Here is a 288358-nt window from a genome sequence, read left to right on the forward strand (position 1 = left end):
ATCTCACAATATTTACCCCAATAGGTAGAAACACTTTAAAAGCACTACAGAATTAATAATAACGCTTACTCAAACCCATAAATCATACTCATTCATAGTTACCACTTTCAAAGTGTTAAAGGTGATATTTATAATGTAATTTGTAAGACTCTTTATGCCATATGTATTAGCATCTTTCACATCAAGGGTGAATGCATGGGCATTGCATGTGGTGTGTAAGTTATGGTTTACATGGCTGTTTTTCAACTTTTGGATTGTTGTCCTAACAATAAGTTGTGAATTTCAGTATATTTGTGGTTATAATTTGCTAACATTTCTGTAATCTAACTGTGTTATTCAGTGAAATACATAGTCCACTCCTCATCCTGGTCAAATTGACCCTTTACAGTGCTGCACTCGTGTGCCATCTCAATATGTTACAACTCACTACACCTGATCCTATGTCAAAAAATGCATGTTTAGGCTTGACCCCAAGCAGGTAGAAGTCGACAGCTTAACAGAATAGCAAAATGATTTATTGAATTTATAAGGCGGTGATATGGATTCACCAATTCTGGCCATTGTTGCTGTCTGTTGAATATGTCTTGTTTTCCCGCAGTTTTTTTACGCATGCCATTACAACGCAGTCATTACAACGACCACGTTGTAATAACGCATGCTACTACTCCGCAATTTGGAACAACGACTTGCTCTGGAGGGGCGCTGGATGCTGGAATAGTATAATTTACTATTCCAACTCCAGTCTGGGGAACAGTAGGGAATCCAACACCTTCTGACCCCAAAAGCAAGTCGTTATTCTGACATGCAGAGTAATGGCATGCGTTGTAACAACGCAGTCACTGTAACGACTGCATTGTAATTGCATGCGGAGGTCCGGTTTCGGGGTAAACAATGTTTACCATGTCGGTTATCGGGGTGAACAGTTGCCAAATCTGTCCCAACAAGTAAAATCTTCTCAGACAGTATGAGCCTCAGCATCCATTGGGTCCTATCTGGTATAGTAGCAGAGGCTTTGGGTTAAATCAGGCTCACACATTTAATGTGCAGAATAACAAGAACAAAGGAAACTGGCCTCCATAGTTTAAGCATTTGTGACCTGTTTTGATCATAAATGAGGCAAATAAAGAACCAAAGGGGCATCTGAGGTCAGGTCAATACACCAAGACAAAAAATAAGTCAAGGTAAAATGCAGAGATCTAGTCAAGACCAAGAAAAAAAACTATGAATAGAGATTGGAATACATTTGAAATAGCAGAAAAAGACAAGACTTGAAAAACATTTGAAAAATGGATTCCTTTGGGCCATCTTTTCCACAAAGGAGCATAGAGTTGACCATTTTGACAACTACACAAGATAGACATGGAGTTCATACACTCTGCAGTAGCGGAAGTGGCTGCAACTAACTCCCTTTACCTGGAGACTTCCAGAGAACTGAGATGAGGAGCACAATTGCTTGAAACAAGCTCTTGTGATGTGAAACAGGAACTGCACAAAACACGCAGATGAAGCAAGGGTGTGGAAAGAATGTAAGAAAATGGTACCCCAAAAATTTAGGATCCCCAGAATTTACCTCAATCAATCCTCCCACAATCACTGGATCGGAGACAGTGTTAAACCACAGTTTAATGAGCCAATGTGTCCCTGAGGTAAGGCGCCTCTCAGGACAAAAAATATAAATTGAAAATGCAATCCATACTAATATTATAAAGAGAGAGCCCAAACCTTTGAGACGGGTAATCTCAGTAACCACAGCACCAATCATAACACCGAATACAGCGTTGGAAAGGGCAGTTGCAGCAGAAGGACATAGGCTGTACAGACGGCCACCATGTTTGTTTTTTTTGCAGAGTTTTATATAGCGCGAACTTGACCTGAACTGAATCAGGTATCAGAGCGCTTTACAATGCACCAGTTACGTTACATGAGGACACACATTCATGTTTGTTAGGCACGGGGAGATTAAGTGATTTGTCCAGAATCACAGGATATTTGGCATCGTTACCAAGACTCAAACCCAGATCCCCAGGTCCGAGATCGAGCGCCTTAGCCGTTAGGCTAACTCCTCTATACATTTAAAAGGTAAAAGAACCGTGCCAGCAAAGTAGTCCCTTGTGGGTGTGTCTGCGTTACACTGGGGGCGTGGGCTGGGGGCGTGACTAACGCTGGGGGCGTGTGGTACGGCCATCACATCGTGGGCTGTGGGCGTGTGCTGGGGCGTGACAAACGCTGGGGGCATGACAAACGCTGGGGGCGTGTGTCCGCCCTTCATGCCATGAGTCGTACATACAAGCGCCAATTACGTTGCTGCGCAGCATCAAGGGGCACGCTGGGAGCAACACGCTGGGGGCGTGAGAAACGCTGGGGGGGGTGTGCCCGGCCTTCATGCCTTGTGAACGCAATTGCGCCGCATCAAGGGGCACACTGGGAGCGTGAGAAACGCTGGGGGTGTGTCCTACATTCCGCCCTTCATGCCATGTGGGTCATACATTAATTAGAAGATTGTCTGCTGTGGCCGTGTGCTGGGGGCGTGACATACGCGTTCACCTGGAGGCCTGGTAAGTAACGTTACTGCAGCCTCTCCTGCGCGCTGTTACTGAACTCTCTCATTCAACGAAATTACACGTGCCTGATAACATCAACCAGGGCTGCTGCTGGGCCTCAAGCAGAGGAACACGGGTCTGCTAACTTCAAACAGGCCTGCATCTGGGCCTCAAGCGGTGGAACACGCAAATGAGCGTGTCTGCAGGGACAATTACTGCAGCCTCTCCTACTCGCTGTCACTCAACTCTCTCATTAAACGGATTTACCCGCGGTTGATAACTCTCTCATTCAACGACATTACACGTGCCTGCTAACATCAACCAGGGCTGTAGCCGGGCTCAGGCGGCGGATCACTACACCAATTACACGCGCCTGCTAACATCAACCAGGGCTGCAGCTGGGCCTTCTCCATCCCTATTCTAATGAAACAAAAAATGTTGTCTACCGCGAGATTTTAAAATAAATTGCCCTTGCCAAATATACACATTACACCCATTCAATTTCATACCCGGACAACGTCGGGACGGGCTGCTAGTATGTTTATAAATAAGGATCAAATGAACCCAAGCAATAACTGAGTTCTCGATCGATAAAAAGGATGCAGAGTTATCCATAGTGTGTAAAATCAGAGAATTTTTTTAAGTAGCAATGGGCAGCAAAATCAGTAAATAAATGGAAAGCATCACAGGATGAACAGGAAAGTCTTCTGGCTTATCCCACGAATTGAAGGTCTTTACACGCAATTCTTGCACATTAAATCAATATTTTTGTGGATTCATTGTTGTGTGCGCAAATGTATCATATCTTCAGCAAACCAGAGTACAAGAAAATTAAAGGTCATTACCTTAACACCTACGCACCCATTTTCTTGAATAAGTATTCAACACTATGCTAATGCCATCTGTACATGCTTGAACAACAAGAAACATTAAACAATAAGGCTTTCTTCAAATAAATAGGCCCAGGGAAAAAAACAAAAGATCTAGTTATATGTAACAATTTTACATCCGTGCAATGAAAGAATTCACCATGAGCAGGGCAACAGCAACAGTAAAATTGAACTAGTATGACTTCAGCATGACAGTGCACTGCCGAGCCTGTGGGGACAGGATACACCTGGGTGCTTATAGGCAGGGGGAAAGCACCAGTGAGTGACAGGCATAACTTCCATCTTATTCAAGATGGGGTTTTACACAAAGATGGGGCCTAACTAAAATGTAGTACTATAAAGCAATATGAACCTCATAACGAATTTGTCTTGTTTGCAATTGTGCTAATTCGGTCGGTAGCTATAGAATCTTGTAATGGACATATGAAACACTGCATATTGCACATTGTTAATAATGCACACAATTGCAAACCCACAAAATTGTTCTACAAAACATAGAGGTTATTTAACCTTTTCCATGCGACCGCGTTTCCCCCTCCGGTGCTGGGGGGTAATAGAAACGGGCGTGGTCATGACGGAACGGTTCCGTCATGAGCACAGCTCAACCGTAGCTCATGACGGAACCGTTCCGTCATGAGCATGGAAGGGGTTAAAACACAATCCAAAGACACAGGACCTGTGGATAAAGAATGCAAACAACGAAGCCCTAACTGTGAAAACCACCAGAGGGCAAAACCAAACAGAAGTTGCAAGGGCACAAATTAGTGTGAACTGAGTAGAGATGCAGAAAAGACCTTTAAGATGTCTTGGCTCTTTCTAAGATTGATTATCCATAAATTCAACCTCAGACCCCACTTTGAACAGATGGTATTCGTACTATATGATAACCCTTCAGCTGGAGTTAGGGTAAACAGTTCCCTTTCTGAAAAGTTCAAACTATCCCAAGGCACAAGGCAAGGATGCCCCGCTCCCCACATCTCTTTCTTTTACTCATAGAACCCCTCCTAACAAAATTACAACACTACTCAGTCATCAAAGGCGTCCCATTTGGCTCCAGAACCTACAAGGTAGCAGCATATACTGACAATGTCCTCATCTTCGCTGAAGATATGGAAGCAGCCAAACCTGAAATTCCCAATCTGGTTAATGCCTATGCTAAAGTCTCTGGTTCAAGAAAGAAAGAACAGAGGTCTTCCATCTCAACCCAATATGTACTCCTTCAATCCTCAGAAATAGCAAAATCAAATAGCGAAATTATCACCTCAAATACTTGGGCCTACAATTGGGTAAATTGCTGCCCGACTCTCGTGCACATATTGAGAACACAGGGGCATATTATCAAGCCTGTGCGATAAAATTATCGCCGCTTTATCGGCCGAAAACGGCCGATAAAGCTGCGATAATGGGCTTGATAATATGCTCTATGGAATTCCAATCGAAGCCCAGGTTAAATGTGAAGACATCTAACATGGGCTTCGATTGGAATTCCATAGAGCATATTATCAAGCCCATTATCGCCGCTTTATCGGCCGTTTTCGACTGATAAAGCGGCGATAATTTTATCGCACAGGCTTGATAATATGCCCCACAATCCTTTAAAAATACAAGACCTCATTGAGATACGGTAGCCCAAGCAAATGACCTGGTAGGGTAGATTAGATTGTACTGAAATGCTAATAGCACCAAAGGTAAATGTCATAATCAGCATGTACCCTCTACAACTTTCCATTATTTTCCTTAAACTCGTCAACAAAGCTGAACAAAGCTATTATTCAATTTATTTGGTACAGTAAAATACCTCAAATCGCTACAAAATGCTTATTATTGGACAAAGAGAAAGGCAGAGTATGCCTCCACAACTTCAGCAAGCTTCAAATGGTATTCATACTCAAATAATCTATGCATTGGTTTCACCCAAATTCTCTTCTCCCCCCACCCATTTGGACAGCCATCAAGGGAGATCTTTTCTTCACTTTGACCACCCCTTGCTGCCATCTCAATGGATCACTTCAACTCACTGCCCTCCGCAAACATACTCAAAGACTAAATAGTGACAATGACACAGCTGGACAGAAAATAAATTGTCAAACTCAAAAACTCTTCTTATGCCTCACTCTGGCTCAACCCACTCATAAAGAATTAACGGTAAAACCCTTAACTGGCATACCTGGTCATCACACAATATCCTATACATTAAAGAAGTGATTGATCGAACCAACCTGTTGGACCTGGCATTTTTTAAAGATTTATCCCCAGACTTTTTGCTTTTTGGCCTCCTGTCTTTTACCTCATTTTTGTTGGTTTTAGGACTTTGGGGACTTTACCACTGCTATTCAGTGCTAAAGTGCATATCCTCTCCATGTAAATCATGTTATTGATTGATGTATCCATGATTGGCATATTTTATTTACTAATACGTCCCTAGTAAAGTGTACTGTGTGTGTCCAGGGCCTGTAAATCAAATGCTATTAGTGGGCTAGCAGCACTGTTTGCACCACCCACACAAGTAGCTTTTCAAATATGTCTCAGACTTGCCACTGCAGTGTCTACCCTCAGAGTTTTTATCTTTCATGTCGACCTGGCAAGTGTCGACCTGGCAAGTGTACCCACTTGCCTGGACCTAACCTTTCCTTTTTTTACATCAAATCCATCCCTAAGATAGGCCCTAGGTAGCCCCATGGGCAGGATGCAGTGTTTGTAAACGGTAGGACATATAGTAGTGTGTTTTACATGTCTTGATAGTGAAATAGGATGTGGCCTAATTGGCTAGGACTGTTGATCTCAAATCTGGGGAACTAGGTTCGAGTCTTGTCAATGATTCTCAACATCCTATGAATCTGAACTAATCATGTAATCTTCCAGTGCTTAACAAAAAAAAATTGTCTTCGTGTAACGTAACTTGTGCTCATGTAAAGCGCTCTGATATCTTCGGGTCAAGTTTGCGCTATATAAAACTCCAGAAAAGAAAAACGTTTTTCTTTATTGAACGGTTGTCTCTCCCATAGGTTATCATTGGATCTGCCTTGTAACATTGTACACGTGATAACTTTCAATTGGCAAGAGACAGAAATTTGGAGTTTAAAAATATATCTTTTGGTCAAGATGGATTTTAAACTGTGTGTTTGAAAATCCCACTTTTAGAAAGTGGACATTTTCTTGCTTTACCATTCTATGTGCCTCTCTCTGCCTGTGGAATCAACGTCTGGGTTTAGCTTGACAGGAGCTCTTTGTGCATTCACTCCAGACACTTACACAAAGGTAGCTGAGGTGTGCCCTGTGTATGCTGATGAGCCATACTGGGCTAGAGTGGTGGAGGGGAGTTGCCACTAGCACCTGACTAGTCTGTGGCTGCCCTCCACAATGCTGTCTCCACCCCCTGGAGCGTGGCTAGACCAGTTAGGGTAAGACCAGTTTTGCTGACCAAGAGATTATTTCTGGAATCAAGGGGAATCTCTGCCAAGGAAGAAGAGCTGAAGAGCTAAGAGGAGGAGTACTTCCCCCTGGCTCTATGTTGCTTTGCTCGGTTGGCCTGCAGTTGCTCTTTCTGCTAAGGAGACGACAAAGACTGAACTTTGCTGTGAAACCTGCATGAGAAGAATTTCCATGGGCTTATGTGTGCTTGCCTCCTGCTCTGAGGTCTCAGGGACACAAAGACTTTACCAACAGCTTTCCTGAACTCCACTGCTAGGAGTTCTGACCTTCTAGGTTGTGCCAAGTTCAGTTCTTGGCCACTCGAGGTTGTTCCGTCTACTAGCCGTGAAGAACTGAAGAAACCATCAAAATTGATGCGTCCCCCTTCTTGTGGGTGTTACATTCAATGCTGCGCCGCCATGCTGGAAAAACGTCTGATTTATGGCCCTGTGTGGCCAAAGAATCGATGCAGTGCCTGTCAGCGGCCCGAAAAATCCCTGCACGCCTAGTCCCGTGCACCGACCTCTGTGCTGCTAAAATAATCAATGCATCACTTTATTGACTCTGACAAAATCGATGCAGCGCCTGTGTGACACCCGCCACATTGATCTCCTGCGTGTCCAGATTTCCATGCATCGCACCTGTATACCAAATCTTCATCAACGCTGGGGCTGCAGTAAGAAACAACGCATCACCTCCTCTTTAGTAAGGAACCAACACATCACCTTCCCTAGAGCAAGGAATCAACACAACACGTTCCCTGCGTGTAAGTAACTGATGCATCACTTTTCCTGTGCCTATTTGTCTTGTGATTTTGACATATCCCAGGTACTTTGCAACAAAACTGATGCATCCATAGTTGTCTATTGACAGAACTGTTTGTACCTTTTAAAAGTCATAGTTTGATATCAGTGAGTTGGATATTTGTCATTTTGGTCGTTTGGTTTAGATAAAGGTTTTTTATTTTTTTTAATGGTGTGGTGTTGTTTTGTAGTGTTTTCACTGTGTTACTGTGTGTTATGAGCAAATGCTTTATACATTGCCTCTGAGATAAGCCTGACTGTTTGTTCCAAGCTACCAATGGTGTGAGCAGGGGTTATTTTAGGTTTATAACTCCCTTATCTGGAATAGAAGGAAGGGCCTATACTTGGACCGTGTGCAAGCCACTGCTAACTAGAGACCTCCAATTCTAATACAACCCTATTCTGTTCTCACTTCTTCAAAAATTCTCTGACATCCCCAACAAGGAATTTTACAATTTCCTTAAACTCAAAGTTGTGATTAACTGTAAACCAATCAAATCTGAACCCACAAAACCCAGGCATTCTAAAGAAACTAGCTTCACTTGCATCCCAAGACCACCAAGACTCTAAAATGTATAAAGTTCTTCAGGAACACACTTCCAACCCCTTACAAAAGTATCAAAACAAACGGTCCGGGTCCTGCTGTGTTGAAGGTTACACTCAGCTAACTGATGAAAACAGGTCACATATGTTAAAATATTCAGCCAAGCTCAAGATCTCCCAACGTCATCTTCAGGTGTAAATAATGGTTAGTGCATAGTTCCTACTGGACCGTAGGCAAACTGTATAGATTGGGTCTATTAAACTTGGACAAATGCAGGAACTATACATCCGAGGATGGTGACCTCGAACCCACGCTATTTTCTTGCCCCATGCTTCAATGTTAATAGGAAGACAGTAACAAAGCCATTAGCAACATCTTCTGAGGAAAGGTTATTTTGGACCCAGTCCTAATGAATCGGCCCCTGGATTCGTCTCAGTCCAACATCCCTATTCAACTTGCTGCTCACACTCGGAGTCAAAACGATCCTGTGCAATTGGAAAGACTTCAAATCTATCTCTTACCACACTTGGTGGGCCTGGACAATGCTATCTTCAGGAGCTTGGACAATGCAATCCTCAATCAAAACTCAACCACAATAAATCTAGACTGCTTTGGCTACCCCAAGATGCTTACATACAGACAAGCACAGCCTCCAATAAGGGTACAGAGCTAAATCCCATCTATCACCTCTTTTTCCATAATAAGCTGCTTGGGATACAATCCAACCCCCAAACCCAGCCCCCACCCCCTCCCAACTTTCCCCCCACAACCTACTCTGAACCCTCAGCCACAATGTCCACCCCTTGCCTCTTATACTTTCACCCCTTTCTACAATACTATCTCTCTCTTACCTACTCTTTTCTCTCCACCCTTCTTTCCTTTCACTCGAGAACTAAACCATCATCTGGAGAAGCATGGCTCAGTGGTTAGAGGCGGCAGACCCGGAAGCTGAGATCGGCCATGGACCAGGGTTCGATTCCCCGCCTCGGCGGGTCTCGGGCTCAAAATTCCACGGACTCAACAATTCTCGATCCGGTGCCTACTCGACTCACGGGGTCACACTCTGCGACTCTGGGCAATAGCTTGCTTAATCTCCACTACGGCCCCTCGCGGTGGGATGCCTGGCTTTCACCTTGTGGATACCCTGCCGGGGTATCTCACAGGGGAATACCAGGACGGGGTCCCTAAGCAAGCGCCTTGAGACCCCTGGGTGATTCGTGCGCTATATAAATCGAAATACATACATACATACATACATACATCTAACCATGAGAGCTATTTGTGACAGTCAAAACAACCAATGAAATTTGATGACTGGACTTATCTAATGAACTATGCCATCCTCCTCCACAATGTGATTAAATAATCTTGCATGAAATCCGCAAACGGTTCTTTTAGCTTCTCATGTATCATATGAATATCACTGTACTGCTTTTACTTCTCGTCTTTATACTTTTGTTTCGTTTTTTTTCTGTATTGTACTTTTGTAATTTCAAAATGTTTACTGAAATGCTAAAATAAAAATTCAAAAAACAAAATTAAGCATGAGTACATAGGTTCAAAACAGCATGTTTATTTAATAAAATGTGACAAAGGATAGAATTGGCAATCACAACACCCCTTCAACATGCAAAGTTGTTCTGTCTACCTTTCAGTGTTGATACTGGTGGTGTACTGGCTTAAACTGGAAAACAAAATCAATCCTGCCAAAAATTTTCAAGCCAGCACTCACAGCGAAAGGATTAAGTTAGAATGAGACCACTGGCCATTCTTGGATCATGGCAGCACTTCAGCTCCAAAAGCAGCCCCTTGCCTGCACCCTACTGGGAAAAAGCCAAGTGGCTTAATGACCTGTCTTACCCTGGATGTATATTATTAGCCAATATGCAGCTAAAAGCACATATAACTTCACCTCACTTTTCTTTGTTTGAGATGAACAACTACACATTAATCTATCTAATATGCAATATGGCTTCAGATCTAAGCGTGGTACTTTGGACCAGTGCCTAAACCTGCAGTTACTAGTGGACAAATACACCAGGGCCAAAGATGGTTCGATGTATTTGGGGTTTATGGACCTATCTTCGGCCTTCGACCTCGTGAACCGTACTAAACTTTGGCACATCCTGGTTGATCTAGGGCTTGACCGTGCTCTTGTGAACCTGTTGGCGGACCTTCACTCAGGCCTTTTGGCTTCAGTTAGGGTTAGTTCAGACGGGTGACGCACCAGCCATTTCAAATCTAAAAGAGGGGTGAGGCAGGGGTGCATTCTGGCCACTCTGCTGTTCACAGTTTACATTAATGCCCTTGAACCTGTGCTTAAGGAAGCGACCCCTGATATACCGCGCATAGGGGAGACTTGTGTACCGGTCCTCCTGTACGCGGATGACGCTGTGCTTTTGTCACGTACAGGGGTCGGGCTCCAACGGTTATTAGACACCTTTGGTCTATTCATGAATTCCCTAGACCTTAAAATAAATGCTAAAAAATCACAAATAATGATCACGGGAGGTGGCTCAAGGTGTAAGAGAGTGAAACGTTTTTATTGTTGTGAGGAAGAACTATGCAGAGTGTCCACATTTCCTTACTTGGGGATCATTTTTGAGAATAAAGGAAGCTGGGGTCCACAAATAAAAAGTAGAAACAGCGCCCTAGTAAGTACATCGGCGGCTATTATGGGCTTTAGTAGAAGATTGGGGGCAAGGCCAATCTCAGCCCTCATGAACATTTATAAAGCCAAGTGCCTGTCTGTCGCCACCTATGGCTGTTCTTTATGGGGCTATGGTCCGACAGACAGTCTTCATGTCACAGAGAACACATTTTTTAGATCAGTCCTGTCTGTGCCCCACTCTACTCCATCTTACTCTATCCATTCTGAGTTGGGGGCTGGTTTTATAACAGACATAATCAGAGTGGCCCCTTTAATTATGTGGCTTAAGACTTGGCTGAATGATGAACTGTCCCTTAATCGGTCTATCTTCAAAGATTGTCTCTCACTTGATAATGTACATAAAATTAAGTGGCTGACTTATGTGAAAAATGGGTTCAACGGACTGGGGAGACCTGAGTTCTTTACCTCACCGGAAATAATTACACATAAAGACATTGCCATAATCAAAAGGGATATGCATATGATATGGGGGATATGCATATGAGGTTGTCCTCAGTGCCATGCGCCAGGACGCCCCTTAGCTGGGGCAGCTGTGCGCAATACAAATGTGTGTAACATAACATAACATAACATAACAAGAGAGGAAAAGGAGCTTATAAAACCAACTGTAAGAGCTAACCTTTTGGTTGCCAATCTCCCTGGTCCAGAATTTTACCTTACCTTGGTCAACCGCCCCTTTCATAGGCTCCTTTTAACTCGCTTCCGTTTAAACATGATACATTTGATATTAGGTCAATATCCAACATGGTGTAAGCCTGAACAATCACTACCTTGTTCCTGCGACAACTTTTCTTCGCAGGACACCATGCACTTCATGATGTTTTGTGGTCATTTCGTAGAGGAGAGGAGAACGTTTCTTGTGCCTGTTCTTAAAAAGGCAGGGTTTTTGCAAGTTAGGCCAGCACTCCTTTACCTGCAGCTACTAAATAACCCTTGTGTCATCTTCCATGTAGCCAGTTATTTGGTGGGTGCTGTGCGTTCAAAGAACAGGCTCATGGGAAACGCGCGACTGACTATATCCCTATGACGTTTGCATCTTGTTATACAAAGGATACCGTGTATTGGAAGTGAGGACAACGGAGGCGAGATCAATTTATATTGTGATAAATGTTGATTTTATGAAATTAGTGATGTATTTTAAAATTTTACTCCTTTTCTTGCTTTTAACATGATTGTCTTTTTAAAAAACCACTGAAGTATATTTTAAATCTTGAATGATGTGTGTTTTGTATTGTATGAATTATTGATACTGTATATTTATTGTACCGCGCCTTTTTTTGATATTGATTTATCGAAATAAAGTATTTTGACTGACTGACTGACTGACATTAATACGTTTGATAGCTTGAATTCCTCAGCAAAGTCATTCTTATATTCATCTTATTAGGGCAAAGAAAAAAACTTAAATATGAGTGAATGTCAAAAAGATAATGACCGACAGGAGGAGTGTCAATGGCCATTTTCTGAACATGTGATGGTTAATAACATCGTGCATACCTCATAATAGCCATTTTATGTATCAACCTACTTTACTGTGGCTAACGTGTGTGTTGTACAATACAGCATTTCTGTAACTAACATGATATAAACTAATTAACTCATAAGCATTATGTTAATTTCTCAATAATTTGCCATTCCCTAATAAAATAGGATCACATCACAATGGTGCCTTTATTGTTTTTAAAATGAAAATGTTTTCTTATAGCTGTAAACCATCATATACTTAACAAAATATTTGTCTGTTTTTTTTAAACATATAAAAATATGTCAATATCTATTCATTAGATCAACATAACATTTTTCATCATAGCATATGGGGCAGTTAACATGGATATATCCATAAAATATTAATCTGGAGGCATAACTGGAAAACACTTTCAAAACATATATATTCTTATTTCTATTGTTAAAAATAATACTTACCCCCTTCATACTACTCTTGTGCCTCTGGCCGAGCATGGATGGTCCACCAGCCTGTTTTCAGGACTCTTCAATGCAGTGGAGTAAGCCTGCATGCCTCAACTGTTATGGGAGTTTATTCAAAACACATCCTGTACTTTTTGGCATGCTTAACGCTAGCGGCCCCCTCAGCATTTGCCTCACTTCTTGGCTGTGCTTGGATTCCCTCCAACTGCAGCACGTGTTGGGTCCACATCGCTTTATTCAGCTGATTGTCTGACTCCCTTAAAGCTGAGGATAGTTCGGCCGGAGGAAGCAGTTCCCATACTCACTGCAGAACTGGAATTGTTTGGTTTGTGGTCTGGTTTACGCCTCAATCCAGGGAAATGGAAATTTTTTCCCAGAATGAGCTGCCTGTTGTTGGGCTATGATGGGTCCCTGAGTGGGCTCGACAATTGGGGATTGCGTTGACCCATACCAGCACGGCATCCTTAACTGAAAATATAGGGAGGAGAGTTGACGGTGTCAAGAGATCTGTGGCTTTTTGGAAGGAACTCCAATTATCATTAATGGGTAAAGTGGCACTGATTAAAATGGTTGTCCTCCCTGAGATGTATGAACACACTACAGGACTCCCTGTATTTGGTTCCAAAAATGTTTTTCTCTCAGCTTCCTTGCTTGATCATAGAAATACTGTGGGGTCCCGAACGGAAGAAGATAAAGTTGAGCACTCTTCAGAGACGGTGGGGATGGGGGGCTGGGGGTTCCTCGGCTACATTATTATTACATGGCAGTACAATTGTAGCATGCAGTGCATTGGTTAGATGAACACAGCAATGGGGAGAAAAAATTGTTGGCAGGCACATACCTGGGAATTCCACTGCCGGAGCTTTTCTTGTTGGGATCCAAAGTACTTTCTCTATGTCATATGTCACGTCGCATCGATCTGGGGAATGGTGGTATGGAGAATAATCAAGAGAGCACCATATACCCGGAGACTCCGCTGTGGGTGGTCGCACCCTTTGAGCAGATAGGGCAAACCATGAATGTTAACAAATGGAGGGAGGGGGGTTGTCTTGTGCTGGGAGACTTATATATTGCACAGCGGTTCATAACGAGAGAGGAAGCAGACAACACCTTCCAGTTGGGTAGGGGCAGTTCCAGCAGAACACCAGAATTTCAGCAGTGGCCAGAGAGCTATGGCCAGCATTCCCACAGGAGCCACAGGTCACCATGGTGCTGCACAAGGTGACCGCCTTGGCAGGGGGAAGAAGGTTGGTTTCCCACTTTTATAGGGCACTAAGGGAGGATACTCCCGCTGCTCCCTTTCCAATACATGTGAAGTGGCACAATGCTGTATGGGAGCCCCTTACGGAAACACAATGGCAGAAAGTGCATGAGGGGGTCAAGCAGATACGTTTGAATGCACGCTTCAAATTAACTCAATATAATTTCACCAGACATGCCTCACTCCCTGAATATTACATAAAATATAGCCAGACCGAGCAGACACATGCCCTAGATGCTCGGATGCACATTTTATCCATATGTTATGGGACTTACATATGGATAGTTGCCTCTGACCGACATCTATGCAGTTGTGCAACTGAGAGACCTCCGGTTGACAGTTCCAAAACCGCAATTACGATGCAAATGCACATGGGGTGTCGCAAACTCTCATTTCTCTATGGGAGCGTGTGCAGTGGTCAGACACCAGCCACAGCATAAACTCCCATAGAGAAATGAGAGTTTCTGTAAATTGTGATTCTCCTATTGCCATGCTCAGAGAATCTGAATTTCCTTAAAGACGCGGAGGCTAACATTATTTATTATTCTTTTAATGCAACTTCAAGCAGCCATGTTAAAGTTATACATCACAAAGCAAAGCTTTGTCAAATACCTCTTTCCTTCAAGACTGGGGTGATGGCCCTCATAACTTTGGTGAAGCACCAGGGGGCAGAGGATAGACTGAAGTGAAGAGCTCGTAACTGGTATAGGTGATTGTTCCAAGCAAATTGGAGGAAGGACTTGGATTCTTGCGCCATTAAACTTGTAAAGTAGGCGTCCTTTAGGTCTAGTTTCACTAGCCAGTCTTTTTCTAACAGTGTGTCCCTGAGGAGATGGATACCTTCCATCTTGAAATGTCTATAGGTAAGAGATTTGTTAAATTCTCTGAGATATATTACCGGTCTCCACCCTTTGTCCTTCTTCTCCAGCAGGAAAATATTGCTAAGGAAATTCAGGCGTTCCCATAGGACCTCTACAATTGCTCCCTTCTCCAACATAGAGTTTAATTCCTCTGCCACAATAGACCGTTGTTCTTGGGTCAGATTTAACACTTTGGGTGTTGTAACTTGTTTGGGGTTTTCTATAAAATCTATGTGAAACCCTGAACAATCTCTAGAACCCAAGGATTTTGTGTAATTTATTTCCAGGTGTGTAAGAAATGTTTTAGGTGACCCCCCACTTTACCTGTTGAAAAGGAAGGATGAGGTGAAATGGTACTTACTTGAAGTGTTGGAGGAGTTCTGACATCTGGCTCTGAAGCCTCTTGAATGGAAGGGTCTTCCTTTCTAAGAGTAGAAGAAGGGATTGGTCTGGTGGTGATAACCAAAATCTCGTTGTCTGAAGTAGGATCTTTTGTAGGGACAGCCGGCAGAGCGACCCCTTCTGCCGGCCCTGGCAAAAACACTAGGGTTAAAAACTCTGCGCATGTTAGTTTGCACCTTATCCAGGGCACTGAATGTGGCCACGTATTTGCCTAGTCCCTTGATCATGTCCTCCCCCAGAAGAAGTCCGTTTGGGTTGACTGAGGGTTCCTTTTTGGCCATGTCACAAAGGTTAGGGTCAATTTTAAATAAGACAAGTTTCCTTCTTTCGGTATTAATTTCGGTGTTAGCGTTGCCAATGAGGATTAGTTTCCACTTGCTCCATCCTCTCAATAAGTCGATGTTTGGGGAAGAGCCGTTAATGTGGCTCTCTTCAATTAAATCAATCATTCTGCACAAGAGACCTATCTTGGCAAGCTTTGAGGGAGCGCTCAATCCCATTCCTAGGGTCCCTGCCCAGTTTAAATAAGAACTTAATACATTCTGGATCCAGGTTTTGAGTGAGACAAATTTTATCTTAAATTTTGTCTTGGGCATTCAGCCTTTAGGATATTCCTTGTGTCTCTTTCAAGGGGGTTTCTTATCCACCTCTTGATAAACTTGGCCACACTGGTTCTGAGGTCACCGTTGGGAACTCCTAGGATGTAGAATGTTACAGGGGGAGAACATTTCCCCACCTAAGGGATCAATGATTATTTCCTTAGAGGAAGAGGGGAGTTCAGCCTCTGAGAGAGCAAAATCCGGATCATTCTCATCTGGATCCAAGACAAGGATATATTCATCGAAAAACTCAGTTGCTCCTTGATCAATATCAAATAAAAGGGGGTCAGATAGAGTACTTGGATAAAGTGTGCCACTTAGGACATCTGGATAGATTGTGTCGCTATGGACACCTGATGTCTTTGGGGTGTGTAGACCCACCTTAGTGTTTAAGGCGCTCAGTCCTCCTTTAGGGTGTGAGGTGCATAAGCCTCCCAATAGGTTTGTGGTGCTTGAACCTCCCAGTGAGCTCCAAGGACTCTCCTTTTCCAATTTATTGGTTTTCCCTGACCTTTTCCCCCTACATTTATTAAAATCTTCAATGTGCTCTCCTTGGAGTGCAGTGGGGTTTTTAGCTTCAGGTAGGGGTCTCCTACCCGCAACAATTTCGCTGATGGTTTCTCTCATGCATGAGCACATCTCTTTTTGTATTAATTTTTTAATAAGCTCCTCATTAGGGTTGGGAGTAGGGGCCGGAGCTTGTGAATCATCTGATTCGACATCGGACTTTATAAATGGTTGATCCGTCATGCAGCGTACTGGGATTGATTATTGTTTTACTAACATAGGACCATTGACACTACACAACTGATCCCTTCACACTGGGTGCCAGTGTGATGCAAGTTTATTTCCAACTTACAAACTACAAGAATAAAACCTGCATTTTCTCCTAACAATACATATAACTTGTGGTGATGAATGTGTACAGTTGAGAAGTTGGTGGCAACAATATGTACATATCTATAACTATTACATAATCAAGTGACTCAGTGTGCATTTTATAATATTTATCATTAGCAATGTGAAATAAAATGCTCATCAAGTACAGTTACACAAAAACAAATCATAGACAACATTTGCAATGTATAGGAACAAACTCATAACAAATAAACAGTGCATTGATAGAGTAGATAGGTGAAGAGAGAAAAGTTTCAGAGACAAAATAAATTTGCAAATGATTATGCAAATTCAGGAGATTATCCATACTAACCCAAGTAAAACTCTGAGTAATCAACCCTCAGGCCTAAGGGCAGAAGGCCACTCAAGAAAAGTCAAGCGGCAAAGATTAAGTTAGGAATCTGGAATAGGTAGGCCTCTATCTGGAAACAGCAAACCGACAACAGCAACGATCTCCTGCTAGCTGACCAGCACATACTTCACCGCACTAAAAGCACACCTCCCAGGGCACCTCAATTATACCCTAAAAAAAGTCCAACACACATTTGTTTCAATATTACTTCCAACTTCATCTCTCATTGGCTAATAATGGTGGGTTCTGTCACACCACTCTCATCATGATCACTTTATTCACTAGCTTATTGTTTCAGACTTTCAGCATTACTACAGATCCTTCTCAGGAAACAACTTTTGAATGCAATCATTTTACATGTCCTACATGTTGCAAGTCTCTGCGCTTCCATTGTTTGTTTCTGCCATCTCGTGTAGGAAGTTGCAGGCTTCTACATGTTTATCAGTATTTTGCTTTCCTCAACCTTGGCAGATAGCACATACTGAAGGACATTTTCATGCTTTTGGTTCTCTCCTCATTCAAAGCCCACTTTAATTATTTTATTTCTCTCCTAGTAAAGTTAACCCCATACTGGGATGCAGGAAAGTAGGCCTGTGCTTGTATTTTCTACAAGAATCAAACAAAACATTTATTAATTTCATGAAATGTATTTTCATTGCACAGCATCCCATCATTGCACTAACCCATACACAACCTGTGTTCATTCCTAGCAGAATATTATTAACATGCACAAAAGCTGCATTAGTCTTTTTATTATTTTCTCAGAGCCATAAGCAACTGCGGCCTAGTTTTCATGCGTTAGTACACACATTAGTTTTACACTTGCGCAAAAGCATTTCCCCTTATTTTAGTATTTATTAATACAAATCTTCACAGCACACTGTTAATATATGTTACTGAGGGTTCAATCCGAGCAGGTTTTATTTACACAAAACCCTGCTCCATCATCCGCAAAGGGTTAAATCCTTAATAAGGTGTTAACACCAAATTAACTCCCAGGTAAGGGACTTAAAAAATAGGTATGTAGGAATAAATAATGTAAATAAATGTCCCAAGCGCTTCGATCGTTTGATTAATAAATATCCAAAGGTATGACTGCTGTGATATTGGATAAGACAATAACTTGGCCTATTTAAAATTACAATAGGGGTAATACTGCCCCGAATATAGATAAGGTAGTACCAAGGCCTCTTAAAAATAAATCAGTAGATAAAATGGGGTCTTAGGTGCTAAAAAGCTGTCCCAAACAACAAAAGGAGACTCAGCTGTTTGTGTGTGCGTTGCTAAGCAACGCAATTGCAACTGTTATTAGAGGTCTCACAGGGCCTCGCTGGTATGTGCGGTGAGCATGTGCACAGAGCCTGCCAAAGGTCTCTTCTCAAAAAACAGGAAAGACCCCTTGGTGCAGGGAAAGGCAAGGCAAAGCAGCGTCGACGGGCCGGGACGAGCCTGGGGGGGGGATGAAGGGAGAGAGCCGGAAGGCTCTCAAGAGTATGACTACGCCCAGACTGCATCAAGTGTTTACGCTTGAGGCTGTGATAATGTGGTGAGCCCGAATACAATAAAAACGGGCAGCGGTCCAGACAGGCTGTAGAAGGGACGGTGCTGAAAGCACCAAAATAAGAGGAAAAACTATGAAAAAGAAAAAATGGATATAGCATATATTAGAATTAACAGAGTAAACAGCAGTACAATTGTCCAGCAAGAAGGTTGACAATAACAATGCAACCATAGAGAGTAACAGAAATGGAACTTATCTGCTTGATGCTGCATTTAAAAGAGGCAGATCTATCTAGCCTTGTTGCCAGTGTAACACATGAGCATTCTATTACCTCATGGTGCCTGCTACACGGTGCAGGGTTTATGGTGCCTCCCAGGCCCACAACTATAGGCCCAGGGGAGAAGGGGCCCCTGCTAGGGTCCCCCAAAGTCCCATTCCGACAGGCTTTCCATGTTGGAAAGCCTGGCATGGAAAGCCTTTTGAGTTTTGAGTTTGAGTTTTAAATTATTTCTAAAGCGCGCGTACACCTGGCGGTTTCATGGCGCTATAGTTTGCTGATACCTCAGAGGGCGGGAAGGGGGGGAGACAGAGGGGAGTTATTGTGGGAAGGCTTGTTGGAATAGGAAGGTGTTTAGTGCCTTTCTGAAGTGAGAATATTGGGTTAAGGATCTGAGGTGATCCAGAAGAGAATTCCAAAATGTAGGGGCTAGTGTGGAAAATGTGGAGCCTCCCCATTTTTTGCGACGAAAACTGGGAACTGTCAACACGTGTTGAGAGGAAGAGCCTTTTGGAAACCAAATCATAATTCCGATGGCAGCTTCCAACTGGGCACGGGCTCCTTGGGCCCGTTGTAAGCCAATCGGATTAACTGGCCCATTTAAACTCAACCAGCATCTTTGTGATGAGGCGGTCGGAGTTTAAACCTTGGATGTCAGTCGCAAAGCCTCTGACTGATTTCCTTATTATAGAAAACAGGGTTAAACCCACTACTGTCATTAGGACCTGGGTAATTGTCAGTATAAAGAAAAAAGGGGTCCAAGACAAGTGACATGTAACTGCAAAATATTATTCACGAAAAATTCGGACAGCAAAGCTAGTAAATACAAAAAAGGTTTAATCAATTCTGTATATTCCCTATCTATGGGATAACGTTCATCATATATATTTCATTGCATGTAAGACAAATTCTTAATAAGCATAGGTGCCCACATTCACAACGGGGAGGGGGTGGTGAAGGTATAGTGAGGGAAAATGATGGGATCACGTAATAGTGAGATTCATTCAGTGACACAAAATATTTCAGGTTTGGAAAACTCAATTCATATGGTCCCTCTGATAACCAAAGGGCCAACTCAAAGGCGCTCAAGAGTCCAACCAAAATTGTTACATCACAGATCCAAAATCCATTGCAACCATTAATGTTCTGCTTGGGGTAGGAGATTTGGTCGTGTTTTTATAGTCGACGTTTCGACCCGTAAACAAGGTAGGTGAATATTCCTTACGCGGTGGGTCTTCTTCAGGACAATATAAGTTGTGGGTGAGCAACCTCCTATAGGGTAGAGAAATGTATTCATTATGTGGTAATCACCAATCTTGTTAATTAATAAACAAAGATGGCGGATCAGTGAGAGAGCAACTAGAACTATTAAAAACGTGTTGTCAAAAGAGGTAATCCGATTGATATTCATAGATGGGTGGATAAATAAAATAAGTTAACTCAAAGGGCATATTCATGATCTAACGTCCCAGAGTAGAGGCAAAAATCTACCTCCCAGGGAGGTAGATTTTTGCCTCTACTCTGGGACGTTAGATCATGAATACGCCCTTTGAGTTAACTTATTTTATTTATCCACCCATCCACCCATCTATGAATATCAATCGGATTACCTCTTTTGACAACACGTTTTTAATAGTTCTAGTTGCTCTCTCACTGATCCGCCGTCTTTGTTTATTAATTAACAAGATTGGTGATTACCACATAATGAATACATTTCTCTACCCTATAGTTGGTTGCTCACCCACAACTTATATTGTCCTGAAGAAGACCCACCGCGTAAGGAATATTCACCTACCTTGTTTACGGGTCGAAACGTCGACTATAAAAACACGACCAAATCTCCTACCCCAAGCAGAACATTAATGGTTGCAATGGATTTTGGATCTGTGATGTAACAATTTTGGTCAGACTCTTTTGAGCGCCTTTGAGTTGGCCCTTTGGTTATCAGAGGGACCATATGAATTGAGTTTTCCAAACCTGAAATATTTTGTGTCACTGAATGAATCTCACTATTACGTGATCCCATCATTTTCCCTCACTATACCTTCACCACCCCCTCCCCGTTGTGAATGTGGGCACCTATGCTTATTAATAATTTGTCTTACATGCAATGAAATATATATGATGAACGTTATCCCATAGATAGGGAATATACAGAATTGATTAAACCTTTTTTGTATTTACTAGCTTTGCTGTCCGAATTTTTCGTGAATAATATTTTGCAGTTACATGTCACTTGTCTTGGACCCCTTTTTTCTTTATTCTGACTGATTTCCAACAGACCATCAGGGTCATTGTCTATTCTGTCAAATCACTCTGATTTAGCAATCAAAATAGCAGCTCAGGTGAAAAATGAGGGAAAGAGTTGGTCTACACCTGTAGATCCCGACCTCTATTCCATGTACCACTCGGGCAACCTTGATAGGGCCATAGCCACATGCCAGCAAAGTCCTCAACAAGCAGCCATAAATGTACAAGAAACGACTGTCAGAAGAAGGAGCTGTTATGTGTGCTCTCAGAAAAGGCATCATTCACGTCAGTAAAACTGCCTTAACAGGACAGACATCTTGCACATTGATGGAGTGCCAGCAGTATCTAAAGGCCCATATGCATGTAGTCTATGGCACCTAACACCAGAGGGAAGTGAGCAATGGCTTAAAGATCCATTGACACTTGTTGTCTTTCCACCAGTGACTGTGGCATGTGACAGTGACTAGTGCACTCATCTATCGATGCATCTCAGTACCTTTTGCAAGCAGCATTATTTGCTTCTCTATGAGGTGTCCATGGTATTCCCACTGACTCACTGGAAAGATTCAGTAGCTAGGAAGAAAAAGTAATGTATATAAAATGTACTTTAATCAATCTTTGAAGAGTCCATGGGCCTGATTTAGAGTTTGGTGTACGGGTTGTCTTATTTTAAGTGCCATGGCATAGAAGGCAGGCACTATTGTGATAAAGTGACCCGTAAGCCAAAGTCTAAATCACACCGTAAATGTGCAACACTTTTTCCAAGCAATTATGCTACAATTATTGTGAACTCCAGCAGGGCTCTAACAGTGGGCCAGCAACTACTCGGCAGAAGCATATTTCCATTCCGCACAGCAAAGAACATATTAACCCCTTGTGTGCTAGTGACGAGCTCAGCTCGTCATGAGGGAGGGTTGAGCTGCCCTATGACGAGCTGAGCTCGTCACAGCCGTTGGAACGTTCACACACGGGGATAATTTCCCCGCTATGCTGAACGTTCCAAAACGGGTGTGGTCATAACGAGCTCAGCTTGTCATGAGGGCAGCTCTGCTGTGCCTCATGACGAGCCAAGCTCGTCTCCAGCACAGAGGCGCCGTGCGCGTCCCCCCCGCACAGCGGGGGGGAAACACCCCGCAGCTATGGGGTTAAAATGTCATGTGAATAGTGCTTCTACTTAGGGGAGCTCGCTAATTTCCCCACACAAACTCTAATTAGGGTGCAAATTCTTTTTTGGCCCGCAAATCTCAAGTTAGACTTGGGTGCTAATTGTGAACTGTATGTGTATTTCCTCGCACATTTATCTTCAGGTAAAACTCAGTGCACTTTGTGTGCGTAATCACTACAAAACACAGATTTATTCACTTTGATATGTGGTAAACGTGTTATTACTGAAATTTCTCTAGACATTTACATTCAATATATACAGCACTGTTTGTGTCAGTGTTTTTCGGGTGCACTATATGTGAACGGGAATGAGCTGCAACCTATACCAGCATTGTTCACCAGAGTACTACATTTGTTCTGCCACTAACAGTGTGCCCTTGTACTGACTGATATGCAGATTACTTATTAACTTCATTGTTTAACCTAAAATGTCTATTACAGCAACACATTTGTCTGTTTTCCTTGAATTACCATACCATTGATTTTGCTTAAACTCCACCATGCCTCACTATTGCTGTGCTTGCTTCTCCCCCACAGGCTCATCATCCTTCATCCTAGACATACATGTACTGGCCACCATGTGCATGCCTCTCACTGGTCTCAGCCAAGATCCATGAGTCCAGTCTTTTAAGAGGCCTTGTCCAAAACATCCAATCTTGGAAGCCTTGTCTCTAAATAAGCATAACTCTGAAGCATAACTCTAAACAGTTAAAAAGTCACAAAGAAATACAATATGAATCCCACAACCAATTTCTAAAAATCAAGAGAAAAGTTAATAGGAAAAATTACACACAAATTAATAAATTCCTATTGAGGGAACTGGAGATAAGAACTTTTTTATTTTTAGGGCAAAAATTTTAATGAAAAATGAAAGCGCCAGTCAAACCTCACTGTTCGCCGATAACCAACATCTTTGCTAATGCAGACAGACTCTGATGGAGTGGAGGTTGCACACAACAAACAGGTTTATCCTGGTCAAAAGTTTAAACTTCTGACTTAGTCTCTTTATTTAAGTCAAAATCCTCCAGTGGGATGAGGTTGATGGTTGTAGCCAATGAGGCCTCCTCCTAGAAGGATACCCCTTGACAGAGGCCCCATGGAAGTCATTGGTTTTGGTGGGAAAAGTTCTGAGTTCAACTAACTATAACGTCCCCTAAACCTATGTTTTTTTTTGTGAATTTCGAAGGTTTTTTAAATGCTAATTCCTAACTATACCGTCTGTAAAACCTATGGTTTTTCAGTGAATATCGAAGGTTTTTTAAATGTTAATTTAATATTTTAATGTTTATAAAACCTATATTTTTTCTATTATATTTTTAAATATTTTGGAACTCTATTATACTATTTTTGTTATCTTTAAAAATCATGTAATGTTTTATATCTTCCCCCAAAAATATGTATATATTCTTTTTTTTGGGAGAAAACTGCACTCCCATACTGGTAGCGTACCAAGCTCCATCACCTCACGAATCCTATCCGCCATATTGCTAAACTCATAAATGATGCGCATTTCGTATCCGACAAGTTCGTGGCACCGTGTCCCGCGTAACATCATATACGCATGAAGTCACCCCAGGTTCTACTTTGGTATCCGACGGGTACGCAGTACAAAGCCACGCGTTATGCCATGTATGTATGGGGTCGCGCCTGCTGTGCGTTCCATATTCGACGAGTACACGCTGCCAGGCCCTGTGTTATGTCACAGACGTATAGTATTGCACCGGGTATGCCATTTTCTTTTTTTTTTGTTTCAAAAGTATATCTAAATAACTTTAAACAGTATATGAGAGCACACGAAAATCTAAATTATTTCAAACATTTATATATTTGTAGCTGTAATAAACTTATATTATGATAAATATATTTTGCCAAAATTGCGTCGGGTGCGGCCCCCTTGCGCACTCAGTGCATGATTGCCATGTGACCTTAAAAAAAAAGCATTTGATTGGTTCATAACATTTCCCATTGTAACAGTTTTACGGCCCCACCCATTTAACACAGTCTCTCTACAGCGTTTGATGAGAGACACCTCTTCTGCTTCTAAAGCTTTTTTGAAAGTGTTTTCCTGTATACACATATCTTATACTACACACAACATGCAACAATCATCTTGATCAATATTCATGCTCTGTACATTAGCCTTCCACATGTGATTGCCATGCATCTCAAACATTCCATCAAATAATAAATATGTGTTACTCGATGCCCCTGGTGTGTGTGGGTGTGTGCACATTATTGTGCTGCCTTTCGGCCTTGGTATTGGTGGCTCCTAGGAGCATCATCAGCCACGGGCAGACTGCACATCCTAGATCACATGCCATATCATTAACGATAGTTTCCGCCCTCCCGACACATGCTACGCTAAATTAAAATGCACACTATGGGAGGTTAAAACTACAAAAGAAACACAAATAAGTACACTTCCTGGCCAGGCAGGAACTGAACAACACCCACGTCCCCGGAATAATTTTTCACACCCCTCCGCTGGCCTGGCATAGGCAAGCCCAGCCCACTTTGCATATGTTTAAATAGGATAACCATGACGCCACACGTCCCTCTTCTTCCACACTACCTCAAATGATATGCCGCATCCACCGCGCATATCGCAATGCACAATAAAAAAAGAAATGGATCCATGAGGTGTACACCATCCTGGCAATCAACACAGGCTCTAACTTGTGAGCCCTACTGCCCGTCGTCTACGAAAGGGATCCATGAGGTGTACACTCTCCTGCAATCAACACTTCATCTCAATTGTGAGCACTGCTGCCCGTAGTGTTTGCTCACACAACAATGTCAGCAGGTAAGCAGAGCGGCCTGGGTGCACAAGGCCTCCAATTGAGCGCGGCGCGGCGGGAGGGGTGGGGTGCTACAGCCTGGCTGCCCAGGTGCGAACAAACGATATTGCTGTGCGTAATGATGTGATCTCTGACCTCATTCAGTCTCATCTCTGTCTCATTTTAAAAACCTGCTGGACCGTACTGTAGGCCTGAGCCAGTGGGCAGCCCTTCCCTACAGACACCTCTTCAGCGCGGTGCTGCGGCAGGGGTGGGATGCATCAGCCAGACTGCGCACATGCGAATAAGCAATATTGCAAAGTGTTAAGATATCATCTTTGACCTCATTCAGTCACATCTCTGTCTCATTTTAAAGACCTGCTGTATCATAAGGTAGGCCTGAGCCTATGGGCAGTGCTGCCCTACAGACACCTGTTAAGGACGGTTCTGAGGCAGGAGTGGGATGCATCACCCTGAGTGCGCATGTGCAAAAAGCTTTCTTGCTGTGCGTAATATTGTGATCTCTGACCTCATTCAGTCACATCGGTCTAATCTTAAGGACCTGCTGGACCTTTCTGTAGGCCTGAGCCAGCGGGAAGCACTGCCCTACAGACACCTGGCGTTGGCTTTTAGTGCACTGTAGTGAGCTCGTTGCTAAGTGTACATGCACACAGGCTTCCGCCACTGCATTACATGCACACATCATGCTTCTAGCATGCTCTCTGTTCCTCATTTATGTCAACCTTGGTATAACATATTATTTAACCTTATGTATTCTCATGCACTCCAACTCCTCTTTGAACCACAATTACCCTTAACAGTTGATAGATCGTACTTCAAAAATGAAGGATGCACTCAACTCCTATTTTCTATCAAGCTTGAAATAAACCTTCATTTACCTCCAGACGTTTCCACCATTAAATTATTTCTCCCTTTTCAGACATTCCATTGATTGCCACAAGAAAGGCGGAGCGGGAGCTGACCCCCAATGATGCTCTAGCATTCTGACACCTTCCATCGTGGTATCAAGACACTGTCCCCGACTGAAGACCTTGTCTACCGTACAAACGTACCCCGGACTAGGAGCTTGCACCAACACGTCATGGGACACACCAGTGAGGGCAGGTGAGCAGTGAAACCTCGGTGTGCAAGACCTACAATTGAGCACAGTGCGGGGGAAGGAGTTGGGGTGCAGCTCCCTGGGTGCACAGGTGCATGCAAGCGTGTAGCACTGTATTATCAAAGAACAGCGATAACATTATCACCACTTTAGCGACAGAAAAATGCCGCTAAAGCGACGATAAGGGGTTGATAATATGCCCTTGTGAATTCCCATAGAAGCCCATGTTCACACCAGAACCTGGGCTTCTAAGGAAATTCACATGTGCATATTATCAACCCCTTATCGTCGCTTTAGCAGCAGTTTTGTGCCGCTAAAGCGACAAAAATGTTATCGCCCTTCCTTCATAATATGGCCCATAATCTCTGGCCTCATGTATTTAATTTAAAGGACTTGCTGAACCACACTCTTTCTCGCAGACCCCAGCGTCCTAGACAAACAGGTGACGGAGGGTAAACACTAAGGGCTGGGTGCAATAGGCCGACACTCTGTCTCCTCCTCCCTCTCTTCTTTTGACTCTCCCTCCCCTTCTCCCTTCCACCCACTCCCCCTCCCTTCCATTCTCACTATGGTCCTTTCATTTGGACTACCTTTCTTTACATCTTCCATATAGCACACATACTTATGTTTCTTTTTTGTCTTGCAGGTTTCCTACGCTGGTTCCACTGGAGTCCAACCCACGTTTTTTTTATTATACTGTTCTATTAAAGTTACGTTTCTATTTATTTCTGTTTTAATAAAGGTTACTTTTTTTTCAAATAAATGACATGGGGGCATATTATCAAGGCAGGCGAAATTAAATAACTGTTGCTTTTGCGGCCGCTAGGCGGCGATAATTTCATTGCCCTATTAGCAAGCTGTCGCTAACTGATGTTAGCGACAGCTTTTAGGTGATAGCGAGTGGTTTGGGGCCCGGTATGCATGCCCGGGATATTTATCACTAATGACATGCAAAGTGGGTGTGCCCAACCAGTTAGCGACTGAAAGCAGTCGCTAACGCCACAAAAGCCTATTATCGCTGAAAACTAACGCCTGCTCAGACCAGTTCTTAACCTGTATATCCAATGGGCGGTGGATATTCAGGTTAAGACCCTATTGGCGTTAATGCCTGAATATCGCTGGTTTACCAGCGATATTCACGCATTTTGCCACTATCGCCGGATATTTTCAACGCATTGGAGATAAACGTTGCTAATAGCACGCTATCTCTGTGATAAAATCTGGCGATGCTAGGCGATAAAAAAAATTCGCTAAGCTTCTTTAGCGATAAATATCGCTAGTTGTTGATAATATGCCCCTGAGTGTATAGGTCTTCTTTTTCTGACAACACTTGTCTATTATTTATTGTGAAAATCTTCTGTTTCTAGGAGATTTTAAGGACAACATTATTTAATATTAGAGTGCACCTACCAAACATAATCTAACGGACTATTAGACAAATGAAGCCTGGCTAATTGTACAACTGCAAGAGTTCTATGAGTGAGAGACCCCGTTTTTTTTTCATTCCATTTTTACCATCCACATCCCCTCTATTACAGCAATACGAGGTTTTCCTTCTCTTGCTTCAAGTAGTCGAACAAGTATTTTCTATCACAGGCTGGAAGCCATGCACCACTCTCTAATAGCAAACACAATTGTCCAGCGAATGCACACCCCTGGACATTGTATGAGCTGCCCCTGAGAGGTCGCCCTCCCTACTACCATGATGCATTTGTTAGTATAAACGCATAATAACACTACTTACACATGTGTAGTACAGCGACCGGAATGTAGTGAAGAAGCAGAGGAAGCACAAAGTCTAAAAATATAAATCCTACCAGAGGTCAGATGACATAGTCCAATGAGTCGACGACCCTGGCATGGGTAGAAACAGCTACACGAAGAAAACAGGTCTTCAGCACAACTCAAGCAATTTTGAAATATTGGTGAGTGGTGCCTTCTTTTTCCCTTCTCCCGCTCGTCACCAAATTTATGTAGTGAAGAGGCAGACAGCAGTGGATCCGATAAGTAGATTTATTACAAGAAAACAAGACACTTGAAACAAACACCAGCAGGAGCAGACAGCAAAGCAACTGTCTAATTCAGCACTGTGTACAAACTCCGCAAGCTTCCCCTCATGACAGCCCTACATTCTAACATTACATACTGAGGGCCGTATCATCAAGGATCGGAGTTAAAATTATCGTGACTTTAGCAGCAGGAAACTGCCTCTAAAAGGGAAAAAATAGGCTTGATAATATGCCGTAGAGAATTCCAATAGAAGCCCAAGTTCTGGTGTTAACATGGGCTTCTATTGGAATGCTCTACGGCATAATATCAAGTCCATTGTCGCCGTTTTAGCTGAAGTTTTCTGCCGATAAAGCAGCAGTAATTTTAACGCCGTTCCTTGATAATATGCCCCTTAGATTCTAGTAGAATTACATACTAACATTCTACTATGACTTACAATGGAATACTACACAGAGCACATGACTTTACAGCACTGAGCCCAGTAGGAGTAAGACTTTCACTTCCCACTCCCTTTATTGTATAAACCTAAACTAACACTTCTTCCACAAGTATGCTACAGCACCCAGAGCACATCACTTTACAGCAATGAGCTCACAATTTAGGCTCACGGTTTGATCCCTGAGTCTTCACACCAGTAGGGATCAGTAGTTTGCCTCCCACTCCCTATATACTATAAACGCATGCTAACACTACTTACACACTTATACTACAGCGGCTAGTATCCTACAGCACCCAGAGCCCATCACTTTACATCAATCAGCTCGGTTTCATCCCCAAGTCTTCACACCGGTAGGCGTAACTACTTTGCTTCCCCCTTCCGGTATACTATAAATGCACAGTAGCGGTCAGTAGTTTGCTTCCCACTCCCTGTATGGTATAAATGCCTACTAATACTACATGTATGCTACAAACACCAGACCACATCACTTTACAGCAATGACTTCACGGTTTAGACTCTCGGTTTCATACCCGAGTGTAGCACCATATCATATCAGGACCATGCCACTCTGAGCAACACCGCACTTTCAGACCGTTAACAGTGGCGACCGCCAGTAGGTAATCAAGAACAAATTACAATAGTTCCTTGATTCTTTTAGCTTTCAAAAATTCTCTCTATTACTGTCTTTCTACTTTTCCATATAAATAGTTTTTTTAATATTCAAGTACACATCGAACTCAGAAATGCAACGTATTCTATCAACACACTTTCTAAAACATTGTACAACACGTGAGGGTTAAAAGTTCATCAATTTTTTTAAACCTAACGATATTTTTTTGCAACATTTTCTCGAACATTTAACGGCACGTGCAGGTTAAAAATTCACGATTGTTTTAAGTTCGAACAGTGCCTACCAAATGCAAGTAGCAGGTGTGGTTGAGTTGAGCAAATTTTATTCTATAATATGTACTCCATGTGAAAACTGATTTTTCTTAACCAATAACAAACATACTTTTCCACAAAAGGAATGTGCACCCTACTTTTAAAAAACAATGCTTTTCATCTTCCATTCAGGTACCATTTTGTATGCGAAAAGAAACGAGTTCCCCATCTTTAAACATAACCCTTATTCTACGAAGGAACTGCATGAGCTACAGACATCTTTCCATACCTTCCAGTCATACCTTCAAAATGCTCATGTGGACTGTGGATCGCAGGACATAGCTATGTTTTCTGGTGAAAGAGGTATGCAGAACAGAGACGTATTGACTTAGACCTAGGTTTACAAAATGTGGACATTAAATGATTTGGACAGAGAGGTTTGAAGTGGCACCGATTGTTGCCTTTGGTTAAAACCTGTTTGCATCTCCAACACACTGACCTCATGATTGTGCACTGTGGTGAAAACAACCTAGGCACATTGGCTGGGGTAGACTTGTAAATGCTTATGAAGGACACCTTTGGACAATTGGTGTTACTTTTGCCTCAAACTGTCTTTGTATATTCCAATATATGCGAAAGACAGAAGTGGAAATGGTCCAAAAAATCTTGTCCTCAGATTGAAAAATCTCAGAAAAAAGTCAACAAAGCTGTCTTTGCATACCTCAGAGACCACAGAATGGGGTCAATATACAACAACAACATACGTTTTGATATGGCAGATATATACAGAAGTAATGGAGTACACTCCACAGATCAGGGAAACCGAGTTTTCCTGAATAACTTGAAGCTGTGCATCCGCACTGATATGTCGCTCCAACTAATGAACACAAGGGCTCTTTTTAGAGCCACCCTATAACTTGCAACTTAGGCCCGCTATTTTAGGGTCATATAACGCCAACTATTGCACCCTCGCCAAAATGTATTCTCCACACAGCTGTGGCGCAGCGTCCGGACCATCTCACTTTCCAGCACAGACCTCTTGCTTTGATCCCCAGCTCTACTCACCCATAGGGGTGAGTAGTTTGCAATTTACAAATACCATATTGATTTACCTTCGCACTCCCTATACAACAGCACCTAAGCACCATACACAATCTACATAGTTCTAAACAAAAGTTCATCCAAGTAGCTATAACTACATGCTGACACTACTTTCACAGATGTGACACAGTGGCCAGAGCACATGACTTCACAGCATATGACATACAGTTTAGGCTCACACTTTAATCCCCGACTCTGGCAGCAGCTCAGCTTAGCAGCATGAGACTCTAGACACTACCTCACATATTTTCCTTACCCCAGGACTTTCAGACCAGTACTGGTCAGTAGTTCGTCGTAGTAGTTATAAACACATCCGGACACTACTTCCACAACGGTAGTGCAGTGGCCACAGCACATGACTTCACAGCATAAGACACACAATTTGGCCTCAGGCTTTAATCCCCGAGTCCTGCACCTGCTCACCTTACCCGCATCAGACTCTACTCTAGGGGTGGGCGGAATTTGCGGAGTTGCCTTACTCAAAATTCCACGAAACGGCAAGAAATATCAGAGAGCACGAAGAATTTCGTCTGCTCGCGGAGATTTTGCTGTGCCCTAATTTACTATTTATCCAAGAAGATGCCACCGTTTTGTGCAATTCCTCTACTCAGCTGGACTACTTCTACTGGCTAATCAGTAAGTGCTACCTCATTAGGTACATGTGTAGTGCTTTAACTCTGTGTAGAACGGACAGTCAGACTCTTCGCTTTTAATTATTTACCTTTTCTGACACCTCAGCAGATACTAATTACTAGCAAGCCAAGTTCTGTCTCAAGTTTGGTCCTTGGAACACATCAGAAAATCTATGCAGCTTCACTGGCGATTTTGAATGAGTGCATGTTTGCTGATTTTTCCATGCAAATAGATTGTGCAAATGTTCCTATTGGTGGCGCTTTGAGGTGCATAGCAGGGCAGGCATGTTGCTGTGCTAGGAACCAAAAGGCCCGCCTCGGGCAGAAAGCAGGGCATGGAGCCAGGGCAGGCAGCGCGGGCCCAGCGGTGCTGCAAGGCCTCGGCACACCCAGGGTCTTCTGAATCTCGATAAAATGTCTACCTCCACGGTGGGTTGTCCTGGCCCTGCCTCGGTGGTGAAGCGGCAGTCTGATGATGATGAATAGAGGCTTTTTGCCTGAAACAGTTTATCGTTGCAACAAGAAGATCAGTTTGTAAAATCTGTCAGGAACACAGACAGTAGATTGACCAAATAAACAGTCCCTATTGCTCCATTCACACACGCCACAATACCACCGAGCTCCAAAGGGCATTCATTGTACTTGAGTTACACTTCTCAGACGCGCCAGACCTTAGGCCTTGCACACAGTGACACAGGCAAAACCTCTCATCTGATTGTGAAAAGGTCTCCATTCACTTACTGGTGTTTCTTCACTTGTTTTTCATGAGCGGTTGTAAAGTGCTGCATTACGTGTCATGGGCAATATGTAATTAGAGCCTCAATGGAAAGGGCGTGTCTGAATTGGAGGGTGTTTATCCATCACTGCTTGTGCTGAAGTTTCTGCCCGCATGATGCACTAAACTCATGCCAAGCCATTACTTAAGACTTCCAGTTCTGGCAATTTCAACAGAGATCCAGTTTGGAAAATACATAATCAAAAGCGACGTCCAGTTGTCGAACCCATATCAATATGAGCAAATCATTGAAGTGCTTTTCAGAATCTGATGAAATCAGTATCAGATCATTACAAAAAATTAGGGGTGGGCGGCAAATTCCGTTCCACCACGGATTGCGAAAGTTTCAGCATTTTCGCGTTCCGCGAGCAGAACAGAATTTGCCACCCACCCCTACTCTATGCAATACCTCACTTAATTTCTGTATCCCACTACTTACACACTGGTAGGGGTAAATACTTTGCTTCACACCCCCTCTATTGCACACCCGAAACACCCCACAGAGGTTACAGTGCTCCTACCCTCCTATTTCCCACTTTTACCCCCTTTTTTACCTTACTCGGTTCAACGGAATCACAAAATGGTGGCCAACACTTCCTAGTTGCAACCGCTCGCACCACTTGTAGCCAAATAGCAACAAGCTTGTGCTCGTAACGCCTCAGCCAGCGCAGATTGCAGAGTTCCCAAATATCGATATCTGTAAATGTTGATATTTCTCAAAAACTACTGAACAAATTTACACCAAATAAACAGAAGCATGCTTTCTAGACCAAGACAATTCTCCCTGCCAAATTTGGGGTAATTCCATTCACCCGTTTGACCTGTAGCCTTGTCTAAAGTTTCCTATGGAAGTTAACATCGAGATAACATGTTTTGGGACCCCCTTTTTTCTCAGCCCCCCTTGACGAATCACCCCCAAACTTTCAACATGTATGTATATTTGTATGCATAAATATATATATATATATATATATATATATATATATATATATATATATATATATATATATATATATATATATATATATATATCTTTCAATTTTGCATGGACTTGGGTTTTCAATAAATATTCAAACCAGTGGTTGCATTGACTCTGTAGATTGTTCCAAAACAAAGTTACCTTCAACAAAAATAATATTTTATTTGTATTTTAGTACTTCACTTTGAAAGAACTGCAGCTCTAGAGAGTGAAAATAGCTTTTGGGGCTAATGAGTGTAGGAAGATTCTAAACTTAAATTGTTCTATGGTCCACTTTTAAATGCTAGGCACCCTATCTTGTGGGCTACAAAGCAAACAATTATGACATTTGACGTACTTAATATTTAAAAGTGTAGTATCATCTGCAGGTTTAAATTCTGCAAGAGTAGGCTACATATTTAGGCCGAAAGCCATGATTTCCTTATCAGCTAATTGGATGGCACAATATGGGCTTCAGTCAACAGGTAGCATTTAACTTGTTGAAGTGATTGATGCATTTTCATCACCATATAATATGTAATTACTGGCAAGCTATATCTGCAAATTGTGAATCACCAATGTTACCATGTTTTATGAGTAAGAGCTGTACACTGGGGCTAGTCAGCAATGCCTCAGCATGGAGAGCTAAAAAATCAACAAAATATGGAGCTGACCTCGAAAAAGAGTTATTTTCTAAAACATATATCAGTATTTGTGTTTCTATTGGTTGGTTTTATAGTTTTTAGCTTCTGCTTATGTGATAGTAATGTACAGCGCTTCTGAGCTTGTGATGTTGCACTGGGAATATTTGGTCACAACATGTGATTTGGTGTAGCTTTTGTTTTTTAGCAACCAGGATATTAGCAGTATACTGCATGTCAATTTTATTTAGATATACCTAGCATTTTGTGGCAATGGGAAAATTTTATTAATTGATGAAGAGGATGCCTGTGAAATTATTGCAATAATGAAATGTGGCCGTTGCTTTATTTGTCTACTATTTTAATTCATAGTAGAGGTTTGAGAATGGTTTAAAGACAAGCTACGGGTCCTTTTGTTCTTCTCTTCTTGACCGTTGCTGCTGATTCTCCAGCTTCTCTACTTCTCTTCTTCTGGGATGCTGCAGACAAAGAAAGAGTGGAATGAGTGACCCCTTTTCGGGCTTGAGAGACATCGGGACGGGGAGTGAGGGGATGCCTGCACCTTACTAAATCCTTCACAGGTGGGAAAGGGGGGCAGGGTTTCCAGAACTACACTAGTCACTCTTCCCCTCTATATGGAGTTGCTTTTACTGGCGCTTGACCCCACCTCTCTCCAAGGCACCTGAGGGGATCTCGCACCTGTAGGAGCCACGCTCCTCCTGGAACGTGGCTGCTCCTTCATGGGGTCTTTGCTCAACTTTTCCAGACCTCCCGGTTCCTTTGGACGGGGCTCTAGCTTCTTCTGGAGTCAAGGCGGCTCTGTTAGTCTTGGCGTCGCTGGGGACGTAGGTACTCCTTGAAGGTCGGTTCCAGGATGCTGGCAAGGAATCGTCGTTCTCCTCTCTCTGACAGTTGGCATTGATCCAGCGGCCTATAGGAAATATATCATAAACTACGCTACCCAACTTCACTATATTCACCATTAAACATAAATCAATCACATGGCCCATAAACTAACATGATATATTTTGACCAACTGAATCATGTGACCTAATTAACCAATTCACAAATTATATACATTTTTATACAACCGCGGTGAATGATTTTATCATATTTTACAAAACCCTACGAATTAATTAAGCCACTGCGGCGATAAGATCTTGCTAATGGTAACCTAAACTCATGAAATAACAAGACCAGCTTGTTTTCCAAAGTAAGATTTTTATTAGCTACTTATTTGGAATTTGCATTAGAAATTTTATTAAAGTATTTTTATTAGAATCATTGCAAATAGTTATGACAGTTTTATGTAAATCAAAATATTATTGCAAATGAAAATTATCAGCTTAGCATATTTCAAAACCTAAGTCCCTAACATAGCTAACTATCATGAAAATTAAAAGAGTAAAATCTTTGAAGGCCCTTACGTGCTCCAAGGAAAGTTCATCAGCACAACGCCCTCATGAAAGGTCAGCAAGAAGCAACACTCCTCTTCCACGGGGAAGAGTTTTTATACCTTTCTGCACTAAGCTAATCTAAGCAAAAGTATAACTTTTCTGCTGAAATCGGAGTCCCATTGGCTAAAAAGTGACGCCATCGTGTCATTCCACTTTTTAGAACATCAGTTCCGTCACTTTCTTAGAGTCCATTGTCTCTAGTTTTCGAACAACGAGGCTTCCTCCAGTTTGCAACATTTAACCAAGTAAAGTCAATTTTGCTTCCTCGGATATGAAATTTGTCGCACGTTCTCTTGCCGGTTCCTGGCCTTGGCCTTGCTTGACTAAGGAACAGTCAGCTCATTTCAACAAAATGTTTCAGGCAGCAGGAATTCATCTGTCATGGACTTTCCTTTGCTCCGAGCAGAATTTTAGCAAACATAAATGCACTAGGCCCAAAGCCTCTTTTCGTGAACTATTATATAAACAAACACAAGAACAATAATTAATGTGAGAAATATAATTCGTTCTGTTGCCCTTCCCCAGGAGATACCCTAGATATTTTACTTTCTGAAAAGCCATTCTGGATTTTTGTGCATTGATGTGGAGTCCAGCGCACTCAAGGGCCTGGAGTATCTGTCGACAATGTATGAGATGTTCCTCTCAGGAGCGGCTGAATATCACAATATAGTCTAGGTATGCGTTGTCAGTCTTGTAAGATTTGATGGTCTTGTACGACTGTTCATGAGCCTCTGAAATTTAGCAGGGGCTCCATGTAGTCCAAAGGGAAGTACTATAAACTCATAAATGCCATTTGGTTTGATGAAGGCGGTTTTCTCCTGATCCTCTCTTCTCAGAGGCACCTTCCAGTATCCTTTGGTAAGGTCAACGCTGGATATGTATTGGGCCTTCTCTAGTCTCCTGATCATCTCGTCGACTCGGGTGTTGGTAAGAGTCTAACTTTGACATTGACTTGACAGCCCTGAAGTCGATGCAAAACTTTATCGAGCCGTTCGACTTTGGGACCAATACCACTGGTGAGGGCCAGGTACTCTGGGAAGGGCGTATGACTCCCATTGACAGCATTTTATCAATCTCGTCAACAATGGCCTTTCACCTGGCTGCGGGTACTCAGTATGGTTGCTATTTACCACTTCCCCTGGGGTGATAATTAGTGACAACAGGTGGACTACCCATTTCTTTAACATGTTAATATGGTACCTTTGGGGTTTCTGGGATTTATTTGCACCTGATATGATGTCCACCCCACTTTTCCTGTGATTTTATATGGGTTCTTCCACTCAGTTTTTCCTTTGACTAAAGCAGGGGGAAGGAGCATCAAGACCCAGTCACCGACTTGGAAGTACCTCCATTTGTTTCCTGTTATAAAAAAAACTTCAGCTTTCTTTTGGCCTTTTCCAGATTGGAATAGGCGCGATCCCTCAATTTTTCAAAGCGGGATCTTAGACTTTTCGTGTACTCGAAAAGTCCTTGGGTCTCCTCTGGTCTTTCCTGTTCCCATACTTCCTTTGTCATCTCTAGAAGAGCCCTAGGCTGACGGCTGCACAGCAACTCAAATGAGGAACACCCTAGGCTACTCTGAACCTGTCCTCGGAAGACAAAGAGAGCAAGGGGCAATAGTAGATCACACTCCTTTCCTTCACTGGCTAACATCTTTTTAAGCGTTAGTTTCAGGGTCCCATCATATCACTCACAGAGACCGTCAGTTTGAGGGTGGTATACTGACGTCTTTATATGTGATATATTCAGTGTTTTGCACACTTGTTGCATAAGGCCGGAAACAAAGGGCGTACCTTGGTTGGTTAAGATTTCTTTGGGAAATCCTACTCTGGAAAAGTATTCTATCAATTTCTCCGCTATATTATTTGTGGTTGGGGCTTTCAGGGGGAAAGCATCAGGGTACCTGGTCGCATAGTCTACGATTACTAGGGCATATTGATTCCCCTTTTTTAGACCTAGATCCATGCCGACCCTTTCAAAGGGTTTCCCTTCAATAGGAAGGGGTTGTAATGGAACCGCAGGTGGTTTATAGGGGGTTTTCCTCTGGCAAACCTCACACTCTTTTTTTTTTTTATAACACTTTTTATTGTTGCAGCATAAGTATCACAAATGAAAAGGTAATTACACGGACTGGCTTCAACATTCGGCCAATGCCCGTCAGTTATGCAACATTTTCTTGTCTCTAGATTCCCAAGATTCCCCATGAATTAAGTACAAGCGTGGGGCTTCAGCAAAACTCCTAATAGGTACATAAGAAATGAGATACGTAATCCCCGAAACAGCCACTTCCATGCCCCCCCCCCCTCAGAGCCTTCCCACCCTTTCCCGACGTATGTTCACCCACTATTCCTAACTGGGTTATATAATATAGTCTATGTCATTGCCGCCCCTAATCACCTCCGTCGGGTCTGTACCGCCCGGCAATTCCTCCGAGGCCCCCCCTCAAGTTCTCTGTGGCTTCACTCCAATCCGTGGTATTGTCTCCACTTTGACCATACTCTCCGAAACTTTTTTGGGCAGCCCCTGGCGTTATATGTCACTCTCTCTGCCGCCATGTATAAGTCTAGTCCTCTCCTCCATTCCTCTAATTCTGGCGGTTTGGCCGCACCCCAGTATCGTGCAATGTCTCTCTTTGCCACCACCAGAGCCAGCACTAGGAAGATGATCAGGGGGCGGGCCAGGTCCACTTCGGTTGTCAAACCCAATAAAGCCAGCTTAGGGTCGCGTGGTAGAGTAGTGTCCAGTATCTCATCCAATTCCACAAATATTTCTTCCCAGTATGTTTGTATGATATTGCAACCCCAGAGTGTGTGATAAAAGTCACCCTCCTTCTGAAGGCACCTTAAGCATGCTGTGTCTGTGACCTTCCCCATTTTAAAAAGGCGTACCCTGTCGAAATAGGCTCTGTGGAGCACCTTCAGCTGTATGAGGCGAAGCCTAGACTTAATCGCTACCTCGCGCGGGTGCATAAGAACCATCTCCCAATCTAGGTCTTCCATGGCCCCTGCGTCCACCTCCCATTTGGTTCGTAAGTCTTGTAAGGTACCTAGCATATTGTTGGTCAGCGTTCTATACGTGAGGGATACCGCCCCTCCCCCTATCTGTTCCTGCAATAACCTACCCTCCAGTGGCGCGTATTCTGGGATGTCTGTCTGAGTGATATTTTGCGCCCTCCATGCATGTCTCTGTTGCGTGTATTTGTAGTACTGTGTGTTATGTAAGCCAAAATCTTGCTGTAGTGCGTGAAATGTTTTTAGCTCTCCCCTTGTAATCACGTCCCCTATTGTTGAAATGCCGATGTCATCCCAACGCCGGAAGCCTTTCAATTTGTTGAGTTCATCCAGCCATCGGCAGTGCCATAGTGGTGTCTGCCGGGTGGGCCGCTTGTCCCATCCCATGCGTTTGGTCGCCCTATGCCACGCGGTCAGTGTAATCTGTGTGGCCGGCAGAAGCTGCGTCCTTCCGGTCCCTCCGTACAGGTAAAATAGCACGTTAGTGGTGGACCATTTCAATCTTTCTAGTGCGTAGGTAGGGTGATCTATTGCCGCATGGAGCCATTCATTAATCGGAGTGAGATGCCCCGCCCAATAGTATGCTTCTAAGTTGGGAAGGGAAATCCCTCCACTGTATTGGTGACGTTGCAGAGTGGTTAAGGCCACTCTCGGCTGTTTCCCCAGCCATAAGAATGCACGTAGGTCTGAGTGGATTTTATTCAAAGTTTTAATCGGTAACGGATAGTATTCATTTTGCAGGGCATAGAGGAACTTCAGAAGTAGTACCATTTTATATAACGCTGCACGGCCCAATAAAGTGAGCGGGAGCTGTCTCCACCGATCCATTTCCGCCTTTGCGCTTACCATGATTCGGGCCACATTATTATTAAAGGAGAGCTGCCTATCTAGTGTTATGTACACTCCCAAGTATTGGAAGCCCTCTGTAGTGTGAATGAGGAGTTCTGGCAGGCAATCCCTCCGCTCCATACCGTGCGGGTCATATAAAACCGATTTATGCCAATTAATCGTATGGCCTGCCCTTGCACCAAAGCCAGCCAGTTCTTTGAACAGCATCGGGATTGTGGCGTCTGGGTCTGTAACAAACAACAGGAGTTATCGGCATACAACAAAATTTTCTCCTGTGTATCCTCTGACTCCCCCCATGTGAAGCCTCTAATTCCCTGATTATGACGGATCCTGATCGCTAATATTTCTATTGTCAGTGTGAAAAGTAGGGGGGACAGTGGGCACCCCTGGCGCGTTCCCCTACCAATGCTGAATTCGCGCGACATCCTGCCATTGACTCGCACTCGTGCCCTCGGGGTGGAGTACAGTAGTTGAATTCACTTTAGAAAGTTAGGGCCAAAGCCGAACCTCCTCAGCGTTTCCAACAAGAAGGGCCAGTGGACCGCATCGAAGGCCTTTTCTGCATCCAATGAGAGAAACCAGTGGGGCTCGCTCCTCTCTCGGATTTCCTGCAGCCAGTTATGCGTGCGACGGAGATTCAGTTTAGTTGCCCTGTCCGGGAGAAACCCAGACTGGTCCGCATGTACCAGATCCGAGATTACCCTCCGAAGGCGTCTAGCTAGGACCGTGGCCAGAATCTTTGTCTCCGTATTGAGGAGAGAAATCGGGCGGTAGGAAGCACACGCGTCTCTAGGTTTGCCCTCCTTGTATATTGGGACAATTGTGGCCAAGGCAAGGTCGGGCGGCAGGCTCGACGTCTAGAATGCCTCTACAAATAAGGTTTTTAAATGACGTTGTAACAGGTCGGCCGTCCGTTTGAAGAATTCCGCCGGGAAGCCGTTGGGCCCCGGCGTCTTCCCTGGTTTCAGGGATGCTACGGCCTCTGCTATTTCCTCTAGTGTAATCTCCGCATCTAGATCTGTGACGTCCTCAGGCGACAGGGTCGGGATCATCATGTCGCACATATAGTAGCGTGCTTCATCCTCGTCACCCAGAGTCCTAGCCCGGTAGAAGTCTTCATAGTAAGCTGCAAAAGCCTCCGCTATAGCCTCGTCCGTGCATGCCGACCTATTCTCTGCCAATGTAATCCTATCAACCCATCTAGCTGCCCTTTCCTTCCTGCTCAGCCACGCTAGAAGTTTACCCGATTTATCCCCTACGTCATATAATCGGTGGAGCGTCGCCAGCGCCTGTGTGCGTGCTTCCCCAGTGACAAGTTCTCTATAGTGTCGTTGCGCATCCAACAGTTTCCTAAGAATGGCCTCTTCCCGTCTATGATGGTAATCTGCTTCAAGGTCTAAGATCGAAACCTCCGCACTAGAGATCGTGGCCTGCTGCTTCCTCCTGGCCTCTCCCAACCTGCTCTGTATGCGATCCCTGAGGACCGGCTTCATTGCTTCCCAGAGTGTGACCCCTGATTGGACCGTCCCTTCGTTTTCCGCCACATATACCTTTATGTCTACCCTGACACCCTTTATCATTTCCGGTGTTTGGATCTCCCAGACTGGCAGACGCCATTCTACTGCCCTTTCCCTCCTCCCCCGTCCCAGGTGTGCATACAGTGGGGAGTGATCTGAGATTCCCCGTGCCTTGTATTCTGCTAAATCGGTCACAGAGATATCATGACGTGATGTAAATATATAATCCAGCCTGGAGAATACTTTGTGAGCCCCCGAATAGAAGGAGTAGGTCTCCCTTGTAGGGTGGAGCCATCTCCAAACATCTGTGAGCCCTAAAATTTGCATCTGCCGGGCTAGTGGTGTGTCTTGCCCTATTGCGGGTGGTGTCCCCGATCTGTCCCTTGCGATACACATCACGTCATTGAAGTCTTCCCCCACTATTTGAATCGTGTCCGCTGTATCCAGAAGGATCGCAGTGATTGCCTTGAGGGTGCGTGCCTGTAGTTTTGGCGGGGCATAAACTGATATGATCGTGTACCTGAGCCTCCTCCAGATTCCCTGTACTCCTGCATAAGTCCCCTGTGGGTCTAGCCATGTACGAGTAGTAGTGAACGGTGTGGATCTGTGCACAAGGATCGCCGCCCCCCTGGAACCCGTCGTGTAACCTGCGTGCGCTAGTACTACGTGTCTGCCTCTTGCTATAAAGGCGCAGTGATTGCCTCTGAGGTGGGTTTCCTGGAGTAGGATTATGTCCGGTGCTAACCTTTTAAGGTAGGCATTTACCAGGCTCCGTTTAATCTTTGACCCTAGGCCATTCACATTCCATGATAGTATGGTGACTACTGCATCACCAGTGTGTGCATTGTCTAGTGTGTCTGCCATTGGATGTTCCCTCCTTTCTTCCAAGTGGGTCTCCCGAGTAAGGGTGGCATACGGTGTGGCATGGAGTGGTGCTGTTGTTTCTTAACTGGTACCCCCCTCCCTCCCCAATTCCCCTGGTCCCCCAACTTGCGCGTGCAGAAAAACCATCCCCTCCCTTCCTCCCCCTCCCCACCTCCCCCCCCTTCCAGTTGCGTCCCAACCGGGGACCGAACCATCCGCGGGAGAAGGCCTGTCGCCCTCCCACTTAACCTCCCCATCACACACCTAACAACTGTATAAACAAGGAAAACAACATAAGAGGGCGTGTCAACTTGCGTGGTCCCGGAGTCCGGGCTGCTATCTCAGTGTCCCTCGGAGATATGTGCTTATGAATGTGAGTCCTGAGTGTCCGTTGCTGGACCCCTTCCCGACGAGTCCCGCTCCAGAAGCTGTATTTCAGTTACTAGAGGGTGGATTGAATCTCCAATACCGTCTTCACCTTCCCTTCCGAAGTCCTGTTCCTCTGATTCGTCCTCCTCATCACCTTCAGAACGGATGCCATTCCTCAGGCTGCTGAACCTGGATCCCGCTACTGACGTATTACTCGGGGACGTCGATCTGCCCCCTCTCCTTTCGTTGGTACCCCGTGTCTGATAAGGCGTCGCCGGCTTGTGCCCCCTTGACCTTCCAGATCGTCTACGTTGTGGTTTCGGCTGTTCCCAGCGCGTCTTTTCCCTTAGTGATCTGTCCATGGCTTCTCTTCCGGCTGTCTCCCTACTGTGCAGGATGGGCCATTCTTCAAGCCATTGCCAGGCATCGTCTGGACATGTGAAAAAGATGGTTTTGTCCTTATAAATTACTTTGAGTTTTGCCGGAAACAGGAGCATGTAGGCTATATTCAAGGATCGCAGCTTCATCTTCACAGAGTCAAAGGAACGGCGCTGTTTGGACACTTCCTGGCTATAATCAGGGAAGATCATGATCGTGGCGTTTTCGAAGCGGATTTCCCCCAGGTTCCTGGCTTCTCGAAGTATGAGGTCTCTGTCAGCATAGTTCAGGAATCTCGCTATGACCGGTCTAGGTCGTGCCCCCTCCAGCGGTTTTGCCAGGAGCGCCCTGTGTGCCCTTTCGATGACAAAACATGTTGAGAACTGTGCCGCTGGGAAGGTAGTCTTTAGCCACGTGTGGAGGAAGGAGGCCATGTCTCTCCCCTCGAGTCCCTCTCTAAAACCGACAAATCGAAGGTTGTTGCGTCGAGATCTATTTTCGGCATCGTCAACTTTCCATTGTAGGTGGCGATGCGAAGCCTGAAGCTCTGCCATGTCCTTTTTTAATGCAGTGATCGATGCCTCATTATCTGTGACTCTAGTTTCGGCCACTGTAACTCTCTCCGTCAGATTTCGGAAGTCCTGGCGCAGCAACGTTATCTCGGTACCTACTTCTCCGATTTTTACTTCCAGTGCCTCCCGCAATTCCTGGATATCACTCCGGGAGGCTTGGATGGCCGCCAGCAGCATTGCTGTTTCTGTAAGTGGTCCAGGTGTTTCCGAACGCTGGTCCGTGACTGGCCTTGTTGTCGCAAAATTATCCATTGGACCCTGTTTCGGTATCCTAGGCACTGTGTCTCTCTTCCCCATAGTAATTCTCGTGGCGGGGCGGGCTGCGCTACTGAGGTGCCGCCCGTTGCGTTTGAGGCTCTTCGATTATACTGGGCTATATTCCTGGCATCTCCGCTCTTGTGGTTGTCTCTACTCCAGCTTCGGCGGTTGTGCGGCAGTACCTTCAGGGGTAGGTGGGTCGTGGCACTCTGTGGCTTGTCTGGTTATTCACCCTCCGCCGGGCTCCGGGCGGGGAGACCCTGCCACTCCACCTCGTTGTCACCAGGTGCCTCTCTATCCTGCGCCCAGTCCCCGGCTACTCCGAGGCCCGTTTCTTGGGACTGTCTCAGTCGCGTGTCTGTTATCAGGGGGGGGCAAGGAGTGATTTTGCGGGGGCTACCACCGTGTGGTCCCTGGGGTCAGGGTTGTCAGAGGTGGCTATCTTCTCTTTTCCCCCCCCATCCGAGTCGCGGATCCGGTCCGACCCTTCCCCTTGTAGTGCCCTTCCACAGCGATCCCTTGTACAGGGGCGGTGATGATTGCCTCCGTGTGCAGTTCATAATAACCCCAGTGGTGTTTCAGGGTCAGGTTCCTTGTCAATGCCTCCACTAGTGGGGTCCTATGTGTGCTGCTGTCCGCCTCCGTGCCCCGGGGGTCCGCTCTTCAGCGCGGTGGTGTTTGCAGGCGTGAGAAGGGGGGGGGGAGAGGGCGCCTCCGCCAATGCGAGTGTCACTGTTGGGGGCTCAGGGCAGTTACCGGCCCCCATAGGCCGCTACAGCAAGGCCTCTCCCTCAGCTGTCCCTCCCTCCGGTGTGGCCCTCCCCGGGCTCACCTCCCTCGCCGGTTTTCTCTGTTGTCTGCGGGATTGGACAGGCTCCTCCGATTCCGCTGCTCACCTCCTTCGTCGTTTGGGGGGTGGGGTGAAGGGATCCCCCCGCTCTCCGCTCCCGAATACCGCCTCCTCCAAGTGCCGGGACTCGCGGGTGGGATCCGCTCCGCTCTTCTCTTGGTCTCCGTGGCAGCGTTTCGGATCAGCACTTATTCGGCCGCCATCTTGGTAAAGGCTGCCGATGTGCGATCTGGATCTGTCTCCACTGCGCCGGTACCGCTCACCGCACCAGAAGGGGTCCCGGTCCGATCTTAGTCGCGCTGTGGTTCCGACTCCGTCACAGCGATCGGACAGACTTTCTGGTCAGGATCTCTCCACCACTACGACCGCTCAGTCCCTCGGCGCCATCTTGACCTCCACGGGCGCTCCCGGTCCGGTGGCGATTTAGCTGATTTCGGGGAGTTTCACGTAAGTGTCGGTGTCATAAAACGGACCCCTGCTGCCGAGTATGGTTGCTCACCTCCTGGTGCAAGGTGCTTTCTCCGGGATGATAGTAAATGACGGATTAGTGTGCAGTCCGGCCGGAGCTCCGGCAAGACACGTCTTAGCCGGCCATGTTGTTGGCCACGCCCCTCGCAAACCTCACACTCTTGGCAATACCTAGCGATGTGAGTAAAGATACTAGGCCAGAAAAAATATTTCAGAATGTTCTGGCAGTTTTTTCTTGCCCCACTATGACCCGCAAGTAAATGGAAGTGGGCAAAGAACAGAATCTGATCCTGAAAGCTTTTTTGGACAACAAGTTGGGGTGGGTCAACTTCTTTTCCTATGCGGTAAAGGAGATCGTTCTGTATCTGGAAACAAGGATATGTTTGCAGGGGATTGTCTTTCCTGGCCTTTTCCCATGCAAACCAGTGGCTAGGATCATTAGCTTGTGCAAACCTGAAACTGTGGTCTGTCAACCAGAGGGTTTAGAGTATAAGATTTGAATAGGGGGGAACCGTTACCAAGCTGGTCTCTGACGAGTGCTATGAATTTGGGGTTGTCTGTTCCTATGATGGCTGCCCCTGGTATGCTATCCATCACCCCTACTCTAAGTAGGGAGGTACAACCATTGGGAAGCATGATAGGGATCTCAGCTGGGGGTTATGTTTTGATGTCCCCATGTACACAGCGTATTGGCACTCCGGTCCCCGGGATGAGTTGGGAGTTGTCTACCAGATAAGAACGAACGACGGATTGACGACAAACCGAACACAGTAGGGCTGTTACTTGCTTCCTATTCATGCCTAAACTTACTTAGACACTACTGCCAAATTGGATGGATAGTGGCAGATAACGAAGGTGCATAGGTTTTTCGGTTTTCTTCTTTTGGGAATAAAACCGAGCAATATGTCCCCAACTGCTGCACTGAAAACACTGGGGACCACGGGAGGGAACGATTTCTGTCTTATGCTGATGGGGGTTTTTACATACTCTTGTGTAGGTTTCCCATTTTCTTTTTGGGCTTGGCTAGGGTGGGTAAGTTTTTATGTGATTTCTCATTTTCCCATGGGAATGATCGAGGTTGTGCTCTTGCAAAAGTAGTAGCCATGTCTACTGCTTGTTCAACGATTAGGAGGGTGTGTTGACGTAATCACTTTTGAGTAGGAAGGGGAAAGGCTTCTAGATATTATTTGAGATATAAGAGGCCATTATCTCTGCCTTTGTATTGTCCTGTGGTCTTGGTCACTTATCTGCCGCATATTTTTGTTTACAGAAGTGAGTTTTAGGATTGTCTCCGTGTGTTCCCCTCTGTTTCCTGAACTTGAGCCTGTACACATCTGCATACATACCTAAGTAATCCAGAATCAGTTACTTAATCTCGGTGTATGGGGTACCTCCCCCTGCATTGGCAACCTGATAGGCAGCCTGGGCTTCTCCGGTCAGGAGAGGAGCTAGAAAAAGGCCACTTGGCTACAGAGGAAACAACCTTTCCAATGCAGTCATTACAACACTCTACCTTTACAACACAGTCATTACAACACAACATCCTTTACATCACATGCCATTACAAAGCAGCCATCACAATGCATCTCACTATAACGCATGTCATTACAATGCATGTCACTACAACGCATGCCATTACAGCGCATTATAAGGTAAGTAATGGTGAATAGTGATTTTTAACCCTACAATACTCAACACTTACCCTACTGTTGCACTCACTGGAGTGGGAATAGTAATTTATAAGCCCTACACTATCCAATACTTACCCTACTGTTGCCCTAAAAGTAATATGCGTTGTAGTGGTATGCGTTGTAATGGTATGTGTTGTAATGGTATGCGTTGTAAATGTAGTTTCTAAAAATGCATTGTGATGGTATGCATTGTAAAATCATGCATTATAATGGATGTTGCAATGTAAAAACTACATTGTAAAAGCATGCATTGTAAATGTTTGCGTTGTAACATCATACATTCGGCTACAGGCCAACCACAAACTTTAATTGCCCATTCAAAGTTCAGGAGGAATGCATCCAGGTCCTCCCCTGGAAAATGTATCTGTAAAGCAATGTTCGGGACTCCTGTGGTTGCTTGTGATGTCTGTAGATGGGTGGTTAACTGTACTTGATCCTCTGCGACCTTGTGTATACACTCGTCTTGCTGGGCCATGGCATCTTTGAACATGTCTCTGTATGCTTGGGCCAAAGTCATCTGTCTCTCCAGGGCCCATTCAAATTTCTCTTGTCCCTTTATCAATTGTTGTATCAGATTTTCCATTATTATCTCCTAATGGAGGGCTGCCCACATTCTCCTCCACGTGTAGGGAATTAGTGTAATGAGATATGGCCGATGCATTCTTTGTCTACTATTTTATTTCATAGTAGAGGTTTAAGAAGGGTTTAAAGACAAGCTACAGGTCTTTTTGTTCTTATCTTCTTGACCGGCGCTGCTGATTTTCCAGCTTCTCTCCTTCTCTTCTTCAGGGATACTTCAGACAAAAAAAGAGTGGAATGAGGGACCCCTTCTTGGGCTTGAGAGATATCAAGACGAGGAGTGAGGGGATGTGTGCACCTTACTAAAGCCTTCTCAAGTGGGAAAAGGGGGGGTTTCCAGAACTACACTAGTCACCCTTCCCTCTACTCTTTATGGAGTTGCTTTTATTGGCGCTTGACCCCCACCTCCCTCCAAGGCCCCTGAGACGGTCTCGAACCTGTAGGAGCCATGCTCCTCCTGGAAGTGACAGGCTCCTGCGTGGGGTCTTTGCTCAACTTTTCCGGACCTCCCGGTTCCTTTGGACGGGGCTCTTGCTTCTTCTGGAGTCAAGGCAGCTCTGTTAGTCTCGGGGTCACTGGGGACATAGGTGCTCCTTGAATGTCGGCTCTAGGATGCTGGCAAAGAATCATTGTTCTCGTCTGGATCGGGCAGTATCTCTTCAACTGTCGGCACCGCCTTAGCAAACGTGCCAAATCTTCTGCCGATTTGGGAATTTAAACTTCTTGTTACCTCGTCCTTAGTCCTGAGTGGAAGAAACACTGGAACAGCGTCATCTTCTTGGGAAGGAGGTTCTTCCAGGAAGTTCCCAGAGTTAAAGGGACAGCTACAGCCTTTCTCCTGGACGGTGGAAGCCGCAACGGAGTGAAACGGCTGCAAAAGAAAAGAAGGCACGGCTTGAGTGGGGAATGGGTCGTCCTCCATATCCTCAGAGTCACAGTTCTGGGAGAGATGAGAGACCCCGTGACAATGCCCGACTAACTTAATAGGATACGTTGTTGCTAAATTTCAACATGTTTCACTAAGAAAAGTCTGTAAGCTCTGGCAGTAATTCCCCCAAGTAATTTATATTAAGTTAAAGAAATATTAAAACAACATTAAAGTCAAGAAACAACACAATAAACCCAATTCAAGTCAACGCTCGCAGTGGAGCAGGACAAAGTTGTGATTTCAAATGGGCTGTGATAAATCTGTAGTAAAGTAAGCCTTGAGTAGTGTCCCTGCACTCCTATTACAACCAATAACTTGGGTTATGAGCCCTATCAGGAGTACAAGATGTGTAATACCTCCACAGATCTGTAATGTTTTAATTTTCGATTCCCTCTGGCGAAAGCAGATGACAGGGGGAGTTTTTTCAAACTGATTATTGCTCAGATTGGTAAAATCAGGGTAATGACAGGGCTACATAGGTAATGAACATCTTTTGCATGGTGTACCCCCAGATGTTTGCCTTATCTGTTTTTGCTGGTTGTAGATCTCTGTGCACTTTACCCCTGCTAACCAGTAGTAAAGTGCAGCACCCATTGTGCTATCCACCGCTTTAAGTGTAAATCCTGGCTTCAGGTCTACCAGTGTAGCTTGATAAAGGCAGCTTTTAAACTGCAATTCAACCTGTGAAAATAAACCTTTTTGGCATGTCTGAAACTTCCATTTAAATATTAATACATCACCCCTAAGATAGCCGTACTTGCCTTAAGGCAGGATGGATGGTATTTAGAAGTCAGAACTGTAGAAGGCTATTGTTATACTTCCCCTTAAAGTGAAAAAGTCCCAAAACCTATCTTCACAGTAGCAAGACTGTCTCTTCCACAGGAAAACACATGGATGCTATATTACATTTAATAATGCTATCTCTGGCTAGAAAACACCAAGAAATGTAATTGATGGTCTCATTGTAATATTAAGTAAATACCCAATTCCCTGATTGAAGTTGGATTTTTCATAATATTAGGTAAAATGTGCCTTTAGAAATTTAGGGGCTGATTACGACTTTGGCACAGTTGCGACAGTTCTTCACCGACACAACTGCGCCAAAGCTGCACAAGGACCAGCTGCCATATTACGAGTTGAACTTTTGTACGGAAGACGGTTCTACACCTTTCCCATGGCACAGTATGGATGGTGAAGTCCATGCCATGCTGAAACTTTGGGCAAATACAGATAGGGGAGCACATGATGTGCTCCCTGCATGTATCCCCATGGTGTGGGGGATATGGGGCACTGTAGGGCCCCCTTTGTTCCTCCACTGCTCACTATCTCTAGACTGGGCTTCCTACCTTGAAATGGCTGATGGTGGAGGATCTCGTAATATGCTGAGCGGGACTGTGCCAGTCACACTCAGCATGTTACATTGTGGCACAGCATTGCCACTGCCAGGGAACAACTGTTTCCTGGTGCAGCCGGTGGCCCTCCGTCACAAAGATGTTTCAAGAGTGATACGAATAGGCCAGAGGATCAGGAAGGTGTTGTACACCTTCCTCATCCTCTTTGCCCTATATAGAGAGTTGTGGGCATAGAAACCTATTAATTCCCAGAAAAGAGAGAGAGGGTGTTTCCTCATGTCCATAAGAGTGCACCGGGGGTTGACACCAAGCTCCTGCAAGGGGAAGTTGGCTAATGTCACTTTGAATGACAACGATGGCAAAAATTCACCTTCTTTAAGGTAAAAGAGGAAGTGTTGAAAAAGGAGAGTAGATATTCTTCAGGATGTTGTTTAGATTAGGTAGAGGAAGTTCTTCAATCACTACCTACTGCAGAGGACAATATGGCACCTTGTCACCACCTCCTCAGAACATTCAAGCCCTGGAAGAAGACATGAAGAAAGAAAGAAGATTGTGCCATCTCTCTCTCAAAAGAGGATTGAAAGACTTCTGTTTTCAACTGGTACCCGGTGACCAGAACTGCTCTTTCAGGCTCCTCTGGCTGGTTTCTTTTTTCAATAGCCCTGGGATACAAATCCTATCCTCTAAAGAAGATACAGCTGACCAGTTGTGAGTGAAATGCATTGGACATCGGGGGGCACAGGCTGAAACAAGACCTGGTGCCTAGAAGGTTGCCCTGAGGATCTCTGGACTGTCGAAAGGTCCAGAAGAGGCCTTCCCAGCATCATGAAAGACTTGGGACATAGTCATTTTCCTGATTTCTGGAGGGGAGGGATGAGGAATCACAGATCCCAGAGGAAAGCTGGAGCTATCTAGCTAGAAATTGGTGATTTATTATGTTCAGAACTTTTTACCCCATGTTCAAGACTACCACAGTACCACTGCAAGAGTGCATCTGTCACATGGAACCCTCATCGGCTACAGCCTATTGCCTTTCCCTATTGAAGGAAAACGAGAACCAAAAAGCGACTGAATAGGACTTTGGACTATGGTGAGGCAAATAATCAATCCAAAAGCAGAAAAGTAGAAAAGACCCTAGGTGACAATATTTACTGTTGTGAACCGATAGACTTATCTGATGGCTGTTGCATCACACTTGACCTAACATTACACCTACTTTCTAGTCTACCATGAACAGTGTCTCTTTACCATTTTTTGGCACTTTTGATATGAAACTTTAAAAATAATTGGAACTGGTTTGCTTAATTAATTTTAAAAATTTCTGTGTATTTACTTGCCAGACCAGGCCCTTTTTGTAGTTTCTTCCCCTTCTTTTTCTGAACCCATTTTTGTTGGCATTGGGACTCCCTTGCCCTGATCTGCAGCTGAGAGGGAAGCCGTATCGCATTGCTGGGGAACCACAATTTCTGCCACCCACCGCTTTGGGAGGTCACACATTTAAGCGCTCCACCGCCTCGCAGCCCACGTAGCGCATTTAACTCACTTGCCCTGACCTGCAGCTGAGAGGGAAGCTGTGCCGCATTGTTGGGGACCCGAACTCCCACCGCCCACCGCTTTGTGAGGTCATGCATTTAAGCATGCCACCGCCTCGCGACCAATGTGGCTGCCTGAAACTCACTTGCCCTGACCTGCAGCTGAGAGGGAAACCGTGGTGTATTGCTGGGGAACCACAATTTCCACCACCTGCATTTTTGGGAGATCACTCATTTAAGCGGGCCACCGGATAGCGGCCTGTGTAGTCGTATGAAACTCACTTGCCCTGACCTGCAGCTGAGAGGGAAGCCATGCCATATTGCTGGGGAACCACAGCTCCCGCCACCCACCGCTTTTGGAGATCCCGCATTTAAGCGTGCCACCCCCTTGCAGCGCGGGACGCGCGCGGGCCAAGCCCAGGACAAGGGCAAGCCCATCCAACCCCCAAAGGCCCAGAGGAGGCTGGCTGAGACTACTCTCTGACATCCAGGATTGTGGGACTTCAAGGACATATTCACTAAGCTACTGTTTACTGTAGTGTTGTCCTTGTTATAAACCCTACATTTTATGAGTTATGGTTAAGCGGAAGGCATTGAACAGTCGGGGGGAACTAGCAGGTACACAGTAGGTACACTAGATGCATTCTTGACTGGGGCAGAGTCGGTATTGGCTCATGAGATCGAATTAACAGAGGGATGCCTTTCTTTGGATTCCTTGATTGCCCAGAAGCTCTATTCGCTTGGCTGTAATTCGGGGGGTAGCGTACCACTAATTCCTTCCCCAGCATCACTGCCTCCCCTTTTAGTCCCACTTGTACATACTGTGGCCCCGGCTGCTTCTTCTTCCCCATCTGTTGAACCCACAACTAGATCAAACACAACAACAAGGGGCCAGGTTCCAACTGTCTCACTAGATTAGAATAGTAAGCCTCCAGGGAAACGACGAAGGGCTGGCGCCCCGATGAAGCAGCAGACTCGATCTAACAAACGAAGAGGAAATGAAGGAATTGAACTTGGATTAAAATCCACCTTATGTCCTACGGGTAGTTCAATTATTGAGAATAGAGGAGCAACTGTCACATAATAGGGGCGGGGCAGACCATTCCCCCATCAAATTGTAGGACCTCCACCATGCTCATGTCTTGGAGCTGGTGTTGGGGTTCAATCAACTTAAGGGGGAGGGGTGGGTCCTATGGATCCCATTACCATGAAGGGTAATTTCAATGTGGCTAGCAACAGGAGTAACATGGTAGCCACGCAGGGTGGAGAAAATTTCTACCACCCCGAATTACCTAGGTTATAACCCTCGATTAACTACACAGGAGAATGGAGGGAGGGCCCCTCGTTTTAATCATCATAGACCGCATATGGGGAGACCCGCAAATGCTCTCCAATCTTTGCACCTCCCACAGGCCTCTGCTCCTTTGTGCAGATCCTAGCTAAATGTTCCAACTTTAAGAGAGGACTAGACGGAACGTACCATCCAACTGATGGATAAATCTTTGTATTGGTTGTCTCGTCAAGCTCCCAGTAGGGGAAATGGGGCGGTCCCACTAGTCAACTAAATTATTATGGCTAGAAGGGTGGAGTGGTTGGGTCTGACCCACAAATTAATGGAGGGTGACTGTGTGATTGTGAATTTTAATACCCATCACGCTTCAAGAGCTATCCTGGACCTTCTTTGCAGGGTTCCCCTAATGGACACACAAATCAGAACACTATCTTATGAGGTTTTTTTATGCGCCCTTTGACATTGAATAAAGGAATTTAGACCCCGTTGGGTGGGCGACAAATGGGGATTGCTGCACTAACCAAGATGCATAATTCTGGGGTATCATTGAGAATAGATTTGCCACACTTAGTGACCTGGAACAATGTGACTGACTAAAAACAATGACGAACCAGGGCCCAGGCATATCAAAAGCAAAACCCGCAAACTCCCACCCACTTCCTGAAAGCCATGGTGATAGGAAGGGGTGAAATACATTATTTAAGATATCATCTTGGAACACTGCAGGGATTATGAATAAGCTGAAGAACCCCAACTGGTTTAAAGTGAGGGAATCCCCAGACATCACCTGTTTCCAGGAGTCATGGGCAACAGAGCTTATTTTTATAAATGGGTATCACTCATTTCAAACAAAGGCAGTACCCTCATTATCAGGGAGGGCCAATGGGGTACTCTTAACACTAATTCCTAATACTGTGGAAATGAAAGTAAATACATTTGGAGCTGTCAGCCAGCATTTCTACCTTCTCGTTTTAGATTTAGGAAACAAAGGGGTATGGATCCTTATTAAATACTAGCAGCCTGTCACGACGTTGTAAGGGTATGAAATAGAATGTGTGTAATGAGTGTATTTGGCAAGGGCAATTTATTTTAAAATCTCGCGGTAGACAAAATTTTTTGTTTCATTAGAATAGGGACGGAGAAGGCCCAGCTGCAGCCCTGGTTGATGTTAGCAGGCACGTGTAATTGGTGTAGTGATCCGCCGCCTGAGCCCGGCTACAGCCCTGGTTGATGTTAGCAGGCGCGTGTAATGTCGTTGAATGAGAGAGTTATCAGCCGCGGGTAATGAGAGAGTTGAGTGACAGCGAGTAGGAGAGGCTGCAGTAATTGTCCCTGCAGAAACGCTCATTTGCGTGTTCCCCCGCTTGAGGCCCAGATGCAGGCCTGTTTGATGTTAGCAGGCAGGCCCAGCTGCAGCCCTGGTTGATGTTATCAGGCGCGTGTAATTAGTGTACTGATCCGCCACCTGAGCCCAGCTAGAGCCCTGGTTGATGGTAGCAGGCGCGTGTAATTTAGTTGAATGTGAGAGTTCAGTAACAGCGCGCAGGAGAGGCTGCAGTAAAGTTACTTACCAGGCCTCCAGGTGAACACGTTTGTCACCCCCCCAGCACAAGGCCACAGCAGACGATCTTTTGATTAATGTACGACCCACATGGCATAGAGTGCGGAACGTAGCACACGCCCCAAGTGTTTCTCACACCCCCAGCGTGCCCCTTGATGCGGTGCAATTGCGTTCACATGGCATGAAGGCCGGACACACGCCCCCAGGGTTTCTCACGCCCCCAGCGTGCCCCTTGATGCTGCGCAGCAACGTAATTGGCGCTTGTATGTACGACTCACAGGGCATGAAGGGCGGACACACGCCCCCAGCGTTTGTCACGCCGCCAGCACATGCCCACAGCCCACGATGTGATGACCGTACCACACACCCCCAGCCTTAGTCACGCCCCCAGCCCACGCCCACAGCACAACGCAGACACGCCCACAAGGAACTACTTTGCTGGCACGGTTCTTTTACCTTTTAAATGTATAGAGAAGTTGGCCTAATGGCTAAGGCGCTCTACCTCGACCTGGGGATCTGGGTTCGAGTCTTGGTAACGACGCCAAACATCCTGTGATTATGGGCAAATCACTTAATCTCCCCGTGCCTAACAAAAATGAATGTGTGTCCTCATGTAACGTAACTGGTGCTATGTAAAGCGCTCTGAGACCTGATTCAGTTTGGATCAAGTTTGCGCTATATAAAACTCTGCAAAAAAAAATATATATATGGTGGCCGTCTGCATAGCCTATGTCCTTCTGCTGCAACTGCCCTTTCCAACGCTGTATTGGATGCTGTGATTGGTGCTGTGGTTACTGAGATTACCCGCCTCAAAGGTTTGGGCTCTCTCTTTATAATATTAGTATGGACTATAATAATAACGTTGGACAAAATATGCACGTAGTAGTAGAAGAGGTAAACAGGGCAATCAATGGGCCTTCAAAAGAGATGGGGAAATATGAATCCCCATGTATCTTCTGGGTGGGCAATTTTAATGTCCACCCTTGTAAGCTCAGCCAACATTGAATTTGTGGACTAGTAGATCTGTTGGGATCTCCGGTTTACCATTTCTCGCACAGTAAATATGGATGCACCCTAAATAGGCTTTTATTTACTAGAGATATGGCCTTAGTTAGTAACTCAGAAGGTCCTAAGGATCCTCCACAGAATGCCTTCTATCTGGAATTTTATCAATCAACCATCGATTTTATAATGAGTTCTAATTCCCTCAGTAGTAGGGTCACCGACCTGGACATTCGGTTTATGTCCCTAAGTGATCGCGCCATATTAACGTGTGGGGTATTTTTACCATCCATAAAGGAGAAAAAGCATCAGAAAACTCGAGCCCCTGTACTGACCAGGAAAAATGTCTATCAGCTAAAGTGGGCCCTAATGAATAAACATAAAATGGTACCGGAGGGTGATAAGGAATTTGCAACTAACTATTAATAATTGTCTAGATCCAGATTTATCACCATCAAATTTAATTTCCTCCTTTGAAGATCTACTAGCTCAAATAAAAAGGGCACTTGCCAGTAATATACCATCTAATTCTGCTAAAGCTAAAGGTTGGTTTGATTCACCATGCACAAAAAAAAAGGAAAGCGCTTTTTAGAGCTTTAAAAAAACCAACCTAGAAACAGGTCTCAAATCAATTTAACCCGGACGGAGTATAAAGAAGCAAGAAAGAAAAGGGAGAGACTTTTAAGGGAAGAAAGATGGGCCATGCTTGAGCAAGCTTTTAAAACAGGCAATAGTTTTTTTTTTTTTTTTTTTTTTTTTAAACCTTTATTGTACAGAAAGAGCTCACAGATACGGGCCTACAACCCATCGGGCCGGCCACCACAATGAAAAAGGCATATCAGGCAGTACAGAAGCACCAAGAGGATATCACAGCAATCCATACAAGAAGCAAAGGCAAAAAGCCACTGAGCAAACATCACGAACAGGATGAGAGAAGGTTGATTTTATAATAGAAGAAAGGGTGTCGCAGAATAATGGTAATCCGTAAAGTCCAGAGGGCCGTGGTGGGCCGCGAGCAAGCAGAAGTATCAAACACAGGAAAATCCAAAAAGAACAGTTACATTTTGGTAAAGGCAGAACGTGAGTCCCACAATAATAAGCAATTGCAACCGCTGCCCAGCGCCCTCCCACCACTACGAAAACACACAATAATACACAAAACTAAAATTAGACTTGCAAAAACAAAGAGCCCTCTGTTGCAACAACCTGGGGAAGGAAAGAAAAAAAGGGGGAGAGGAGAAAAAAAGGGGGGGGGGGGAAAGACATAGGAAAAAAAGGGGAGAGAAGTAAGAACGCAGCATCACTGTACGCGCCCCACGGCTAACAAAGCACTCGAGAATAGACCGGAACATGGAACTAATGGTAACAGGAGGAATGAATGCGCAGTAAACAGTGACGGCAGGAATACCAGAAGGCCCATGCTAGCAAACACACCCCAGGGGGCCACACGCCGACACCGCGTCTCGAAAAAAGGGGGGATACATAAGAGCCATAGAACCAAAAAGAATGAGGGGAAAACACAACACAACAGACCCCCCCACCCCGCACATCCCACCCTGCACCCCTGCAGAAGGCTATGGCCTACCCCCCGGCAGCGTGCCTGTCGCCCTAATCAGAACCCGAAATATAGAAGAGATAAGTAAGAAAGAACCACAAAGACAAAAAGAAGAAGGGAAAACAGGGAAGGAATAACGGGAGAGGAGCCATATTATCAAAACCCCATCAGCTCCCTCCCCCCCGTCCGAAAATACTCAGAGCCCACGGGAAGATAGTAAGCACAAGGATAAACTCCAGGAACATGAAGGAGAATCGAACATAGTCATACAATCACAAACGGATCATCCAACCATACCGCAGGATAATAGTCCACCGAGGCAAGTTCATCTCATCCCTGTCCTTGTTTATCACAAGCTGTAGTCGTCCAACACACAAGGAACTAAATCATGCGAAACAGGAGGTGAATAACAGGGAGTCCGATCGGCAAGCCACACAAGCCATATCGAGTGCGACCCGGATGAACAGGAAGGGACGGCAACCACATCAGGCAAAGCAGGCACAGTTCCGGCGACAAGATGAGGAAAGCCGATCCGGCGGAGCAATCACAGGATCTTCGTTCGGCCATTCGAGGCAAAAAAGGAAAGGGAGATCCAACGAGGACGGTCCGGACGGGACCCGGCCGGCGGACCCCCGGCACAGGGGGGAGCTCAGGATGAAGGCGGGCAGCAGAGATCCGTACACCCACTCCGACGGCGGCCGCCGGGCCCACGACCTCCAGGAAAGTTCCAGCAGCACACAACAGAGATGAAGCCGCACCAACCAAGGGGGGCCCCGCAGGCCCGGCAAAATGATCCTCCTCCAGGTCAATGATAGGTGCGGCCATGGGAGCGCCCCAGGAGCGCAAGGCGGCGAGGATGTCGCCAAGCGTAGGATCACCTTTACGGTATTCAGCAAACGTGCCATGCGGCGGACCAGCATCGCCAGTCTCGGCCAGGCCGAGAGACATGGGGCCGGCCGCCATCTTAGAAGCCCGGCGGGGCCGCGGCAAACTCCGACCCCCGTCCGGGCACCAGCGGGGCAAACAGGATACAGCCGACCACCAGCAGAGGCACCACCAGAGCAGGAAGGGGGGCCACCAGAAGAAGGCGAGTCGCCAGCTCCCCACACGCCACCGGCTCCGTTCTCCGAGTCCGGGCGGAGGGACTCAAAATGGCCGGACCGGAGAACAAAGGGGAGACGAGCCACATATACGGTCAACCCCGTCCATGGAAGGCAGCGCCCCAACACCAGGCCGCAGGACCGCCGGACCAGGCCCGGATAGCCGTTACCGGTCTAATTGCACATCGGCCTCTCCGACCGAGCCCACACCGCCACCAAGTGCCGGCCACAGCGCTCCGTCCCGCCCGGGCGCCGCCAAGGAGTGTCAGGCCCGCTCGCTCCGGAGGCCCCGAAGCAGACAAGGGCGCAGCTCGGGATCCGCGGCACCCAGGAACAAACGGATCAAACGGTAAGTGCCTGTGAAATGTCGTAGTTCCATAGTCTATCAAAGAATACTTCCCGGGGCAGGATAAAACACAGGATAGACGTTCCAGACAGGAAGCGAACGGAGCCGAGCTAAAACGCGGCCATCTCGGACGCGAGCTTGGCTCCTCCCCAAAACAGGCAATAGTTGAGAGTTTTGGGAATTAATGAATTCACCTCATTTTAAAGCTAATGGGGAGCCTTCCCTGGATACCAATGTGGGGGAAGAAGATTGGTGGCCCACTTTGTGAGTATCTTCTCTCCTAACACTCTACTCATATTACCCCCTGCCATCACTCACACTAGCGATCAAGACAGATTATCCTTCTCACTGGAATAGGTAAGGGCTGAGCTGGCATTCTGTAACCGAAGGAAGGCACCAGGCCCTGATATGATCCCAATAGATATTTTTCAGAGTAAGTTAGACCTTTGGGTACACTTACTAACCAATGTTTTTAATAATATAGCCCGGTCAGGCCCTCCACTGTCTTGGAAAACTAGTATCATTTTCCCAATACATAGGACGGGTGATAGGGGTAGTCCTAGTAACTACAGGCCAATTTCTCTTTTAGCTACCAGAGCTAAATTAATGTGTTGACTTCAACTATGGAGGCTGGAGTTATGGGCGAAGGAGAAGAGGTACCATTGACCAGTGTCTGAATCTCTCTATAATTATGGATAAATACTCCAGAGCAAAGGGTGGGAAAATATATCTTGCATTTATGGATCTTTTGCAAGCATGTGTTTGTGTTTCCTGCTCCAAGCTCTGGCATATAAATGAGGAGATGGGCTGTGAATCACCTGTTATCAACTTTATCCACCAGCTATATTCATAGGCTACTGCAACTGTCCGGTATGGGAAAAATAGGGAATGTACCCGTCCTTTTAAGATCTTAAGGGGGGGTAAGGCAGGGCTGGGTCTGGCTCCGTTCCTCTTTTCGATCTATACAAACGGAGTAGAAAAGGCGCTTCTGTGTACAACCTTGGATGTTCCTGTGGTTGATTACCTCCCACTACCCATCCTGGCATATGCTGATGATGCCGTACTGATTGCTAGAACAGGGCTATGCCTTCAGACTCTCATTTCTGCCTACACCAAGTTAATGGCATAATTGGACCTCCAAGTTACTCAAGCTAAATCTTTAGTAATTGGGGTCGGGCAGTAAAATGAGGTAAAACACCTTGCTTTTATATGCACTCAGGGAAAATCGGGATAGTAGATTCCTTCCATTATTTGGGGGTCCTTCTTGACAAAAACCAAACGTGGCAAAAATTGGTGGAGGGTAGAGTGTTGGGACTCGAGAGAAGTCTAGCGGCAATTTAGGGCCTTCTCCCATAAATTGGACTCAAAGCCATTACACCCCATTCAGAAGATTCACCAGGCCAAAACAAAGTCTGCGACGACGTATGGGGCAGGGGTCTAGGGAATGGCCCCTATTGATTTTATTGCAAGTCACTGAAAATACGTTTTTTAACTCTATGGTGTCCTTACCGCAATCTTACTCGAACTGGATTTTACATATTGAGTTGGATTTACCTTATATTGCCGACTCAATTAGGTTGGCCCCGATTGCCCTGTGGCGCTCCATTTAGAGGCAAGATACGTTGATCCTAACTCAAAATATTATTAGCGACTGCCTAAAACTGCAGAATGACTGCAAAATTAGATGGCTAAGCTATGTAGAGAGGGAACTGACAAATTTAGGACAAAAATAATTATTTAAAGCCAACATTCCGCAGAAGAATTTCTAGGGAAAAATTCATGGATATTTCTATGAAGAGGGCCCAATACCTTAGAAGGGAGAGGAATTACACTAAACAATTAGTCCTTGTCTATCAATTAGTCCCCCCCCCATTAGACGGCGGCTATTCATACCTAGTGGATATCCCATTCCCACAACACAAGTTCATTTGAACTCGCTTTCGTCTGAACCCCCTTCCACTGATGTTAGGTTTTCTGTCAAAAGGCTTCAAACATACAGACTTATCACAGTGTCCCTGTGAAGGGAAGCCCCTCAGTCCGACCTTCATTTAATGTTTTTTTGCAGGTTTTATAAGAAAAAAAGAAAGAAAGAAAGAAAGGAATATATTGCCCAGATTTTAAAGCGGCTTAAGCTGGAACAGTGTTGGGTCGCACTATATTTCTTAAAGTCATTGCCTGATCCTCTAGTTTGCTAGGCAGTGGCACACTATTGTTGGGCGTGCATGGGCTAAAGGAAACAGTTGGGTCTTGATCCTGGATGATCATTTTTATATTTTTTAGATAAACTTCTATTTTTAATCAAATGTATATGGTTGTACCTATGTTGCACTGCTTTTAATTTTGGATATCAAAAATGTACTCAGCTTTGACACTTAAATGAGGATGAACCCGGGAATGTAATGCTGGACATTGTATTGGGCCTGATTGATTTGTTTGTTTTTATGTACTTTTATGATCTTAATTTACAAAGATCGAATAATGTTTTCAAAGTCAAATGCATTGGGACTCTGTGTACTTTTTCCCCGCTAACTAGTGGCAAAGTTCTTGTGCTCTCTCTCCCCCAAAACATGATAAAATTAGCGTACACTGATAAGGAAATGTTATTTAATTATAAGTTACTAGTGAATGGTACTACAGGTACCCACTGTCTATAAAGTAAATGCAATTAGTGGGCCTGCAGTCCTCATTGTGCCACACATTGAAGTATCCTTTTAAAATGTCTCAGGCCTGGCACTAGTGTCTGTAGCACAGTTTTAAACTGTAATTTCGGACTGGCAAATTAAACTTTTACCAGGCCTAACCCTTCCTTTTTAATGCATGTATGTCACCCCTAAAGTAGGCCCTAAAGGCTTATAGAGAAGGGTGCATTATATATAAAAACATGTGGGTTTAGGTTTTACATGTCCTGGCAGCAAAAAAACTCCTAAAGTAATTTTTCACTGTTGCAAGGCCTAGCTCTCCCATTGACTAACACTGGGCTACATTATTAAATGTAATACGTGATAACTTTTGATTGAAAGCGGATACGAATATGGTGTTTGCACTCAAATGAATTGTAAGGTAAAATCCTAATTAAGGGTTACGTCGTTTTTTTAAGTCACAATTCTGAAAGTGCCACTTTTAGAAAGTTGAATTCTTTTTTTCCTAACCATTTGTGCTGTCTGCTAGTGTCCTGTGTCATAGGATTGTGAATGGCTCTGCTGGTGTGGTTTGTGAACTCCTTCTAGACAGTGACTAAAAGGGGGGATTTGGTGTGAACAGGGTGAGCCATCCTCCCAGGATGGTTGGGAGCATAGCAGTACCCAGTCCCACTTATATTTCAGAGGGCTTTCCTCCAGCACACACAAGGAAACCTAGTGCTAGTCTTCTGGGAGACTTGACAGGGGAAGGGACAAACTTTCCACATCCAGATGTAGGGGTAGTATAGGGAATACCCGAATTAAAAAGCTATCACCAGGTATAAATATTGGACCTCCAGAGTAACTCTTCAGTACACTCTTAGACCTTTGGATATTACAGAAGGACTGTCTTGTTCCCCAGAGGGCTGAACTGCTGCTTGAGGCCTTCCTATTTCCCCAAAGGTTTTCCCTACTGGTACCAGAGGACTGTGTTGCTGCTTGAGGACTGCATTGCTTTCTGAGAATGGAGAGTGGACTTCCCTTCATCCTAGGCTACCTGAATGAATCCAAGGGTTAGTTGGTTGACCTCCTGTCTTAGCTGCAGGCACACAACCAGCTCCAGTGGCCTCCTTCTGCTGGAATGACTCCTGGTGCCTCCCCAGGACACGGAGCCTTGGCTGTCATTAGTTGAGCCCCTCTTGTGAAGAAAAGTTAAATTCTAAAGTCTTCAGTTCTTCACAATTCTAAATGTGCCAGTTGGTGCCAAGACTCTGCCACCTAGAAGCTCCGATGAATCCGACTCTTCGTGCTACATCGATCGCCATCAATGTCCATCAGTGTACAATCTGCACTTCGTGCTACAGAGACGACAGCCTGTTTTGAAAGCCAGTGCAAACCTTTAGTAGAGATCATCTGTGATGCCCGGATGGATTTTTGTGCTACAGCAATGACAGTCCACAACGCAAGGCCTGCTCTTCACACTACAACGATGACCAACTGCCCCTCACTGTCTGCTCTGCGGTGAACGGAACTCCTTGCGATGGAATTTAAGATGATAACTTTCTCAGCAGGACTAACCTGGTCCCTGTATCCTGACCGCACTCCATCACGATTAGCCTGAGCTTGTGACTTTCTCCCAGGTTAGCATGACCAGATGACTGTGGAGGAAGATTCTGGTGTTTTTAGGCTCTATATCTACCTAAAACTTTGACGTTGCATATCTCTACTTCTACTGATTGGATTTTTGTTGTACTGGTACCATATTATTCATTAAAATGTACTCGGTCTAAACTGGCTTGTGATTTTTCTTGCATTGAGCTTTTGTGGCAAGCTACCATAGGCTTAAGCACACGTTAATTTAGTGACTTATGTGGTTCACCCTGACAAGGATTATTGTTGTTGCGTCAGTAGGGCTTCCACCCCGCTCAACCAATAACCCAATTTCTTAGATTGTTCTTATTAAATTATTCAGCTTACATCTCAACTGTTTTGGGATTTGTTGATAACCTTAATGTTGTTTGGTATTGCTTGAACTTAGCACATACTACTCTGCAGATTTGCCTGATGCTTGTGCCAAATCTGCCATTGGCTAAGCAAAGATTCACAATGAACTCTGCTGTGATGTAACCAGGGGATTCTCTTCTATGTTACTCAGACAGTTTCTAACAGTGTTGCAGTGCAGAGGTAAAATGCAGTTTCTACCCATTGAAAGGACCGCATACAAATCGAGAAGGTGAGGGAGCAAAGCGTATGACAGAGAGCAACAGAGACGGTCCTCTTAAAAGAACACTTTTTTTTTTACAATAATGATTTATGAACATAATAAGTATTATTAAAACATTTAAAGGAAAACATTTTGTCCAAACATTTCGACTTCAAACTTTACATTTCGAATTCATTTTTTTACGAAACACATTATTCGAACTACATACACTCACTGTGTTTTTTAAAGTTTGTACCCTATCCATTGCCCCGCCCCCAGCAAAACATATTGCTGTAAGAGTTAGAGCCTACAAATTCATACAGACGCTGTCAGATGCTGTGCCTCTAAACATCCATCATCAGTGAATGATCTAGCACATGCTCACTAATTTCAGAAATTAGGAACGAGATACAAGTATACAAAACAATTTAGAAACTGCCCTCGTAAACCCACTGGAGCGGAACTAATTTAGTCACTGCGCTGCCTAATGTTTCTGTTTTCTGCCCACGATGAGATGGAAGCAGATGAGAAAAAATGCGGTCCATTTCCACAGACATCAGGCAATTAACTTGGGATATGGGGCGTGTCCCTAAGATTCACAGGAATTTGTAGTCTGAATAAATTGTCAAAAGCAAACACGCACAGTGTGTAGAAAGGACCGTAATGTGTGTGAGGAAAGATTTAAAAATCATGTTTATTTATGTCTGTAGAAGAGCCTTACTAGAACTATCTCGCTGCTTGTGGTCATGTGTACCACTGGAAGTTTCCAGATATTGCAATAACGAGCTAAGAATGGTTACAAAACAAAACTTAGAAAGCACTGAAGATCACCGTGTATAACTATATGTCACACTCCCATCATGGAATGCATATGACCCTACTAATGACATCACTCATGAAATGTTATTAGCATCATTGAGGACATTACTCTTCAATGATGCCAACAGCAGTCCAAAAATTCATGGGTCAGTTCTAGATCAACTAAGTATACTGCATACAATGTTAATTAAACATTTTTCTATTGCTGCACAACTTTGCAGTTTGGTAATTTTCATTACACACATTTAAGTTGTCTGGTGAAAGTGTCATCTCGTGAATCTATATTTCTGAACATTTTTCTTCCTTTTAGGATTTTTTTTTAACTATGCCGTTGGTAGTGGTGTAATTAAGGGCAATGGTACAGCAAATTGTAGAGGTGCAGAAAAGATCCCAGCAATGTATATTCTTGTAATTGCTGTTGTCCTACCGAACCCACAATGTTACGTGTCAGACCACACAAACATTCACAAAAGTGGGTACTACAAATGATGTATTTTTCTTCTCCTCACTTCTCACCTGCCTGCTGCTTCTGCTAGTGGCCAGGAGCAGGTCCCACTGCAAAAGGCCGAGTGGAAGATAGCCACTTAGCTGTGCCTCAAAAATTGAGTAAATTGTGGTAAGCTTCCTTCTGGTAAACAATGCAGCTAGCACGGTCATCCCAGCAACACCATGCCCAAACCCCACAGAAGCCAGTTATAACCCCCCACCCCCATCAGATCTCAGTAATGAAGGGACAATACACAGGTTTCAAGCCCTGACACAAGTTTAGAAGAGATTGGGGTTGGTGTTAGTGTTGAACAGGATCCTGCAGATTTGCTTGACAGACAAGTTGTGATCATGGTTTCTGGGGGGCAGTAACCATGTAAACTTACTGCAGGCATGAGGTCACTACCTGGACATATCTCTCAGTTGTTTTGGCCCGTTCACCACAATGCAGTTTGTCACTCGGTATTCCATGCCCTCGTCCTTTGTTTTGTTGCCTTCAATATCTTGCCCCTCTAGATCCTTTGTCTTTCCTTCTTGTCATACCACTTGCTTACCTTCTAAATCCGTCTTTCGCTTGATACATTCTTCTTTTCTTTTCTGGTCTGCTACAGGTGCTACCACCCACCATTTTGCGAGCCCCTTCGTTGACATGTTACATCTTTCAGCAACTACATTCAATAACCTGCTTTCTTCTGCGGTGAGCTGACTTCCTCCATCTCAGTGGTCCCCGAGCATCTTCACAGCTTTTCAGCTCTTGGCTTGATTCCAGGTATGAGTGGGGTTAGTCACAGTCTTTGCTCACAGATACAGAGGTAAATCTAAAGATATAATTGGGGCTGCATATGGTACAGATTCTATGGTTTACACCACACAAGTCTCACAGAGTAATTTGTGTTTCTCTTGTTCACGCTGTTTGAGTAGTGGTTCTGAGATGATCCCAGTTACTATGGGCATCACTTGGAACCAGTGTCTCAGGTGTCATTTCCCTTCCCCCATTACTTGACAGGTTCCTAACCTATGCATTATTACTGAATACCCAGTTTAAATCCTGACACACCCCACACCAACCAAAGTCCGCCTTTATAAAGTGCAGGAAAACACAGAGATCTTGGCCAATGTCCAGTAGAAACTAATGGACAGACTGGACGAATTAGAAGAATATAATCTTTAGGGAGGAGAGTGGCTCTGTTTTGGGTATTGTGGGTAGGGTGAGTTGGGAATAGTTTGATTTTATTTTTAAGGTTAAAGAGGGGGTAAGTAAGTTGTAGGTGACATAAGTTGGAAAGGGGTCCTTTACTGATTTTGGGGTTTAAGGATTGTGGGATGTGTGGGTAGAATGAGCTGGATAACGGGTAGATTAGGTGGTTCTTTAAGGTTAGTGAGCAGAATAATGTATTGCAGATAATGCAGAGGCTAGGTTGTCATGTAAATGCTGATCTCTTCATTTATTACTTTATTTGCATGTTTTTCTATTTGTTTATCAGTATCATCCAAGTTAAACCAGGGAAGGTCTGCATACTTACTGACCCAGGCCTTAACTTAGCTCATCACAAAGCATGATGAAGTTCTGTTATCATCTCCCTAACAGCTTCAACAGGACCTCCCTTGCCAATTCACCCTCCTGCAGTCAGTGGAAGAAAACAGGCAAAGCTCCTGACCCCACCCCCCATTTGTCACTTGTTACTAAGTGGAGCCCTTATCTATTAGTAATACTTGTGGGCTGACATTGACTGGGGAGTCTTCACTAAGTAGTAGTATTCATAGAATTGATGCTACATTACACTGCCACCATGAATCCTAAATCGCTCCTTCACCTTCATCATAGTGGGAACGGCTGTCAACCCACCCGGTGCCTGTTAGTAGCCATTGCTGCAAGGATGCTGTTTTCCTCTGGGGTCTGCCTAGCTGCTCTAACAGGCACAAACAAGGTACACATCACAGGAAGTGATGTGTCTTACTTTGAGTGAGGCTATTGAAGCTATCATTATGACTCTGCATCATAAAAGAAATCAGAGTCCATGGAAGAGCTAAAAAATTACATAAATCAACATAGTACTCCTAAGACAGAGTCAGTTACTAAATCAAGCGTACCATTCTAACGTAAAGTGGTCCTGTCATTAAATACAACCAAATGACCAAAGCTATAGCAAACAATGAATTATTTTTGTACACCTGTGTACAAATCAAGTGGTTCCTTCTGCAACTTGAGTGTTTTGTTTACATTTGGGGTTTTACAATTCATGGTTAATTTTTTTTTTTTTTTAATGTTTAGGGAAACAATTTTTTCTTAACTATATTTATTAATTTGAAGTTATTGCCAATTGTGAATTTCCTTTTTTTGGGTAATACTCTCAATTTACTTTTTCCACTTTGTGGTTTATATTTTGGGATAACTAGAATGGATTTCTGTAATGTATTCCTTTCTAATGTTTAAGGGTGCAGTTTGTTCTGAAATCTAATATTAGAACACTTGCCCCCCTATTCTTACATTTGGGGTGGGAATAGTAGATTTTGCAGCTTCAAATTACAACATTTTAGGAGTTGTATTATTAAATTTAAGTCCTTCAATGTCCAACACTTTTACCAATGTGATTACTTTCAGGGTGGGAATAGTAAATTTTACCCCTCAAAGTCCAAATATTTTCCTAACAAGCTTATGTTTAGAGTTGGAATAGTAAATCTGACCCCCCTAAAGTCTAACACTTTCCTAAGTTGTCTTGGTAATAATAATTGTGACATTTATAAACTTTTATCATTTGTTTGTATTTTTTATTTATAGTGCAAATTGTTCGTTTATTTATGCAGTTTTTATAAAGTATCCTTTTTGCATCCTATTGCTTTATAGATTTTCCAAACATCTCTTTTAGTGTATGCCATTTTTGCTGTGCATTTTATTTCAATAATTGAAGCAAGGTTTTAGAATAGTTTTTATTTCCAATAAAGCAACCTTTTTTATTTCAGAATATTTACACATATGATATAGCAATACTAATACACACATTTACAATGTTAGCTCTATACCTTTTTACCATGTTGCATAATGCTTCTTAAAGAATGTACTTTTTTAGATAACTTAAATGTTTTAAACTTTATAGTACATAGCAAATTACTGAATAAAATTAGGTTTATATATTTATCAGAATGTTTTAACATATACAAGAGCATTTTGGTCATTTTTTTAAACACAGGTTTTTTTAACATTTTAACATATTCTTAATTATTTTTATAGACACTAATAGGTTAAAAAAAATTCAACATTGATATCTATAGGATGAAAGTCTTCTTTTAGTTTAATTTGTCTGTGTTTTCTTTTTCCGATCTCTTTGCTTTTGCAGTCTTTCTCTGTCATTTTGACCTGTTTGTGGAGTTTGCGGTTGTAGTTTCCAGTTGCTGGTATTCGTTTTTCAGTCAAGACTGCTTTAAATGTATTTTCTAAGGGTTTAGTGGCAAGGGGAAGTGTTTAGACTTAGGGACTGATTACAAGTTTGGGGATGGGGGAGCGGGACCACTCCACTCCCTAACCACCAACCCCGTTGTTTAACCACCCACCAGATTAGGAATGTTCTCCTGGTCTTGCGGTCAATTCTTTGGCAATCCCACAAGAGTGCCTATGAAATAGGCACCTCAATGGGGATGACCAAATCAGCACCAGCACAGCATGGACTGCTGCAGTCCTTGCCATGCAGGTACAGGGGTGCCTGCACACATTAGAGCACACCATGTGCCCCCCTGCATGCATCCCCATGCCCAGAGGCAACAGGGGACCCAATAGAGCCATCTTTATTTCCTCTCCGCCATGGTTTTCATGGAAGTGGAACCACCATGAAAACTGCTGTAGAGAGGAAACTCGTAATATGCTTGGCGGGGCCACGGTGGTCCCACCAAGCATATTGCAGATTAAAGAAGGCTCAGGATCTCTAATCACTGTCGGTTGCAGAGGTCTCTGTGTAGCCCAACCGCCCTAGCTGTAATAGGACAATCAGAAGACTGCTGTCACCGTGACCCCGTGAGTCTGTCTATGGACTGACAGGCTTTTAATTGGCCCCCTCAGTTGGGATAGTCTTTGTGATTGGATATTTTAGTGTGTTTTTAGTGCAATATTAGTAATTTAGTTTACAGTGCTGCAGTAGGTCTCATTGTAAAATTGAACTTTTTAATTTTTGCTTACTATGTGTTCTATGTATTTAGGATTGATTTGTGTAATTTGTACCCTGTATGCATTTTCTTTTCAACAAAAAGGAATTGGTCATTTTTAACCCACATAATTTTTTATTCTCCCCTTTATGTTAAGGTTTTCTTGGATCTTTTGTTCATTTTTGGGGGGGTTGGATGGATTCCTTGGATTCTCATACAAAACCAGAGAAATTCAGCAGTTATAGTCAGCTAAGCTAACTATAACTCACACCCAGCAAAGCACTGCTTATGACCTCACATATTACATCACTCATGACATGGTCAGTGACATCACAGATGACATCTCAAATGACCTATGATGATATTACTGATTACATCATCCACATAATCTCTGAGGTACCCACTCACACCCCCATATACCCACTCACACCCCCATATAAACTTTTATACGGTGAGCCGTACAGATCAAATGCATATGCAGTAGTGCCGTCTCGCCTGCCGGCTTAGATTTAATTTGCCTGTAAATTGACCTTTTCAGCCAACGTTTGAAGGGCAGGAGTGCGCCCACAGACTGATTCGTAGTCGGCGCGAGCAGCGTCGTTGAATCTCGTAATGAGACATTGCATGTTTTATCCATCCTGGAGACGCCCCGTAAAGCCACTAGAGGGAGCCATGAAATAAGCATTGTTGCCGGTTAAAAAGTTTTTCTCCCAAAATTATTTTAGTGTTCGTAAATACACCATTGCTATCATGGCCTCGTTTATGCACAATTGGTAGCAGTTGTAAGGTATGTCAGACGTTTAAAACCGCCCAGCATTTGGAGTCTCGTTTTAGAGATGACACAAACATAGAAGCTATTTAGTTGTGTGGAAAGTCACGAATAAAAGGGTGATCTCAGTGGGTACGTTCCCGTACAAAGTGTCATCCGTTTCTGTTTGACTTAAGAAATAAAGGTCAGTGGCAAACAGTGTTGCAGGCGGGACCTTACCCCACCACCTGTGTTCCAAGTTGTTGTCCCCTGAGGCGGAAAGCCGGGGGTTAGTATCTTAAAATCTGTTGTTTATTTGCCAGAATCCTTGGGGAATATTTTACTGTGTTGTAACGTGTTTTTAAAATCAAGGATTCTCCTGGCACTCACTGGCCTCGAACCCTGGTACCCGCCCAGAACAATTTAGGCTCTGGAGCGGCGAAATAAGGGAGGAACGCCATCTTAGGTGAGGGAATTCCGATCCCCGCACCAGCTGTCAGGCCGCCTTCCTGCTTGGCTATTTAAGCAGCGCCAGCACGCCAACACAGACCTGTGTTCCAAGTTGTTGTTCCCTGAGGCGGAAAGCCGGGGGTTAGTATCTTAAAATCTGTTGTTTATTTGCCAGAATCCTTGGGGAATATTTTACTGTGTTGTAACGTGTTTTTAAAATCAATGATTCTCCTGGCACTCACTGGCCTCGAACCCTGGTACCCGCCCAGAACGATTTAGGCTCTTGAGCGGTGAAATAAGGGAGGAATGCCATCTTAGGTGAGGGAATTCCGATCCCCACACCAGCTGTCAGGCCGCCTTCCTGCTTGGCTATTTAAGCAGCGCCAGCACGCCAACACAGACCTGTGTTCCAAGTTGTTGTCCCCTGAGGCGGAAAGCCGGGGGTTAGTATCTTAAAATCTGTTGTTTATTTGCCAGAATCCTTGGGGAATATTTTACTGTGTTGTAACGTGTTTTTAAAATCAAGGATTCTCCTGGCACTCACTGGCCTCGAACCCTGGTACCCGCCCAGAACGATTTAGGCTCTGGAGCGGCGAAATAAGGGAGGAACGCCATCTTAGGTGAGGGAATTCCGATCCCCGCACCAGCTGTCAGGCCAACCTCCCACCTTTTTTTTTCCTTATAAAATGACTGGAGGATCTCGCCCGCGCAGCGGACGGGCGCAGCGGGCGCGCCGGCGGCGCGCCAAAGGCAAGCCCGTTTGGGCCCGTCCGGGCCGCGCCGGGACCAGGGGCCAGCCCCCCTGTCTCTTCACCTGTGAATAGACCTCTGATTGCATACGACAGAAATCAACTCCTGCCTATAAGAGGTAAGGTCGGACCGACCTGTATGCTGTTAAATACCGATAAGGACCACGAGTCCCGTTCAGGTTGCAATTATCATTTTACCCCAGACATCAGGTCCTCTGAGCAACCTCCTTTCTTACTGGCTCTTCTGAACTGCCGATCTCTACCTAAACATGCCCTAGAGATCTCCATGTTACTGGAGGACTCAGACATTGAGGTTCTTTTCCTCACAGAAACGTGGACTAACGATGGCTCCGACCCTGATGTTGTTCGGGCCCTCCCTTTGAATTATGTTATGGTAAGGCAAGATCGGATGGATGGAAGAGAAGGAGGGATCACCATAGCGCATAAAAAATCTATAAGTTGTAGAAAAGAGAAAGTTTTCATCCCTGGGGCAGAGTGTATGATGTTCTCTGTCACCCTTTCCCCTACATGTTTGCTTTCTGGCCTTTTGGTATACAGACCTCCAGGGGCGACGGGACAGTTCTGCGAAGATCTATTAAGTTCAGTCATCAACCTATCCTGCAACTCCCCCAATTTCACGGTGTTGGGAGACTTCAACATCCAGTTAGATAAATCAGATACCCCGATCTGTCAGAATCTGTTGACAGCATTAAACACAGTCCAACTTAGACAAATTATCCATGGCCCTACACACAAGGCAGGACATATATTGGATCATTGTTACACTAATCTAAGCGCGCTCGAATTTATAAACTCTACCTCAATTCCCTGGTCTGATCATTTACTTTTGTCCTTCTCCCTTACCCGCCAGGAACAGACAGGCCAGGCTTGTTTTGGGAAAAAAACTAGGCGACCCTGGTCTAAATTAGTCACTGAGAAATGGACACTCAACCTTTTAGAAACTGTACCTGAAATTCACAATGACCCCTCAGACGCTAACAACTGTTATAATCGTTGGCTAGAGGAATCACTAGACCAGACCCTACCTAAGGTTGAGCTTTCCCATCGTATCGAGCAAACAAAAAAGCCTGGTACACCCCAGAGCTTAGAACCCTTAAACAACTCTGTAAACAGAAAGAGAGGCTCTGGAGAAAAGACTACCAAAAAACCAGTAAGGATATCTATAGGATTACTCTTCGCAACTATAAAAAACTGATTAAATCCACTCAATCCAAATATTACCAGGAAAAAATTACCTCTGCCTCCAGCTCTTCCAGGGAAATCTTTAAAATATTCAAGTCCTTAGCCACTCCATCTACTCCCACTGCTGACCCCAGTCTTGCATCTATTCGTTGCAGGGAACTGGCTAATTTCTTTGTATCAAAAATAACAGACATCTATTCCACTTTCCGTGATACTCCATGTATATTAGCCTCGCCTCCGAGTTTTGAACTGAATCTCCTTGAGACATTTCCCCCTCTCGATTGCTCTAAGGTTCAATCACTTCTGAGTAACCTTAAATCAGGTTCACCGGCTGATGTGGCACCCCGCACCATGCTCAACTTGGTCTCTGATGTTGTGGCCCCGGTGATTAAGGAGGTGATCAATACTTCACTCTCAGCTGGGGAAGTCCCCCTCCACTGGAAACATGCAAGAGTAAAGGCACTACTTAAAAAGCCCAACCTCAATCCTGACGACTGGGCTAATTATCGCCCTATCTCTTTGCTGCCCACAATTAGCAAACTCACAGAAAAATATGTCAATTCTCTGATTTCCAACCATCTAGAAACCCAGAATTTACTGCATCCTACCCAGACCGGATTCAGGTGCAAACAAGGCACTGAAACGGCTCTGGTGGCAGTTATTGAGGAAGCAAGAAGGATTGTAGATGAAGGCAGTTGTGCAGCCATACTGTTATTAGATCTCAGCGCGGCCTTTGACACCGTTAATCACTCTATTCTGATTCAAAGGATGGGTGATGTGGGTGTCACTGGAACCGCACTGAAATGGCTGCAATCCTTCCTCTCAGACCCGACCTTCTCTGTATTTGAGGATGACATCTCTTCTCCACCTGCGCATCTTCGCTGTGGCGTTCCCCAGGGGTCATCCCTCAGCCCGACCTTATTTAATATCTATATGAGGCCTTTAGCTGAGGTGGTGTTACCTTGGGGAGTGCAACTAGTGACGTATGCAGATGATACGCAGCTTATCATCACTCTTTCTGGCCAGATGTCATCCTATGAGAAACTTTCCTCCTGTCTTAGCAAGGTTTGTGAGTGGATGGATGCATCCTTCTTGAAACTTAATGGAACAAAGACGGAGATCATGATGTTGGGACATGACGCTCCCTCCGCGGTTGACGGATGGTGGCCTACCACTTTGGGTCACCTCCTTCCCCCAAAAAGAAAATCAAAAGTCTAGGGGTTTGGCTAGACCCAGCACTTAACTTTTTGGTGCAAGCTCAGAAGGTTGCAGCGACCTGCTACGCCCTGATGAGGTCCCTTAGAAAAATCAGTGAATTTTTCCGTTCAAAGCAAGGCGGATATTAGTCCAGGCCCTGATTTTAACACGCCTGGACTATGCTAACGCAATATATTTAGGAGCACCATTAGGGACACTCAGGGTCCTACAGACGGTACAGAATTGCGCAGCTCGGATGCTTTTAAAGATACCGCGTAGAACTTCTGCCAAACCAGCACTCAGGCAACTCCACTGGCTGCCAATACAACAAAGGGTCGACTTTAAGGCTATGACTATTGTCCATAAGGCTTGACCAAGACAGGGCCTGGTCTAACTCAATCTCTGTTTTGCCCTAACCAAACCAATAGGACCCTTAGATCCAGTAGTAAGAACTTCCTGGCAGTCCCGCGAAGAAGGAGAATCCGCATGGGTGGCAGACGTTTTTCTGTCCAATCAGCTAAACTCTGAAACAACCTGCCGGACCCTATTCGGATGGAAGAGAACCACCTTAGGTTTAGAAAGATGTTAAAAACCTTCCTATTTCTGTAATCTCTCGGGTGATGAATTGGTACACTGCAGCGCTGGGATGCCTCCGGGTAACCACGCGCTATATAAATGAGTATTCATTCATTCATTCATTCATTCATTCATATACCAATTCCAACATCCACACTGCCATTCTCAAACCCCTTCACACACCCTTACCAGCACTTACACAGCTACTCTCTGATTCATAGATAAACACATACATTCACTCACTCACCCATTCAGGTACTCACACACCTTCTCACCTACTAATACAGCCACTGACATATCCACTCATACACCCACACAGTCAGCCATAGTGTTACTCAAACACCTGCTCACTCACCCATACAGTAAATCACACAGCCACATACTCACCCATACAGTTACACACTCACTCATTTACTCATACAGATAATAACATGCACTAACTCCCCTTTACAGTCAGTGACACAAGTACACACTCACCCATACAGCTACTCTCACATTCTCTCACTCGCCCAGACAGTCAGTCACATACCACATCACTCACCTATACTGTTATTCACATACCCAGTTACTCACTCACCAATATAGCACTAACATAAGCATTCACTCACCGACACAGCCATACAAACCCTCACTCTCCCATACAGCACTTCACAGACTCACTAACACATAGAGACATTGACTCACCCACTTACTCATCCATACAGGCAGTCACATACACACTCACCCACCCACACAGACAGTCAGACACCCATAGAGGTATTCAACCAATCACTCACCCATACAGAAACGTACATACCCACTGACACATCCATACACACACTCAGTCACCAATACAGCCCCAAAAGGATGCACTTACAAATCCATAAAGCACTTATTCACCCACTTCAACAGTCACATATACCCTCACCCGCCCACACAGACACTCATACAGGTACTTAGACAACCAACCAATCACCCATACAGCCAATCATGTACCCACTCACCAACCCATACAGTCACTCAGACAACAAGCGATAGACAGATACAGACATTCACGCAACTAGTCACTCACCCATACATTCACTGAGATACCTAATCACTCACTTATACAGTTAGTCGTGCACCCACTGAATCAACCAATCTGGCACTCATAAACCCACTGATTCACCAATACACCCTGTATTTATATTTAACACTCATAGATTTTTTTAAACACTCACAGTCACTGGATGATGTCATCAGTAAAGTCATGAGTTATGTCATTTGAGATGTCATGAGTGATGTCACTGACCATGTCATGAGTGATGTAATATGTGAGGTCATAAGCAGTGCATTGCCGTGGCACGAGTTATAGTTCTTTCCTGTAACCTTTGTTTTTTTCAGTGAATATATATATATATATTCTCTAAAAAAAATAAAGGTTAAAGGGACATTATAGTTAGGCTCAGGTTCTACTTATATGTGTTTCTACCCTGCTCCCTTTTCTTTTCTTTTAAACTTTTTTTTGTGGGTCTCGATTTATCGAGTCCCAAGATGGCTGCTAACACTTCCTGGATAATGTTGGCAGCAAATTAAATTTCAGTAGCATTTCAGTAAGTTTTTGGATACCAGATAGCTATTTCTTTCAACTTAAATATCTACGTACTGAAAGGATTTAAACCAAATCACAAAAAGCATGCTTTCTGGACCAACATCTAGCATTCTGCCAAATCTCGTGTAATTAACTTCATTGCTTCGTGCTGTAGTCATCTTCAAAAAAGGAAAATTCCTATAGACTTAACATGGCGAAAACGTGTTTTGGGACCCGCTTTTTTATTGGTCCCCACTTGACAGATCACCCCCTGACTTTCAACACAGCAGCTGAACCAAAAATGAGACTTTTTGAAATATCTTGTGAAGATTCGTCAACAGGTGCCAAAATTATTGGCAAAACAAAAAACGCTTCTATGGAAACTTTGGTCCTAACTATAACTACCTACTGGCGACCACCAGTGTAATATGTATATATATATACATATAGATATTAATATTAGGGTTTAGGGAGGGAATGGGTTTTTGGGTGGCAAGTCATTTTTTATGGTTTAGGCTGGGAATGGGTTATTGAGTGATACTGATTTTTTTAGGATTTAGGGTGGGTATAGATCTTTGAGTGGTAAGGGATATTTTAGAGGTGGGCATGGGTTTTGGGTGGCAAGGGAACCTTTAGGGTTTACTGTGGGTGTAGGTATTTGAGTGGTAAGGGATTTTTTAGGGTTTAGGGTGGGTTTGAGATTCATGGGTGGCAAGGGAAATTTTTGCATTAAGGTGGGTGGGTGTTTTTGGCTGGTAAGGTATTTTTTAAGGTTTAGGGTGTGTATCAGTTTTTGGGTGGCAAGGGAATTGTTTGGGCTTAGGGTGGTTATGGGTTTCTGGTTTGTAAGGTATTATTTAGGGTGGGTGTGGATTGTTGGGTGGTAAGGTTTTTAGGGTTTTGGGTGGGTATGGGTTTGTGAGTGATAAGGGTTGTTTGGAAGGGTGGACACGCTTGAGGAAGGCACTGCTTATCAATTGCCTAAGAGGAGTGCCGAAGTAGGGCTCGCTCTGACTTTTAAAAAGCTTTTAACTTAAAACGCGATCTTTTTAACATTGTTGTTGCACTATTTGCTATTTGTACTGCTCTTACCTGTCCCTGATCCCCGGTCCACCGCCAATCATTTGGTTTGAGTGGAGGGACGCAGGACCAGATTTCGGGCTCCGGAAGTGAATCACAACTTCTGGATCCAAGCACCAATCAGATTCTTGCAGCTGGCAGCCTACACACTTGAAAACAGATGCCTTGCAAGTCACGCAGCGGACGCGCGCAGTGGGCACGCCGCCGGCGCGCCAAAGGCGTGCCAAAGGCAGGCCCGTCAAAGCCCGTCCGCGCCCGACCGGGCCCAGGGGCCACAACCCCTGGCGGTTCGCTGAGAGATGTCCTCACCTACAGTGCTCTGACACTTTGGAGCCTGGCAGGCCCCATGGACCTCAAATGCATGCACTCAATAGACACCGCAACCGGATCAATACCACTTCAAGTTCCACGCAGGAAAGTTTGCCGCCCAGTCCCCTGATCTTCCCCTAAAATTTTATCTATTGAATTGCCGCTCCATGGCCAAACATTCAACTGAACTCCAACTGTTATTAGAAGACCTCAGCACGGATGTATTATTTCTTACTGAAACCTGGCTTCAGGCCGAGTCAGACCCAGTTGATATTCAAACTCTACCCCCAGGCTACCTAATCCTAAGAGCGGATCGCAAAACAGGTCGAGGGGGAGGGTTAGCGATAATCTACAGGGACCAGTTCCAATGCCGATTTTCCATAGAGGACCTCCCTGACTGCGAAAATATGAATTTTTCTTTAAAATTCTCGCCTACTAACACGTTCTCTGGCCTACTGCTCTATAGCCCTCCAGGACCTCTGGGCCAATTTATGAACGCCCTCTCCACTATGGCCGCCAATTTAGCCCTCTCCCCATCCAAGTACACGGTTCTAGGTGATCTTAATATCCACTTCGATGACCCCGCGGATAACATGGCCAATGAACTTGTATCCAATCTATCAGTCCTACAAATCACCCTGCAAGGCTCCGCTCCTACTCACATAAAAGGTAATCTCCTGGACGCCGTGTTTAGTAATTCACGGCTCCTCCAGAGTGATACTCCTGTCCCCCTCCCATGGACTGACCACGCACTAATACCACTCACCTGGACTATCCCAATCAGCACTTCCCCCTTGAACAACTCCAAGACACACAACAGGAAATGGTCTAACCTCTCCGCTAGCCAGTGGTGCAACCTCTTAGAGAACACCCTACCATCCCCCAGCCCAGACCCAGAGAGAGCTAACACCAACTTCAACCTCTGGATTCAAAGCTCCTTAGACACGCTAGCCCCCATAAGATCTACCCATAAGAGATCGAACCGCAGGCCTGCACCATGGTTTTCCACAAAACTAAAAGAGCTCAAACAAAACTGTAGGAAGCTAGAAAGGAGTTGGAGATTGAATACTACAGAAGAAAGTAAATCTAGCTACCGAGAGGAAATAAGGAAATACAAGGAAGAAATAAAAAACGCACAAGCCTCCTTCTACGAAGGAAAGATTTGCGCGGCAGCAAACTCCCCCAAGGAGATTTTCCGGATAGCCAAATCTCTGATCACCATACCCCAAAAATTCCCCAATCAGGAAGACGCACTTCCTAGGTGCAACAGTCTCGCAGAATTCTTTCACCAAAAAATTTAACTCATTACCCGCTCCTTCCCCTCATCCCAGGACGTCTCAGGTGAGACCAACACTAGGAGCTCTCCCCCCTCTCCCCGTTCCTTCGTCGCAGAGTTCCCTTTATTAGATGAGGACTCCTTGAAAGCAATCATTCCTAGATTAACTTTGGGTTCTCCACTTGGCCCTGCTCCTCCCCGATTCCTTCCTTTAGTCCCCAGTATCATAAGCCCTGTCATCCTGACCACTATAAATGCCTCCATTTCTGCTAATACGGTCCCCCTCACATGGAAGCGCGCCCAGGTAAATGCCCTGATGAAAAAACCTAGCCTGGATCCCACCAACCTGTCAAACTACCGACCCATATCCCTCCTCCCCTGGCTAAGTAAGATAACAGAGAAACACATAAATTCCATTCTAGTTCAATACCTAGAACTTAACAACTTACTCCACATATCTCAAACAGGTTTCCGGCCCCGACTAGGGACAGAGACGACCCTCCTGGCCGTAACCGAAGAGGCTCGAAGACTCATGGCTCAGCAGCTATTATCCTGTTGGACCTCAGTGCCGCTTTTGACACTGTGGACCACAAGATCCTGCTGAGTCGGCTAAAAAGTTTAGGAGTGACCCACTCAGCTCTCTCCTGGCTACAATCATTCCTTAAAGACCGGGTCTTTCAGGTGTTCAAGGTAATGCCTTCTCTGACTGCTGGCCGCTTGGCTGTGGGGTTCCCCAAGGCTCCTCCTTGAGCCCCACACTCTTTAATACTTATATGGCACCATTAGCAGAAGTAGGTCTACCTTTTGGAATACAAATAATAACTTACGCTGACGACACCCAATTGGTGGTATCCTTGAACCACCCAGAGGGCTCATTGTGATCCCTCGGCAGCTGCCTAGAGGCCATAGCCGACTGGATGAAACTTTCCCATTTAAAGCTAAACAGCGTTAAGACCGAGCTCATGTTTCTGGGAAAACTACCATCCCCCCTTTCATCACATCTATTGCCGACCTGTCTGAACCCAATGCCCATTCTAAAACAGCAGATTAAGAGCCTTGGCATATGGCTCGACAGCTCTCTGGGTTCCGGCCACCAGGCCACCATGCTAGCAGCAACCTGCTATGGCCTGTTTAGGATGCTCAGGAAAGTTCTGCCCCTGCTTCCCTTCAATGCCAGAAGGATCATGGTACAGGCCCTAATTTTTTCATGCCTTGATTATGGGAATGCACTCTACCTTGGTGTCAACCCTTCAAAAACTCCAGGTGGCACAGAATAGCGCAGCCCGCCTTCTGCTCCAAATTCCCTGGAGACAATCGACTAAACCCACCCTGAGGACGCTGCACTGGCTCCCCATCCGGGCCAGAATTCAGTTTAAATCCATGTGTCTGGTCCACAGAGCTATGTGTGAAACCGGTCCAGCCATCTCACGGTCTCTTATTACACCCTACCAACCCTCAAGAAACCTCCATTCTAGCTCTGCCTTTCTCGCTACCACCAGGAAAGTCCTCCGGGCCAAGTGGGGTGGCCGCTCCTTCTCTCTGAACGCATCAAATATATGGAATTCCTTTCCCCCCCTCTGCGCAGCGAACCTAACATTCTGACTTTTCGCAGGCTCCTCAAGAACCACCTCTTCCGCAATGTACCCTAATCACTCTGCTATCCTCAAGCAATCCACAATGCGCTATACAAATACAATTTTCGTTTCATTTCATTTCATTGGATATATGTAGGGTGGGTATGGGTTTTTGGGTGGCAGGGGAATTTTTAGGGTTTAGGGTGGGCATGGGTTTTTGGATGTTAAGATATTTTTTAGGGTGAAGAGTGGGCATTGGTTTGTGGGTGGTAAGGGATATTTTAGAGGTTTAGGGTGGTTATGGGTTTTTGAGAGGCAAGGGAATTTTTGGGGTTTAGGGTGGGTATGGGTTTTTGGGAGGTAAGGGAGTTTTTAGGATTTAGGGTGGGTATGGGTTTTTTAGGTAGTAGGGGATGTCTTAGGTTTTAGGATGGTTATGGATTTTGGGGTGGCATGGCAATATTTAGGGTTTAGGGTGGGTGTGGGTAATTGGGGTAATGGATTTTTTAGGGTTTAGGGCGGGTTTGGGTTTTTCTGTGGCAAGGGCATTTTAGGGTTTAGAGTGGGTATGGGTTTTTCAGAGGCACTGGAATGTGTAGGGTTTAAGGTGGGTATAGTTTTTTGGATGGTAAGAGATTATTTATGATTTAGGGTGGGTATGATTTTTTGGGTGGCAAGAACAAATACAGCATTTAGGGTGGGTGTTTGTTTTCAGTGGCAATGGATTTTATTAGGGTTTGGTTGGGTATAGGTTTTTGGGTGGCAAGGGAATGTTTAAGGTTCAGGGTGGGTATGGATTTTTAGGGGGAAGGGAAATCTTATGGTTTGTGGTTGGAAAGGGCTTTTGGGTGATAAGGGATTTTTTATGAATTATGGTGGGTGTGTGTTTTTAGGTGGTAAGGCATTTTTGAGGGTTTAGGTTGGGGATGGGTTTTTGGGTGGCAAGGGAATGTGTCAGATGTTTGGTGGTTATGGGTTTTTGGGTGGTGTGGTATTTTTTAGGGTTTAGGGTGGGTATAGGTTTTTGGGTGGCAAGTGCAATTTTATGGGTTCAGGGTGGGTATGGGTTTTTGGGTTACAAGGGATTTTTCAAGGTTAGGGTGGGTATAGTTTTTTGGGTGGTAAGGGATTTTGTTGGGGTTAGGGTGGCAAAGGAATATTTAGGGTTTAATGTGGGTGTGGGTTTTTGGGTGGCAAGGTAATTTTAGGGTATAGGGTGAAAATGGGTCTTTGTGTGGCAAGGGATTTGTTAGGGTTTAGGTTGGCAAGGGAATTTTTAGAGTTTAGGGTGGGTATGGGTTTTTGATAGGCAAGGGAATTTTTTAGGGTTTAGGGTGGATATGGGTTATTGGATGGCAAGGGAATTTTTTGTATTTTTGACTTGCCTATATCTTTTGGAGCCGGTTAATGAATCTTCAAAAACAATTCCCAAGAAAGTGCACCGATGATTATAGCTGTGCATGGAAAGTTTCTGGGGCATAGAAAAAGGCAGAGGTAAAACAAGTGAGTTTCCAAAGTTAATTACCAAGAGTCTTTAGAAACTCCTGCAGCCCAAACTGCTAGGCAGAATTACACAAAATTCGGGAGAAAGGTAGGTTCTGTTCTAAAGATCAAGTTTTTTATATATATTTGGTGTAAATCCGTTCAGTAGCTTTGGAGATATTATAGGAAACAAATTTGTATATCTGGGCATTTGTGGTACTTTTTTAGTACCGTAGTATATGTTTAAAACTCATAAACTTTTAAAAAATGCAAACAATCACAGGATGATGTTATCAGTGATGTCATTTGAGATGTCATCAGTGATGTTACGAGTAATGTCACTGACCATGTCATGAGTGATCTAATATGTAAGGTCATAAGCAGTGAATTGTGGGTGCATAAATTATAGTTTCCTCAGGTAACTATGACCGCTGAATTCACTGGTTTTGTATGAATGAAGTGTAAGCCTAACTATAATGTTCCTGTAACCTTTGTTTTTTTCAGTGAATTTCTAAGGTTTTTTAAAAAATCTATTTCCTAAGTATTAGAACCCTGTAACCTCTGTTTTCTTCAATGAATACCTAAGGTTTCTTTAACATTAGGTAACATGCCCATCACAATGCACAGTGGGGGGTTAAATGCAGGGCCTGGTCTGGCATTATGTTCCCCCACTCTAGCTCACTCCTCCTTGCCATCCATTTTCCAGATCCATGACCCTGCTCCCTCATTGCAGCCATTTGTGGCTATTATTCTGCCAATGCCCTTCCTACCTGCCCTAAACAATTAGCTTGCTGCCCGACTCTATGCACGAGCCCCCTCCCTCCTGTCCTGCATGGTCTGATGTGATGCCACAATCCTCCATTAAGCTTGATGTCCCTGCCCATTCCTCTTGCCCTCTGTTGGCAAATTCAATGCCTCATCTTTGCCCTTCTGCTTAGCCTCTGTGCTTATCTTGGTGCCCCCACTCTCCTTTCACTTGCCCTTTGATGTCTGTGTGCATGCCCCTGCACCCTCCTTTCTGCCCACCATATTACATTGACCTGCCACACACCTATTTACTCTTAGTATTCTGTTGAGCTACCACTGCCCCTTCTATCTGCCTAGCATGGTCTGATGGCTGCCACCTGTCCCTGCCACCTCCACCCTGCCTGTCCAAGTTCCATGCTACATCCCCATGGTCCATTTTGCTGCTGCTCCCACAGTGCAGCACACATGCAAAGTCAAAGAAATAAAGGAGAAATAAAAACATTTCTCCTTTTAACGCCTGCTTTACAGTGGTGGTTTTATTTGGCACTAAATCCGGTCTACTAATGTTAATAGATAACGTTCAGCGTGGCGGTTGCATGGGAATGCCCATATCCCACCCATGTAACGCCCCCCAGATGCAAAGTAATGCAAAGCAGCATTTCTCACTGCTTGGAGTTACTTTCCCTTACAAACAAAGAATAATACCAATTAACGTTGGTTTGTTAATCCCCAAAAAGGTTTAGCATTGGATTAGCATTACAAAGGTAATGCTAGCCCAACGTCTTTGTGAATCTGGGCCTTAGTCTGGAGCGAGTGTTCAGGACTGCCGGAGCTGAAGAGCATGCTGATAGACAAGCTACTGACATGGACATCAGTGGTGCACAGAACAAATCTGTTGTGACAGTAAAATGTAAGCCAAAAGAAAAGATTGCAGGACACAAAGTAATGTCTATATATAAAAAGAAGTTGTGTTTTAGATGTGGATTCTCTTTTCTACATGAAGGTAAATGTCTCACTCTTGGACTGTAAGAGCTAAGAATGTAAGGACTGTGGGAAGGAAAACCATTTTGTGATGTTTGGAAAGTGAAAGAAAAAGTAAGTGTATCACGGTGTGAAGCCAAGGTGGCCGCAGGAACATTCCACAGTCAAATTCGACAAACAACCACAAGGCCAAGCAGCAACATCAGCTGAGACAAATCGACACTGAATAAAGTTGATCATCATCTAAATCATCATCAAACAGATCTTCTATATCAGTATCAAGTGAAAGTGATGAAAATAATTGTGCCATGTTGATATTTACCTCAGAAAAGCATGCACATGTTGGTTTGGCTGTGTTTGCAGAAAATGCCAGTCAAGAAAAGTTTGACATGCTAAATCACCAAAGTCATTCAAACATTGTCCCAAGATAACACTGTAAGAACATGGTTGTTTGATACCTTTCATTATTGACAGTGGTGCACAGCTAAACATCATGCCTGAGGAGAAATACAATGAACTATCTCAAATGCCACAACTTGCTGCATCGAAAACCAAAGTATACACTTGGCCTGCATCGATGCCCTTAAAAAGGTTAATTTGTAGCGACAATGAAACACAAGAAAATTAAGGTATAAGCACCCATACATGTGTTTCAGGGCACCGTATCAAGTGCCTGTCTACTCGGTTTCAGCACAGCTGTTGATATTGGGCTGAATTCCATTAATTAAAACATGAGTGCTCAAAATCAAAAATTAAGTAAGTTCCCTTTGTTATTTAATGGTTCGGGAAAAATTAAGACTATGAAAATAAAGTTGCATATTAATGAAGACAACCATCCTGTTGCTCAAAGACATAAACAAATTGCTTTTCATTTGAAGCTGTTGAAAAAGAACTTGAAAAGTTATTTATGCATTACATTATTAACCCTGGGCGTAGTACGCGTAGTCGCGCTACGTGAAGCTACGCGAAGATGTTCTCGCACTACGCGAGCTTTGCGAGCCTGCGTAGTAGCTTGTTGGATCCGTTAGCGAGCCGTTTTTCTTGCTTGGGAGCGCATTGTGCGTGTTTGGGGTGGTGTCTGCGTGCTCGGGGGATTGTAGCGTGCGACCTTACCCATGCGGTGGGCTATGGGCGCGGCAATCTTGTTTTTTCAATTGTCCCGCCCACTCGCGTTTCCTATTTCCTCTTCCGGGTCGCGCAGAACGTGTTCGCGATGTGCAAGTCATGTTTGGGAACACAACTACTTGTTCACGCTGACAAAGTGCGTGTTCGCGTGAAATCGCGCACGAACTTACCCACGTGGTCGCGATGGGCGAGGCCATCTTGTTTTTCACACTCTATGCTATGGTTCTGGGCCTAGTTTTCTATCCACCTTTTATCTTTGCAATCTTTACTTATTTTCACAGTTTGTCTGACTATTTTTACTTATCATCTATCTCTCTCTGTCCCTAAGTTTATATTTTGCATTTTATTTCTACTTTTTCACCTTTTTTTTAACTTTTCTACTGTTTTATTTTATTTCTTGTTTAAGCTCCTACTTCTTCCCCCTAACTTTTTTTCCTTTTGTTCTAACTTTTCTTTTCCACCACTACCTCCACCCCAGAACCATGGCAAAGGGCAGCAGCAGAATCGGCTCGAACGGCAAGGCGCCTGCGCCCAAGAGCCAGCTGCCTTGCGGCAGAATGCGACCTGGAGGGGTGCAGGCCCGGAAACTTTTCGGGGGGCGGTGGTGGCCACCCTGGTTTTTTTCATCCAGCGCCATCTCCCCTTGACCTTGGCAGCAGGCAGCAGGCCAGGCTCCGGTTACCTTCCAGAGGAGCGCCACCGCTGGTGGGCGAAGATGCGCCAGGTAGTTCTCTGCCACTCGTGTATCCGGCGCACCCACCTGCAGCTGGCCCACCGGTGGGCAGACATTCTGGACAGGGAGCAGGTCCTGTTGGACCTGCTAGGTGTCGAGGTCGTGGGGCTTGGTGAGTAGCTAATATTAATATATATATAGTAGTATAAGTATTGTGTATAATTCTTGGACGAATAAGTAACACGATTACTGGTGCGCTTAGTTGCATTGCAGATCAATTCCGTCTCAAAATCTTCTGTTATTGTATGACACAGGTGCTGCTCGCCACTTCTCTTACTGGTTTGTAACTTTGTGCTAGCTTGGGCTGGTGATTATTGATGTTAGAGTTTACTTTAGAGAACTGAAGTTAGTTAATGCTATTGCTAGAGTCTAGTCCTTACATTGTCCTTTAGTGAAATAGTGGTGGATGGATAGTATTAGTTCATATTTTTTTAACAGTCTGCATGATGCCTCCTCTGTCACTGAATGCTTAGTTAGTTCTTATTTATCCCCCCCCACCATAGAACTGGTTTGAAGTTTGTTTACTGAGTGGTAGGCTGAGCAGCAATAGCATTGTCACGTCAGTCAGTAGCAGTTCATATGACGCAAGCAACCAACAATTTCGTGTATGCACAAATTTATGCATGTGTCCTCCATCTCATCTATGCATGTTTGCGGGCAAAAATAAAATGGAAATGCTAACTTACTGAACAATTGGCCCGTATGGATTCTGGAATAGGTAGTGTAAGTCAGGTGGTACTGACTTCGTTAGTATATTCTGCAATCAGAATGTTTATGGAACATTTGATTAGTGTTCTATGAGTAGACGGTCTGTGAATCCTGCAAGCCAGTAGTCATTTAGACTTCAAAGTCAATTTTTTGGGAATTGTTGTTTCCTAAAATGTTTGAGAGGATTTTTGAATGATTTATTTGTTTTACAGCACTCAATGTTTCTCTTTCTTTATTATTTCTTACATGATCAGCACCACCCAGGGGCAAGAAGACGGGGTCCGAGTCGGCGAGACAACCACCAGAGGAGCGCTCCTCTACTGAGGATCCTGCTGCTGGCCCCAGTAAGTCCTACAGTGCTTATATTATTAACAATTATATTTCCCTAACTTTTTAACGCACCTTATTTTTTCCAACCTATTAAGCCTCCTTCCTAATTCAATGTTAGCAAAACCTTCTTTGGTCTTCAATTTGTTTTCCAAATTTTGGGTATCCAATGCCATCCCTGACTTTCAGTTCCTTCAAACTGCCTCTTCCCTATGACTCTCTGTGCTACTACTATTAGACTGTCTGTAGCTAAGCTTGCCCTGTTGGCCACTCTTAAGTTAAGGTATTCTTTTGAATAAAGCTGTGATAGAATAGCTGTAGCCACTGGGTCCACTCCTGTCTTTTGCGTTGTCCTCTGTAATCTCTAGTCTTTGTCAATTCCCACCAACAAAATGCGCAACTAGATGTTTGCCTACTGATTTTTGTTAGGTTAGTATACTACTACTACTGTTGTGGTTATTCTCTGCACAGCCACATACAGAACTATGCACAAGAAAATAGGATGTTGGATGATAGGGAGGTTGGACCTTACTTACACCCTAGTCACAGAACTCAGTCAGAAGAACCCACAATTCACTGACCGTCTACCTACCTAAGTGTCTCAGTCATAGTCATTTGTCCCACTCCCGACCCCTCACACGAAGATAGTTAGATATACCCAATGATTGTATTACACAACCAGAACAGAACACCCTTTTGCTCACTCACTCGTTTAAGTCCACAACACCCCAGACACTCAAAATATACCACAGAGTCTATGTGCAAGTTCAAAAACTTTATTTTTTTAATAACAAGCTTTGTATTGTTGTAACTTATAAGTTGTTCCATGAAAAACATCCAGCTCCACCATGCAAAATAAAGAAGATTAAATACTATACATTTTGTACAACTAGTGCACGATAGAGAATTGTGGGAATTGTGGGAGACACCTCACCGTTGAACGTATACTGGTTACACATGCATCTTTCGAAAGCTCTGCAAATCTCTGGTTCGTAGAAGGCAATCTTCTCATCTGCCTATGAGAAAAATGTTGCACGTTAGACAGTGAATACAACTATGCAAGTTTTTAGCAGTCATGCCAAAAAGTATAACATTATGGATAAGCAAAAGGGACTAACAATACTTGTTTGTCAACCTCTTTAGTTGTATGCAACACTCATGTGGCCTCCAAGGTGTCTTTCTTACTGTGCAACAAGCTGCGAGGTAACATGGGCAAAACAATAGACCCGGATCTAAAATGGTTACATGGCTCAGGCTAACTTTCCAAAGACTAGAGTAGGAGTAGAGATGAGATGACCCTAGGGACCATCTAATAAACTCTGTCTAATGACTGCTGTACAGTAGTACGCAATTTGGACTAGTTACAACGATTTATGTTGTATGTAACTGTTTTTTCAATCTTCCTTCCTGGTGAAAAAAGTACAACTAGTAAAATAGGGGGAGGTGTACAGGCATCTAAAAAGGTGTACTTGCTTTTATAGGTGCACAATCACTACCAACCACTAGTGCCGACGGGGCCAGCGGTGATGCTAATGCCATCCAGGAGGGGACAGTGGCTGCGGCACTTGCAGGAGCACCAGTGGGGGAGGAAACGTCAGCGGTGGGCGGTGGTAAGTGATATTCATTACTTATTTGCATTACTAGGTGGAAGGGGAACATTTCCCTCACTGTGCTATGAGACTTATTAAGAAAGTATGAATTTGAAGTTGTACTGGACAATATACAATGGTTGAAGAAGACACCCTTTGCACCATTACCAGCGTGAGTTGAGTAAAAAAGGCCTCTTATATCAGACTCCAACTCAGCTGTGAAAGTTATGGAGAAGACTAAAAGTCAGATCAGATGACCTTGAGGGATGTGTTGAACTAAAAAGGGAAAGAAGTAAACTAGGGTGGAATGAGGAAGGACGAAAGAGATGTAATAAGACTACCATAGAAGGATACTTTGGAAGGTTCATGCACGTGGCTGATATGAATCCGGTGCATGGGTTGTTGAAGGATGGGTAGAACTGGAAGGTGAAAGAAGATGCATGCCTGGTTGGGCAAAACAATATGGATGCATGGATATAGTGGATAGCAAGAATCATGAGCAGAGTTTGTGTCAATCAAACCCAAGGCAAGGAAGGAGTGGACGCATGGGTGGTTGTTGGTAAAAGTGAAACCAGCTAAGGCGATAATAAAGAATGATAGACATTTACTTTTAATGGATGGATGCCCCCTGGATGTATTGTATTCATCATAGGTGGAGACTGTCACTGGAAGCAGAGTCGTACTTTGAAAATATAAAAGGAGATACAAAAAAGACTGGTGTTCTTCTGTGTACTGAAGTCCACCCATAGTACTAGGGCAAGTATAATGCCGGAAAAAAACTTCAACAAATGTTACAGGCAGGGGAAGCAGGAGGATAGATTAGATAGAATCTAAAAGTTGCCACCAATTGTATGTACTGCGCTTGCTAGTGCTGCCATGCCACTATGTGTTGAATTAATTTTGAAGAGTTTCAGTTACAATTCTGTTTCTTTTTTTATAGATACTCAACACCTTTCTCGACCAAGTTGCCTCAATGGATCAATCAGAGAAAGAGAGATGAGAAAGTAACTCATGAGAAAGACTTGGTGAAAACGTATGTTGAACAAAGACGGCATTAAGAACTTGTGAAAGGAGATTGAGTACTCGCACAACAGAAGTGGAGATGAAAATCTGATGCTCCAGTTGATGCAGAACCTTTTCAGTGGGGTCTACCAAGGGATGCATGGTAAGTCTATTACCAGAGACTCTTCTCAATTTAGGCCTTTAACTAATCATTCATCAGATCTGCCTGAACCATCAGTGCCTGCTGTTATCTTTAACCACTGATGCAGATCCTAGATATTTGTGATGACAGATCCCAGTTTCTGAGAACAACATCCGATCGAACAATCAAAGCACCAAAAAGATTGAATGAAGCGATTTAATTGTATATGTCTATCTATGTATTTTGAATAAACATTTACATTTTTTATTCAACAGAGGGGGGATTTAGTATCCGCCAAGTTAGAAACAATGGAACCCTTTTAGCTCCTGAGGGACTCCGTAGAACTGTGATGAACGTGTTAGAGCAGAATGTATTGAAGGATGGTTTAGAATGTTGAGTTCACATTTACACACAGATGAATAAAGATGTGCAAAATGAAGCTCAGTGTGTGGCGTAGTCATTGGTGGGTACCAAGGCTGGGGAGGACGCTACAGAATTCACAATGAGATTAATGTTTGCGAGGTCAGACTGAGAAGGGATGAGTTCATGCTTTTCTTTTTTTCAGAGGATATTCAATCATGTCAGGATTCAAACTTAATATGAGTAAACCTGATGCTTTCTGAATCAATAGCCTAGAAATGATGATATTTGTTTCAAGCCCAACTTTGCCTTCAACTACAGTAAGTCTGTTATTATATACCTGAGGATTCATATAGGAGCAACAAGGAAAGAGATTTGTGATGCAAACTTCCCATCCTTATTAAAAAAAAGACCTCCTGGCCTCTCACAACTGCTCACTGTCCAGGCATAGCTGAATTGCTTCAATAAAAATGATGGTCTTACTGAAAGAGCTTTTCCTGTTTTAAGCAACTCCTAATCCAGTTGACCCTCGAATATTGAGACAAATTCAAAGGGCATGTCAGGACTTCATAGAGGGGGGAAGATGTCTGGGATAGTGCAGACAATGACATTTAGATCACTGAGGTGAGAAAAACTGTGAACTTCAACTTGATGGCATATCAAGCCACTCCTTTATGTTGTCTTTTAGAGTGGTCAGAAGCTGAAACCAAATGCCATTGGTGCTTCAGTGACCATTTCGTAGCAGGAGGATATCAAAGACGAAAAACGGTGATGCTGAAATATATCAAATTTTGCATGAAATTAGAAATTAACTCATGGAAGTGGCTTATAGATTGGAGTCAATCCATTCAGTAGTGTTCGAGAAGTTAGTGTTAAAAAGATGCTCAGGATGGGTATGAAGGGGGTTAAAAATCAGAGATACCTAGTGCTGCTGTATCTCCGTGGCACAAAAAACCTACTTTTTTCTGATTTCCCAGTACTGTGGATCCAGAAAAGGAAAGAAAAAATTGCTATTGGGTTCATGGATCCCAGGACTAGGTTCACAGCTCCTTGAGGTCTGTGAACCTTTGCAAAGGGTCGCACACTCAGAAAAGGTATCTTGGACCCAAGTTGGATCTTCCTCATCCACAGGTCCGTGAGCCTAATTCCACATCTACAAACTCTACCAAAAGTAGACCAAGGCTCCATGTGTGAGTAAGGACACACAGGCCCTATGCAAACATTCAACAAAATATTTTTAAAAAATGATTCTGGCCATAGCCCATTCCCTGTGACTGGCACACACTAAATGCATATCACAATGTAATTAAATAACAAGACATACTGGGCCTGTAGATGTGCTATCCTGCCTCCACTGTACTGGATGCAAGGCCAGACTGGGACCAGAAATCAGCCCAGGCAATTCTACTTGACCGACCAATAACAAAGCTGGCCCACACTAGGCAAGAAACGGCCCCACACTTCTGCCCCCCCTGAAAAACACCCAGTGCCCACTATGGCCATTCTGGCCCTAACTGGATGACTTTGGTCGACCTTCCAGACTGCGCACTAATGTGCACAGTCATTGTTATGTCCCGTAGCTCGGCACTGGACGGTGCCATGTGCACTGCTCCCCCATTGGTGATTACATGGGAAACAAGTGTGTTCCCGTATATAGGAATAATGGTAACCACCTCAGAACTTGCTTCACATGAATTGTGCACCCACAGACTGATACAGGGCATACAGGACTCCATGGAGTTCTGGGTCTCCTTCCTGTTTTCATAGTCGGACATATAGCAATATCCAAAATGATTGTACTACTGCACTGTATGTACCTCTTCCAATGTTGCATATATCCAAACTCTCCAATCAACTCTTCCAATCACTGCAAGGATTGATGGGAGACCCCCGCATGTTGTGAGAGGTACCGTGAGCGGTGAGGCAGCTATATGCCTTATGCCACAGTACTATCATTGTCGTGCGTGCCAGAATTTGCCCCACTGGACTGCACTATGGACATGTCAGACTGGAAAAGGGGAGGCTACCTCACACTGGTGGAACTCTGGGAGACTGGAGCAATGTCTTTTCTTGAAAGAACCTGAACACAGTTTCAGAACCCTCATGGCCAATAACTACACTACCACACCATTAAGGGGGTAATGAGCAAACTTTGGAGAGATATCCAGACTGCTCCAGGGCGATCTGCTACTCTCGGCCTACTGGTCCACGCAGACTGTGGCTGCAAAATCACCACGCTGCTATATGCACCCATTCGGGAAGACACCCATAAAAGCCCATTGCACTCACAGGCAAAATGGACGGCAGACTATCATCAAGCTTACTCTGATGCACAATGGAAACAGACATTAACACTAATACAAGAGGTCTCAATCAATGCTAAATTTAGATTACTGCACTTTAATTTTGAAACTGCAGGCACATGACTCCTGCACCGCCACGTCGCATAAACACTAATGCCTCAAGTCATTGCCCAAAGTGTGGCACGCAGGAGGCTACTTACTATCATCTGGTGTGGAATTGCCCCAAACTTCTTCCTGCATACAGGGGGGAGGTGGAGGGAAGATAAATGGAACATGTGTCGTTAACTGTGCCGTTGACTTCCTCCGCATGCTTACTGGGAATTGATGTAATTACAAGCAAATATAAAATCAAAAAGAGATTTATGCAGCTCAGGCTCCTACTGGCAAAGTGCCATGTTGTGATTCATTGTCTGGGCATAAAAATCCCGGATATCCGATGCTAGATACAGGATGTGTCAGAATGGACAATGGCGGAGGCCATTGGAATGGCACTAGTCAGAACAGGCAAAAAGGCACAGGATGACCTTGACCTGCGGAAATCATTGTTGTGTGCACAAATTTACCTACCTCTATGACACTCGATATTCCCCATATTGTTCTATCCACGAGCAACGGGGAACACTGTTTTACAGATTGTGTTTGTACATTGTGAAGTGCTCATAGTGTCTCATGGGGAGCAGAGTCATATGTAGAACAATCTATGCTGTGGTATTTTGTGTATCTGGCACCAAAAAGATGTGTGTGTGTGTCATGTGTTAAAACCCAATAAAAAGAGTATAAAAAAAATAACAAGACATACTCAAGCCAATAAATAATACTGCATTCATAGTCTTCTCTTCCATAGTGTTAATGGTGAAATAGTATGTAATCTCATCTTTACAACTATTTGCAATTACATCTGTCACATGAAGAGTAAGGTAATAAGCGCTATATTTTATGTATAGATTGCATGCCTTTATTGGGCATAATGAGTTGCAATCCTAACCATAACTGTCACATTTCGGTGATTTTCAGTTTTAATTTGTCACCATACCTACTTTTTAACTGCGATTTTCTATGAATGTGTGAGGTTTTTTAAACCTACGTTTCATTTAGGTGTACTAACCAAAGCTAACTATAACTTCACTTTTACCTTTGTTTTTTCACTAAATCTATAATATTGTGTGCGTATTTATCTTCTAAATAGAGTTGAAAACCCCCCACAAAAAAGTACTATGTACATAGGTGTGTGTGTGTGTGAGTAAACAATTATTGACAACAGGGTGCTGCAGTTAATTTTTAACTGCTCTTAGCATGTTTAATGTTCATATTGCTAATGCTTGAGACATACTAAGAGTGAAAAACTAGGCAGCGCATGCCTGAGATTTTTTTTATGTGATTATGACACACGCTTTCTCGAAATGTTTCCTTTATTAGTACAACAATCTAATCTTTAGTGTCAGTGCTCACAATTACAAGTAAAACTGGATTTACATGAAATCTGACAATGTGCCAAAAAGATTGATTTTTAGCAGCGGTCACAATCGCTTCTCATTTTATTTTAGCGGCAGAAATAAAGTCAAGCAGTAAAACTTGAGTCTCGGATATAAGGTTTACTGGTGAAATGTTAGGGTCAAAAGCAATCTGATCAGAAGGCAGACAGGAACTAATTTACTGGACAAGCCTAAGTGCACATTCCCCACCACTCAACAATTGAATCTCCGCAGGTCAATTCATTGAAACGTGGGTGAATTTCTCCACAAAATGTGATGTCGAGTGACATTAAAAAGAGCAATCCAGTGAATTGGCGAGCGCAGGCAACTGTATTTAAACTGAAAGCAATCGAAGACAGAGGAGATGAAAAGCAAGACCTTCTAAACCCTAGTAAGTACATTCAAAAGTTGGCTGATGACGAACATGAGTAAAGGCGAAGCGTAATAAACTTTCACAGAACTTGTCACCTCTGAAGGAGGTGATACAGTGACAGTCACAGGAAAAGGATTGTAGTTCCGCAGGCAAGACTGTCTTCTAAAACAAAAAGAGTATTAATGCGCCGAGCTCGGCAGTGTGCACTCATCAGACCGCCTTGGAGGAACTGTGAATTATATGCACCATTTGATTTTGAAATCAAACACAGTTGAATGGCGGGTTTTCAAATCTTATTTCATTTGTTCCAAAGGCTAAAAGACCACTTGTCTCATGCGAATAGAGCTCGGATTCAACTTTAAAGTGCAAAGCACACATAACAAGTAGGAGCGATTCTTCGATGCTGACTTGGCAAAAGCTTCAAATAGTATCTCTCAAGAATAGTATGATAATGTTGCACTGGATTTAAGCATTGAAGTAGAACCAGCAAATTGCCAAGGGAAGCAGAAGAGACAGCACGTACCATGAAGACATCATAGGGCTGACCCCTTTTGGCTCCCTCAGCTGTTCAATGACCTCCCAGAAACATGAGTTTACCTAAGGCCCCTGCGGTGCAGGGGGATATCCAACCCATCAGGGGCCCCCAATCCGTCACGGGGCCCCCCCATTTAGTCTATGCCAATGAATATCTGTGAGATATGGGAAAATCAGGCGCCCATCACCACATTTTGCTATTGAAAGCCAAAAGGGTATGTGGGACTTATGATGCATCAGCCCAAAGTACTTATATTTTAAACTATTCCCAGAACTGATGGAACTTATGAAAACTCTGCTGTATAGCTGCAATGTATACTTAGACTTTGTGAGATTCACACATATTACTCCACCATGCCTGGATAGAGGGTGTTTTCAATTCCTAAGAATGATAATTCTACCTATGACTACTGAATACAAAACTGGCTCTTCACTTTATGTCTAAAGTAGACAAGCAAAGGATTTGGGGTGAAGACTTACCCCCACATGCATCAACCTATTTAGGAAGTGCAAACGGTGCGAATCGGTAAATTCTGCCGTTTGCACTTCCTAAATACGTTTTTGGGATGCATTAAACAATTCGCTATTTTTTGCATTTCTTAAAAATGCAAATGCAATTAAGGAATCGCATTTGTGCGATTCCTTAAATGCAATGCATCAATTTGTAAAAAATAGCGAATTGTGAAATTGGAAGTGCAAATTAACACGAGGTTGACCCTCGTGTTAATTTGCGAAAATGTTTAAAAAAGCAAAAAAATTAATTTTTTTAACTTGCATGTTACAGACACACATGTCCTTAGGACATGTGTGTGTGAAACATGCACTTGAAAATACATTACAGGGGTGCAGGGGGGGTCCTTTGGACCCCCCTCTGCACCCTTGTAATGCATCAACAAATTGCGAGTGCAAAAAAAAATTCAAAACGGCATTGATTCCTATGGGCCTCTAGGCCCATAGGAATCAATGTAATGCCATTCCTTAATTGCGATTCGCAATTAAGGAATCGCAATTTCCGAAAATTAAGAAATCCTAAAATAGCGATTCCTTAATTTTCGCTATTTAAGCAGAAGCAATGACCTCTGCCCAATTTGTTGGACAACCAGGCACCAAATTTAGAGCATTCAGCCATTCAGTGGATATCTCTGTGTCTTCGGAGGATTCATGTTTCAGGCGGTCGCTCCGCAAACTTTTTTTGTTTTTAAAAAACAAAGTCCCAAAGCAAAAGTTTGCTTTTGAAAAGTAAGAAAATAGTGAACCCGAGAGCCTGACATTTTTCTCCCATAGCGTGCTTGTCATTTTTGGGCTTTTTTCAATTTGGGATTACCGGGGTTTTCCTAGTTTAAAGCATCTACACCGACGATCCCAACTCAGTAGGACTATCAATGTAAGGTTTCTAATGTGGTGCCAGTGTATTGCTGGCAGAAACATGACAGTCAACCGGACTCAAAATTGAACAAGCGTACCATCAGTTTGGGGGACAGGATATTCCACCATGTTTGTGGCACAGTAGCCTCTCCAACACTCACATAACTTTTTTTGCAACTCTATACAGAATTCAAGACAGCTGATGCCAATCATTTGCAGATGTAATCAGCAATAATAGTGGAACTGCTTGAAATAAATGGACATTTTTAGAGAATACTCTAATGTCAATGGCATGACCTAACAAAAATACAGGTAGATGTCTCAACTACCCATGAAATTTGGATGCCATGTAGTGGACAACATCATAGTTAAGCTTCTTTCAGAGTTCTACCCAGATAAAAACGATCCCAAATAGCTACCTGCATCATACTGGGTAGGATAATCTGAGTCTTGATTTGTGGCAAAAGAGTTGGCCAAATTCTAATGCCACCCTGTCAACTGTTGGAATAGTAAGTAGGTTACTCTTGTACAGATTTTATCCAGCTTGGTAATTTTTGGAGCCTGCTTCTGTTTTCTTGGTTGTAGGTGACACACTGGTTTCTTTATGCAGCTTGTCTGTGATCCTCCCCTTTTTTTTCTGTGTGGGAGGTTTCACGATGATGGGATTAATTCCAAATTGCTTTTTGGAAATTGTATTTACTGTTGCACCTTGTATCCATGTTTCACTTGATGAACTATATGCCATTCCGATATGAGACCCTTCTAATTTATTAGAGTACCTTAATTAGGAGTAATCCCCCTGCTCTTGCTTCAGTCACATGCCTTTCATCCTCAAGAGACCTCTGGATTTCTTCTTTCAAGTGTTGAAACTTTGTTTACTTTCCCCAACCCAGACTAACCTGTAAAATGTTTTGTCCTTAATAGTTGGGATTACATTGATTTGACACCTGAACGTTGGTTGTCTTACTCACTTCTCATTGTGCACCATATGGTTTTATTGTTGAAACGCATGCGTCTAATGAATAACTATTTGTGATTTCCATTTGTTAATTTGGTCTCTTTGTGGTACACTGATGTTGGAGGCTGTTGAACTAGGCCCTCTCTGCAGGGTCACCACCAAAAAGCTTTGTCTCCCCCCTCCTAATTTTTCTCAATTTCGTTGTTGTTGGCTGTGTGACTCTGTGCACTTTACCACTGATAAGCAGTGCTTGTGCCCACTCCCTAAAACATCGTAAAATTGGTTTACACCTGATTGCATAATTAATTTACTTATTAGTCCCTAGTAAAGTGGTATATCATATGCCCAGGGCATGTAAATTAAATACTACTAGTTGGCCTTTAGTACTTATTGTGCCATTTAGGTAGCCTTTTACAATATGTCTCAGTCCTGCCAATGCAGTATGTGTGCAGTTTTAAACTCCCAATTGGAACTGGAAAAATAAACCACTTGCCAGGCCTAAAACTCACGTTTTAATGCTTATAAGTCAACCCCAAGGTAGGCCCTAGGTAGCCCATAGGGTAAAGTGCATTGAAATTAAAAGGTTGGACATGTACTTTTACGTTTTTTAATGTTCTCATAGTGAAAATGTGTAAAGTGGGGTTTAACTACTGTGAGGCTTACTTCACCCATAGAATAACATTGGGTTAGCTTATTACATGTATTAAGTGATAACTTATGTTTGGGAACAGGTAGAAATGTCATGTTTGGTGCCTAAAGAATTGTTATTTGAAGTACTCTTTAACGTAGAGTTGAATTTTAAGTTACAATTCTGAAAATTCCACTTTTAGAAAGTTGGTATTTCCTTGTAATCATTTGGTGCCTGCAGTCTGTTTCTTAGGTCACATAACAGGGATTAGCATGGCAGTAGCCCTCCCTTTTCCTCCTAAAAAATGACACTAAAGGGGTCTAGTTATCAGCACATTCATAAAGGACTTCACACTAGCCTTTTGTCTCCCCAGAAAACCTGGTATCAGGGCAGGGGGGAAGGAAATTCAAGACACATCTGTTGGGAGGGGGGGGGGTCCAGAAGTTTCTTCCACTTCAAAGCTGGTGCCAGGTATATAAAAATAGGGACTTGATACCCACTGTTCAGTTTGCTCCTAGAATTGTGGAGGACACTCAGAAGGCCCGCCACACACATAAGAGGACTGCCCTGCTGCTTGAGGCCTATTCTGTACTTCAGAGAACTTCCCTGCTGCAGGAAGATTGCCTTAAACCCTCAAAGGACTGACGTCCTGCTGGAGGATTGCCTTGCTGCTTGAACCCAGGTCGACAGAAGTAACTCCAAAGGCAAGTTGGCTGGTCTCCTGATCTGAGCTACAGGAACACAAAAAGCTCCATCATCTTGGACCCTGTTCCTGCACTCTGCCTAAAGTGAACTATGCCATCCAAGTGGTGCCTACTCAGTCCATTGGCAGTGGTGCTGTTGTGCTCAAATATCCTATAACCACAACTTGAGACTTTGAAATTTTTCAGCCAAAACATGCCATGAGAACTGAGAGGAGATCAGTACCTACATGTTTTCCAATTCGTCCAGGGTGCATGGCCGATCAGCCTGACTTTGCAGTACCTCCCGCTGCATTCCTGTCTGTACCAGTAAATCCCGTCCTGTTGTCCTTCACAGAAGGGGGATTCGGCATGGTGGAGCCTTCATCAGCTACAAACTGCATCTTCTTCCCACTGGTGATTTTCAACTTCCAAAAAACTTTCAAAGTCTGGATATAGAAATCTTTACTGTGACTTCATCCAGTGCTGTATCCTCCTCAGATACAGCTGGCTACTTTGCTCTGCTGAACTTTACCTTCTCAGAGATTTTTCTTTGAAATTGCTTCTAAGTCCATAGGTAAGTGGAGACCGAGCCCAATACACCTCATGTATCCGAGCTGCACTTCATCACGGTAGGCCATAACGTTCGACTTTGCCCTTGTCGTGCGTGACTAGATATCTGCAGTTCCCGCTTTAATCTTTTAGGCGCTCGTTTTTATTAAAACATTTCCAAAATTCATAACTCCGGTTCTACTGATTGGATTTTTGTCAGTTTGGTATCTAGTATTACCTTTTTTTTTTAAATTGCTGTTGGACTTTTCTTATATTGTACGTTCATTTTATTGCTGTTTAAGTGAAGCATAAATACTTTACACATTGCCTTTAAGTTTAGCCTGACCACTTTTGTACCAAACTACCAGAGGATTAAGCACAGGGTAATTTTATGACTTTTTGTGGTTCACCCTGACAGGGATTGTGGTTGTTGCTTGATGAGAGCCCACAACAGCAGGTATGGCCCTGTTTTCAGCCCTCTACTTCTTTCTTTTTTCTTGTCTACCTTTTGAATTTCAAGTGTTTGTGTTGATTCATCCCTGACCAAAGGGGTACAAGTTCCCAGGGGTCAACCTACCCACTTATCAGCAGTTCCTGCTTGCCCTACTGCAAACAATCCCACCGTGCATCTTACTCCCAAAATCCAAGATGAGTGAACCCTTCCTCCCTTGTGCACAACTTGTGTGGCAGCCCACAGGTTTGTCCAGGGATATGAGCAGTCCCATCCTCTGTGGCTACTCGTAACTGGTTCTAGGGACAGCTCCTCTCCTATTGGCTCTAGTGCCATCCTTTCCAGGTGAACCAATAGCAGGCCTCACCTTACACCTGCTTGTCAAAGAGCAGGCCACTCCAGGACCCATTGTAAGTTAATAAAAGGTTATGGATCTACTCCAGCTGTCCTGAGAGAATAAACACCTCTTTACACTTAGACCATTTGCGCTGCTTTGGGATTCAACTTTACCAAATGTATAATCTGTACTTTTACATTTTCTAGTATTCTGTGCCAGTGAAAGTAGCTTTTAAGGCTTAGTTACTTAAGAAACATGCAAATTCTAATTTTGCGCAGGCTCCAGTTCTTAATATAAGGCACCCTGCTTTGTGAGCAGTGCGGTTTACTTAGGGTTGAGATGTTAATATTTTTAAAAAAGGGTTTCCCCATGTCAAAAAGGGTTGTTTTAACACATTTGACAGCTAGATTTAGGCTGTTGAAGTTAGGCCACACATGGTATGCCTTACATCATATTTTCCAGACCCACTCAGTGGATGCCACAATAGCTGCTGCAGTTCACAGGTGGCATTTAACTTTCAAATCATTAGTAAATTTTCTACACCATATATTAAGTACTGATAGGAAGCAGAAAAAGTTCAATATGGGTAGGACAATTCAACCATGTTTATGGGTAAGCAGAGGCACTTTACTCCTGTAAGTCAAGGGTAAGGTCAGTGGTGGGCTGAGCCCGCGGTGTTGCACTACGCAGAATTCCGTGGAGTTACATAAAAACTCCATGGAATTCCGCGCAGTTCCACGCTGCCCTAGTCCACAGTCCATACCTGCTTGTTGAGAAGGTGGAGGAAATATTAAAGGTTTGTTTAGTCACTGCCATGCCTGCCTAATTAAAGACATCATGTAAGGGGAAAGAATGATTGCATTTGCAACACTAAGAGAAAATGAAAGGCCCGCCTGCAAAAGTCATTATAATAACATCTTACATATATCGGCACAGAGCATTGCCTAGGGGAAGGAGAAAGTAAACATGCGCACTTTGCTTAACTGAGAAATCCTCCTGCCTCCGAAAATAAAACATGGGCTTGCCTATCCATTCTAACCTTGTTGTTGTTGCTGCCCTGCGACCCACCTTGAGTACACAGGCAATGCCCAGCCAGCCCAGCAGCCAGAGTAGGGCGAAGCAGAGTAGGGCACGGTGGACAGGATTGTACCTCCTCCTCTCCTGACCTTCACATGGTACAGACTACGAAGTGACTCCGGAACTCCCTCATCCAGGCGACGCCTAAGAGGTAGAGCAGGAAGTGAGCATGGCAAAGGGCAAAAGGCGAAGGAAGCAAACAACCAATTACAGCCAGGCGGCGTAGCCAGTGCCTCCATGGCAACCTCCACACTTCAACCAACCCTTCTGTCTCCTCTGTCATTCCTGTGCACAACTGCAAGCGGTAAACAGTACACTACACTCAGTCGGTGGTGGGCAGAGTTTTGCTTAACTTCACACTCAAAACTTTGAGCACCAAATGGACAAAACTCCATGAACTCCGCCAGTGGAGCAGAGCTCACCGCCCACCCTTAGGTAAGGTGCACAGAGTTCTAAATCCAGCAAACAGTTAAGGAAAACATTTGGGGAGATCACACAAACACAAGATGTATAAAGAAAAACTAATGGGAAGAAGGAAAAAAAGGGTTTAGCAAACCTTTAACTTGCTCATCTAAAAAAAAACAACATTTAAGTATAATTATGTCAGTTACCAATACGTTTGAACAAAGAGTGATCCATTTCAAAGATATAAGTACAATATTTATGAAATACTATACACTGCTATTTACAAGAGAAAACCCAGACTGAAGAAGTTAAGACAAGTGCTTTTCTCAAAGTGCTTAATACTCAAACTTTTCAGTAAAAGTTTCATGAATTCATGGATAGGCTTTTGCATTGGCATTTGTGTCGCAATAACTTTACATTGTGTACAATCCACCTACTAGATTATACTTTTTTCTCTAAGGTTAAAATATTTTTTCCTTGTGGAAAAATCTCCTCCCCTTCCTCTCCTCCTACCCTGACATGACATTTTGGGCGTTTTCCACTCCTCTTTCCATACAATAAAGAAAAATTAGGAATTTGGGGGCATATTATCAAAAATGGCTTTAAAGCGGCGATAATGGGCTTGCTAATATTCCCTTGTGAATCTCCATAGAGCCCAGGTTAACACCAGAACCTGGGCTTCTATTGGAATTCACAAGGGCATATTATCAAGCCCATTATCACCGCTTTAGCTGCAGTTTCCTGCTGCTAAAGCGGCGATAATTTTAAAGCCATTCTCGATAATATGCCCCTTAGTCCTCCACTCTTATCATGAGTAAATCTCTGAGCATTTCCAAGATGGGGCAAAGGTCACTCAGGAAGCTGTGAATGCCCATCAATCTTTTCATTTCTTGGTGTTCACAGTCTTTCAAGGCTAAGCCTGCTTTGTAGGTAAATCACCACCCCTTGTGGTGGATTTACTTCCACGTAACATGAAACAAAAAGTATGTAATATTACATATACAACTGCAATGTCACTTTTTACGGTATACTTTAATTTATAAATAAGCTTCTTGTGCACTTAATCTTGTTTTACAAGTGAATGAAAACTACTATCCACGGTGTTTGCATTTTTGACAAATCTGGGTTATTTGTAACAGTTAATCCTAAACGCAATAAATGCTACCAACAACAATTTATTTAATTAATCTCACCTTGCTGAATCGCTTTTAAATAAAGCAAATGCTGCCGTTCTTTGCGAAATTAAAAAAGAATCTAACCACTGAAAACGCCTGCCCCTTTTGGAACTTCCATTCATGATATGGAGCAAGTTAGAACGTTCTGACCTGACTGCATAGTATTAAATCACAAAACTTTCAAAACTTTCAATTAAAAGGTAAGAGCTTCATGACGGAATGGGTTAAAACTTTATTTGCAAGCCACATTATGTTAGCTTCTAGTAGTGTGCACGAAAATGATTGATGCCTTTATTAATAACTTAATTTCCCCCCCAGTAAAGGCCATTGTTTTTGCATAATTCCAAGAAGAATATGAATAATTTTGTGCTGACTTACCTTCCCTCATTCTTTTGCAGTGCTCTAGTGCAGAATTATCATACCAGCGTCTTTATCCGTTTTAATGTTGCTTAGCAGCAAGCCTTTTTATTCACCACTGATAACGAGCTTCGCATCTAGCCTCTAAAAAGGTAGGTCTTTTGTGATTAGCATAAGGGAGCAACCATTATTGTGTAGAGATTGGCAGAATGAATTACACTAAATTAAGCAATACTTATCCCATTGTATTCAGGTCAACAACTGCTTTACAACATGATGGTATTGCTCCTGTTTTAATATTAATTTGAAAGAATGTAAGATGTTCCAATCTTTTGCAGACATTATATATCAAGAAATGCGAGAAGGTGAATCTTCGGTTTATAGAATAAGATGCAGGGTAGGGAGCTACATGTTTGATATTTCAGAAATGTAAAGAGAAAATCGCAGTATCCCTTAAAAACACAGAGGGGCATATTAACAAGAACCTTGTTAAAATTATCGCTGTTTTAGCAGGAAACTGCCGCTAAAACTGCGATAAAACTGTGATAATGGACTTGCTAATATGCGTAATAGAATTCCAATAGAAGCCCAGGTTAGATGTGCAGAGCAACTAACCTGGGCTTCTAATGGAATTCTATACCGCATATTAGCAAGCCCATTATCGCCGTTTTAGCGGGCAGTTTCCTGCAGCTAAAACGGCGATAATTTTGACAAGGTGCTTGCTAATATGCCCCAGAGTCAGGCCCGGACTGGCCGTAGCGGGCACCGGGCAATCCCCAGGTGCGCCGCATGGGTGGGGGCCGGTTTTGGGCCCCTGGGGGCCGTTTTTGCAGCATAGCTGCAAAATCGTCCCTGTCACAAAATTAGCAGAAAACCGGCCCTGGCAAAGAGCTCAGCGGTACCTCCAACCCCCCGCGGGGGAGAGGTGGGAGCCAAGCACTTTGCCAGGGCCGGTTTTGGTTCCCAAGCACTTTGCCAGGGCCGGTTTTGGTTCTCTGCACGTTGTAATCGTTACCTAAAGCAGAACATATCCCTCTGAAGCACCACAAGTCTACCAGTGCACCAAATCAAACATTTTAAAAACCTTGCTATAAGGACTTGAGGGTTAAAGTGCCCAGGGTCAAGTGCAATCACGGTCGGACAACTGTGGGACGCATACGTTCCCCTACGTGTAGAAAAACGTCCAGTGAAGTCATCCAGACGGAGGCCTTTTATAATTAAAATCTTTAATTGTATTCTTTTATCCATTGATTTAATATTGCTGTTGCTTAAGCTGACGTGGCGTGGGTATGTAGGCAAACGTCCTTTCCAAGGCTGAAACAAATTATTCCATAGTGCGTTACATTATTCCCACTCAAACTTTCTATGAAAAATCAGTACTATAGATAAGTAACTGCAAACAAAGCAACTATATTATCGAAAGTGATTAGTGCTCATATTTATAAAAATATAGGGTAGATCAAATATTGGGAGAGAAAAAAAAACAATGCTAGTGATCTCAGCGCAACTCAGAAAAAGGCTACTTAATTATCATTGTGGCACAGAAAATATGTATCTCCCTTTTTGTGAAAAATTCGGGCATGGACATCACAAGCAAGGTGTTAGAATAGAATACGGTAAACCACGAAAATTATGTGTTGCTTAGCTTATATGAACATCTAGCAGCTGCAACTCACTTACGTTATTTGAATCAGTAAATCGCAATGAAAAGATGTTCCGGCATCTTCATCTTTTCAAACAGTCAATGTAAGTTCTATTGAGTAAAACATCAACTTCAACAGGAGGTTTTAAGATATAATTTGCTGCTATGAACAAAATTGCTATTGTGTCTGTTATTAATTAAACTGATTATTACTGACTCCGACCTCTTCGTCTCCTTGCATCACTTGTAGGAGGATATTCTCAAGAACGTGTGATAATTGCCGCAAAATTAGCTTAATGTAACTCTTCATATCACAGTCCATCGCAGGAAAACAACACTGTGTCAACTAAGTATTCACAACACGGAGGTAACATGCGATAGGCCCATGACACCGTTTCAAATATCAGCAATAAAGTCAACGCAATGCCGCAAAAATGCAAACCACTAACGCAAAAAAAGTTGCGATGAGGCCAATCGCAATACCAAAATCAGCGAATACCAGTGACAGGCCTGCAACTCACACACGTCAGGCGGGAAAAATCACCATAAAAGAAGAAAAAAAACAGACAAACAAATGCCAAACAACAGCTTAGCACAATGGATGTTGCCGAAGCATGTACGGAGGACCACCAGAACCCCAAAATCACCCCGGAGGTGCATGGGAACTCGGGGTCAGGGAAGGGCAAGGGGAAGAAGAGTAGGTAGAAGCGGTTCAGTCCGCAGGAAAACAGGATCCTGATAACGGAAGTGGTAGAACACCATCAACAACTGTTCTTCACCTCCACTGTGTCATTTGCAACAAAAATGGACTATGGCAGTCCATCGTGGACAAGGTGAATGCAGTCATAGTGCTGAAGAGGACAATGGAAGAGGTCAAGAGGCGCTAGAATGATGTCAAGCGCAAAATCAAGCTGAAACTTGCGAACAACCAGAAGGCAGCAATGCAGACTGGAGCTGGGAGTCCTGCACCACAGGAGGAACTGGACGGCATGGAGGAAATGGTGTCCACAGTGGGGAGACGGTGGCAGGAGTTAGGGGACCGGACACTGCCCAACATGACCGGACACAACAGCACCAGGGTGAGTAACAGCCAGAGACTGAGGGGACGGGGGAGATGGGCACAATGGCACACATGCACAATTAAGTAGAGCACATCTGCAGACAAACCATGCCCTTGAACCCCAACGCCCACCAAGAGACCAATGTACCCAAGAATGCAACATCCCACCACTGTAAAACCACAGAAGGCAAAGGCACATCACATGAAAGGGAGAAGGGGCAGCAAATCCAGAGCTGCAGGGGCGACTCCACCGAAATGTAGCACACACAAACATAACATGCAGACCACACCAACATTGACAACAATGCGCTACAGACTGCAACACGTCCACAACATAACACAGGACACAACAGGTGCCGCCAGTGTGTAGAAATTGGCCAATCACATTTGGCATTGCAGGTAAATGAGAGTTGAGAATGTACAAGTACTAACATACATCCGTCATGTTGTCGAAATGTCCACTGTCCACCATCAAATAGGCAGCTCCCCCCAAACAGCCACAATGTACACAGTCATGCAGTCTGAATGAAAAAATGCACACTGCGACAACACACATGTGCACACATTATTAAACTGCATCTCCCTTTCACATTGTAGAGGGACAATCAACACCTGCAGAGCAGCCTGAACGTCTCTTCTCTGATGACAAAGAGGACCACCACAGCTTCGACTCCGATGTCCTCCAACAGCTCGTGGAGAGCCTCCACACTCCACCTTCAGGAGCAGGGCAGCCAGCTGCTACGAGGAGACTACACTCCCTGCACAGACCACGCAGCAGGCAATACCCACCACCACGGCTGCCTCCCAGGACCCCCATGAAGAACCAATGGCCTTCCAACGCCGTGTGTTGGGGTGCCAGGAGAAGCTGGCTGAACAGGTGGGCTTCGACCACATGGCAGCCAAACTAGATGCCATACGTGGGTGTCTAAGCCCCATCATGGACCACTCACGGTCCCTAACAGACACCCACAGTCCCCTTCATGCTCTCCAACGGACCATGGCTGACATCGCTGCAGCCCCGACTCAGAGACTAGAACAAATGTCCAGTCAGAGAGGAATTAGCGATGTCACACAGGTGTTGAAACACATGCGGAGGTCAATGGAGACCATGGAGTGGACGCAGGCGGAAAGAGCGGCTGCCACAGCTGCACAATAGCGAGAGGTAGCTGGGTTTCTCAATGACCTCAGGACCATCCTCATAGCATTGCTGCCACAAGGCCTGGCACTGATGCATGCTGCTGCCACCACTACATCCACATCTCCACACCCTGAAGTGTCAGTGCCAAACAGTGCAGCAGACCTTCCACCTCCGGTCACTGATGTGTCACTTCCATACAGTGCTGGGGACAGAACACCACCTGACACTGCTATAAGGGAGGGCAACCTCAAGCGATTGATGCGTGGCCTTTAGTGCAATGTGACCTTTTGGTGGACATTGCTAATTTCCACCATGGCTCGCTAGCTCAAACTAAAATGAAGATACTCCCTTGAGTCCTGTACTACTTTGTTAATCTTCCTGTTTGGGTGCCGAGGGCCTGGTTCAGATCTCTTGCAGTCCTGATCAGAAAGCTGATATTTGATAATAGTCATCCGTGGGTATCACTACTTACGCTGCCCTTATCTGAAGGCAGCTTGGTGGTCCCTGACTGTGAGTTGTGATACTACACAGCCCAACTGCAATGGCTGGCTTATTGGTTGGCTGCACACAACCTGGAAAAACTGGGAGCGTTTGGTGAACTGTGCACAGAGAGGGCGTTGTTAGCTCTGCTTCTGAGAGTTTAAATCTCCACACATCCTAAACCTAGACTTCTTCACATAGCTCTCTGGTGCTGGAGGAGAGCGTGCCGTTGGATTGGACTAATCGCCCTTTCTGTCCCAGGGACACCATTAGTTGGATGGCTGATGGCACATGGGGGATATTTCACTGCCTGACGAATGTCACCCTTGAAATCGGTTGGGGTTAAGACCATTGGGGACTGCTACTCAGAGGGCTTCTTCCAGTCCTTGGAGGCTTGCCTGGAACCCATTTCTTTACTTATAGGGTGATAACCTGAGCTGTGAGCCATTTGTAAGGAGCACTAGATCCGAAAAACCCTACACATGATCTCTTCCAGACCATCCTAACGTTTGGTGGAGGTAGACATTTGGTCCTGTGGCTATATTGTGATTGTAATTGCATTTATATAGCACTTACTACCCATGACAAGGCGTCAAAGACCTTTTTTGGTGAGTAGCATGCTACGACGGAACCCAAAACGGGTTAGTGGTGTATTAGTATAGGGAAACATGAAATTAATTTGGGCAGTGGACATGTTTGTCTGTTACTTGGATTCAAAAGGATAGTGGAGGGATAGAAGAGAGAAGGGTCTAGAAAGTTTAGTTTTGTATCTTTTTTGGGAGCTCATGGGAGTAGGAGGAGGTTTGAGATCAGTAAAGGGGAGGTTGAGGGGGAAGATTCAGAGGGAAGGGTTTAGAAAGGCTTATTTGCAAGATCTGAATAGTAAAAGAGGTGTGAGATGATGCATTTAGGGGTAGAGGAGGGAAGAGTTTTAGTTCCTAGAGGACATACACAAAGTCTTTCAGACCCAGATCACAACCATATTATTTCTTCAGGGTAGTTTGCTATGATAGGCAATCATACTTTTCTTTTTAAACATTTTATTAACCGGTCGTCAGAAGCTTGTTTCCGGTCCAGGGAAGGCGTGGCTTGGCAGTTCGGGCTGGTCTGTTCCCATGAGGCACAGGGTCAGACTGATTTGCATATAGCCATGTCTGAACTGGGGTAGCAGAGTGGGCTAAAGAACTGTGATGAAATAAATCCAGATCTTTTGACTGGGTGTGAGTGTTTGATTGGTTCAGATGCTCCGTCCATCACCACCCCCTTTTGTACAGGTATAAGAAACAGCAGCTTTGTGGAAGAGATTTTAAACCAGTTTCCCAAATAGTTAAGTAAAATTAGAGGTTTTAAAGATAGGATTAAAAAAAGAATGGTGCAATGCCTGTCAAACACAAAGTGAAGAATGTACCTTTTAGTGTTAGAGATTATTTGGAGCAGGAGCTTACTTCTTTATCTAATAGGGGTATTATAGAACCTATTGAATTGTCTATTTAGCTCTCTTCATTAGTAGATGCAAGGAAAATAATTGGGAAGTTGAGAGTTTGTGTTGATCTCTACAGTCTCAGCAAAGAGATCTGGGTGGATTTCTATCCCCTTCCTAAAATGACAGAAATTTGGGCTATAGTTGCAGGTGCAAGATATTTCACTAAACCTGATTTGGAAATGGTGTATCACCAGATTGATCTAGACATTTAACTGCTTTGTTTCTCCATTGGGATCATATTAGTATTGGTGAATGCCATTTGGCTTTGCTTCAGATGCTTTTGTCTTCCAATGGGTGATGTTTACTTTGCTAAGAGATGGAAAAAAAGTTGCTAATTTTCAAGATGATGTTCTGATTTATGCTCATGATCGTAAAAGCCATGATGCTGTTCTATACAAGACTTGCAAAATTTCAAAAGAAGAGAGTTGTTTTGAAACGCAAAAAGTGCAAATTGTTTAAAGAGTCTTTAGAACATTTAGGTCCCACTATTTCCAGCACGAGAATTCAACCCAGACCCGGTTAGGTAAGTGCCAACATTGAGGCACTGCAGCCAACTGATAATGTTGATGTAAAGTCATTTCTTGCTCTAAGTGAATCATACTCACAAATCATACTAGATTATGCGCCCAGAGTTAGACCAATCTCTAACTTGTTAAAAAAAACATGGAGTTAGTTTTGGATGAGAACTGTCAAGAAGCTTCTGAGTGGTTAAAAAACACGATTGATGGATGTCAAATCCTTGAAACCTTTTGATCCCTCACTCCCATATAATCTGACAATGATGCGAGCAATCATGGCTTGGGCGAGGTACTTGCTCAAACACTTGCTAGAGAAGAACATACCATTGGTTTTGCATCAAGTGTACTTCGCAATGCTATTCAGTAATTGAAAAATAACTTTTGGCATGTTGGTGGGCGATTGAGATGTTTCGGATCTATTTATGGGGTAAAGGGTTCACTTTACAAATGGACCGTAAGCCTTTTGTGTATATACGTTTAGGCACAAGCAACAGGAGCAATCGACCACGGATAGCTAGGTTGTCCACAAAACTGTTTGAATTTCAGTTAAATTTGGTACTTATTCCCAGTGGTGGCATGTGTGTCATAATGGTGAACTAGGAGATAATGATGGTGGTGATTTGGAAAATTGCATGGTGTCAGCGTTGGAGGTAGAAACATTGTGTCCGTTTTCTGAAGCAGAATGGAAAGGTGCTATTAGTCAAGACAGAATTTTGAAACTGGTATCTCAAAATACAATCGAGGGGTGGACCAAACAGAAGAACATCAACCTTAGTCTTCAACCTTTTATTAAGGTTTCTGATGAACTATCATTAGAGGATGGCTTAATTATGAGATTAGACAAGTTAAACCCACCTAAAAATATTTGAGGGGGTCTCCTGAAAAGTGCTCATGAGTGACGTTTGGGAGCTACTCTCACCAATCGCAAAGCATTTTAGTGGCCACAGATGGACAGAGATATTGAACTCATGGTCAGAGAATGTGTCATTTGGTCGAGTAGTGACAAAGTATTAAAGTTATCGAATCTCCTGCTAACCGCTATTGAATTACCATCAGGACTGTGGGTGAAACTGGGAATCAATCTCATGGGACCATTTAATTCAATACCACAGCATTGACGTTTTGTTCTGGTATTAGCTGATTTTTATTCCAAGTGGCCAGAGGTCAGGCTTGTTGGTGAGCCAGATTCTAAGGCTGTGTTAACTTTTAGAAAGAGGTGTTCATAAGAGAAGGGGTTCCAGAAGTTCTAGTCTCTGAACATGGCATTCAATTTGTATCATCTGAAGTGGAAGAGTTTCTAAGGACAAGTGATATCAATCATCTTAAAAGCACACTTTGTAATTCTCAAGTCACTGGACTTGTAGAATGCTTAAACAGAGTTGTCAGGGAATGTGTACATTGGGCTTTTTTACATAGATATATTGTGTCTTTTGCTGTCAGGTCAATGCTATGGTTTTATAGAACAGAGCCTCATTCCTCTACCAATATTTCTCTATTTGACCTACTACGGGGTAGGAAATTCCCGACTGAATTTAAACCTGCTTGGAAGTTGAATTGGCTGAGACAAAACATTTCTGTTCAGGGTCTAAGTTGAATTGGCTGAGACAAAACGTTTCTGTTCAGGGACTTGATTCATTTGAAAGGCGCAATGTAGAACCTGTTCAACATAAACAAAAATGTTTCTATGATAAAAAGAAAAATGTTTCTATAAAACCTGTGCTGTCAGTAATTTAGTTGATATAAAGAAATCTTCATTTGTAAAGAAGGAAGATACAAAATTTACTGATTCAGTAAGGGTTGACAGAAAATGTGATAGCGCTTAGTGTGAGAATGTCCACAATTAATGGAATGTAGCTAATGTGGTCAAGGATAATACTGAAGTGGAATCCAAAACTGTTCCTTCCCTAGAGATCAATGACAGTGGGCCACCAGTAAATGAATCCTGTAAAGATTCTGTGAATGCCAAGTGAAATGATAAGATATATGCTCCACATGGAGTTTGAAAGAGTTCTAGACAGCAAAGAGTGCCTATTAGGTAAGGTATTCTGTTGTCCTATTATGAAGTAACTACATTTATCTTTCAAGAAAGTAACATTTAATTTTTTGTGTAGTGTTTGTTCTATGATTCTGTGTTTGGCTGTTTATTTTATTGTTGGGTGGGGATAATAATACCAATCAATTGCTTTGATTCATTCCCTTAATGCTGTATATGAAAAGACTTACTAGTACCTTATTGCGTATTTCATTCCTTTAACAATGTTTTGGAAACCGAGGGGCATATTTACAAGGGTATTGGGCTACCGGAGCATCACTTTCTCCGACGCTCCGGTTGCTAATGCCCTGCTTCATACTCACAATGCAGCGCTAAGCCACTTTGCGTGCCTTAACGGCGCCCTGGAAATATGGGACCCCTTCCCGCAGTTTTCTGTGGCAAAGGGGCGTGCACTGGGTATTGCTGTGGGCATACCCATCCAACACCCATTGCTTTTTGGCAGTGCCCAATATTTACAAAACTCTGCATATCTGAAGCAGTGCCAAAAACTAACGCCTTTGAAAAGGAGGCATAACAAGAATAAATACTTTTATTTCTCCGAATGATTTGCTCTTTATATGTGTGCTGCATTCTGCAGCACTCATAGAAGGAGCTAAGTGCCATTAATCATTGTTTTTCTACTGGAAGGTGTCCCTTGCAGCACAAGTAAAATCATTCCTGCACAGCAGGCACCTTTACACCATTGTGTAAGGTTACCTGCGGTGGTGCTAGGCAGCTTTTTTAGTGCCTGTGCAAGGGAAACACACTGGAGTGTGCCATATCATTGTCAATAAAACAAATCACTTTTAAAATGGTGCAAAGCGTCACTGCTAATTGCTTGCAGTGCCGAGCTGCCCCACCTCGATATAAATATGCCCCCCCAGATATGTAGTAGTCAGCTCATTGTTTTGTTTTGCTGAATTGGAAATAGTTTTAATGCTGTTTAAGGAAAGAGATTTGCAGTAGTTAGTTTCACTTGAACCTTCTGGTTGAAATAGTCAACAGGTGCATGGTTCATTTGATGGAGATTTTTTAGAATGTTAGGTATTGAAATGTATGTGATGCTTGGTTTGTGAGCGAGAATGACTGAGAGCTGGTCTGCTTTGGGGTGGTTGTGGCTTTTATGTACAAATAAACTTACACTTTAAATCTCTCTTTGCTTGTGTTCCTGGGTTTCTACAAAATGTCTGATGAGGTAAAAAGCAAGGTCGGCACTGTTGGTCCAGGGGTGGGTGAGTGAGGGTTGACACATCAAAAAACAGAGATGTTTCCCAGGATGCTTTTGCTTGATGCAGACTTACAGTATTTGTAGTGGGATTTCCTTCACCTTTTCAGTCCCTATCACGTACAGTCCCTATCGGACACCCCCTGTACACACCATGATCCACCACAGACCTTGGCTGATCTCGCTGGGGCCATGAATCGAAAACAAGAACTGTCTGGTCAGACAGGCACCAGCGATTACTGCACAGAGTTGGCACAAATGCTTCGGTCAATGGAGACCATGGAGCAGATGCAGGCTGGAAGTATGTATGCCACGGCTGGACACCAGCAAGTAGTATCTGGGAACTTCAATGCCCTGCAGTACTACATCTTGCCATTGCTGCCACTAAGCCCAGTTAACTGCAGCGGGAACATCAGCACACACAGCTCCGACCCCTGATGTGTCCGTGGCACATAAAGATGCTGCCCCATCTCCTTCACAGTCTGTTGTGTCGGTGACACACAGTGATGCTGCCATCACCCCGCCACACACACACCAGACACACCGGACACAGAACCCGTATCGGGGGAGTAAGAAGGGGATGGGAATTACTGTGTGAGGAAGGAGGCAGTAGCATCCATCACCGCCATATGCCTTGTCCCTGCCTGGTTATGACCTATGCATCATGCCCTGGGAAATACTTCCTACTGACCCCCGGAACACTCTGCGACATTCACCTGGACCCCAACACGGACTTCCATTTCATCACTGCTAGCCAATCACACAGCAATCTTGCTGCAGACTACACTCTCCCACTTCCTAATCACTTCTCAATCCCCAAAGGACTCTGGTTGGCCCACCACTGGGCTTCCATGTGATGTGGGCATGGATGGCCATGTACATCTCCAGCTCCATCAATCACCTGAATGTGAATAAAACATTCTAAATCACACAGATGTGTCATTACTATGTTCACTCACGTATGGAAGTATGGTTGGATGTAGGGACAATGATTGCACCTGAAGGTACAGCCTGGTAACTGACATCTATGTGTATCCCTGAGACTCATGGCAAATTGGATGACTGGGAAGGTGAATACTAGCTGTGTGCCCATTGCACATCAACAACAATTTAGCGACCCCTCCAAGTAGGCACACATCAATGTGTTGAATAGGACTGTGTGTAGGTGTGACCAAATCAGTAGCAGGCCAGGAGTGGTGTCCTACATCACATGTGTCAACAGAACTTCATGACGCATACCTACTTACACACATCTGTGTGGACACATTCTGTAATGATATATGACATTGCTTATACACCATACTCACATTGCTGTAGTCATGTATGTGTACATGTCTGCCAGCACCTATCCCAAAACAATGTCTGGCTCACAGAGATTGAGCTTGCAAACGGGACTCAAACCCATTGCACATGCGTCAATAAGTTCCTCCCTGGGTAGGGACGATGCTCATTGTGGCACACAAGTGGACAATGAAATCAACACACCTCACAGTTAGACACCAGTGGGGGTGGCATAGACTTTATTGGCATGTGCTTGTCAGTACGGACGATGCAACAACCCCAACATGCAGGGACATGCTTCAGACACTTACACGCAGCATGGGTACATGTCAAGGTTCAGAAAATGTTGGTGCAAACATGGAGAACAATCATCACGGATGGCTACGCTCCCAGCCCACCTTGCCTTGCTCGATGAATCATGTGTTGTTTGCCCTCTGCCCATTGCCCCGTGTGAGGGGGTATGACTCACTGCCCATAGGATCTGCATAGTGCTCTGCCACCGGAGTGCGCCGATTGTCTGCTCTGCTGACAGTGATCAGGTGAAAGGGTCTGGCAGGTTCACGTGTCATGCTACATTGCCATGTGTGTGCTCTCCCCCAGCAGTGTGTTCATCAAATTGGCAACGTTGCCACACGACGCTGTGTTGCTCCGACCATGGAACTGCATCACCTTGCACAGGTGTGTGTACATACGCGTTGTTCCATGCACATAAATCGAGAGTCCAGACGATGGCAGACGTGTCCACTGTTGTGGTGGGTTTGAGCAATCCCCACGATGCAACAAGTTGTTGGGACCTGTGCTGTGGGTCACAATCGAAATTGGCTGCAGGAACATAGTTACTCATCCATGAATGCCCGCACAGCTTCATGTGCACTGTGTTCCAATAGTATGTCATTGTCGTGTTCAAGGAACACCAGGGTGAGCCAATCCATTAACTGGTCTTGGCAAGTGTGCTCAGCCCACGCCATTTCACCAATCTGCAACACAGCCCAATAGGGGAGCGCCTTTATGTGGTCACTTCATACAATAAATTGTGCAATCCCCCATGCTCAACTGCAATACATACGCAGTATGTCAAGGCATCCCATGCACAGCCGTCTCGGTAACACTCCTGTTTGTGTCCCAACAGGGGGCGCAGACCCAAGTCATAGTCCAATTCATCTACGGTTGTGTTGGCTAGGCAGATATCCATGGGACACTCGAATGTGCATGTTCGGCAGTGGAACCAGGGCTGGACGCAACGCCTTGGTGCATCTCGTGGAACTGGCACTCTTCTGTACTGCGGCAGTTGTGTGGAGGATATGCCACAGCTCTGAGCAATGATTCGAATGTGTATGCAACGTTGGGCTGAATGGATTGCTGTTTCCGTGAGTGCCAAGGGCATCCCAAGTGGGGGTACCTCAGGCAGGGGCTCTGTGTGTGGGTTGTGGATAAGTCGGATAGTTCATTTGCACAATGCGTGGTGTGGGAGATGTCCCCATCTGCCATGGCATCACTCAGGGTGTTCCAGGCGCGTTCTGGACCAAGGTCAGAGGTGCAGGTGTCCTCCTGCCTTCTGCATTGGATCAATGGAGCTTTCATCCCTGATGTTTTTCTGACTACTACTTGCGTTTTTTGGAATGTGATATGGCTTTGGCACTGAGATTAGGACACAGCCTTGGGCTTAAAGTGTACGGATGGCGATACACACACACACATGTTGGCATGTGGTGCCGGTGCCCTGCAAGGCCTTGTGCTGTTTGTACATCTCACTCCGTCTCTCTCCCTCACTCTCTCCCTCTCTTTCCTTTGTTGGGTGCATGGCACACCTCCTGCTGTTGGATTTAGTCTTCCAGGCTCATCCCAATAGTTGTTTTGGCTTTTGTTTGTATGGTGTTTTGTGTTGGTGATTGCATTGCTGTATGACTGATTCTCAATTTTCTGGCCACGTATGTATGTTGATTTTCCTGCTCGTGCGACATCAGGCAAAATAGTTTCTTAGTCCGGGGTGGGCTCGGGGGGTGTGTTGCGGGCCTGGGGTCGGTGGTTGTTGTGATCCTCTTGGGGGTCCGTGCTGCATGTTCAGTTGCTCTGGGGCATCTGTTGATCTTCATGTATGGCTCTGGGCTGTGCTCCCTTTTGTGGTGCAGACTGTGGTCCGACTTTACAGCAGGTCAGACCAGGTGTTAACTTCCTGCTGCTAACGCGCCTTATCGCCTGTTTTATGTTCTTTTTGTGGTTCTGTATGGTCGTTGTGAATGTTGTGGTGTTGTGGCGGCTTTTGCCACGGAAACGTCTACTCTGCCTCTCATTAGCGATAGTTGCAAGGGCCTCTGTGGCGTTGTTTCTTGCGGCTGCTATAGCTGGTGCTGTGGGCTGTTAACACCAGCTTGTGAATTGGGGGGGGTAAGTTTATCACGACTTTGGCTGGGCTAAAGAGCTGTTAATTCGGCGACAGCTCCTTGTGAATATGCCCTAATGTTTTTAGTAAAAGTAAGTGTATTATTTAACAGGAGGTAAGAGGTTCAATGTTTCATTATGTAACTAAGCACTATTTACATAAAGAAGTATTGAGTAATGTCTAGATTTTAAAATGGTGTGTGCATTACAAGTTCAGAGAAAAATAGTTAATTTAATTTGAACTAAGCATTAAAAGGTTTGCTCTTTTTTGTAGAAAGCTAACAATATGTATTTACAGATCAGTTAAGAAGCACATCTCACAGATGAGACCGAAACTGAAAGTAGAACGTTGTCAGCGTAGCAGCCAAACGAAGAAGAGAGAGAGAAGAAATGGTGTATTACATGATGAGGATTTTTAATTGTTATTGTGCTGTATTGTTGTTCTGAATGGACTGTTCTTTAAAGATGTGCACCTAGGATAGTAAGTCAAAGTAATATGCATAATGCTGGCCTCCTAGTCTTTCATAATATCACAAATCTCTTGTCATAATTGGTTGGGGAATCACTATTCTTTACAATTAGATAGATAGATGACAGAGACATGTTTTGTACTACCAGGTAGTATCCATCCCTTAGATAAATGAGATTAAATTTTGTATTCCTACAATGGGGAGTGACAGTTGGACCAGGGAGTAGTGGGTCTACTTCAGAATGTTAGTCCCCTTCTTGAGGTAACAACTAGCCCAAATTTGGAGCCAACTAACACCTGCTCCAAGCAAGCCAGAATGCTTTTCAAGACAATAAAGCACTGCATCAACCCCCTTCCACACCCACCTATTCCTAATTTCACGGAAAAGTAGAATGCCATCAAATGCTTGTTTAGTGAAAAAAATACAGAAGAAAAGACAACAAGCCTGCTTAATCTAAAATTCCTGCTCCTTCCCGTAGAATCCTGCAATGGTCAGACTTCAAAGCCCTATGTATCGCAAGTATTGATGACATACTCATCTGTCTGAGACCCACTTCTTATGAGGATGAGATCTTACCCTTGTCCTTCATTAACTGTCTCTCTTGGTGAAGCTCACTCACCCCTACTCACAATTGCCAATGCCTCCCTAGGTCAAGTGCTCTCCATGCCACTGGAATCAAGCTATCCTGGCTGAAGAGGGGTGAAACCCTGAAACCGGTCTTAGGATGCTTGTTTCCAGTCCAGGGAGGACCTGGCTTGGCAGTTCGGGCTGGACTGTTCCCATTGGGCGCAGGGTCAAGACTGATTTGCATATGGCTGGGTCCAAACTGGAATGGCATGGTGAGCAAAACAATGATGGATTTAGGCCTAGATCTCTGTACTGGGGTGAATGTATGACATTGTTCTGCAGTCTGTCCATCAATAGTTCTTTTTGCATTTGTCTCCCTAAGTCAAGGCATCTTCCAACAAGACATGCCAGATCCTCCCACTGCTCAAGAAACCTACATCTGACCCTAATGACCTCACCAACTACCGGCCTAGCCCTCACCTATCATTCATCCGCAAGACCACCAGAAAAGCAGTCTATGTTCAACTCCAAGATCACATAAATACTAATCATCTCACCCACGACTACCAAAGTGGCTTCAGATCATGCTACACCATTGAGACATCTACGTTACACATCATAGATGATGCCTTCATGACCATCAATGAAGATAAACCCCACCTCCTCATATTGCTGGACCTCTAAGCCTCCTTCAACTCAGTTGATTATCCCAACAGAATATGCACCCTGCTGTCTGAAATGGGATTCACTGGCTATGTTGTTCACCTTCCCAACTGAAATCAGTTAATTCCCATGGGCACCTTCATGTCTTAAAATATCTTTCTCACCTGTTGGAGACCGGAGGTTCCATATTGTCTTCTGCCATCTTCAACATCTACATGGAGCCATTGGTGTTCTATTAACAGATCAATGCATCAGGATTTGCTACTATGCCAGTGAAGCACAACCCTACTTAAAATTCTTCCTTGCTTCAGACATCCAATGCCTCAAACTGTACTTAAACATAACCAGACATGAATGCCCAGTACCTTCCTCAAGTTCAACCAACCCAATCATAATTCCTGGTATTTGCCAAGAACAACCTACAAGAAACTGCAGGTCTGACTTAGTGACATGAACTATGATAGTTTTAAACTCCAACGTTCACTGATTGCCAGACTACTTGAATTCAACCTAGACACCGAACTCACCCTAAAGGAACAAATTGGTAAAAAGCAAGGATGGCCTGGGACCAGCTCTCCCTTCTGAAAAAAGTGAAACCGTTTCTTCCAGATAGTGGCTTCAGAACTGGTATTCAGGCCCTTTTATTCATGCATCTGAATATGATAACAACTTGCTCCATAGTCTCTAAGACTACACTGCCACCTATCAAAGGCATCCTGCAAGCTGAAGCACTTTTTCCCCTCACCCCCATCCTGATGGAATTGCATTGGCTCTACTAGCTGGTCCACACCATCTTAAAAAACACTGATCCTTCACAAAGCCATTGCAACCAGCACCCCTGGTTATCTTGCAGACAACCCCACCATCTACTGTGGTTCTGATCACACCATCAGAATGCAGACTCAAATGTATAGGACAGGCCTTTCCATTGTTGCAACCACATTCCCTGTATCCAATTGGACCACCCCAATGATCCTTCAGTTTAGGAAAGAGTTGAAGACTCACCTCATAGAGCACACCACATCACAATGCCTTAATTGTCCACAACTCGGCTACCTCTCCTATGACTCATTGACTTTATGTTTGTTGTTGACCCTGTTGAGTGCTCATTGCCTTTTGGCTAAGTTCACTCTATAGAAATTCCATATACATACATTTGAATGTTAAACAAATAAATGCAAACTTTCTTCAGTTTAATTGTAGAAGTTGCCATGCAGAGCAGCATTTGTCTCTCTCCCAAGGTTGATTTGGCACCTGATTGTTCACAGTGTTGTCCATTTATTCTCCTCAATGATAAGTTGAGTTTTACTATTTGTTATCTATTGTCCTTTTTAATGTGATTCATTCACTGATTAATTTTAAATATTCTTTGGCTTTATTTATATAGGTAAATATTGGACTTAAATGAATATGTTTTACGGTTGGTGTTAGAAAAGTTGTTATATAAATCAAACCTCTTTTGGGGTAATGTATTTATGTTGTTTTATAAATATTGTTTAGCAATATGTTTGTACTCAAAACATTTTGCTGTTGATATATTGTCCCATTCCATTATGTTTTTGGAAAACAACATTTCAGTATTCGATATTTTGTCCTGAATTTTAATGTGTTTACAATATTTTTTGCTGTCAATATTATAACATTTTACATAGGGTGTATAGAAGCTTAATATTGTTGTAGTCAATATTTAGGTAACAATATTTTTTTGTCATTATATTTTTTTTGTCTATATCAAGCCATGCAATGTATAATCCTGGACCTTTGCCATTAATAGAATTATATAAATAGGGGCAGATTTACTATGATTTTGCACTGTGTATGCATAACAAAAGTGATGCAAATCTGATTTTCTTTCCAGCGCTAAACTTGTTTAGCCTTGGAAATAACGTGAAAGTAAGATGAAACAATGTATAGCTATACTTTGCATTACTTAGTGCATAGGTGGAGTACCATGGGTGTTGCTTAGGCATTCCCATGCAACCACCCAAGGTTTCTGAAGCTAAACCCAATTTACTAAATAAAGTAGACAAAGTTTAGTGCCAGAAAATAGCGCACCCTATAACTAGGCACAATGAAGGAGAAATGCCTTTTTCTCCTTTATTTTGTGACTTCGCATGGGTGCTGCACTAACAGCATGAATACTATGCTGGAAAATGTTTAAAATTAGTCTAAGCATAGTATTTTGTATGGGAAAGGTATCCTTCAGTGCAAAACCTATGTTTGACTCATGGAGACACCCTTGCACTATGGCGCAAACGTGTCTCCATGATGCACAGCAGCTAATTTCAGCACCCGTGCTACGGAGAAGGGAGGAGAGTGCCATATTTCAGTAAATATGGCACTCTCCTGTTCTCTTTTTTTCATGCAGCATAGCATTTGTTGCTGCTGCACTGGGTGTGAAATTGGTAAATCGGGTCCATAGTTTAATATCTTCAGAGAATCTCCGAAGACAAAATGTGACCCGCCTATTCAGTAGCACAGCTGAAAGTGAGTGTAATCACTGGAAAAACGTGGGGTCATATTTATGAAATAGTGGTGCAGTGCAGCAAGTCACCTTACTGGCCTGTGCTGTATCACTGGGAAGGGCAGGAAAGTGCTGTATTTAAGGCAATATCGTGAATTCCTGTCCTTTCGCAATGACCTGCCTAGCCCCAATGCAGGCAATCTAGCATCATGGTGCAAGGGTACCTGCATTGCACACAGGACTGCTTTTGTGCAAGAAGGGCACCTACCTGCATGAAAACAATCCTAAGAGGCGTTTTTCTCTTTCTATGTGTGCTGCAGAAGCACCATTGATAGGAAGAGGAACAAACGAGGACAAAGAAAAACATTTCTCCTCATTACGTCTGTCCTGGGGAGACGTATTATGGTCAACTACAGTGTGAATATCCTAGGACATGACGAGAGAATGTGTCCTCAGAGATTTTTAGGCTCTCCTAAAAGCAGCAGAATTATTAGGAGTAAATGTGCAGTTATCGATCACTGCATCATTTAAACGTTGAAGCCTGTGAATGGGCTCACAAAAGCATATTTCCTTTAGAAAATAAACATTTGCATATGATCGGCTCTCTTTTAATGTTAGAGCGATAATTGTGTCAAATAATTGTATTGAAATTATATTCAAAATTAATTTAGCAGGCTGTGACAGTCATGGGAAACACTATTTGGTCGTTAATTAAAACCATTACAGAACATATAAATCCAGAGAGCCACACAAACTATGATAATGCAATAGACTAAAAACATGTACATAAATGACTTACATTTTCAAAAACAAATTCTGATATTAAAGAAATATGGGTTCTTATAGCGGGTTCTTTTGTTCCAAATACAATTTGATATTACTTCACCAGATGGCCTGACATCTCTGCGTGTTACTTCCACTAAACATAAAATTAATGACCACCTTAACATGGGCGAATAATGTAACAACTTAGTAGGCTTCACTATATTGGAAACCAAAATACCTTTGCATTTTCAAGCTTAATAGAAAATGTTTTTTGAAATTGCGAAGCTTTAGTCAAGATCCATTGTAGTTGTCAAGTAGCAGAACGTGTGAAATGATAAGATTATAAAACATCTTTGCACTATTCAGCAATTTTAATGACTATTTCATACTTTCTCGAAATACATTATAAAAGATTTGCATCCACTGTACACGGTTGATGGGGAGCCCAGTAAATATTTCATTGCCCTAAAAGGCAATGAGCTCTTTTTAAAAAGAGGCGAAGAATTTGTTATTCGTAACGCTTTTACAATTGAATTTCCTAGGTACATTCTGCTGCATTCACATTTTCTAATCCACTTGGAATGGCTTGGCTTTAACAACTCATCACAAAAAGCAATTTAATTATTGTGAGGACTTTTTTGAGTCTTTGTAAAGTTGAACATATAGATATTTTACTTGCATTAGCTACATTTACATACTTTTGTAGGGCTGCCAAGAAGCATGAAAACTCTGAAATGTGACAAGCACCGTCATCATGTCAATTGGTAAGCGAAAGTGTATCACATGTGAAATATTAGTTTTCTATTGAAAGAGCACCAGGTTAATTGGTTCACAATTTTCCCACAATTAGAACAGGATATAAAAAATATTTTGCCAGCCATTTTGGCTAGATGTATGAAGCAAATAAATACTGATTTGTAAATTACAATTCTTTCCAAATAACAATTTACGAATCGGAATTTGGTATGTACAAATGTGAGTGACCATTCGATATTTAAGGAATCGCAAATACCAAATCAGTAAATAGTGAATTGTGTTGCAAATACAGAAGTTCTACCTGGAAGTAAGTGATGACATCACAAACAGGACGTAGAGTAGCAGTAGGCTAAAGGAAGACTGGAGAGCTCTGAGACAGGTGATTGCCAACTCAATCCAACTGGGATCAGCACCAGTCTCACCCTTCCACCCCAGGAAAGCAGGAAATGTTCCAGCAGAATCCCGTCAAGGAGAAGGCCCTTGGAGGGAGGAAGAGAACATTTAAATTTTCAGACAAAGAATTGGAAATACTCACTGAAGAGTATGTTTCCATTCATGATGACTTGTGTGGTAAAACATCCCTCTCTGTGCCAGAGCCACAGAAGAAAAAGATATGGCTCAACTTCCAGGAGCGCATTAACTCTATTGGGGTCACACAGACATCTATAGAAGAGATCTGTAAAAGGTGGTACGATCTCTGTGCCAGGACCAAAGAGAAGTTGGTAACTGAGACTCATGCGACTGGAGGAGGACTGCTAGCTCAGCCGCCATCAACTCCTCTTGAGGAAATGATCGAGGGCGCCCTGGAGCCAGAACTGTGTCTGGACTCAACAATATTGACACTTCAGATGCTCCTGCATAGGAGTTATGCATACACTCACAGTGTAACAATACCATGCTTACAGCAAAGTGTGTAACAATATTGCAAACATGCTAGGCTGGGATATGTTTATCTCTGATAGAATACAAGAACAAATCCATTAGAAGTGTTAGGCCTGCCCTAGTCATGTATTATGGGATGTGTAGGACTCCATTATGAATACTTAAGTACAAAGCCAACTTATTATTCCCTTATTGATACAAACAACGGTGTTCATAACAACATTTATTTGCATATTTTTCACATTACATATCTATACAGATATTCCAGCACACACACAGCATGATTATGAAGGAGAAGGTCAGGACGATACACAGATATGCATTGAAAAGGGGAATGAGTACATTATGCCACCAACATCACCCAAAAACATAGCGACAACCATTGAAGAATCCCACAAGTCTCTGGAGTCAAAAGTGGATTCTATGACAGAGGCTATGAACAATGTGTGTTGCCAAATGCAACAGGGCAATGCAATGCACAGACAAATTCAATGTCATTTACTCTCACATATGGATAGGTTGAGTCGGTCAATAAGGCGCCTTGCACAGGCTACATCAAGACTATCGTGCCGAACTAGAGGGCTGCAGGTCGAAATGGGTCAATACAGTGGTGATGTTGCAAGGGCCTTGTGCAAGTAATCGCTGCAGTGGAGACTTTACAGACCACTCAAATTGCACAAAGTGGAGCAGTTGGGCCTGGCAAAAATTAGGAGCTATCCAGTACAAGCAGTGTCTCTGTGAATGAGGCAATGAGTGTGCGTTGCAGTAGATCACAAGGTGGTGTTCTTGCTACTGAAGACTCCACTACACCTGTGCAACAATGTTCAGTTTGTAGCAGACGCGCACTACATATTTTTTTGTCATTTTTGCTATTTCATTAACATGTGTACTGATGTTTTTCTGTCATTTTAACATTCTGATGAGTGAAAAGAATGTTACAACTCCATTTACAACCTGAAAAATAAAGTTCAATTTGTTTAATGCTGCACTTCTTGTGTTTAGCTCTGTGCAAATTGGAACAAATAGCATCATTTACATACCTTAAACGCAATTGTTTATAATGGCTGCATGCTTGGCTCTTCCTTCTGCTGCCTAGCAACATTCCAGTCTTGCCTGTGCTGGTGTTTTTTTTGGGTTCGTCATCATCATATTCATTCATTCATTCAAAGACTTTATCTCGGTTAGTTTTAACCATCAAAGGACATAAGAAAACATAAGCATTTTTAAGGCAGTTCATTGGAATTATATATACTAAAATACAACGTCTAAAATTCAGAGGGGAGAATACAAAAGGTTAAGACTATACGACTTTAAATTAGTTGATTTAGACATGATTTCAGCAATCCTTTCCGTATTGCACCATTGTGGAGAATAGCATATATAGCAATTATTTTGCAACTTGTTTCTGGGGAATATTGTACGACGCCCCCACTTTTATGGAGACAGAACATCTGCTCTTCAGTTAACCACATGTTCTCTCAATGACAGACCAGGTTTCTTTGAGTGCCTCCCTTTGGTTAGATGGATGTAGACATGGTATAAAAATCCATGACTATGAGATCTGTTATGATGTATTTTGCATCACACACCACTTGGATATTGAGTGAATGAGTGTTTTTCCTGTTTCTAATATATGTACTCATTGTATAATGGAGGACATAAGGGAACATGTGTTTGATTAATACATCCAATGACATGAGAAAATGGGGCCACGCAGTAAACATCAATTTGGCTAACTGCAACTGCTGTGCTGGAGAAAGCTAAATGATTATGTATTTTCTGTACCATCGCATCCAGGCAAGCCTTTAAAAACCTAGAAAGGGCACTCTCTTGATACCCCACCTACAGTAACATTGACACCTTGGTAACTCCTAGAGGCTACAAGATGGAGTGAGCACAGTACATGCACATGAGTGGGTATGGCATTGCTTCTGAGAGTGTTTTTTTTTAAAGCAGAGGCATTATTTCTGCAATTAGATCTAAATTAACCCCACTATTAAGCCTGTATTTATCATATATTTCCTCCTCTTTTTGGTGAAAAAGTGTAACCCTCTCTCTGAATATCCATGCATGTCTGCTCCTCCTTCTCTGAAGGGCATTTAGAGACTGCATCCTCCTCAGAATGACATACATCACTGCCATTGTGGAACATCCTGATGCATTTTGACCTTTTTTTTTATATACGTAGCACATTGTTACCACCTGATCAGTTATTAGTAATTTGCACATTCAAGATCCACATTTATTGACTTGGTGGCATTTGGGGATACATACAATTTGTGATGCAGCATTTGGGAATCATATGACAGCGAATCACAAACTCTGGTCGCGAAAATACTGATTCTGTAACTTGTCAGTTCCAAAATGTAGTGCAATGAATGTTTTTAGTACATTCGAAAACACAAATTTTGAGGTCAGTAATCAGTTTGATACTGGGTACCGATTTAGTAAGGCTTTGTACATATATTCCTTTATCAATACAGAGTGGGTAAATCTGAATTTTGCACATTCCGGAAAGTAGTAATGCCTGTGGAGAATCCACTATCACTTCGCAAATTTAAGCACACTTATATTTGCCCCCGGATAAAATTTGATATCGAGGAGTTCATATACTAACAAAGGTGTACCAGGCATGCCCTTCATTTAAACAGAAGGAAGTACTCTATTACATATATTTCCCCTTCCACCATTCCATTTTATGAGTCCTGGGTAGTAACATGTACGGAGGTGCAGGCTCAGAGCAGAGCTGACCGCATGCATGTAAGAAAGTGAGTTATTATTTGGGAAAGATGTGAGTCCTGCACAAGCAGTATGTCCACAACCTTCTATCTATTGGGAACCAAGTTCTCCTTTGTGGCACTTAAGTCTCAAGACAGAGAGGCACAGCAGTCCTAGACTTAGGGGAGGTGGTGTGAGCTAGGCCCCCATTACTAAGGCCTGCAATAAACTATGATCAATATGTCACTGTCCAGCCAGTTCTTTTACCTACTAAAAGTAAAAGTGTTTTATTGGGCATATAGGACTCCTATGAAATAATTCACAAATATATACTACAAGTTGGCTGGTGGAAATCTCTAGTGTGACACCCGCTAATCCCTGGAGTGACACTCGCTTAACAGGTCACGCCACTAGAAAACCCTGAACTGTAAAAACACAATACTGGTGTTGCCAGGGTGTCACCCCAATGATGAAAGCAGAAATATATCACGAGAACCCAATGCAACAACAATAAAACCTTTGCGCATTACACCATCTTATAATATCATTAACTAATATATGTACTGATTAGCTGTTAACTGCATCATTGTCAAGAACAAGTCTCAATATACTGTGTGTGAGTTATTTTTCTACTTTTAGATATGCTGTAAAGCAGCCTTAAGAACTTCTTTTCAGTAAAGGTTGCTTCATCTTAGAGCCATAAGTTAAGTGTCCCATCACCAGGAGAGCCTGGAAAAATCATAAACCTCTTCTGGGGTCAACAGCTTAATCCCCTTCGAATGCCCCGAGGGTTCTGCGGCTGTCCTTCTGCCTGTGACTTTTTCCGGAATGTTGACCTCACACCACTGAAAAATGCTTCTTTTCTTTTTCCCTTTTTTGTTTTGCACTCTGAAGCAGGATGGTATGTCTCTTGGATGTCCCTGACCCTCGAATCAGGTACACCTTTTCACTCTTGTTTTGTCATCTGACCCTGAGCCCTGCTGACACACTCTGCTGTTTGGGTGTTAGCTGATTCCTTATTCCTGTTCAAGGCCCATGCAAGAGGGAAGTTTCATACCAAGTTAATCTGACCCACAAGAGACAGACACAGGAGTAGGAAAAGCACCCATCACTACTTCTGAGAATGGCAGTGCTCATCTCTCTTTAGACCTCATGGAACTGCGGCTTTGGGGGACATGATAAGACTGAAGGCAATGGTACTGAGTTTCCTTGTTATCCTTCTTTCTTCTCTTTGCATTGGCCTCCAAGAAGATGGGGGCCTCAGAGAATATTAGTTGAAAGATAAGGTAGGAACCTCATGCCCTCTCCCCCATGGAAATTTTCTCCCTTGGGCCTAGACTCTCCCTCTGCACACTTAAAGAGTTTGATGCCACATGCACATGATCCCATCCCAACACTGGGGGTGTCAAACATCGCCACTGCAATTATATGGCTTGCTGAGCCAGTTTTAAAGATTGTTTTCCCATTTTGCTCCTAATGGCAGACCAGGCAGGAAGGTTTACTGTCAGTCTACTGGCATCAAAAATTGTTGTTTGCTTCTGGGAGATATTTTTTGTTTTTGCTCTCCCTCGGTTGAGTCAGAGCCTGCTCCTTAGCTCCTAGTCAAAACCCTGACCTCCGTCCAGCACCTGGTGCTCTTTTCAGCATGGGGTCATGTCCAATGGTACCTGTCAGCCCCTAAGGAAAAATACCATCCCTGCCTGCACACTTCAGGTCCCACAACCTCCTCTGCCACTTACAGAGCACAAATGTGTTGGTGGAAGGCATGCTCTGATCAAGGTTTCTTCTCTACAGGTCCAGTTCACTAAACTTTCAGGGGAACCCTTCTTTTCAAGGGGGCCCCAGGAGGACCATCACTCTACTGTCCCTCTGAAGATGTAAGGGATAGGTCTACAGAGTCCCATTCTGTACAAGTCCAGGGTGTCCCAGCACCCCAGACAGGTGTCCAGTCCTCCAGAGTGTCCTGCAAAATGCGTCTTATTTCAGTGTTCTCTGCCATGTGCTGCGGTGTTTCAGGTGGGGGTGGAATTTCCTGGAGGTGTGCATATTTCCAAAATTCTAGGATGGTACATCATCACTCCACCCATGTTCCAACCCTGCTATATAGCATGTTGGTGCATTCCAACATCGCAACTTGAAGCCCTTGTTGAGATTCTGCACCCATGCCTCTTGCTATCACAACTGCCTGGTACATTTCCTCCAAAGCATTAAACGGGAGCCAGTTCTGTTACTGGCTTCAGAATTCTGGTCTTCTCCAAGTTTTTCTACTTGGAATGAGCCTTTTCACTTTCTTTGCAGTGCAAAAAAGAATATTGCACATGTAGATTCTGCCCCCGTCAGCAAATACATGAATTTGGCCCCACAGGGTGAACAAAAGACAAAATGTAATGAGGATCTGAGTCAGAGAAATATGAGGAATCTACAAGTGCCAGAAGGAGTGCAGGTATGCCAAAGAAATATGAAATCTGCACTTCTGAACCTTATTTACCATAAACTTGTTGGGTCAATCCCTATAGGAAAATTGTACTTGTTTGGCCAGTTGGAAATCTGACTTTTTTCCATGTCTTCCCAGGGTTTTCACCTTTTGTCAGACTATATTTTTGCTGACTTTAGAACTCTGTGCACTTTACCCCTACTAACCAGTAGTGAGGTTGTATGCTCCTCTTTAAAAATATTCGAATTGGCATATTGCTAATTAGTATTTTTAACTGACAAAGTATACACAAAGAATAAAAGGTAAATGCCACTGGAGAAATGCATCACCTTCTGTGCCACCCACAACAGTGGCATGGCAAACATGGGTTCAGGCCTACCATTGTAGCCTGACTGTAGCAATTTAATACCTGAAATTCAACCTCTAAAAATAAACCCTTTAGGCATGTCAATACCTTGCTTTTAAATATTAATAAGTCATGCAAAAAAGCCTTGATACATCTGGCCCTTAATGTCAACATTTCTTTCAGTAAAAGCACTCAAATACTATGTTCACTGTAGGTAAGATGGCTGGCCTATTAAGAAACACTAGGAAGTGTAACTAAATACTAATAATGTGTCTCAGGAATGGTATCAGCTGGAAAAAAAATATTTCATAAAAATGCAATCCAATTCAATGGTGAAGATGGATTTTTAATATATATTAAGAAAATGTAACTTTTGGAAATGTACCTTTTCCCTGCATGAGTTTCATGGGGGCAAATTTGCATAGGCACTCTGGCTTCCCGTGATTAACTTGAAAATATGGGAATACACATAGGCTGATCTGAATGGGCAGAGATGACTCCTCTGAGTTCAGGAGAATATTCCTTTTGATAGCTAAATGTCCAATCCTGATTGATTGGTCTTTCGGGCCACATGCAACACTTTGGGCGCGGTTGAAAGGGAGAGAGCAGCATGCCAAGACAATTCTTGAGTATCAGATGTCTGGTTGCTGAAGGACTCTGCCTTTGTCCCACCAGAATTCGTTCTCTCAGTTTCTTGTGGATACAGTGCCTAATTCAAACTAGATTTCAGTATTAGATGTGGGAGGACACTAAGATTACCATGCTACAGTCCTAACTAACATTCATGGGCATTAGAGTACAAGTTTAGTGTGATTGAAGACTTTCACCATCGTGAAAATGCATTCAGTAAGGCAAACAGGAACTATTACAAAAGTAAATAGGTAAAAGCAAAGGGACTTTTACCCCTTTGGTTAGGGAGGGGTCATTATTCACCTTCACTCACTAGCTTGTGCCAGGCATAAATGTGGCATCTCCAAGCACCCACTTGTGACTGCTTTTTGAACCTGTGGAAGATCTGAAGAGAACTGGACCTGTTGTCTGTGATCAGAGAGAAGCTCTGAGGGACTGGACATATTCCCTCTTGCATCGAGGACAATGAAGTGGACTCCAATGGTTAGCTGGCTGACTTCCTGTGTGGCTACAGGAAGACTATGAGCTGCAAGAAGACTTTTCTTGGAGGTCTACAGCTGACCAGTGGCAAATGGAACCGCACCACACCCTCTGTTGGCTTGTGCCTGACACCCTTTCAGTCTCTGAGTGCCTCCCTTGAGGTCCCTGGGGCTTTAAAAGTGTACGCTTATGGTGGATTGGGACTTCCAGGACTAAGGGCAGAATTATAACCTGTCTGATGGTCCATTTCTCCTCCAGGGCAACAGAGTTTATTACTTTGCCGCCAGATTTAGAAACGACCATGAAGCAGACAGTAATTTCTTAAAGCTTTGTCAGGGGCTGCTGTCACATTCATTGGTCTCAACACTCACAGTTTGGTGCAGGACCCCGTCAAAACCAAACTTTTCTTTTCTATTTTCAGAAATAAAATCCTAAAGCGGGATTTTCTTTTAGAAAATAAAAAGGAAAATGCTCCCCTTGCAACATGAGTCCTCTCCCACATTGAGGAGAACATTTAGCAGTTTTTATTGCTTTATACTGCCAGAGTTTTCCTGGTGGTGATGGTCAGTGAACACCCATCTAAATTAAGTGGGTGAAATTAGAGGTCTACCTCCGATGGCCCTTATTCCACGGAGTGGTTGGTGGAGATTAATCACGGCTGAGTAGTCTCAACAATAATTAACAAATGGTACACCCACTTCTAAATTCAGTGGCCAGACCATTATGTTGGCAGTAAGCATATTCTGTTGACATTGCGATGGAATATGCTTACCAGCTGTATCCAATATGCACTTCATCACAGTTGGCCTCAAATCAACCCTAAGTCACAACTTACTGCAACCAGTTGACAGCTATTGCCGCTTACCGCCTTTCGTGCCATTTTTACTTAAAAATCTACAAATCCATTTTTCCAGTTCCCCTTATTAGATTATGATGTCATTTTATTTATTAAAATGTACACCATTTTCTAATTTGGTTTGCGATTTTTACTGTGTTGTTTTTTAACTTTATTATTATTGTTTTAGTTCTGCATGAATACTTTACACCTTGCCCTAAGTTAAACGGTACAGAGCGGGAATATCGTCGTAAAAATATCGACTAACATTAATATCGTCACAGAAATATCGACAAGAAGAAATATCGATGACAAAAATATAGTTTGACAAGAATATCGACAGACAGGTAAGTAATATCGTTAACATTAATATAGTTGTAATAAATATCGTTTACAAAAACATCGTTTACAAAAATATCGTTTTTTAAATAATAATAAGTAATTAAGTGTTTTTAATGAGTATTGGTTGTCAAAGTAGTATTTTTTGTAGTATTTTATTAGTTAATACCGTATTTTATGTTGAATTTAGTGTTAATAGTTCCGTAGCGGGTTGTGGGTTTATAGGGGAGTAGGGTGGGAAGTAATTTAAATATAATAAAATAATTGATTAATGTGTTAATTGAATATAAATAGTGTAATAAATAATAGTTAATTAATTTCAATTAGTTAATTGATTAATAATTATGTAAATTAATTATGTTAATTGTTTAATTAATTTTAGGTGTGTGTAGTTGAATTTTTAAGTGAAAAAGTAGTGAATTAATTACATTTTAATTGAATAAATATTTAATTAATGATTAATTAAATAAAAATAAAGATTTGTTAATTTTTAAACATTGTAAATATAATAAAATAATTGATTAATGAATGTGTTAATTGAATATAAATAGTGTAATAAATAATAGTTAATTAATTTCAATTAGTTAATTGATTAATAATTATGTAAATTAATTATGTTAATTGTTTAATTAATTTTAGGTGTGTGTAGTTGAATTTTTAAGTGAAAAAGTAGTGAATTAATTACATTTTAATTGAATAAATATTTAATTAATGATTAATTAAATAAAAATAAAGATTTGTTAATTTTTAAACATTGTAAATACATTTAGTAATTTTAACCCCTACACTATCCAACGCTTTCCCTACTGTTGCACCCTCTGGAGTGGGAATAGTAATTTTTACCCCTACGCTATCCAACGCTTTCCCTACTGTTGCACTCTCTGGAGTGGGAATAGTAATGTTTACCCCTACGCTATCCAACGCTTTCCCTACTGATGCACCCTCTGGAGTGGGAATAGTAATTTTTACCAATACGCTATCCAACGCTTTCCCTACTGTTGCACCCTCTGGAGTGGGAATAGCAATTTTTACCCCTACGCTATCCAACGCTTTCCCTACTGTTGCACCCTCTGGAGTGGGAATAGTAATTTAAACCCCTACGCTATCCAACGCTTTCCCTACTGTTGCACCCTCTGGAGTGGGAATAGTAATTTTTACCCCTACGCTATCCAACGCTTTCCCTACTGTTGCACCCTCTGGAGTGGGAATAGTATTTTTTACCCCTACGCTATCCAACGCTTTCCCTACTGTTGCACCCTCTGGAGTGGGAATAGTAATTTTTACCCCTACGCTATCCAACGCTTTCCCTACTGTTGCACCCTCTGGAGTGGGAATAGTAATTTAAACCCCTACGCTATCAAACGCTTTCCCTACTGTTGCACCCTCTGGAGTGGGAATAGTAATTTAAACCCCTACGCTATCCAACGCTTTCCCTACTGTTGCACCCTCTGGAGTGGGAATAGTAATTTTTACCCCTACGCTATCCAACGCTTTCCCTACTGTTGCACCCTCTGGAGTGGGAATAGTAATTTTTACCCCTACGCTATCCAACGCTTTCCCTACTGTTGCACCCTCTGGAGTGGGAATAGTAATTTAAACCCCTACGCTATCCAATGCTTTCCCTACTGTTGCACCCTCTGGAGTGGGAATAGTAATTTTTACCCCTACGCTATCCAACGCTTTCACTACTGTTGCACCCTCTGGAGTGGGAATAGTATTTTTTACCCCTACGCTATCCAACGCTTTCCCTACTGTTGCACCCTCTGGAGTGGGAATAGTAATTTTTACCCCTACGCTATCCAACGCTTTCCCTACTGTTGCACCCTCTGGAGTGGGAATAGTAATTTAAACCCCTACGCTATCAAACGCTTTCCCTACTGTTGCACCCTCAGGAGTGGGAATAGTAATTTAAACCCCTACGCTATCCAACGCTTTCCCTACTGTTGCACCCTCTGGAGTGGGAATAGTAATTTTTACCCCTACACTATCCAACGCTTTCCCTACTGTTGCACCCTCTGGAGTGGGAATAGTAATTTTTACCCCTACGCTATCCAACGCTTTCCCTACTGTTGCACCCTCTGGAGTGGGAATAGTAATTTAAACCCCTACGCTATCCAACGCTTTCCCTACTGTTGCACCCTCTGGAGTGGGAATAGTAATTTTTACCCCTACGCTATCCAACGCTTTCCCTACTGTTGCACCCTCTGGAGTGGGAATAGTATTTTTTACCCCTACGCTATCCAACGCTTTCCCTACTGTTGCACCCTCTGGAGTGGGAATAGTAATTTTTACCCCTATGCTATCCAACGCTTTCCCTACTGTTGCACCCCCTGGAGTGGGAATAGTAATTTAAACCCCTACGCTATCCAACGCTTTCCCTACTGTTGCACCCTCTGGAGTGGGAATAGTAATTTAAACCCCTACGCTATCCAACGCTTTCCCTACTGTTGCACCCTCTGGAGTGGGAATAGTAATTTTGACCCCTACGCTATCCAACGCTTTCCCTACTGTTGCACCCTCTGGAGTGGGAATAGTAATGTAAACCCCTACGCTATCCAACGCTTTCCCTACTGTTGCACCCTCTGGAGTGGAAATAGTAATTTAAACCCCTACGCTATCCAACGCTTTCCCTACTGTTGCACCCTCTGGAGTGGGAATAGTAATTTAAACCCCTACGCTATCCAACGCTTTCCCTACTGTTGCACCCTCTGGAGTGGGAATAGTAATTTTTACCCCTTCACTATCAAATGTTTTAATTAATAATATATTTTATATTTTAATTATATGTATGTATTATTGTTGTTATATAAAGTAATGTGTTAAATATATGTATATGTACACATTTATTAAGTTTATAATGAAAAAGTGTATTTAATTTGTTTTCAATAGTCAAAAAATAAAAGTAATGTAATTTATTTTGTTAATAGTACTTATATTTATTTAATATTGAATGTAATTTTAAATCATTTAAAAATTCGATATTTTTTACAACGATATTTATTACAACGATATTTTTGAGTCGATATTTATGTACTTACCTGTTTAGGTATAGGGTGTCGATATTTTTGTAAACGATATTTTTCCAACGATATTTTTGTCAACGATATTTTTGTAATCGATATTTCAACACCCTACCAGTTAAACTTGTCTGCCCTGCTCCATAGCTACCAGGGGGTTGAGCTCAGGGTAGTTTAGTGACTATTGGGGTTCACTCTGACACTGGTTGTGATTATTTCTTGTGGTGGGTAGTCACCTCCCTTAACTAATAACCCCATTCGTTACATTACCCATAATTTACAATGCAGTGAAACATACATACTTTTTACTGAATCACTACAGACCTATACTATGAATGCCTACTCACATTATAAGTCCTGCACCAGGTCAGCAACTATCCTGCATGAAGTTCCCTTCTGTGACAGGCTACATGCGACTAGGGACCATGCTGAGTTGGACAGTAGTCCCACTAGTTCACCGCATGGATATTTACATTTGTGTGCACACAAGTTCATGGGTAGTCATACCAGAACCTCTTACCCAGATGCTCAGCAGCAGGCCAGGATATGCTACAAGCTCTGGGCATGCAATTTTTGTTGGTTCTGGGATGGCTTTGTAGGGTTCTCTCAAATTTCTGTTCTGGTGCTAGAATGGACTTCTTAGCTTAATCAAAGTCGGAGGGGAGTGAACAGACTGAGCACGAGTGAATATGGTAGCTATTTCATAGCCTCTTCCTTGAACCAGCCCATCAATGAGCCAGGTCAGGCCCTTTGACATCTTGGTCATATTTTCTACATGAGAGTGGATAGCATTTGAAAACAATGTGTGGTTGATTTCTGCTTGATTCATGCGCTTCTCTAGAGCCCATTGTAACTAGGTTTGGCTTTCTTTTAGTTGACGTTTTATGGCTTCCATCTTGTATCAGATGGCGTCTGCCTGCATTCACCACCATTCAAACGTAGTTAAATTTAGAGTCAGAGCACCAGAAGTTAGGTTGCAAATATGTGCTTTTTATACTTATTGCTTTAGTGGTACAATGTAGATTTTCCACAGCCTCGGTGGGATGAAAATCTGGATTTTATTAAAGACATGGAGGCTAATATTATGCAATAAATCCTTTATTGCCACCACTCATCAACATGCGCGAAGCTTCTAGAATAGAGAATACAGAACTTTTAAACAACATTCCAGCAGAATAAAAACTCCCAGCAACCTGTCCTCTTCCTTCTTTTATGGGCTGCGATAACTGATGAACTTTTGAAAAACTTGAAGTCTCATGTTCAACCAAATGTTTACAAAAGGACCTCTTGTTTCATTAGCCTTATTGAAGAAAAATGGAAAATACTATGAGCTCCATTCGGTTTTAGGCTGGACCTGTATTGACAAGAAACAGATAACATCAGGGTTGGGAATAAAAATGGGCAGGATAATATTAGCCTCAGTGTCTTTAATAAAATCCAGATTTTCAGCCCACCAAGGCTGTGGAAAATCTACATTTTCATGTCCAGACCCGGAGGTCAATATAAAGCAAGTTCAAAGCATATTAACCAAACATCCTGCCGCACTATCAATAGGTTTGAAGTAAAAGTGTCTATACAGAGAGTCTGTAGACCAATCAGCACAACGTAGTATGCTTGCGGGCTTCCACCCATGACACATGCTTTAGAAGTAGCCGCACCTCGAACTGAATGTACTCCATACATAATTATATCAATAACTGATTTCTCCATCAATTCTTTCACCCACCTCACCAGAGTGGGGGAGGAAACTTCCGTACAGGGATATCTAAAAGAAATGAGTAATTGTTCCACCCCAGGAGGTCTTAACAACATCATTCTACGCTCATATTCCTTTACACAACGCACCACACAAAGATTTTCCTTTTCATCCAAATAAGGGTAAAAAATAGTAGAGTGATTAGTTTTAGTTCTTTGTTTAACATGGAAACCGATACCCTCAGGCGTAAAACACCTACTAGTGAGCTCTAAAGCACGAACCTCTGAGACTCTATGGAAGGAAATTAGGCACAGCAATATCGTTAGTTTGAAGGACAGGTCCTTTAAGCTTAAGCCCACATTATCAGTCCAAGATTCTAGAAAGAGAAGAATGTGCAAAACATCCCAGAGGGCAGTATATCTAGCACCAGGGGGTTTTGCCAATCTGAAGCTCTCTAGCAATGCCCTCACATTACATCTTGACCATCTGTAAGGCTGTTCACCAGAACGTGACCTGCTGAAATAGCTGAACTAAGTAAATTCACAGACCTGTAAGCTAAATCCTTTGAAAACAAATCAGGTAAAAAATTCAACAGCTGAACTTTATCAGCTGATACGGGATCCAGGTCCCATTTGACACACCAACCATTCCATTTATTCCGTTCCGATCTGTAGACCTTCCTAGTTCCAGGTGCCTGGGATTCCTCAATGAGTTTTGAAGCCTATGATGAAAGTTCAGGCTTTCTCCAACCTTTCCTGAAATTCTTCAAGCCACAATTTGGAGTTGATCTGTTTCTACAAGACCATGCATCTAAGTACTGGGAAGGTCACACTGATCTCTAACAACATAGGGTACCTTGCCTGAGTACTCCACAATTGAGTGATCACCACCACCATCTCACTCCATTTGAGAATCATCCCTATTACTCTGCTGATCATTGCAAAGGGCGGCAAGGCATAGGGGTGGAGACACCTCCAATCCTGCAGAAACGCATCTATCCGGGCCGCCTCAGGATCTGGGTGCCATCTGAAGAACTTGTTCAGTTAAGCATTGATTCTGTTTGCAAAGAGGTCTACCAGAAAGGGACCCTATAGAAGATTCAATTTTGAGCGTACACCTCTGTCTAAGGTCCAGTCGTTGGAATCGGAAAGATTCCTCGAGAACCCATATACCACTGAATTGGTCTTGCCTGGGAATTTGTTCTGCCTGAACATAAATGTTTCTCTCCATGCAGTACTCCCCAAAAACTCTTGCTGGGTCTGCCAGACCCTTTGAGCGAGGGCCTCCTAACCAGTACCTTACTGCAGATAAATTGTCTATCCTCAAAATTACAGAGCATCTGGCAGTCTGATCCCAAAATAATTTTGTAGTAAAAGAGCCTGCTAACAGCTCCAAACAATTTATATGAAGCTTCTTTTCCTGCTCTATCCAATGCCCACCAGTTCTCTGAAATCCACAGCGTGCACCCTAACCTTCTAAACTTGCACCTGCTTCAGCAATCAGATCCGCATTTTCTCCAAACATTGCTCGCCCTTTCCAGGCTTCCATTTTTATCAACCATCAAGTCGATTCCTGTTTTGCTTCCAGTGATAGCCATACATTCTCTGAATATTTTAATCCATTGATCAAATGAATAGCCTTTAGTCTCTGTAAGGCCCTGTAATGTAAAGGGCCCGGGAAAATAGATCAAATTGTAGCTGATAGAAGGCCAACAATGTGTGCTAACATTCTAAAAGAATCAAAGATTCTCTTTGTAAATTAAATGAAAATTCTCTTCAGCATGTATATTCAAACAGTTCTCTTTAATCTTATTCTTATTATTTTTTCATGAAATTATTTCCATTCCATTCTATGTAGTGTGTTTACATGACATCAATGCCTCTTATTGTTTTCTCCAATGCATTTCGGGCATTAGATAGCCCTTCGTCAGGGAGCATATGCTAAAAAAGATGAATTAAACAAAACATTTTCAATACTGAGAATCGCATCCTATCAGTTGACAAGAAACTGTGTGACATTTTGGTGCAGCCTCGTAGTTGTGAAGCATTCGTGAGTTTGTGCCCCGTGATAATGCTGCAAAGTGCCCGAGTGAAGGGTGATGAGGAGTGCTCTGTGTCAAAAAAAAAAAATAATAACGTACGCAATATGACGCGTACTTACATGTCGATGATAGAAACTTAGCAACCACTCAAGTTTCAATATTCATGATCCTAACAATACTAAAAAAATTTAAAAAGATAACGTGATGATTAGTATCGAACTTGACGAGCTTGACACAAATTACAATGTCACACTCGTAGTATGTCGAAATACTTACTTATGGGACGCGGAGCGTCTCTTCCTATTTCTGTCTGTTACGCGTATGCCAGGTTTCCAGCATGCTCGAAGGCGGCTCGAAAAATAGCTTGAAAAGTAACTTCCTAAAAAAACGAAGAGGAAGCACTTTGATTGGTGCCGAGTGCCGATCACGTTCTCGTAAAGGTAGAAGAAATACTGCTATATGTTTCAATCGTATGAAGACAGTGTGAGTGAAAACTAAATAAACATAAATTAAATGAATAAATTGAATTCAATTGAATTGAATACATAATGACAAAATGGTGAAAAAATAGTGGACAACACCATATGTTAACATTCAGTGATTAAAAAATGTTCACAGTGGCGTTATAGGACGTACCAAAAAACATCACGGAACAGGTTCAAAGCCTATGTAGGAAACGCCTACATGTTATTAAATTCTACATATATCAGGATAGCACATAATTATAGATAGCATGAGAATTCTACACGATCATTTAAACTAAAAGGTTTGTTAGAGTTCATCATGTAGATCCAATGGTTTTCCCTCTGAAGTAGCTGTTGGTTATTGTCCACACCTTCTCTTTTCAATACTGTTTCAAGAATAAGAAACTGTAGTTGAGATACATTATGATGTTCTTCACAGAAGTGAAGTGATACTGAAGACTTATGATTCTTGGTTCTTATGTTCGATTTGTGTTCATTGATCCTTGTTTTAATCTTTCTCTCAGTCTTGCCAATGTAGACTTTGCCACACGGGCATTTTAACATGTAGATCACATTCGGTGTATCACAAGTAGCGTTGACACGTAATTTGATCTTATACCCCTTCATGGGATGTGTGATGGTATTTCCTTTAATAATGTTGTTGCAGTTACCACAGTGTAAACAGGGTCTGGTTCCTCGATAAATGATGGGTGTTTCGGTTTGCATCTTAAGTAATTCGCCCAAATTCTTTCCTCTGGTAAAAGCAAAAATTGGAGGTTTTCCAAATATGGAGTTGAAATCTGGTTCTGCTTTTAAAATTCCCCAATGGCTTTTGATGATTTTCTTGAACCTTATACTAGTTGTTGAATATTTTGATACCATCGTCGTTCTTGTTTCTTCCATTTTTAACCGTCCTTTAAGTAGATCATTTCTTTGAATGTTCTTAACCCTTTCTTTCGCTGTACTAATGATGTCTTTGGGATAACCTCTCTTTTCAAACCTCTCACCCATTTCCTCAATCCTCAGAATAGCTTTATTGGGGTCTGATGTGATTCTTTTGGCTCTCATCATTTGTGAGGGAGATAAGTGTTGTTTGAGCGCCTCTTGATTAAAACTGTGATAATGTAAGGTATTGTTTCTCTCCGTAGTCTTACGGTATGTATCAGTTTCAATTCCTACAGTCGATAATGTGATTTGAACATCTAGAAAAGTTATGGTTTTGTTCGAAATTTCCCAAGTCAGTTGAATTCTTTCATCAAGTGCATTCAGGTGCAACAGTGCTTCTTCCAATTTCTCTTTAGTGTTTGACCATATAATAAAAATGTCATCGATGTACCTCACAAGCATTTTTAGGTCAGATGTCCAGTTAGCATTGTTCAATATGTTGTTCTCTTCATACATCTTCATGTAAATGTTCGCATATACAGGAGCCGCGCAGTTCACCATGGCGGTCCCTACCAGTTGTTGGTACCATTTGTTGTCATGCTTGAAATAGCTTTGATATAGGGAGAAGACCATTAATTCCATCAGGAAAGTTTGCATAGGTAGGTCATACTTGGTTGTTAGTATTGCCTGTTCCATTGCTTCAAGTCCAGAACCATGTGGAATTGATGTGTAGAGTGATTTAATATCTGCTGTGCACAATAGAACTGATTCATCTGGTTTGATCACTACTGCGTTGAGTTTGGATAAAAAGTCGGTTGTATCTTTGATGTAGGTGGTGATTTTTTTGACTGTAGGTTGAAGATATTTATCTAAAAAATGACCAATTGGTTTATGTAGACTCCCTCTTGTGGAGGCAATGGGTCTTAAAGGAGGGTTCTCGAGGTTCTTATGAATTTTCGGCATCATGTAGAATGATGGACGTCTGGGATGTTGTTTTATTAAATAGTTCTTTGTTCTTTCGTTGATGACTCAATTGTCTTTTGCTCTTTGTATGATTTTTCTCAGTGTTCCCATGTATTCATTATTGGGGTTCTGATCCAATACAGCATATGTAGTGGAATCTGAAATATGCTCTCTAACTTTAGTTTCATACATGGTAGAGTTCCTTATTACCAAGCCTCCCCCTTTGTCTGCTTTGACACAGGTAATATTTTTGTTGTTGGACAATTTCTTTAGAATACTAAGATCTTTGTTGGTAATGTTCTTTTTGGTAGTTTGTTGGCATTTCAATTTCACTAGGTCTTGTTTCACAAGGGTCTCGAACAAGTCTAACGTTTTATGGCTCATTGGAGCCAAAAAAGAACTTTTTGGTTTCAGACCTTTAAGTTGATATTATCAAAAAAATGACGTAATCTGAGTTTGCGCATCAATTTGAATAAGCTGATCTCTACAATTCATTACAGTGATTACAAAAAAACAATATTACCTGTGTCAAAGCAGACAAAGGGGGAGGCTTGGTAATAATGAACTTTTTTTCTTTTTTTTTCCTTTGCCATCACATTACAAATCAATTCATACATCTTTTAGTAGCTCCCCCTCCCTCCCCCACCCCGGGTCCAAAAAGTAGAAAAAAAACATTATATTTACAAGCAATTAAGGCAGACGTCCTTCAATGTATATGCAAGTTTCAGTAATATATGTACAATTAGCAAAGATAAAATGGTAGTTATAATTCAAACTTAGAATATAGAAGACGCAAATAAGAGAAGAGTGGAAGTAAACAGCGAGTGCAAAGAGAAGGGGGTGAGCATGAAAAAAAGGGGGGGGCCGGGGGGAGAAGAAGGGGGCAGGGGAAGGCAGAAAGGAACAAAAATACATAAACAGTACGTTATAAAATTTAAGTGTTCAAACTATCAAGCCATCTAGTCAAAGGATCCCAGACCTCCAGGCCCTTTTTCCTTGCCCTTCTTCCCTTTTTGGCATAAATAGCTCTCTCCATCCTATAGGTGGCGAGCAGTCTAGCATTCCACTGACCAAAAGACGGGGTATTCAGATCTTTCCAATTCATTGCAATACAAATCCGCAATATGGTCATCGCTTCAAACATCAGTGCACCTCCTGCCTTAGGATCCAACCGGTCATAAAGCCCTAGCATGATAATGACTGGCATGAGTTGTATATCTAAAGAGAGGATTCTGCTTAAACATGCTTGTACCTCTTTCAATAGTGGCTCAAGGTTAGGGCAGGTAGCAAACATGTGCACGGCATCCGCACTATATTCTGTGCAGCGCGGACAGGTAGTTCCAGAGCCGGTTGCCCATTTGGCGATCCTTCTGGGGGTTATATACATAAAATACCCCGTCTTATGAAATTGCGCTTGCAATTTAGGGGATAACAAATATGTTTGTGCTAGACCAAGGCAGAGCAAAAGGAATTAGGTGGAATATTTATTTTCAACTGCTATTTAGTGTCTACTTTACTTAGATCATCTGGTCGCTGTTCATTAAGTGTACAATAGATGTCTCCAATCCTTGGTAGCCTAGTGCCAAGTAGATTGTCTATCAAACCTACTATGGCAAACCCGGCGGGCCCCCCAGTTTTATTTGCAAAAAAGCTCGTAATAGCATTATACTGGAATATAAAGGTTTCAACTCTTCAAAAGCCCGAATACGGCCAGGACTATACAAGTCTCCTAACTTGCTAATGCCAGCAAGGTACCATTGTCGAAGATATATATTTTTGAATATTTTTGGTAGGTTATCATTATTCCTGATGGGGTAGAGGAATTTGGGGAAGTACGTCATTTTTAAAACATTACACCATCCTACACTGGTTAAATGCAAGTTGTCAATTTTCCTAAGTGATTTCTTCAAGTCAATGGCTAGGGGGGACAGATTTTCCGTGACCAAAGTATCTAAGTCCGAAACAATATTGACTCCTAAGTATTTTTCTTTATTAGTTATTATGTTATCTATCCAGTTTACATTTTTATTAACAACAATCTGTGTTTTTGTACTATTCAGGGCGTATCCCGAAATCAGGCCGAATTCATGGGTTTCTTGCTTGATTGCGCTTATGGCTGACTCGGGTTCTGGGGGCTTTTAACATTCTCAACGACTTTAGCATAGAGTATTCAGGAATACCCTCTGCCAAAGTAAACAAACATTAGTTAATGCATTACGTTTCACCTATGTGAATAATAATAATATAGACACAATAACATTGTTATACAGTGAAACATAGGGCCACAGTAAAGCTAGGAGACGGAAGAAGAATACCGTCAAAAATAAACATAACCAACGGATTAAAACAAGGCTGCGTACTCTCACCATGTTTATTCAACTTATACTTAGCAGACCTAAATAACCACCTGCTACAAGTAAATGGCCATCCCCCAAAATTGGCAAATGAGCCAATTCAATTTCTGCAATACGCAGACAACATCGCGGTGGTGAGCCAAACCCCGATAGTGCTGCAAAGGGTCATAAACAAACTAACTGATTACTTGGATTCCCAAGGTCTGGAATTAAATAAATCAAAAACCAAGGTGGTGAGACTAGCGGGCCCTAGGACAGGAAAATATAAATGGTATGCAAAGAATACACAAATAGAGGAAATAAGCTCATACAAATATTTGGGTATTAAATTAGCAAGAAACTTGTCCTGGGTGGATCAGAAAAGGGATATTACAGCCAAAGCCCAATCATTAATCTTTGCCTCTAAACAGCTTCATAAGAAACTGGAATGCCCTTCACATGGGCACCTCCTAAAAATAATTGCAGCACAATTGCTCCCAACCTTATCCTACGGATTGGAAATATGGCATGGCCAAGAAATCAACATCTTAAATAAACTACAGATTAAAGTTTATAAAGCAGTCTTTAACCTCTTTAAAGGTTCATCGCCAGCACAAACACGTTTGGAATTTGGTCTCCAGAACCAAGAATATAAAAGGAAAGCAATTTTTCCAAAACTCTGCTGGAAAAATAGAGCATCGGAAATGGGAACGTTGAACAACCTATGCTGGACGGAAATAAAGACACAACATGACCAAAGAAACCCAAACACTTGGGGCGACTATCTGCGTATTGCCCTGGAGGAATTAGAGATCGAAAAAGCCTGGAAGATAAAAGGAGATTGGCCAAACGCCGTCTTGCATGGGTGGTAATAAATTCATACATAAGCCTAAAACCACAACCCTACCTAGCAGCCCACTTCCGCCTATCACTAAAAAGGAGGTTCATGGCATTTAGATTTGGCGATCACTGCTCGAAGGACTTGGTCCCCACCTGGAAAAATAAACAGCAAACAAAGACATGTCGTTTATGTGGATACCATACAGAAACTTTATGCCACCTAATGTGTGTTTTACAGCAATTGTAAATATTTTAAAGTAGACTGAAAATATGTTTCGCTTTTAATTTTGTACGTTATAAATTGCGCTTTTAGTATATGCTTTATGGTTGTGACAAACTAAATAAAGTTACCTTTGTCTTTGACTATGTGAATAATCATAAGCAGTTTTTTTATATAAGCTGTAGCTTGCTGAGTAGTGGTACAATATAAGTTCTGCAACATCTGTTAAAATGTTGTGACTTGTTTATGTAGAAAAATGCAATATATTGTGCAGTTACTAGTGGTTTAGTGTGGGTAAGTAAAACAAAATTTTTGAAAAAAGAAATGAAAGAGGAAATGAATAGAATTAATTGATGCGATATTATGGGTCTAGAGGAGTTTTGACAACTTTTGGGCCTGGTGCCACTACATCTGCTGCACCATTCAAATCATGGCCCTAGTGCCTGCAAAGATAATTTCATTTGTGACTGCCTGTTTAGTAGTACAATATAACAATATTTGGTGTTTAGAGGAGTTATGACAACTTTTTGCCCTGGTGCCACTGCACCTGCTGCACCATTCAAATCATGACTCTATTGCATGTAAGGTACCTGCACTTGTGACTTCTTGTTTAGTGGTAAAATATTGCAATATGTGGTGTTTAGAGAGTTTCAGAGAGCTGTGGGCCCCAGTGTCACTGCACCTGCAAGGTAACTTCACTTGTGACTACCTATTTAGTAGATAAATGTAGCAATATTGGGTGTTGAGCGGAGTTCTGATAGCTTTTGGCCCTGGTGCCACTGCACCTACAGCACCATTGAAATCATGGCCCTAGTGCCTGCTAGATAACCACACTTGTGGCTGCCTGTTTAGTAGTAAAATGTAGCAATATTCTATGCTTAGTGGGGGTCCCTAGAGTTTTTGGCCCGGTCCCACTGCACCTGCTGCACCATTCGAATCAAGCCCCTTATAACTGCCAGATAACTGCAATTTTGTCTGCCTGTACAATATTACAATATTAGGTGTTCAGAAGAGTTCTGACAACTTTTGGGCCCGGTTCTACTTCATCTGCTGCAGCATTCAAATCATGACCCTTTTGTCTGCAAGGTAATTGCACTTGTGGCTGCCTGTTTAGTAGTAAAATATAGCTTAGCTCTTGTATTTAAACGTTATTTTTAGCACACAATGTTTATTAAATCAGGTATAATTTGATCATAATAACCAAATAGATGAAGTTAAAAAAATGCAATCCGATATTCCCTACAAAATGCAAAGATCGGTAGTGAGGCATGAATAGGAAATGCCAGAAATGTTTTAAGGATAAAGCATCTGCTTTACTCAACTAAGTAAAACAAATCAAGCACTCCAGCATACTGTTAGAAGCTGTCTACCTTGTCCGTTTGAAGACATCTTTTCTTGACAGTGAATGGGGTTTAACTGTGTGAAAAGCTTTAGTAAAAGTATTGTAAAAGCAAGCAGCCAGGAGAAGTTAACTTTAAAAAAAAGTTCCACTCAAAAGCGAATGAACACAGTAATTCGGTAAATGGGAACTGATAAGAGCCACCTTTTAAGATATTTTTTATAAAAGAGATTTCACAAGCACAGCGCAAGTGCTGTGCAGGTGAAACCAAAATAGGAGGAACCCATCTGAGAAGACTTGAGGTGGGAGGCACCCTCTGTTTCTAAAGGGACCTGTGGATTGGAGAGATAGAGGCTCACATTTGCAGTTGTAACTTGGGAACTGTGAGCTTCTGATTGAGGAGAGGTGGAAAGACATGGACCTCTCTGTCTGCTGTTTCCACGCATTCTTTTGGAAAATAAGGTCCCCTGACCATTTCTCATGAATTCAAGAAACTCAGAGACCACACCATTTGATCGCTGGAGATCACCATCTGTGGAGTCAACAGGTTTCACAACAGTGGATTGGTCACAGGCCCGTTCGGTAGAGACGAGTGTTGCAGTGGGGCGCAATCCAACAAAGTATGTTTGACGTAACGACAGTGGAACAGAATCTGATGACATGCTTGGGTCAGTGGATGAGGACGTTGGAGAGGAGTTACTAGCTCTCTTAAGGTTCACATTTGCACTTTCCATCAATTGTGGGATCTCAGTTGTTTTAAAACGTTTAGGGCCAGATGTAGGTAAATTTTATTTTACCACCTCTTAAATACCGCATCATACCGACTCGGTATTTAAGAAGTGGTAAAATAAAAGTACCGAGATGTAGGTAAATACAGATGTGCATTTACCGAATCGGAAACAATCGGTATTTACCGATGCGGTAAATACCGACCGGTAAATGCCCATGCATTCCTATGGGCTTTGAAGCCCATAGGAATGATTGGGCATTTACCGGTCGGTATTTACCGCATCGGTAAATACCGATTGACACAAGGGTGCAGGGGGTGTCACTTTGACACCCTCTGGCACCCCCAAAAGAGGCTCGGGTGCCATGTGGCAGGCATACCTGCCCTAAGGGCAGGTCTGCCTGTCATATGGCATAGGTGTGCATGCACACATGTGCAAGCACACCAGAATCGGTATTTTACCATCAAATAGTATTTGATGGTAAAATACCGATTTTTTAATGCTTGTGGGACTCAGAAGAGTCCCACCTACATATCAATTTTCCCTATTCCGTAAAAATACCGACTCGGTATTTTACATAATCGGTAAATTTACCTATCGGTAAATTTACCGAGTCTGTAAAATACAGGGCCCTACATCTCAAATTGCATTTACCGGTCGGTAACGGCCGAATTCGGCCGTTACCGACCGGTAAATGCCTACCTACATCTGGCCCTTAGTGACAAAATTCCAGAGCGAAGATGACAGAGAGGAGCAATTCCCTTTATCTCGACGTTCACCCAACAGATCCTGCACAGCAGGACTAAGAGCAGTGCCGCCTAATTCAGAGCAAACTTCCACTGTTTTTAATTGGGCTTGAGCCAAGTCAACACCTGGCAAAGTCTTAGGCTCCTCCAGAGGGCAAGGCCGAGGCTTTCATTGACCATGCAATCTCACATTTTTTGGGGGGGCCATGGCTTAAGTCGGTACGGTTCCATTGGTAAAACAAACCCCACAATAAGGTACAACACAGCACAACTCAGCAAGGTTCTCAGTGGGATGATCTTCAACTATAAACTGTCTATAATCCATCAGCAAACTAAAAGGGTAAGCTGAGTAGTATTAGTCAAGTTCCCAGTGAGAGACAACAATCAGCAGACAAAATAAACAGCAATAGATCCAGGCTCTTAAAATAGCACGACCCAAGCTGGAAATTGGACAATGGATGATGAAACGACCCCAAGCATCTCAGGGGCCTCCAGCAGACACCCTCCTCTGCCCCTGACCACTACCAACCACTCAACTCCTCAAGTGGGTAGCTGAGGGAATGGAATGACAGGTTCATCGTGACTCCAAAACCGGGATGGTAGGGATAGGATAGGATAATTGTTTCTAAAGCGCTCGAATGCCATGGCGTCTTTGTACAGAGGGTCAGACCGAGTCCTAGACGTACAATGCCTAAAGTGTGTGACAAGTTCAAGTTTGTGCACCCTTTACAGTTTACATTTTGATGCAGACTTTGCGCAAATGATATTCATTCATTTTATTTAAAGTAGCGTGGATTATGTGTACTTCTGAAGAAAATGACTACACCTGTGATTGCCTGCCACACACCACCAATTAACTCACGGATGGCTTGTCACCTGTATGTAATGTAACATTTCACTGAATGGCACTTTTATGAGGCAGCATTTTATCAGAAAAAGCAAAGCAGCTACTCGAAACAGCATCAAAACAGGAATCCATGCTATTGGGTAGTAATTTGAGATATTAACTTTCAATCACTGCCACATCAGAGGCAGACATTGCCAAAGTTTTATGGTTAAAGTGCTTCTGAATAATGCATTAAAGAGAAGGTGAGCAGGCAGACATCCGACTTCAAATTTTTAGAAGCTTTCATCCTTTTTCACTTCCAGCAACGGCTTCAAATTAATGCAGGCATTCCATCACTTCCAAGAACAGCAATAAATATTTCCATATAATACCATGTTCCCTGTGGTGTGCAATGCGACCAAAGGAAGAATTCAGGAATTCAGTGTTAGTAACAAGGTAACAGAACGCAATAGATTGTCACGGGCTGAAAATAATCACCTGATATACATGTGTACACAGATATGCATAGTGCGGAAACAGGGATCGACAGGAGTGTAAACTGCAGATTAAATTCCAATGGATATTATATTTCCAAAATGGTAAAAACTTCCTCTAAGAAGAAATACCGATGTTAGAGTTCGCTTCATTACGATTCGTGCTATTTGGGTGAGATCACAGCTGTGAATGTTTTCAGAGGATTTGTCTCGTCAGAAGAACTGAGTGTGCATATGCGCGAGTGTGTCTATGTGTGGGTCTCTGTGTGTGCCTTGATGTGATTGAGTCTGTATCAGTCTATGTGTGTTATTGAACCTGTGTATATGTGTATGCGTGTTTTTGTTTGTTTGTGTGCCGGTGTGTGTCTGTGTGTTTAAATGTGCGTGTGTCGATTTGTGTCTAGGGGCCAGATGTAGGAGACCAAATACCGGTCGGTAACGGCCGATTTCGGACGTTACCGACCGGTATTTGGGTTTTGACACGTAGGGGGCCTTAAAGTTACAGAATCGGTAAATGTACCGATTCGGTAAATTTACCGAATCGGTAAAATAACGAATAGGTAAATTTACCGATTCTGTAAATCCAGATGTAGGTGGCACTGAAAACAGTCACATGAGATGAGTTGCACTCCTTACTTACAAACAGCTTAATTAATGTCTTTTTTAGAACCAATATTTTACTCAAGCGGCGTGCTCACTGTTTCGTGCCAAGCCCACACGGCACGTGTAAACGAAACACTAAAACGGTGGGGCTACCTTTTTGCCCCACTCCAGTGGCAACAGCCTTCTTTTTAAACAGCGCATTTGCATCCATTTTCTTCATTTAAACAATGTATCATTTCTTCATTTCTTATTCACGATCATTTCATGTTACTCTTTCTGATTAATGTGACATTCAGTCATCCATTTTTTCTGCACCCTCATGCATAGGAGTGCTAATTTTCAAAGTTTCTCATGATCTGGCGGGCCATCCGAACCTCTCGACCAAAATCACGAACAAGAAGCGTGGTTCTTAACAAGCAGTATTTTTTATTTTATATTCCAATGCATTTCGGACCCGCCTGGTCCTTCGTCAGGGAAATACTGTAAGTAATAATTGAACATGCTTTAGCACATCTCATTTATGAAATTGAAAAATTTCAAAAAATTTCAAATACATGCAATGTCACATTTCATCCTTCCCGACTGTATTGCATTTATAAAAGCTATCACGGCATGCGGACTCCTTTCATTAATTTTTTATAACAGGTGCCCATCCCCCTGTTTATAAACATCCTTTCGCTCTGTTTATTCTTAAACCTCCCTCCAAATCAGCACACCTACTGCCTTAGCGCTATCATCTTACTGTCCCTTCATTTCCATCACTGTTTATAAAACACATTACGTTCATGCAAACTACCGACTGAACTATCCCACGCTTCTCCCCTTCAACCTCCATCCTGCGTTGCCATCGTCTTTTGCTCTATTTTTAACATTCTCCTCTTCCATGATAAACTCTCGCAACTAGACATGCCTTCACCCCTTCACAATCCGTAATTCGCAGCCCTCCACACTTATCTAAGGACATACCTGCATGATTTTAAAACATCCTCCTCTTCCATAATGACAATATCGATGCTCGATTTTATGCCTCCCCGCCTTTTAAGCAGTGTACTCCCTCTAGTTCAAGCCTTGACACACCCATTAATCACTCGCACCTGGATAACCACACGTTTTTCCAGAGTGCCTACAACTCCCACAGTCCTTCTGCTGACTCCCTTGCCCATGATTACGTGATTTCTGTTTCCACTAGACCTACATTACTGAAACAGTCTCATAAACTTATTTCATTAAAACGGATTCATGTGTATGCATCAATGTTGCACAGTCCATAAAAATGTTCAAAATACTATTCGTTCGTCTTCTGACTCGTCTTCCAAAAATAAAACTGTTTGCTTAACGAACCCATGTCTTCCTCCTTGCATGACGTGCGCTCTCGTTCCTCTCATTTCCTTCTTTTCACGTGTTAATTTAACGCTGGGTGCAAACCCAAAGGGGCTAATCAATAAAACTTTCACATGAGATGAGTTGCACTCCTTACTTACAAACAGCTTAATTAATGTCTTTTTTAGAACCAATATTTTACTCAAGCGGCGTGTTAACTGTTTCGTGCCAAGCCCTTTGGGTTTTATTTTTGGAAGACGAGTCAGAAGACGAACGAATAGTATTTTGAACATTTTTATGGACTGTGCAACATTGATGCATACACATGAATCCGTTTTAATGAAATAAGTTTATGAGACTGTTTCAGTAATGTAGGTCTAGTGGAAACAGAAATCACGTAATCATGGGCAAGGGAGTCAGCAGAAGGACTGTGGGAGTTGTAGGCACTCTGGAAAAACGTGTGGTTATCCAGGTGCGAGTGATTAATGGGTGTGTCAAGGCTTGAACTAGAGGGAGTACACTGCTTAAAAGGCGGGGAGGCATAAAATCGAGCATCGATATTGTCATTATGGAAGAGGAGGATGTTTTAAAATCATGCAGGTATGTCCTTAGATAAGTGTGGAGGGCTGCGAATTACGGATTGTGAAGGGGTGAAGGCATGTCTAGTTGCGAGAGTTTATCATGGAAGAGGAGAATGTTAAAAATAGAGCAAAAGACGATGGCAACGCAGGATGGAGGTTGAAGGGGAGAAGCGTGGGATAGTTCAGTCGGTAGTTTGCATGAACGTAATGTGTTTTATAAACAGTGATGGAAATGAAGGGACAGTAAGATGATAGCGCTAAGGCAGTAGGTGTGCTGATTTGGAGGGAGGTTTAAGAATAAACAGAGCGAAAGGATGTTTATAAACAGGGGGATGGGCACCTGTTATAAAAAATTAATGAAAGGAGTCCGCATGCCGTGATAGCTTTTATAAATGCAATACAGTCGGGAAGGATGAAATGTGACATTGCATGTATTTGAAATTTTTTGACATTTTTCAATTTCATAAATGAGATGTGCTAAAGCATGTTCAATTATTACTTACAGTATTTCCCTGACGAAGGACCAGGCGGGTCCGAAATGCATTGGAATATAAAATAAAAAATACTGCTTGTTAAGAACCACGCTTCTTGTTCGTGATTTTGGTCGAGAGGTTCTGATGGCCTGCCAGATCATGAGAAACTTTGAAAATTAGCACCCCTATGCATGAGGGTGCAGAAAAAATGGATGACTGAATGTCACATTAATCAGAAAGAGTAACATGAAATGATCGTGAATAAGAAATGAAGAAATGATACATTGTTTAAATGAAGAAAATGGCGGCCCATAGGAATCAATGGCAATTACCGAATCGGTAAATACCGATTCGGTAATTACCGAATCATACAGTTTTGGTAAAAATTCCCGAATTTTTACCTACATCTGAGTTACCAAATCTAGAAGAGTCGGTAAATCAGATTTACCTACATCTGGGCCTAAATGTCTGTGTATAACCCACACTATGAGAACCAATCGGTCCTCATGGCGTGGGTAAAGCCTGACAGAACCAGAGAAACACTATTTGTGTGAGGACCAGTGCATGTGGAGGACCGGCCCTGGTAGTGTGTTTAGGTACTTTCGAGCAAGCGCATCAAAATACAAAAAGTGCTGTTATATTTGCCTCGGTCTGCTTTATTATCTGCCCTAGTATCACGGCATGCATTGAGGTAGAATAGTAAATTCACACATCATTATGGTCAATGGCCGATCCTCATAATAATAGATATACTATGTTGTGTGTGTGTGTGCTTATGTGTTTTTGTGTTTATGTTTGTAATTGTGTGTGCACCTATACGTGTGTATATGTGTATACCTATGTATTGGTGTTCTGGAAAATGTGAATTAACCACAGCAATGAAAATAGGCAAAATCCTGCACCAATGCAGAAATTGCGACGCAATGGGTGCGCCTTGTAGCTATGAAAAAAGATGTGAGATCAAAAGTCTAATTGTGGCTAACTATTGATACTGACCAATTTTTGAAGCTTCTGAATGGTGATGAAAATGGTATGGTAGCCAAACCCCAGATAGATAACGTTTGACCTGAATTACTAAATTTGGTGGGGGGATTTAGGCTTAGATTTATGAATCCTTTGTATTGTCCTTGGATCACGCAAGGTGACACATGGAAAATGCAAAGGCTTCAGTAATATTTACAAAGCCAAGCACTGGGCGATCTGTGCTACCTTGCGTGGCTTTGTAAATAATGTAAAGCAATGCAGCTGCTTGCACTGCATCACGTTACATTGTAAGCTGGGAGGCATTCGATTGGTGTAGCATGGGCCTTCCCATGCATCCACCCATGGATTTTGGCACATTCACAGTTTTAAATCTAGAAATGCATCAAAATGCTACACCTTCACCAGTCAGGTATAACGAGGAAAAATATCTCTTTCTCCTTGTTATTTTCTTTCCATGTGTGCTGCATTCTAAAGCACACAGAGAGAGAGGAAAATGCCTCTGAGTAATTGTTTTTCTGCTGGAAAGTGTCCCTTCCTGCACACAAATTATCCTGCCTGTAACACAGGCAACCTTGCTATTAGAAATGGGGTTTCTGGTTGGCTAGGGTATTCGCCCAAGCCAGGCAGACCCCGCCACTCTAGTTAGGGTAAGAGAGTTACACCTATGATGACCCCTGCTCACTCCCTTTGCAGCTTTGCAGATGAGTCAGGCTTATTCCTCAGGCAATGTGTAAAGTTTTTGTGCAGCACACACACACACACAAGTGGCACAATAAATACGCCAGTAAAGAGACTCCACACGATGTTATATAAAAAATATCTCACATATTGCATTTAACACATAGACCACGTAAACTAATAATTACTTTGCCACCTAGGCAATTGTCACCACATCACAGTTAGGTCAGTAAGATTAAGACTTATATGTTGCACACGTCATGAAAAACACCATCACTGCGCATACAAGTCCATCCTGAAATATTATCAGTTATTCTGACAATGCAAGGCAAAAATAACGCTAATTACAGCTGCCTAGCACCAACGCAGACCCCCTTGAAAGGGGTCTACTTTGGGGGGAATTCTTGTTTATGTGCAGGAAGGTGTCTCTTAAAACGATTTGTAACTCCTATGTACGCTGCTTTGTGCAGCACACATAAAAGTTGCAACTGGTCATTTTTAAAATGATTGTTTAAGTGCAGGAAGGGACACCTTCCTGCATATAAACAATCATGCATGGCGTTTTACTGTTTCTATGTGGGCGGCACAATGGAGCACACATAGAAATAGCAACAACAAGGAGAAATAAAGCATTTATCCTCGTTGCACCATGTTAACACCAGGTGTTCTTTTGGTCTTAATTTTGGTGCTGCCCCATATTTATGCCACCCTTGTAAATATGGAGCAGCATCAAAATCAATGGGTGTTGTGGTGGAACGCCCACTGCAACATCTATTGCCCACCCCTTTCATGCTAAGTACAGCGTGAAAGGGTGCCTTATTTACAAGGCAGTGTTAAGCCGCGTTAAGTGGCTTAACTCTGCTTTGCAAATAAGGCGAAGGCAGTAGCAGCACAGGAAATTACAAAAAAGTAATGTTCCTGACTTCCTGTGGCAAATGGGGCTTGTAAATATGCCCCAAAGAGTCATAAGCACATAGATATGCCTACTGTCTAAAACGTGGAATTTCTTAACCAAATAGGCTGTTTGTCACTACAATGACATGCCACACAACAAAGGCACATGCCCTACCTTTTACCTACACTGCACCCTGCCCATAGGGCTACCTTGTGCCTACCTTAGGGGTGACCTATATGTAGTAAATGGGAGTAGTTTCAGGCTTGAGAAGTAACTTTATATGCCAAGTCACTGTGGCAGTAAGCTGTTCACGCAGGCCCTGCAGTGGCAGACGCCTGAGACAGGTTTGAAAGGCTACTTCTGTGGAAGGTGCAAGCAGCGCTGCATACCCACTAGTGGCATTTAATTTACAGGCCCTGGTATATAGGATACCACTGTTGACGGGACTTACAAGTAAATTAAATGTGCCCAACAGGTATAGACCAATTATACCAGGTTTACAGGGGAGAGCACATGCACTTTAGCACTGATCAGCAGTGGAAAAGTGCCAATAAAAACAGGTCCAAAAAATACAGGAGGAAGGCAAAATGTTGGGGGATAACCCTGCAAATATGGCCAGGTCCAACACAACCCACTTCCAGCTAAAAGCCAGGGTAGACTAATCAATACCTATATGGGGTTCCATGCTTAGGGTGATAGAACATGAACCCTGGCCCATAACTGCAGGGGCACGTTCCAGTTCTATTCCAGTCTGAACCCAGTTGGATCCCTCTGTCTATACTATCGGGAGATACTAAGCTAACCAATGCGGATTCCTTAGCTGTCAGTGCCTAGAACCAGGCCCCAGGCCATCCAGGGGTTTCTGGTACCTGGAATCTCTCAGAGTGGGGGGCGGTAGCCCCAGGTGCATAGCATCCTTGCTCCACTCTACCATCAAACAGTGCAGGGGTCCCACCCTGCCACGGGTCCCTCAGCCCAGGGTCTGCATCATTAGGCTTGACAGGGATCAGGGGCGAGGCTCTGCTCCCCTACCTCTCTTTCTGGAGTTCCACACCCTCCTCATAGGAGTGATACCCCCAGAATCTAGAACTGGCAGGGCACTGGTGTCAGCCATCCTGCACGATTCACCCACCAGGTCAGGGGTTCCACCCTGCAACTGGTCTCCCAACCCAGGGTCAGCACTCTCTGGTTGAACCAGGGTCAGGGGCGAGTCTTTCCTTCTCTCTCCCATCTTCCAGAGTTCTGCACCCTCCCACCCAGAGTGGTACCCCCAGAGGACAACACGTTAGGGACACTGCAAGCAGTCTCCCCTTCCTTCAAGTTCAGGGGTGGCACCCTAATCCTGGCCCCCCCAAACTAGGTACTACACCTTGCAGCTGAGCACGTGCCTGGCAAGCTTGGACTTCCTGGGGAGTACACCTACCCCCCCAAGGGTATCACTATCCTCATGTGTTTTGTGAGTGTCTACCTGGCACTGATCTCCAAACCCTTGCATATTTGACAGTGCACGAAGACCCCCAGTGCAGAAGTGGTGTCACCAGGGTCATTCCTGGGGGCCTCTAAACTCAGAGCTAGCACCTGACATACTGGTTTTCCCACTGGGAACTGCCTCCCCCTCTCACCCCTCTATTTGGCCTTCCACACCCTCCACGCAATGGTGTTGCCAGACACCAGAACTGGCGGCACGCTTGTGAGAACAAGCCACCCAAGACCTCCCAAAACTATGGTATCCCCCTCAGTGTAAGGCCTCCCAGTAAAGACTAGGCCCCCCTCCTGGACCAACCAGGCTGTGAGACTGGGTGTTGGGCAACCTGGGGCTCTGCCCATCCCTACCTCTCCTTCTATACTGAGAAGGGACTTGTTAACATCTACCCATGCCACTACACTGGGACTTATAAGGGCTACCGTGAACCTTCCCTACCTCCTTTGGTTGGGGAAAACCTTAGCAACTCCCTTTAGGATCACTCCCAAATTCCTTTCCAGACCCTCTGGTACTCACCCAGAAACTTGCCTCCTTTTCATATTCATTGGGTTCGGACAACTTACACTCCAAAAGGTGTCAGCATAGCCCTGGAAAACAACAATGGACCATGTGCTGTTTGACAATCAGATTGAAGAGCCCTTCAAAATTGTTTGCTGTGCTACCTTTCACCCATCCCTCCAGTGCTTGCAACAATTCTCCATATGCTCTCCCCAAGACTGGTAGTGCCCCTGAACCCCAACCTGTACTCTTCTGGGGTGGTTCCCTCCTCCTGGGAGCTAGATATCACGCTCTAGGTACAGTGAGTGAAACTCTCTAAGCTGGACACAATATTGCTACCACCACTGGACTCTACCTCCAGAGCTGGTCAGTCCAGGACCCTTAATCTACGCTCATGGGCCAACCTTTCCTCAAGAGCTGGTTTCTCTCTGGCGAAGGCCGTTTCTGCCTCTGCCATGCTGTCCTGAACTAAGGCTCTCTCAACCTCAGCTTTTCTCTCCTCCACAGCCAGCTGTGGTAGCTCCTTGACATGCTCTTATTTTTCCTTTCTAGTGCCAGCTGGTGCTTCCTTTCTTCCTGCTTGTCCACCAGGTCTTCTGGTGACAGACTTAGGGAGTAACCACTGCTCATGGCAATAGACCCAGCAAGGGACTCCCTCTCTATGGGGTCCTTACTCTGTACTGGAGTCCCTGCCTGGTCATTCTCTCCCTCCTGCTCAAACTCTTAAGGGTCTCCCTCAGATCCACCACCCTCTTGGTGGGCAGACTGGTAACCCTCCCACTCGAGGTCCTCATAGATCTCAGGGTATATCCTAGGCCCTCCCGGTGGGTTTGCTGTTGCCACTTTCTCATAGTAATCCTTTAAAAACTGAAGTATGGTATTGGCAAGGTAGGGATATGTGGGTACCCCAAATATCACCTTTAGCCTCTACTCCCTGCAGAAGCCCTGTAACTCCTTCTCTGTGTACATCTCCAATATTTTGAGATTAAAGGTCAACTTCCTTTTAGCAAGGTATTAACACATAAGTTTAATGACAAGAGTCCCAAGTTCAAGAAAATGAGACAGGAGTTAACAATATGACCAATGAGAGAATATCAGGAGAAAAAACGTAATGGTCTTAATGCAGAGTTTGTAGTGTGTCACTTTGGTACTTCCCAAACGCAAGTCCTATCCTCACTGCTGCACACCAATGTTGGAAATGGGGTTTCTGGTTGGCTAGGGTAGGCACTTAGGGCAGGCAAAATCCACCACTGTAGTCAATGTAAGGTGGTTACGCCCACGATAACCCCTGCTCACCCCCTTGGTAGCTTGACGGAGCAGTCAGGCTTATTCCAGACGCAATGTGTAAAGTGCTTTCGCAGCACACACACACAACAGTGACACAATAAATACACCACAAAAGAGACTGCAAACAATATTATCTCAAAATATTGTATATAAACATAGACCACATACATCAATAATTACTTTGCCACCCAGGCAATTGTCACCACATCACAGTTAGTGCAATAGGATAAAGACTTATATGCTGCACACCATCACTGTGCATATAAGGTGCATCCTGAAATTATATCTATTATTCTGACAATGCAGGATAAAAATGACATATATCTCACATCAGGACTGGAAATGCAGCAGTTATGGAATAGAAACATGAATCATCACAGGAGTGCAAGAACACAACTCAGGTTATGAACAGACACATGCATTACCAAATGTTACCAAATAACCATACATTTTTGGCTTGGGGAGACGGGTGGCACGTCTCCCTCCCCTAGCAGGGAGCAGGGGTTGAGCTCAAGGCCTGGCTTGTGTGACTGGGGTTGGCTGCCCACAGGCTGTTGTTTCAAAGGGCCTGGCCTGGCCTCAGTAAATTATTTGTTTTTTCTTCAAAACAACACGTTTTCACTGACACTTTCACCGAACTATAATGTCACTTTAAACTTTGGCTGTTTCAATGAATATATATATTTGTACATTTTACACAGTGGTGGAAGCCACTCTGTAGTTACAGTTAGGATTCCCAGAGATAGGAATTCCACAGATGTTTGCCTGGTAATAACTTTGTCACAATAGATGAATCACCACAAACCTTTTAAGGCCTACTCTTCTTCTACATTAGGTCATGGTGATTAGTTAAGGGATGCAAAGAAAAAATGGGTGTCCAAAAACACAATTTTCTATCAATGCATTTCAATAGACTTTTTACAAAGATGTAGTGAGAATGGCTGAATGGATTTATATGAAATTTGGCAAACATATAGATTATGTGAAGAAGGGATCCTTTTAATTATTTGATCTGAATTAGTTCAGTACGTTTTAAGTAATAAGGGACAAAACTTAGTGATATATTGGGCTGCAGTATACCGCAGTACCTTTGCAGTGTAATGTGGTACATGGCGATGACGAAACACAATATTATTGATTAAAGAAACCACTTACAAAAAAAAGGCAGCTATGTTGTTCAGACCACATTTCCTCTTTATTCTGTGTTTTAATGTGAAATCTTGAATATTAGTCTTTTTATAATGTATATGAACACATGAGGCAGTTTAGCAATCTCTGTAGAGTTAGGGGAAATTATTTTTAGTGATGTACTGCAGTACTTCCTTGAAATGATCAAAAATGTACAGGGGTACTACTGTAATGTAAAAGAAAAATAGATGGGCAAGTAGAAGGGCGAGTTACAGTTAATTCAGCCTGACTACTGAGGGGACAACACCCTCTACTCTATGCCACTGCACTCTATGCCACTACACTATAGGCCACTGCACTCTACTGTACACTACAGTACACCACTCAGCTCTTCTCAGCACCTCTCTATTTTATGCCACTACACTCTACACCATTCTATTCAACTGTGCTCCACTGCACTCTATGCTACTGCACTCTATGCCACTCTATGCTACACCACTGCACTTTACATCAAGCTACCCTGTCCTCCTTGACCACCATGTCATCCCAGTTATTTATTTCATTACAAAAATACACAAAGACTCTGAGAAGCCACCTGGAAACCCGACAATCGCAGCACACAACAGAATTATGGAGAACACGTCATGATACGTTGACTATTTTTTACAAGATCATGTCAAACAACTATCATCTTATCTACAGGACATCAATGACTTTTTGAGGAAGATTAAGGATGTAGTGTGGCAACAAGATTACACATTGATTACCCTAGACATCACCTCGCTGTATACCAGCATACACCATGGGGATGGTATCAAAGCTGTAGATGACTTCTTGAGTACTAAACCTATGTGCATGTTGAATCACAAGAAAATCTCATTGAACATGATCTCAGTTTGTTTGAACAACAACTTTTTCATATTCCAGAATCAAGTCTTTCAGCAGACAAGAGGAGTAGCTATGGGGGCCTGCTTCTCCCATAGTTACGCCTGTCTTCACTTGGGACTATGGGAGGAGCAGGTCCTCAATACTACGTCTGCTGAAGTGTTAGTCGAACATGTGATACTGCAGTATCGTTATATTGATAATTTATATCTTAACTGGAAAGGTAATGAGGAAGAGGCTGTCATGTTCATTCAGCAGATTAACAATAATGACTTGAATCTGTGATTCACAGTGCATATGAGTAAAGAAATAGTCAACTTTCTGGATATAAAAGTTTACATTGACCAGGGAAAACTGGAGACTAGATTACACCGCAAGCCAACTGCAGGCAATACAGTGATCCACTATACCAGCCACCATCCTGAGCACTAGATTCACAGCATTCCCTATTGAGAAATGCTGCGAATCAGGTGCATTTGCAGTGTGGAGGACGACTTTGTCAAGGCCCAAAAAGAAAGTAAGAGCAGGTTTCGGCAAGGGGCTACTCGGTAGACATGGTTGATAAAGCCATCAAAAAAACAGAACTACTATCCAGATCAATGGCCTTGACCTCCACAAAGTCAGGGGACTTAAATACTGATCCTTCCCCAACTGTAGGTTCACCGAGATTAATTATGACCTACAATCCCCAACATCGTGCCCTGCTAAAAATAATACAAATTGGGTTGTAGTGCGCAATGACCCGGTGATAGGCGGATTGCTTGCTGATTCTCCCAGTATAGCATTCAGAAAAGCACGGTCTATGAGTGACATGCTGGTTAAGAGTAGTCCAGAGGTTGTTACCTCTAAAACATGGCAACAAATAGTGAAGGGATTTGTTACATCCCCTATGTGCAAAGCATGCAAATTTGGCAAAAGCAGAACTTCTTACAGGATCCCTTTCCATTATGTCCCCATTACATACCAAAGAGGCTCACTTGCAATACTGAATTTGCTGTATATGTGCTGGAGTGTTCTTGTGGCCTGCAATATGTGGGTAGTACCAAGTTGTAGGTCCTCAAGAGGATACTCCAGCACATTAGGGCAATCAGTAACAATGACACATTCTATCCGGTTGCCAGACATTTTAAGGAGCTCCATGGCAATTGCCTGGATCACCATAGCTACTTTGTGGTGGATATGATCCCACCACTCAGGTGCTGCGGAAACCATGAAGCAGCTCTGCTTAGAAGATTGGAAACTAGGTACATCCTGGAGCTGGATACTAAGGCGCCCAAGGGGCTCAACTCCAGTGAGAACCTATACATATGTTTATAATGCTTCCAACTAGCCTATTTTAATTTCATTGAAGCATTTGAATCATTTCACACCCTCCCTCTAACTATAATATTTATATATATTTTTTTTAACACGTTTTACTCTTGGTAGCACTATTGTATGCACTTCCATTTTGTTTTAAGTGACATAGAGAAGCAATCAAAGCCCACTAGGGCTACATCCTTTATTTTCAATGCAGCGACAGCCATATGTATAGACCAATTTAGCGCTTATGCTGACAGAAGTATATAACCAGGGAGGCAATTCTAGTCAACCAGGTTAGCCTCTAACCCACATAGGGCACTAATATCATGTAGGTATTAGAAATCTATTTGTTCTTGCGTGATTTGCCTATTTTATGAACTATTTTAATTATTTATGAAGTAATAAATATTTAAGGTGTATTGAAATTTTAAGGCTAGTTATTCAGCTTGAAGTACATTTACTATATAATTGTACCCACTTGGGATATAATGCTTAGTATTTGCACTATTGGATGCTAACCGCATTAAAATTGGTTCCCATCTTTGCACATTTGCATTAGAAATTGATTTTTTTAGGTTGGTATTTATAATGTTCATGTATTAATGAGCCATTTTAAATATCAAATATGGTTTTAAGTAGCTGCTTGATGTTGCATTGCGAATATTATGTACGTATACCCACTTGGGTATCATTTTCCAAACTACCCATGAATAATGATCGTAGAAAATTTGGTCTTTATTCAGTTCGCCTGCACATGGTATTGTTTTTAGTAATGTTTTAAATGTCCATGAATTAATGCACATTTTTAAAGTATTACAATGTAATTATTGCCATATTTGCACACAAGTATTGATTGCTGCTGCATTTATGCAACTTTGCGAGTGGTATATACATTTAAATATACCTTCTCCATGTCTATTGTTCTGTGCCTTGACTATCACGTGCTGTTGCACTGTCACTTTAAAAGCTGGGTCACTCCTCATGGCGTCATGTGATCAAGGCCTCCTGAAGGCTGAACCTCGCCATGGCAGTAGTGCTGGGTGTCTGAACTAATAAATACCTTGCGCAAAGATTTGGGTCCGTATTCGTCTTTCCTGCACATTTGGATTAACTTGTTGAAGTTTGTCTGCATATATATATACATACCGCTCCTGGGGTGTCCAAAGATCGAGCTGCACTCGACGTGTGTGTGCCTTCCCCAAAGCATTTCATCTGGCATGGGGAGTTCCGTTAATTTGATCCTTTAAAAGCATTTTATTGGCCTGCAGGACGGCCGCTTGTTAAATCATGCTCCTGGGGTGTCCAAACATCAAGCCGCACTCGACGTGCGTGTGCCTTCCCCAAACGATTTCATCTGCTACGGGGAGTTCCATTAATTCGATCCTTTAAAAGCATCTAATTGGCCTGACGCATTTCACAGTTAGCTTCCTCAGCGGCGGTCAGAAAGAGTGCATGATAGTGACTCATTCAACCCATTCAAGCGATATCGTGCGCCCTAGATGGGCAGGTCAAATGACTTACACGTTGCATTTGGGGAAATAGTCCTTTATTCAGTCCTGTATGTATGTACCCAAAATCTCTGCTCAACATGGATAGAGGGGAATTGCCACATTCGAGGCTCATGTGAGAGCTTTTATTGAGCTTTTATTGAGCAAAAAACTATGGAACAGCTACTGTTTAAATGTTGACCATTTCACTTACTGACTATCTGTGAGCAAGGGCGGATGCCCGAAACGCGTCAGATCTGGGAACTCGATCAAATTAAATACCTGTGCCTAAAAAGAACGTTGGATTTGCATGGTTTCTCTGTCGTCGTGGTGGTGTTTTGGGAGACTGCAGCTGATGCATTCAATTTCGGAAGGGGATTGCTTCTGAGGCAAATCCACTCCCTAGAAGCTGGCTGTTGTGTGCAATCAACTTTTTCATGTCCTGCCAAGAGGAATTCTTCAACAACAGCCCCCGTGTTTTGGAGGAATTCAAGTCACTCGAGTCGAGGAGTTTAAACGGCGATGCCGTTCTTCACATCAGACGGCGTTTTGCTCATAAAACAACCCCCGGCGGTGAGTGCTCCTAACATTGTTCACGGTGGGGAGGAGTTAACGGCACTAGCGGTAAGAATCTGGGAGCATAATCTAGCTCAAGTCCTTTTCCGGGTTTTGTGACTACCCAAGAAATTTCGAGTTTACTATTATGTCAGCTGAGACTCTACGTGGTAGAGAAGCGGCGGCTGCTGCACTCTACTCAAACCTACCAAAGGTGACTACCGGCCTGGGGGGAAATAATAAAAATCAATCTGGCACAAATGACAATTCTGAAGAACATCAAATAAAAAATGCATTAAAGCGCCTAGAGAAATGCATGTATAAGGAAATGTCGAAATGGTGGGAGCACAAATCACTCACCATGTATTTAGAGGAAAATCGTGTCCCGCGGGGGCTTTGTATTTTACTAGCACCCAGCTATGACAATCCCAATCTTGGCATGCTCAAACAATGGGGCCAAACCAACCTGGAAAATTCGGCGAGACTAATGCAAATACTTGTCACCTATGCCAACATTGACAGAGAACTTTTGATGAAAGAAATCGATGAAATTAATGCATCACTGTCAAAATTTGAACCTAATGATACCATTGCTAGAACATGGAAAGAAATTGAAGAAAAACTGACCAAACAGGAGGAAAAAATAAAAGCGCGAAAGGTTTACAAATTCGCCCGAGACAAATAAGATCACGCTAAAAAACACAAAAGTCGAACAATAAGCAAAACAAACGAAAATAATAACCCAAGGAGGGGCCTCTACCTCCACTTCACATGCCATGGTATCAAATTCAAATGTTGAATCGAGTGACATTGAAACACTAACTAGTGGTCCGTCATCTGATGAGGAGGGCTGCAGTTCCATGATTTTGGATTTGGGAGAAGAAGTTGATTTTTTAGTGTTGTATCGTCTCCAAACACTGAGCCCTCGGACCCGACAGCAACAAAAGGATCAAAAGCAACAAAAAGAGCAAGATGCAACAAAAGGAGGGGAGAACGCAGAAAAAGTGCAAAGCCGCAAAAAAAAGCAAAAGAAGCAATATTGGTGCAAAAAGAAATAGATGATAATATCATTGTCAATTTATCTTCGATCACCCTCACCGAGGCAGAAAAACAACTACTTAGCCTCGGTTTAAACTTCTGCCCGGTTTCAGACTTCAATTATTCTAAAACCCAAGTGGATGTCAAAAGAGTGCTCCAGGACTGACCAGAACTGGTTTGGACTAGGCAAAGGCCCCTCTGCCCTTAGAGGACAATGGATTTTGGGGTATAAGTATTAGGACCCTGATCCCAAGAATTTATATCACTTTTGGTCAACAAGAAGAAACCTTTGCTGAGTAGGGGAACCTTGAGAAGCTGAAGTGCTGCTTGGGGGATTGGCCTGTAGTGGTTGCTTGAGTGCAAAAGAAAGGAGAAAGGACTTTTTTGTGCTTTATTCAACTTGTAAGGGCTTGAGAAAAGAGCTTTCCTCCTGCTGAAGTCTCAGGGACAACAGACTTCAACCACCAGATCCTCAAGAGTTCTTTGGAAGTGATTGCTGCTGTTTTGGTACTTCTGAGGGACTGTGTGTCGCATGGAGCTGGAAGCGTGACTCAAGAGGAAGAAGCGTGTCGCCATCACAGCCGCTGCCGTCGCATTGCGGAGATGATGCCGCTGTAGCTGTCGCATTGCCCCGCATCTCACGAAGCGTCCCACAACCTTGAAGAAGCGTGTCGCCATCGCAGCCGCCGCGTCACGAAGATGATGCTGCTGTAGCTGTGCATTGCACCGCATCACAATAAACGTCTCGCAACCTCGAAGAAGTGCGTCGCAGCCGCTGCCGTCACATCTCAGAGATGACGCCGCTGTAGCTGTTGCATTGCACTACATCCCAAGATGAACCTCACATCCACGGAGAAGCGTGCCGCCGTCGGAGCCGCTGTCGTCGCATCACGGAACAAGGGAGTCGACGCTGCAGCTGTTGCATCGGGGAGAAGCGTCTCGCATCGTCGGAGAAGGGTGTTGCCGCCAAAGCCACTGTCGTTGCATCACGGAACAAGGGTGTCGCTGATGTAGCTGACGCATCGAGCCGAGACCTCTCGCAACATCGGAGGAGCGTGTCGCATCACGAAGGAAGTGCCATCTTTATTTCTTTACACCAGATCTTTGCCGCATCTCCATCTCTGTAACACTTTTGTTGTAGAAGCGTGATACATCGTAAGGTACATTGACTCAAAGTGTCGCATTTTAGATCTAAAGAGAAATAAGCGAAACCTTACATTTTAAGTACAGTATTGTGAATTTTTGCCGTTGTGGTCTTGTGTTAAATCTATATAAAAGAATACGTATTTTTAATATACAACTTGTGTGGTGTCCATCTGTAGTGTTGTCACTTGATTACTGTATGTGTTCAGAAATGCTTTACACACTGCCTCTGAGATAAGCCTGTCTGCTCATGCCAGGCTACCAAGGGGGTGAGCAGGGGTTATTTTAGGAGTGTACCCCCTTACCCTGACTAGAGGCAAGGGTACCCTGACTAGAGGCAAGGGTCTCTATTTGTCACAAGTACCTACCGGTGCCAAATAGAGACTCCCAAATCTAACAGTGGGTGTCTGGGTTTCTGAGTCAGTCTGGAAGTGAGGGTGCCAGTGTCTGAGTCTGAACCTTACTATAATGTCCCTGTAACATTTGCCTTTTTTAGTGAATTTCTAAGGTTTTTAAATTTTATTTCCTAACTATAATGTCCCTGTAACCTTTGTTTTTTTCAGTGAGTGGGTGCGTCAGTGTATGGGTGGGTCTGTGAGTGGGTGTCTGAATCTCTGAGTGGGCCTGTGAAGGGGTGCACTAGTGACTAAGTATGTCTGTGAGTGGGTGTATGAGTCTCTGAGTTGGTGTGTGAGTGTTCCAGTATCTGAGTATGCCTGTGAGTGGGTACATGACTATCTGAGTGGGTCTGTGAGTGGGTGAATGAGTGTGTGAGTGGGTGTACATGTACAGTATATTTATTTTTTCATTTATCACCCATATTCGTGAATACGTTACAATGTTACACGCAAATATCGCACGTCATTTTAAAAACCCTGTTCTTGATATTTTATTCCTATCAGGGGTCCCTCAAAGACAGCTATTTATTAAACATAATGTCAGGGTACCTCTGCTCTGATCCTTTATACATCATTTGTTTTAAATTTCAGCCCCAGGGACCGTGTACCAGTTCATGAAATGGTGGCTGTAATTTGATGCTCGGGTTGTGGCCAGCCAATCAAAGCATTCCTGTTGGTGCGTGCTTTTGCGATTAATCACAAAATCATCACGAAACACCCGGGTCCACTGATATCACTAACTGTATTTTCTTAAATTTCTCAACAACTGCTGAATGTATTTACACCAAACAAGAAACAGTGTAATCTGTGTAACGAAATCTAAGTTTCTGCCAAATTTGGTGTAGTTCCATCCAGCGGTTCAGGCTGTAGGCATGTTGACAAGTCCTACGGGAATTAACATGGGAAAAGCAGTTTTATTACACCCCCTTTCTCTTGCACCTGTTTGATGGATCATCGCTGAACTTTCCATACACAACAAGAATCAGCTGCACACTTCTTTAGGAAAATTTTGTGAATATTCGTTAATCGGCACCAAAGATATAGGCAATTTAGAAAACGTTTTCCTATGGAAACCTGGTCCTAACTATAACAACCTACTGGTGACTGCCAGTAGGTAATCATGTTTTTCTTAATGTAATGTAAGATGTCCATCTTTGTGCGTGGCATGAAGTTTTGTGCAAACCCTGGCACTGTGCACAACCCCCTACAATCACCATATCCACCACTGCCCACTGCTTTGGCAGCGTGGAATATGCACAGGGCCTAGCATGTGGCTAGGCCCTGCACCCAAACTCTCACTGACACCCAACCCCCTAAAAGTGCCCTTCCTCGCACAGCACATGGCCATCAGCCATGTGCAGCCTGCAGTTGTACCACAGACTGACTATATGATGTTATAAAATAAATGGTGCTGTTTTAAATCAGGGAGACTTCCTGACTTGCCAAAGGGTCACAATACCAAACTATATAGAACATGGGCCTATTGCCTTTATCAAGGGGTGAGCATATCAACATATATAAAGCAGATCTATCATATTTGTCCAAAAATCACCAATAACTATAATCAACTGTATATTTCATAGTGCAATGTTTAATAAAAGGGATTGATGTAAAAAATGCGTTATTAAAAACTCAATATGTCTCTAAGTCTTTCTTTTAAAACATTTTAAGCCTGCAAAATGCAGTCATATAAACACCCACAGGAGGGCCTTACACTCCAGCTGAAGAGCGTCCAGTTTGGAGTACTTTAGAAAAATATGTTTATGTCTCCTGGGATTTATTGACCCAGGAGATGTACTTTGTATGTCTTTAATGTTCATGGGGCGACTCCGCAGCCCATCATGGGTCCGGGAGGGAGCTGGCACTTTTTACAATGTGGGTGCCCTGGTGCCTACATGGTGCTCCACTGCTCAATTTTTGTTGGGGACCATAGGGGAGGTCCAGGGCCAGCGTGGCCCCTGCCAGCTCCTCTGCAGCGATTTTTTTTAATTTTAGGGGCCCACCGGGGCACCCACATTGCAAGCCCCATTGAGGGCTGTGTGGGGTGCCCTAAGCCCTCACGGCCCCCTGCCAGTTTTCCGGCCAGCACCATACTGGGGTAACGGTGGTGTAAAGGGCACATAAATGAGGCACAAATATAGTAGGAATGTTCTGAAACTTCTGTGACTGCAGCGCTAAAAAACACATCCTGAAAGGCCCTGGAAAGCTTCAGCCGTAACCTTGGACCAACGTCTGGAAATTGTGGTTCTTTTAAGTTTATTCGCCATAGCAGTAATCTCCGAGTTTAAGGTCGAAATCTGGTTCTTTATTATTATTTTTAATAGTTTTAGGAGAAGTAGCAGTAGCAATAAGGATAATAATAATCATGAGAATAATCATAAGAATAATAAATAAAAATAACACACGGAGACCTGCAATCGCTTTATAAAGTCGAGTTGTGGGTCATAGTGCCTGCTGCTTAGGAGAAAGGCAGAACATAAAGCACAGTGAAAGGTGCAGTTAAAACAAGGCTTTTCCTCCTTCTGCTGTGTTATTCAAGATGGAAAGTGGTCAGAGGAAAGGAGATATTTATGGGAACATGTTATTGCACACTGTAGGAAATTATAAGAAAGATAATTTCTTTTCATACATTTTAGCATTCTGAGCTATAGTTTTTTTTTAGATCTGACGTAGTAAATTTAATCCAATATATGTTGCAACAATTATCTAGCTGCTTTTTAATGTGTTTAATTTTGCACTACAGATTATACTTTTATTCTTCAAGTCTGCAAACATCCTATCTCATTCATGTGCAACAGCAACAAACAACGATATAAGTGGTTGTGGGAAGGGTGATAGCAAGAGAGATGCAAGAAATTAAAAATTAAATTAAAATACCCCCCCCACTTAGAGCTTAAGCTTTGATGGCACCAATCAAGTGAGCCCAAACCTCACTAGAAGAGGTCTCATCTCTTTCATCCAAGCATCTATCCATTCATCCTTTCACCCTTCCTTCCACCCACTGATATCCAATATTTCACCTTTACACTCTGTCATCCATTCATTCTTTTATCTATCATTCAGTTTTTCTCCTTTCCGTCCATCCATCCACTCTGCCATCAATCCACTCTGACATCCATCACTAATACACTCTGCCATCAACCCATATACTCTGCCATCCATCCATCCATCATCCCCTCTGCCAACCATCCACTCCGACATCCATCCTTCCCTTCATCCACTCTGCCATCAATCCATCCATCCAAAGATTCATCCATTCTCTCATCTATCCACTCTGCCATACTATTACCCATTCATCCAGCATCCCTTTACTCTACCATCCTTTCACCTGTCCATCCACCTAACCATCCCTTTACTCTGCCATCCTTTCACCTGTCCATCCATCTATTCACTCATCCCTTTACTCTACCATCCTTTCACCTGTCCATCCATGTATCCATTCACTCATCCATCCATCCCTCCCCTTACTCCACCTTCCTTTCACCTGCACATCCATCTATCCAGTTACTCATCCTTTTACCCACTCATGCATCTACTCATTCATACATCCACTTATTCTTCCACCCACTCATCCATCCTTCCTTTCACCTTTCCTTCTTTCACTTTTCTATTTACCTATCCTTCATTATTTTCCTTCCCCCTGCCTACTCTTCAGTTGTTGCTGTATTTCTTCATAGTGCAGTCAGAAGAGCCCCAAAAAGAACCCCCACTGCAGCTGCAGTACCCGTTGAAGTGGTGGGTTGACAGCGCCCCTGGGTGATGGTATCACCATATAGTATAAGGAATTAAATTCCCTCTGTCATACATTAAAAGGATATTTAAAGTCCCTCGGAGTTCCATGACATTATAAAGGAACTTCTTCCATGACTTGCAAAATCCTTATGATGTACAGCAGGTAGTACTTTATGCCGTATATAATAATAATTATTATTATCCTTATTAATTAACACATAGCCATTAGGAAGAATTAACATGTACAGTAGACATGGTAGTGTAATGAGAAGGGGTCCAAGAGAAGCATGTACTGGACACAAGATTTTACATCTGGCTAAGCGCATGCCGAGACTCCATTGTGTCAGGCTGACAGGAAATTGTCTCCTAACGCAAGCGTTCATGGCAGTCCATGCGTTTTTGCGCTGGATTGCTGGAATGTAACTAAAGGTCAGTGGCTGAGAGAAACATGTTACATCTCTCATTCTCCAGTGTTCTGAGGTCAGCACTTGTTGGCCGATTATATAGCACTGATGTAATGATTAGACTAGAAAATAAATGCACGTCACTGCTGCAACAAGACACAATTTACTATTGAATAATTGTGTGCAGCCATGCTCTAAATGCACCATGGGAGAGTAATGCTGACAACTAAAAATATGAATTATCAAAAGATCCCTTAATCTTGGAAATTCTACCAGACCATGGCTTGAGATAAAATAGCCAAATAACAAATTCCCACACGATTAAGACAGTCTCCTCGATGTGCTGTTCTTTCACTTCACGAGAAAACTCCTGCCAGAAGGGAAAATAATTTATGATAAAGAATATAGCCTGCCTTTGAAAATGTAACACTGGTAACACTCCCGAGCTGTGCCACAGGTACAGAAATCCCTTCTAACAACGTTCACACACTTGATCACTCTGCACCTGGACCTAGGCAGGAGGGAATGTTGCGACAGCTTTAGAAATACTTGGCAACTGTGCCTCTGCTCAGCTGTTACCATTTCAGCTTGCCAAATTTTCAACTTCAGAAACGAATTCTAAAAAAAATGCTTCCAGACTCACAAAAGACTTCTAAAAGCCTCTTTAAGGTGACCCTGTACCTGCACCCGAGAAAACTATGAGACAGCTTTAAAATAACCTCTAATGGTGCCATAGTGTGGACTCATAAGTGAAACACAATGAGGTTGTTAGAATTGGTTTAGGGGGTCACAGTCTAGGCAAGGCCTACTGTGCTCCAATTTCAGTGGTCCCTGGGACCACTGTCTGGCATTAAAATATATCTTTGTGTGCATTTGCAAAGGGGAAGGGGTTCCCTGGGGACCCCTTTCCCCTTTGCAAATGCATTACCACCTACTTGAAGTAGGTGATAATTTGGGAGTGTTTTGCGACCGCAATTGTGGTTGCAAAACATTAGTATATGGCTATGGAGTCGCTATTTGGAAGGGAATGCTCCTTCCAAGAACTGAGTCGCAAAACAGTATTTTGTGGGTTGCAATTTATTTGTGACTCGCAAAATACTGTTTATAGATAGGCCCATGGGTTTTGGCGTGCGTAAACGGATCCGTTTGCACACGCTAAAAACCATCGTACATCTACCCCTAAATTAGTAAGACACAACACAATAAAAATCCAAGTCCAATTATTAAAAATTGGTTGTGTTTTTATGAACAGACACCAAAACAATAAAAATCAAATGTAGGAAACCAGAGATATGAATTTTTAAGGAACAAACACTTTCTAGTGCTTAAATATATAGTGCCAAATTGGCACATCTGGTTGCTCTTGACCAAGGCAAAGTTAAAGTGTGAGGCGGACTGTGATGGAGCCCTGGTCGGATACTCTAAGCAGGAGGCCCCAGTCAAAATGTTATCATCGCACTTAGAAACTTTTCAGGAGCTTTTTCCCTCGACGTCAATAAAGGCACCTCTTCAGGCCAGATTTGCGGCAATGTTGTTGGCTTGGTTTTCTGTGAGTCCAAAGTTAAATCCTGGAAGTCTGGAGCTCAGAGCTTTCAGCAGGATAAACCTTAAATCCAGGCCGGGTCACGGTTGAAGGTAGCCGGCTTGACTTGCGACGTCGAGTCGGTCACCTTATGGAGCTTTTTCCCAAAAAGTTCACCAAACCTCTTCAAACTTCTTGATCTTCTTCCAGAAGGTCTCCATTTGGGTTCAAAGTGTCCACAACACCAATCCAGGGGTCTAGAGTCTCTGAGATGGTCCTTGGGATGTTAGGACTGCAATTCCCGCAATGCACCTGGCCAAATCCTTAAAAGTCAAATGGCAGCACTCCAGGATGGGGACTTTTTGGTGGAGATGATGCAGGTGGGTTCTGTTAAACTGTAGCATGCAAGGATCCCACTCCTTCATTCTTTTTGAAGCAAGGCAAAGTCCTTAGGGTTGTAGTTCCCAGTGTGCAGCAGGTGCAGCCCTTCAGAGTGCAATCCTTTGGGGTGCAGGCCAAGGTTCCAGCAGGGCAGTTTAAGGCAGCATATCTGAGTTGCTTGGCAACTCTTCCATATTTATGCTGTGTTCCTGAGGGTCAATCAGGGAGGCATCCCTGACCAATGGGAAGCAGGGTGCCACCCAGGTCTATGATTACTTCCTCAAAGTGTAGCATAGTCTTGTCCCAGTAAGCACTATTCTCTCAAAATCCAACATGGAGCAATCTCTCCTTGGAGGTTAGACCAGGCTAAGCAAACCCAGTGGCTTTGCTAAGATTCTCTAACACTTCCCGTTCATCCCTTTCCTTAACCTAATTACGGAGCTGCTGTGTGGCTTGGTTGGCTGGGGATGAGCCTGTGCTGTCCTAAATTGTCATTTTTCCTTCAAAGGCCAGTTTGGCCACCCCTCCTCCTTCCAGGCTTCTGCAGTGTCAGTTTTCCTCCCACAAAAAAAACATAGTCTCTCTGAAAGGCTATTCCCCACCTCATTAAGACAGCTTGGCTAAGCCTGACAGAGACTATCCAATAGGAGAGCAGTTGTAAGGCAGACAATCAATCACAATCAATCAATCAGGGGAATTGTAAGTGCACTACTCACCTGTGAGGGTCTCAAGGCCCTGAAAGGGGGGGGGGGGGAGGGGTAAGCAACTACTTTCAGTTGAAGAGCCAGGTCTTGAGAGTATTCCTGAAGATGTTCAGGGAAGGGGCGTGTCTGATGTTGATCGGGAGCTCGTTCCAGGTCTTGACTGCAATGTAGGAGAAGGCTCTCCCACCTGTTCTGGCACTACGGATTCATGGGGTTTCAGCGAAGGTGAGGTCGGAGGATCAGAGGTTTCTCGTGGGCAGGTGGAGTGAGATTCTCTTGTTGAGGTATTGGGGTCCAGTGTTGTGGTGGCATTTGTAGGCAGGGGTGAGTATCTTGAAAGTAATTCTCTTCTTGACGAGAAGCCATTGGAGGTTCTGCAGGTGTTGGGTGCGGTGTTCTGTATGGTCTGAGGCTTGCATAGCAGAGACTTGTTGATCCCGGCGTAGAGGGCATTTCCGTATTTGAGTGAGCTGGTTATGAGTGCGTCGGTGAGGTTCTTTCCCGATTTGGGGGGGGATCCATTTGAGGGTCTTACGGAGGATGTGGAGGGTGTTAAAGCAGCTGGATGTGACGGTGGGAATCTGCTGAGGGCTGCTTGAGCAGGTGTCTGCCTTTTGCGCATTTCCAGCCATTGGGAAAGATGCCTTTCTTGAAGGTAGTATTAATGGTGCGTCATAGTGCTTGGTGCGATTGCAGCTCTGTGGAAGATGGGTGGTGGGCAGGGTCCATGGGGGTACCTGAGTAGATGTCTTTCATGGTTGAAATGGTGGTTTCGGTGGTGATTGGGGTCCAGGAGGAGATTATGGGCTGGCTGGCGTTGCTGGAGATAGAAGTGGTTTCGGAGTCGGGTGTCTGGTCGTTGAAGTTTTCGTAGCAGCTCTTGATTTTAAGATGGAAGTAGGATCCAAGCTTGTTGCAGATGTCCTGGGAAGGGGTGATGTCCTTGGTTTCAATAGCGGGCTTGGCGAATTCCTGGATGACGCTGAAGAGTTCCTTGGAGTTGCTGACGTTAGCGAGGATCTTGTTTTCGATGAAGGCTGGATCTGATGCATTGGTGGTATTCCGTCATGGCGTTCTTGTAGGGGGTGCGGTCTTCTGATGTTTTGCTGTTTCTCCAGTTCTTCTCGAGACGCCTGCAGGTGTGTCTGGACTAATGAAGTTCGGCGGTGAACCAGGTGGCCTTCCTGGGGCGCTGTCTGTCGGGGTTACGTAGGAGTGTGAGCTGGTCTGCGCAGTTGGAGATCCATCTGTGGAGTTCTTTGGCTGTGAGGTTGGCGTCAGTCGTGGTGGATTTTGGCTTACAGAAAAGAACGTTTACTAACTGCTTTTCTGTGATAGTTATTATAAATTTAACAATGGCACATTAATCATAACTATCATTTTAAGCCCTTGAATGATATATTCGGCTTTTTCCTAGCAATATCTATACGTAAATAAAAGATTCCAATGTTAGCCTGTGGAGCTCATCATCTACAATGGGGAGATTAACATTTGGCAGTTTTTCCCTCACCAGGGCTTATAAAATATAGTTTATAATGTCCCTACCTATAGTTACATGGCACCATACCCCTGGGGCACCTAGGGGAAACCTTAGGGGTGACTTATATGTAACCTTAGGGGTCACTTATATGTAAAAATAAGGTGCATTACTACTTTGAAAGTACCATTATTCCAAACTTGAATTTGCAACTAATGTAATTTTAAAGACAGTCTGCAAAGCAGGACTGCCTATAAAACAGCAGCAGACAATACCGCAATACACACTCTAGCACAGGAAATCTACTGGGTCTCTAAACCTCCCTGCCCTAATATTTACTAGTAACTTATAGGTAGTTTGAATCCCCCATTGCCTTATACTAGGGACTTCAAGTGCTATTTGCTATTATACCTAATTACCATGTACTTTTAATCAGAGCACAGGCCCTGGGTATGGTTGGCAGAGCCCAGGGCACAATCAGAGTCAGAAAACCAGCATCTAGTAGTCAACATCGGGGCAAAAAGTGGGAGGACACTGCAAACAGTTCCTGATTTCTCACATCCATTCAACCATTTTTTCTGCATTGGAAAGCAAAAAGTCCTATGGAAATTCACAAGGGTAAATACATTATTTAGTAACCCCTTTTTTCCTGGCCCCTGCTTGATGGTTCTGAAGTGATTTAAATTTTTTGAGGAAAGTTTGGAAAGATTCATCAAATAATGCCAAAGTTATCAGTAAAACAAAAAAATGCAAAAAACATTCTCCCTTTGGAAACTCTGACCTAACTATAACTGATTACACATTGACGAATGCCAATGTGTAATATATAGATCTATCTATAAATATCTATTTATCTAATATACATATCTATACATATTTGTTGGAAAAACCAAAGACTAAATTGACGTTATAGTTAGGTAAGGTTATAATATTGTACTTTACTTTAAAAATAACTCGTGAATATCAGTGTTTTTTTGTTTAAAATGTAACATTTTATCTTATGTTTTCACCTAACTATAACATCAATTTAACCTTTGATTTTTTATGTGAATTTCTCAGATTTAAAAAAATGTAACTAAGGTATCAGTACCATGCCTGCCATCACTTTAGCTTTTGCTTTTTCAGTGAATGTCTATTTTTTTAATGTAAAGTAATATTTTATTGTCATACCTAACTAAGCCTACCCCACATGGCCTTTGGCTATGCGCAGCGTTGGTGGTCCAGATAGCCTGCATTCAACTACTGCCCAACTACTGCAGAGTTGCTTGGTGTGGTGCAGGGCCTGCATCCAACCCTTGCAGGCAGACAACCTCCACTGTGCATGGCATTGTGCAGTGTGGAAGTGGGCAGCACTGCACCCACCCCACCACAGACCGCCAAGACCTTGTTGCTATCCAACCCCCATGGACTTGTTTCGCCCCGAAACCCTGATCTTTTTGTTTTCTTACATCGCTCAGGTACAGCAGTATTACTTAAAAATTACAGAGGGATGAACTGAGCCCCACAGTAGAACCACAATATTGAAGCACAGCAACAAAAAAAATTCAATTTGCCCCTAGGGATATCCTTTTAGGATCTCCTTACAAGGGCGAGTGGGTCAGGATCCCCATTCCCTGTTCCCCATTCCCTACCCCCATTCCTTATTCTTATTTGTTTTCTGCAACACTGTGACCGAATCTCCGAGTCATTAAACTGCAGCTGCAACTTTCTCTCCATGTTGTGGGCAGCCAAACCTTGTTTCAACCTCATAGTATTGTGGTAGCACTGAGAGAATATAGCACACGTCAATCAGATTCCATGTTTTCAGCTCACGGTCCTGCAATATTCCACGAAGTACCACAATGTTAGAAATCAAGAAACCTCAGGGAAAAAACCTTTAAATATTTCATAGGTACTTGCTTGAAACACTCGGTCACTTTGTCCAAGTTTCTTTTAACATTTCTCCAGGACTGGCTTGGTGCTACCTAGACACATTTTATGTTCAGATCTTTTATTTGCATAAAATGTCAAACTTTGAGAAACCGAGCAGCAAAAGAGCAGCAAAATTACTTCTCCTTTTCATTCCAGAAACCATGAGAGACTGATCAAAATTCTGAAAAAGTGGAGAAGACAGTTGTGCCACTACACATGATTAAACAATCTTTATCATGTCTTAGTATCTCATTTACAACATTATTTTGTTCTCTCTGATGGTGTTAGTCATTATGGCAACATGAAAAGATGATGAACGGAATGCTGACCATTCCCAAACATTCACCCCAACCACAGATCTGGGCTTAATCCATCGTTTTTCTGCTCACCATGCCACCCCAGTTTGGACCCAGCCATGTACGAATCAGTCTTGACCCTGCTCCCCATTGGAACAGTCCAACCTGAACTACCAGGCCAGGTCCTCCCTGGACTGGAAAACAAGCATATTTTGACAGGTTTCGGGGTATTACCCCTCATCACTCAGTTTAGCTTGAATACAGTGGCATAGCGAGCATGGGACCCACATCTGTGCATACCCTTCCCACTTAGGGCTACTATAGCAACACAAAGAAATGCTGGACAGAATGCTGAACAGTGTTAAACATTCACTCCCAGTCACGGATCTGGGTTACATCCATTGCTTTTATCTCATCATACCACCCCAGGTTGGACCCAGCCCTATGTAAATCAGTCTTGACCCTGCACCCCATTGAAACAGTGCAGCATGAACTGCCAGGCCAGGTCCTCCCTGGACTGGAAAACAAGCATCCTGGGACTGGTTTCAGAGTATCACCCCTCATCAGCCAGGCTAGCTAGAATCCAGTAGTATAGTAAGCACGGGACCCACGTCTGGGCATAACCTTCCAACCTACGGATGGATTGTTACTCAGCCAAATAGCATTTGCCTGTCTCTGAAAACTTACTGGACAATGGGGACACTGCAAGACTCAACTCAACATCTACTGCAATGATTGAAATCAGAATTAGGATCACACTTGATGAGTCCAGATTTGCCTTGCAGACATAAAAAAGCCTCTCTGGGTCTGTCCTTCCTATGCACCAACTGCTGCTTAGCATTCCTCCAGATTCTACAACTCTTGCTCACAATTTACACTCCCTTTCCCCACACTTTTATTTTCACGATCAGTATTCTACTAAGCTCATCGCTATTGTTCTCTGTGCTAGCTCTGTAATGGTCTTTCAGTATTTTTTAGCCACCTCCCTCTTAACATGTTTCTTTCCTTTATCTTTCTCTGCCACAAGCAGATAGATCTCAATAGTGCAGCAGTAGCAGTGGCACAGGGAAGCGGGGCTTTAGGGGCCCACTGCACCCAATTTATGATTGTATTTCACTATCCAAACAGCAGACAGTGGAGTGCTTTCCTGCAACACAGCCGATTGCTGCCTTGTTATGCAACGGCCCTGTCCCTTATTCTCTGCTACTGATGGCGCGTGGAATTACCAGCTCAATAAATCATACTCACCTGGGCCCATAAACATTCACACCTTTGAACCGATAATCATGCTTCTGTTTCCTGCCTATCAGAATTCTATATTTCAGGACTTATACCTATTCACCATGACTTACCAATCCTTGTCACTTATGTTATGAGTCCTAGGGATCGAAAAAGGAGTTAGCATAATAAGTAGTAATTTAATAATTTACCTTTCCTGCAATAATCACAGAATCTGGAGAAGTTTTAAACACTTTATCTATGCAAGGTTTTCTGAGTCAGTGGCCACAATACAGTGACCATAAATTTCACAAATAAGAAAATGATTAATAGGGCATAAAGTTTGCAAGAAATCACAAAAACACCTTTAGACATTGGTACCTGGGAAGGGTGAAAAAAGGAAATAGCACAAGGACATACCACATGAACGTCATTTACCTAGAATGATGCGAGGACCAATCCTGCCCCGGGTTGGGGCAAAGATAGGGCTCCTGACTAATCAGGTGCCAACAGGACAGGACAGGATCAGGACAGGACAGGATCAGCGCCTGGACGCCCATGGGCAGCAGCCGCGCTATACAAAACTCCTTTTCATTTCATTTCATTTCAGGTGCAGATCAGGACAGGTAACCTCCACTAGTGCAAAGCCAGCGTCGCACCCCTCTCTCTATGCAAAATTCTGATACCCCGATTGAGTAATCGATAATTCTCCCTCAGCAAACTCTCGATTCTTCTGACAGAGTGCTCCGCCAGCACCTCTGCTCTCGATCTCCTATAGCACGCGTTGGGTCAGTGACAGGTCAGATAACCGAACAAGTCGGACAATTTCTCTAACTTAGCCTCCCTTAGTTATACCATTTCCAGGACAATGTACCACCCCTAAATGTTGCAAATCTATGTGTTCCCCTTCAGTGATTAGTCAGAAAGATGAGGAGAGGTCATCACACCATACTAAGATGAGGTAATTTCTCATGAATTATATTGATCAAGTTCCAAAATTTATTTTCCCATGCACTTTTATTCCACCCAGCAATATTGGTTGCAATTGGTATACAATGTATTTGTTTCAGTTCATATTTCTTCCTCTCCAGAGGTCAAATGGACAGTTTCCCAGGAACATCGTGGGTAAGATGAGTGTTGGCAGTCTTTCAATGACAGTGACAAGGTTTTCTGGGATCATTTGCGCAGGCGCAGCTTTTTCAATATGGAGTTTGTGTCACTCTTAGGCCCAAATACGAGCTAGTAACAAAATCAAAGAAAAAACATATTAGAATACAAAAATAAATTAATGCAATGGATACCACATATCTCTACTCTAACTCCATTACTTTATTTATACTATAGCATTAATAGTTGGGCAGAATGAACAAAGTTTAGTTACAGCAATAGCATGTGCACTAGTGTGTGAGACATGAAGTGGCCATCTTGGCACTAGTGCGCAGAAGCAAGAAATTCCCACCAAAGCAGAGATACGTCAAACCACAAAGATGTGGCAGACGTATGCGCATAAAGGTTCCCGCGTTTTTGGTGGCCATTTTAGGACACTCGGGTTACTGTTAGTAAAAGCACATAGAAAAACTTCCCCTAGATACAAAATATGTTGTGTAATGCAAATATTAGTAAACAAAACATGTTGGTTAATTAATTATAGATTATTTCGAGAGGGCTGAACACAAGCAAGTTTCTATACGTATGAAACTTTGCTCCATCACTGTTCATGTGGCATTGTGAAGGCCTTCTCACCACCTTCACGCTTTGCCTTGTTCCTATTGGCTTCCCTGTGCAACTTTTTCTGGTATATTTACTATTCCTGCACTTCCTATGCCGTATGTTTCTTTTCCTTCTTCTGTTTTATTGTCACCCATCCTTGTTTTGCCTGTCCACTCTTTCCTCAGTTAATTTTCTTCCATTTGCTATTTTCTACAGAATCTGCCCCTCCATGTGCTGTCTAAGAAAGGGATTACCTCACTGTCACCGTGTGTGATGAGGAAAAGGTTTTAAGTGGCAATAGTGCTTAATTTGTGCAGGTGCCTTTATTTTTCAGGCTCAGGCCTTATTATTAATCGGACTCTGATTCAGAGCAAAAGAGAGAAAGTGAGAAAAGGAAGAAAGAAGGATAAAGAAAAACAGTGGCTAGGTGTTAAAATAGGGGTGAAAAAGTATGCAAGAGTGAGATAAAAAGGAAGTGTGGAGTGATTTTAGAAAGAGGCTTGATGTGGCGTTAAAACTAACATTCTTGGCATTTGACAACCCCGAAATATACTTCTTTGTTTTTCAAAAATTATGTGGATGACGCTGAATGATATTGCAGAGTAAAACATAGATATAGAGTTTTGCTGGCGTATGATAACAGGAGCTGGGCAGAGATGCATTCCCTAGTTACATTGCCTGGGCAGCCTTCCAAAAGTACAGTTCCAGATCAATGATCCCAGAACTATAGTGGCTTCACCTGAATAGAGGAGCCTGTACTCTCCTTTGTAAATCTGCTTTAAGTACATTACAATCCGTCATTGAAATGTATATAGATATAGCAGGCTCTTTTGGTCACTCCATTGGGTACAATTCAACCCCTCCTAAGGTAGCATAAGAAACACATACAGTTGTAATGCTTAAAGACAGGGTAAATTGCCTTGATAAATGGGGTCTATTATATGTTGTTCTCGCAGATCGTCCTGGGAAAATCCTTTCTTTAAGAACCAAGCAAGTCACTTAGAGGTGACAGATCTTACAGAAGCATTGTTGGCGATCAATATGTGGCCATTGTGCAATTGGATACACCCTGGAGCCAAGCAGAAAAATCTCATGCGTGCAATAAATAGTACTGTAAAAAGAGGGCACATTTAATTGCCCACTGTTCTTTAAGATATAAGAACTAAGATACACGTAATGTGCTTAAGCAATTTCCACTAAAGATGTGTTTTTTTCATGAGAGTATGTGATGTGTGTGAAAATAAAGCAGCATTTGAAAGTATCTTTTTCCTTCTCTTCAGTATGACTTAGCTTTCAGATCACTAATTTAGAATGCCTAATTGCTGTCTTGTTATATTAATGACTGTATGTGCTAATTGCCTCAACTGCTGAAATAACACATTAGCGTTGGAATGCTGTTGCTTAACCATGTTTGAATAATTTATATGGCCGTATATGCAAGCAACGATGATCTATGTTTACCAATGTGGCGTGTGAAATCTTTGAAGAGTGAACCGCACACTGTAATATTATGTTACGCCTTATTAATTACCATTATTTCTTTGATCGTATAAAGGGCATTTAGCTAGCCGATTAAGTATCCTTTGCATGATTCAGTCGCAGACGATCTACTCCATGGACCTCATACAGTGGATGGTGGATTGTCCGTCAATCTGCAATGTCAGTGGAGAGATGTCTTGCTCTGACCTGGTGAAGATGCCCGCCATTCTTGGAGATCCCCGCCAGCAGGTGGCAACAGATCTCTGTGCTTTCAGCTTAGCTGCCGGTGTAGTTGCTCCATTGAAGGCACTGACGCTTGGGCGAGAAGGCGCCATTTTAAATGCACCCACACAACAAAGCTTCTTTTTTTCGCAAAACCAAACTCCCAGAGTGGGAGTTTGCGTTTGAAAAATAAAAAAAGAAAGGTCTCTAACATGCTGCGAATTTACTTACATCATATGGGGTAATTTCTTTGTTTTTCTGTTCAGTACCACCACTGTGGTGTTGTCAGCTCTGAGCCCACATACTGCAGAAGGACAGACACGGATTTGATGGTTAGTTAACTGGCCACAAGCATACGCACCCGGGCCCATTTAATAGCTGGGCCACGTCACTCGTGACGCCGGTGGTGGATGGGTGTGGGGTGTGTGTGCCCACTCCCATAGGGGGAGTGGTTACTAAACCAGTGCCTGTCGAGACACTAGAACGTGTATCCCAGGACACAACATTCCTCCAAAACTTTAATAAAAATAAAAACTCAATAGTTCAACATGTAGGAATAATTAACAGTGAAATGTACACCACAGGGTCCATCAGTTTCTTGAGCCCGGCATCAGGAAGACGGTGGACAATGGCTGGTGAGTATGATGGTGGAAGGATGCTCCCAACAGATGTTCATCATTTCACCTGATCGGTTCAGTACAAAACCTCTTGCTTGAAGATGTCATCTGGGCACTAGGAACGTACCTGTGTAATCATGTCCTTTAGTCCCTCGTGACTACCGTCTGCCGACCTGGATGATGGTATGTGGTGTGTATCAATAGTTCATTTACTGGGTGCGTCAAGATCATGGTGGAGTCCATGGTGAAAGTTCACTGGATTGTTTCTAGATCGCCCAAAGTCTCTCTTAGGCTGTCTTGCTGTGTCCGGTGACCTGTCGGTGGGGCAATGTCTCTTTCAGCTCTCCCGCCTGGGGAGGCCCTTCTTCAGGCTTGCCACAGGACTGCTGGTAGGTTGCGATTGGGGCTGCATATGTGCCGGCTGGGGGCAGCTGCAAGCCGCTGATGAGCCAGTAGCCAGTCTCTCGCACAAACCTCAAGGGTGCATGGGTCTTGGTCAGGATATGCTCTCTCTGCCGCAGTTCGGGTTAGCAGTTAGCCTCTGAGTTTTCTTGTCGGCTGGTTTGGCACTAGTGAAGGACTCTACTCCATGTGTCTTCAAGACGGTGTCAGTAGACGCACTTGATGAGGGCTGGCATGGTATCATTGCCAGCCGTGTGGTGATTCAGGATGATGGCGGGTGACGACTTGCCTTGAAAGGCGTAGGCGTCTAGTCTGGAGTTGATCGCCTGAGGCAGGGATTGGCCAGGTACCTCCGTGTTCTCTGGTGAGGTACTTGAATTTGTGTACATGGACTTCTTGGGCTGTTGGGACTTTGATGACGGAGGAGTGATGAGCGCGCTGAGGAACGTACGACTTGAGACTTGGTTTGCGCAGGCTGTGTGGCTTACTCTTGGACTCCCGCTGTGCGGTTGCCAGTTTCTTCTCGGGTTTTCCCCCTCTTTCCTTGCTGTCGCTGTGTCAGCTTGGGTTTTCTTCATCATCCGGCCCTGCCACTCACGTCTTCCTCTTCTGACCTCAGCTGGTTGTCCGATTCTTAGTGTAGACCCTCCGGTCACACTTCCACGTTTCTTGCTGAGTACGGTGTCATGGACGTGGCACCGATGATCTAGCTGCCATTAAACCTGGACGACAGGTGGTGATGCTTAACTAGGAGAGGAAGTTTCTGGATGGACGTCGTAGCCACACGAGTGCCTCTTCTGAATCTTGTCTTGTACCTCTGGCATTTGCGGTCAGGAGCAGGGATGCCACTCAACTCCAACTGCCGACCATTGGGTTGGACGGTCTCACTGTGAAGCGATGAGAGCAACGCGGTTTGCGCTTGCAGCGGCTTACGTGTGGTTCTCCCTTGGTTCTGTCGCCAGGGCCGTCGGTCTGCCGTGGTGGCTGTCTGGTGTCTTTGGAGGTGTTTTTGGCTTGTGGTTCTCCGAGTCCTTGTGCTCCTCCTCTTGTTGTCTTTGACGCACCTGCATTTTTCCAGCTCTTCTGGGTGACACGATTTCCACTCTTCTTCTTCTTCTTCTCCTATGGGTGCAGTGACATGCACCATGTTCTAATAAGGCCAACAAGCCTATTAGCTTCAATGGTCTCCGGACCATACGGCCGAATCTTCAGTCGCTATTCTCGGCTGCATGGCAGGCAGCCACTCAATGACATCACTCCTTCACAAGATATCTGCGACTCTCTCGCCTCGTTCTTCCACCGCAAGATCGCCGACATCCACAACAGCTTCGACGCACCATCCACGCACCCTACCGTCGAACCAATGCCCCCCACCGCCACCCTCCGCACCTGGACCACGGTGACCACCGAAGACACAGCCCGCACGATGAGCACCATCCACTCCGGATCTCCAACTGACCCCTGCCCCCACCACGTCTTCAACAAGGCCGAATCCACCATCGCACCCCAACTCCGGAGCATCATCAACACATCCTTCAACACCGCCACCTTCCCGCAGAGCTGGAAGCATGCCGAGCTCAGCGCCCTACTGAAGAAACCAACAGCGGACCCCACCGACCTCAAGAACTTCCGCCCTATCTCGCTCCTCCCTTTTCCTGCCAAAGTCATCGAGAAGACCGTCAACAGACAGCTGGCCGCCTTCCTCGAGACGAACGGATCCCTCGACCCCTCGCAGTCCGGTTTCAGAGCCAACCACAGCACCGAGACCGCCCTCATCGCAGCCACCGACGACATCCGAGCCCTGCTCGACAACGGGGAAACAGCAACACTCATCCTCCTGGACCTCTCTGCAGCGTTCGACACTGTCTGCCACCACACCCTAGTTTAACGCCTAAGCAACATCGGTATCCAAGAGAAGGCGCTGGAGTGGATCACCTCGTTCCTCGCCGGAAGAACACGGAGAGTCCGCCTCCCCCCGTTTTGATCCGAGGCCACAGAAGTCATCTGCGGCGTCCCGCAAGGGTCATCACTCAGCCCCACCCTCTTCAACGTCTACATGAGACCTCTTGCAGGCATCGCACGCCAGCACAACCTCAACATCATCTCCTACGCCGACGACACACAGCTGATCCTCTCCCTCACCAGAGACCCCGACACCGCCAGAACCAGCCTACACGAAGGGATGAAAGACGTCGCCGAATGGGTGAAGAACAGCCGCCTGAAACTGAACTCAGACAAGACGGAAGTCCTCATCCTGGGACCATCGCCCTCCGCCTGGGACGACTCCTGGTGGACCCACGCCCTGGGCACCACTCCCAAGCCAACAGACCACGCACGCAACCTGGGCTTCATCCTGGACTCCTCCCTCTCGATGACCAGACAAGTCAAGGCCGTCTCCTCATCGTGCTTCAACACCCTGCGCATGCTCCGCAAGATCTTTCGCTGGATCCTGACCGAAACCAGGAAGACGGTCACCCAAGCACTCGTCACCAGCCGACTGGACTACGGAAACACCATCTACGCCGGAACCACAGCCAAGCTACAGAAAAGACTCCAACGCATCCAGACCGCCTCCGCCCGACTCATCCTGGACATCTCCCGACGCAGCCACATCTCCGGCCACCTGAGGGACCAGCACTGGCTCCCCGTCAGCAAGAGGATCACGTTCAGGCTCCTCACCCACGCACACAAGTCTCTCCACGACCTGGGCCCCAAGTACCTCAACGACCGCCTGACCTTCTACACGCCCACCCGCCAGCTACGTTCTACTAGCCTCGCCCTCGCCGCCGTACCACGCATACGAAGAGCCAACGCCGGAGGCAGATCCTTCTCCTACCTGACGGCCAAGACATGGAACTCCCTCCCCATCCACCTTCGGCTGACCCAGGACCATCTCGCCTTCAGGAGACTACTCAAGACCTGGCTGTTCGAGCAATAGCAGACCCCTTCCCCCAAGCGCCTTGAGACCCTTTCGGGTGAGTAGTGCGCTATACAAATGGTATGATTGATTGATTGATTGATTGACTCATATCAGGTGCTCCTTCCTCAGGCAGCTTCTCAACGCTCCTACTCTGGGTGTTCCTCTCCAGGGAATGACTTCCACGGGCAGTGGTGAGCTATGGTGGCAGTTGGCCACGTGTTGTGTACGACTCTTCTCTTGTCAGCCTTGGGTCACTGACGACTCCTGCTTGCGGCATTGTGAGGGAGGACACTGTGCTGCGTTTGGCCCCTTCCGGGCTCCGTTGCTGTTGCTGCTGTGGAGATGTATAGGATATCCCTGCTGATTCAAGCAGTGCTTCTTTTTTTTGGAGAGGTCTCCTTCGCTCCTGGGCATTTACCCTTGCTGACACGCTTCAGGGTGCATGTCCCACGCACCTCGGACTGTGCATGCTTCATCTTTTATTGGGCGCCCTCTTCTGGCACCTGGTGTGCCTGCTCTTTCTCCTTGCCGTGGTGGCCGTTCACCGCCAGGGGAATGTGGCGCACTCTTCTCACCAGTGATGGCGTTGGGCAGCCTCAACATCAGTCTTTCTTGTGCCTTCGGCAGGGATAGCTACCTTGAGACGTTACTGTCTTGTGGATCCTCTATAATGGCTGGTGGTAGCTGTCGTTGCTGCTTGTGTTTGGCTTTGCATTTCTAGGGTCCCCCTGCGGGGTATGTCAGTCTCTCCCCATGCTTTACAGAGGTGGCAAAAAGTGTTCTTTTCTTACACCAACAGAGTTCAAGAATGTAGAGCTGGTCAGGCATTCCTCCATGTGTAGCTTGTCATGCTGGGTACTGCAGGAGCTTGTGTTTCTGGGTGGCTTAAGCTTGCATTGGCTGTACTTTTCTTGGCTACCTATGGCTTCTCTGAAAGTCCTCTTGGCAGCTGTTACGGGTGGTTGCAGCTGTGAGCTTGTTGAGTTTCTTTGCAATCTGGCACTGAGGTATACACTGGTGCACAGTCTAAATATCGAGTTTTTTATATCGACCTACAGAAATATCGAGTTTTTAATATCAAAGGTACAGAATATCGAGGTCAAGAATATCGTTGGACAGAATATCGACCCTAAGGTAAGTAATATCAACTTTTTTATATCGATGTAAGTAATATCAAAGTCAGTAATATCAATATCAAATATATGGATGTTACTAATCTCGATGTTACTAATATCGATTTTTGTACTTTTGGTATGTATTTTATGATGTATTTAATATGTATGTGCTATATGTTTTTTGTTAAGTATTTTACTTATTTTAAATTATATGTGTACTATTTTTATATATTAATAATGTTATTTTTGAGTAAATTTTATGTTTTAGTACCGGAGCGGGTTGTGGGTTTATAGGGGAATAGGGTGGGAAGTACTTTAATAATAGTAAATTAATAACTCATTTTTAGAAGTTATTAATCAATTTGAATTAATTTTTGGATGTAAGTTCTGTAGCGGGTAGTGGGTTTATGGGGGAATTGGGTGGAAAGTATTTTAATTGTAATTAAGTAATGATTTATTTTTATTTTCTGGTATTCATAATTCAATTATTTTCAATTAAATAATAATTGGCAATTATATTTTTTAATTGTTAATTAACTTTTTTAATTGGTAATTAATGTTTGTAATTGGTAATTATTTTTGTTAATTGGTAATTAATGTTTGTAATTGGTAATGAATTTTTTTAATTGGTAATTAATTTTTTAATTTGGAATTATTTTTTTTTATTTTTAAATTATTTTTTATTAATTGGTAATTAATGTTTTATAAAGAGTATATTTTGGTATAAAAAAATGTTGTTGTTTAAGTTTTTTTAAATTGCTAATCAAATTGTATTCATTAAAATGTTGTTTTTTTAGAAAAATCTTTTATTTTTTAATATTTATTATTTGGTAACTAATATTTATTAATTAATATTTATTGGTATTTATTGTTAATTTATTGTTAATTAATTATTCAATTGTAATTATGTTTTTTTATAATTATTAATTGGTATTTGTAAATGATGTTGAGTTGTTTAAAATTTAAATTATTATTTATTTTAAATACAAAAATTATTTATAATTATGTTATATTTAAGTTCTATGCCATCCAATACTTTCCCTACTGTTGCACTCACTGGTGTGGGAATAGTAATTTTTACCCCTACGCTATCCAAAATTTTCCCTACTTTTGCACTCACTGGAGTGGGAATAGTAATGTTACCCCTACGCTATCCAATGCTTTCCCTACTGTTGCCCTCACTTGAGTGGGAATAGTAATTTTTACCCCTACGCTATCTAATGCTTTCTCTACTGTTGCACTTACTGGAGTGGGAATAGTATTTTTTACCCTTATGCTATCCAACGCTTTCCCTTCTGTTGCACTCTCTGGAGTCGGAATAGTAATTTTTACCCCTACGCTATCTAACCCTTTCCCTACTGTTGCACTCACTGGTGTGGGAATAGTAATTTTTACCCCTACGCTATCCAAAATGTTCCCTACTGTTGCACTCACTGGAGTGGGAATAGTAATTTTACCCCTACGCTATCCAATGCTTTCCCTACTGTTGCACTCACTGGAGTGGGAATAGTAATTTTTACCCCTACGCTATCTAATGCTCTCTCTACTGTTGCACTTACTGGAGTGGGAATAGTATTTTTTACCCTTATGCTATCCAACGCTTTCCCTTCTGTTGCACTCTCTGGAGTCGGAATAGTAATTTTTACCCCTACGCTATCTAACCCTTTTGCTACTGTTGCACTCTCTGAAGTGGGAATAGTAATTCTTACGCTTACGCTATTTAACGCTTTCCCTACTGTTTCACTCTCTGGAGTTGGAATAGTAATTTTTACCCACCCGCCATCCAACGCTTTACCTACTGTTGCACTCACTGGAGTGGGAATAGTAATTTATACCCCTACGCTATCCAACACTTTCCCTACTGTTGCACTCCCTGGAGTGGGAATATTCATTTTTACCCACCCGCTATCCAACTCTTTCCCTACTGTTGCACTCTCTGGAGTGGAAATAGTAATTTTTACCCCTACGCTATGAAATGCTTTCTCTACTGATGCACTGTCTGGAGTGGGAATAGTCATTTATACCCCTACGCTATCCAACGTTTTCCCTACTGTTTCACTCTCTGGAGTTGGAATAGTAAATTTTACCCACCCGCTATCCAACGCTTTCCCTACTGTTGCACTCACTGGAGTGGGAATAGTAATTTTTACCCCTATGCTATCTAATGCTTTCTCTACTGTTGCACTTACTGGAGTGGGAATAGTATTTTTTACCCTTATGCTATCCAACGCTTTCCCTTCTGTTGGACTCTCTGGAGTCGGAATAGTAATTTTTACCCCTAGGCTATCTAACGCTTTTGCTACTGTTGCACTCTCTGAAGTGGGAATAGTAATTCTTACCCCTACGCTATTTAACGCTTTCCCTACTGTTGAATTTTCTGGAGTGGAAATAGTAATTTTATGTTCTACGCTATCCAATGTTTTCATTACTGTCGTTTTTAAAAAAACTTTAAATAGTAGTTTTATTTATTTATGTATTTAATCTTTTATGAATTTTTTTAGATGATGTTGTATTACATTAACTTTAATTTTTTTAATGTATTAAATATAATTACTTATTTTTATTTATGTTTTATTTTATTTGTGTAGCTGTATTTGTAATTTATAGTATTTTTTAATAATGTATAAGTAATTAAAATAAAAGTAAGTATATATTATATATTGTATGTATATTTTTAATTAAAGTTTTATTATTAAATACGTACTATTTATTAATTTTAAACATTATTAAATATGTTTAAATATGTTTATTTTATTTATAAGTATTATTTACTTTATTTTACTTTTTTTTTACAGAAAAAAAACTATATTTTTAATTACGACATTTTTAACATCGATATTTTTTTTCCGATAGTTTTGTACTTACAATGCTGTAGATAGGGTGTCGATATACTTGCCTTCGATATTCCAGCATCGATAATTCTGTAGGTCGATATTCTGTCCATCGATATTCTTTCAGTGATCCGTATACACTGCAGGCTCTCAATAGACACAAGGTGCACAGTACTTTGTAAAAGCCTCTGCTTTTCTGAGAGGTCACTTTTGCTCATTTGCTTGCTCTGAGGTGCAGTACCACAAAGGGCAGCGGGGTGGCAGCACTGTCTTTCACCAGCCACTGCAGTCTTCCTTGAAACTGTGGGCGGTGCTGCTTTTGCTCCTCAGACTTTTAAGGTTTCGCTGTTGTGCAGTTTTCACTTGCTCTGCGAAAATGCTACCCACTGTACCCAGGGATACCGAAGCAAAGATAGAGGGGCTCTGCTGGGTCTCCGTCCTATGAACGATGTTGCCTGGCGAGCCTGTGTACTTTTGAGGGCTACTTCCATTATGAGTTTTTTTAGTGGCTGCTGTGTCAAGAGTTGCCATTAGATGCTGCTAAAGGCAGTTTCTACGAGGCCTGACACCGTTCCTCGTGTTTTGGGCCTGCTCAGTTCATATCGGGCCTCGTGACGCGGGCCCACATGCGGCGCAGGACGGCACCGGAGGGCCAGGAAAGCACAGCATGGCGGGACCTCAAGTGCCTGAGCACCCATACATCATTTACTCATTTTTCTCCTGTACTGCTAGCATGGGTCGGTGCGGCGGTTCAGCAGCTTGGTGGCGCCACAGTCTTTGTCCTCAGAAACCGGCAGCATGAATGGAGGAAACCTGCATCCGCAGGTACAGTCACACAGTGTACCTAAGAACCGAGGAGCACCACGGTTTTAAATTTCTATCTTTTTTTTTGTTTTTAGTTATTCCTCTGGGGCAATGTGGGTGGTACCGGGTCGTCACTGTCAGTGTCGGGATTCTTTTGCCCGTGCGGGCACCACGTCAGCACGGCATTTCTCCCCTAGCCATGCTGATGCAGGCAGCTTATGAGCTATGCTGTCCTGTGGATGCCGGTGCGGAGCTCTGGATGCCGCGCAGGTGCGGCCGAGCAGCTGGCTTGCGGGCTTGGCGGGAGTTTGTCCTGCTGAGATGCTGCTGCTTTGCTTTCACCCCACGGGCCTCGATAGTGCCGCAGGCCTCTTTGCAGTGTCCATGCCACACGCTGATGCAGTTATTGTCGCTGGGCATTTCCGGCCTTTTGTGAGACAGGGTTATAGCAGCGGCCATGTGAATGCGTCTGCCAGTGCCCGCTGAGACTTCCCCCATGGCGCTGGTTCAGGCACTGGGCGGCGATTCAGGCACTGGGTGGCTGTGGCCTTTTCTTCTACAGTGCCGCATGCACAGCCGGGCCGCATCGCTCTGGTCCCGTTGTGTCAGCTCTAGGTATTGAGGTGTCAGACATTTACTTCCCGGGTTCTGCCACTGCCGGCCATGTATTGCATCTGGGGCCTCGCTCGTTGTACCGCGCTAGTGCGTGAGAGCAGACTGCTGGCGGGAAGGGCAGGACTTGCTGCTGCAGCTATGACTTTCTTGTCCTCCCTATGAGGCCGCCCTATGGTGTGAGACCAAGCTGGTGCTTACTGTGTCTATGGTTGTAGGTCGGGCTCGTCGTACATGCCTCGTGCTCTTCTGCCCTCATTGATCGCACCCAGCATCAGCGCTTCCGTGGTGTCTGGTCGTGCAAGCAGTGGCTATGGGGAAGTTACGCCACGATCTCTCAGCTTGTCTCCCATGCCACGCGTGTGCAGACCGACTGCAGTAGTGGCATGCCTTACAGGCATACCGGTGCAGGGTGCCTCAGCCTATCTTTCTCCTCGGGGCACAGGGAGAGTCAACCGGTGTACACGCGGGGTCAGACCCGCTCGTCGCCATTGTGGTGTTGTGGGCTCTGAGCCCCCATACTGCAGAAGGACAGATACAGACACTGTACAGGATGTGATGGTTAGTTAACTGGCCACGAACACGTGCACCCGGGCCCATTTATTAGCCGGGCCACGTCACTCGTGACGCCGCGCCGGTGGTGGATGGGTGTGGGGTGTGTGTGCCCACTCCCATAGGGGAAGTGGTTACTAAACCAGTGCCTGTCGAGACACTAGAACGTGTCTCGCAGGACACAACACACCACTATTCTTTCCCTGGCAGTCCTGAACAGGGAGAACTGTAGAATGATACACCTACTATAATCAGTACAGATGTTCAGTTGCACACTGACCGATGAGAATCATGGCACTGCTCCAACTCTAAAGTGAACTGACGAACCTGCAAACTTGGTAGATGGACATCCGCTGCTATTTGGCAGTTGTGCACATCTGCCGAACTCTAAATGAGACCCTGTATCTCTTACACATATCAATGACTGGTCTACTGCTCTGCAGTGCAGACATTTGTTTTCTACAAGAAAATTACAGCACACAACCACAGACACAAATGCACATCTATCGTTATTTGACACAAGTTGGGATTTCTATGTGATTTTGAGTCAGATACACAAACATACCCCAATCATATATGAGCAAACACGCACATTGCCCCTCACAGTTTTCGGTGTATCTAGAAATCACAAAACACTCTCACATTAGCATTCATCCTTACGTTGAGAATCCTTAAGTGTACCTATCCAGTTAATGAGTATATATGTTACCATTTGCAGGGTTAATCAGACTGTTAGGCCTGAACTCTTGGCTCTACACTCACACTGACCATACACTATAGAGTTATACAACAGGGTGGAGGAAAATCATGATTTCATGCATGTCTTACAGAGGTCTGTCATTATTGGGTTAAAAACTAAAACACTACAGCTCACTTTCCATCCTCATTTACTACCCAGAGCTCATATGAGCAGCAAGACAAAACTGCCCATTTGTGAAGAACCATGGAATTTATTTGGACCAGGGAAGGTCCATGCAACTCCAATCTCAGTAATGGTGAAATGCTGAAATTTCTGTTTTGAACTCACAAGAAACAACCTTTAATTTCCTGGTCCTGTGAAAAAGGTCACATGTGATAGGGCCATCATCCTATCCCCTTTGGACTATACCATTGCTCTTTATATGTTGAGCCTGACAAGACTTCATTATAGCGAACATTTTATACTTTGGCCACGCAGCTAGACTTGATGCGAACACTGACAATCTGAAATTATTTGCAAGAAATACTCTGGGATTATTGTCCCAGTAAGACTTACTTTGCCTAGATATTGGAAATTGCACTTTAGCCATATCTCTTCATGTTGCCTCTCTCTGAACGCTTTGCTTCCTACCGCCCAGGGACTTCAGTAGTACCTTGGTTTTAGAAACGTGGCTATGAATTGGCTCTTTAAGAAAGCAGGCACCTGAAGGTGGGCATTATTTTTGGGATCTAGGCCACTGTGGCGCAGGTTCTGAACCCACCCTGGGGCTGTAAAATTCAAATATTAGGTATAAGTTAATTTTAACATGTTAAATAAGAAAAATATTTTAATGTTAAACATAACGTACATTCATTTAAAATATTTAATCTAAATATAGATCAGAATGAAAAAAAAATATCATGGCATTACATTCATTTTTCTTTCATATTTGAATATTCGTAATGAATCCAAAATATTTTTTTCTTATGATTATAAATAAATGTATGCCACCTAAAGTTTAAAATCTATATACTTAATATGTTGAAAACCATATTTAAAGTGCTGTTTAAAATTAATTTACATTAAAAGAACACATTTTTTACAAAATTAAAGTTACATTATTTTTTACTATTTAAAAGCTTAATTATTATTTTCTATAATATACTAATCATCATTTATTTCATTATATATTTATTTAATTACATTTATTTATATTTTTAAAAAGTCTTAGTAAGTTAATTTAAATCAACATTAGTTCCTATGGGCTATTATTTTTGGGCCCTGACCGATTATGCTCTATGGGAGGAAGTTTCAGCACCAGTGGTTGACCATGTGTGATGCTAGACTCACTCAAGTTCTGAGCTCTGGTACATTTGCTATTGCTTTAGGTCCTTTTTGGTTGTAGTAATTACAGAAGTGCAGTTTGTGAATAGCAATGGTCTTACTCTTTTGCTGGTGGGTACACATCCATCCATAAACTCTGCTTTAGTTCTTTTATTAAACTCTCAACCTTAATAGTAGGTATTCTCAATTTTCCTGTCAGTCCCTGTTGGTCTTGGCCCTTTATGGCTAAAGTTCCCTACACTTTTTGCCTCCCCCCTAGACCTTTTTCTGACACGGTGTTGCCATCTTAGATGCTTTGGGCACTTTGCCACTGCAGAAAAAGTGCAATTGCTCCCTATATAAAGTGTAATGGTAATTGGTTGTCCATAATTGGTATGTTTGTTTTACTAGTAAAGTGCACTATGTGTTCCAAGGCTGGCAACACAATGCTACAAGTGGGCCTGGAGCACTATTTGTGCCACCCACACCAGTAGCCTTAAAGAGGGAACTCAGGCCTGCCACTGCAGTGCCTGTGCGCATTTTGTTAAACTGCCTTGTTGTCCTGACAAGTGCACCCACTTGCCAGGCCTTACCCTTCCCTTTTTGTGCACATCAGACACCCCGATGGTAGGTCCTGGGTATCCCCCTGGGCCGGGTGCAGTGTATGTGAAAGGTAGGACATGTACTGAGGTGTGTACCATGTCCTGACAGTGAAATACTCTCCATTTCGTTTTTCACTGTTGAAAGGCCATCTTGAACATATGACAGAATGGGGAGGCTGTGTAATATGTTTCCAGCCTATCTTCCCATAGGCTTAAGATGGAGAGGTGAAGTTTAGCATGCCTGAACTCACAATTTAATAACACATCTTTTTGTGAAGGTCTTTTTTGCATTATGTGTTTAGAAACCACACTTTTAGAAGTGGCTGTTTTTTTGTGTTTTAACAATTTTGTGTGTCTCTGCCTGGTTGTGGATTGACTGTCTGGATTTAAACGTGATAGGATCTGGGGAATGTGTTGACCCAGGGAAGGAGGTGAGACAGCAACAGGCTGACCTGCAACTGGAGTGTAGGGAGGAGGAGTAGCCCATCTAGGTGAAGAGGCCTGGGCTGCCGCCATAAAACAATGGCTCCATCTCCTGCTGAGCGATTGAGGATCCGGACCCCCACTATCAAAGGAAGAAAGTGTCACTGGCAGGGAGACACCCATAACTGGTTTTGACAAGGGTCAGTGCCCCCCTGAACACAAATACTTCAAAGACATTTAGGGCTATACCTATGAGAGCTGAATCCCCTGGACTTTGGACTGATCAAGACTGAAAAGGATTTAAACTACTTTGTGGTCAAAAGAAGCCTCTGCCATTGAAGAACCAGCTGAAGAGACTGAAGGAAAGGACTGACCCTTGCTGTGTGTTCTGGGGCTGGCCTGTAGTTTGCTGATTTAACCCCTTCCATGCTCATGATGAGCTCAGCTCGTCATGCATTACACTGCTTGTGTGCTCATGACGAGCTGAGCTCGTCATGAACAATGGGAAACATGGATCTGCAGCACAGAGGATGAATTGCTGTCGCATTGATAGTGTTAACCAAGGAGAGGCTAAGGGACTTTGTGTGCACTGTGTCCCCCTGCTTAAAAGGACTTTGCTGTGTGCTGTGTCCTGAAGTAACTTGTTCCCAAGGGCCCGAGGAGAGCTGGCTCCCTGTTGTGGAAACTCAAGAACATAAACGTTTCCAGAGGTGTCTCAGCGATGCTGTGTGCATATGCTATTTGCAGCCTGAGATCTTCGTAAGAACTGCCCGGTGATCGTGGACGCCTGGAGTCCAAGTGAGCCTCAGCGAAGCTGTCTGTGTGTGCAGCCTGAGACCTTCATGAGGTTCTCTCTGTGATCGTAGATGCCTGGAGTCCAAGTGAGTCTCAGCGATGCTGTGTGCGTGTGCTTTGTGCAGCCTGAGACCTTCGTGAGGATTGTCCTGTGATCATGGGCACTCGGAGCTTAAGTGAGTCTCAGCGACGCTGTGTTCGTGTGCCCTGTTGCAGCCTGAGACCTTCGTCATTGCCATGAGCCCGGACAGGCATCCCCAGAGGAGTTGTATCGTTGGTCCCAGCCTGCCTTTGCCAAGGAGGGAACTTGAACCATCTCCGTCACGTGGGGTCCTGTGTTCCACAGCCCGGATCAAGTAAATTGCATCGGAGGCCCAAGTCGTGAGGAGAGGAGAGTGAGATCGCACCCCCCCCCCAAGTAACGCTCAGCAAGGGTGCGTGTGTCATGCCTGGGACGGGGTGCAGGCTACGAGAGAAGCGCTCTTGGCCTTTCCTCACTTTGCAGTGCGAGCCTCCGCTGAAGTCTGTAGTGCCGCCCGTGCTTGCTGAGGCGTGGCAGTACCGGGGGCGGATTGTTGCATTACGCATTGCATTATTTTTGCATTACAAACTGCCTGATTGTTGCATTGCATTATTTCTGCATAACAAACTATTTGATTGTTTCATTACGCATTGCATTATTTTGGCATTACGAACTGCCTGATTGTTGCATAATGAACTGCATTATTTTTATATTACGAAGTGCCTGATTCTTGCATTATAAACTGCATAGCATTGCATTTGGACTGAATTGGATCATCTAGAATTGCTCATTAATACTGCAAGAACCTACAAGGGCTTGCTGGCCTAATAACCGGCCAAGTGTAATATTACAAATACGCATATGTTGGATTTTTATCGTGTGGTCTCATCGTATATCTTTTATATAAACATATACTTGTTTTTTTTAATGAAACTCGTGTGGAGTGCATTTGTGGTGTCATCATTGGGTTACTGAGAGCGGGGTTGCAAAGACTTTACACTTTTGCCGTGGAGATAGGCCTGGCTGCTCGTGCCAAGCTACCGAGGGGGTGAGCAGGGGCTATCTGAGAAGGTGTCCTTCCTTTCCGTGACTTAGAAGCAAGGGTCCCTATTTGGCCTAAGGTAGCTACCTCAGCCAACTAGAGACCCCCAGTTCCAACAGTCCCCCTATCCCTTTCTCTTTTACTGCTACTAAAACATATACCTACATGGGCGGAAATCAATGCTGTTGACATGCAGATGCCTGTGCAATAAAGATAAGAGAGGCAGATACTTTTATCTCAGCATGAAGGTTTATAGATCGCTTTTTTAATACATTCACAGTACTACTCTAGTACTACTAAACACACTATAAAATTCAGTTTGTGTATTGGCCCCATAGTATCTTTAGAGGCCATGGGACTTCATGTTAATTTGTTCACCTATGATTTCATGCTGACAAGGAATTGGCTGCCACAAAATGGAGCGGTACAAAAGGGGGTGGTGATGGACGGAGCATCTGAACCAATCAAACACTCACACCCAGTCACCAGATCTGAGTTTAATCCATCACCATTCTTTAGCCCACTCTTCCACCCCAGTTCAGACATGGCCATATGCAAATCAGTCTGACCCTGTGCCTCATGGGAACAGTCCAGCCCGAACTGCCAAGCCATGCCTTCCCTGGACCGGAAACAAGCTCTCTAGGACAGGTTTCTGGCATTTCAGCCGTCTTCAGCCAGGCTTGCTTGAATCCAGTGGCAAAGTGAGCAAGGGACTCACGTCTGAGCATACCCTGCCAACTTATGGTGAACAAAGCAGTACAAAAGGGGTGGTGATGGACGGAGCATCTGAACTAATCAAACACTCAAACAAAATGGAGCCTCAGCTTACTCTCTTAGCTTTTACAGATTATATTGATGAGGAAAGACTCATTTTGGCATTCAGACACCATGGATGTGCTCCCATATGTGCTTGCACATCAGGAACAGCAGACTAAAATGCAGATTGAAAATGAAGGGGCATATTTTGAAAGAGTTCATGCAGCGCAGCGCAGCAAGGGAACCTGCTGCCCTGTGCAAATGGGAGCAAGCAGAACCGCGTCATTTCTTAAAACATGTTCTGCTCTCGCCATGCACTGGCACACTTGTGGCTGCCTAGTGCAAATGCAGGCACCAATGTGCTATAGTGCAAGGGTGCCTGCTTTAAGGTCAAGAAATCTTTTGTGCAGGAAGGCTACCTTACTGCTAAAAAAACAACTGTTGGAGACGATTTTCACTTCAGAATGCAGCAAACATGCAAAGAAAAAATTATGAGGAGAAAAGAAAGGTATTTTTCCTCATTACACCATCCTCTTACAGGAGTACTATTCTGGCACAAACCCATGTCTACAAGTTTTTGTAGACATGGGTTTGCGTCAAAAAGCATAGGTGGATGCATGCAAATGCCCAGGCAAGCTCTATGGAACACCCACCTGATGCAGGATGACACTGTAAGGCAAGGCAGTGCATGGCATTGCATTGGGTTACTTTTTTTACAAAGCAATGTCGATTATCTTTTGTATTGCTTTGTAAATACCACAAAGGATTTTGCATCAGGTCTTTGTCAAGAAAGAGATGCAAACCATTTTTCTCCAAATGCCTCTCAATTTTACCCTGACTCCAAAGAGGCAGATGATTAAGATGTCGCACACGTCATGTATAACATGCGGATAATAGATTTCCAGTCTGCCGTAAGTAGATGGTGGTGAAACAATGCACTGCAGTACAGGGAAAGGAACAGAATATATTGATTTTATTGGGCACATTTGTCACATCTGAAAAACCTGAAAGCACAGCCACTTAATCCCACTTTACTTCCTGGCCTCACCCATCAGATACGTTCACTTGACAGTAAGGGAAGGAAACTTGACTTAGGTACTGATTTTGATTAGAGTTGGGCGGAGGGGATACTCTGTCACAAACGTAACAGATATCCCTTCCGCTATATTCCAATTCATAATAGGGCGAACCGAATATCTGTCACATTTGTGACGGAGTAAACCCCCTACTCCAAACTCTAAAAACAGGCCCCTAGTCTGCTGCAGCAGAGTAAGGTACAGGTAAAAGGCCGGGTAGATACTGTAGGGTTATTTCTATAGAATAGTTGGGGATGTGGTTCACTGATGATGTAGCTTAGGCTCAGTCACCATAGTTGAAACTGAAAGATAATGAATGTCAAACCTGAGCAGGAGTAAATCCATTATGGAAGCAATATGAAGCACTTGTCGTGTAACTGTGGCACATGCCAAGAATGTTTTTTCCAATGTTTTTGGTAGGCTGGGACAGAATTTAGAAATGATTGAAGGAGAGCGGTACTAGGAGGTGATGGGTGGGCACTGGGAGGGAAGAGAAAGACACCTTGTTTTCATTTTAGTTTGCAAGCTTCGCAAATGTTACATTAACAGAAGCAGATGCACATTTCACAGCCAACACTGCACTTCTGGATCTAATCATGCTGCAATCGGGTGTGGTCATGGCCCATGGGTCACAAGTCTCAAAGTGCCATCGGAAGGGATATCATGGATGAACGATGATAGGTGGGATCTGTCTCACATAGCAAATACAGTGGGTATACTAGCAATTGTCAATAACCAAGCAATGTGACTTATCATGGCCCGTCCCTGCTGCTGCAGAGACTCACCCTTCAGCTGCTGCTGGCCCCATCTCAGGTGGTCTGTGTGGCTGGAAAAAACATTACAGATTTTAAATGCCAAATAAACCTCCACCTTTTTTTTCTAAAACAAAATATAAAAGCAGCACATGACTATAGTGCAGTTTGCAGTATCTTATTTTCCATCTAAAATATCACTTTGCTCATTTTGCTGGTTGACAATGTTAGAAAAGCCCGTAGCCATGCCAATTGTAATGGAGGTGCAGAGATGTGATTATGACTGTGAGTCATTTGAAGCACAATGAAGGGGGAGAATACATTGGTTAATGAAGGGCATATGGCTTTGGTTGGCAAATACAATGGGAACATCCTCATACTACTTTCGTTCCATGGTACACTGTCATTGAAACTGCTGGGATACTATAGAACACAGCAGATCACCATAGCCATAGCCATGCTCCTTCTCTTGTCAATTGAGAATGAGCAAGAAATAGAAAGCCTTTTCAACAAACAAGAGCAGAAGAGCTTGCTTTGGTCTGCAAACACTGCCATCTTCACAGTGGACTACCTAATATAGTGCCTTAGTCTGACAGTACCAGTCCACAGAGTATAAAAATAGGAGAGAGGGACAGCATAACCAAGCAGAAGTAAACTTGAGCCACAGATTAGTAAAGGCACAGGTGGAAGTCAGCTACAGAAACAAGAAATATAGAGAAAATGATAATGCAGGGAGGGATAACAAGAACAAACATTAGATAGAATGAAGATTATTTGAAAAAAAGTCACAGTATAAGAGAAAGGGGGAACAATGGGGGGAGGTGAAAGTTAGAGGATGAAGTAAGTGTCCCGCTTGGGGCCACCCAGGTCACTCCGAACCTCCTCTCAGACTTCTATACCAAATAAAGAGTCGGACGAACAGTGGAGAATATACCAATAGTCATTTTATTCAGGTACACTCAGAGCAGAGCCCTGTCTGCACAGTCTCGAAGAGTGGTGCAGAGGGAACTAAAGTAAGCAAGCATAAAGATACATTATGTACATTTCATAGCCAGGCAAAGACACTTCCACAGTGGAATTCTCCAAGCAGATGCAGCTGGAGGGTGAAATATGAAAAAAATAAGTTTTGGTTCTCATATCTCACACCACATAGTACAGCCTAAGGTCGTTTTACCCTGCACCCGCCACCAGACAAGTGGGAGAGGACCTCTATCTAGCAAGAAATGTATGCACTAATATGAGTAGTCTATTCATTAGTGAGGCAAAGTTTCAATGTTCTCAGAAAAAAATGTAACAGAGGCTTTTTCTCGGAAAGGGTAAAGGGCTAGTTTCACTCATGTATTCAGAAGGCGTATGAACAGAAAATGGTCCTGAATGCTAAATTACGTAGGGCACTGCATAAGCAATTGCGGGTCCATTCGAACATACCCTCTTTTTAGCATGAGTGAAAACATTTTGTACTGGAGTAGGAAGAACTAAATGTCAAGCAATAACATAGTGCAAAATAGCAATGTTGTGTTCAATTATGAGCATTCCATATCATCAGCATCAGAGAGTAAAAAAGCAAGGAGGGATGAATTCTCAAATAGTCCCTCATCTATATTCATGAGATCATCCACATCTTTCTGAAGCATTATAGTGGCATTTGTGTCATGAATGGATATCTTCTTTTTAGGTGTAAAAACATTAGCACAAGAAGAACAACAAAATGGAAGGCACTGAATGAGTATATAGCAGAGCATCAATACTACACCAAGATAAATCTCCTTTTCACTACTTCAGCCCCAATTGCCAAAAATGGACCAACTCCAATTCCCACTCTTTATTCCCTTGACATTTTCAAGATTATCTAGAATGTGCTTGGTAATATTCTTTTCCATATTCTTTATCCCGACTACACACTGATCACCAACTACCGCTCATTCACAACCACACTAGGGGTCGATTAGGATGGCGGACGGAAATGGGTACTGTCCGCCATGGTTGGGGAAATTTAACTCCCGGCAGCGCCGCGGAGATTCCGCGATTGGGATTAGGATAATCATGTCACGAAACTCCGACCGCGGCGGACGGATCATAACAAACACCGTCCGCGGTGGACGGAACACATCTAACTCCGTCCGCGGTGGGCGGAGCCCAATAAACAACCACCGCCGCGGACGGAAATGACCGCGGTAAAAAACACATGTACCGCCATACCTGTGAATACTCCGTGTCCGCAATTAGGATGAATCCGCCTGTACCACGGAACGCACAGCCATCCACGTCCGCGGCGGAAAGAATGCAACAATAAAAACTGCATCACTGCGGAAGGCCAACACGCACAACATCCCTACCGTCAAACAAATGTTAAAAAGTGTACCGCAAGTCCAAAGCAAACATACGAACATTGACAACGCCCCCCCCCGATACACCAACACCAAGCACAAGCCACCATGACACGTCCCAAGTACCCAACAATGCACACTAGTCAACACGCCCACCTACCACCTGACTGCCAACAACCATTGAGACACGACTATAAAATGACACCCACACACTACCACAATCCTTTGCATCACAGCATTGCTGCTAGCAGGAGGCCCTAATCGAGATACAGCTAACTCACATAGAAGACACACAACCACCACCCTACCACACCCACCACACAAACACCCACCACACAATTCCTACACATCACACACCACACACCTGCACCCCCCCAACTCACTCAACCCACACACTGAGCACCACACACCATGGCACCCAAAAAAAAACCTAAATTCACGGAGACCGAGTTGAAGGTGATGGTAGATGAAATCATCCGTGTTGAGCCCCACATCTTCGGGGCCCAAGTCCAGCAGACGTCCGTGGCGCAAAAGAACCACATGTGGGACAGGATCGTCACTCGGGTGAATGCGCCGGGGACCGTGCCGAGGACGAAGCATGAAATTCAGAGGCGGTGGCATGACCTGAAGACCAGGGTGTAGGGCATCCGAGCTAAAAACTATGCAAGAGCCAATCATACTGGCGGTGGAACACCCCCGGAGCCCATACCCTACACCGATTGGGAGGAGAAGGTGCTGGTGATACTACACCCAGAGAGCCTAGACGGACTTGACGAAGGAGAAGAGGCTGGTAAGTACAAACCAAGCACCACGATCAGCACGACATGGTCAGGCGCACACAACTGAGAAGATACATCTCCTAGGCCCCAACCCAAGCACGTCCGACACCTACTCACAAACATGTACATGGCTACCAACAGGCCCCCATGTTCACGGGGAGGGTGGTGGTGGTGGAGGGTGGGGTGTGTGAGAGGTCCAAACTACAACTCCCAACAGGCCCCCATGTTCACGGGGAGGGTGGTGGTGGTGGAGGGTGGGGTGTGTGAGGGGTCCAAACTACAACTCCCAACAGGCCCCCATGTTCACGGGGAGGGTGGTGGTGGTGGAGGGTGGGGTGTGTGAGAGGTCCAAACTACAACTCCCAACAGGCCCCCATGTTCACGGGGAGGGTGGTGGTGGTGGAGGGTGGGGTGTGTGAGAGGTCCAAACTACAACTCCCAACAGGCCCCCATGTTCACGGGGAGGGTGTTGGTGGTGGAGGGTGGGGTGTGTGAGAGGTCCAAACTACAACTCCCAACAGGCCCCCATGTTCACGGGGAGGGTGGTGGTGGTGGAGGGTGGGGTGTGTGAGAGGTCCAAACTACAACTCCCAACAGGCCCCCATGTTCACGGGGAGAGTGGTGGTGGTGGAGGGTGGGGTGTGTGAGAGGTCCAAACTACAACTCCCAACAGGCCCCCATGTTCACGAGAAGGGTGGTGGTGGTGGAGGGTGGGGTGTGTGAGAGGTCCAAACTACAACTCCCAACAGGCCCCCATGTTCACGGGGAGGGTGGTGGAGGGTGGGGTGTGTGAGAGGTCCAAACTACAACTCCCAACAGGCCTCCATGTTCACGGGGAGGGTGGTGGTGGTGGAGGGTGGGGTGTGTGAGAGGTCCAAACTACAACTCCCAACAGGCCCCCATGTTCACGGGGAGGGTGGTGGTGGTGGAGGGTGGGGTGTGTGAGAGGTCCAAACTACAACTCCCAACAGGCCCCCATGTTCACGGGGAGGGTGGTGGTGGTGGAGGGTGGGGTGTGTGAGAGGTCCAAACTACAACTCCCAACAGGCCCCCATGTTCACGGGGAGGGTGGTGGTGGTGGAGGGTCGGGTGTGTGGGGTGTGTGCGACAGGAAACAGAAATGTCTACAAATCTATATGAACATGTAATGTCCACATTACTGACCAGCTCTATCTTGTCCCTCAGGTGATCGTGAACTGACTGGGGAAACCAGTACCCGGCCGCAAGCCTCGCCTCCCACACATACCGGACTCTCTGGTGACGATGACACAGGCAGCTCCGGTGCGGAGGATGGAGCGGGACCAAGCACACAGCCAGGGCCATCTGGCTCACAGGGACTCCCGGGCCCGACGACCGTCGCATGTGTGACTCCAGCGACGCCTGCCTCTGTGATCTGCAGAGTCCCCACCACCACCACCACCACCACCACCACCATTACCACCAGTACCACCAGTACCACGACTCCTGCCTGTGCCACCCAGCCTAACCCAGCGCACGACGCAGGTCCATCGGCCTCACACCCAAGCAGGGTGAGTGGGCCACAAAGGAGAGAGGCAACGGGACATCAGGCAATCAGGCGACCCACACACCGCTGTACAGAGGAAGGCCAGCTACCCCATCCAGTGGCAGAGTCCCTACAAGCCCTTGCCAGGTGCCAGGCGTCATACGACCGGTCCCAGGAATATGCAGATCGTGCGCACCAGGACTCAGTGGACAACACCAACATGTTGTGCGAAATCTCGGGGTACCTTGGCCAGATAGTGCACATCATGGGCCAGCAGACAACAATGTGGAGGGAATGGATTGCCCGGAACAACCCCCCCCCCTCCACCAATTGCCGTAGCGCCACCGCCACCGTCACCTCCACCTCCACCGCCACCGTCACCTCCGCCTCCACCGCCGCCACCACCACCTGTGCCCCTGGCGACGGATGTGGCCCATGAACAACCTGCACCCCCAGCTGACTCTGTTCCACCTCAGAGACGGAGGGGCCGCCCGAGGCTGGAAGTGGGTGAGAGCAGTGTTGGAGCGCCATCCACACGCTCCAAGAGGGGCCGCCAATGACATTGTCACTGCCTGTGCCAGACATTCACCCTGCTAAGTATCCTGTCCCACATAGACAATCATTGCCACTGGCCTGCTGGACTAGCCTGACACCCCCCAATGTGGTGTCAGCACGGACATTTCATCTGCCATTACCTTCAACTCCAACTCCTTCCCCCCACTTACTTGTAAATATTCACCAGCACAAAAGCACAACCTGTAAATAAATTTCACTTACACACTCAATTATGTTTTGCCTCCATGTTTATTCGCATGATTGCCTTCAGAAACAGACGTAAACAGGTTCAGGGATCCTAGTCGTACATGATCATTGCGCTGCGGGAGTGACCTAGGGAAAATCAGAGACAGCAAACACACGTCAGGAAACAGATTCACACACATCACAACACACTGCACAGCAACATTACACAAACTACACTCATCACTAAAGCATGGGATGAGAGCACACACATCATGGAGACTTGTATGTCCAAAGAAATGAAGACACACATATGCAACCATCACAAACAAGAACACACAGCTGATGCACCCCACATCCACACAACACCAGCAAACATACATGAGGCATTGTCAACCGGCACTAGAGGTAGTTACTCACATTCAAGGGAAGAAGCGATCAATGAGCTGGCGCCTCTGGTCCACACCTTCCTCCTCACCACTATCCTCATCAGTCGACATGGGTGGGATGGGAGGCCGAGGAACTTCTTCGTCTTCAGGGTCCAAGAGCAGTTCAATGTCATTGCGTACTGCCAGGTTGTGGAGCATGCAGCAGGCAATCACGATCCTGCATACTTTTCCTGGTGAGTAAGGCAGGGCCCCTCCGGTCTTATCGAGGCACCGAAACCTAGACTTTAGCAGTCCAAAGGTACGTTCGATCACTCTCCGTGTCCTTCCATGTGCATCATTGTAGCGCATTTCACCCGCTGTAGTAGGATTACGTAGGGGACTGAGGAGCCAGGGCCGGTTTGGGTACGCCGAGTCGCCTATGTAGGGGGATGACAGACACAAACATCACAACAAGATATAGTGGGTACCCCATGCCACACAGAGATCACAAGAGTCCCCACTGCACACTCACCAACAAGCCACGCTTGACCGGGTCGCAGATTTGCCATTAGTTGGGGGACAATGCTGCTCCGCATGATGTGGGCGTCATGTGCGGAGCCAGGAAATCTTGCACACACATGGGAGATGATGTTGTTTGCAAGGCACACCACCTGCTCGTTCAGCAAATGGAAGTGTTTGTGATTCCTAAAAACCTGCTCACGTGCCCGTGGTGGAATGATAGCGATATGTGTGCCATCAATTGAACCCACAACGTGTGGTATGTGGCCCAGTGCATAGAAGTCAGCTTTGACTGCTGCCAACTCTTCCGGCCGTGGGAAATGTATGTAGTCATTCTTGTACAGCATCATAGCTGTTAAAACATCCCGAAGTACCGTGCTGAACATGAACTGTGACATCCCCCCGGCATATCCAACTGTGTACTGAAAGGTGCCAGTAGCAAAGAAATGTAGTACCGCCATAACCTTTGCAGTGGGTGTAATCGAACCAGGATACGTCCTACGTGGCTGCAGATGAGGAGACAATTGTGCAACAAGCTCCAGCAACCGACGTCGATCCAGCCGGAATTTCCTAATCACCTCCTCGTCAACCATATCCTCCAGCACAGTGTATGGCCGATGCACATTTGGAGCCCTCCTGTGTGGGAGAGAGATGTAACTTGGGTCAACTTACAAACGACGCATACGTGTACAACTCCATCACATGTGAGCCAACATTAGCAACAACAAATTACTAGGGAGAATGGTCATATGTGTGACATCTCTCATAGTCAATACAATACGGAGTGCCCCTTTAACAAAGTGCAGCCACTTGCAACAGGAAGTGTGTCAACGCAACGTAGTCACATGTGAACCTTACTGACAATACGTGTGTCTTCACCCTCATGTTTAGTAGCCACATCACAGACACACATGCAAGTGCATGCACACAAACGATAATGATACACACACACCATGTCATCATGCACCAATGCCAACACCAATAATGTTGTGCATACGGTAATTACATGCATGGTGACACAACGTCCAAAACACATACACTGAATGCATGTGTACCACCACCACTGTAGTCACCTCGCCAGAACCACACACTGACAACAGAAGCATAATTTGGCCATACAGCCGTGATGTACTGTGTAGTTGTGAAGATGTAATAACGTCTGTAGGGTCACACCCGACGTCAACACGTCAAAATGCACATCTGCTGCCCATTGTGTGCCCACCGATGGGCATAGTATGGACACACATGCAATAGTGTATGACATATGACCTTTCCCTATCACGCTCACAACCCTCATGACGCAACTGCACACAACACATCACGGTGCAGCGTCTGACAAGATAACAAAATTGGCGCCGCCATGGCGGTGCACAACTTCCGCTACTTCCCAAATGCCATACGCGGCCAGCGTCCCTCTTCCCATTGGCTGCATGTGCACGGACCGTCACGGGCACACATCGGCAACCACACGTGCAAGCTTCAGGCACGGATGCTTCAGTTGCAACAATGTTCTTTCACTGGCGCCACCATGGCGGTGCACGTACTCAGCGGGGGAGGTGCAGGCCTATACACCCTTTAGATGTACTCAATGGACATGCCAGTTCATGTCCCCTCTTACAGTCACATTGCATCATCCACCGTACACCGGCCGGAGCTGCCGGGCCAAGGACGGCCGTGGCGGCCATGTCCACAACCGCCGTGCCCGACCATGTCCACAACCGCCGTGCCCGGACATGAACACAACCGCCGTGCCCGGCCATGAACACAACCGCCGTGCCCGGCCATGTACACAACCGCCGTGCCCGGCCATGAACACAACCGCCGTGCCCGGCCATGAACACAACCGCCGTGCCCGGCCATGAACACAACCGCCGTGCCCGGCCATGTACACAACCGCCGTGCCCGGCCATGAACACAACCGCCGTGCCCGGCCAGGTACACAACCGCCGTGCCCGGCCATGAACACAACCGCCGTGCCCGGCCATGAACACAACCGCCGTACCCGGCCGGGCCTAGGACGGCGGTTGTGCAAGAATGTAGCGGAAGTGACACTGGGGATGATTCCAAGGACGCCCCGTCTGGCCCGACGCTCCATGACCCCTCTCATGCACCGTATCATTGCAGTGACGCATCCTGAACTGGCCGAACGTCTGAGTGTCGATCAACAGCAAACTAGCGGTGAGCATACTGTCTGTGTAGGAAACTTGTGAGTGCAATGCATGTATTGGTGCACAGACACAGTATTGAGTTCCGTGTTGCGTATGTATCTCTGTGATGCCATGTTGGTCCCATTGGGTGGGTGTCATTTGACATACAGGTCCGCCATGTTGACACGCCAATTGCGTAGTAGTTGAGTGTTAAAGCACATCCCCTAGTGGTCCATGGCCCCATGGCAGGAAATGTGTGCAGATGTACGTGCTCCTGCCCTGTCCGCATGCTGTACATGTGTCACGGCCACCAACGCTCATGTAATGTGAGGATGACTGGTAGAGGTGGGCCGTGTGCAGGATGGGGGCTACAATAACTGTGTCAGCTATGGAATTTGGCAATCCTGGTCCGTCTGTACGTGAGTGTGCCCATGACTTACACCTCTTTTATGTGCATTTCAGCTATGACAGAGGACACTCAGCCACAGACGGAGGAGATTAGTCGAGGAAATGAGTCCGGGTCAGACTTCGCACACACGCAGACTGACACAGAGGAGGGGAGCGCCGGAGAGGGGGACAGGACCGTCCCTGAGGACTCGCATGTGGAGACACCATCGTCCTCATCTTCGGAAACTCTTGGTGAGCCTGCACTGTTGTCACAGACTGGGAGTGGGCAATCATCACCTTCTGTCGGAAGACAGCACACAGGGCCCACACTTCCGCCAACTGCACCATGTACTGTTCGTGGCCGCAGGAGTAGGGGGAGCAGAGTGGCGTTCGGTGCAGGCACCGCTGCACCTGCCACGGTGAGCCAAAATGCACTGTGTGCTGAGGCCGTTGATCTGCTGCGACAGCTGTGTGTGGGGCAGACCAATATGACAAATGCTTTCCAGGACCATGATAGGAAGTTGGGCCAGGTGGTGGCATTCATGGAAGGGATGCATGGCGATCTTGCAGGTCTACACAGGACAGTGCAGTCATTGGCAAGCAGTGTGTCGTCTGCAATAGTACAGTCGCATGGACAGGGTGCTACTTCTGTTTCCCCATCTACACCACTGGATGTCTCAGGGGGTAGTGAGTATTCTGAGCAGGACTCAAATACTGGTTATTGCACTAGAAGCAGCGTCAGACAGCACGTCAGGGCACGCAGGGCACAGACCCCATCCCCTAGATCAGCTAAATCTGTTCACGAAGACAACGTCAGATACACTGGAGTACACACACACGATCCACAAGTGTTGTTGGGGGACATGCCTTCAGGAGCTACACAGGCATTCAACACAAAAGGTACTCCCAAGGCAAGGGATACTCACAAGTCCATGGACTGTCCCTTGGACAAAGCCACTCAGAAGACAAAGGACCCTCCTAAGAGCAGGCAGACTCCCAAGGGCAGGCCCACAACAGAGGAAAGGGACCCTCCCAAGGACAAGGACACTCAAAAGACAAAGGCACCTCCTAAGAGCAGGGAGACTCCAAAGGGCAGGCCCACAACAGAGGAAAGGGACCCTCCCAAGGACAAGGACACTCAAAAGACAAAGGCACCTCCTAAGAGCAGGGAGACTCCCAAGGGCAGGCCCACAACAGAGGAAAGGGACCCTCCCAAGGACAAGGACACTCAAAAGACAAAGGCACCTCCTAAGAGCAGGGAGACTCCCAAGGGCAGGCCCACAACAGAGGAAAGGGACCCTCCCAAGGACAAGGACACTCAAAAGACAAAGGCACCTCCTAAGAGCAGGGAGACTCCCAAGGACAGGCCCACAACAGAGGAAAGGGACCCTCCCAAGGACAAGGACACTCAAAAGACAAAGGCACCTCCTAAGAGCAGGGAGACTCCCAAGGGCAGGCCCACAACAGAGGAAAGGGACTCTCCCAAGGACAAGGACACTCAAAAGACAAAGGCACCTCCTAAGAGCAGGGAGACTCCCAAGGACAGGCACACAACAGAGCAAGGTCCATCTCCCAAGGGCAGGGACACACACAGAGAGCAGGTGTCTACTGGAGACAGGTACACCACAGACGACAAGTCTGCTGGCAGGAACAGGGCGGCGACCAGGGCACAGGCAAAATCCAGAGACAACACTCCACCTAAGGATAAGGCACATCCTACGGACAAGGCTTCTAGCATGGACAATGGCGCTATCAAGGACAGGCATACTTCACCCCTGGCTGCACTGAGGCTGATGTTTTCAACTGAACGCCAAACAGATGTCTCCGCGGCGGAGTCCCCCCATACCTCCACTCCCATCCAGCACAGTCAGAAGCAGAGGAGGGAGTCCCCTGTTATTGCATCCCCCATTACACATGAATCTGAGTCCAGGCGGCAGGCACACAGCAAACGACAAGCAGGCTCCAGCACGTCCCCAGAAACCCGATCCCCGGCTGCAGATGCTCCACCTATGGTGTGTGATGATTCTTTAGAGTCCCCACCACTTGGCAGTCCTGTCCTGTCCAGGGTGCACTCACACATCCCTAAGAAACGCAGACACACACCATTGACACCTGCCCACCCCGATGTGGCTCAAGGTCAGCTATCCCCAGCTCCCAGGCCCACCCTGCCTCCTGGCCCATACAGCCCTGTGGCTCATCATTTCAGTGGTCCCAGTGGCGCAGGTGCAGTTGACTCTCATGTATCAGATAGTGGCACTGTGTCTGTTGTTGGCTGTCATGCATCATGTAGTGGCACAGTCTCTGTTGTGCCCTCTCCTGTTGCAGGTCCTGGCAGTGTATCTGGGTCTATGGCTCACGTGTCAGTGAGAATATCTGTGGCTGTGTTGCACACTCCTGTTTCTGGTGCTGGCAGTGTGTCTGGGTCAGTGGGTCACGTGTCAGTGACTACATCTGTGGCTGTGTCTCACATTCCTGTTGCTGGTGCTGGCAGTGTGTCTGGGTCCGTGGCCCATGTGTGTGTCACTCCGGTTGTGGCTGTGTCTCACACTCCTGTTGCTGGTGCTGGCAGTGTGTCTGGGTCCGTGGCCCATGTGTTTGTCACTCGGGCTGTGGCTGTGTCTCACACTCCTGTTGCTGGTGCTGGCAGTGTGTCTGGGTCCGTGGCCCATGTGTGTGTCACTCGGGCTGTGGCTGTGTCTCACACTCCTGTTGCTGGTGCTGGCAGTGTGTCTCGGTCCGTGGCCCATGTGTGTGTCACTCGGGCTGTGGCTGTGTCTCACACTCCTGTTGCTGGTGCTGGCAGTGTGTCCGAGGCAGGTAGTTCACGCAGTCCCCCTGATTCTGTGATGTGAGGTGCTGATCACTTCACTCAAATGTAATTTCACATGGTGTGTCCATTGAGAACTGCGTTGCACTCTTGTGGTCCCTGGGACGGGTTGGTTGGGACACGTACTTGTGCTGCCTCTGATGTAGCAGCTCTGTACTCCACAATGCCCTGTTGCTGTTCTGATACTGCATTCTGCCCTCTCGTTTACTGCTAATGATGTACCTGCTCTGTTGGGCACAATGCCCTGTTGCTGTTCTGATACTGCATTCTGCCCTCTCGTTTACTGCTAATGATGTACCTGCTCTGTACTCCACAATGCCCTGTTGCTGTACTGATACTGCATTCTGCCCTCTCGTTTACTGCTAATGATGTACCTGCTCTGTTGGGCACAATGCCCTGTTGCTGTTGTGATACTGCATTCTGCCCTCTCACGTGCTGCCTCTGATGGACATGTTCAGTGCCATGGACTGTTGATGCACTTAGCCCCTCTCATGTGCTGCCTCTGATGTACCTGCACTGTTATGGACACTGCCCTGTTGCTGTTGTGATACTGCATTCTGCCCTCTCACGTGCTGCCTCTGATGGACATGTTCAGTGCCATGGACTGTTGATGCACTTAGCCCCTCTCATGTGCTGCCTCTGATGTACCTGCACTGTTATGGACACTGCCCTGTTGCTGTTGTGATACTGCATTCTGCCCTCTCACGTGCTGCCTCTGATGGACATGTTCAGTGCCATGGACTGTTGATGCACTTAGCCCCTCTCATGTGCTGCCTCTGATGTACCTGCTCTGTTGGGCACAATGCCCTGTTGCTGTTGTGATACTGCATTCTGCCCTCTCGTTTACTGCTAATGATGTACCTGCTCTGTTGGGCACAATGCCCTGTTGCTGTTCTGATACTGCATTCTGCCCTCTCGTTTACTGCTAATGATGTACCTGCTCTGTTGGGCACAATGCCCTGTTGCTGTTCTGATACTGCATTCTGCCCTCTCGTTTACTGCTAATGATGTACCTGCTCTGTACTCCACAATGCCCTGTTGCTGTTCTGATACTGCATTCTGCCCTCTCGTTTACTGCTAATGATGTACCTGCTCTGTTGGGCACAATGATTTCAAAAAGGGGGTGGTGATGGACAGAGTATCTGAGTTAATCAGAACACTCCTACCCAGTCAACAGATCAGGGCTTGATCCATCACCGTTTTTTAGCTCACTGCACCATCCCAGTTCAGAACCTGGCTATATGCAAATTAGTCTGTCCCTGGCCCACTGCATCATGGGAACAGGGCAGACCAAACTACCAAGCCAATTCTTCACTGGAAAGGAAACAAGCTTCCGGGGACCGGTTTCTGGCATTACAGCCGTCTTCGGCCCGGCTTGCTTGAATCCTGAGGTGCAGTGAGCAAGGGACTCACATCTGAGCATACCCTTCCACACTTGTGGTGGCCAAAACGATTCAAAAGGGGGTGGTGATGGACAGAGTATCTGAATTAAGCAGAACACTCCTACCCAGTCAAAAGATCAGGGCTTGATCCATCACCGTTTTTTAGCTCACTGCACCATCCCAGTTCAGAAACCGGCTACATGCAAATTAGTCTGACCCTGGCCCAGTGCATCATGGGAACAGGGCAGACCAAACTACCAAGCCAATTCTTTACTGGGAAGGAAACAAGCTTCCGGGGACCGGTTTCTGGCATTACAGCCGTCTTCGGCCCGGCTTGCTTGAATCCTGATGGTGCAGTGAGCAAGGGACTCACATCTGAGCATACCCTTCCACACTTGTGGTGGCCAAAACGATTCAAAAGGGGGTGGTGATGGACAGAGTATCTGAGTTAATCAGAACACTCCTACCCAGTCAACAGATCAGGGCTTGATCCATCACCGTTTTTTAGCTCACTTCACCATCCCAGTTCAGAACCTGGCTATATGCAAATTAGTCTGTCCCTGGCCCAGTGCATCATGGGAACAGGGCAGACCAAACTACCAAGCCAATTCTTCACTGGAAAGGAAACAAGCTTCCGGGGACCGGTTTCTGGCATTACAGCCGTCTTCGGCCCGGCTTGCCTGAATCCTGATGGTGCAGTGAGCAAGGGACTCATGTCTGAGCATACCCTTCCACACTCATGGTGGCCAAAATAATTTCAAAAAGGGGGTGGTGATGGACAGAGTATCTGAGTTAATCAGAACACTCCTACCCAGTCAACAGATCAGGGCCTGATCCATCACCGTTTTTTAGCTCACTGCACCATCCCAGTTCAGAACCTGGCTATATGCAAATTAGTCTGTCCCTGGCCCAGTGCATCATGGGAACAGGGCAGACCAAACTACCAAGCCAATTCTTCACTGGAAAGGAAACAAGCTTCCGGGGACCGGTTTCTGGCATTACAGCCGTCTTCGGCCCGGCTTGCTTGAATCCTGATGGTGCAGTGAGCAAGGGAAACCGGTCCCCGGAAGCTTGTTTCCTTCCCAGTAAAGAATTGGCTTGGTAGTTTGGTCTGCCCTGTTCCCATGATGCACTGGACCAGGGTCAGACTAATTTGCATGTAGCCGGGTTCTGAACTGGGATGGTGCAGTGAGCTAAAAAACGGTGATGGATCAAGCCCTGATCTTTTGACTGGGTAGGAGTGTTCTGCTTAATTCAGATACTCTGTCCATCACCACCCCCTTTTGAATCGTTTTGGCCACCACAAGTGTGGAAGGGTATGCTCAGATGTGAGTCCCTTGCTCACTGCACCATCAGGATTCAAGCAAGCCGGGCCGAAGACGGCTGTAATGCCAGAAACCGGTCCCCGGAAGCTTGTTTCCTTCCCAGTAAAGAATTGGCTTGGTAGTTTGGTCTGCCCTGTTCCCATGATGCACTGGGCCAGGGTCAGACTAATTTGCATGTAGCCGGTTTCTGAACTGGGATGGTGCAGTGAGCTAAAAAACGGTGATGGATCAAGCCCTGATCTTTTGACTGGGTAGGAGTGTTCTGCTTAATTCAGATACTCTGTCCATCACCACCCCCTTTTGAATCGTTTTGGCCACCACAAGTGTGGAAGGGTATGCTCAGATGTGAGTCCCTTGCTCACTGCACCTCAGGATTCAAGCAAGCCGGGCCGAAGACGGCTGTAATGCCAGAAACCGGTCCCCGGAAGCTTGTTTCCTTCCCAGTAAAGAATTGGCTTGGTAGTTTGGTCTGCCCTGTTCCCATGATGCACTGGGCCAGGGTCAGACTAATTTGCATGTAGCCGGGTTCTGAACTGGGATGGTGCAGTGAGCTAAAAAACGGTGATGGATCAAGCCCTGATCTTTTGACTGGGTAGGAGTGTTCTGCTTAATTCAGATACTCTGTCCATCACCACCCCCTTTTGAATCATTCTGTTGGGCACAATGCCCTGTTGCTGTTGTGATACTGCATTCTGCCCTCTCGTTTACTGCTAATGATGTACCTGCTCTGTTGGGCACAATGCCCTGTTGCTTTTCTGATGCTGCATTCTGCCCTCTCGTTTACTGCTAATGATGTACCTGCTCTGTTGGGCACAATGCCCTGTTGCTGTTGTGATACTGCATTCTGCCCTCTCGTTTACTGCTAATGATGTACCTGCTCTGTTGGGCACAATGCCCTATTGCTGTTCTGATACTGCATTCTGCCCTCTCGTTTACTGCTAATGATGTACCTGCTCTGTTGGGCACAATGCCCTGTTGCTGTTGTGATACTGCATTCTGCCCTCTCGTTTACTGCTAATGATGTACCTGCTCTGTTGGGCACAATGCCCTGTTGCTGTTCTGATACTGCATTCTGCCCTCTCGTTTACTGCTAATGATGTACCTGCTCTGTACTCCACAATGCCCTGTTGCTGTTGTGATACTGCATTCTGCCCTCTCACATGCTGCCTCTGATGTTCATGCTCTGGTGGCCACTTTGCCCATGCTCACGCATACACTGTGATTATACCCCTATTATGTGCAATAAAGGTAGTCAATCATGTGTCGTGGTTTGTCGTTGTCATTAATGCTTGCGTACTACAAATGTGTATTTCTATTTGCTTCTCATCAGTGGTTTCGGTAACATGACACTCCCCCTCCCTACGTCACGACCCTTGCTGCTATTCCCCTCCATGCAGCCAATGGTTTGTGCCTTACCTGCGTCGGCGTCGATGGTGGGCCATGACTAGGACGTGGTGGATCGCGAAGAGCATCGGGAAAGCGTGTAGCGCTGGGTCCATGGTGGCGAGCAGCTTGTGGTGGGTCTCTCTGCTATGTCTCTTTTCTTCGTTGTGGGGAATCCGCCGTGTTCAGACAGGTTGTATTTCCGCTGCGGTTTTATGTGTATTTTCCACCATCTTGATTTGGGGGACGGTCTTAGACGTCAGTACGTACGGCGGAGCCTCCGGATGTGTTCCGTCCGCCGCGTGGTCGTGTGTAGTTCGACGGCGGTACGTGCTTTTCCGCCGCGGACGGAAATTAGACACGTTTTCCTATCCTGATATGGCGGACGGAGTATCCGCGGCAGGCGGACACGGAAAAGGGGTTTTCCGCCTACTCCAGGGCCGCGGTGGCTCTTCCGTCCGCCATCCTAATGAGCCCCTAAGCCAGAATAAAATCCACTATGTATCTAGTCTGTTCTGATTATATCTGCATACTCTCCAAATGAGTGATGATGTCGCGTAAAGCTGCCTCAGTAGTATGAGATAACATTTCTACCTTACATCCAAAATATTCTCTGGCTTTTTCAACTCTGGCCATGGAAGTACCACCCAATGTGGAAATAGAAGAGAGGATGTATCCAAAAGTGATACCATTGTTATAATTATTGACCTCTATTTCTGTCACACCCTCGCAGAACTCTTTTGTCAACGTTCTTTAAGCCCATCATGTTTTAGGTTGGGCATGTTTACAGGGCACACCGAAAGGTAATACCATTCCAAGGGCTCTATGGTCTGTACTGTTATAAACATTGAAAAAGGTCCCATTAGACAAAAAGAAAAACCCTGAGTGTGCATAAATCAGCCCCTCATAATCTACTACGGCATACCTCTAAAATTAATTCCAAAAATACTGGAATCCTATTTGTTTACTAAAGAGATGGTGTATTTGTGTAACACTAATCCTGAACAATTGATATACAATGAAGCATCAATCAATAAATAAGGGGACTTGTAAGTCCACTACTCACCCGTGAGGGTCTCAAGGCACTGAGGGGGGTAAGCAATTCCGTTCAGTTGAAGAGCCAGGACTTGAGTGTCTTCATGAAGGTGTTCAGGGAGGGGGCATGTCTGATGTCGATCGGGAGCTTGTTCCAGGTCTTGGCTGCGATGTAGGAGAAGACTCTTCCATCTGATCTGGCTCTGCGGATGTATGGGATTTCAGCGAGGTCGGTGGATAGGAGGTTCCTCCTGGGTTGGTGGAAGGAGATTCTTTCATTGAGGCATTGGGGTCCAGAGTTATGGAGGCATTTGTAGGCGTGGGTGAGTATTTTGAAATTAACTCTCTTCTCAATGGTAAGCCAATGGAGGGTTTGCAGATGTTGGGAGATGTGCTAGTGTTGTGGGATGCCGAATACAGGTCTGGCTCCGATGTTCTGTATGGTCTGGAGTTTGTGGAGCAGAGATGTTTTGATCCCGGCATGGAGGGCGTTTCCGTAGTCGAGTCTGCTGCTTATGAGTGCGTGGAAGAAGGTCTTTCGTGCTTTGAGGGGGTCTATTTGAAAGTCTTTTGGAGGATGTGGAGGGTGCTGAAGCAGAAGGAGGCAACGGCGTTGACCTGTCGGGTCATGGAGAGGGAGGAGTCAAGTATGATGCAGAGGTTCTGGAAGTGGTCAGTGGGGGTGGGAGGGCTTCTGAGGGCGGTGGGCCACCAGGTGTTGTCCCATGCAGAGGATGAGGGTTCGAGGACGAGGACCTCTGTCTTCTCCGAGTTGAGCTTCAGGCACCTGCTGCTCATCCAGGATGAGACGTCCTGCATTACTTCCTGGAAGTGGAGTGTGGTGGTGGTGGCATCCTTGGTGAGGGACAGGATGAGCTGGGTGTCGTTGGCGTAAGATACTATGCTGAGTCTATGCTGTCTGTCGGCGAGTGGGGCTATGTATATGTTGAAGAGCGTGGGCTGAGCGACTGTCCGTATGTTCGGGAAGAAGGGTGGTAGTCTGATTCTTTGGGTCCTGCCAGAGAGGAACAAGTGGATCCAGTTGAGGGTGGTTCCTTGTATGCTGGTGTTGTGGAGTCTGGCAGTGAGTGTGCTGTGGGAGACGGTGTCGAATGCTGCAGAGAGGTCGTGTAGAATCAGGGCTGCACGTGTCCTTGGTCGAGGAGGGTGCAGATGTCGTCTGTGGCGGTGATTAGGACGGTCTTAGTGCTGTGGCTGCTGCGGAATCTAGATTGGGATGGGTCGAGGTTTGATTTTTTCTTCGATGAATTTTGTTATTGTGCATTGATGGTCTTCTCTAAGACTTTGGCGGCGAAGGGTAGAAGGGAGATGTGACAGTAAGTTAATATTAATTTTTTAAAGTATTTTTTATGTTAGTATATGTGTGAAAAGTGTATATTTATTTTATAATTTATTTTAATTAATTAATTTTATGGTATTTAATTTTTGCGTGATATAATTCTGTAGTGGGTTGTGGGTTTATAGGGAATAGGGTGGGAAGTAATTTAATTATAATTAATTAAATATGTACATTTATTTATTGGTATTTATTTTGAATTAATTGTTAATTAATAGTTAAATGGTAATTAATTAAATTATAATTGGTAATTATTTTAATTAATTGATTAATTGATAATTATGTTAATTTTATTAATGAATTTTCTGTAGCGGGTGCGGGTTTCTAGGTGAATAGGGTGGGATGTAATTTAATTGTAATTATTTAAATTTTTTAATTTATTTATTGGTATTTATATTGAATTAATTGATATTTAAATTTTGAATTGGTAATTAATTAAAATGTTAATTAATTTTAATTAATTGATTAATTGATAATTATGTAAATTTTAATAATGTATTTTCTGCGGCGGGTTGTGGGTTTATAGGGGAATAGGGTGGCAAGCAATTTAATTATAATTAATTACATTTCAAAATTTATTTATTGGTTTTCATTTGGAATTAATTGATATTTAAATGTTTAATTGGTAATTAATTAAAATATAATTGCTAATTAATTTTAATAATAGTTTACTTGATAATTATGTTAATTTTATTAATTTATTTTCTGTAGTGGGTTGTGGGTTTATAGGGGAATAGGGTGGGAAGTAATTTAATTGTATTTAATTAAATATTGTTATTTATTTATTGGTTTTGTTTTGTTGTAATTTTTAATATTTCTTTAATTGTTAATTAATTAATTGTTAATTGGTAAATAATTTGTATTAATGGGTAATTATTTGTAATAATTTCTTTTTTTGTATTTTTAATTGATTAATTATTATATTATATAAAATTGTTAATAACTTTTAATTAATTTGTATTTGGTATTAATATTTAATTTATTTTTATTCATATATGAAGTCTTTACTTTCCCTACTGTTGCACTCTCTGGAGTGTGTAAAGTAATTTTTACCCCTACGCTATCCAACGCTTTCCCTTCTGTTGCACTCACTGGAGTGGGAATAGTCATTTTTACACTATCAAAAAATATATTCCCCCTTGACCTCTATAATTCTAGCGGGATACCTCCAACATTTTGATATTTATACTTTGATACATATGGGCAAACAGCAACATTTTTCGAATTTATAATTTTATTATTTTTTCTTTTATTTGATTATATTTCATAGTACAAAAAGTTTCTCATTTATCATTTCATCATTTCAAATTATCTATTTTCTAGAACACTTTATAAAAAAACACATAATGCTACAATACAATCAATAAAAAAACATTCCATGCAGAGAAAACAATATATACAAAAAATATACCTTCTCACAACTACATACACCCCATTCTTATCATTCATACTACATTCATTCTTGATTCTGCGTCTGAGGGATCGCAGATTGAAATGCGAATTTATACGCAAGGTCGACGCGTTTCGGCAGTAGAGAACTGCCTTCCTCAGGACCTGTCTTGCAGAATACTCATGTATTCAAAACGATATTTTATAGACCCTGCATGGTTGGGTATCTGCAACGATAAATGACATACATTTGCTTCATTTAATTCTATTGATTCATGACATTTTTACATCAATTAGATCAATTGCGAAGCCCTATGTACAACAGGTTACAACTCATATACTCATATTACTCTACAATTATTTACTCTCTCCTGTGAGCAAACCTGGACCAAACAGTGCACCATCACCGCCAACACTCTCATTATAGACACCAAGCCTGTCTATTCATAATTTGTACTGACATTTTACCCCACTGTAAGTGGTTACAAAAAGTCTGTTTTCCATAGAGACAAAAACTGTCTCTTCATAAATTATACTAAGACTTTACACCATTGTAAGTAGTTGCAGAGTATCTATACCCTGCTCTGTGGATAATCCGTTTTCAGACAAATCTCCTTATGTGAGGGCTATGTCATATCTGCAAAATGTTTCTGCATTTCAAATTTTAAATGTCGTCACATTAAACAATTGTCATACGCCAAATTTTAGTAGATGGTGTACCTTCAAGTTAGCAATGGACTCCTAACATGCTTCAGTCCCAGACTTCAAAGCCTTTTGAGATTTAAACTTATGGCGCTACCTATATCAGAAAAAAACAGCTTAATTCATTTCTCTGATATTCCACGATTTAATAATGGAGGTATTGCCTAGTTTACATACAAAAACCGCTTACCAATTGTGTCAATTTTTTCATGTAGCGACTTTATCCCTGGTTCCAAATGTGCAGGACTGTTGTGTTACTCTGTTTTTAAACCGAAGTTTTTTTTCCTGTAAGGGCCTAAAGCCAAGAAGAGACAATAAAATACTGTCTTACTAATGCTTAGCACTCAACAATGTTTTAAATTTGTAAGAATTTTGCTGGCATTGTTACTGACCTTGAAATAATAGTATTTTAAAATCGGCCCGAGACCATCTTATGTCGGCGGGTGATTCGTGCGCACTAAGTCGTCCCCACGCCCTTCATTAGTTTTGCCTCCGGAAGACGCGAATTCTAGTTATCTGAAACAAACATATAAATTCGTCAGGTAAAGAGGTTATCTAAAATATTCTCTTTGGATTATCTAGTTTGTCCGCTTAGAAGACACGCAGTACTTACTTCGTGTCTCTCCCGTCGGGTCCGTATAAGTCCAAACACAGGTGCCCTCACGCTGCTCCAGTCGCCTAAACTGTTGCCGGTTCTGCCAACTTTTTATTTACGATGTTTGGGCGCCAAACAGGCTGATCACATGATCGAAAAGCCTGGCGGCCATTATTGAGTGGTGTTTTGGATATTCTTACCACTTACTAGTCGGGCGTGTAACGTCCTCAGTAACATCTACAATACGATCACGTGGGTATGACAAAAAAACCGCCATTACTAAATGGTGTTCTGCCACGGAATAACATCACTATTTATTGATTAGAGTTACTATAAGTTTAATGCCTCAGGAGTCAATGTCTATGGGATGTTGTTATTTTATTTAAAAGAGACCAATGATAAAAAACCCAAATGCAATTATACTACCTCCCTTATGTTTGTTAAGTTGCAAGTATTATAACACTATTCATTGGGTAGTGATATTAGTTTGTTTTTAGTGTATTGGCTATTTGTGTGACGTTTTACATGCCACATTGCTGATCAGTATTGTGGCGACCATTGTAGATTAATGTTATACTTTGTTTATCCCTCTTCTCAAAAAAGAAGAAGAACAAACATTGTTCAGTGGTATTTCAGTCAAAATTTACATCCTATCGTCTCTCTAGACTGCAATTATAATCCCCGCATAACTCTTGGTGGCAAATCATTTATATAAAAAAGTACATAGTAACCATTAGGTGGGAATACTAGTTGTTATTTCAGAAAAACATTACTTAAATTAGATGACATAGAGATGTTATTCATAAATCCCGGGCGACCAAACTCTAGCAACCGCCACAGAAGAACATATCCTGCCTTGCTTGTGTATGCTGTGTTCAAGATATTATAACACTGCTATCTAGATAATATTCTCAGTACATATTCCTTGATTTTTAGATCTATACGTATTATCTATTTAGGAAAATTACTCTGTCACATACCAAGAAATATTTTCGTTGAGGCCCCTTCTGACACTATCAAAGTAAAAAATCCAAAAGCATTCCCGCTTTTTCCTGGTTCTTTCAGGTAGCTCACCTTTCCTGCTTTGGATCTTTTCAAGAATACACCACTTCAATTCCGACTCCTTGTGGTTGTAATCTATACAATGCTGGGTCAGAGGTGATGTCAGCTTATTTGTTCTTACGGATGATTTGTGTTCGCTAAATCTTAGCCTGAATTCGCGTCCGGTCTCACCTATGTATGCTAACCCACATGGGCATACAATATAATAGATGATATTTTTACTGCGACAATTTGTGAATGATTTTAAAGTATTCGTTTTATCATTGTGGAGTAAACTGTTTCCCGTGATTGCGGCATCACAGGCATGACAATTGCCACATCTGTGGTTGCCACGAATTGTGTCTCCATTTGTCAAAGTTGTTTGTTTCTCTACTGAGACAATTTTTCTTCTGGTGTGAACCAGACGATCTCTCAAGTTCTGATTCCGTCGGTATGTCACCAATGGTTTCTCTAAATTTGGTTCATTATCAACTTCTAGTATTCTCCAGTTTTTGTTAATTATATTTTTAATTTTGTAGTTAAGTGTGGAGTGATTTACGACACATACAATTTTGTCTTGCACCTTGTTTTTCTTATTTTTCAGCAAGACATCTCTGTCGTAATATCTTGCCCTCTTAAACGCTTGGCGAACTAAGCGATGGGGATAGCCTCTTTCTATTAATCTTTCCCTTAGATCTTTACTGTGATAATCATAGTCTGGGATAGATGTACAATTTCTTCGAATACGAAGGAATTCCCCGAAGGGGATGGAATCCTTTTGGCAGTGGGGATGAAAACTTTCATACCGGAGAATGGTATTCTTTGCCGTTGGCTTTCGAAAAAGGCTTACCTTCAAGGCTCCATCCAACCCTTCGATCATGATATCCAAGTACTCTACTTTTTCATGACTATAGTTAGAGGTAAATTTAAGATTTGCATCACTCGCGTTCAGCCAGAGAATGAACTCTTTCAATTGTGTGAGTTCCCCATGCCAGACAAAAAAAATGTCATCGATAAAACGTCTCCATACGGAGACGTTCTCGAAAAAGGGGGCATCTGAATTAAAAATGTTCTTTATTTCCCACTCACCCATATAGGTGTTCGCCACCGAAGGCGCACAAGAAGCACCCATGCTTGTGCCCTTTACTTGCTTAAAGAGGTTACCCTCAAAATCAAAAAAGTTATTAAAGAGCACAATTTCCAAACATTGGAGAATAAATTCATCTGGTCTATTTTGGGGGTATCTCTGCAACAAGGTAGAGACTGCTTGCAACGCCTGACATTGAGGTATGTTGGTATACAACGCCTCAATGTCAAGCGTTACCAAGATGTCCAACGCAGGATCGAATGCCATGCCCTCGATTTTATTTATCATATCGCCCGTATCCTTCACAAATGACTCATATTTCTGAGTCAAGGGGCATAAGAAGGTGTCTACATACTTGGATAGTGGTTCGGTGTTGGAACCGATAGTCGATATGATGGGACGTAGGGGTGGGTTGATTTCATTTTTATGCGTCTTCGGGAGACCATACATAGTTGGTGTGATAGGACAGCTTTTATTCAAGAATTGCAATTCCTTCTCACAGATATATCCATTAGTGAAAGCTTCTTGTGTCATATCTCCAATAGTGCTACTTAGTCTATGTAATTCTCTAGTAGTTGCAGGTCTATAATGTTCTGTATTTGACAACATTTCTCTCACTCTGTTATCATAGTCCGTTCTATCAAATACTAGGATGCCCCCCCCCTTATCACAGGGTTTTATGACCAAATTCGTGTTGTTCCCAAGGTCTCTAAGTGCTAGATTTTCTTGTTTCGTAAGGTTGTATTTATACCTCTCTGGTCTAGTTAATAGTCTATTAACGTCTGCCAGGACTTGTCTTTCAAATATCTGCACTTCTGGGCCCACCATGTCCAGTGTGGGTGAAAAAATAGATGGGGGTTTACAATTTGAGAGATTATCTTCCTCATCATTTAAGTCTCTTCCTTGAAAGTATTTTTTCAACCTAACCTTTCTAAAAAAGGCATGAAGGTCGACATGTAATTTAAATTTGTTCAGAGCAGTAAACGGAACAAATGAAAGACCTCTACTTAGCACTGACGACTCCTCGTCTTTTAGTTGACTAGATGATAGGTTATAGATAGGTAAAGTTTTGTTAAATGGCCTATCTTCTCGTATACCCTCTACCACCAATACTGCTGATTCCTGGTTTTTACATACCGTTGTTGAGGTTGAGGGGTCGAGGTATGTGTGTTCCCTCTGTGTTGTTGCCAGTGTACTTGTCTGCCCCTGTAAGGGCCTCTTGCTAAAAAACCCCTATTATGGAAGTTACGTCGACCTTGCGTATAAATTCGCATTTCAATCTGCGATCCCTCAGACGCAGAATCAAGAATGAATGTAGTATGAATGATAAGAATGGGGTGTATGTAGTTGTGAGAAGGTATATTTTTTGTATATATTGTTTTCTCTGCATGGAATGGTTTTTTATTGATTGTATTGTAGCATTATGTGTTTTTTTATAAAGTGTTCTAGAAAATAGATAATTTGAAATGATGAAATGATAAATGAGAAACTTTTTGTACTATGAAATATAATCAAATAAAAGAAAAAATAATAAAATTATAAATTCAAAAAATGTTGCTGTTTGCCCATATGTATCAAAGTATAAATATCAAAATGTTGGAGGTATCCCGCTAGAATTATAGAGGTCAAGGGGGAATATATTTTTTGATAGTGTTTTGCTTTTCCTCTCTTTCCCTGACCATTGTAGTGAAAACAGAGGGGGTCCCATTCTTATGTTAATAGTCATTTTTACCCCTACGCTATCCAATGCTTTCCCTACTGTTTCACACTCTGGAGTCGGAATAGTAATTTTTACCCTCCCGCAATCCAATGCTTTCTCTACTGTTGCACTCTCTGGAGTGGGAATAGTAATTTTTACCCCTACGCTATCCAACGCTTTCTCTACTGTTGTATTCACTGGAGTGGTAATAGTAGTTTTTATTCCTTCGCTATCCAACACTTTCCTTACTGTTGCCCTCTATGGAGTGGGAATAGTAATTTTACACCCTCCCGCTATCCAACGCTTTCCCTACTGTTGCACTTTCTGGAGTGGGAATAGTAATTTTTACCCCTACGCTATCCAACGCTTTCTCTACTGTTGCATTCACTGGAGTGGGAATAGTAATTTTTACCCCTACGCTATCCAATGCTTTCCCTACTGTTGCACTCTTGGGAGTGGGAATAGTAATTTTAACTCTCCCGCTATCCAACGCTTTCCCTACTGTTGCACTCACTGGAGTGGGAATAGTAATTTTTACCCCTACGCTATCCAACACTTTCCCTACTGTTGCTCTCTCTGGAGTGCGAATAGTAATTTTAACCCTCCCGCTATTCAGCACTTTCCCTACTGGTGCACTCTTTGGAGTGGGAATAGTAATTTTAACTCTCCCGCTATCCAACGCTTTCCCTACTGTTGCACTCTCTGGAGTGGGAATAGTAATTTTTACCCTCCCGCTATCCAACGCTTTCCCTACTGTTGCACTTTCTGGAGTGGGAATAGTAAGGTTTACCCCTACGCTATCCAACGCTTTCTCTACTGTTGCATTCACTGGAGTTGGAATAGTAATTTTTACCCCTACGCTATCCAATGCTTTCCCTACTGTTGCACTCTTTGGAGTGGGAATAGTAATTTTAACTCTCCCGCTATCCAACGCTTTCCCTACTGTTGCACTCACTGGAGTGGGAATAGTAATTTTTACCCCTACGCTATCCAACACTTTCCCTACTGTTGCTCTCTCTGGAGTGCTGGAGTGCGAATAGTAATTTTAACCCTCCCGCTATCCAACGCTTTCCCTACTGGTGCACTCTTTGGAGTGGGAATAGTAATTTTAACTCTCCCGCTATCCAACGCTTTCCCTACTGTTGCACTCTCTGGAGTGGGAATAGTAATTTTTACCCTCCCGCTATCCAACGCTTTCCCTACTGTTGCACTCACTGGAGTGGGAATAGTAATTTTCACCCCTACGCTATCCAACACTTTCCCTACTGTTGCACTCTCTGGAGTGGAAATAGAAATTTTAACCCTCCTGCTATCCAACGCTTTCCCTACTGTTGCACTCTTTGGAGTGGGAATAGTAATTTTAACTCTCCCGCTATCCAACGCTTTCCCTACTGTTGCACTCTCTGGAGTGGGAATAGTAATTTGTACCCTCCCGCTATCCAACACTTTCTCTACCGTTGCACTCTCTGGAGTGGGAATAGTAAATGTTACTCTCCTGCTATCCTATGGTAAAAATATAGTATATTTTTTATTAATGTTATGTTTATATATATATATATATATATATATATATATGTGCTAAATAATTTAATTGTATGTTTATTCATTTCTAACTTAAATTAATTATTCATTAATTTTAAGGTTATTTAAGTATTTTAAGTATGTATAAGTTCATTATATTTATTATTTCATTACTTTTACATTACTTTTAAGATATTTTAAAAATTCGATATTTTGACTAACTATATTTTTTACATCGATATTTTTATTCGATATTTTTGTACTTACCTGTTTGGAGGTAGGAAGTCGATATTTTGGTATTCTATATTTTTTCATCGATATTTTGCTACATCGATATTTATGACATCGATATTATGTCAGTCATCCGACTGTCAATTCCCTGTAAGGCCAACCCACCAATGTTACGTCTGTTCTTCCATATAAAAATTATCACAGTATGTATTATTATTATCACAACCTGGATAACCCACTCCCAGTGGCTTTCCATGGTGGAGACAGGGCCCCGGTAACCAAAACAAAACATTCCTTTCACTTCTGTAAAATTAGGCGGGCGAGTATATATATAATTTACAAGTAATAATGGATATGCAGTCCACAAGCTCGTGACAGATTGGGTGGGATAACAAGTGGTCCATTTGCCAAAGAACTTCGTATGCGTTTCTAGAAATACATTGCTCGGGCAGTTCTTTTATTTCGTCTTGGGGAAATGATGTTATCCTTGCTACGTAAAGGCACACTGTTGGTATCTTCTAAAACCCACAACACAGTATTACTATCATCAAAATCAAAAGAACATCACATGTTATTTTTCTTTTCTTTGACCATATCAAATTTTGTTGTGCAATAGTAACCATTGGCTGCTCCTCCTCAGCAAGCTTTCTGCCAAATGGATGCATGGTGAATTTGAAAGAAGGAATAGGCAAGATAATATAGGTATAAGTGTTCCCAGCATCCATCAGAGCATCACTGGTACAGGCTCCTATTGTTCATCAATAGGTTGGCGCTCTTGAGCACCAGTGGTGGAGTTTGCTCTGTCCTAAGCTCTTTTATCCCATGTCGATAGGTGTGGTATATTTCCAAAGTGTACCTCCTTTCCTAACCAAAGTTCAAACAATTAAAGCAAGGTAAATACAAAAGTTTCACTTATTCCAAGAATTCGTTGGTACTGTTGCTCAGTACTACCTGTCTTGCACAGGTAGTCCCTAATATTTTTATCCTTAGACTCAGTAGCCTTCGTTCGAGAGCACAAATTGTACCTGGCAGCCCCAGGCACTGTGAGATCAGCGAACGAAGGGGTCCATTATGATATCGGGCGGATTGCCTCTGCCAGGCTGGCGGCGGAGGCAATCCGCCCGATATCATAACCAGATTTCCCCCCGCCATATTAGTATGGCGGGGGGGACCACGGCGGACGAAAAGACCATCCGCCGCTTTTCCGCCCGGTCGCCTTGCGGCCGGGGCGGAAAAGGAATAACATGGTGGCAGTGTCTAATAGACACCGCCAGCCATATTATGATGTCTGGTTTTCAGTGCCTTTCCGCGGCGGCGATGCCGCCACAGAAAGGCATGCGGTCTTCACTCTGGGGGCCCCCTCCGGGCCTCCAGAGTGAAGTACAGGTGGGGGGTGCACATGAGGGGTACCTGTGGTAACCCCCTTCATTGTCATTTACAAAGCGGCAGGCACCGCGCTGTGCCTGCCGCTTTGTAAATGACAATGTGAAAGTGCATTTTCAGCATTGTGGCGGGCGGTGCAGAGAGCACCGCCCGCCACAATGCTGAAAATACAGGATGTGCCCGCCACTGTGGCGGGCACATCCTAATGGCACCCCCGGGACCCCCGCCCTTATCGCAGGCGGTCCCGATTTCGATGGGATGACGGGCGGGCATAGTCCGCCCATCATCCTACTGAGGCCCAAAGGCTCCTGGATAGCTCGTATAGCTGGCGGAACAGCCTAGTTCAAAACATCGTCATTCTCTTTATCCATTTGCGTCCAGGTCAGTTGGGCATCACTAAAATGGACAAACCTGGTGCTTGCATTCCGTGTCACCTATGTCCTCCTTAACCCACTGGTCATAGAGCAACGGTAAAGGACTCCTCCGGCAGTGGGTGGCATGCACCTAGCTCTCCTGACCAGCGACCTTTACAGCCGTCCATGTCACCAACAGAACCTGCTCAGGACCTTTCCAATGAAGCTCCAGACTTTTCTTCCTCTGAAAGTTCATCACAAGGATATTGTCCCCAGGCTGAATATCATGGCTGGGTCCCTATGGTCTGGGAGGTAGGGACTCTCGCACGTGTTGGTGAATAGAATATAGACTTTATGTTAACTGGCAAAGATAAACAAGCAACACAGGATATTCAGTATCGGAATATTTACGAGGACGTGGGACACCCCATCCATTTGCCGGGCATCCGAACACAGCCTCATAGGGTGACAAGCCTGTTCTAGAATGAGCTGTAGTTCTAGTTGACAAAAGAGCTCATGGTAGAGCATCTGGCCACTTTAACCCTGTTGTCTCTTGGAACTTTGCCAATTTCAATTTGAGAGTTTCATTGTTCTTCTTAACCAAACCCGCTGATATGCACACGCTCGCAAATCAATTTAATCACTTTCCCATTAAAGTGACTCCCATTGTCACTCCAGATAGTTCGGGTGAAGCTGAATCGAGGAATGTACTCTTTAAGGAGTACCTTTGCAGTTGTAATGGACGTATTATTTTTAGTGGGATAGGCCTCAACCCATTTACTGACCACACATATAACCACCGAAACATGCTTAAGATTATTGCATCCTCTAGTTCAATGTAATCCATCTGGAGGATTTTAAATGGAAAAGTAGGTGGTGCAAAATTACCAGGAGGTGTAGAGATACCCTTTCCAGGGTTATGTCTCATGCATGTCATACAATTTTTCACGAAATGTGCATCTGTCTTAGTGATGGTTTCATTATACCAAACAGGGGCTACCATTTTACAAATGCCTTTCACATTAATATGGGCAGGACCCTGGGCCACAGTTACCACAGGAAGGACGTATGCATCCGTTAACATCCATTTCTACTTTCCAGATTCATCAATCCAACATCCTTCCTCATTTAACTGTGCTGTACTCTCCTGCCATTTTGGTAGTTCATCTATTGTGGCTTTATTTTGTATCTCCTTTACACTTTCAACTGTATTTTTAAATATAGCAACTTCAGGAACCCACATAGCTGGATCTGCAACAAACATCCTGTTCATTTTACTTCTAGCAGTTTCCTTAGCCACCTGATCTGCAAATGTATTTCCTCTACCCACATAAATGATAACCTTCCTATGGGCGTTGCACTCAACTATTGCCTATCTCTTAGAGAGCGTTAAAGCAGACAAAAGCCGCAATATAAGGCGCCCATGTTGGATCTTGGTCCAATGAGAGGTAAGAAATCCTCTCTCTGCCCACAGTTGCCCAAAATCATGCGCAATTCCGAAAGCGTACTGACTGTCATTATAAATATTGACAACCAGTCCTTTACTCAATTTACAAGCCCGAATAAGCACAGCAAGCTCAGCGTCGTCAGCTGACTGATGAGGGATCAGTGATGTCTCTACCACCGTTGGCAATGTGGTGATAGCATAAGCTGCAGTGGTGTCTTGTAATTTAAAACAAGAGCCATCGACATATAGTTCCCCTTGAGGGTCCAATAAGGGAACGTCAGTCAGATCTACCCGTCCTTTCATCTCTTCTGGCGGGATTCACAGTGGCACTTCATTTGATCGTAATACGTTTAGCAAACAATATCAATTCATATCCAGTAAGACATGCATTAGTGAGGTGCTGTGTCTTTGTCTTGTTCAAAAGTGTATCCACAACATGGGGTACCATGACTGTGAGGTCAGTATCAAATAAGGGTCCAGCCGATTGCCTGATTGAAATGGCCACAGCAGCGACCGTTCTCAGACAGCTCGGTAGGGCCGTAGAAACAGGTTCAAGCACAGCTGAAAAATAAGCACAAGGTCCTTGATTATCCCCAAATTTCTGTGTTAGTACAGAAAGTGCGCAGCCAGCCATCTCTTGGACATAGAGCACAAACGATTTTCTGTAATTAGGTGTACCGAGCACTCGAGCCGAACAAAGAGTAGTTTTTAATTGCTCAAAAGACTGCTGACATTCTGGCATCCGAGGCAAAGGCTCATGCACTGCTTTCATTGTTAATACAAGCAAAAGTTTGATTAGTAACAAATAGTTTGGGCTCTACTGATGACAGTAGGAAGTAATCCCTATAAAAGCACATACATCTTTTTGAGTTTGTGGAATGCGTATTTTATTAATGGTACAGATGCACTCAGGGGTCAACCCGCTACCATCCTTCAACAGTAGGTGACCTAAATAGGTAATCTCCTGTCATCAATACTGAAATTTTGAAAGAGATACTATATGGCCATGATGTGCCAAATGCAACAGCAATTTCACTGTACTGTCCTTAAAGCCTTATTTCATAACAGAATCAATTAACAGGTCATCAACATACTGCACCAATACATTATCTGGTCAAAGCGATAATGAATCTAAATGCCTTTTCAATGCTTGACACTGTCTGGGTGTATAGGAATACTGAAGAATACGTTTTTCAAATCAATAACAGAAAATACCCTAGCAGTAGAAGGGATCATCATTAAAAGCGTAGTGATATCAGTAACCACCGGAAACTGCAGAACTACAATTTTATTTACCTCTCGCAAATCAATCACAAAGCTATAAACATCATCAATAGTATCAGAAGAACCTGAGGGTGCCCTCCTAAGGATCGGAAGAATAGGACTATTGTAAATATTAGCAGACATTTCTTCCACTACTCCTTTTTGTATCAAATCCTGAATAATCTGAAGAAGGGCCCGTTCCCCTGCCTGAGGTATTTTATATTGAGGAATACGTGGCAAAAATAGCATGATCTTTGACCTGTATGGAAACTGGTGGTATATGTAACAGACCCACGTCTGTATCACCTGTGGCCCAAAGTCCGGGGGATACCTGAGCAAACTCATCTGGAAGGGACGCATCTTGAGACCAACACTGTCTAGTACTCACATTCCGATCAATAGTAATATAAACACCATCAGGAGAACAATAAATAGTGGCATGCAACTTCTTCAACAAGTCCACACTCATCTAATTTTCACCAAAATCGAACACTAGCAAAAAAGGAGACTCCACAGTGAAAGGACCAACAGTAAGTGCAAGAGTGCGGGAAATGGAGCTGACAGTCAGTACACTGGAAACACCCGCTGAAACATTATATTGGCCAGATAGGGCAGCCCCAGGGACCATATGTCGAGAAAGAACTTTTTGTTGCATCTGTACCCACCAAAAATTCCTTAGTCGAACCTTGCAAACCCACTGTAACATTAGGCCCACACTGATCTACAGGTATCTGGACTGGTCCCTCACACTGTCGTTGGCTGTCCTAGCTATAAGTCAATTTTATACACAAAAAGGAGCTTAGAGGGTACATAGAAACAGGTCCCCCCCCCACTCACAGAGTCCAACACAACAAAAGGCCTGTTGTGTCAAATGAATACACTGCTACCTGCGTCGACCATGGATTCACAGTAACACAATTTTGTATGACAGGACAGCGGATGTATGTATCCCGTCTGTTCTAAGGTGACTTCAATCACTTGGTATTCCTAAAACCTGATGCGTTGCTGTCTCTCACTGCGTATCCCACCCCAATTGTGAAGAGAGGGAAAATAGTGTACAAAATAATGTGAAAACAATATGAAGAAAATGAGTGAAACAAGTTGACAGTTGCTCACAGGAGCAACACCATGGGAGTTAACAGGCTGGTTCGCGCCTGTGTCCTCAGGTTCTCATCATTAGCCACTGTCAACTTATAACCAATAATAGTGTTAAAGAAAAAAGAAGAGAACGTGCTCAGTGTAGTATAGTATATGTAAACCCTATTAGGTGTGTCGGGATCTATTATAGAAACCCGATACTCCAAGTCTAAAAACAAGCTAGACAAACAATAGCTGTACTACTTTATTCCTTGCTGTGTATCTGTTCACTTAAAAACCCAACATGTTTCATTGCCAATGTGAATTTACGGCAATTTCATCAGGATCAGGGTTAGTTATCCACACTGCACCAATTTTCTTCTGTCAGAACTGGCATCAAATCAAACATCAAGTTAACATTTAAGTGTGGGGAAAGTTCATCTACTCATAAGATATATTTACCGGGAGGTTGCCCTACATCAGCATACCTGCAACCCCTTTTAAATGCGCTTCTGTACAAGTCCACAAATTCACTGCTCGTCGCACTTGCTGCTATACATCAAGCTGTGGGAAAAATGGAAAATTGCTAGGGCGTTCTACTCATCTCGTTCTTTACTGTTGGTTAGTCTAGCGTATAAAACGAATTAGCCACTCGCTAATATCTTTACCCCTATCTGCCGGTGGGTCTATCACTGATTGGCTCTTCCACCAGTGCCCACCAACTGTTGTTTGTGGAAGCCCCTGACTGAAAATACTCTTGTATGACAGTTTATGTAACCACCCAAATAATTACCTATCATAGGCCACCATTGTGTATACACCATGTTATATCACTCGTTGACTTCTTCACCCTTGTCTCCTGATGGTCGTGCATCTGCCCCTAGTTTGTACTTATCATCTGTATTCACAAAATGCTGCTGGCGAGACCCATTGGCTGTAAGTACTCCCGCCTTCTAATTTATTAGGAGCCCCGGTGGTTTGTAAAAACTTCCTCTGTGCCTGCTAGTATATTAAGAGCCCACCACTTACCGTGTCGACGTGAGTGTCTGGATTCAACTCAGCGCCTCAGCGTCTCGGCAAAGTGGCATGGAATTTCAAACGCCGAACGCTCTGCATTGACTTGTGTCTAGCCCGCCCTATTTCCGGACCTCTCGGCCTCTGATGGTATATTGGACTAGTGCGCCGGCCATCTTAGAGTGGCAACACGCCGTAACGATAAGTCATACCTGTCACATCATCTATGTCATAATCCTCATGATAATGCTGCCCATCTCTGGGGTCATCTAAGTAATTATTGTCAGAGCATCTTGAAAGAGCCACAGCGTTCTGAGTCCTATCTGTCCCACGGCCTCTACCACCTGAACCACATCCTCTTGGGGACGAAACCCTCTGTAAACGTACGGAGCTTGTTACAATATGCACACTGATTTTGTCCCAAAGGTGTTGCAGTAGGCTGCCTAGTTCATGGGAATTATTGAGAAGGACCTCCCCATCCCTTGTTATTTCTCCAAAACGCCTGCTGCAACAACATTATTGTCTGTAAACCCTTGTATTTTTTTATCTGCTTTATCCTTCCCCTCCTGATCTTGATGCTCATAATATTGAGCCATATTCAGGATAACAGAGGGAGAAGATGTAGACCAAGTACTTTCAGACGCGTGCAAATGAGTCATTATTTCAGGAAGAAGATAAGTAACAAACCTGTCAACAAACAACCAAATTCCCCCTTCTGTGGACATATCTTGCCCACTGAAATCCAGAAATGTGTCGTCAAACTTAGTAATGAAATCAGATACACTCTCATCTGTCCCAACTTACTTTCTTAGTAGGAACAAGTGTGTGCATATATGAAATAATACGACCAGGCAAAGCAAGTCTCTCTGCACGTGGCTTATCTCCTGGCTTCCTTTCTTTTTTTTTTAAAGACATTTTTATTATATTTATTGATGTCCAGAATCATGACAGAGTCATAACAGTATTTAAACATTGCAGGAGATTACATCAGAACTGTCAATAGATTCCAAATCAACGTTAGGACATGTTTACACCTTAAATCTAGCTTTAGGATACATACTATCATCTGGACACTGCCTCTGGATCTGAAGAATATAAATCATAACATTAACTGTCCCCTACTCTCCCCCAGGGTTGACTAAAGAAAAAAACCCTTTGTACTTATGTGTTCAAAGTCAGGCTACATCTTCCTAGTGTTGTTTATCTACTACATTCTCTAACTGCCGGTGCTTCCTGACAATACCATAACCTCAGGTCCAGTATGGTATAGCTGAGTACCTACCGTCTCTTGTGGGGTAGAGACCCCACTCGTGTGAACTTCTGCAATCATGGCATACCAGGATCTCGCATCATCCTCCAACTTTTCATCCCTCCTAACTCATTTCATGCGGATTAGCCTTATGTCATTGGCCCAACTCTCCATCGTAGGGGACGTTGAGCTCATCTACCCTATTGCTATTCTCCGTTTGGCCAGTAACAACCACAGCTGGAGGAATTTCCTAGTAAGCTTTTTCCCTTTAGGTTTATGGAGGAGTCTCAGCATTATCTCCTTAACCGAGTGCGGCAACACCCAACCAGTAACCCTTTGTCAGAAGTTTAGCACCGACCTCCAGAAGGACCCCAGTTCCGGACAGTCCCAAGTCGTGTGTAAGAATTGTGTGTCCATAGAACCACATTTGGGGCACTGGGTAGGGCATTCCAGGAATTTTTATGCAATACTCGTGGAGTCAGGAAGGTTTGGTGAAAGAGAGGTAAGGGCCATTGTGCTTGGGGTGGGAGTAGTGTGGGTAGTGGTTTAGGGTAGTGTTGTAGTGTCGTAGTGTTTTAGGGTTTAGGATAATGTAGTGGTTTTTGGGTAGTGTAGAGGGTCGTGCTGGGGGTAGTGTTTTAGGGTTTAGGGTAGTGCAGTGGTCTTTGCGTAGAGTAGGGGGTCTTGCTGGGGGTAGTGTTTTAGGGTTTAGAATAGAGCAGTGGTGTTTAGGTGGTGTAGGGGGTTATGCTGGGGGTAGTGTTTTAGGGTTTAGGGTAGTGCAGTGGTGTTTGTGTAGTGTAGGGGACATGCTGTGGGTAGTGTTTGGGTTTTAGGTAGTGCAGTGGTGTGTGGGAAGTGTAAGGGGTCATGCTGGGGGTAGTGTAAATGTAGGGAGAGGACTGTGGTTGTGTAAATGTAGGGAGAGTACTGGGGGTTGGGGGTTGGGGGTGGGTCATGCAGGGGTACTACATTAGGGTTTAGTGTAGTGCGGGGTAAAGGCACTTACCTTGCAAACATTTACCATGACTGTACCTTTACTACGCATGCCTTTGCATTGTAATGGGATGTGTGGTAAAGGCATAGTCATGTTAAAAGTTTGCAATGTAATGCCATCTTGTTGTCATTGACATTGCGTAGTAATACTCGCGTTGTAATGGCATGCGTGGTATTGGTACGCGATGTAACATCATATATCTGGCCAGCACAAGACACAAAACAGGTAACATCAGCACCCAGCCCCAAGTACAGGCAAGCAACACAAGCATCACAAGGAACTCTCCCTTCTTGAATTGGAAGCTTTCATATAAAGCCTCCATTTTCAGGAGAACTGCAGCAATGCCTAAGAGGAAGCATGGACATCAATTCACCAAACTGCCAGGGGTAGCGTAAGTGAAATTGCATGCCATTTGACCTTTACTTTTACTCAAACACACATGCTGACACATTCTAAAACATTCACACACTCTCATGCACATAACCACACTCTCACCCGTAAGCATGTATACAAAATAGATTTAACTGCACTTTTTGCAAACCTTAGCTTTCAGATAGGGTTATATACGAGCTAATGTACTCCATATTTTATTACACTAATAGTGAATAATATTATTCGAAAAATTGACAGAAACCAGGCAAGTGGAGCACCAACCAGCGCCCAATAAGAAGAGCAGTCCCTAGGATCCCGAAGCCTGGGGTCACAAAAGCAATACCAGGGGTAGCAATGGGCAAGCCAGGGGTTGCAGTTGTGACCCCTGGTGACTAATAAATCATGTTCATGAGACAAAGGAACAGACAGACTCACAAATTGTAACAGTAAAAACCCTTCATGACCCAAAATAGAGAACATGATGAAATGAACATTGTTAACAGGTCTGCCACTAAGATCCTGAGGGGCACCCAGCTCAACTGAGTACCCAAGGGAAAGCAACATATGGTGCAGGAGAAATGTAATTGGTCAAATACTGCATACTTCATGAAAAATGAAAGGGGTATCCCCTCTTCTGAAACTCCAGATCCTGCATTGAGTTCATTCATGCCAGCTCAATTGGAGCTAGAGGAAGTTAGAGAGCCAGACAATCAATGCAAAAGAAGGACCTGTTCATGCACAAAACTAAGGGACATAAGCTCAATAATAGAGCTATTATTAACAATACTAGGCCTACCACCATCACAAAGTATGAGATATTGGAGTATGATGTACATCATGGGCAAGAGTCTTTTACCCCCTGCAACCCAGCCCAATACAGGTAGTCCACCAGGAGCATGGTCATGAGACAGGGGTGGGTAGGTCATCTGGGGACATGAGTCAAGTTGAAGGATCAGCCTTGAGCGGTGCACTCCAAGATCTCGAATCTCTGATAGGTACTTTTCCTGGAACCGAGGCACCAATCCACCATGAGTTCCATGAGTCTCGACAAAGGACCCACACTTAAACTCCTTTGGGCCTCTCTTACATGCAGGACAATCTATTATGGTCTACATACTCCTTACTGATGGTGGCATCATACACCCTGAGATGGCAGTCCCACAAACTTGAAGTTCAGGAGGCTCAAAACCTTCTATTTTTCTTGGAAAGTGTGAAAGAGATGTATGATTTACACATCGGGCATGGTAATTGTTAAAGGATAACTTGTTGAAAATCACATCCCAACAGCCGGACTCTGCCCCGCTGTCTAGCAGTTAGCAGGCCAGTGCTCACTAAGTCCAGCTATTTTTACTAAGCACTTCTCTTTTTATCAGTTTTATAGTGTAACTGTCTAACGCATTGAAATATCTTTATGTACGGCATATCATATACATTGTTTTTCATTTAGCTCCTGAATTGTTAGCTTGTGATGATTTGTTTGTAATGGTTTTATCACACAATAAAGTTATTGATCAATTAATTCCTCCACTCTAAGCCACTCCACTGCACCCTACGCCACTTTACCCTATGTCACTCCACTCTACACCACTTCACCCCACTCTACTGTAAGGCCCTCTACACAACTTCATTCTATGTGATTCCACTCTACGCACTCCACTTTAACCTAACCTATGTCACTCTACCCTAACCTCTACCCTACACTACTCTAACCTACACCACTCAACTCTACGCCACCCTACTCTATGACACTCCACTCTATGTCACAACATTCCACTCTGCATCACTCTATTTCACTCTATGCCACTCAACTCTATGCCACTCTACTCTACGCAACGTGACTCTGCACCACCCCAGTCAATGCCACTCCACTCTGCTTTATGCCACTTTACTCTAAGCCACTCCACTATACTCTATGCCACTCTATCCTATGCCATGCCTCTCGACGTCACTCCACTGCACTCTATACCACTCCACGCTACTGTATGCCACTCCATGCCACTCTAAGCCACTCCACTCTAACCCACTCTACTCCTCTCTCCTCAACGCCACTCTCTTCTATGAAACTCAGTTCAACTCTGTGCCAGCCCACTAACTTTTAGCCATGCTGAAAAGTAGCCACACTGCTGTTCAATGTGGCTATAAGACATTGGTAAAGCCAATAGCTCTCCCCTTGGCTTTTCCAATGCATGTTGTACTGATGTTTCTTTGGCTGAACCAGAGATGGGAGCACCAGATCCCCGGGCACAATCTTTGACTGATAAGCCATTATCCAGGATAGGACAACAGCTTCCAACTTTGATTTGGATAGACACTCCCAGGGCTTTGGTGTGTGTGTCCTCAATCCCAAACAACACCATTGAGTAGGCCTCCATATGCTACAGGCTTCCATCCTACACCTCCTATGCTCACATCTCCCACCAGACAGGAAATTGCTGATGAATGCCTGCTGCCACCTCATCCTATGAGCTCTTGACATGGGATATACCATATGCCTACAACCCACTACAAGGTACTCCAAGGCAATGGATTAACTTGCTGGGACAGGGTTTGTGGGAATGTGTGAGAGAGACAATGAGTGGGGCTGGTTTGCCCACTTTGGCCTTTCCTCCCCTAAAGCCCTCTACACAACGTCAGTCTATGCGATTCCACTCTACGCACTCCACTTTAACCTAACCTATGTCACTCTACCTTAACCTCTACCCTACACTACTCTAACCTACACCACTCCACTCTACGCCACCCTACTCTATGACACTCCACTCTATGCCACTCCATTCCACTCTGCATCACTCTATTTCACTCTATGCCACTCAACTCCATGCCACTCTGCTCTACGCAACGTGACTCTGCACCACCCCAGTCTATGCCACTCCACTCTGCTTTATGCCACTCTACTCTAAGCCACTCCACTATACTCTATGCCACTCTATCCTGTTGTGAATCTATCTAGGACCCTAATCAAGATAACCCCGATTCATGCCCTTATGTGGTTATAACAAAACATACCCTTTTAAAGGCATAGGAATCATGTCCATATCTAGTCATAGCCCATGCAGTCCAAATACGGCAAGGCTACTCCCATAGACTGCTAGAAAGTACAACTTGTTCTTTAAACAAACCAAGTCTCCAGCAGCCCGGGAAATCCCCCTGCTTTTGTTTTGATTTGCACAAGAACTCCTGGAGTCCAGAAAGAACTGTTAGTTCTTAGTGACGTCTTATGTCCAACCTTACGTCAGACTCGGCACCTTTCAGGTATAAATATACCAACAGTTGCCTTAAGCAAACACACGGTGGTTTGGAGCAGAGCGGCTATCTACTTGCCCGACGCCCAGCTGATGCGAGTGCCGAAGGAAGCCGACCCTCCCATTTGACGCACTGAGAGAGACGCTATCTTTTCTCAAGCCAAGAAATCCAGCTCCAGTGTTTCCAGTCACCCTTGCGGGTTGCTGGGAGATCGAGTCCTGAGAGAGAGATACAAGACCTCCTACATTCTATTACCAAGGTACAGAGCTGACTAAACCCTTAAGAGAATTCTTGATTCAGATTCTTGGCAAAAACCCAACTTAACTTAAACTGCAACTTACTTACTCCTTCCCATGTATTAGGCTTAGGTCAGGTACACTGGGGTAAGCGTATCTTAGAAGCACCAGTTGAGTACGTTAATCAGTGTTTTTATGTATGTGTATATTTTATCCATTTTAAAGTATCATATGGCTAAGAAACCATATCAATGCTTTTACAGTATTATTTCATAATACTCCTTTAACTGTACGCACTTTACTTTATGATAAGTATTGCAATTGTGGCACCTCATTTCTCTTGCATGAGAAAGAAGACTGCTCAATAAATAACACCTTTTATTGAAAACGCCCGTCTCTCTATTTCTCTGCACTCCTGGTGAAATTAAGCATGCACGATTGACTGAGTGAAATAACTGTCTATTGTTTTCACACGACTCTAGAGATATGCTCTTTATTCTGAGGGAGCAAAGTTGTCATGTTTATGCGGTTGTCAGAAACTAATCCCTTCTTGTCTAATCAGGAAAGTTAACTCCTTCCTGAACATTCGAGAAAGTTTCTAGTGACCTCTGAGCTAGCTGGCAAAACTAATTAAGTCTAACATAGTCAGTAGAGACCTAGATGACCTCAGTCCTATGTCTAATCTGCTGTTTATGTTATTCCAATGCGCAGAGCCTATTCGGAATATAGGAACTACACTACATGGCGCCCAGCGTTTGGTAAGGCGATAATCTAACGCAAGACATTAGAGTAACTCAGTCGTGCTTTTCACACAGACCCCTATTCCCGTAAAAACTCCAAAAGACGTCTGGAGTGGGTAAAAGGTTAATATCTGCCGGAACTTAGTAGGAAGAGATTCCTATGTATTAGTTTTTGGTTTAGTCAACGTTGAAGGATACAGTGTTCGAAAATATTGTGTACCTAATCTTTGTTTCCTTGAAACTTGCTCTGTAAAAACAAAAAAACTTTCTGTCAGTAAAATGCCGGACGGTGACGAAGAAAGAGATGCTACAACGTCTCAACTGTTGTTAGATGACACAACTCTCCAACAGAATGACCCGAATGCTATAATCATTCCGGTTAATGTAAGAAGAACTATAACTCTAAAGCTTATAGAAAATGGACTATCACCTAGAGGTGGTACAGTCATATTCGTGGTAGAGGCCCATGAATATCGGCAGACAGAGGTATTCTATTCATTGATACATTTTCCAGCAGCAAACGCTGTAACACAAGACTTCCACTATTACAAAATAGAGGAATCTCCGAATGAATACGCTCCTTTCGAGGACGTTGAAATTCCACTAACTTACCAAGAGCACCTGCTCTGGTTTAATGGCGCCCTAAAACATCAAAATCACATTACCAGGCTCGGTCCACTAGGTAGACCAGGAGCCACGTGGCCGGTTCTAGCCAGCTACACAACACATCACGACATTGAAAAAATGTCAAGCGAAGAACTTTTGGTTAAACTAAAAGAATTAACAAAGGCATATAGAGAATTAGTTCAATTGACAATTGATGATACAAAATACCTGCAGAAACTGAAAGAAACAGATATAGCAGAACAACCTTTTGAACTTGATCAGAATCATAGAAAAATCCCATGAAGAACTAGGTAGAGATAGTTTGGGTGGGAAACCACTAAAACCACAACTAATTGAAAGTCCTGAAAAAACTTTTATTAAAAATAATCTGAACACTCCAAAAAAGAGTTGGGATGGTAATAAACAATCCACTCCCAGAGAAAAACGTTTTCAGTCCAGAGGAAGGTCTCCTCAATGGAGAGATAGATCTCCTGAACGAGGTAGCAAGTCTCCCCAAAGGGAGCCCTCTGAGAAAAGATACAACCTTAGAGATAGGGATAAATTGAGAAAACCTGACAGATATCAAGATATTGATACACGTCCCTCTCGATCTTTTCAGAATTTCTCACAGAAATCTGAAAGAAGAGGAAGGTCAGAACACAAGGAAGAGCACGTCAAGTCCAAAGACAAGGAACCTGCTCATCAAAATAAAAAATTACAATATCCAAGAAAGAAGGTAGTCAGTATTAAAATAAAACATGCCGAGGATACTGAGGACACAACTGAAAAACAGAGAGAGGGCCCAGACAGTGCTAGACAGCGCAGCAGAAGTAACTATAGTTCGCAAGATCCTGATGAATCTTCTGGAGACAGTGGACACGAATGAATACATTCAGGTGGAAACTGCAGATACCAGAGTTAGCAAACCCCATAAATTATACGAGATAACATTGCGTATAGAGGGGGACAAAACTAGGAAAATAAAGGGTCTCTTTTGGGACAACCCTTCGAAAGGCTATGATATCCTGTTAGCTGAAAAAGATTGGCCACCAGAGTTTGTCAGGGAGTGCCCTCATGGCGTAGAAATGATTATGCCTGCCTTCTCAAATCATATTCCAATTCATAAAAAATACACATTTACAAGAAAATGGGCAGTGGCCCAAGCTCCTGCATTATATAAAAATCATGTAGGATGGGATGAGGATTCTCCTCCCCACAAAATCCAGTTAAAAAATCAACCTACTGCACAAAGGCAGTACCCAGGTAAGCAAGAAGCTAAAAAGCAAGTCAGGGAGATCTTAGATCAACTTGAATATCAGGGGGTGATTGAAACATGCACCTCACAAATGAACAATCCTTTGTTTACTGTCTCCAAGCCAGAGGATTCATATCGTCTAGTTTTGTACTACAGACACTTAAACTCCTGTTTCAAAACATTTGCAGTACAAAACTCACACAGTGCAGCACTAATGAATAACATCGTGTGCAGAAAATATAAAACGACATTAAATATCTCTAATGGATTCTTTTGTCAAAACATTGCACCTGAAAGCAGGTATTTGACCGCTTTCTCAACAATGGGGTCGCAAAAACAATTCTGTCGACTCCCACAGGGATTCAAGAATAGCCCAGGATTATTCTCAGCAAGGGTAACAGAGTTACTACAAATATATGATGATGAGGCATTATCTTATGTCGATGACATCTATCTCACAGATGATGACCTGGAGACACACTTGAAAAGAGTGAACACCATAATACTTGGGTTCGCAGCTGAAGGGTACAAATTCAACTTTAAAAAGTCACAAATTGCTCACCTAACTGTCCTGTTTCTAGGATATGAATTATCAAGTGAAGGCAAAAGCCTAGCAGACAATTTCTTAGAGAAATGTGCTGTACTCCAAGCATCAAAAACGCTGAAGAACTTACAATCAATACTAGGTTTCCTGAATTTTGGAAGAACATACATTCTAAATTATTCAGAGAGGGTTAAACCTCTCTATGAATTAATAAAACCTGATTTCAAACCAATCAATTGGACTCAGAAACACACAGAAATTTTTAAATCATTACTAACAGACATGTTAACTAAAACAAAACTGCAAACACGCGCAAACGAACGCAACCTTGTAATCAGAGTCATCCCAGGAAGATGCGGATTCACGTACCTGACCTCTAATGAGGGAGAAACGGTACCAATAGCTTATAAATCACACTTGTACACACAAGCTGAAATGAAATTCAGTTCTACTGAAAAAATTCTGACTGCGGTTCAAACTGCTGTAGCAAAAGAAAGAGCCCTTGCCCAAGGCAAAAGCATATCTGTTTTAACAGCTATATCAGCCCTTGAGGCAGTAACAAGACCACGTATTCCGAATGCTGTGGCATTAGATCCAAAATCGATACAATGGGAAAATTCTCGTGCTGCAGTAGACGTGAAACACGCTTTTGATCCGAAAATGAAAAAAACTAGAAAATCTAGAATACGAACGAGAATACCCTCTGTCAATCGAAATTCTGCCTCTCGAACAGTACACCTGTGTAATCTACATGGATAGATTTGCACAACACTACGATGTGGATAAAAAATCCTACAATGCAGCGTGCGCGATTGTTAAAGGTAGCTGGCGCTTTGGTAAATTCAGACCAATAATCACCAAAACTGAATCACTCAGAAACTGTACAGCTCAGCGAGCTGAAATAAGATCTTTAAAGATGGCGCTTGAAAATGCCGATCGCGAATTCCCCACACTAATAGTGTGTGATTCGCATTACTGCGTCAAGTCTTACAATAATGACATGCAGACATGGTTCAAAAACAGTTACAAAGATGACACAGGTGCCACAATAAAGCATAAAAAGCTCTGGGAACAAGTAGTTATTTTACAGAAAGAACTACAAAAGACTCACGTGATACATACACTGAGTCATCAACGTGATGGCATTCACGTTGCAGGGAATTCATTGGCTAACAGAGCCACAGCGGCAGCGGTTCAACTGGCTTCCGTAGTCACAAAAAAGCTTACTAAAAAACAAATAGACAGAAAAACCATGCTGGCGGTAAAAGAGTCTTTAAAAGGCGACTATGCAGCATTACCTCTCGACTATCAACTCAATAATACATACATAATTGATGCAAACTCCGTTCCTTTTGCTCAAATCCCTGGAGTGGGGGACAGAGTAATTCCAAACACGAACCAGAGAATCTTCTTGATTGAAGACGCACACATGGGATTGGGTCTAAGGCACCAAAAGATCGTGAAATCTCTAAAAGAACTACAATCAGAATACTGGTGGCCGGGGATGAGACTGTAAAATTACAAATTTGCAATGGGTTGTCCAGACTGCAACAGAGATCGCAGTTGTGAACCGGACCAGACTACTGCCAGGACTCCTTTATTAGAAAGCATAAGGCTATCTATACGCAGAAATCCAGCAGGAGAAATGCGTTCCCATAATTATTAAGACTAGATTCACTTAAGATGTAGACCCCAGCGCTCGGCTGACGCCAGAACTGTTATAAAAGATTTGTGAGTCTTTATCGGCACATACGCAATTGGCAGTCTACATTCTGACCAGGGTCCTGCGTTTAGCTCTCGAGCTTACAAAGAGGCCATGGCCAGCATGGGCATTGCATTGCGGTACTCTACTCCCTTCCATACTGACGGAAATGCGGTAGTGGAAAGTAAAAACCGTGACATAAAGCAATTTATAATGGCGAGGGTATTAGGTTCGGGTGATGGGTGGGTCAAACATTTAACAAGTGTCCAACGTAGTCTTAACAATCTGCCAAGAAATTCTCTAAAAGGTATCACTCCATACGAACTATTATTCGGTACTAGAATGCACATCCAGGACCTAGATTGTCAGACTTCAGTGGTGAATAAAAAATCCTTTGATATCAAAGATCGTTTGGCTGTTTTACAGGACTTAAATGAAACAAGAAGAAGTCTAAGTAACATAAAGTTAAAGCCAGCAGCCACTGAAGAAAAACCACCTGTCCCAGCAAGACCTGTCTGGATTCCAAAGATTGGGGATCTGGTCAGAGAAAAGATCGGGGTGAAGAAGGAATTTGGGCCTTCTTACAGAAAAGCAGTACCTGTCTTAGCTGTCAGCGGAACAAGATCAGTAGTACTACCGCCCCATGCTGGTAAAAAGGAAAACCGAGTTGTATCCATCGACCTGGTAAAACCACAATCATGTGGCCAATAATAAGTAGTAGGCCCAGTGGACTCCCAAGAAGTAGCAGACGACCAAACCTTGCTACAATCCAAGAGGATCAAACTGAAAGACTAATCACTTTTGATAAACCTGCTGTAAATAAAAAAGGACTATGCAACAAAGCCATGGAACTTGTGCCTCTTGAAACCCAAATTGCAACAGTTCGTCAAGAAACACCTGTCTACAATGATGTAGCTTCAGACTATACTAATGTAACAAAAGAAGATTCAAAGACAAAAGAAAATCTGGAAGCAATTCTAACAATTGACAGAACTGCATCTGGCTACTTCATCAATTTCGATGACTTTTCAGATGATCCGAGTGAGCATGAAGAAACGCCAGCAACAAAAACTTTCAAAGAAAAAACGACTGAACTTTTTCATCAACTGAAAGAAACATATCTGATTTCACCATGGATTGAATTTTGGATTGTGTTAGGTGTACTTTTCCTCCTACTTTGGTTCATCATGGTTTTATGTTTGGGAAAATTAATTGAGGGAAAATATAGTACAATGGACACAGCAAGTCAGAACATCAACTTGGTCCTAAAGCCTCACAAATCCTCACACATGGAGAAAAGAGAACTGTCATCAGTGAACATCACAGCCAATCCAATACCCGGTGGGGTAGCATGGGACAAAACTGATTATGACATTTATGGCCCGATTGAGCTCCTGAAATATCCGCATCAATTTAAGGTTTCATTAAGTGACTTTGTAAAACCAAGTACTTTCTCTGATGATTGGGACTTTGAAAATATTAATAATATGATGTCAGATTTAGTAATGTCAGCAAAATTCACAGAACAAGATTATTTGCAGGGTTCAGCAAAATATGAAGAAAAGTACTGTTATAATCATTATGGTCATCACTATTTGCATAAATCTGCTCAACCTAGAAATGTTTTTAAGTTTAACCAATGGGAACATTGTGCAACACCGCCAAAACGCAGCTCGAAAACATTTTATGAGAAATTCCCATACTTCTCAGGGTTTAACACAACTGATCCAGAAACGTTTTATTTCAAAATGTTAAATAAGACAGGAATGAAAACAATGTTGACTAATACTAAATTGATTTCTTCTGAAAAATTTTATGACAAAATGTCTACATTTGGTTTTGAATTTTGGAAAAACAACATTGAAACAAAAACCATCTGGGGTTCAAAAGACTGGCAGGTACAAGGTCTAGAAGCCTTATTTAGAGCCTGCATGATCCCAGAACAGATAATATTCCTGAATGACACCATTCAGCAAACAACCTGTCTTGGTTTAGCCAAGATAAAAGATTTAAATAAACCGTCTATTCCGAAGCCCATACCTGATAGTAATAGCACTACAGATGAGGAGATAGACGTATCCCATATTTTACACCAAAACAGAACAAATCCTGATTGGAAAAAATGGTTGATATGGCCCACAGACTCAAATAACTGTCAAGATAGATTCCTGAACAAATTACAGGGGTTAAAACAGAACAGGCCAGACCCAAGATACTCCCAGTGACAACATCCAGGGATAGTTACAACATACAGTGTAGGGAAACTATGCCTCGAATGGCTACAAAAAACCACACTGGCTGAAATTAAGCAACACTTATCTTTACTTAAAGACAGTGCTGACTTGCGTGATTTCATACTGGGACCACGCAAACAGCATCAAAAACGTTTCATATACGCCGGTATATACGCTGCTTACAACGAAGCTTGGAAAGTAACACAAATTGAAACTGCAGAAAAAATACGAGGAATTGATTGTATAAATTTGGAAAAATTACTTTCCATAGTGGACAATGGGTTAACGACTCTGTCCTCCAGAATATATTCACTGGACAGCATTGTATCATCTGCTATTGATATAATAGAGCAGGACTTACTAATGTTACAACATGGTCAGTCTCAATTGCGTTCTATTGTACAACTTGGCTGGACGTTGCAAAACCTGCGTTCAGGCTACGTGCCATGGCGTCTAATCAACATAACCTCATTATTTTCTATCTTTAACCTTACTGATAAACAAATCAGTTTGGCACAAAAAGGAGCAGACTATACGAATCTGAGCATTGAAAAACTTGAGATATTACCATTGACAATGTCAGAGAGACCTGTTATTGAATGGATAATACACGGAACAATTACAATTCCGATAACAACTTTCCAGTTTAAGTATTGCCAAAAATATATACCAGCAGGCCTGTATGAAAGGTTGGGTAAAGGATACATCAAGTCAACATGGAATTTACCTTATACACACAATGGTATAGTGAAGGGAAAAAAAGAGGTATTCCTTAGTGGTAACAATTGTAAAAAATCACTAAGCGTTACACTTCTGTGTCAAGGTATTAACTTACATGGAGCCTGCGAAGGTTCATCAAATAACCTTTCATGTCACCTGCATGGCACTCCTGCGACACAGATAGAGCCATTTTTCAGACAGCTTTCCAACGGCAGCTACGTTCTAATAAGTGACCACAGCTGTTGTGTCATGGTGCCAGGAAAAGCCTATCTCATGAGCGTTACTTCCATGGTCACTTGCTGTATGCAAGTATTGTATCCAAACAGCAATCCAGACATGGAGGCGGCAATATGGCCTTCTTTGAATATCTCTTTTGTTCGAATTGATACTTTAAGCAGAATGAAGTCTATTCTTTTACAGACAACTGTGCCTTTAACCTCGTCCAAAGAGACGTATGATCTGCAAGTTGCAAGGACAGCAGCAGAGATACATTCCCTATTATCAACAAATTGCCCCGGGCATTTCGTAGAAATGTTAGGTCAAATCTTAACCCCTTCAGCGCTGCGCGAATTCCGCTGCAGTGCTGAAGGTTCTAAAGAACCTATGGGCTCATGACGGAACGGTTCCGTCATGAGCACAGGACCACCGACGCTCATGACAGAACCGTTCCGTCATGAGCATGGTTAAACATGTCTGATACCAGTGGCATCGCACATGTATTTAAGACAATTTTTTCGGGACTGTTAGCACCCTTTGAAACAGTTCTGGGCATTTTTCAGAATTTTGTCCATTCCCTTTTCGGCGGCCTGCCTCTTCTTTTGGGACTAGTAGCAGGAATTTTATTTTTGATCCTACTGCTCCGATATGGTAAGCCAAGCCACAGACAAAGCTCCAGCTACAATGGAAGTGACGATCCTAGCAATACGCTACCGAGACCGAATCACTAAAGTCATCGGATTAGCCCGGCTAAGAGATCTGAATACAACATGGTTTCTTTCATTCAGACCCATTTGGCAGAATTGCATCTTACCTGTGCTTTGATGTCTGCTATGCGGAGAAGAATGCGTGTTGGACGTCTGTCTTACACTACCATCAGCAATACCAATGGATATCGATACTTTGCTAGGTCCGGTAACGACTCATGCAACGTGTTGTCCCCAGCGACTACCTATTCTGATGACGGCATTCATTGAGACTTCACCATTACGAGTAGGTGGCGGTGAAGTACGAGAGGTAAGCAGCACCAAACAGGTACAACCTTCTGTGCGCATTGCTGATCCAAACATCGATGATAGCAATCATTCTCACATATGCACAATTTCAACTTTTTCGAACTTGGTCGAACTTTCACCTGATGTTGTAGACCAATTTTTCGCAAGCCTGTCTGATATGATGTTCTCCCCTGAACAACGAGAATAACTTTTAAAACAACGAGCACTCAGCGTTCCCTGAACTCTGAATTCGGCCTTCAGTTTTAATAAACAAAACTACTGAAAACATTTGGGACTATTTTTTCCCCTGAAAGTGAAATTATTTTTTTTCCACTTCCAAAATATTTACCTTTTTGTTGGCACATGGTACTCTGCTTAAAGTAGAACTATTCTTAGAGAACAGAGCTTCTATTTTTAGAGACACTAGAGACAATATTTTACCTCAACCTCTAGCACATGTACAGTATTGTATAAATATGTGATGAAATGGTCTCGACCTTCTTTTCTGTATACAGAGCCATTTCATGTGTAATTTTCGCAATTCATTCAGCTAATATTTATATATGCATTTCCTGAATGATAACACTGCTTGAAAAACGTACAGTATAAATACTCATTTTTGTGTATATACCATACACCATTTCAAATGCAATTTATGTATTTTGGGGTGGGTTGGAAAACACATGCATCAATATATGTTTAGTATTGCTTAGTATTTAAGTAATGATGGACATTAATACGTGGAGTGGGTGTTGTGAATCTATCTAGGACCCTAATCAAGATAACCCCGATTCATGCCCTTATGTGGTTATAACAAAACATACCCTTATAAAGGCATAGGAATCATGTCCATATCTAGTCATAGCCCATGCAGTCCAAATACGGCCAGGCTACTCCCATAGACTCCTAGAAAGTACAACGCGTTCTTTAAACAAACCAAGCCTCCAGCAGCCCGGGAAATCCCCCTGCTTTTGTTTTGATTTGCACAAGAACTCCTGGAGTCCAGAAAGAACTATTAGTTCTTAGTGACGTCTTATCTCCAACCTTACGTCAAACTCGCCACCTTTCAGGTATAAATATACCAACAGTTGCCTTAAGCAAACACACAGTGGTTTGGAGCAGAGCGGCTATCTACTTGCCCGACGCCCAGCTGATGCGAGTGCCGAAGGAAGCCGACCCTCCCATTTGACGCACTGAGAGAGACGCTGTCTTTTCTCAAGCTGAGAAATCCAGCTCCGGTGTTCCAGTCACCCTTGCGGGTTGCTGGGAGATCTAGTCCTGAGAGAGAGATACAACACCTCCTACATTCTATTACCAAGATACGGAGCTGACTAAACCCTTAAGAGAATTCTTGATTCAGATTCTTGGCAAAAAACCAACTTAACTTAAACTGCAACTTACTTACTCCTTCCCACGTATTAGGCTTAGGTCAGGTACACCGGGGTAGGCGTATCTTAGAAGCACCAGTTGAGTACGTTAGTCAATGTTTTTATGTATGTATATATTTTATCCATTTTAACGTATCATATGGCTAAGAAATCATATCAATGCTTTTACAGTATTATTTCATGATTCTCCTTTTACTGTACGCACTTTACTTTATGATAAGTATTGCAATTGTGGCAACTCATTTCTCTTGCATGAGAAAGAAGATTGCTCAATAAATAACACCTTTTATTGAAAACGCCCGTCTCTCTATTTCTCTGCACTCCTGGTGAATTTAAGCATGCACGATTGACTGAGTGAAATAACTGTCTATTGTTTTCACACGACTCTAGAGATATACTATTTATTCTGAGGGAGCAAAGTTGTCATGTTTATGCGGTTGTCAGAAACTAATCCCTTCTTTTCTAATCAGGAAAGTTAACTCCTTCCTGAACATTCGAGAAAGTTTCTAGTGACCGCTGAGCTAGCTGGCAAAACTAATTAAGTCTAACATAGTCAGTAGAGACCTAGATGACCTCAGTCCTACGTCTAAACTGCTGTTTATGTTATTCAATGCGCAGAGCCTATTGGGAATATAGGAACTACACTACAATCCTATGCCATGGCACTCCACGTCACTCCACTGCACTCTATACCACTCCACGCTACTGTATGCCACTCCATGCAACTCTAAGCCACTCCACTCTAACCCACTCTACTCCTCTCTCCTCAACGCCACTCTCTTCTATGAAACTCAGTTCAACTCTGTGCCAGCCCACTAACTTTTAGCCGTGCTGAAAAGTAGCCACACTGCTGTTCAATGTGGCTATAAGACATTGGCAAAGCCAATAGCTCCCCCCTTGGCTTTTCCAATGCATGCTGTACTGATGTTTCTTTGGCTGAACCAGAGATGGGAGCACCATATCCCCGGGCACAATCTTTGACTGATAAGCCATCATCCAGGATAGGACAACAGCTTCCAACTTTCATTTGGATAGCCACTCCCAGGGCTTCAGTGTGTGTGTCCTCAATCCCAAACAACGCCATTGATTAGGCCTTCATATGCTACAGGATTCCATCCTACACCTCCTATGCTCACATCTCCCACCAGACAGGAAGTTGCTGATGAATGCCTGCTGCCACCTCATCCTATGAGCTCTTGACATGGGATATACCATATGCCTACAACCCAATACAAGGTACTCCAAGGCAATGGATTAACTTGCTGGGACAGGGTTTGTGGGAATGTGTGAGAGAGGCAATGAGTGGGGCTGGTTTGCCCACTTTGGCCTTTCCTCCCCTAAGGCCCTCTACACAACATCAGTCTATGCGATTCCACTCTACGCACTCCACTTTAACCTAACCTATGTCACTCTACCCTAACCTCTACCCTACACTACTCTAACCTACACCACTCCACTCTACGCCACCCTACTCCATGACACTCCACTCTATGCCACTCCATTCCACTCTGCATCACTCTATTTCACTCTATGCCACTCTACTCTACGCAACGTAACTCTGCACCACCCCAGTCTATGCCACTCCACTCTGCTTTATGCCACTCTACTCTAAGCCACTCCACTATACTCTATGCCCCTCTATCCTATGCCATGCCACTCCATGTCACTTTACTGCACCCTATACCACTCCACGCTACCGTATGCCACTCCATGCCACTCTAAGCCACTCCACTCTAACCCACTCTACTCCTCTCTCCTCAACACCACTCTCTTCTATGAAACTCAGTTCAACTCTGTGCCAGCCCACTAACTTTTAGCCGTGCTGAAAAGTAGTCACGCTGCTGTTCAATGTGGCTATAAGACATTGGCAAAGCCAATAGCTCTCCCCTTGGCTTTTCCAATGCATGTTGTACTGATGTTTCTTTGGCTGAACCATAGATGGGAGCACCATATCCCCAGGCAAAATCTATGACTGATAATCCATCATCCAGGATAGGACAACAGCTTCCCACTTTGATTTAGATAGACACTCCCAGGGCTTTGGTATGTGTGTCCTCAATCCCAAACAACACTATTGCGTAGGCCTCCATATGCTACAGGCTCCCATCCTACACCTCCTATGCTCACATGTCCCACTAGACAAGAAATTGCTGATGAATGCCTGCTGCCACTTCATCCTATGAGCTCTTGACATGGGATATACCATATGCCTACAACCCACTACAAGGTACTCCAAGGCAATGGATTACCTTGCTGGGACAGGGTTTGTGGGAATGTGTGAGAGAGGCAATGAGTGGGGCTGGTTTGCCCACTTTGGCCTTTCCTCCCCTAAGATGGATGTGACTCCCAGACACTGCAGCGTGCTGACATCATGCGCAGGAATGCCAAAAAGGAAAGGGAAATGATTTGGGCACAGTAGAAAATTCCATCCGAGCCATGCTGGCCTTGAGGGATTTGGGAGGATAAAAATCCACCATGTCATTGGGTTTATAGCAGTACCAATGAAAACGGTTGTCAAAGCCTGGACATTCGGTACCAGTAGTCATCTGGTAAAATCCTCTTTGTCATCTGTAAGGGTGAAGCTGGGTAGCAGTATGGAAAGGCTGTTGCACCCATGGTTCATGCATTGCTCTTTAGGGTTGTGCGTCAGAATATGAAATCAGTTGAAGTTTAATCTAAATGTCTCCCTGCTTTACCATATAACCAGTTGGGGGACTTACACACCAAAGTGTAGTGTTTGTTTATTTTTGGCAGCAATGTAATTAACAGCAGGGGATTAACATTCGAGATGGCAGACTTATTTATTTTTTATTTATAGTGTTTTATATAGCGCGGACAAGACCCGTGGGTATCAGAGCGCTTAACATACAAAGATTATAGATTACAGATTGACATTATAGTAGCAAATTATAACAACAAACATATATGAGGTCGTAGGCGATGTGCTATCAGGGGTGATTAGATAAATATATATATTCCTAACGCCTGTGTCATTAGCATTAGGAGGTGCATAGGCTTGACCAGCAAACAACAACAAACATATATGAGGTAGTAGGCGATGTGCTATCAGGGGTGATTAGATAAATATATATATTCCTGACGCCTGTGTCATTAGCATTAGGAGGTGCATAGGCCTGGCTTCTGTCATAGTCATATCGTCAGGCTCGGTGAGGTAGGGTTACATAGTATTATCAGTACAATTCCATGAGTAATTAGCGATAAAAGTTAACTAGGTTTAGCTGTGGCAAGGATTAAATAGATAAACCAAGTAGGGTAGAGAATTATGTCACACATGTGTGAGATACATTGTAAAGATCACATATAAATGAGGTAGCCTTAAAGTGTATAGCTGAGGTTAGATCAGGAATCAGTCATTTGTCTAATTGATCTACAAATTATTCATGATGAGTCCGATCTTCTTTGTCTTGAGTGTTCATACTAGTGGTCGGTAGGTATCTCTATGTAGGGTATTTACTCATCAAGTGGTTCTTCAGTTCCCGTTTGAATGTTACAGTGTTTTGAATCACCCTGATGTTAGGAGGGAGTGAATTCCAGACTCTGGGGGCGGCTCCGGAGAATGCTCGGTCATAGGTCTTTTTCTTCCGGAAGAAGGCCGGTCGTAATAGCAACTCATTAGCGCTTCTAGTTGATCTGTTGCCTCCCGATATCTTAATTTTCTTGGCTAGATATATAGGCGTGTTGTAATGAACCGCTTTGTGGGTAATGCAGGCCATCTTCATTTTAATTCTAGCTTCGTAGGGTAGCCAGTTTAGTGCCTTTAGGTGGGGAGATATGTGATCGAATTTCCTTGTTCCCGTGATAAGTCTTGCAGCAGCGTTGAGACAGGCTTTTAGTGGTGCAGTGGATGTTTTCGGTAGGCCAGCTAACGTGGTGCAGCCATATTCAATTCTCGAGATCACTAGTGATTGGATAGCCAGTTTTAGATCTGCTTCTGAAATAAAGGGTTTCAGTTTTCTTAGATAGTTCAGGTGGAAACGGGCGCTCTTGGCCATTGTGTTGATGTGGTCTTTCATGTCGAGGTTCTCATCTAACGTAATTCCTAGTGATTTAGCTGAGTTAATTAGGGTCCGAGTACAGTTTAGCGCAGTCACCAATTTAGTCCATTCTTTTACCTCTGGTTGACTCCTTGCTGGTGATATTAGTAGGAATTCTGTTTTATCGGCATTAAGTTTCAGATGATTAGCTGTTAGCCATTGTAACGCTTGCTTTAATGTTTCGTTCATTAGGTCAATGTCATCCCGACAGGTGATCTTCATATATATTTGCGTGTCGTCTGCGTACATGTGATAGGAGATCTGTGATTTTCGAAGAATCTCCGTGAGAGGTTCTACATACAAGTTGAATAGATCTGGGGATAACGTTGAGCCTTGCGGGACCCCTATTGCGTTAAGGCATGGGGAGGAGATTGCTTGGTTGACCAGGAATAGTTGTGTCCTGTTCTGTAGGAAGGAGTTAAACCATTTCAGTACGTTTCCAGATAAGCCCATCCTGTCTTGTAGCCTGGTCATCAATAATTCGTGATTTACAGTGTCAAATGCTGATGACAAGTCTAGTAGGATCAGTAGGCACGCATGATTTTGGTCTAGGGCTTGTAAGGCGTCATCCACAATATGCAGGATCGCCGTTTCAGTACTATGTCCAGTTCTGAAACCTGATTGGCAGTCATCTAGTAATGAGAACTTAGCGATGTGTTGACTCAGTTGGCCCTGCACGCATTTCTCAATAAGTTTGGCGAGTAAAGGGATGTTGGTCACTGGTCGATAGTTCTTCGGGTCTTTTGCATCCGCTGTCGGTTTTTTGATGATGGGAACTACCTGCCCAGTTTTTAGGCAGTCAGGGAGGGTCCCTTGTGCAAGTGAAGCATTTATTATCTCAGTCCAGATCGGAACTAGGGTGTGGCTGATTTCTCTTACACACTTTGCCGGTAAAGGGTCTTGATAGTGGTTGTTCGGTCTGAGTTCTGCTAGCGTTTTGGCGATCTTTCCCTGGTCATACTGTTCAAATGTGTCCCAATTTGCCTTATTTTTTGTTTGAGGACCTTCAGTTGTCGCATTAGCCTCATTTATAGGTGAGGGAAGTGTCATGAGGTTAGCTGCTGCACTTGTGAGCTCAACTTCTAGTAGTTTATTTTTTTCAGTGAAAAATGAAGAGAATTCCTCGCAGCTTATGGGAGTTTTTGAATTCTCATGAGTCGTTTTGGCTAGTTGATTTGACTGTTGCTTTAAGATCTCGAAGAGTTTTTTTGGTCTGTTTGTGGCATTGTCGAGTTCAGCCCTTATAAATTCTTTTTTGGTGTTGATTATCTTTTTGTTATATTGTTTTCTAGTTTTTCTGAGGGCTTTCAGCTCAGGGGAGGAGGGATGTTGTCTCCATTTCCTTTCAGCCATTCTCAGTTTTCGCCTGTCCTCGTTCAATGCCTCATTAAACCAAGGATTTTTTGGCTTTTCTGAGACACTTTTCAGTTTTTGAGGCAACGTGTCATTGACTATATTACCGATCGAGGTTATGTAGTGATCCGTCAGCTCGTTGACATTGACATTCTGCCTGTTACGAGGCTTCAGGTCTTTCTCACATCTTTCAACAAGTAGTTCAATATTAGCTTCTTTTGTATCTCGAATCAGTTTTTTGCACTTGCGGGGTTGCACTGTCCTGCCCTTTTTCATTGTGGGTATCGTGAATGTTATGGCGTGATGATCAGACCAATCACACGGGTCTATAGCAAGGATTGAAGTCTCTTTGTTTCTTGAAATAATCCAGTCTAGAGTCGCTCCTTGTGAGTGAGTGGGCTGGGTGCATGCTTGCGTAAGGTTTAGCTCATTGAGGAAGTCTTTAATCGAGTTAACCATTTTGTCATTACCGTCGTCCCAGTGGAGGTTAAAGTCGCCTAGGAATATGTTGTTGGCATCCGAGTTAGAGTTGGCAGTTATGATCTCTATTAGTTGCTCTGTGAACTTTGTGTTATCTCCCGGTGGGTGGTAGAACGCATGCAGGTTATAGCTTTGATTATTTAGTGATCTTATGTTAAGACCAAGGTATTCACAGGATTCTATGGGGTCAGATTGGAATTGGTTGACCTTAATCTCCGAACGGTGAATGCACGCTATACCTCCTCCCACTTTCCTTGGTCTGTCTAACCTGACAATGTTATATTGCGGTGGTACTAGGAGATCAATGGTAGGGGATGATGATTCACTGAGCCATGTTTCCGTGAGGATGGCCAAGTCGATTTCCTTGTTGATGATGAGGGCGGCTATATCTGACGCATGTTTAGTTGCCGAACGACAGTTAAGAAGTAGGCATTTCAGGGCTTTCTGTGAGTTAACGGGGTTTTCATTTTCAGTTTCGGTTGTAGTTACCTGAATATGTTGTAGGTTGTGGTGGATTGCTTTCCTGTCATTCTTTCTGGACGTTCTATTAGAGTCAATAGGTACAATTTCGATATACTCCTCCTTGGACTACACCATGTCTCCTTGACCCATTACAATGCTCCTGTAGGCCAAAGGCCCATGCCCATGCCTATATTTACTATATTATATTTGTGTGTTGTCACTTTTATGGCACAGTCCAGACGCAAAATAATTTTTTTACTAAGCTACACAAAGTCGATGTGAGTGGCTTAGGAAATGTCTATTGGCTTAGTAATGTCAGGCAGCACATAGCGCTGCCTTGTGTTACTTTGCCTGAGATAGGCGTTACATGGGTGGAGCATGGGCGTTCCCAAGCATTCACCCATTTATTTTGACTCAAACACAAATTTACAAAGACTTTTAAACATAGCTGTGTGTCAAACTGGTGTCAAAAACAACAAAACCCTGTCTTATGGGCGTAAATACTGTCAGTATGCCTTGCAACAGAACCGTCTCATGTCAGTGATCACTGTTGCACTACCCTATGTACTATCGTTTTTTAAGGGTATCTTACTGCACTACGTACAATACTTTAATGATTTTTATAAAAAAAACACACAAGGGAAGTGTGGTGTATTGGCCAACAACTCTTGACAGTCACACAGAACAACACAGGATGTCTGAAAACTCAATCTATACAGCGCATCCACCAAATAACATTGGAATTATGCAAAAGAGGTTTATGCAAAACTTGTATCTGCCAGAAAAATGTGTGGCGAAAAGAATGACACCTCACAGGAACACCACCCTCGGGGTAACTGGCAAGTACTCACCAGACTGATCCCCTTTTCTCATCACTGGCCATCATTCAATTCAAACAAAAACAAGAATGTGTCCAAACAAAAACCAAAGAAGTGAATGTGCACAGAAGCAGTCCCTATAGAACTGTTGGTGACAATACAGTGTGATTAAAATCAACAGGCACACCTATTCGCAAACTTTTATTGCTGATTATCAGGCATAGTCTGTTGAATTAAAAAGGCTGGTAGCTAACATCGCATACCATTACCTATCGCCAACATGTTTCTCTGCCTTCAAAGTTTTGGCAAGTTTGTCAGGGCAACACACCTTGACACCGCACCACTGTTGGACACTTCGTTTTGTGTTGACTGTCAAGTAGAAGAAAGCACAATAATCCACAAATAAAATCAAAAATGGTGTGCCTACTCTACAGAGGCATAACGAGGAGAACAATTGTTATTTCTCCTGGGGACTTCTTTCCATATCTGCTGCATTCTGCACCACACATGGAAAGAGGAATATGCCTCTACACATTGGTTTTGTGCAGGAGGTATTCCTTCCTGCACACACAATCACCTACGTTGGTGCTGGATAGCCTCAAGTGTGCTAGTGCCAGGAGAGAGTTGAAGTGCTCCATATCTTAGTAGATAAACGCTGTTCAGTTCCTTTCATTTACACAGCTTTGCTTAATGCCCTGCGTTGTGTGAAATGCACCCAGTCCCCTCTGCCTTTCTCAAATGCAGTGTAATCTAAGTGATTTTACGGGATTATTTCTGAAACCCTCAGTTGCAAAACATAAAGCAGCATAAACCACCAGATTTCCTTTATTCAGTCTTAATAGCAGCTTTGTGGACACCTTTGACTATAAACCTCAATACCTTCAGTTCTACTGCAGCTATTGTTGAATATTCTATAATTCATATTTTTAATGTTGTTATAAGAAAAATCACACATTATCACCAAAATATTGACTTTTTTACATCAGTGTTCATTTATGCATGCATTGTATTTGAAAGAATGTGCATTATAAGGAATACAACACCCCCAAACGTGGTAATAGAGAATATTGCAGGTGATAAAATATAAGGACAAGGTAGCAAGGAACTCCTTGGTGTCTTGCAATGTTCTTACTACATATCGTTTGGAGTGTTTTAATCCATATATGATTTAAAGTCTGTGGAAAGTCTACCCTCTTTTAGTTGTTACACATAGGTGATTTTTCTTGATGATTTGACATATTGAGAAAAAAAGCGTTTTGAAAAATATGTGGTTTTAGTTACAGGAAAATACAGTCTCGCAGAACATTTTCAAATTGCGAAGCTAAAATTAGAGGCTTTCAGAATTACTGCGAGCTATCATACTATGTCAGCGGTGGTAATGGTGTGCTGCAGTTTCAGGTTTGAAGGAAGGCTGTCACAGCCTGAGCCACCTCGCCGACGAGAACTGTGCTGTGTGATATCTCCTCTGCTAATGAGAAGTTTCATGTCACTGAGCTATTGCTTCAGACACAAAAACAAGACAGGGAACGCAGCAAAGCTAGATAGCACCGAGGGAGACATCCTTGTGAGCAGCGCGGCCTCCCACGACCTGTGGAGCCTGTAATTAAAAGCTGAAAGGTATCCAGAAATGTATTCGGTTCCTATTGCAGATATTATCTAAATAAAAACTCTAGGAAGGGCGTGAGGATGCATGATATAGTTGTGTGACATTTTTGTAATTTGCTCTTGCAAATTTTAATTACTCGAAAATTAGCAAAAATTATGTGAAATACAAAACTAGCATTCAGTGCTATATTTTAGACTGAAATGTCTCCTCTGGCACATTTCATGTTTTAAAAAAACACCAAACCCTGCAACTGCAGCGAACTACAGCTACTCACGTTCTGGTAGTCACATTGTTCCCATGTTCCAGGCGTAATTCGGGGAATTTTATGCAACAAGCGTGACAGGAGATTCACAAAATCACAGGAGATTCTACCATGGTAACAGACATTTCACCCAGGCCTAATTCATAATCCTCAGCTTTTGCCCAAAATGCTCATTAGAATTGGCACAATCATTGAACACATATAGGCCTCGAGTATGTGTGCCTTGTGAAATTCTGAACCCTGAGCAAACCACTGATTGTTGAGCTGTTGGAATACTGAATTGTGTGGATTTTGCAGTGCCCAGTGGTAGAAGTGGGTGGGAACAGACGGGCACGGCCTGCCCCTACTTCTAAAAATTATTTCAGTCCGTTCCCCTACTTCTTACTTTCAAAAATGCATCCTGGGACGGCAAGAATAGTCCTACTTAAAAACGATAACTTAACAATGGCTGCTCACACTTCTCTGTTGAACTCCAGAGGCTGCAGCAGCCCCTCCCTGAGCTCACACAGACCGAGGGCAGGCTCATTGTCATTCCGATTGAGGCTGATTATCCCCTTTCGAATGACAATGCGCCCGCCCTCTACCTTTAGCATATTGTTAGAAGCGGCAGTCTCTAGTTGGCAGAGGTATACACTTCTGACAAATAGGGACACACCTTTTCTAGTCAGGGCAAGGGGATCACACACTTAGATAACCCCTGCTCACCCCCTTGGTAGCTTGGCAAAGCAGACAGGCTTATCTCAGAGGCAGTACGTTAAGCATTTATGACCACATGCAGTAATAAAGTGAATACACTACAAATGGACACGACACAGTAGTATTATAAAAATAAGAATGTTTATATAAGGCTTAGCACAAGACCAATTAACGACAAAAATATACCACAATCTTAATAAATACTCTTGGAAGGAAAAATAATAGTTCAAGCACGGTTTCTTCTTAGCACAAAGTCTTTAGTAACAAAAGCAACTCTTCTTCTTTAAAACACAGTTCTTGGCAACAATGTAACCCACACGGGAGTCACACAACGTCGAGGCAAAGTTAATCCAAAGGTTCGGCGTCGACCGCGAGGAGCGCTACGTCGAGCCCGGAGTCGCACAGACCCCCACAACACAGTACCTTGGAAAAGTGAAGCACTCGATGATCAGCGGCGTCGAGATATCCGGCGTCGCGTCTTCGGCGTCGATCGGGCCTCGGAGTCGGGGCGATCTGCAGCGGCGTCGACTGATGTCGGGCAGGAGCAGCGCTCACGGGATGAAGCAGGATACGGCGTCGTCGATGTCGATGTTGCAAGAGTGAGCAGCGCTCACGGCGTCGATAGGGCTCGAAGTCGATGCGATCAGCGGCGGCGTCGACACAGGGTCACTTGGAGCTGGAGCCGAACTCGCTACTCACTGGCGTCGCTACTGGCGTCGATCGGGCCCGGCGGCCGGCGTCGAAGGTGCGGGACACTGGAGCCATTACTCACGATGTCGAGCTGGATTCGGCGACGTCCGTCGGCGTCGAGATTGCTGGATTCTTCAGAGGTGCTGGATTTCAGGTTCCAGCAACAAGCACTTTTAGCAAATAGATGAAGTCCTTTGGCCCTGTGACTTCAACAGGAGGCTGGCACTCTTCCAACCCAAGATTTTCTTTAGCAAGTTTGAGAGTACACACTCAGTTCCTCTCTCCTGGTTCCTTGGCAAAAATAAAGAAGCAACTGCAGGATTCCCCCAACAAACAGCACTCTGGCAGAAGGGGTAGGCAGTCCTTGGATCAGCAGGCTTCTTGTCCTTGGTTCAGGTTTCCTTGTCAGAAGTGATCTAAATTCTTGGTTCAGGGGTCCTTCTCTTATACCCCTTTTTGGCTTTGATCCCTTTGTCCATGCAGGGGAATTTCCCCCCATCTTGGGTTTGTTGTGGGTGTTGCCAGGCCGAGGCACCTGGCCTATTCACTGTGCAGGGCAGAGTCTTCAGCCGCCCAGCAGGAGCGGAGCCAGCATTGTCACTGGCAGGGGCAGGGCCATCAGTTACCCGGCAGGAGGTGGGGCCAGGAAAGTCCCTGGCAGGCTCAGAGTCATCAGTCGCCTGGCAGGGGGGCGGAGCCAGCATTGTATCAGGCAGGGCAGGCTATCAGGAGCTACTCTTCCCCTACTCTCAATGCAAATGCCCCACTCATCCCACACTGACTCATTCAGACCTCTGGAGCCACCCAGCCCCTGTCACACACACACCAGAACCAGCAGAGACCGGTAGACAGTTAGACAAGAAAATAGCTACTTTCTAAAAGTGCTATTTTCAAACACAGAGTCCAAAAACCATCCACACAAACAGATGCGTTATTAAACCCTGAGTTCAGGGATACCAAACTCGACGTTGCACCATGCTCCCCGAGCCCGCTAGGATTATAGCATTAATAATCCTGGCAGCCCATTCTAACTGATGGAGAGCAGGTTACCTTACAATAGTGAAAAACGAATATGGCTGTAATTCACTATTAGGACATGCCAACCTTGTCAGGCTTGTCCTACCTTATGCTTACAATGCACCCTGCCCTTGGGCCTACCATAAGGGTGACTAACATGAAGTTAAGGGAAGGTTTAGGGACTGGCAAGTAGGTGTACTTGCGCAGTCTGCGTGACAGTATCAGACTGCACGTGGTCTAGCAATGGCAGACCTTCAGACATACTTTTACTAGGCCGCTTCTGTGGGTGGCACAACACGTGCTGCAAGCCCACTAGCAGCATTTGTATTTACAAGCCCTGGCACTCCTGGTGCACTCTACTAGGGACTGACAGTAAACCAAATAAGCCAAACATGGAATTTCAATCAATACATCAATTTCACATAGGGAGCACTTGCACTGTGGCACTGATCAGCAGTGGCACAGTGCCCAAAGCAATATACCAGCAAAAACATCGTAAACAGAGGAGGCAAACAGAAAAAATGGAGGAGAGGCTCATGCCAATGATGTCAGGTCTAACACGTGTCCCCTCCAGCTGAAATGTGGGGAGAACTACCCTTACCCTAGGGAGTCCTCATCACCAAGGCGGAAAAATCTGGACAGACCATCAGCATTGGCGTGATCTGTGCCAGGGCGGTGTTCCACCGTGAAGTCCATCCCCTGTAGGGAAATGGACCACCTCAACAGCTTTGGATTCTCACCCCTCATCTGCATGAACCATCTGAGGGGCCTGTGGTCTGACTGAACCCGGAAGTGAGTCCCAAACAGGTAGGGTCTTAGCTTCTTCAGCGCCCAGACCACAGCAAATGCTTCTCTCTCTATCGCACTCCACCTCTGTTCCCTGGGAAGTAACCTCCTACTGATGAAGGCTACAGGTAAGTCTCGGCCCTCTTCATTCACCTGAGCTAGAACAGCCCCCACGCCATGCTCTGAAGCGTCCGTCTGGACAACAAATTCTTTAGAAAAGTCGGGTGCCTGGAGTATGGGTGCTGTGCACATTGCAGTTTTCAGGGTGTCAAAGGCCTTCTGACAGGCGTCAGTCCAGATCACAAGTCTTGGCTGCTTCCTGGAAGTCAGCGAAGTCAAGGGGTGCACAATGTTACCATAATCCTTGTCAAACCTCCTGTAGTAACCCGTGAGACCCAAGAAGGCTCTCACCTGAGTCTGGGTTTTGGGCGGTGCCCATGCCAGGATGGTATCAATCTTGGGTTGCAGGGGGGCCACCTTGCCACTCCCTACTTGGTGCCCCAAGTACACCACTGAACCCTGCCCAATCTGGCACTTACTGGCTTTGATTGTGAGGCCTGCTCTGCGCAGGGCCAACAACACTTCCTGGAGGTGCGCAAGTGTTCCTCCCAGCTGGCGCTGAACACTGCGATGTCGTCCAGGTAGGCGGCACTGAAATCCTCCAGTCCAGCCAAGACCTGGTTGACCAACCTCTGGAATGTGGCAGGGGCATTCTTCATCCCAAAGGGCATAACCCGGAACTGGTAGTGCCCATCTGGTGTGGAGAATGCTGACCTCTCTTTTGCCCCATCAGTCAAGGCGATCTGCCAGTACCCAGACGTTAGATCAAACGTACTAAGGTACCGGGCAGCCCCTAACCGATCTATGAGCTCATCAGCTCTGGGGATGGGGTGCGCGTCAGTCTTGGTGACTGAATGGAGTCCTCGGTAATCCACACAGAACCGAAGTTCCGGTGAAGCACCAGGCGCTGCAGCCTTCGGGACCAAGACCACTGGGCTGGCCCAAGGACTGCTAGAAGACTCAACCACCCCTAAGGCAAAGATTTTGGAGACCTCCTCCTTGATGTATGCTCTGACCTTGTCAGTCACTCTGTAAGCCTTGTGCTTCACAGGAGTGCTGTCCCCGGTGTCCATATCATGGACACACCACTGAGTGACACCAGGAATCACGGAGAACAGATCGGGGAATTGTCCCAACAGTTGGCGACAATCCTGCTGCTGCTCAGGGGTCAGTGTGTCAGAGAGGACAACACCATCCACTGACCCATCTTTCTCTTTTGCATACAGGAGGTCAGGAAGAGGCTCACTCTCCTCCTCCATTCCAGCATCTGTAGCTAGGAGCATGCCCACTTCGGACCTTTCTAAGTGGGGCTTCAAACGGTTGACATGCAGGACCCGCAAGGGGTTCCTGGGAGACTTTAAGTCCACCATGTAGGTGACATCGCTCTTTTCCTCCAAAACCTCAAATGGTCAAGTCCACCTGTCCTTGAGCGCACAAGGTTCCACAGGGGACATGACCCAAACTTTCTGTCCAGGTTGAAGCTCCACCAGGGTGGCATTCCGGTCGTACCACCGCTTCATCTCTTCCTGGCTGGCCTCCAGATTTGCCTGAGCAAGATCTCTGAAGCGCCTAGTCTGGTTCCTAAAGGCCAGCATGTAACTGTATACATCCTGGGGAGGTCTCCTGGGAGATTGCTCCCAGCCTTCTTTGACCAGACTCAAAGGTCCTCTTACCGGGTGCCCATACAAAAGCTCAAAGGGGCTGAACCCTAGAGACTTCTGTGGCACCTCACGGTAAGCAAACAGCAGGCATGGCAAGAGGACGTCCCATTTACGCCTCATTGGTTCTTCAAGACCCATAATCATGCCTTTAAGGGTACGGTTGAATCTTTCAACCAACCCATTACCTTGAGGGTGGTAAGGAGTGGTGAATTTGCAGGTTACCCCACACTCCTTCCACAGAGACTTCATATAGTTGGAAATGAAGTTGGTGCCCCGGTCTGACACCACCTCTCTGGGGAACCCCATTCGGGAGAAAACACCCATCAGTGCCCGTCCCACCACGGGGGCCGTCACTGTTCGGAGAGGGATGGCTTCCGGGTACCGTGTGGCATGGTCCACCAAGACCAGGATGAACCTGTTGCCCATGGCTGTCTTGGGGTCCAGGGGCCCAACAATGTCAATCCCCACCCGGTCAAAGGGGGTACTGACCACGGGAAAAGGTTGGAGGGGAGCCTTCTGCTTCCGCCCGCTTTTCCCACTTGCCTGGCAAGTTTGACAGGTTTTGCAATGGATATCTGTATCCCTTCTCATCTGAGGCCAATACAAATGGGTGACAAGCCTGTCATAGGTCTTGTCCTGCCCCAGATGTCCAGCTAACGGAACGTCATGAGCCAAACCCAGTAGGAAGGCTCTGAAGCGCTGGGGTACCACCAGTACCCGGGCTGACCCAGGCTCAGCAGCCTTAGGCTCGCTATACAGGAGATCGTTCTCCCAGTAGACCAAATGTGACCCTGACTGATCACCTGTTGTCTGGGCTGAGGCCTGCTGCCTCATACCCACAAGAGAAGGGCACATTTTCTGTTCTGCACAAAATTCGTCCCTGGGGGGACCACCATCCTGCTGCCAGTGGGTCAGCTCGGGCAGGTCTCCCTGTTCAGCAACTTGTTCACCTGTGGGTTCCAGGCATAATCCTCAAGGTCTGCCTCCTCCTGGACCACGGGAACTACGGGGGACGGTTTCCCGTGCCCCCTGCCTCTTCTCTTCACAGCTGGGTCCTGGGCCATACTTTCAGGCTCCAGAACCCCCTCAACACCCTTACTTGCTGTCATGGATCGAGTGGTTGCACACACCCACTCTGGCACACCCAACATTTTCAAATGTGTCTCCCTCTCCACCTTAGCCCAAGGGGAGTCTTCCAAATCATTGCCCAGGAGACAATCAACAGGCATGGCGGGCCTTACAGCAACTTGAAGAGTACCTGAAACCCTCCCCCCCATTCTAAGGGAACCTGAGCTACCTCACACTCTCTCTGGGAGTTGTCAACAGCTATCACAGGGTAGAATGCGTGGGGAACAACCTGCTCTCTGGACACCAAGTGACACTTGACAGCTGTCACACTCGCTCCGGTGTCTCTGAGAGCTTCCACTCTATGGCCATTAATGGTCACCCATGCCTATATTTCTTAGTGTTACTAGGCAGAGGGGGTGGAGGGACCATTTCCATGTCTCCTAAAGAGACCAGGGACATCTCTGCGGGACCCTCCCCACCATGGGCAACCATCTCCTCCCCTCCCAGGGCTACACTCGCCAACTGACGGGGGGGGTGCACGGGGTGGTGCACTAGAGTTCTTCAAGGGACACTGAGGATCATAAAAACGGTGTCCCACCTGCTTACAAGCGAAGCAGGTCATTGGGCCCCTATGACCAGGTTTACCTGGCGGGGCCTCTGATTTCTTCACAGGGGGAGGCTGGGAACCCTTCCCTTGGTTCCCTTGGGGATTACTTTGGGGCCCTTTCTGGAACTCCCTCTGTTTACCCTTGTCCCCCCCACTCTTCTGCTGGGGACCCTGCCCACCTTTGGCTGAGTCTCCCACTGGACCCTTGTGGACCCTGGTACTGACCCAGCGGTCCGCCTCCTCAGCAAGTTTTCTAGAGTTAGATATCTTGCTATCAATAAGGTGCTGGCGCAGCTCTGGAAAACAGTTATTAGACAAGTGCTCCCAAGCAAACAAATCATAAAGAGCATCATAACTTTCCACTTTGCTGCCCTTTACCCAACCATCCATGGCTCTGCAAAAAAATGACACATATTCAACCCACGTAGTACCAGGCAACTTCTTACATTCTCTAAAGGCCTGTCTGTACTTTTCTGGGGTTAGGCCATACCTTAACATTAAAGCATCTTTCATATGAGTATAAGACATCCTATCCTCAACAGGCATGTCTAACAGGGTATCTCTTCCCTCATTCACAAAGCGACCCCACAACCCCGCTCCCCAATCCTTCTCAGGGACCCGGTGGGCCAACAATGCTAACTCATATGCTTTAAACCATTGACCAATATCCTCATTCTTCTGAAAATCTTTGATCACATCTTTGGGAAAATAAAACCTACTTTCTGCAGGCACAGATGGGATGCTGCTCCCAGAGGGATTCAATTCTAAATTCTTAGCTTTAAGCTCCATGTCCCTCACCATTTTCTCACGCTCAAAAGCTAACTTTTCTCTTTCAAACTCCAACCTTTTGATCTCCATATCAGCTTCTCTCCTGCCTCTTGCATTCTCTATCTCCAACTGCCCATCTATCTTAAGTTTTGCCATCTCCGTGTTGTATGCTCGCTCCTTCGCCCTTTCTTCTCTTTCTTCAGGAGAAAGACCTTTGGAGGAAACACTGCTGCCAGGAGGGGATGTGGGCCCATTCACTGGCACCTCCTCCTCCCCTTCCCCTGTCGGTACCACCACCGGATCAGAGGGATTTCTGGCCTCTAACCAGGCCGCCAATGCTTTGAGATAATCTTCTTTCCTTGTGATGCCTGGGGTAGGAACTTTAAACTGCTTGCAAAAGGATTTCAGCTGCTTTACTGGATAGTCGTTTATCTTACTCCTATCAAATTCCTCCACAACAACAACAGGGGTAGTGACTCCGGCATCACTCATGGTCAAAACTGGCAGTTTCAAAAATCAAGCTTCAGGAAAGCGGAGAACAAAAATAGGATATCCAACCAAAACAGATTGTGGCTGCGCTATGGTCTGCTTTCACTATGTAGCGCACACTAATCACTGCACGTGGGTCATAAATGCAAAGTTCAAATCCTCACCGCTGACCCACCAATGTTAGAAGCGGCAGTCTCTAGTTGGCAGAGGTATACACTTCTGACAAATAGGGACACACCTTTTCTAGTCAGGGCAAGGGGATCACACACTTAGATAACCCCTGCTCACCCCCTTGGTAGCTTGGCAAAGCAGACAGGCTTATCTCAGAGGCAGTGCGTTAAGCATTTATGACCACATGCAGTAATAAAGTGAATACACTACAAATGGACACGACACAGTAGTATTATAAAAATAAGAATGTTTATATAAGGCTTAGCACAAGACCAATTAACAACAAAAATATACCACAATCTTAATAAATACTCTTGGAAGGAAAAATAATAGTTCAAGCACGGTTTCTTCTTAGCACAAAGTCTTTAGTAACAAAAGCAACTCTTCTTCTTTAAAACACAGTTCTTGGCAACAATGTAACCCACACGGGAGTCACACGACGTCGAGGCAAAGTTAATCCAAAGGTTTGGCGTCGACCGCGAGGAGCGCTACGTCGAGCCCGGAGTCGCACAGACCCCCACAACACAGTACCTTGGAAAAGTGAAGCACTCGATGATCAGTGGCGTCGAGATGTCCGGCGTCGCGTCTTCGGCGTCGATCGGGCCTCGGAGTCGGGGCGATCTGCAGCGGCGTCGACCGATGTCGGGCAGGAGCAGCGCTCACGGGATGAAGCAGGATACGGCGTCATCGATGTTGCAAGAGTGAGCAGCGCTCACGGCGTCGATAGGGCTCGAAGTCGATGCGATCAGCGGCGGCGTCGACACAGGGTCACTTGGAGCTGGAGCCGAACTCGCTACTCACTGGTGTCGCTACTGGCGTCGATCGGGCCCGGCGGCTGGCGTCGAAGGTGCGGGACACTGGAGCCGTTACTCACGATGTCGAACTGGATTCGGCGACGTCCGTCGGCGTCGAGATTGCTGGATTCTTCAGAGGTGCTGGATTTCAGGTTCCAGCAACAAGCACTTTTAGCAAATAGATGAAGTCCTTTGGCCCTGTGACTTCAACAGGAGGCTGGCACTCTTCCAACCCTTGGAGATTTTCTTTAGCAAGTTTGAGAGTACACACTCAGTTCCTCTCTCCTGGTTCCTTGGCAAAAATAAAGAAGCAACTGCAGGATTCCCCCAACAAACAGCACTCTGGCAGAAGGGGTAGGCAGTCCTTGGATCAGCAGGCTTCTTGTCCTTGGTTCAGGTTTCCTTGTCAGAAGTGATCTAAATTCTTGGGGCAGGGGTCCTTCTCTTATACCCCTTTTTGGCTTTGATCCCTTTGTCCATGCAGGGGAATTTCCCCCCATCTTGGGTTTGTTGTGGGTGTTGCCAGGCCGAGGCACCTGGCCTATTCACTGTGCAGGGCAGAGTCTTCAGCCGCCCAGCAGGAGCGGAGCCAGCATTGTCACTGGCAGGGGCAGGGCCATCAGTTGCCCGGCAGGAGGTGGGGCCAGGAAAGTCCCTGGCAGGCTCAAAGTCATGAGTCGCCTGGCAGGGGGGCGGAGCCAGCATTGTATCCGGCAGGGCAGGCTATCAGGAGCTACTCTTCCCCTACTCTCAATGCAAATGCCCCACTCATCCCACACTGACTCATTCAGACCTCTGGAGCCACCCAGCCCCTGTCACACGCACACCAGAACCAGCAGAGACCGGTAGACAGTTAGACAAGAAAATAGCTACTTTCTAAAAGTGCTATTTTCAAACACAGAGTCCAAAAACCATCCACACAAACAGATGCGTTATTAAACCCTGAGTTCAGGGATACCAAACTCGACGTTGCCCCATGCTCCCAGAGCCCGCTAGGATTATAGCATTAATAATCCTGGCAGCCCATTCTAACTGATGGAGAGCAGGTTACCTTACAATAGTGAAAAACGAATATGGCTGTAATTCACTATTAGGACATGCCAACCTTGTCAGGCTTGTCCTACCTTATGCTTACAATGCACCCTGCCCTTGGGCCTACCATAAGGGTGACTAACATGAAGTTAAGGGAAGGTTTAGGGACTGGCAAGTAGGTGTACTTGCGCAGTCTGCGTGACAGTATCAGACTGCACGTGGTCTAGCAATGGCAGACCTTCAGACATACTTTTACTAGGCCGCTTCTGTGGGTGGCACAACACGTGCTGCAAGCCCACTAGCAGCATTTGTATTTACAAGCCCTGGCACTCCTGGTGCACTCTACTAGGGACTGACAGTAAACCAAATAAGCCAAACATGGAATTTCAATCAATACATCAATTTCACATAGGGAGCACTTGCACTGTGGCACTGATCAGCAGTGGCACAGTGCCCAAAGCAATATACCAGCAAAAACATCATAAACAGAGGAGGCAAGCAGAAAAAATGGAGGAGAGACTCATGCCAATGATGTCAGGTCTAACACATATCAAGTGCCAGTGAAATCTGAGTTGCTGATTACAGAGGAGCTTTCCCCAGACAGAGTACTGTGGGGAACTTGACACCTTGTGTAATTTGTCAATGTTTTACGAACTGGGCTGGAGCAGTGACCGGACAGAAGAGGCGACAGGAAAGGAGAGGTACTAGGGCAGGAGAGGTGACCCGGCAGGAGAAGTGACAGGGCAGGAGAAGTGACATGGTAGGAGAAGTGACAGGTACGAGAAGTTACGGGCAGGAGAAGTAACGGATAGCATAAGTGACGGGGCAGGAGAGTTGACGTGTCAGGAGCAGTGACAGGACAGGAGAGGTGACAGGAAAGGAGAGGTGATGGGGCAGGAGAAGTGAAGGGGCAGGAGAAGTGAAGGGGCAGGAACGGTGATTAGGCATGGGCAGGAGCAGTACCCGGCAGGAGCAGTGAACAGATAGGGGCAGTGAATGGATAAGAGCAGTGAATGGGGCAGGAGAAGTGATGGGACAGGAGAAGTGATGGGGCTGGAGCGGTGATCGGGCAGGAGTGCTGACCGGACAGGAGCAGTGAACGAGCAGGAGTAGTGAACGGGCAGGAGCAGTGAACGTGCAGGAGCGGTGACGGGGCAGGAAAAGTGACGGGGCAGGAAAAGTGACAGGCCAGGAGCAGTGACGGGGCAGGAGAGGCAACAGGAAAGGAGAGGTGACTGGGCAGGAGAGGTAACTGGACAGGAGAGGTGACTGGGCAGGAGAGGTGACTGGGAAGGAGAGGTGACTGGGCAGGAGAAGTGACGGGGCAGGAGAGGTGAAGGGGCAGGAGAGGTGACGGGGCAGGAGAGGTGACGGGGCATGAGCTAGAGCGGTAACCGGGGGGGCTCGGTGAAAGGACAAGAGCGGTGAAAGGACAGGAGCAGTGAACAGGGCAGGAGCAGTGAATGGGGCAGGAGTAGTGAACGGGGAAGGAGCAATGAACGGGGCAGGAGCAGTGATGGGGCAGGAGAGGCAACAGGGCAGGAGAGGTGACGTGGAAGAAGAGGCAACAACGCAGGAGTGGTGACCGAGCAGAAGAAGTGACGGGCAGGTGACATGACAGGCAGGTGATGTGATGGGCAGGAGAGGTGATGGGCAGGAGAGGTGATGGGCAGGAAAGGTGACGGGGCAGGAGAGGTGACGGGGCAGGAGAGGTGACGGGGCAGGAGAGGTGACGTGGAAGGATAGGCAACAGGGCAGGAGAGGTGACCGAGCACAAGAAGTGACGGGCAGGTGACATGACAGGCAGATGATGTGATGGGCAGGAGAGGTGATGGGCAGGAGAGGTGATGGGCAGGAAAGGTGACGGGGCAGGAGAGGTGACGGGGCAGGAGAGGTGACGAAGCAGTAGAAGTAATGGGGCAGGAGCGGTGATTAGGCATGAGCAGGAGTGGTAACGGGGCAGGAGCAGTGAACGGGGCAGGAGTAGTGAACGGGGCAGAAGCAGTGAATGGGGCAGAAGCAGTGAACGGGGAAGAAGTGGCGGGGCAGGAGCAGTGAACGGAGCAGGAGCAGTGAACTGGGCAGGAGCTGTGAACGGGGCAGGAGAAGTGACAGGACATGAAAAGGGACAGGGCAGGAGAGGTGACAGAGCAGGAGAGGCGACAGGGCAGGAGAGGCGACAGGGCAGGAGAGGCACCAGGGCAGGAGAGCCGCCAGGGAAGCAGAGGCGCCAGGGAAGGAGAGGCGCCAGGGAAGGATAAGTGACGGGCAGGAGTGGTGATGGGGCAGGAGAGGTGATGGGGCGGGAGAGGTGATGGGGCAGGAGAGGTGACGGGACAGAAGCAGTGATTAGGCATGAGCAGGAGCGGGGAACGGACAGGAGGGGGAAACGGACAGGAGCAGTAAAGAGGGCAGGAGCAGTGAACAGGGCAGGAGCAGCGAACAGGGCAGGAGCAGTGAACAGGGCAGGAGCATAAACCTGTATTCCCTATGAGTGTTTGCTTTTTCCTGAATTAAACCTCAAATAAACATGTTTATCCATTGTTTGAATTAAATAACGTTATAAGCTGTAACTGGTCAGTGAAATGCTAAACGTACTAAAAATTGGTATGTTTTGCTATTTTTAGCCAAACCCTGACTCCGCCCACTGATTCAATCTTTGGTTATTCCCGCCCCCTGATTCTCCACCTACAGTTCCCCTACTTTTTTTTCCCACTTCGACCACTGGCAGTGCCTGGTATTTACCTAGAGCAATAAAGCCAGCATACACTGTCAAATTTCGCCAGGTCAAGCCTGCTAGACTTTAACAGGAAAAAAACAGACCTGATAAATACCGGGTCGTGAGCATTTTGATATGGAAAGCACCGGCATGCAGGTAATGTCTCATTTTTGAGAGCTAAACTCAAGAGTCACAATAATAAAAGTATATTATTGGGAGCCAATAATTCAAACCTGAAGGCATAAAAAATGCATTTGTTTCCTATCACAGGCAATATTTAAATAAAAACTTCAGGAAGGCAATAAGGATGCACACTAGAGGTGTGCGTAATTCGCCTGATTTGCTATTGCGTAACTACTCTAAAATTAGAAAAAATTAGGCAGAAATGCAAAACCAGCATTTAGACCTATATTTGAATCTGAAACACACCTCAACACATTTCACGTTAATAAAAAAAAATTGCAAAGGGGACAAGGTAAGCGAACAATAGCAGTTCCTATTCTGGTCGTTTCTGTTGTTCGATTGCTCCCAGCGTAGTGGCATACTTTGAGTCCTTTTATATAACAAGAGTAACAGGAAATTCACAAAATTCCACTGGATTTTGCCCAGGCCTAATTCATAACCACTGACTTTGGTCAAAATCCTCATATATCATTATAATTTGCACAAGCACAGAAAACATATGGGGCTCAATTACGAGTGACTAATTACATGCTGAACCGTGAGCAAACCCCTGATTACTCAGGTGCTGGAATACTGAATTGTGTGGATTTTATAGGGCCCACTAATTACCTGGTGCAATAAAGCCAGCATCCTCTGTTAAATTTTGACATGTCAAGCCAGCTGGCATTTAACACCGAAATAAGACCTGTTTAAAAAAACTGTGTGACTCACTGGCCAAATTTTTTCAAGAGAAAATCTCCCACATCTATGCAAAATGTAATATCCCTCTTTCACCTGGAATAGGAATCACTAGTTCCGATGTTGATTAGTTAAACGATACACCTTTCACTTTAGATAGTTTTGCTCCCTTCACCTTTGAGGAAATCCGTAGTTCTCTGGTGACAGCCAAGTCAGGCTCCCCTCTGGACATCTTCCCACCCCCAAAATAATGTCTCTACTGTCCAATTGCCTTGCCCCGGCGATCCTAGAGATTTTCAACTGTTCAGTGGAAACAGGGACCATCCCACCTTAGTGGAAAGTGGCATGGGTACATCCTACTTTAAAAAAACACCTTGGACCAAAAATCCCTGGCCAACTACCACCCAATGTCTTTGCTACCTCTCTTGAGAAAACAGCTCGAAAGCCTAAACAATAAACAACTAGCTGCCTACCTAGAAACCAGCCAAATCCTAGAGACCTCCAAATCTGGATTTCGAAAAGGCCATAGCACGGAAACAGCGTCCCTGGCCGTGACTGAATCCCTGTGCCTGGGGCTGGACGCTGGTAACCCAGTAATGCTCATGCTATTAGATCTCTCTGCAGCCTTTGATACTGTCTCTCAAATGAGGTTGCTGGAAAGTCTGCAAGAGATTGGCGTACAAGGCCCCACACTCAAATGACTCCATCATGTTCAGAAAGAAAGACATCAAACTGTAATCCAGGACCCAAGTTCCTTTTACAAGATAATCCTTGACACGGGTGTTCTGCAGGGATTCCGCCTGAGCCCTACTCTGTTTAATATTTACATGGCTCCCCTTGCCAGTATAGCAGAGCACTTTGGCTTTGAAATAATCTCATACGCAGATGAAACCCAGTTGATGTTTACATTTGACCCTGATTTGACTGTGATAAAAAAAGCGTTTCACCCTGAGCATGTCAGCCATCTCTGATTGGATGAATATGAACTATCTCCAATAGAATGCAGAGAAGACGGAGATCACACTGTTTGGAAAAGCTTCCTGTATTTGGACAGACGATTGGTGGCCTCACCAACTGGGCTCCACTCCTGTACCAAAACAAGCAGTAAAAAATCTTGGCATGAAAATAGACCAAGCTCTAACGATGAAAGAGCACATCTTGGCCACTGCCGGAGTATGCTATCATAGCATGCGCCTTCTACGCAGAATATTCCCCTATCTTGCAACCTTTGCCCGAAAGACTCTAGTCCGAGCCTTAGTAATAAGCAGGCTAGACTACAGCAATGCCTTTTTAGCGGATGCTAATGAGACCTTAGTTGCCAAATTCCTGGTAGTTCAAAACACTGCAGCCAGGCTTGTTCACAATTGCCCTTCCGGTACAGCTTCGGCTCCGTTACTGATGGAACTGAACTGGCTGTCAGTGAAGAAAATATCTTGTTTTAAGATCTGCTGCCTTACCTATAATGCTCTAAAAGGTAAAGGATCCTTACATCTGCGTCAAAAATATTAAAGCATACACACCTGGCTGCTGTCTAAGATCTCGTGATAAAGCCTTACTGTGTGTTCCTCCCATTCGCCTGACTCACAGCGGAGGCAAGGCTTTTTCCTATCTCGCTCCCTACTACTGGAACAAGCTGCCACTCCATGTACGCTCGTGTCTGAACTATTGTAAATTTAGGAAACTACTCAAATTTCATCTATTCTGAACTCCTTCTTCCTCCACTGATTCTTGTTTTCCGCTACAGTGCTGAGATGCCCCCCACTGAGTTGTGCGTAATATTAAATATAAATTACATAACAGGGCAGATTTATGAATTTGTGATGCAGGGCAGCGTAGCAAGTCACCTTGCTGTGCTGCAATGTGTGACAGAGCAAGGGCAGAATGTGCCATATTTAAGTCAATACAGTGCATACCTGCCTTTTCCCTATGCTGGTATCCTTTTGGCAGCCCAGTGCCAACTCAAGCCCCCTTGCATCATGGTGCAAGTGTGCCTCTGTTGAATGCAGGATTGTTTTTCTGCAGGTTGGAGTCCCTTCCTGCACATAAACTATCCTGAGAGTCATAGTAAGGCAATGCAGCATTTTGCCATGCAATGCTTTACTACAGATTTATGGAGCCATTCAGGGCCAAGCAAAGGGAACTTGAGTGGCTTCATAAATCTCTCTGCAGGGAGCTGTTATGTAGCCCCCTTATCCTCCTCCCACCTTACAATAAAATGGAAGGCAGTGGGAGGAAGCCACATTTCTCTCCAGCAGAATATATTTTACACTTTAAACTGACATGTCAGGATGGTGCCTGCGAGAGTGGACATTTTAAATTGAAATCTGTACTCTCTCTGGCATCGGAGATCCCTCTTTCTAGATTTGGCTTGCTGTACAGTGCAGGTTTGCTGGTTGGTCGACAGTATTTTCGTGACAGGCCCATTGTGTGCCTGTCACAAAAACACAGCAAATTTTGCTTTTTTTGCCTTTAATTATATTGTTTTGTCAAAATTTGGCAAATCAGTCTACGATGTCCTGGAGGGTCTGATTATGTCTTCTCAACTCTGTTCAGCTGTTATTTGTTTTCCGTCTGTGCAGATAGCTTCACAAATTTGATTTTATGGCAGGCTGTGATGTTTAGTGAACCTGGTGTCCCTTGTGTAGAGTTGAGCTTATACCAGTGTGGTTTCCACTTTTCCAACCCTATACAAAGTGCACTTAATACTCCATAAATACCTGTAGTCTTGAAGGATTGGCGGTGAAGTAAGTATATGGGGTACCCAGTTTTGCTTCGCATTATGATGCCAGAAACAACTGCCAATTACCATACCTGCCAAGTTCCACCATCAAGGGTTAGACCAGGGACACTCAAAGTACAGCCCAGGACACTCCTGACATTTACATGAGACCCCCCGGGACACTGTTTACTTGACTCAGCACTGTCTTTCAGAAAGCTGTTAAAGGGTCAAGTATATATTTACACATTACCTGATGTAAAAGGAAAATAAACAAAGAAGAAAACCTCCATCACTTACCTTTAGAAACATTCATTTTTAAAAAGATTGTGCGAAAACCTTGTAAAAATATGTTAAATACTTCAACATTCAAAACTGTGTATTTCATTAACAAACAGAAGAGTTTCATCTTAGTCCATCAGAGACTATCACTGCATTAAAAGGTTTTCTGAAAAACAAACATAAACAATAATGCCTCCCCCGCCCTGAGTACAATGGTGTTAGTGAATCAAGAGGCAAGTCAGTTGTCAGGTGCACCATCTATGTGGCCAAGGTTGTCATTATACATGGAACAACATTATAGTTTATTAAGTCAGACACAAGAGGTTTTGTGCACCGCACATCCCAAACTCATGTATTGCAAGGTGTTCTCATATGAAGAAAAAGGAGGTAATGTGAAATACAACAACTGCCTGGGATCACAGATGTTGGTCATAACTCCACAGCTGCAGAGAGCTGATGCGTCAATATAAGAACGAAATCCTTCGACAGTTGGGCGACGGAGTGAGCTACCAGCCACTGAGATGTGATCCTACTAAAGATTTAGCTTTGGAGATCCTGGCAGTAACAACGGAGGGTAAGGACCAAGGTTTCCTGAGTGAGCTTGAATTTAATTATCTCAACCAAAAAGACCCAAGAATACCAACGATTTACACCCTCCCCAAAATTCACAAGTGTATGCTAGAACCCCCAGGCCGCCCTATCGTATCCGGGTGTGGATCAATTTTGGAACCCTTGAGTAAATACATTGATTTTTTCTTAAAACCAATTGCGGAAGGTACACCCACATACCTGAGGGATACTATGCAGATCATAAATCTTGTGGATGGCTTGTCCTTTGACAAAGGTAAACAGAGGTTGGTGACATGCGATATAGTTTCGCTCTACACGAGCATTCCACAACTAGACGCACTTGAGGTCATACGTGTAGCACTTGATGAACGTACTGCACCAATGGTGGTACCTACTGAATTTATTATCCAATTGCTCACCATCGCAATGAGAAAGAACTTCTTCATGTTCCAGGGCAAATTCTATGTACAATCCAAGGGAGTGGCTATGGGGGCAGCATTTGCGCCGGATCTGGCCATTATCTATATGGCAGATTTTGAGCGCAAATTTGTCTTGAATCAAACTAACCCATACCAGACACAATTACAGATGTGGCGTCGATACATAGACGACGTCTTGATGATTTGGACTGGCTCTGAAGAGAACTTGAATTTGTTCCATCTCTGGTTGAATGAACAGAGTACGGATATTCAATTTACCATGCAGTCGCATCAAGAAAAAGTCGACTTCCTTGATATTACTATCTTCCATGAAGAAGGGTTACTATCCACAACATTATATCGGAAACCCACTGAACGGAATTCACTCTTATTGTATAATAGCCATCACCCAAGAGGCCTGAGGGACAACCTGCCAGTTGGTCAGTTTTTTAGGATAAGACGGAACTGTTCCAAAAAAGATGACTATTTCGTGCAGTCCGAGGCCCTTACTGCAAAATTGTTGGAAAGAGGGTACCCGAGGAGACTTGTGAAGAGAGCACAAAAACGAGCTTGGTACAGTCCCAGAGAGGAACTACTCACGCCCCGCACCAGAAGCGACAACACCAATGAGCGGATGATCTGTGTGACCACATATAACACGCAAAGTAACAGTGTCAAGAAAATTGTCAATAAGTATTGGCCAATGGTGTCTGAGGAGATTGGTCAACCACAGAAACCAATGCACTCATTCAAGAAATCAAGGAATGTGAAAGATCAGGTGGTTAGTTCCTACCTAACGGCACCTGACACTCCCACCTTACAATCTATGTGGAATTTGCCATCAGTGCTTGGCCATTACAGATGTGGCCATTGTAAAGTCTGCCCAATGTGTTTACAAACTAAACAGTTTAAATACAAAGAGCATTGTGTTGATCTGAAATCCTTTACGAATTGCAATACATCCTGTGTTATTTACTGCATCAAGTGTCCGTGTGGCTTGGCCTATGTGGGTCAAACACAACAGAAAATTAAGGTCCGAATTATGCAACATCAGAGCAGGATCAGATGTGAGGTAGTGGGTGCACCACTCGTAGACCACTACAGGAGTTTTGGACATACATTGAATGAACTTGAGTGGGTGGTCCTTGAAAAGGTGACCTTGGGACCCCGGGGAGGTAGTATATCCTCTACCCTCACTGTGAGAGAAAGTAAGTGGATGCACTTGTTGGACACTATAGTGCATGGTCTTAATGAACAGGAGAATAACTTTGCACAATTGGCATGTTTATAATATAGATTTCATGCAATACTGACATCGTCCTTTTGATTCTGTTTAATAGGACTCATTTGGCAAGGTTGTAATGCAAAATTATGATGTGAGGGCCCATTCAATTTGATTGTGTTATCTTTCATTTGTATATACATGTTTTATTACTACATCTCTGTAACTTTTACATATTTGGAATGTAATACAATTGAGTAGTTCACACATGATGAAAAAGACCCCCTCCCAGTGCATCTATTAGGTTTGCCTTGACGAGTGCCCCATCGAATTTAACTTAACCAATGCATTTAATTTTAATTAACATTTATCTGGCTTTTAACAAGTCAACTGATAAATAAAGACGTCTGTGTGCTTGCAGGTCCTCCTACCGCGCTAAGAAAGGAATTTAGCCCAAAGAGACACTAGTTTACTCCAGCGCTTAATTTCACCAGGGGCTGAGTCTGTCTACTATTTTCACTGGGCGCCCATTGGCCACATACAAGCAGTGACATTTAGCTGCTGCCCAGTTGATATATCTCGCTTCTTTTCCCTCGCGTCAGGTCACTAGAGCAATTGGTTTGCTGTCATGCGGAGATTTCAACACGCATCTTCTAAGGGGTAAGCTCGAGTAAATCAACAGCCGTCTCCTTCCTTTTGTGACTATGTGATTGTTGCGAGTGCAGACGCTAACACGCACCGCTGGTTGTTTATTTTTCTCAGAAACCCGAGTGAGATTTGAATGGGTTTGTCGCAAAGATACCAGGCATCCCACTTCGTGGCTCACTTCAAGCCAGTAAATTAATTGAGACGGATGCACAGCGAGGAGCTTTCCCGCTTTCTTCTAGATTCGGGTAAGCATGGGTTTACTTTAATCGTGCCCCGCTCTAGTAATGCGGCGAATGTCAAATGGTTTTGTAACACACGCCTCCATTCCAATCCTTAGATACACAGACGGACCTAGGAGGTCTTTTCAAAGGAAGTTTTTCCCGAGTGGCGTTTTGGGAAATAAGAAGCCACTGCCAGTTAATGTTTTTTTTGATTCCGTCTGTTTCACCTTCTGATTTGGTGAGTAAACAGATGAAATGGTGGGTTAGAATGCAATGACGACATGTCAATTATGTTCTGAATGGCACTTGTTTGTCATTTACAGATATACGTTTTCTGTCATGAACAGAAGTATTTCCATGCATAATCAGCACCTAGGAGTGCCACCGCTTGCATAGGTGAGCCTTAAGACCAGTTACTCACGTATTTTTGTGTAGTGAGAATGGACTGGAATTGTGGGGGCTAGCCCCGTGGTTGGTTGGTTTGGTTGGTCCTCCGCCGTTTGATTTGGTAACTTATGTTTTTAACCCGGCTGGGTAGTGTATGATGTTTAACTAAATTGTACACGTGTGCTGATATTAAGTATGATATGACGTGGATTATAGCCGAGTACGGTCCACTGTCTTATAAATGCCTAATTTATTTTTAGGATTACGCTCTCTTGGAAATAGGAGCCCTTGGCCCAACATCATTTTCAGACGGAGCCGCTAGATTCACCGTGCTTCGTGTAGGTAACTAGGCATGGCTTTAATTAGCCTTCAGCTTTCCTTGTAAGAATATATCATTCCTAATTTAGTTTTTCCCCTTTTGTAGGTGCCCTTTTTGTACTCCCACACCCCACCACCACCCGTCCTGAGGAAGACCCCGCTGTAGGGCAATAACGTCGCCTGCGAAATTGGGGTCGAAACGTCGACATATTGTTTTTCTTTCTTACCTGTGGGCAAACTGATCACTTATGGACTGTGCCAGACAGTAACAGGATAGGATTTCCTCAACCTATGAGTTGATATATGATGATGTGTATATATCCAATGTGGTACTATATGTTAAAACAGTAATGAGACCACTTATTATGTTATTCCTTTACGACTAAATCTATGCTGCACAATTTCCTTTCTTCACCTCCCCCCCACCCCCCTTTTCTTCTGGGCTTATCATGAAATGTTTTGAATTGTAATATTGCGAAAAGAAATGATAATTGGTTTACATGAAAGGATGTATATTAAATAACATTCTTTGAAGTCTATGTTTATGAGGTTAATTTTGCTGATTTGTTTATCTTATGTTGTTCCAACTGGGACCCCTTTTTATATACCGTCAATTCCTTTAGCTGCACAGTAGGGTCCGAGTCGTAGTCGCAGCAGGGGTCTTAGACGTCGGAGTCTTGGTGCTCTGGACTCAGGCTGCAGCAGTTCTTCAGGCTGCAAACAAGGGCCGCGTTTGAAATTTCAGCTACACCGTGCCGATGCATTGGTATTTCTACCGCACAGCAATCTTGCGGCAGGAAAAACAGTTCCTGGAAGGGCGATGCATGGATTTTTGAGTCTTGAAGCAGCTGAACCACCGCCAAGGGCCCAGAACTGGAACTGGCACCACATGGCAGGTCAGAATTCACAGCAGTGAAGTTCAGAGATGCTGCAGGTGAAGTCTTTGACAGCCCTGAGACTTCCAACAGGAGGCAAGCATACACAAGCCCTTGGAGAGCCTTCGTAAAGCGGGATACAGTAAAGCAAAGTCCAGTTCTTTCACTGCCCACAGACAGAAGCAGCAACTGCAGGTCAACCCAGCAAAGCAACACACAGCAAACGGGCAGGAACTCTTCTGACAGTTCTTCAACTCTTCTTTGCAGAGTCCTCAGTCAATAAGTGTTCTAAAGATGTGGGGCTACAGGTTCAATACTTATACCTCATTTGGCCTTTGAAGTAGACATACTTCAAGGGAAAGTCTTTGTTTTCCACGAGATCCTGCCATGCCCTGCCTTGGCTCCAGACACACTACATGGGGGTTGAGATAGCATTGTGAGAGGCCAGGCAAAGACCTCTTCAGGTGTCAGTGCCAACTCCTCCCCCCACTCCAGCTCAGGAAGGCCCATCAGCCTATTGATGGGCCATCAGGATATGCAGGGCACACCTCAGCTCCCTTTGTGTGACTGTCCAGAGTAAATGCACAAACAACCCAGGTGTCAGTCTAAACTAGAGGTGGACACAATTTGCGTAGTCGCGCTACGCAAAGCTCAGGGAAATGGTAAAAAATCTCTGCGAGCACAGAAAAGTTCAGCGAGAACGCAGAATTGCTAGTTCCGCCTGTTTGCGATGCTTTTTTCTTGTTAGCGAACACTGTTTGCGTGCTCTGGGAGAAAATCTCACGAACATGCATTTTGAAAGCATGAACAAGCAAAAAATTCCGCTAAGCCACGGATCACGGAATTTTTGGCAATTCCACGTTCTCCGCGGAATGGGAAATTACCCAAATTCTGCAAGCGGAACTAATTTTACCACCCAGGTCTAGTCTAAACCAGACGTTGATTCCACAGGCAGGCAGAGGCAAAGGATGGTACAGAAAGAAAATGGACACTTTCTAAAAGTTTGACTACAAAGAGGGGTTGGCCCTAATTCCCACAGCTAGAGTGGGCCGATAAATAAAACAGAGCAATTTATCTAGCTGACAGTTTATAATGCTGGTATTTACTTCAACACACTAAGACCAAACTCCCAGATGTCTTTGTTTTCATAATTTGTTATGTTAATTCTTTAGACTTATTTCAGGAAAAATAATTTTGTTCCATTTTTTTAACACAGATTTGGAAAACACTTCTTGTTTACATTAACATAAAAATAAACTGACACAATGATGTAAATCAATTTCACAAAGTGGATGAAATAAATAATTGACAACAAAATAAATTCCAATATTCAACCAGTCAAGGTTTACACAGAAACACTCTTCTCAGTTTAAAGTTGTAATGTTCTAATTAGCCACTTTAAAGCAATCAGATAAATATGGTGCTGATGGCAGCCTTATTTTGTTTCTACAATTAGGGTTATTCCATTTCAACTATGAGCTCAAAAATTCAATAGGAGTTCACACCTAGTCATGTTGATGGTCCCTATAAGAAATTAGAAAAGGATCAAAATGTCAACTCTCCGAGAACTATTGTTTGTTTTAAATTGTCTCTATTTTTTCTGTATTTCAGATGTCCACTGTGGCATGAACTTTGTATACATGGAGTCCCGAATTGTTCTGAATTTAAATGTATTATGTATTGTAATCTTCAAAATGTGGCATCTACCCCAATGCCTGTGGAATCAAGTAAGACTAGATGAATATGACTATCTAAGAAATATTTTTTCCCTACAATTCCGTGAACCCTAATATTGGATTTATTTTTCCTTAATTGTAATTTATAGCTGATTGCTCAATTGAAAATGATTGAAAATATGTTTCTCTTCGGAATAATAGTCTGTTATTTTTATGTAGAGGATTGGAGACAGAGTACCCTGCCACAAACATGACAATGGACCCTGTCTACCAAACTTGTGCTTTACCTATTCTGTTTACAGTCTGGGACTGATGGAGCGAGATAGAAAACAAAATTTTGTTTAAACTCGCAAAGTCACATTTCCATAACATGAATAAAATTATTAATGATTTGTGATATGTCGTGCTAATACAACTTAGATTAAACTTTACACGTGGGGGGACTAACATGTGTGCTCATAAACGTGCATATTTGTTGCATCTTTTTGTTCGTGCAAAATAATAAAATAATTTATTGTTTTCGTTTTTGTCATTACTAACTGCTGCAAACTTAAAAGAAGCATGTGCTTGTTTTGCTTTTCCTTGTCTGTGTGATGTCATTCTAGATGCATATGGGTCTCATAGAAAAACGGAGACTGGTAAATATAAACGCTGCTTTATTTGTTTGCAATGGCTAGGTAACATTTTGATTAATCGGGTGGGTTAATTAATTAGTAAACCATGGGGTGGATACAGAATATACTTTATTTCTTACATTAATACTTTTCTTGTGTTTGTTTTATACTAGAAAACATAAGTTGCCTGCTTTTGGGCCTAGTCATTTGAGCCGCAGAAAAAGAGCTAACCTATAATTCTGCAGAAAGTCACGAGACGCCCATTCTGAATTAAAACGATTATTGAAGCTGCATTCACAAAGCAAAAACTGATGAGCTGACATCATTCTGTCGGACATGGCCAAGGTCGAAAGTGAACATTTTGTCAGTCCTTAACTTGGCATCCGCGGAAGTTGTACTGAATGTCTATGGAAGCTGCGAGGATGACTTAATACAAAGTTGCAATCGCAGGAAGCTTCTGGCTTCACGTGGAAGAGACAATGGTCTTTGTAAGACATGATTTTGTGGAACTTTTTGAGAATCGGGTGACATGTCACTTGTCACTCTCAGCCAATGGGACGTCGAGGATTTCTGAAAACTTTCCTTTGCTAGTTTAGTTAGCGTAGAAAGGTATAAAAAGTCAAGCCCTTAGGGTTGGGCTGGCTGCTGCTTTCTGACTTTCCGATGAGGGTGATGTGCTGCTGGACTTTGCGTGGAGCACGTAAGAATCCTCAAAGAATTTTACTTTAATTTCTGTCTATTTAGCTCAGTTAGGGAAATAGGTTTTAAAAATGCTTAACTTTATATATTTTCTTTAAATTTGATTCAATTGCTTAAATTGTATTTTCCTCATATTTCTTACCATCATGCTTGCTATATTGCAAATAAATTTCATTTATAAAACTTTCAATTTATATACCATAATTTAGAAAATAAATTCTTACTTTTGACAAACAAGCTGGTCTTGGTTATTCAGAAGTATAGGTTACCATTAGCTAGATCACGTCGCCTATGGTGGTCGTTTAAATGGTTGGGTTTTATTCTAATGACAATATTCTTTCTGCAAATGTATAAATATGTATATAGTTTGTAGATAATGTGTATATAGATTTATTCTGACCACCTGATTCAGTAGGCCCAAAATATATCAGGTTCATAAATGGGTCCATATTTAGTATAGAATTTTGTTTATAGGTTATGAAATTGGGTAGCGTAGTTTATGATATATTTTCTATAGCCCGCTGGATCAATTCTCTGGTAGCAGAGGATGGTTGCTAAGAGGTAACCAAGGTAATATGTTGGTTGCTAAGGGTTACGTCATGGTATGGAAATAGGATCGATGTTTTAACACATGTTAAGTTCGTTTTTCGTGTCTATCTGTAAGCTATACCGGTATAGATTGTGTGGCGAGAAATTAGTCACGCAAGCCATCTGTTCAGTTTGTAGTGATATCGCCGAGTATCACAAGAGGTATCGCCGTGTACCATAGTGTTGTCGCCGAGCAGCACAGTTTTAGGGCTAGGTCTGAATCTTGTATAGTGAGGGTTTTCTAAGAAATCAAAGCAGCATGAGAATAGGGACAAAGCGCCTTCCATAAAACTCACTGTGATGAGAGTATTAGTTATATCCGAGCTTGAGTGAAGGGTAAAATTAACGTCGGTGCATGATTATCTATAAACAGGTTAGAGTCCTGTACGGGTACATGTTTCATATCTATAAACAGGTGAGAGCCCTGTACGGATAACGTCGTTATTTTGCTAACGGTGCATGAATTCTATAAACAGGTGAGAGTCCTGTACGGATTTCGTGTGTGTTTGAATTTAGGGAATTTTCCGTGTAAAAGTGCGAGTTTGAATTGTATTTTATGTTCAAGTGGAACTCTTAGAACTTTCACTTCGCGGTGGGTTCAGAGCAAAGCGAGTTCATAATTATACGTGTTAGAAGGGTGGGGTAAGGTTACTCTACTGACAATTGAATATTATCCTTAGTGTGAATAGCGCCGTCTATTCCGAAGTGTGGATACTTGAATGTATGTAAACTATCCTAAATAGTGAAACGAACAGATGTTGTCTTTATAGTCATTGTTAAGAATTAATTTACACTGAAAAGTGTCCTTAAAATGGCGCTGTGAAAAGATTTTGTGAAGGAGGGGTAAGCGCCTGGAGTGAGAAGCGAGAAACCGCAGCTGCTGTGTACGTCACAGAGCCGCGCTAGGATTGGGTGACCTACGTCACAAGCTGTATTCTGATTGGCTCCTGAGTCTCTGACGGCCTGTGAGCTGATTGGTCCTTCGGTAAATCTCCAAATTTATTGGTCGAGCTGAAAAGTGACGCAGCTCAACCGCCATTGGCCTGTTGGTGTGTTTCGCGCACGGATTGGTTGTTTTGCGGAACATCCCGGAAATATTTTACGAACGATTTTGTGAATTAAATTTAACTTTTAAAAATGAGTTATCATTTTAAACATGTTGAGAAAAAGACAACATTATTTCAGAAATTTAAGAATTTATTTTCACCTGACAAGAAAATCGAAACGCGAGGTGGTAAACTACTTCATAAGTATAAAACACCTGCAGCATACATGGAAGGTGAATACGGATATCATACTGTCTTATGGTTCGACAGTTGGAAACGATATACTAAAAACGATGGTGTTTTAGCTTGGCCTGATGATGGTTCATTTAATGTAAGAGTTTTAAGAAACTTACGAGAGAAAATGAATGCTCTTGTTCCAAAACCGAGACCAACTCAATTTGAAGCTTTAGTTGAGTGGGAAGACGAGATGTATCAGTTACAAAGAGAAGCTAGTGGAATTAAAAGACCTTCTAAAAATCCATCATGGAAAAGAGAAACTCATGAAGATAGATTGCGAATGTGGAGACAGGGAAACATGAGTGAAGGATTGTATTTAATTCATGAAATGGTAATGGGTTCTCCTACAGGGAAATCTATGGAAAGTGAATCTGAGGATGCAGTTATGGAAGAAATATATACAACTGCTAGAAAGAAACAGCCTAATCAGCCTTTGAGACCTCCTAGATCATGGTCTACTCCGGTGGTTTCTACTGAAACTTCACCGAGTGCACCTCCAATTAGTGAAGCTCCTAAACTTTATCCAAATAACTGTGAAATCACTGAAACTCCTAGAAGATCAGAATTCGAGAATGCTCGAAATGAAGGTAGGCATTTTTCAATGACTCCAAGAGCAAGGGAACCTCCAAAAGATTATGCAAGAGAGACAAGAAATGTTGAAGATGTTGATTATAATGAATATATAAGGTCTAAAGAAGAATTAATTAAAAGAATGACAAAAGGCATGGAAGCTGTCACAGTACCAGTAACAATAGGTCCTGTTCAGCCTGTATTTGATCAAAGAGATACAAACAAAAATGGATTAACTATTCCTTTAAATACAGAAAATCAAAAGGCTACTGAAAAATTTTATTCAGACCTAACTGAATTAAACACTTCTAGATCGAGAATGCCTGATTTAACCTTTAATGAAGATTTATCTCCAAAAACACCAATGGGTGCTATGTCAGATATAGGGAGTCCTGAAGTTAGGGTAACCACACCAAAACTTGATGTGGCCAAATTAAAAGCGAATATCGAAGAATTAATAATTGGAACAATTGGCCCTGATAGTTTAAATTACTATCGGGATGATGAACTACTATTCATTTGCAAAAGTATTCAGTGGAAAACGAAAAATAAATATGATCAATTAGAGGACCTAGCTGCAGAACTTGAAATCGATGTAAGTAAACAAAAGAATTTTGCAAAGCATTACAGATTAGACTTTTCAGAAAGTGACATTGAGAGTTTGAACTCAATGGGAAGAATAGTTCACATTAAAGATTTGATTGTCTATATCAAAAAGCTAGGAGAACTGAACAAATGGAGAGTGAAATGGACCAAAAGAAAGGAAGATGAAAGATTGGAAAAATTGTCAAAACAATTTCCAATGAGAGAAGTTGCAGGTGGAGGATATGTTCATGTCCCATGGTCGAGACAAGACATTCTGTTATTCACAAATGACTTTCCAAAATTGAGGGAAAAACCAGTTGAGTGGTACAGGCAAGTTGATAGATTTATCAAAGTGTCAAAAGTTCTGTGGATTGATTTAGATGGATTTTTTGACATTGTAGTTCCATCTGATCTTTGGACAGAATGTAAAATATCTATTAGTTGGCCAAAAGCAGAACCTGAGCGAATTAAAGAAACAGGTGCCCCAAATCCACTTGTAATGGATTTCTATGAGAAAGTAATTGTTTGGATGAAAAACAAAATTCCACCCAAAGAAGTCGATTGGGTTAAAATAGAAAGAACAGAACAGGAAACAAAAGAATCAGTTCATTCTTTTTATGAAAGACTACTGTTAATTTTTAAACAATACAGTGGTTATGAAAAATTAGATGAAAAAGATATGAGTCATTTTATCTATAGATTTGTTTATGGACTAAAACCTGAAATTGGAGAAATGATCAGAACTAGTATTGTCGGATGGCAAGCACTATCTGTAGATGATATTCTAAGAAAAGCAAAATATTGTAGCGATGAATTAGAAGTAAAACAGAAGAAGCTGAAGGAGAAAGCCATGTGGGCTCAGGTAAAGGTGGCTGAGCAACAGATTGCCAGTATGGGAAATAAGAACACTAATTTTGTTCAAACTGGAAATACAAACCAGATACAAGGAAAGTTTAAAGGTAATAATTTCCCAAAGAAATTTAGCCCAAAGATAGAAGAACTGAAACAAAGATTACCTTGTTTTAATTGTGGCGAAATTGGACATTGGAGGGACGAGTGTCCTCATCCTCCTAAAAACTTAAAGAATCCCTTATTGAATCCACAGATGCAGAATGGTGTTAACCTGCAGCAACAGCTACAGATGCAACAGGGGTTAAATGAATTTAATATTCAGCGACAGTTACAACAACAGCAACAACAACAGGTGAATAATCGTCAAGACCAGTTGCCACAACCACCTTTTCCGAATTGTGGGGGAGTTCAAAAATATAATCCAAACGTGGGATTTCAGGGATGTGAACAGGTAATAAAACCACAAAAACAGCAAAAGCAGCAAAGGGTTCAAATGCAAAATGCTTCACAACAATTTTTATTAACAGAAAGTCAAGACAGTGATTCTGATGATTATTGCTGACGGTGCCCGAGAGAGGAGGAAGAGTGTGTTGTTGGAGCCACTCTTGAGGTTGACCAGTCTGGTCCTTATGTAAACGGGAAAGTTAATGATGTAGACATCACTTTTCTAGTGGACACTGGTGCTACCCGTTCTACTGTTAGATCAGTGGAAATTGAAAACCTACCTCTCTCTGGGGATACCATCCAAGTTGTGGGAGTAAGTAATCAGCAAATTAAAACAGACTTAACTGATCCAGTACCAGTTGAAATTGGAAATTACAGAGACAAACACAGATTTGTGGTTTGTAATAGTAGTCCAGTAAATCTATTAGGCAGAGACATCCTATGTAAAATGAATTGCAGAATATACTGTTCTCCTGAAGGAGTTGAGTTACAAACAATGGAGGAAGATGGTTTGTACAGAATGACAATGATGATGATGGAAGCAGAAGAAACAAAATTGTTTCCTGCATTTGAAGAAAAGGATTTACCTGAAGAGCTAAAAGAAACAGTGAAATCAGATATATGGGATTTTACTGGGAATGAGATGGGTCTGATGAAAAACGTAGATCCTGTAAAAATTGCATTGAAACAGGGAATAGAATTTCCAAACACTCCACAGTATAAAATGAAAATAGAGACAATTGAAGGTATTACACCTATAATTGAAAAGTTAATCAAGCAAGGTATATTAAAGGAAATGAAGAGTAGCTCTTGTAATTCACCAATTATGGGAGTTAAAAAGTCTAATGGAACATTTAGGATCGTACAAGATTTGAGAAAGGTTAATCAAATTGTTATTCCATGTTGTCCTGTAGTTCCAAATCCAGCAGTAATTCTATTTCAGATTCCACATGATGCTGAATGGTATACAGTTATTGACCTTTGCAATGCATTCTTTACTGTTCCCTTACACCCAGACAGTTATGAAATCTTTGCTTTCAGATTCCAAGGTAAGACCCTTGGATGGACAAGAATCCCTCAGGGCTATACAGAAAGTCCTTCAATCTTTAACGAACTGTTAAAAAGATCATTAGAAGATTTAGACTTACCAGGTAGGTCTACGTTGGTGCAGTATATTGACGATTTGTTAATAGCTGCAAAGACAAGAGAAAATTGTGTAACAGACACTATAATTCTGTTAAATCGCCTTGCAGAAGAAGGACATAAAGTGTCCCCAGCAAAACTACAGTTTTGCAAACAAGAAGTAAAATATCTTGGTCACAGAATTGCAAAAGGAAAAAGACAAGTAACAATAGAGAGAATAAAAATGATTCAAGCAATGTTACCGCCAAGAACACAAAGACAGGTCAGAATGTTCCTGGGAATGGTAGGTTACTGTCGACAATGGATAAGTGGATTTTCAGTAATTGCAAAACCACTACAAAGACTGACCAAATCAGATGTAAAAGATCCAATTATTCTCAATGATGCTGAGATGGAATCTTTTGAGAACCTGAAAAAGAGCTTATGCCAAGCTCCTGCTTTAGGTATGCCAAATTATGAGAAAGATTTTGAACTGTATTGCAGTGAGAGAGAAGGATGTGCATTATCTGTATTAATACAGAGACATGGAAATTTAAAGAAACCTATTGCATACTTCTCTGCAGTTCTTGATCCAATTGCAAAAGCATTACCAGGTTGTTTGAAAGCAGTTGCAGCTACAAGTATCAGCCTTGAACAAAGTGAAGGAATCATTATGGGATTTCCTGTGAAAGTTTTTGTGCCTCATTCAGTTGAAATATTACTGACAAGAGGTAAAACTCAACATTTAACAAGTAGCAGATTGACAAAGTATGAGAAAATCATACTGGGAGCAGATAATGTTTCGATTTCAAGATGTTTGAATCTGAATCCTTCTACATTACTGCCTGATTCTGAAATTGTTGATGATATTGAAACTGAACATGAATGTTTAGATGTCATGGAATTCTGCACTAAACCAAGAAAAGACATCAAAGACAGACCTTTGTCTGAATCGGATTTTGTCTACTTTGTAGATGGCTCATGCTTAAGATCCGAAGGAGGTGTCTTGAAAGCTTCATACTCAGTTTGTACAGTTGTAGATGTTGAAGAAGCATCATGTCTTGAAGGAGTTCGTTCAGCACAAGTGGCTGAATTAATTGCTTTAATTCGTGCATGTGAAATATCAAAAGATATTAGAGTTACCATCATTACTGATAGTCAGTATGGGTACGGAGTTGTGCATGATTATGGACAACTCTGGTCACAGAGAGGATACATGGCATCAACAGGATCACCAATTAAAAATGCAGTTTTCATTAGAAGATTAATTGAAGCAATACAATTACCAAAAGAAATTGCCATAGTCAAGTGTGCAGCGCACACTAGAGGAACTGATTATATTTCCAAGGGAAATGCCTTCGCAGACGAAACAGCAAAGTACTGCGCAAGGAAAAATTATTCATACAATCGGGAGAGAAGTAAAGAAACTGATTCAAATTCATTAATGCTAACAACTGTTGTAGAAACATGGCATGAGATTAGAGATTTACAAAACGAAGCAGATGATGAAGAAAAAGACCTATGGTTAAGATCAGATTGTAGACCACGTGAAGAAGATGGAGTGTGGGTTTACAAAGATGGCAGAATAGTCTTACCAAATTGCTTGATTGCTGACATGGCCAGATTATATCATGGTCCTGCACATCTAGGAAGAGATTCTATGGTCAGACTTTTTAGAGAAACATGGTTCAATACCAAATTTAGAACCATTGCTGAATCTTTTTGTCAAAGGTGTTTGTCATGCCAACAAATGAATCCAAACAGAAAATCAGTGGTGGGGACAGGAATAATTGGTCGAGAGGGTGGTCCCTTTACCAGGTTACAAATAGATTTCATTGAAATGCCCTTACACAACTGTTTGAAATATGTACTTGTAATTGTATGCTTATTCTCAAGATGGGTAGAGGCTTTCCCTACACGACATTGTGATTCAATTACAGTAGCAAAACTAATGCTCAGAGAAATCATCCCAAGGTACGGTTTTCCAGTCACTATTGAGAGTGATGGAGGAAGCCATTTTGATAACAAACTGTTGAAGTTAATTTGTGAAGCTTTGAGCATTGAGCAGAAAATACACTGTGCATACAGACCAGAGGCATCAGGTGTAGTTGAACAAATAAATGGAACTATCAAAAACAGAATTGGAAAAATGTGTCTAGAGACAGGTGTTAAGTGGACTGATGCTCTTCCACTTGTTTTGATGTCATTAAGAAGTACACCAGATAAAAAGACAGGTTTGAGTCCTCATGAAATTTTAATGGGAAGAGTTATGAGGCAAGCTTTTGTACCTGTAGGTAAACTGTTGAGCATAAATGACAGTGCAATTTTGGATTACTGTAAAAGGTTATCTGATATGGTAACTTCTGTGTCTAATCAGGTGGGAACTGAAGCTCAATCAAATGAAAAAGTTTTGACTCATGATCTGAGACCTGGCGATTGGGTCAGAACGAAAGTACATCGGAGAAGGAATTGTCTATCTCCTAGATGGCAGAAACCTAGGCAGGTAATCTTGATCACTACTAATGCTGTAAAGTGCAGAGGATTGAAGCGCTGGATTCATCCAAGTCATACTATTCCAGTACCAACTCCTGAGAGTTCTGATGTTGAAAGTGATACCACAGATGATTCTGATTCTGAAGCAGAAGATAGAACAGAAGGTGAAGTAATTCCAGATACTGAAGATCGACAAGAAAGTCGACATCTGGAAACTGTGCCAGTGAATGGAAATCTGACAAGAAAAGACTTAGAAATAATTGAAATAGATTCTGAAGGTGAAGAGAATCTGTTAAAAGGAAAGATAACTGAGGATTCGGTTGTCTCTATTGAAGACAAAGAAGCTGAACCAAAAGAAGTTTCAGACCAGGAGAGTATCGAAAGGCAGAGAACAAGCTCTGAAGTAAGGAACAAAAATCCGAAATCTGGGAAGCTAGAGGTAATTGAGGAAGAAGAGGAGAACGAATTACCAAGTACCAGTGATGGAAGACAAAGTGAAGTTCCTGAAGGAGTGAAATTGCCGAATAGAGAAGTTCCTGAGTCAATTGAAATTTCAGACTACGAAACTGAAGAAAGTGACGTGGAAGGTGGAAGTGAAAACGGAAAGAAAAGGACTTGGAAGTCAGAATCAAATAATTCTGAACCAAAGAAGAAGTACGTGAGAAAAACAGACTACTGGCCTGGTGGAAGATTGAGAGTAAGATTGATCAAAAAGCCAATAGAACAAGTTGAAGAAATCAGTAGTCAAAAGAGTCCAGGAAAAGAAGTTGGAGTTGGAAGAAAAATTGAAGTGATATCGAGAAAAGGGAAGAGAATAATTAGACCAAACCAGAAATACAAGTCTCCTGAGTGGACTTACTTAGTAATTCCACCTGTTATTGACATATATGATAGTAGTGAAGAAGAAAACGAAATCCAAGAAATTAGTGACAATGATTGAAGTACAAAATTATTAAATTGGCAAAAGGCTGAAGAAATCCTGTTAGTTGACACAAGGTCGAAGAAAAACTGTTTAGTTAAAGAAAACTTATGTATGACATAAGGTCGAAGAAATCTTGTTTAGGATTATAAAAGAAAAATATATTTTAAAAGGGGGGTGTATATAAATTTTAAAATTTATTTTTATTTTTGAAGCTAAAACTAACCTAAAAATGCCTTATGTTAAGGAGAGCACTTCAAAGTGTTCTGTTTTTAAAAGATGCTGTAAGATGACTCTGGTATGTCTGCTCATTTTAGTTCTGCTCTGGTTGGTACTAGCTGTGATTATCCCTTTAGAAATGAATAGAGAATTACACAAAGTTAACATAACAAGCAAAGCTCTGGTTAGCCAAACTAAACATAGTGCATCTGCAAAAGTTATTGATCATCAGCCTAACATTCATCGAGATAAATCAATAGGTGATTTTTCAAGCAATACATTCACAAAGCTATTGAGTGAATATGTAAAGGTAATGGATGCAAAGGACTGCTATGTCTGTGTTAAGTTACCTGCTTCTGTTTCTGAGGGAGTAACATATAATATGCTTCCTCTCACTTATGCTGTTACATGTAGTGTATTAACTAGTTTATTTTATCAAACTGGTCGTTTAGAATATTACTATTCAAATTATGATGAAATTTTTGCTAATGTTAAGATTGATAATGCTTTAAATAAACATAAGAAAGCAAAACAATTGTGAGAATATTTCCTTGTTACTAACGAACTCACTTACGAGTATGCTTATAAGAATAATCTAACATGTAAATTAAGTGCTGAAGGAAAGAAATTTTTGAATATGGTTGAGGAGAGAAGAGCAATTTATAAGAGAAATGAATTAGTCAAGCAGACTAAGTCATCCTTCTGGCAAAAAGAAGATGAGAAATTAAATGGCAAAATGCTTGAAAATATTGCAATTCACATAGACAAACCTATTAGTGGAAAACTTTGCATTAGAAGAGATAATACACTTTTTGATAATTATTTTGTAGGTGCAAGTAACTGTGAAGATACTTATCAGATTATGGGAGGTTGGGGATTTAAAGGTGGAAAAGATCCTATCTTCCCTGGAATTTATTTTGTTTGTGGTGACAAAGCTTACTATAACCTTCCAGACCATTGGTATGGAACTTGTTATGTGGGAATTGTTTTTCCTAAAGTGTTTCATGTTGACAGAGATTCAGAAGGATTGTTTAAAATTCATAATTATGTAAATAGAGCTAAAAGAGAAACTTTTACTGAAGTTCTGGGAGATATTTTTCAAGCTGTAATACCTTTTGTTGGTATAACCCTAAATGCAGGGAGAATCAGAAAATTGTCCACTATAGTTGATAGATTATCAACAGACACTGCTGATGGATTTCAATTAGTGAATGTTGAAGTTATTGCAATTAGATCCATGGTAATTCAAGATCGTCTTGCTTTAGACATACTTCTAGCAAAAGAGGGAGGAGTCTGTGGTATTTTACATGTCCAACATTGCTGTACATATATTCCTGATGAAAGTAAGAATATTGAAATGTATATTAAGAATATTACACAAATGCATTCAGAGATAATTCCTTTAGAAGAAGAAGATTTTACAGGGAAACTTTCAAAAAGGTTTCAAGCAATTAAAAACTGGTTTCATAATATCGGAAGTTCAATTCTTGGCAAGATTCTGGCACCTTTGATTATAATAGTATTCATTTTTATTTTGACTAAAGTAGGTTGTTTGTTACATAAAAGAAAGAAACAGTTGAGAGAAAAGAAGAGAATCTATAAACTCAGAAAAGAAGAGGAAAGGGAGATCGAGTTACAGGAGTTACATAGAGAGCGTCATGTTAATTGCAAAGATTATGCTGAAACAGACTTTTAGGTTTTCTAATACAAATGAATTTGAATCGATTTCTTAAAAATTTAATTTACCAAAATTTTGAGTGCTGGTGTGGTGATTTGTTAATCACCAGATGAGGGAGTTGATGGAGCGAGATAGAAAACAAAATTTTGTTTAAACTCGCAAAGTCACATTTCCATAACATGAATAAAATTATTAATGATTTGTGATATGTCGTGCTAATACAACTTAGATTAAACTTTACACGTGGGGGGACTAACATGTGTGCTCATAAACGTGCATATTTGTTGCATCTTTTTGTTCGTGCAAAATAATAAAATAATTTATTGTTTTCGTTTTTGTCATTACTAACTGCTGCAAACTTAAAAGAAGCATGTGCTTGTTTTGCTTTTCCTTGTCTGTGTGATGTCATTCTAGATGCATATGGGTCTCATAGAAAAACGGAGACTGGTAAATATAAACGCTGCTTTATTTGTTTGCAATGGCTAGGTAACATTTTGATTAATCGGGTGGGTTAATTAATTAGTAAACCATGGGGTGGATACAGAATATACTTTATTTCTTACATTAATACTTTTCTTGTGTTTGTTTTATACTAGAAAACATAAGTTGCCTGCTTTTGGGCCTAGTCATTTGAGCCGCAGAAAAAGAGCTAACCTATAATTCTGCAGAAAGTCACGAGACGCCCATTCTGAATTAAAACGATTATTGAAGCTGCATTCACAAAGCAAAAACTGATGAGCTGACATCATTCTGTCGGACATGGCCAAGGTCGAAAGTGAACATTTTGTCAGTCCTTAACTTGGCATCCGCGGAAGTTGTACTGAATGTCTATGGAAGCTGCGAGGATGACTTAATACAAAGTTGCAATCGCAGGAAGCTTCTGGCTTCACGTGGAAGAGACAATGGTCTTTGTAAGACATGATTTTGTGGAACTTTTTGAGAATCGGGTGACATGTCACTTGTCACTCTCAGCCAATGGGACGTCGAGGATTTCTGAAAACTTTCCTTTGCTAGTTTAGTTAGCGTAGAAAGGTATAAAAAGTCAAGCCCTTAGGGTTGGGCTGGCTGCTGCTTTCTGACTTTCCGATGAGGGTGATGTGCTGCTGGACTTTGCGTGGAGCACGTAAGAATCCTCAAAGAATTTTACTTTAATTTCTTACTATTTAGCTCAGTTAGGGAAATAGGTTTTAAAAATGCTTAACTTTATATATTTTCTTTAAATTTGATTCAATTGCTTAAATTGTATTTTCCTCATATTTCTTACCATCATGCTTGCTATATTGCAAATAAATTTCATTTATAAAACTTTCAATTTATATACCATAATTTAGAAAATAAATTCTTACTTTTGACAAACAAGCTGGTCTTGGTTATTCAGAAGTATAGGTTACCATTAGCTAGATCACGTCGCCTATGGTGGTCGTTTAAATGGTTGGGTTTTATTCTAATGACAATATTCTTTCTGCAAATGTATAAATATGTATATAGTTTGTAGATAATGTGTATATAGATTTATTCTGACCACCTGATTCAGTAGGCCCAAAATATATCAGGTTCATAAATGGGTCCATATTTAGTATAGAATTTTGTTTATAGGTTATGAAATTGGGTAGCGTAGTTTATGATATATTTTCTATAGCCCGCTGGATCAGGACACTGCCATATTTCCTCCGGGGGACACTTTTCTGACTCTGCTGGTTCTCCTGATAAAAACCTTTTACTGAGTATCCAATTGATTTTGAAGTATCGTACTCAAACATTACAATAAATAAATGATCTCCAC

The sequence above is a fragment of the Lissotriton helveticus genome, chromosome 9 (assembly GCF_964261635.1).
Source record: "Lissotriton helveticus chromosome 9, aLisHel1.1, whole genome shotgun sequence".
Classification (NCBI taxonomy): Eukaryota; Metazoa; Chordata; class Amphibia; order Caudata; family Salamandridae; genus Lissotriton; species Lissotriton helveticus.